Source organism: Labeo rohita, chromosome 1 (assembly GCF_022985175.1).
Source record: "Labeo rohita strain BAU-BD-2019 chromosome 1, IGBB_LRoh.1.0, whole genome shotgun sequence".
Taxonomy (NCBI): domain Eukaryota; kingdom Metazoa; phylum Chordata; class Actinopteri; order Cypriniformes; family Cyprinidae; genus Labeo; species Labeo rohita.
Window position 1 is genome coordinate 42,395,798 of NC_066869.1, and position 271,444 is coordinate 42,667,241.

General features: G+C 34.7%; 4 protein-coding genes, 2 long non-coding RNA genes and 1 pseudogene across 35 annotated transcripts; 6 read left to right on the forward strand and 1 right to left on the reverse strand.

Moving 5' to 3' along the window:
• Positions 1 to 11,659: 11,659 nt before the first annotated feature.
• Positions 11,660 to 116,080, reverse strand: elfn1b (extracellular leucine-rich repeat and fibronectin type III domain containing 1b). 4 transcript variants are annotated; one of them, XM_051113572.1, is made up of 3 exons: positions 115,776 to 116,080; positions 43,651 to 43,718; positions 11,660 to 16,515 (listed from the first exon to the last, which is right to left on the reverse strand). In XM_051113572.1, the coding sequence occupies exon 3, from the start codon at positions 16,183 to 16,185 to the stop codon at positions 13,750 to 13,752; it is 2,436 nt and encodes an 811-aa protein (XP_050969529.1). In that variant the 5' UTR covers positions 16,186 to 16,515; positions 43,651 to 43,718; positions 115,776 to 116,080; the 3' UTR covers positions 11,660 to 13,749. The 4 variants fall into 4 exon arrangements, with proteins under 4 accessions (XP_050969529.1, XP_050969522.1, XP_050969531.1 ...); XM_051113565.1 differs by having other exon boundaries at positions 43,647 to 43,718; XM_051113574.1 differs by lacking the exon at positions 115,776 to 116,080 and adding an exon at positions 61,124 to 61,186 and having other exon boundaries at positions 43,647 to 43,718.
• On the forward strand, positions 51,848 to 69,943 carry LOC127167530 (UDP-glucuronosyltransferase 2C1). Of its 27 annotated transcripts, none has more exons than XM_051113712.1 (5): positions 51,848 to 52,063; positions 59,726 to 59,756; positions 63,059 to 63,089; positions 64,448 to 64,615; positions 67,620 to 69,943. In XM_051113712.1, the coding sequence occupies exons 4-5, from the start codon at positions 64,456 to 64,458 to the stop codon at positions 69,056 to 69,058; spliced, it is 1,599 nt and encodes a 532-aa protein (XP_050969669.1). In that variant the 5' UTR covers positions 51,848 to 52,063; positions 59,726 to 59,756; positions 63,059 to 63,089; positions 64,448 to 64,455; the 3' UTR covers positions 69,059 to 69,943. The 27 variants fall into 27 exon arrangements, 26 of the variants coding, with proteins under 26 accessions (XP_050969669.1, XP_050969695.1, XP_050969703.1 ...); XM_051113666.1 differs by lacking the exons at positions 51,848 to 52,063; positions 67,620 to 69,943 and adding exons at positions 56,205 to 56,323; positions 57,811 to 57,863 and having other exon boundaries at positions 64,448 to 66,575; XR_007828000.1 differs by lacking the exons at positions 64,448 to 64,615; positions 67,620 to 69,943 and adding an exon at positions 56,125 to 57,863.
• On the forward strand, positions 71,296 to 71,982 carry LOC127166597 (UDP-glucuronosyltransferase 1A5-like; annotated as a pseudogene).
• LOC127167706 (uncharacterized) lies at positions 75,668 to 96,437 on the forward strand. The gene is made up of 3 exons (XR_007828019.1): positions 75,668 to 75,743; positions 76,714 to 76,821; positions 96,334 to 96,437. It is a non-coding gene; the product is annotated as an uncharacterized LOC127167706 (long non-coding RNA).
• On the forward strand, positions 105,572 to 109,657 carry LOC127167702 (uncharacterized). Its single transcript, XR_007828017.1, has 3 exons — positions 105,572 to 105,769; positions 106,236 to 106,318; positions 108,649 to 109,657. It is a non-coding gene; the product is annotated as an uncharacterized LOC127167702 (long non-coding RNA).
• Positions 116,081 to 134,331: 18,251 nt separating the features above from the next.
• Positions 134,332 to 151,028, forward strand: gaa2 (alpha glucosidase 2). The gene is given in 21 exon segments (XM_051113542.1): positions 134,332 to 134,477; positions 136,468 to 137,010; positions 137,012 to 137,095; positions 138,404 to 138,549; positions 138,713 to 138,878; positions 139,755 to 139,851; positions 140,578 to 140,697; positions 140,785 to 140,903; positions 141,515 to 141,646; positions 142,189 to 142,299; positions 142,672 to 142,785; positions 142,883 to 142,967; positions 143,049 to 143,166; positions 143,822 to 143,955; positions 144,034 to 144,185; positions 144,438 to 144,586; positions 145,204 to 145,345; positions 145,444 to 145,542; positions 147,286 to 147,450; positions 147,752 to 147,898; positions 149,993 to 151,028. Coding segments are annotated over 20 exon segments (2,880 nt in total). The 5' UTR covers positions 134,332 to 134,477; positions 136,468 to 136,473; the 3' UTR covers positions 150,056 to 151,028.
• Positions 151,029 to 158,794: 7,766 nt separating this feature from the next.
• Positions 158,795 to 178,307, forward strand: micall2b (mical-like 2b). Its single transcript, XM_051113554.1, has 17 exons — positions 158,795 to 159,113; positions 159,885 to 159,933; positions 161,585 to 161,726; positions 162,043 to 162,191; positions 162,443 to 162,570; positions 165,020 to 165,577; positions 166,936 to 167,283; positions 167,514 to 167,680; positions 169,183 to 169,231; positions 169,724 to 169,890; positions 172,366 to 172,433; positions 172,765 to 172,882; positions 173,558 to 173,660; positions 173,754 to 173,827; positions 174,048 to 174,162; positions 176,085 to 176,131; positions 177,246 to 178,307. Exons 1-17 carry the CDS (start codon positions 158,971 to 158,973, stop codon positions 177,329 to 177,331), a joined length of 2,511 nt encoding a protein of 836 aa, XP_050969511.1. The 5' UTR covers positions 158,795 to 158,970; the 3' UTR covers positions 177,332 to 178,307.
• Positions 178,308 to 271,444: the final 93,137 nt, after the last annotated feature.

Sequence of the window (271,444 nt, forward strand, 5' to 3'; positions counted from 1 at the left end):
TACGGCTGTCGCAATTAAAAGTAAATGTAAGAGTGATTCAAAAGTGACTTGGCTAACGTCAAGGAGCGGCATGTTTGTCTGTGAAGCCAGAATGTGACGTGCCCAAAATGAAACAAAATGTTTTATATTGTTTTGTATGTCGATATCAATAATAATTATTACAATATAAAAGGGCAATAATCTACAATATTTTTTTTTTTTGTCATAATATTGCAGCCCTATGAGCTCCTATTTTTTTTTTACATGTGTAAGTTAGATACAGTCTATTGTTATTGACATCAGTAAATATTTTTGGGGTAGTTTTAGGTGTTGGACATATAGTTTTTATAATATTAAGGTGAAATTACCTCACAAATTTAAAACATAAATAAATAAATGCTCCTGGAAATTAATTCCAGGGGGCAAATATTGCCCCTTAAAGGAAAAGTTAATTTCTTTTTTAATTTCCAATACAGTTATCTAAACATACACAAATCAGGGTATGTTTACTTGATAAAAATGTAAAATTGAACAAGATGAGGTGAGTTTATGCTTATTCTGATGATTCATTCTGATTATCTATATCATAAACACTCAGGTTGTGCACTTTCCCAAAAATAAAAATAAATAAATAAAAACGTATCATTTTGCTTTTAATGTAAATGCATATTCATTTAAGAATCTTTAGACATTTGCACTTGAAAACCAAACCAAAAAAAGGTTTAGAAAGTATCAAAAGGTACAGTAAAAGTATATGTATACATATATATTTAATTATTATTTAAAGGTATATAAAGCCTTAAGCATTTTTTTTTTACTTGTAAAATTAAATTCAAAATGAATAGAGATCAATTTGACGTATTTTCAAACTTTGAAATGTTGCTAAACAACTCACTGTCTGTTCCCTAGAGATTTATGTTAAGAGAACATATTGATTCCCTTCAGCTTATTTCTTACATTTTTTACTTGTCTTAAAAATGTCTTTAAAAGACCTTCATAAAACCTGCAGAAACCCTGCAACACTTGCTTTTATATAACGGTTAAATACGTAATAAACTTTTTATACAATAAATTCTCAAAACTACACCAGGTTTGTGCTCATTTTACAGCTTTACTTTGAGCTGCAGTGCATCAATATGCAGGGGCTAAGCTTAAAAAATTTTGTATGCACCTATTATTGGTCTCCTCAGAATCTGCTTACGTCCAGTCATTGTGCTTTTCACAACATTTCAGAACATGAAGTTCTGTTGAGTTGCCATCTTCAGCGCTCTGTCTCAGCTATAAATGAACTCACTCCTGACAGTGTCAGTCTCATACTGCGCGTTGGCTCTTAATAAGTTCGTCAGATTGATTGGCCAAGAAGTGAGCTCAGATGGTGTTGAAGGGTCTGTATTAAGACCTGATATAAACAGTGTAAATGGATGATGCTTCAGCCGCAGACACCGATAGTCAAGACTAGTCTTTTTCTGTTACAGTACAATGAATAATATATCCGGTGATCAGCATTTCTGCATTTGCATAAATTCCAAATCAGTGACGTTCGGTAATAATGCTTTTAGCCAGTAGTCAAGCACACTAGGCATGCGCAGCACTCTTATAATAAAATATGCATCCTAATACTTCTGTAATATGTACAGTACACCTCAAAATACAATAAAAATGTCTTGTTTTAGCAGCTCCAAACTAATAGAGTGGACACAAAAAGCAATTTGCAAAGAAAGAAAAAACTAATGATTTTGCAATATCACACAGAGAACACTAAACACATGGCAGCGTTTCAAAAAAATGTATATTTTATTAGAGTGCTACTCCATTTTAAGTTTGCATGTACTGTAGGTTGCTGGCTGATATTTCTCTATTTGTAGGGAATTGTGATACTGGAAGTGTTTTTAGGGACATCAGTGTTGTTTTGTATAAGGGTAGTGTTTGTGTGTGCAAAAGAGGGCGTTAAGAATGATTGGTGACTGTCCTTTAGCACGTAGCACTGTACTGTATGTCCTCTTTTGGGGACGGATCAGGGCTGCTGTTGCCATAGTGATTGTGGGTCACTTACCGATTTCGAAATGCGTTGAGAGACCAGCAGCCACTTTGATGTATCACAATTTTCAAAATGTCTTGTAATAATTGACATTGGGGGTTTTAAAATAAAAGTTTTATGAATATTCCATTTTTGGATAATTATGTAAAGAAATTAGCATATAAGCTACCATGGCAACAGCTGGGACACTTTCAGACATGCTTATATTTGTGTATGTGCTAGAGTAGCTCTGTATTATAGAACGAATCAGCTGTAGTGAATTATTAAAGGCTTGTCTTGCTCAAAGCAGAAATTTTTTATATGAAATGTAGCCTGTATTCATTATACAGCTGAAATACTTGATTCTGGTCAGTCTCTGCGATATATCTGGTATCGCTATATAACAAATAAGACACCGCAGATTCACTCTCATTATATTCACCTTATTTTTTAACATAACAGCATTTAAAGGGTTCACCCAAAAATGAAAATTCTGTCATTAATTACTCACCTTTGTGTCGGTCCAAACCTGTAAGGCTTTCATTCATTTTCAGAATACAAATTAAGATATTTTTGATGAAATCAAAAAGAGAGCTTTTTGACCCTGCATAGACAGCAACACAACCACCACATTCAAGGCCCAGAAAGGTAGTAAGGACATTAAGATAGTTCATGTGACATCAGCAGTTCAACTTCAGTTTTATGAAGCTACAAGAATGCTTTTTGCGTGCAAAGAAAACAAAAATAACAGCTTTATTCAACAATTTCTTCTCTTCAACACACGTTCATGAGAGTACTTGTAATTGATGTAATTGAAATTACAGTAATTACAACGTGGCATGAATGCCACTCCTGTTTTCTGTTACAGAATTTAAAAAAAAAAAAAAAAAAGGAATTATGTTTCACAATTCTATTTTTTACATCACCGCAGAAAAAAACATTAATTAATTAATTAATTGCATTTTTTCCCTCAGAATTGTAAGTTTACAATTCTCAGTTCTCATTTTTTGTATTTTATTTGCTTATGTTATTTATTTATTTATTTATTTGGTGCCACGGACTGAAAAAAAGGTAATTGTGACTTTTTTTTTTTTTTTTTTTTTATTTGGGACTTCTCTTACAATTTTGAAATTATATCTCACAATTCTTTTAAATTTACCTTCATTTTTTTATCCTGTGGCAGAAACAGTTTTCCAAATTTGGTGGCTATTTAAAGGGAAATCTTGCATATTCAACAAAAATAAGCTAATTCCATATTTTTTTTGTTGCTTGGCCTAGTTCTTTGCACATTAGTATCGATTACTTCTTTCTTAGCTTAATCTTTAAGACAATATATATAGGCCAAATTATACAATAATTCAACTCAACTCAGTAAGCTATTTCATTTCAAGAAAATTGACCCTTATGACTGGTTTTGTGGTCCAGGGTCACATATATACATATATTATCTATGTATTATCTTTGTATAATTTGTACATATGATTGAAAATTGCCGTCAAGATTACAAAAAAAACAAAACAAAACATTTTTTTCTGAAATTCATTGCGATTAATCACAATTAATCCCAACTAACATTAAAGTTTTTAAATGTACTTTTATATTTCAATAATTTCACATTTAGTCTTCAAATTAATGTAGAAACAACATAAAGACAGTATATTTTTAATGTGTTATTTTTTTTTTATGACTGAGGCTATCACTGATACCAGTATTACTGTACTTTTTCCCTAATATTTAACCATTGACTATAGCTATTCAACATTACAGTATAATTGAGAGCTATCAATTTTAACATTTATTAGTCCTTAAACAATCACTACTTTTTTTTTAAAGTAAATTTAATACAATCTTCGCATAAACCCATTACTTACCTGTGCCCTTCAGCAAGTAGGAAATATACAGGAATTGAAAAGTTATCGAACACTAAATACTAAGATAAATCTTTTAGTAACTTAAATAACTTTAATAACTTAAAGTTATTGATTTCCTCTTTTTTTCTTTTGTTCTTTGATTAATAGACATCACAGCAGCTGGGTTGTTAGATTATTTGGCTGCTATCACTTTAAGAGCTGCCGCTGCCGAGTGTGATGCAAATCTGACATGCATGCTTATAGTTTCATTCACGCTTTGATATGAAAAGATACAGGCTAAAGTGCGTGCCGCCGTGTTTGTACGTGCAGTTGAAGCACATGTTACAAGCACAGTATAACGGCTGACAGGACAGGTATATATTCGATTTGGCTGACATACAGTACGGCCTGACAACATCTCATCTGACCACAGTTCACTGTTGTTCTACTGAAGCTCCTTGTCATCTGTACCTTTCCCACGCTCGTTTGACTAGTGCCTGCCGCTGAAGTGAAGTTGGAGTGCACGTCTGAAAAGTCTCCAGTTTGCTGTGGTCATAAAGATGTTCTGCGACTAAATAAATGCACTTCTTGTCAAGAAAAAAGAGACAGAAGCACCAGTTGTGAGTAGGTTGGCCAAGTCTCGTTCCACCTTGTGTTAATGGCGTTAAATATTTTTAACAATCTTAAACTGGAAAAATGAACCCTTAACTTTAAGTTTCCAAATCAAGTAGCATTTGTTCTAGTGTGGCGCTAACGTAGGAGTTGAACCAGTAGCTGCAGCATCTCTTTGAGTTGCAAGCAAATGCACCACGGCTCTAGTAAGAACTGGGTTGTCACTAAGGTGCTGTTTACAAGCCATTGTGAGATATTAGGCATGAAGTGTTTACTTAAACCTTCCACCATTCACTTTATGTAAATATCCATGATCCTCATATGATCCTATTGCTGAGAATTGCATTGTTGAGTAATGCGCCCGTTTGAGGTTTCTGACTGAATAGTAATCGCTACAGTGGATTATTTCCCCTCTGTGTGCCTTCTGATGTGGCCTGCAATATTTCATCCGCGTTATACTGACCTTGAGGAGAATTAGAGCCATGACCGTCCCTACATTCCTGCCTAGCTCACCAAAGAGGGATAATAATGAGGTAATCAGACCATCTATTTATGTACAGAATCGGTCACACATCAATTATATGGGGTGCATGGCCCATTTACTGTGATGTCACACTTTCTTTAAGTTGGCAAGTATTTACCAGCCTTAGTATGCGCTGTAGCAGTATGTTCGGTTGCCTTTTCTGTATTACTATACTTTTTTTTTCTTTCTTGCCTATAGTGCCATTTAGAGTTAAAAACGTGAAGAAGCAGTATGATAACACAGCTTTCTCAGTAGAAATGCTTCCTTCCTGTTTCTCAGACAGTAAAACATGCTGCTGGCAACATCGAGGTCATGGGTTTGATTTCTAGGGAGTGCAAGAACTGAAGAACCTTGAATGCAGTGTGAAGGTCTAAATAAATATACATCTTACAATGATGTTTGTTTCCACCATGGAATTAAAAAAAAAAAAAGGGAATTGCAACTTTTTAATCTCACAATTCAGAGCTGTGAGGGGGGGAAAAAAATGACCTTTTTTTTAAAAAAAAAAAAAAAACAAATTAAACCTTGTGGTGGAAACATGCTTTCATAGAAATGGCATCAATTTTGATTTTATGTTGACTTTGAGGTCATCAAGTTTGGAACAGGGTATTCGGTTTGTGCTGGTTTAAGGCAGTCTACCAGTTCTAGGATGCTCTACACCTGATCGACTTCACAAGCTGTTTGTCCGTAACTAGCCAGTTTGAATAAGCTCTCAAAGTCTCATTCCTCCCCTTACCCTTAAAATGCATTATTGTTTCTTTCTTCCTTCACTTGCATTTTACTTGCACACATGCATTCTACAGTTTGGCATGGGATCATGACACTGATCAACCTTTAGCAAAATAAAACCCAGCTAATTAGCCTGACTGTCACTCTAGCTGCCAAATGTTTTTATGTAAGTGCGTGTGCATCTGAGAGAGAAAGACTGACCGTATTTACATCAGTGTAATTCAGTTATTATAATTCAGGAAGACACGTTGCCCCTCCTGCCTCACTGACATGAGTCCTTCTGCTAGACTTCATCATCAGATCTCCTCTCAGATCTTACCCTTTAGATAAACTCTCATTAGCTCAGTGATGCTTACAGCTGTGGTAATGAAGTTTCCAAATGAATGAAATGGTGTAGAATCAGCCAATATATTATTAAATGCAATTCTGCATTAAGGAATACATCCTGTAATTGGCCCAGTGGGTCACCCCACCTTACTCATTCCTACAAATACAAAAAATTATGAAGATTCCTTTTTTTTTTTTTGTTTGTTTTTTGGACAGGTTTTCTCATCAAATGTAAACATTTGGCAGAAGCAACTTCATTCAAGGTATACATTTTATTAGTTAATGCATTCCCTACAATACAGTTTACTCACCCTCAGGGCATTCAAGATGTAGAGTTTGTTAACAGATTTAGAGAAATTCAGCATTACATCACTCGCTTACTAACGGATCCTCTGCAGTGAATGGGTGCCGTCAGAATGAGAGTCCAAACAGCTGATAAAAACATCACAATAATCTAGAAATCATCCACATGACTGCAGTCCATCAGTGAATGTCTTATAAAGTAAAAAGCTGCGTGTTTGTAATGAAAGAACTTAAAGATAAGCACATTTTCAGCATATTTTTAGTTTTTGAGTTAGCTATTCCTTAAAAGATAATGTATTGACTCTTGAGGAAAGCACTGTCTCAACTTTGTCTCTATCTCAGTGTTTTGTATGTTATATATTGCATCTATATAATACTGTAAACTGATAGTACGGAGTGTGAGGTTAGGTTTCCCACACAGATTAACCAAACAAAATCTTTCCTCAGGGCTCTCGTGGTTTTAGTGAAAGTACAGGCTAATGGTGAGCACAGACATTCAAAGACTGTAATTAGGTGGTGATTACCGGATTGAATCTCACTGAACCCCATGATGTGAACTCCTACTGAAGCCAGTAACGAGTGGCAAAAGGTCACTGTCTCTCACAGCATATTGTTAAAAAGACATCTTTATCAGTACTGACTGGAGGTTTTGTGAATATATAGGGACATAGGGTTGCTCTTTCAGACCTCAACAGCCTGATTTGATTTTACAGATACCGTGTGTAATTATGAGATAATAGAGGATCAAATTTACACCGAGCAGTTTTACAAAAAAAGTGAATATTACTTTCACCAGATATGATGATTAAAATACACTCTCACGTGATGAACTCAGCTGTAGGATAAAGAAGAGCAAAGCAAAAAAATCTTTTATGCTGATATGCGACAGTACAAATGATAGCGAGTGCAAGACCGCTGTTCTGTATCCTTTGTTTCGGAAGGTGAATAAGAACCAGTGAAAATAAATGGATATGTTCCGATCATCTGAACTTAAGTGAACTTCATAGGGTATTTGGTGTAATAACATTCCAAGGTAATATACTATATTTAGGAATATAGTAATATACTACATTAGACAAATACATTAATATATCACTTAATGAATAGTGGACCAGAAAAATTACACTTTTTTTCTATTTTTTTCCAAAATTACGAGGTCAGTAAGATATTAGACGCACACAATTCATCAAATGTGACATTTAAAATGTTCAAAAATACTGCCATTTTAAACGTTCTGTTAATCAAAGAATCTTGAAAACAGTTGTCACAGTTTCCAGAAAAATGTTTTTAGCATTGATAATAATAAGAAATGTTTCTGGAGCACCAAATATACATAGAATCATCAATCAGTTTCAGTAATGCTGAAAATTCTGCTTTATAAATGGCATTTTACATTTACTAATAATAAAAACATTTTATTTTGTAATAACATTTCACAATATTACTGTTTTACTGCCTTTTTTTTATCAAATAAATGCATCGGTGAGCATAAGAGATTTTCTAAAATGTTTAAAATCTTACCAACAACCAAAATTTTTAACGGCAGCATTCATTTATATCTATTACAGTATATTAATTTATACAAGTACACTGCCCTCCAAAAGTTTGGAAACACCCCTGGCAAAGTGTGGTTTTGGACGATATCAGCCTAAATCCTTATTATTTTTGGTGCAAATATATTAAAGTAACTTGACATTACCATTAAAGACCAGCAATAATAATTTTCATTTTGATTACATAATAATGGCAATACATACATGTCAAAGTCAGACATACCCTTTTGCCAGCTGTGATGCCTGGTTACTGGTTTAAACTTGGCCCAGGTTTTTAAAAGATTTTTGGGTCAGCACACCTTAATCACTTTAACAATTGATTGCCAATTAAGTTTAGAATACAATGAATTTAGGCCCAGATTATGCAGAGCTGTAATAGCTGCTAATGGTGGGTTTTTTGATGAATCGAAATGTATAAACTGTTTATGTAATAAAATACGTTTTCGTAGTTTGTGTTATACCTTATCAGTGCAAAATGATCACAAATTAAAAAGGATTCATGCCAATATTGTCCAAAACCCCACTTTTCTAGGGCATTTCCAAACTTTTGTAGGGCAGTGTATATAGTACATTAAAGGGAACCCCGGCTGACATAATATAACAGAAATTATGTCTCTTACTGAAATACATAGTAGAAAACCACTGAAAGATTTGTTATTTAAAAAATCCACATCACTTTATACATATTTTTGACTATGGGGGGGGCGCTATTATTTCAAAGGATGTGAAATGGTTGCACTCGGTAAGCTACTGGTGTTACCTGTTGCTGTTCTTACCACAACGCAACTCAGAAAATAAAATACTGATACGATGACCACAGCTACTGAAAAAGCTTACAGGTGGTGATGGATAAAAGCATAGGCTTAAGCCAAATACCGTACCATTGATTTCCCTTGCAAGGGGTCTAAACGTCCCCGGATATTTGATATTTGAGGGAAATCCACGCTGAGAAACTATTTCATGTCTGCAGCGTCAGGATGGCATCTAGCGTTTCTTGTCTCTGCCATTTGTAAGCTCATTCAATAGCGGTGTCTACTGAAAGCCTCAAAGGCATCAGGGCTAAAGTGGAGAGAACAAAGACACGTGTCTTTAGGAAGTTTTATTCATCCATACTCTTCTTATCGCTAGGAAAGCAGTGAAGACTTACATCACTTGTTTTATGTTTTATGGGTTTTCTACTGCATGTTTCAGTAAGAGACATCATTTACGTTATATTAAGCTATACAAGTCTTAATACCTAGGGTTCCCTTCAAAGCCTCTGTGTTTGATAACATTGCAGGGAATTGGATAAATTGAATGTATATCCATGGACATCACCAAATGACAATGCAGGAATCACTGAACACTGCATCGGGACCCTGTTAATCAGAATTCAGCTTAGTAAAAATGATTTACGTGGTTATAATAGCACATCATAATTTGTATAGTGGACTTTGTTGCTATCTTTTTTTTTAAGTCCAATTTTCTGTTGGGTTAAAAAGCAGCAACATAAATTAATGGGGTGTGTCTCCATCTGCTCCCTAGTTCAGTAGTCGCTGCCCAGGGAGTCAGACACTTCTACAGGCTGTCTCATTATCAAAATCAGCATCCCAATGTTTGGTGAATTAAAACCATTGCTAGTCTCTGCATTGGTGTTCACAATATATTGATTCACAACATAGGAAATGGAATATGACAGCACAAGCTGTTTCTAAAATAATCTGTGCTTTAAAGTAAATGAATAGATCCTCATGGGTTTTAAATGGAATACAGTAGCGGCTTTCAGGTGCGCTAGCAGAGCCGCTATGCTTTTCACACATGACAGTGTCATAGGTGTGTTGAAAATGCTCCATCACTCCATCAAAGGTGCCTGCAAACATACTGTGATGGAGGAGGCCGGTGCAGGGTTGACACGACCTTTTCTGAGTGACAGGTGCAGTCGGTCAGCCAGTAGAGTGCTTGATAGAGTAGTGATGCCGCATGTCATCCCGTCATCTCCATCAGGAGCTGCTAACAATTTTACGTTGAACGCATACAGGTGCCTCATTTAGATAATTCATGCTTTTTGGAGAGATGTGTTTTACATCCTTTTAACATGTTACTTTGAGACACTTTTTGCATTTATGTCTTTCAAAGCATAATTATGGAAAAAGGTTTTAACAACCATATAAAAAGTCATGCTTTTTGAGATTTAATCTTGCCATGTAATTCCGTATTCAGAATCTCACTAGACTGTGAAATATTACAGTCTAACAAATGTAATCACCCAAATGGCATTAATGACATTAATCCCTTTAAGTTAGGAAATTCTTGCATGATTTTCTAAATGATCATGCATGATTTTTCATGATGTTCTCTGAATGTTCAAAATTCCATTTTATCATTTTGACAGAAGTAGTGACATTTTAAAAATGGTAGACTAACATCCAACTAAAATGTTTCAGAAAATGTGTTCTATGAATAAATGTTTTTCACATTTTATGACCTTTTTGAAGACAAATTAACTTTAAACAATCAATATATCAGCATTTTCAACATTTCTTCATAACTTTGAGAGAACATTGTCAGCCAAACATCTGAGAACTTTCTCTGCTAGCTGGGTTTGCACATTTTCCTGACAGTGTTGAGAGTTTTGGTCAGCAAAAACAGAATGAGACTTTCTTATCATAGCAACCTTTTAGATTGGTAATTAGCGCAAGTTTATATGTGAACCTGGACCACAAAACCAGTTTTAAGTAGCACTGGTATATTTGCAGCAATAGTCAAAAATACATTGTATGGGTCAAAATGATAGATTTTTCTTTTATGCCAAAAATCATTAGGATATTAATTAAAGATCATGTTCCATGAAGTTATTTTGTAAATTTCCTACCGTAAATATATCAAAACTTAATTTTTGATTAGTAATATGCATTGCTAAGAACTTCATTTGGACAACTTTAAAGGTGATTTTCTTACTATTTAAATTTTTTTGCACCCTCAGATTCCAGATTTTCAAATAGTTGTATCTCGGCCAAATATCCTATCAAACCATACATCAATGGAAAGCTTATTTTTTCAGCTTTCAGATGATGTATAAATCTCAGTTTTAAAAAACTGACGCATATGACTGGTTTTGTGGTCCCGGGTCACATATAAGGTTCAGGTTTTAGCTTTAGTCAGAATCAAGAGTAGCTTTGCTTCTGCCGTTTTGTTTGTAGACAATGCATCTTCACATCAAAACAATACAGTGAGGCCCAAAAGTCTGAGAACAAATGCTTGTATTTGTATCTTTTTCATTATGAATGATATTATCACCACAGCAATTTAAGGGAAAAGCTGAATTGAAAAATGCAAAAGATTAAAACCCGAACTTATTCTTCAGAATGACTTGAGAAGGTTCATCTCTGCACCAAGGAATCACATTGTCAGTCACCAAATTTCTTACTGATACTTTGTAGAATCTTAAATATTTGTTATTAATTTTGTCTTAATGTATGGTTTTTGATTTCCAGTTTTAAATTTGATTTTGAATTCCAGATTTTCAGTACAGACCCCATTGTTTATATTATATGTTATATACCCTATTGATATTAGCTCATGTCTTCTGCTATGCTGTAAGTCTCTGAGACCCGGTAGGATTCTTACAGGGCATCCAATTACATTGCAGCCCACCTCAACGTGTTTGTGCTGTTTTCACAAAAACACAACAGGAGACTTACCTTAAGCTCCACGGCTGAACACTGCTTGAGGCACAATATGTCTTTGAGAAAAAAGTATTTATTCTTTAAGAAATAAAACCATTTTTATTGTGCTCTTTGACATTTCCACCAGACATGAAAGCCCTTAGATTCATTCTTTCCCTCTTACAAGCAGCCCATACATGTGGCTTTTTCCAGGCTGCTCTACATTCACCAAATCATTTTCTTTCAACTTACTTTCAGTGTCCATGGAAAATCTGGAGTGCTACAGTTTGCAGTATAAGAGATGACAATCAACTCAACAGACCCGTTAATGAGATACAGTGCATGTAAGTTGAAACTTTAAAAGTGTGGCTTGCACTAGGGACTTGTTTTTCAAAGAGTATAATAATCAAATATTTAAGATTTATTTACGCACAAATTAAGGAAAAGATGCAAGAAATCTTCTGGTGGTTTAAAGAAGACCTCGCTTTCATTAATTATACAGACATTTGGATTAAATAATTATTTTGTCCCCATTATCATGCATTAGTCCCTTCTGGTAGGCGTTCACTTAGCTCAAAAATGACCTGGAATTGCCTTAACGTTTTCAACTTAAAACGGAAACTATCTTCATGTTAAGTACAAGATGACTGTGCACGTTCAGGGCTAGGCTGCCACAGAGAAACAATCTCCAATTTCAATACAATAAGCAATAAAATCAGTTTAACAATCAGTTAGACAATGGCATTTTCATTCATAAAATCAGTTGGCGAAATAAAATTGCTTAACATATTTCCTCCGTAAATCGCACACAACCTGACCAAAAATTACAAACAATCTACCCGTGTTTTGAGATAGTGGATATGATGGTTTTAAAACAACACTATGTGCACTCTAGGGCTTAATATTTGGTTGACAACATTTCTGTCAAACGTTTGACATGCACTTTGATTCAGATATAATTTAAATGTCATGTTATTTCACTCCATGAAGCAGGGTATTGTAATGTAGTTTCACAGTACAGGTCTTAAAATTTGTCTCCTCAAAATTTAGAGGCCAATCCCATTGTTCTAATCAGTGGAATCTAAATTGTCTATCAGCATTAATGGCGGTGAGAAAAAAGATTATGCTATTAGGACTGCCTAGATCAGCACTTTAGACCTGGCTTAAAAGCCATAGACAACATAGCTCTGTTGAATCTCTGTAAAAAACAAACCCCAGGACTGATTTAGGAAGGTCTCGGGGTTCACAGTGGTTTAAAGTAGGCATGTAGTAGCAATATCTTTGACTGAGACGGAAATATTTCTGAAGGTCTTGCAAAGAAGAATCGAACTGGATTTAAGCTAAGCCCCAAATGCTGTAAAACTGATGTTGGAGAAAAATAGTGTTAACACGCAGTACATTCATTCTTCAGTATGCAGGACTTGTGTTGAGTTTGTGAGTTTGTCAGTTTTCTCAGTAGCACTGCTTGAAGATCTGTTAATGAAATACAATAGAAAGCCAAAAACAGTTCTACCTGCACGTTGCAGGTGTAAGTCTTAAGGACTTGAAACATTCATTGTATGTTTGAAAATGTAAACTTTACACAAAAAAAGAATGGAGAACGCATTAAGAGAAGCTTTTTTTCTGAAAAGTTGTTTTAAAATCCAGTAGAGGTGTGCTTCTGTAGCAAATTCAGCAGTTGTCCGTTGAACAGTCGCTAAAGAAGAAAAAGAGTGTTTTTCTCAAAGATGCACAGTCTGTATAAAAATCTAAGGTTTGGGAGAACAGTGTTCGGCAGACGTTTTGAGTTGTATGTTTTTCCAAGTACACAACAGTCAATACTGTCACAGGACACGGCCATGCGATAACCAAAGATTAATTGTAAGAAGAAGAAGAATCAATCTTAACAGTAATACTACTAATCAATGATGGTCATGATGATGAGGATGATAATATAATAGTAGTTTATTGTTATTTCCAATATATAAAAATCAAATGTTGAGTTGAGGTTAATACTGTTAAAAGTTTTCTATTCTTACCACTTGGCACGTACACTCACTGCAAGATCTACAGTATCTCGTATTTTGTTTTCATTCTCAAACGGAATGGCTGAAAAGACCTAGCAATACTTCTAAGCTGTTTCTCTAAAAGTGAGTGCTGACTTGTCACTTAATCATTGATACTGGCTGGTTTGGTCCAGAGAATTCAATTGAATGAACTATAAAAACGGCAATCATGATTTCTGCTGAGCAGAGACTCCTTTCCAGTAGTCCAGAATGTCATGTAGGTCCTCATCTTTGGCAAACTGTACTTTCCTCCTTAACGCATGACCTGCCGCAATGTACTCTTCCTCATCCCTGTGACGTTTGCGGTGGAGTTTAAAACGTTCCCACAGGCTAAGAGAAGGCCTACAGCTGTACTCGGGACTGGAGTAGCCGCTCAGATTGTGGTACTGCGGTGAGAGCTGTGAATAGGACAGCTCCCGTGGTCTGGAACGCGTCAGCGGCTCCAGAATAGATGACTTCCGGCTTCCCGATACCTCTATGGACTCGTCCATATGGTGGGGACCAGGATAGGAGTGCCTGTGTTCGCTGTACTGTCGAATCCGCTCTGCCTCCGCCCTCAGGATTGCAGCGGCCGGAGTGACCGTTATGATTCCTGACTCATCAAGCGGAGATGCCTTCTCGATATATTTGGACTCTGATCTGTAACCTCCTTCCGAACGGAAGGAACGTGGACTGCGCAACGAACCGCTTGAGGATGTGCTCGCACGCTTTTGTGGGGCATCCATACTGTGGTGCCTCTGTAGAGGGTGATGGTACCCCCCTTTGTAGACTGGAGACAGAAACCCAGACTTGCCCGGTGGATGCTCTGATATGAGGACCAACTGCGGTTCTGCTGTGGACACAGCTCCGGATTTGGCAGCCTGGAATGAAGTTGAATCGGATTTGAGTGCGTCGATGCAGTTGTTGATGATCTGGTTTACCTTGTCCACTTCTTTTGCGATGGTGGATATCTCTGCAACAGATCCCTGGCTGGCTTCCGATGGAGGAACGCTGCATTCCCTAATGCTGCGCTCTGGTTGCTCTGATCTCACTTCCATGTAATTCCCTTTTGCAGTCTTTGGTGTTCCAGAGATCTCTTGCATCTTGTACTGATCTGAGTCACTGGCAGTTGGCAAGTACGGCATCCTTTGTACTGTTTCACCAGCGGACAGCATTTGTTTCTGTGACAGCTGTGATATAGTCCCTTGTTCCAGTTCAGTTCCATATTTCATCTCGATCAAATTCCTTTTCATCTTTTCCAGCTTCTTGCTCTTTGGCTCATCTTGCTGCTTGCGCTTTCTCAAGCAATGGAACACTACACCCAGTACGATCAGCATCCCGAAGAGACAACCGAGAATGGTCATAATGTAATGAGTGGCGGTTGAATCATTCACCACGTGTTCTTGCAACGTCCTTGGTCCTGTGGAGATGGTCAGGCAGGTGTGATTGAATCTCAGTGAATTGCGAATGGATGCCACACAGTATGTATAGTTAGTGTGAGATTTAAGGTTCTGTAACTCAATTTCTTCTCTCTGGCTTTTTAGGTTTTGGATATCAGTGAAGAAGCTGTTATTGTACAGGACAAGGATGTACATTTTACGAAATGGATTTGGAATCTGAATCATGATTATTGCACTTGTGTGGGTGACTTCTTTTAGTTTCATTATCGGACGTGCATCTGGATATAAAAAGGTGGGGCTGATGCTTATTGTCTCCTCTGGAAATGTTCCTGAGGAACAGTCATCCAGTCCGCAAGGGCTCAACACTGTGGGAGTGCACTCGTCTGAAGATCCTTGAAGATTCGGTGTCACGTTGTCATCGGTACAAACCGAGGAGAGTGCATGGAAAGCATTCCGAAATCTTGGCATCCTTGGGTTCAGACTCAAGAGACTGTACCCTGAAAACCCAGGGGGTGTGTCACACACCATCCGCTCGCTTGTCCGGTTTGGGAATGCGACAAGCCAGCGCAGGAACCCCAACAGCTCGCATGAGCAACTGAACGGGTTTGCATAGAGCTCACACGTTGTGAGCTTCGACAGACCACGAAATGTAGCACCATCCAACAGCTGAATCCTGTTCATGGAGAGGTCGATGTTTTCTATCGCAGGACACTCCCAGAAGGCATTGGCTGAGACGGTTTCGATCAGGTTAGCTTGAAGATAGAGGTACTGTAAGCGTCCCAGTCCTCTCAGCATTCCCTCAGTCAAGTTCCTCAGCTTGTTAAAGCCAATCTGCAACACTTGAAGATTAAATTGGGCTGAGAAAGCCCCATCTTCTATATACGAGATGTCATTCTTAGTCAGATTCAGGTATGTGAGATTGCCGAAGCGACTTAAGGAAGAAAAGTGGATGCTTCGAATCTTGTTCTCGTTGAGTCGCAGGTCAACTATTGTGCTGTTAATATGCAATGGGATATTTTCATACGGTGGCTGGTTTTGGCTGCAGATTGCCAGCCATACAAATCCCTTCTCCCCTTCGATCAGCCAGCAGTCACCTTGAACAACAGGCACCCTTGTCAATGAGAGGAACACAAGAGCCATAGCCCAGCAAAGTAAGGCACTGGTCACCATACCTCCTCCATGTCCACCGGACCCAGACGAAATGGACATCTGTGCTTCAGCCATAGCTCCAGCAGGTTTTGTTGTTGTTGTTTACACAGGTTATGATCTTCAGCAGTATTCGACTGGATATTCAACAAAGCTTTGATTGTAATTGTTCTGTTAGGAACATCAGCTTGAGAAGAACGATTCTTGTTTTTCTCTGTTCAGTGTACGCTCGGTGCCTTGTCACACTGGAAAAGAAGCTTCATTTACGACCAGAGTCTTGTTTTTGTGCAATAGCTTTTCAGATACCGAATCTGAGCATTCCCACGCATAGCCTCCCACAGGGCACGAAGTGCTCGTGTTTTCCGAGGACCTCATTTCTCATCAGATACCAGATTTTCATATTGTGTCCTGCAGAAATAAGAAAAAAGAACATTATTATTGATATTTGAAAAAACTAGGTCAAGTCGTAACAATGCTCCCTCAGTGAGTATAACGAGAGTCAAAATTATATAAATGTGAATATCTTGCATGGCGCATTATGGAATAACCCACTTACCCAAAGTCCAAATGAGCACCCACTACTTCCACTGTACCTTAATTTCCAACGATTAAGTGCAGAATACTGTCTAGTGGCATTTTTGAGCTATTTTTAAAAGGTCCATTTTTGTTTAGCTGACGCCATGTTTTTCATGTGTATATAATCATTATGGTTGCTCACCTACTGAGAGCTAAACTTAGCACAGATCAATCACGCAGACACACTCGCACACTCTCCAAGGCCAATTAAGTCTAACAGCTTAGCTCATCCTGATAATGCAAACACACACTCTATACCAAAGAGTTTATTTTTACATCTATTCACCTTATTAGCTTATGAGACCCTCTCCACTTGGCTAATGAAGGGGAACCCTTAAAATAGACTGCTTTTTTAATTACAGCCTGACCTAAATCAAACAGTTGCTAAAGAAAGAACAACATAAGTAACTGAATGGTTGTTTTAGATATGGAGAATATATTGCATGTGCCTCTCTTTAAGAGAGGCCTCTCTTTGCTGTCCCATATGAGATATGGGTAACACTTTACAATAAGGTGCATTAGTTAACATTTGGTACATATATTAGTTAAAATTAACTGGGAATGAAAATACTTCTACAGTGTTTATTAAGCATAGTTAGTGCTAATTTCATTATTTACTAGGGCACTGTGAAAATCACAAGTTGTGTTTGTTAACATTAATGAACTAACATGAACAAACAATGAACAACGATATTTTTATTAGCTAACATTAACAAAAATAAATTAATAGTTTAATAAATGTACTGTTCATTTGTTAATACATTAACAAATGACACCTTTTTTTAAAGTGTCACCGAGATATGAAACCCTCAGAATGTATTGGAAAATTTCCAGAGAGAGTCCAAGCACAGTGTTTGAATTTGTGTGCACAGGACTAAAAATAATATGCTGGCCCAACATAACCCACAGCGTAATTAAAGTACAGTGAAAAACCAATATATCATCATCAATTAGATAATACTGCTGCTGTTATCTTGTTCACAATGATAAATTGGATTTTCACTGTACTTTGATTCATCTTAGCTGTTTTAAACTGAAAAGGCTGAACAACTAAATTATATAATATGAAACAATACATAAACAATAACTATTTAAAAAGCACTTAAATAAAGATAGTAACAGTGCATTTGACTGAATTTGAGAAGACAAAGTCTCCAAAGTAAATAAATATTACTTAATATCACAAAAACAATTTAAACAATATATTTTATTTTATATGTTCAATACTGCAATATGTTAATTAAAAGGGCTGGCCTTAAGGTAGTCAATGATATGCTGTCTTGAGCCACATGACATTTGAATGTTCCTCCAAGCACTTTTTTTGCACTGTCACCCCAACATGGAGGACACCTGTTGAAGTGTTTCAGAAATTGCTCTGTAAAGCTAATTTCTGAATGTCTCTTCTAAAGGGAGATTTTTTTGCATCATCTTTGGTTAGTAAATTACATATTTTTATTCAGAAATCAATATTATCTAACAGTTTTTCTGAACCAAATTTTGCCATTTGGTTTAGTATTTGAATGAAATGCAGTGACATTCATACATTTGTAAGTGCACTGTGGTGTCCAAATATTTTTGGGTCACTGCAGCTGTGTGTCTAAGACAATGCACACACAATTCAATTGAGATTTTTTTGCATCATCTTTGGTTAGTAAATTGCATATTTTTATTCAGAAATCAATATTATCTAACAGTTTTTCTGTAAAATGAGAAAATATCAATGTTGCCATATGGCATATCGCGATGGAGGCATTGCGCCTCTTGCACAACTTTCCCCATTCATTCTCATTTATCACCCCCCCACCCACCTCTCACCAAACTCACTGCACTTTAGGGGATCTGTTAAAACTCAGTGTGCTCAGGGGAGGCGAGAGAGACATGGACTCCCTCTGTAACTTTAACAGCTGGTGTCACTGTTGGACCATGATTCTTTATAAAAAGTAGTGATATATACACTTTTTAAAAGGGTTATTGGATGCTCATCTTACTTAAGTTTATATGATTCTTTAGGGTCTTAATTAAAAGTCTATAACATGCTTTGGTTAAAATTAGTGGTGTAAAAAACACCCTTTTACCTTCTCCAAATCAGCCTGTTTTGTTGCATGTTTCTTTAAATGCTAATGAGCTCTGCTCACCCCGCCCCTCTCTTCTATGTAATGTTTACTTTAGCCGCTTTTGGCCATTAAACTTGCTAACTAGCACATTATTAGGAAAGGCGATTTGCAAAGATTCATAAAAACCCTTAAACTCACTTCTACCATAGGTGAAGCTGCATCACAAATGATTTGCGCAAACTTAGACGCATTTAGGCAGATCAGGGATCACCACATTCCCTTAAAAAAATCGAAGTACCGTTAAATCTCTGCGTCTTCAGCGGCTCAGATGTCGGGAGTAAATGACGACTACTATGTTCATTACTACATCCAGTAACACAACACCTCAATCGCTTAGGAGCCATTCTTGTCTACTCCCGCTCCGGCATCGAAACAATGATGGTCGGACTTTTCACAGCTCACTCAGGGCGGGTTTAAGGTAAGACGGCCGTATCAGTCAACTATCATAGGAGTGACGTTACACAGCCAAGATGTTGAGAATGGCTTAATTAAAAAAAAAAAAAGGGGGGTATTATTTAAAAGGGCTAAAAAAAATTACTGAGTGGATTTTTATCATTATTGGGTGGTTGTGTTCACACACTGCCAACACACATTTATGTTCAAACAACATGTAAAAGCAAATTTTGCGTCCGATGACCCCTCTAATTTTAGATTTTGTAATACTGGTGTTGTTTTATTTTTCTCATCCAAAATTTTGAGGAGACACCTCCCTTGCCTCCTTGGAGGAAATACCCCTGATATATATATATATATATATATATGCTGTATATATTTTTTAAACCTGCATAGGCCTATAGAGTAGCTGTAGAGAGAGCTACTAGAAAAAAGTTACTGGTAGAACACTATTCATTTTCAAGAAAGGGGTGAATGGAACAATCCTGTAAAACAGCTGTGATTATGTGATAGATAAGCTGTGCTTTGGCTAGTGCTGCTGTACAGATTGTACATTATACTGCCGGTGCACTCCATGCTGCTTAAATGGGCCAGTCTGACGATGGCGAACATTTTTCTTCCTTGAAATCCTACTATAATTATTACATTGTATATGTATCTGTCTGGACTTCAAATTGACTAGCTTCAAAGTCCTAGTGCTCTACAAGGCCAGTATGCGTGTGTACTTGTGTGTGTTTGTGTGTGTGTGTGTTTGCAAGCCCATTTCATGTGGATGGGAAATGAGTAATGCTGTCTGGTTGACTTCTGACGGTTTACAAAGCGATTGTTTCACAAGAGCATTGTAGACAGCAGTAGAGGCAGGCAGGAGTAGAGACAGGGTGAAAAGAGAGTTCTGTAGTGTAAATCTTTCATAGCTTTCAAACTGTAGAATGCGCCTTTACTTCACAGTGTGTTAGGAGTTACACACCATAGTACACAGAGCGCCTCAACTGCAAACAAATCGCTGTTCCCTTAAGTACCCTTCCTATCACTAACAGCATTTTAAATATTCATGTATTTGTTTATTTATTGTTTATATGCTGTCATCTGTGAATAGTGCAGTTCTCACATGCCGTGTTTTATGTTGCTAAGTATATTAATAATACATGTGTGACGCACATATAGTCTAACTCAAAGCTGAATGTTACATCTTTTCCCAGAATTACCACTAAATACATATGTACATATTTATTCATTCATGTCTTTCTTTAAAACAAATGCCATTTGGTTTAGTATTTGAATGAAATGCAGTGACATTCATACATTTGTAAGTGCACTGTGGTGTACAAATATTTTTGGGTCACTGCAGCTGTGTGTCTAAGACAACGCACACACAATTCAATTCACAGAGAGACATTTGTACTACAAATGTATCTGTACTTGATCAACTCGACATTCAGCAAATGTATAATGGAGTTCAGAATGAATAGAAATAAGAAATCAAGGGGACTCTTACACTCTGTCGTTTTATTATGCATACTGAAGATGTCTTCTGTATGAAATATTTTTGTGGCATGTTTCAGACGGATTTATAACTGACAAACCATGTTAGTATCACAATAGACCGTTTTAACAGTGCAGTCGTCATGAGAACAAGCCTTTGGCTCAGTCGTTCGCCCCAAAACACTTAACCTGCATGTCAAACCATTCATAAACTTCAAAGAAAATGGCTTATTGTGTTCGCTTCCGTGAACCGACTTCGATACACTACTGCACAGCAAGAGACATTCAAGCAGGCAGACTAACATTCGGTGCTACGTGTCTGTGTTCAAGCCTTGGAGAGGATGGGATTGATTGGGTGTGTGGACTTGAATGTAGTTGCTTGTGGCTTAAAATAACACACTTCCTTTTTATGATCAATAAACAACTGTGTGACTCTGTGACATTAGATTAAGCCACTCGCTCTAGGCAAACATAAGAGAAGCTGTTATCCTCATATACTTTCTTTCTCTCTCCCTAGCTTCTCGTTTTCTAAGTGGAAATCCCAGAATCGCAGGTTCCTGGGTGCAATTTGTGATATTGGAGACATTTGTCTTCTGAAAGTAAACACTGTAAACATGTCAAAATGATTTAAAGTGACATGAACCGATTAATGTAATATGACACTCATTTACACGCTAATAAATTGCAGCATCAGATATTGAATAGATGATAAGCATATATACAGCATAAGTATATATAAGTTAATTTACATATCAGATATATGCACTGCTTATTCTTTGAAAAGTTTGGGATCAGTAAGATTTTTAATGTTTTATGCTCATTAAGGCTGCATTTGTTTGATCAAAAATACAGAAAAAAAAATAATATTGTGAAATACCGTTACAATGTAAATTATGTCTTGTTTATTTCTGTGATCAAAGCTGAATTTTCAGCATCATTGTTCCAGTCTTCAGTGTCACATAATCATTCAGAAATTATTCTAATATGCTGATTTATTATTAGTGCTGGATACAGTTGTGCTGCTTGATATTTTTTTGGAAGCTGTGATACTTTTTCCTCAGGACTCTTTGATGAGTAAAACGTTTAAAAGAACAGCATTTATTTAAAATAGAAATCTTAATTGTAACAATATACAGTACCGTTCAAAATCTTGGGGTCAGTTAATTTTTTTTTTTTTCTGAAAGAAATTAATACTTTTATTTGGCAAGAATGTGTTAAATAGATAAAAAGTGATAGCAAAAACATATAGATTTATATTTTGAATAAATGTGTTCTTTTGGACTTTTTATTCATCAAAAAATCCTCAAGAAAGTATTACAGGTTCCAAAAAATATCAAGCAGCTAACTGTTGCCAGCATAGATAATTCTAATAATAAATCTGCATATTAGAAATTTTTTTTGAAGGATCTTGTGACATAAATATCACTATTATTGCTGCTCAAACGTAAAAGAGTTTGAACAATTGCTTAATGTATTAATCTTTCATTTGTTTAATACGCTGTATATAAATCATATAAGTCATGCAAGTTGTTGAGGAGAAGTGTTTTTATTTAGACTTATGATTGCACATTTGTTGAATATACAATTTTTTTTATTTATGAATGCCACTTTAAAAAAAATAAAATCAATTGAGTGTATGAATTAAAAAATAAAAATGTACATTAAAAAGTTGCTTTTAAATTGCCAATGTAATTATATATATGGAGAGTTCAGATGCAAAACCAGCTAAAAGCCATCTCGGTCAAAAATGAGATAATGATACTGAGTGAATGCTCTCAACACATATTATACGTCCATCAAAAACTACTTCTTCAAACTCGCTAAAATACCAGCCTCAGCCCAATCAGAAATACCAGTACTTACATAGAAACCTATACATCTGAGCCTGATAAAAATGCATTTTTTAAAGAAAGACGTCAGATGGATTTAGCTGGTTTTGCATCTTAGCTCTTCATATTTAAAATTCATGTTAAACCAGCTTAATACATTAAATCAGTTCATAAAAAAAACTTCTTCCAATTACATATTTTCAAAGCATTCACAAATATTCAATTTGTTAATATAACTGCTTTTTCAAGTCCAAAGTTCATTGGTCGATCCCATGTGCAAACTGTCCCATGGCTTTTTTGAAGAAGAAGAAGAATTTTAAGCATTACTATTATGAACACAAAATGTTTCAAATATGTCTGTTTAATTTGATCATTTTAAATTGTATTTTTTAATTATTGAATTAGTAATTTCCAGAGGAACCCAAGCCATATTTAGGAAACATCATATGCCTTGTTCAGACTCTCAGTCCAAATCAATTTTTGTGCATATCCGATTGGCATCCAGTCATATTTAGCAAGTCTGAAGGCCAAAAAATCATGTGAAATCTGATTTTTGCAATTCTGTTTCAAGACACATTCATATGTGGTCTGAAATCCAATTCAAATCTCATTTACGGAAATCCATTTTTCACGTTTTCGTGCTATGTAAAGTAAAACCTACACACCTCAGATGTTTGTAGAAAACATGATTGTCTTTGCAGAAACAAGGTTGTGTTGTTGCGAGGTGCAAGTTAAGCAGACAATTGCAATATACTGCTGGTATGCAAACCTCTTGCCTCAAGTTTTGAGACTGGCGGAGACGGCTCTTAACGAAATGCAATCGCAAATCTACTGAGGGGGACCGCAACCTGAACCCAACCCCCAGAATGCGATCACAAACGGCCCGGTTTTAGCTTGGGATGGCCCTGGCGATGCCAACATGTTGTCATGTTGTAAGCAAACATCTATATTGCAAACTGTTTTGCTGTTATAGAGGGTTTGCACTTACATAACGATTTGGTCAGTTACCCGTATTCGCGGTCATATTGGAGATACTCAGATGTAAACAGCAGCATGGATTGCACGGATAATGTATGACTGAATATGTTGTTCTGCTACTTTTTGCTGTCTAAACCTCGGAAAAAACGTGTGGAAGCTGCTAAATCGAATAAAGTAAGACGTAGTAACCAGGAAAGGGCGCAATATTTTAACAAACTGAAGATAATAGGTGGTAGAGATACGTACGAGCAGTATTAATTAAGATGTTAGCCTAATATTTCACCTACCTGAATGGAAATGATAAGAGCAAACACAAATGTTGTCAAGATTCTTCCCCTGGAAATTCTGGTTCAGTTTGGCCAACCACAAACGCCTTTTATTCCTCAGACAGTTTTTTGCACTCTTCTTTTTGATTTGCTGTAACTTTTGGCAGTCTATAGTACTCTAAATGTTGACAAATAACATGACAAAACATGACAATAATTGACCATTTTCAGCAGCAATAATTAGCAAAATCTGTGAGTTTCATCATCGTTTACCTTCAGTGCTGCCAATATGGCCGATTGATGATGCGCCATAGAAACCAAAGCAGATATTCAGTAAAACCAGATACATATATAACTGAATTAAACAGCTGCAATACACAGTGTAGACAGTAAAACAATTTGTTCATATCTGATTGGAATCCGATTAAAATATTTGACTGTAAATTTCACGTTTTTGCCATTCAGTCTTGCTAAATATGATCGGATTCCAGTCAGATTTGGGCCGACAGTCTGAACAAGGCATTTTGTAGCTTCATGGCAGAAGCAGACACGACATTTTATTATAACTCAAGATTTTCATGTCCCAATTGATCTGATTACGAACATAACATCTAGTTATGTTTCATTAGGCAAGATTTTACTGTGGCGTGCAAGGCAGCAAAACACAAATCTCTAGAGTAAAGACAAAGGACATTAACAAATAGTGATTATACATAAGCACTCAGGAAATGTCTTAAAACAACTTCCTCTGTGGGCCTCCAAGCATTCAGATAAACACTACAGAGTGCGGCATAAATGGGCAGTTGCTAATTTGTTTGTGTGTAGATGTGCATTGGAGTGTGTTTGTAAAGCTGAAATAATTGTGTAATGGCCATTGTTTAGCGAGTGGGTGTTCAGTGACACATAATTGGACAGGGTTCAGGTAGCACAGCAAACACGCGTATAGTTCACATCTGCTGAGTTCTTGAAACGCCCAGAGGGAAGCCGTTTTGTGTGACAATCCATCTCTGTCTTCATCTGATTAAGAAAACAAGAGAAATCCAAATGTTTCAGTGACTCAGGAAATGCTTTTGAAAACAAGACATGGTATAGGGGCCTACTTGTCCGCGGGGACTGTCTCCATGGTTACCCTGCTTCTGGTGACAGGCGCTGCTGCCCATAGGGCTATCTGATTTACACAGTTATGATTAGACTGAAGCTACAGATGGCGCGGAACTTCCTACCTAGTCAACGCTGCGGTCTGCACCGCAGACAGGAGACAAACGTGAAGCAGTGGTGCATGTAGACATGATGGGGTGTCTTATATGTAGCGTGTACACTGTCAGAAAAAAGGTAGACCTTTGTAATTTTATGTACCCCTAAAGGGTGCACTTTGGTGAAGAAGCATTTTAGTACCTTTGGTGTCTGAACTGTGGGAAGGAAGAGCAGGTTTATGCACTGATGTGGCAGTCTTTAGGTGTGTTCACACCTCACAGTACAAGCGATCTCTTTGACCTCTACACGAAAAGCGTTATGGAAGGCTGATTTTACAAGGTTGCTTGCTAGTGAGAAGGTGGGAATTATACACAGTAGTAAAAAGCACATGAGAAAGGTAAGACATTTGAGCTTAGAACAGAAAAAGTCATTTTGGAATCAGTGGAATCAATAATTACTTTTCTGTTAATTGAATTTATTTCCTGACACATTCGGAACACACCTGTTCAAAGGATTGGGGTGGGTATTTTATTTTTTTTAAATAAATTAATGTTTTTATGTAGCAAGGATTGATTAAATTAATCAAAACTGGCAGTTAAAGCAGAAGTTCACTTCTAGAACTAAAATTTACAGATAATTTACTCACCCCTTTGTCATCCAAGATGTTCATTTCTTTCTTTCTTCAGTCGTAGTTGTGTTTCTTGAGGAAAGCATTTCAGGAATTATCTCCATATAGTGAACTTCAGTGGTGCCCATGAGTTTGAACTTCCAAAATGCAGTTTAAATGCAGCTTCAAAGGGCTCTAAATGATCCCAGCCGAGGAAGAAGGGTCTTATCTAGAGAAACAAATTGACAATTTATATACTTTTTAACCAAAAATGCTTGTTTGTCTCGTCTCTGCAATCTGGGTAAATACAGTTAGGGTATGTCGAAAAATCACCATCTTGTTTTTTTCTTCAACTTCAAAATCGACCTACATCGCTGTTTTATTTTTTATTTTTTTTGTAAAGGCTGTTTGATCTACTTTGCCTGTTCACTTTGTAAACACCGGGTCTGTACTTCTGCAGCGATGTAGGATGATTTGAAGTTGGAGGAGAAAATGAGATGGGAGTTTTGGGACATACCCTAACTGTCTTGAACCGGAAAAAAAGTTCACGCAGAGCTAGACAAGATGAGCATTTGAGGTTAAAAAGTATATAAATTGTCAATTTGTTTAGAACATGACAGATCATTTCGCTAGATAGGACCCTTCTTCCTTGGCTGGGATTGTTTAGAGCCATTTAAAGCTGCATTTAAACTACATTTTGGAAGTTCAAACTTGGGGGCACCACTGAAGTCCACTACATGGAGATCATTTCTGTGGTGAGTAAATTATCTCTAAATTTTGTGAAAAAGTGAACTTCTCCTTTAAGATGTTTATAATGTTACAAAACAAAGACAAATGCTGTCTTTTAAATTTTCTCTTCAGTTTCTACAAAAATATTAAGCAGCACAACTGTTTTCAACATTAATAATAATTAAAAATGTTTCTTGAGCAGCAAATCAGCATATTAGAATTATTTCTGAAGGATCGTGTGACACTGAAGACTGGAGTAATGATGCTTGAAAATTCAGCTTTTGTATCACAAATAAATCACATTTTTAAATATATTAAAATATTTTAAATCGCAATAACATATCATTTTTATATTTTGATCAAATAAAAGCAAAAACACTAAAAACAAATCCCAAAGTTTTGGACATTACATTTCTGCATGCTTTTCTTGTCAAACCCATGTTAAGCGGTCAGTACATCGTAGAAATATAGAAATAAAGAAGACTGAAAAACTCCTCCTTGCCCATAATGAAAGAAATTGGGTATATTTACAGTACAGTACATAAGCATTGTAACTGTTAACTAATTTCTTGACACATTTTGTTTTCTGTTGGTTATTTATGAAACTAAAACACCTAATTTTTCTACAGCAAAATATAGCATTTTAAATCTTCAAAAGTACCTTAATACATTTCATAAAAAATAAATGTTCTGCTTCTTCTTAGAGTTGCCTTTTCGTGCAGGCTTCATTTATTTTCATCTCATTGCGTCCAAGAAATTAAATTTTTATAAAGATGATTCAAAAAGATGGACTTCAGTTGCTATTCCACTGGTACAGCTTCATGTATCTACCAAAGCACAAGATCAGTCTCTCTTACATCTTTTGATTTTTTTTTTTTTTGCAGTATCTCCCATGTAATGATACACCATGTCTGATATGCATTTGCTTTCTAAGGTCAGCAGCAAGCAGGGTCAAAGTTCAGTATGAACTACACTGGGGGGAAGCTTGACGCTTTGTTCCATAGAGTTTAATGCACTGCAAAATGCAACATGCTGAATATGAAATTCATTTTATGCTGCAGATGATGAATGTAATTACTTGAGAGAAATTCCGTCATTATTTGGATTTGAAGGTGTTTTTTCGTGTTTTCTTCTGTACGGCATGTGTGGTGTTGTGTGGTTATGCGTTCATACTAGAAGATTAGACTGCACATTGGCTCAGAGTGAAAGTGTCAGGTCTTTTCACTGCCAACTTTGAGAAAGCTGCATAAATTTGCACGTCTTTCCACAGCGTGGAGCTATTTTTGAACTTGGCAGCCATTGATATAGAGTTTATCCTGGAACAAGAGGAAAAAAAAAACAGAAGCCGTGACATACAAAGTGCAGATTGTGCAAGACCAAAGATCTTCCCTGATGAGACCACCATGGATTCCCTCTGCACAGAGAGCCTAAGCCTAGTCATATAATATTAAAGCAAGTTCACTCGAAACTGAAGCTTCTGTCGTCGGCAACTCACTAAGCTGTTTTTTTTTTTTTTTTTTGGTGATAAATGCGTGCTGTCTTTCGTTGTTCTCCTGTTTTCAGTTCACGCAATGTGCAATATGTCATTTATTTACAAATGTGCATTAATTAGCACAGATGATTTACTATGTGGGCCAGATTTATTCACTTCATGTGAAGTCAAATATTGTGTAAATGCTTGTCTGATTCATTAATATGTAGCATGTAGTGCCCTGCAGATTAGTGATGTGAAGCGCGCTGGATTAAAGCGTCGCTTCATTGTAAATGTGTTTGTGTATCTGTGTGAGAGCAAGGGTGCTTAAGCATATGAAATTGGCCCTAGGAAATTTTGATGCCTAATGACGTTCCTTCACACTCCAGAAATCTGTTCCATTGCTTTGCAGAGCACAGATCATGAACACAGGCAAGAACTAATACGCATTATTACATTTCAAAAACACCACGCTACAAACCCAAAACTAAGGTTGCAAGGCAGGGGAATCTGATTCATATTTGGGGAAGTGTGAAACAGAGTTACCATTTTTTTTTCAAATGTTATTTAGGTAACACCTTATTATAATAAAGTTTACATGAGTTAACTACATTAGTTAACATGAACTAAGAAAGAACAATACTTCTACAGCATTTACTAATCTTAATGTTAATTTCAGCATTTACTAATGCATTATTAAAATCATAAGTTGTTTGTTAACATTAGTTAATGCACAGTTAACTAACATGAACTAACAATGAACAACTGTATTTTTATATACTGTAATATATGTATTGTTCATTGTTCATTCATGTTAGTAAATACATTAACTAATGTTAACAAATGACACTGTAAAATGTTACTCAGTTATTGTTTTATTGCTATGGATTTAGCAGTGTTTGTATTATTTATATACAATATCATATGTATTAATATTTTAAAGTAGCTTTTATTTTCATATTTTCATTTTGTTATGTGATGCTTTTGTCATTTTTAGTACTTTTTGAAGTTGTATTATTTCAATATGGCTTTAATTTATTTTAATTTTAATTTTAGTACTTCAGATTAAACATATTTATTTCAGTAAGGTGACAAAGCAACATTTTCATTAAAGTTTTCATGTAATATTTATATTTATATTTATATTTATTTAATTTCACCTTTATTTCAATTACCAAAAACAGCATTTAATAGTTTTAGTTTATTTTAGTGCTGTCAAATCGATTAATCACAATTAATCACATCCAAAATAAAAGTTTGTGTTTACATAATATATGTGTGTGTACTGTGTATATTTATAAGTATATATATTAGGGCTGGACGAAAATGAAAATCTCAGTTACTTGAACATTTTACCTCGATTAAGATTAATAAACTTTATTTATTTATTTATTTATTTTGCCCTCATTTTTGCATCTGAACTCTTCATATTTATATATTATATACACATATACATATAAATATGCATAGTAGACACACATATATTAATTATATTAAGCACAAACTTTTATTTTGGATCCGATTAATCACAATTAATCAATTTGACAGCACTAGTTTATGTATTCAGGGTGGGTCTTTAGTAGTTGCTTACTGGCGAGTCAAAAAGTCTCTAGTTTCTATGATGTTTTCTAGATATGGCTTTATTTCTATATGTTTATAGCCACATTATTTTGAGTGATCATCGATGAGTTCCCCGGAATCACTTATTTTAGTCTATCAGCAGTATTTTGAAGGTTCTGTTTCTCTCAACACATTCAGTCAGAGTTGATAGCCGGAACAATGCGTTTTATAATGTTGAGTGGAGTGTGTTTAGGATGCTGCGTAATACCTGAAGTAAAGTTTTCTTGGTACGTGTTGTTATCGCATGCTGATGCTGTTTAGATTCCCCACTGACTCTTTCTCAGCTGGACCTCACAGTGATGGCAGCTCTCTAATTAAAGCAGAATACATTACCTATAATGAGTAAGAAAGTGTGTGTGTGTGTGTTTGTTTTTGTTCTGTCATGGAGGCTTTACACCGCATACATAAGTGTACATTAAAAGTTTGCATTTGACTGTTTAAGGATGTGTATAACGATGCAGGCCCAGAATACAATCATCGTAATATATTAGTGTTTGAAGAAGATAATCAGGAAACGCAGCAGAGGTAGAGAGCTAAAATGAGTAGCGTGGCTTACCGCTCGGTGTTTTGGCAGCGTGAATATATTTACTGACGGATATGAATGCTTGCTGTAATTTGGCTTTTGTGTAATTCTCAACTGTTGTTACAAGCTGACTGCGTTTGCTGTCTGTTAATACTGTCTGTATTCATGCTGCCTGCATTGTCGGATCCAGACGGATTTTCTTCATATTTACTCTGCTGTTTTGGGGAGAAAATCTGTGTAATTCTGCAGAATGCTTTTTTTAAACACAAAACATAATGTCGAACAGTTGACGAGTCTTACTGGTAGCTGAAAACATCAAATTACCTAAAGTATTTATAAACAAACACACACAAGGAGTGTACAGTACTGTAGATACACATTGAATGCTCATTGTCCCTAAAATCTTTTTTCTCTCACTGCAAAAATGGGATGTGAATTGCAAAGACGACGTGTTGATAAATGTGTCAAAAGCACTCACAAACATTCTTTCTGTCTTATTTACATTTGTTTACACCTCTCCACTAGCTTAGACAGATGTGTCTTCTCTAATATGATATTCTGGGCGGTTGTTGCATCCTGTGGTGACTTTTGCATAAGCAGAAACCTCAAATTTTAAGTTTAACGTTGTTGTGAGTGTGATTTGCTACCCAATAAATACATTTCTCCCTGTGTTCAGATATGCATGGAGAATGATAATTGCTAAAACTATATTAAAAATACAACAGCTAGCACTGTAATAAAAATTACATTTAAAAAAATATGTATATACATGTACTGTAGACATGTATACATACAATATATGTACAGGGGTTGGACAATGAAACTGAAACACTGGCCAATATAGTGTTGGAGGTTTCATGGCTATATTTATGCAGCCTGGTGGCCAGTCTTTACTGATCGCACATTCCACCAATAAGAGCAGAGTGTGAAGGTTAACTTTGTGCACCCAATAGCTCAAACATTGTACCCTGAAGGTGGTGCCGTGTATTAGGATGATAATGCACCAATACACACAGCAAGACTGGTGACAAGAGTGATTTGATGAACATGAAAGTAAAGTTAAACATCTCCCATGGCCTGCACAGTTACCAGATCTGAATATTATTGAGCCACTTTGGGGTGTTTTGGAGGAGCGAGTCAGGAAATGTTTTCATACACCAACATCACATAGTGACCTGGCCACTGTTCTGCGAAAGGAATGGCTCAAAATCCTTCTGGCTACTGTGCAGGACTTGTATTTGTCATTCCCAAGATGAAATAATGCTGTATTGGCTGCAAAAGGAGGCCAAACGGCATACTAATTGTGGTCTAAACCCAGGTGTTTCAGTTTCACTGTCCAACCCCTGTATGTATTATGTATATTATATATGTATAATATATTAAATATCAATAAAATATGTATACATACAATATATTTGTGACCCTGGACCACAAAACCAGTCATAAGGGTCAATTTGTTGAAATTAAGATTTGAAAAAGCTAAATAAATGAGCTTTCTATTGAGGTATTGGTTAGAATAGGACAATATTTGGCTGAGAAAATCTGGAATCTGAGGGTGCAAAGAAATCAAAATGTTGAGAAAATCGGCTTTGGAGTTGTCCAAATGAAGTTCTTAGCCATGCATATTACTAATTAAAAATTAAGTTTTTATATATTTATGGTAGGAAATTTAATGGAACATGATCTTAATATGATTTTTGGCATAAAAAAGAAAAATCGATAAATTTGACCCATGCAATGTATTTTTGGCTATTGCTGAAAATATACCCGTGCTACTTGGTTTTGTGGTCCAGGGTCACATTTAATGTTTTTAAAAGAAGCCTCTTCTGCTCACCAAGGCTGCATTTATGATTAAATATACAGTGAAAGCATTACAACTGTGAAATATTATTACAATTTAAAATAACCGTTTTCTATTTAAATATATTTTCAAACGTAGTTTATTTCTGTGGTGCAAAGCTGAATTTTCAGCATCATTACTCCAGTCTTCAGTGTCACATAATCTTTCAGGAATCATTGTAATATATATATGCACACACTAAAAAATCCAGCCACACCAAAAATATATCGAGAAAGTGAAATATATATGAAAAAGTGAGCACTCAAGAAAGCATGGACTAAAACATCTGCTCTTTGGTCTGTTTTTAAGTCATTTTACACTTTTGTCACTTTTTCACATATGAAAAATAAAAAATATGTTTTTGATAGACCTTTTTTGGTCTGATTGGATTACAACTTCCTCCTTTTTGTTCCCAGCACCCATGAATTCATTGTTTTTTCTGTTTGCACACACTCAGTTCCTGTTTTATAAAACAGAAATCTTGTGCAATTTTTTAATCATTACAGTTGCCTTTTGATTAATGCATCATTGTTGAATAAGAGTACTAATTTCTTTTTATTAAATCTTACTGCCCCTTTTAAAAGATAATGTATAAGACTTAATAAAATATAAATATGAAACATGAATGAATTATAAGCACAAAAATATGAACAAAAACTATCATTTTAAATTATAACTTAATGTAATGTATTAGACAAAATTACTATTTTAACTGGTAATTTCCTAATTCAAACAGACCAAAACAGTTCAGTCTACATATTCTAAAACCTGACTTGAATTAAGTCTAATTTAATTTCCAACAGCCATGAAGCCACCCATATCAACCTAATCGCATGCTAATAATCACTTGGCTTGGCAGCAAGTTTTGCACGAGCAAGAACCACTCGCATTTTATGCAGACAGTCCATTTAAGCCCAGCACGAAATCTTCACAGCATTCACACGTTTTAGTAAGACGAAGGAACATGTATGTTATTTAAGAGCGCTAATAAGAAAAAGAGTGGTTCTTTATCCTCAGCTGCCTAAGGAATCCATTATGTGTCGTATGACAACTGAGAAATACTGCTATTAGGAGCAAGAAACGAACATGGTCTGAAAGGAAAGGTACAAGACTTAAAGGTTTGAGAAGAATCCTTTCAAATATTCACTTCCTCTTTCCTGTTTTTACTCAAAGACACATCTGAAGAATAAGAGCTGACGGTATCTTTCTTTATACACATGAACAAAACCCGCAAACTAAAGGATTTCTCACATCAGCGTACATAGGAGGAATAAAACAAGCAGCTCAAGACACAGATGGCAGTCACCCCCCCCTCCCCTCTTTCTCTGGGGTCTGCAGTGCTCTTGACACCTGGACATCATGACATTCTCCATTTAGCTGTTCAGCATCACCAGCCAGATGAGAATGTGTATAAAAGATGAGAGGCTAACTGACAAGATGAAAGGATGCGCAGAGAAAAGACGAGGGTGTTGTAAAATCACATGCCCAAACACATGTCTCTTTAATGCCCTTCATTTCAGTTCTCTGCTGTGTTAGACTTTTTTAAGCTTAGAAGTTTTATGAGGATGTGTTTTAATAAAGAAAATGCAGAGACAGCTGATGGTGACATTTAAAAGAATAGTTCATCCACAAATGAAAATTCTGTCATTATTTACTCCCCCATATGTCCTTCAAATCCCTTTTATTTATTTTTTTTTTTTCAGTGGTATTTTTAAAAGAATATTCACATACATCTTTTCCATACAGCAGCTCATATAGTGACCAAGGGCTGTCAAGCTCAAAAAGAAAGAAATAAACTATAAAAGTGGTCCATGCTCTATATTGCAAGTCTTCTAAAGTCATATGTAGGGATGCGGAAAACACGGACGGAATCATGGAATCCAGTCAAAAAAATGGAATTTACTGTCTAACGCGGAATGTCATGGAATTTGCCAAAATTTAATAAATAAATCAAAAGTAGTTCTGCACACTTAAATAAAAATACGATGTGGACTAGTGTGTGTGAAAATAAGCTGCAAAAATACTATTTAAATATGAATCCTGCATGTTCTGCGTGTCTCTATGTGAATGAATAGTGGAGACGCACGGTTTCGTTTACTACACACACTGAAGCACACATGAAGCTCGCAGCGTTTCAGCCTCAGTATATGAGTACATGAATGTAATTTCTATTTCTGTAAGTCATTTTACAGTTTTATTTGAGAAAACCTATCATCATATCATAAACAGAAACTTAAAGGTCTTCACAGCAACCCACCAAAATAAAAGTTCAGTTTAACTTGAAGGAACTGTGACTGAAATATATGACTTAATGTAGGCCTAATAATAGTTATTAAATTATTATTAATTATTATTAAAACATTATTTTTAAAGAGTATTTGCCAGAATTTAGTAACCAGAAAAATGTAAATACCCAGCACAGTTTTTCTGAAAAAAATGAATGAATAAATAAATACGTTTTTTTTTTGTATATATAAAATCATTTAAATAGAGAAAATTAAATGAAACCATTCAAATGGAATCCAGAAGCAGGTTAAAAGAAAACTGAATTTGAGGAAAAAAATAAAACATATTTCATAGGGCATTAAAATACAATTTTTGTTCAACTTTTAAGAAATTGCTGTTTTATTGTGTTTACACAATTATAAAATTATATGTTTTAATTAATTAGACATGCTTTTTGATATTTTTAAATTGAACCGTTAAAACTAGACAAATTAAAAAGGAAAGAACCAGAATTTGGAAAAAAAAAAAAAAAAAAAAAAACGGAATTTGGAAAAAAATAAAGCAGATTTCATAGGGCCCTATATATATGATAGTGATCACAGTGAAATGTAAGATTTGTAATAAAAAAAAAAATCTTATGTGAGTGTGTGTGTCACAGAAAAAAAATAATTCTGTATATTATATAAGCATACAAGAATTGATAAATATATATATATATATATATATATATACTTTTTTTTTTTTTTACTTGATCAACAATGACAGTACAGAGTTTTAATATTGTTGCAAAAAATCCTAAAAAAACCTAAAAATCTAATATCCAATTTTTTTGAGCAAATCCTTACAACAACAAAAAACAACAACAACAAAACAATACATGGTTTCCACAAAATAACTGTACCATCTGTAATAAGCACCAAATCAGCATATTAGAATGATTTCTGAATGATCATATGACACTGAAGACTGAAGTGGCCCTCTAACTTTAAATTATTCAACACTTATTTTAAACTGTAATAATATTTCACAATATGACTGTTTTTACCCCTTTTTTTCAAATACTGTAAGTGCAACCTTTGTGGTGACCTTTGTAACTTCAAACTTTTGGTAGTGTACTCAAAATATCATGTACATTAATAGTAACACTTTAGAATAGGGAACATTTATTCACTATTAACTACGACTTTTCCCTCAATAAATTCCTAATTTGCTGCTTATTAATAGTTATTAAAGTAGTTGTTAAGTTTAGGTATTGGGTAGGATTAGGGTTGTAGAATAAGGTCATGTAGAATAAGGCACTGATATGTGCTTAATAAGTACTAATAAATGGCTAATATTCTAGTAATATGCATGTTAATAAGCAACTAGTTAAGAAACCATAAAAAAAAGTATTACCATATTAATAATAGCATGAATAATCTCAGCTGAACATTACATGTTTTTCTTTAAAGTAGTTAAATTTAATTAAAGGTTGTACTGTTTCAGTAGTATTACATTGAATGGTCTAGCTGTGTGAATGTGGAGGAGTGTAAATGATCTCCTTTTTTTTTTTTTTTTTTTTTTCCTGTTAAGTTTCGTTTCCCCCCCTCCCTGCGGTAAAGTCTATAATATAATTTCATCTTTTTTGTGTTCTTTTATTTATGTTGTTTTCATGAGTGTGATTTGAGTCCTCTGTGGCTGTCGTGGTGTTGTGGTTTTGAGTTTAGTTGTTATTGGTTTTCTTTATCTTGTCTTATTATTATGGCCCTGCTTGAGAAACTACAATCCAGTCTATAACAACGCTATTATTTCTTTTTACACTTTTATTGTTATAGTGCTCTGGGCAACAGACCTCATGGGTTAACCTTCGTGTTCATCTCAATGTGATATTGCCCATCCTCGTGCTGCTATCCAAACTATACCCACAACCTCAGTGCAGACAGCGTGAGGACATAATTACAGCAAATTCAACAGTAAAAACATGAGCTGAATAGATCAGGAGCGATGCAGTCCGCTGTGCAGTGCTCAAGGCTTTTATTCAGCACAGCGTGATCTGAGGACACCGTCCGCCACCTGTTAGGAACGCAGGGAATAAGCTTGGTTTAATATTTGTTTCTCCTCCTACACAGAGGGTCTCCTTTTTGACCCTGCTTCCAGGTCTCACACCTCAGATTCGTCTCTTGCAGCCCAGCTCCAAAGCAAGCCAGGAATGTCTTTGGTGCTGCAGTTCGCTCAAAGAAAGCGCATACACTGTGTGGGTAAAAGTCAAGTGCTAAGGTTAAACCTGAAAGGTGGAGAAGAATGCTGGAATGAAAATGCAAGAAAATAAAAATAGAAATGCCTATTACATTTAAATGAGCCCAGTCTGGACTCTTAGCAATTGTATTTCATTCATTTGGATACACTATTGCTCAAATGGTTGGGGTCAGTAAGTGTTTTTATTTTTATTTTTTTTACAGAAATTAGTCTTTTATTCAGAAAGGAGCCGTTCAATTCATGAAAAGTGACAGTAAGGATTTTTATAAGGTTAGAAAAAAAATTCTATTTCAAATAAACGTGGCTCTTTTGAACTTTTTGTTCTTCAAAGTATCCTTAAAAATTGATGTTTCAACCAAAATATTAAGCAGAACAACTATTTTCAACATCGATAATGATCTCATCATTATCAATGTTAAAAATAATGATAAAATAATATCAATATTTTTCTCAAGCAGCAAATCAGCATATTAAAATGATTTTTGAAGGAGTATGTGACACTGAAGACTGGAATGACCCTGTTATTAAAATAAAATAAAATAAAATCCTGACCCCAAACTTTGATACATTCTCATATATTATTGTTATTATTATTACATTTTTACATATCTGAATTATGATGTAAATCAAATATGTAAATATATATATATATATATATATTACATGCATAATCTTGCACCAATATTTTCTTAATATATTGTCAATGTGTTGATGATTTTGCATGGTTTTGCTCTCTACTGCTAGTTTTATTTATGTATTTATTTTTGCCTGTGCCTAATTAAATGGCCCAATATAATAAATTATAGGAAAGAAATTAATACTTTTATTTAGCAAGGGCACTTTAAATTGATCAAAAGTGATAATAAAGACATTTTTTTATGTTACAAAAGATTTATATTTCAGATGAATGCTGTTCTTCTGGACTTTCTATTCATCAAAGAAAACCTGTTTTCAACATAATAACAACAATAATAGTAATAAATGTTTTCGAGCAGCAAATCAGAATATTAGAATGATTTCTGAAGGATCATGTGACTAGAGTAATAATGCTATCAGCTTTGAAATCACAGGAATAAATTACATTTTAAATATATATTAAAATAGAAAACAGTTATTTTAAGCAGTAAAAATATTTCAAAATTTTACAGTTTGTGCTGTACTTTGGATCAAATAAATGCAGGCTTTTAAAAGAGACTTCTTTAAAAAACAAGCAAACAAACAAAAAAAGCATTAAAAATCTTACTGTTTTGACTGGTAGTGTATATATTGCACTTAACTCACTTTGATGCCCTCAGTGTAAATGTAAACAAAAATTATTTTTATGCTTGCTTATTCATGAAAACACTAGAAAATAGTAGCATATAGTAGCATAAAGTTAATGTCTTTCAAATGTAATTGAAATGGGGTGAAAATGATTCAAAAACATGCAAAAACCCAGAGGTTCCGGATCTGGTTCTTACACAAATTAAGCCCTTTGCTTAAGTAAATTCATTAGATGTATTGGGTGTATTTTCCCCCCTTGGATCTGCATAGATTTAAGTTGGGATAGAGCCAAAGCAAACCTTAAGCCTTAAGCTTAAACATCTATCAGCAGCTGATCCCCCTCATTATGGAGCTTGCAGCTATCATTCCCTTGAAAAGCATACATCCATTGTAACCGACATATTGTGTCCCATGGTGATCAGCAGGACTCTCTAAAAGATTGTGTTTACTTTTGAATGAAAAAAAATTGACAGACAAACTGTACACCTCTCGACGGAGGTGAGTAAATGCTTGCTAGGTTTCTATTAGCTGTGCTAAGGAGGGATTATGTTGTCTTGAGGGAGTCAAAGCTTTGTAAGCGAATGAATCCCAAACCTCCAAATCCTATTAGCTGCATACGGAGGTGAGGGAACACAGAGCCATGGCTTAACCTTAAGACTGACAGACGCACAATTGTGTTTTATTGCATCTGTTTGTCCTCTCTCTTTCAGCACGACACAAACACGCGCCAGCATAATAGAAATGGTGAGGGTTTCTAAAAACTTGATTCATATCTGTTTTGTTGCTTTAAACGATCCTTTCACTTTGGTTTCTCCTTCTCTATCTAATCTGAAACATGCTGATGGTGAGAAGGTGGTGGTGAGAAGGCATCGAGACCTGTCTGAAATCAGTGTTTGCATAACATCCTGTCTAGATGCCTTCATCAATTTGCTTTTTGAAAGCAGAATAGATATTTCTTTCGCTGTTGTTTTTTTCCAATTTATGACTCATAAAAAAAGAATCAGCATTGTAGTTGCTATATCTTTGCTTGGTTATTTCTCAAGTTCACTTGAATTTGTTCTAGACTATCAGACGTGGCATCTATGGCCTTGGAAGTCCGTCTGAAATCAGTCTAAAAGTTAGGATTATTTAAATGTTTTTGAAAGAGGTTTCTTACCAAGGCCACATTTTTTTTCAAGTAAAAAGTAAAAACAGTAGGCCTATTGTGAAATATTATTCTACTAACTACTAACTTTTCTATTAATATATTTTAATTTATTTGTGTGATACCAAAGCTAAATTTGATTATCAGTGTTAAAAAATAGTTGTTCTGCTTAATATTTTTGTGGAAACGTGATCATGATATTTGAAATACAGATTGTTTGTAACATTATAAATGCTTTTACTGTCACTTGTGATAAAAAAAACCCCTCAAATATATAATAATTAATACAAAATGTTGTCGTAATCTAACAAATGTGCTCAGTTTTTATTTATGAGACTGATTTCTTAAAAAGGTTTTATTCTATTTTTTTCCTCACACAAAAAGTGCTATGGTACAGTGAAGGTCAAAACTTTACACCCCCCTTTCAGAATCTGCAAAATGTTAATTATTTTAGCACAATAAGAGGGATGCATGTTATTGTTTATTTAGTACTGACCTGAATAAGATGTTACACATAAAAGACATTTACATATAGTCCACAAGAGAAAATAATAGCTGAATTTATACAAATGACCCTGTTCAAAAGTTTACATACACTTGATTCTTAGCACTGTGTTGTTACCTGAATGATCCACAGCTGTGTTTTTTTGTTTAGTGATAGTTGTTCACAAGTCCCTTGTTGGTCCTGAACAGTTAAACTACCCGCTGTTTTTCAGAAAAATCTTTCAGGTCCCGCAAATTCTTTGGTTTTTCAGCATTTTTGTGCATTTGAACCCTTTCCAACAATGACTGTATGATTTTGAGATCCATTTTTTCACACTGAGGACAACTCATATGCAACTATTACGCTCACTGAAAAAAACATGCATTAAGAGCTGGGGGGTGAAAACTATTTGAATTTAAAGATTAGGGTAAATTTAACTTATGTTGATTTACTTCTGTAGCTTCTGAAGGGCAGTACTACATTAAAAAAATATGATATTTAGGCAAAATAAGAAAAATGTATGCATCTCCATTCTGTTCAAAAGTTTTCATCCCCTAGCTCTTAATACATGTTTTTTCTTCTGGAATATCAGTGAGTGTTTGAACCTTTTGTAATAGTTGCATATGAGTCCCTCAGTTGTCCTCAGTGTGAAAAGATGGATCTCGAAATCATACAGTCATTGTTGGAAAGGGTTCAAATACACAAAACTACTTGAAAAACCAAAGAATTGTGGGACCTGAAGGATTTTTCTGAAGAACAGCAGGCAGTTTAACTGTTCAGAACAAACAAGGGATTAATGAACAACTATTACTAAACAAAAAAACAGCTGTGGATCATTCTGGTAACAGGTTATTTTTATAAATTCAGCTATTATGTTCTCTTGTGGACTATATGTAAACATCTTTTATGTGAAATATCTTATTCAGGCTAGTACTAAATAAGCAATAACATGCATCTTGTATGATCCCTCTTATTTTGGTAATATTTTGTAATGCCTTTACTGTCACTTTTGATCAGTTTAACTTTTTGAACATAAGAAAAACTCAAAAAATTAAAAACCTTTAAACAAAAAATGCTATGGTATTCTCTGAACTATGATGGAGCAAAGTAAAAAACAAGGTTTATGTATATTGTAATTATACAGAACCATGACATTACGATCTAATAAATAAAGAAGTTTACAAATATTTTTTTCTTAACGGTAAATATGTAGTAATATTCACTGAACTTTATGTGTGATATACACTTGCATATTACACCTCTGTTGTCTCAAATATTAGGCTGATTTCTTTGCTTAATTTAATATTTCCCCTATTATTATGCAAGATAATGACATAAGCATCTAGGTTATAGCTGATTTTTTATTAACCTCTATACCCTATGATTATACTTTCTAGTAGACACCAAAACAATCTGAAACCACAAATCTGTTACATTTTGCATTGAATTAAAACCACGCAAAAGACAAGCTTCTGCACTATATGTCTCAAACCTTTGGATCCACTGCATGTTATTTGCGTAAGCATGTATCTCTGTTCTCTGTGTGCGTGTTTATACACAAGGGGAAAAGAACAATGAAAAGAAATCAGCTTTCTTGCTCTGTTTCTTTCTCTGTCCATTTTTCTTTCCCAACTTCTTTCCTTTTTTGTTCTGTTACAAAAAAGGAAAATAAAATAAAGTTTTATTGGTGAAGGAGAAACAGGCTGGTCGGAGGGGAGGAGGAAAGAGGAATGGATGAAGATATGCATTAGTCAGAGGACGGGAGTGCAGGAGAAAGCCCATGAATCTCAATCTAACTTTATTCAGCTGGGACCAGGAAAGAGCAAGCCAGCAAGGTCATCTGAGACAGAGTGACGCAACAATTACAAAAGCCTGCCAGGTCCATTGTGATTGGTCATCTGACTCTTTGATCAATGTCAAGGAAGTGTTTTTTTTTTTTTGAAAATGTCATGATTTCTGCTCACCCTCAACTCAGTAGTGTAGCATGAGAGAAGTATAGCTTTTCTGATATATTTTGATAAAATAGCTATTCTGATTTATGGTGTACGTGTCAACATTCATTATATATGAGGGATTTTCATTAGAGAGAGATTATGATGATTAAATGATGTGGAAATTGACTGGATATTGTCCTGCTGTTAGAATGTGGTATTATATTTTGCAGAATATATAAATATACATTTTGCAGGAACTGTACCATTCATAATGTTACAAAAGATTTCAGTTTCAAATAAATATCTCAAATAATCCTAAAATAAAAATTTCTCATGGTTTCCACAAAAATAATAAGGGGCACAACTGTTTTTAGCATTGATAATAATAAGAAATGTTTCTTTAGAAGCAAATCAGCATATTAGAATGATTTCTGTAGCATCATGTGACACTGAAGACTGGAGTAATGATGCTGAAAATTCAGCTTTGCATTACTGAAATAAATTATATTTTAAAACATATTAAAATAAATAACAGTTATTTTAGATTGTAAAAAATATTTCATATTATTACTGTTTACTGTATTTTTATTAGCGCATAATGTCGTCCATCAAATTAACTGACAACGACCTTTATACAGTTTTGTGCAAAAGATTGGGAACCCCTTGCAGGATATGTGAAAATGTAAATTAACAAAATAAGAGAGATCATACAAAATGCATGTTATTTTTTATTTAGCACTGTCCTGAGTAAGATATTTTACATAAAAGATGTTTACATATAGTCCACAAGACAAAAAAATAGCTGAAATTATTAAAATAACCCCCTGCAAAAGTTTGTGAACCCTTGGTTCCTAATACTGTGTGTGGTTACCTGGATGATCTATGACTTGTTTTGTTTTGTTTTGTGATGGTTGTTCATGAGTCCCTTGTTTGTTCTGAACAGTTAAACTGAGCACTGCTCTTCAGAAAAATCCTCCAGGTCCTGCAGATTCTTGCGTTTTCCAGCATCTTTTGCATATTTGAATCCTTTCCAGCAGTGACTGTATAATTTTGAGATCCATCTTTTCACACTGAGGACAATTGAGGGACTCAAACACAACTATTAAAAAAGGTTCAAACTTTCACTGATGCTCCAGAAGGAAACACAATGCATTAAGAGGGGTGAAAACTTTTGGAATTTGAAGATAAAGGTAAACTGTACTTAATTTGTCTTCCAGGAAACATGCAAGCATCTTCTGTTTATTCCGAAGGCCAGTACTAAATGGAAAAAAGAAGATATTTTAATAAAATAAGAAAATTTTTTACATCTTCATCCTGTTCAAAAGTTTTCACCCCCTAGCTCTTAATGCATCGTGTTTCCTTTGGCATGTTTGAATCACTCACTTGTCCTCAGTGTGAAAAGATGGATGTCAAAATCATACAGTCACTGCTGGAAAGGGTTCAAATATCCAAAAGATGCTGGAAACCTAAATAATCTGCAGGACCTGGAGGATTTTTCTGAAGAGCAGTGCTCAGTTTAACTGTTCAGAACAAACAAGGGGCTGATGAACAACCACCACAAAACAAAACAAAAAAAAAAAAAAAAAAACAGTCAACCAAATTTTTTAAAAAAAAAAAAGTTATTTTAATAATTTCAGCTATTTTTTGTCTTGTGGACTATATGTAAACATCTTTTATGTTAAATATCATACTAAGGAGAGTACTAAATAAATAAATAACATGTATTTTGTATGATCTCTCTTATTTTGTCTGACTGCATCTAAACCTTCACAGCTCATCTTAGGTTATAGAATGTGGTTGCGACTCCTGTAACCAAAATGTGTCTGAACACAATCGTATGAATGACTCAAATACAGGACCGACAACTATATTCTGCTGCTGTGTGAATGTGGCCTATAAATTCTACAGTTCTACAGTATCCTAAAAGTTTTTCTACAGTTCTTTGTAGTGCTTGTTTCCTAAAGCAGAATACGCATATCCCTTGACAGCTTTTCACATAGCATCTACAGTATAACAATCACCAGGGGTGTATAATTGATCTGTGAAGGACAGTCCAGTGCTGTGGAGTGTGTGAACATCAAGTGCCTGACTGTATGATATAGTAAATGCTTTCAGTGCCAGAACATTCTGTTCTGAAATCAAAGCTTCAAGTTAAGACCACATTACCCAGAGGTACATTACGGAAAGACACAATCGGATTAAAGCTACAGACATTTAGACCTGACCTCGATGTCAGTTCTATCATCACAGCAAAACTAAGAGAAATTACTGTACGTCTGACCCTTTTGCCTTGGCCCTCAGTTGCTCAACACTGTGTGTGTTTGCATTCGGTTGCATTTCTTTTTAGTTTACAAAAGCGTATTCAGCATAATCCAGTGTTTTATGTATATTTGTTAGCAAAAAAACAAGAACAGCCCATAAAATATGAAAATATATGTCATTTTGCTCCAGTAGCATTCCTCATTTGCAGCATCTACAGCAAATGAGATGGAAACAGAATAATAAGTATCTCCTCTGCACCCTATTTATTGTACTTTTCCTTTGGTTATCATTTATCAAACACACTTGCTATCATTAGGCCATAACTAGAGGTCTAAATCGTGTGTGTTTGTGTAGATGTAAATGTCCTACCCACACAGCTGCAGAGATCTGATTGGTGCTCCCAGTTGCTCAAGTATCCAGTCAGATGTCCTTTGAGAAGATCTGCAAACACATAAGACTTGAGTCATAAATTGAGACATTAAAATGATTCAGTGTAGTCTCATTCACCAAAAAATGGTATTATAATGTTGTTAGGCATGCATCACTATTTTTATAGTTCAGAACTTTATGAATGAATGAACATGAAAGATAGCCTTGATCTTTTAAACACAAATCAAGCAGAATAAAATACCATAAACTTATATTGAAGGAGGGACCTGAGTCATATCTATAGACCAGAATATCACTGAAACTTGACTTTTTCCACTGTATTTAAGATTTATGTTTTTGAATTGCATATAACATTTCTATACATGTGGAGTACATCAATTTGGTGAACCAACTATTTACACAATTGCTAGTAAATTTTACAAATAATTACAAAGAAACAAGTAACACATTGAAATAAACTTCCCATTTTGGTCACACTTTATTTTAAGGTCCAATTCTCGCTATTAACAAATCATTAGCTATGACTTTTGCTTTAACAAACTCCTAATTTGCTGCATGTTAATAGTTACTAAGGTAGTTGTTAAGTTTAGCTATAGTATAGGATTAGGGATGCAGAATATAGTCAGGCAAAATATGTGTTTTATAAGTACTAATAAACAGCCAAATGCTAGTAATGTGCATGCTAATAAGCAACTAGTTATCAGTGAGAATTGGTCCCTACTAAAGTGTTACCAAAATTTTAAGTAGAAAGAATGAAATAGTATTTTCAGTAACACAACAATAAGGTTCCATTATTGTTAATGTATTAACGAACATGAACAAACAATGAACAATACATTTATTACAGTCTTTATTAATCTTTGATAATGTTAGTTAATGAAAATACAGTTGTTCATTGTTACTTCATGTTAAATCACAGTGCATTAACTAACATTAACAAACACAACTTAGTGATTTTTAATAAAGCATCATTCTTAGTTCATGTTCACTAAAGTAGTTAACTAATGTTAACTATCGAACATTATTGTAAAGTGTTACCATATTTTGTAAAACATACTTCAATAACCTTTAAATTACAACTTTGAAAAATCTTTTTTACAGTGCTGTTTTAGCATAAAAAATAATAAAGGTAATGTTATGCATAGTCAGATCTAAAATAGAAAGAAAACCGTAAGTTTTCTGCACTCAATGTGAAAAACAATTACATTAAAAAAAGTATAAAGATGGTTAAAAATATAGCTAGCTGGAACAAGCAATATTCAATTAGTTAAAATGTCTGAGAATGAAACACATTGCATGTAAACGTGATAATTATTTTGTATTTAAAACGCATTAACTTTATTAGTACTATTACAGAAATCTCAACTTTTTCTTCAATGTTTCTTTTTGATCTGACTAAATTATGTATTATTTTCTTCCGAAATCCTAAAATGCAATCTGACATTGATACACAGGTTCAAAAGAGCGTATCTAAACGCTTGCCCTTCTAATTTTCTAGACAAGCAAGGAAATCATTGGTTTATCATAATAGAAGCAATTTGACATGAATAGAATTGGGTATTGAATGAAGTCTGGCGAGTAAAAATGCGTTGAATACCATCAAAATGCCTGCATTTTATTTATTTATCCCAATTTCTCCTACATACGGATTCATTTGAAGCAGAGGCCAGAGATCCTACAGTACACCCACAATGTCTATTACCAACTATTCACCATCACTGTGGATCTATAATGAAATGAGCAGCCATATAACACAAATCATTTCCTCCGCACGCCTGTATAAAAGAAAATCTATCGCAAGCCGTGGTACAGACACTGTGCGTTCATTATGTTCGCATTTCATGAGATGATGAGATTTAACAAATTCAAGAGGGGTTACATGCATCAGAATGCTTTCCGTGGCCTCTGGATTTAAATATTACACTGCCTTCACAATGAGTTCAAAAAGACGACGTGCCAAAAAACTTTTCACCTCATTCATCAAAGTTCTGGCAGCATTCCATCCTGAGGAATCTTTTCTAATTTAGATCTTGTACGACAGCAATGATACAATTGAAGACTCCTGTTCTTCTAATCGCTGTTAAATTCTGAATAATTGGGTGACAACTGACAGTAGCTGTAACCTACTGTAGCATCTCCTAAGAAAGATGTAGTTGACATTAATTTATGTATTTATTCGCTTTTTGACAAGGAAAACCTCCTGCTCTGATCCACCCATCTATGTGGCCTACATACAAAACCTACTGTTCCTGAAATCTGCTCTATTAAGTCACACTGACCCAGGATTGTGAGGCCTCTAAGGAATATGCCCTGTGGCAATCTCTCTCTCTGTCTCCACAACCTGACACCTTTACAGTCATGCACACACAAAATAGGCATCACTATGAGAGATCACACAGATCTGTGATGGCAACCATTAGACAGGTTTCAATAGCCCTATCAACATCTCTGACAGAATCACAGCAGATATGTTCATGGAAATCTAGACCATTTGTCTTTATTTCTTTCATTCTTTCTTTCTGGATGTAGTAGCTAGGGGCTTTTAAGTGTTTGTAAGTATATGCATTTGCAAAAATGTTCTGTGATTGATTGTTTTTTTTTTACTACCCAAGTTTCTAGAATCTTGCAACCTGATCAAAGTTAGTTTAACTGTCAGCATGTACGTATATTGCTGGTAAAACATCTGGTTTAATGGCATAGACACTTAATGGAAACCCTATTATCTCCAGTACTGTAGTCATTAAAATACATCCTTGCAATGATTTGTCCAAGCATTCACATCTGCATTTGTATACTTGTATCAAATATGTGAAAACATATGTGAATGTGAATGAAATGACACAAATTAATCAAAAAGTGTCTTATTTACCTTCTCAGGAAAATGTAACTTGTTTAAGGATGTTCAGATGATTTACCTTTACCCATGTAAGACAAACCCAGCTAACAGCTAAACAAATGTTCTTCCAGTAATGTTAATAGAATGTTATATGGTCTTTAAAAACAATCTCAAAATGTTTTTGAAAAGTTCTTTGAACATTCTAAACAAATGTTTTTTTTCAGTAATGCCAACATAATGTTTGTTTAAACTTGTCTGGTCTTAGATATCATTCTCTGAATGTTCTGGAAAAGTTCTTTCAACATTCTAAACAAACGTTCTTCCAGTAATGTTAATAGAATGTTTGTTTAAACTTATATGGTCTTTAATACCATTCTTAGAACGTTCTGGAAAGGTTCTTGCAACATTCTAAACAAACATTCTTCCAGTTTTGTAAATAGAATGTTTGTTTAAAGTTATCTGGTCTTTAATAACATTCTCAGAACATTCTGGAAAAGTTCTTTTAACATTCTAAACAAACATTCTTCCAGTTTTGTAAATAGAATGTTTGTTTAAAGTTATCTCGTCTTTAATAACATTCTTTGAATGGTCTGGAAAAGTGTTTTCAACATTCGAAACAAACGTTCTTCCAGTAATGTCAATAGAATGTTTGTTTAAAGTTGTCTGGTCTTTAATAACATTCTCAGAATGTTTGGAAAAGGTCTTTCAACATTCTAAACAAAACATCCTTCCAGTAATCTGAATTAAAAAAAAAAAAGGTTTCAGTGTACTGGAATGGTTTTGACAATGAGGCAGCCATAGAAACTCCAGTGCCCTGACTACACAACTGATTACAGAGTAGATTGATACTGATTAGGAATTTGATATTTTGCAGTCTTTCATTCCAACCATCTATTCATCCAAATGAAATGAGAGATTATTGGGTGTCAGATTCAGATCAGTCAAAGATGTAGTATCATATTATTGTGAGTCGTCTCACTTTCTCACTACTCCCTCTCACTCTGTGTGTGTGTTTCCCCATTCACTGCCTGTTCTTTTGTCCTTTTAACTGGTGTTAATTAAATGAACAGGGTGCTTATGGAGCGGTGTCTTTCAGTACAATTAACTTGACATACTGTGGTACATTACTGCCATCTTTGCTGTGACCTTAAATAATGTAGATAAACTTTCTTCAAATTAATTGCCAGGTTAATGAGTTCGCAGCGGGTTGTGCATTTCGGCAAATGGTTTCTAGAGTGCCAGCAGGAGGGGAGTGTATGTGTCTGTTTGCTCGAAATAAAAAGTTTTACCTTCACGTTCACATTTTTCATTCTTAATAACTTTTACATTATTGCGCTTGGTCATTTGCATTTGTGTGTATGTGTGGTGGTGGTGGTGGTGGTGGTTTATTGCTTCAGAAATTGTGGAATACAGTGAACAAGCCTTAAGGACTACTTTTATGATGTTTTAATTGCGTTTTTCCTTCTTTTGCTTTTGCTTGACAGTCTGTGGTCAGTGTGTAGAAGTTTCTCAAAAAGCAATACTATCTTATAACCTCAAAACTCTGCCAACACACTTCTTCTGCCAAAGTAAACTTGTTCGGCAGCACACCTGGTACAGCACTGCACTTGCAATGCACAGCGCTCATGAAATATAGGTAACTACAAGAGCTTAAAGACTTGTAGAAGCAAGTTAAAATGTCACGTTTGCTTCAGCAAATGCAATATTATTTGACATTTGACACTATCAGTAAGGTTAAGTGCAGGTAGTACATTATTTTCAGATTCGCAATAGAGCAATAACCTTTTAGCACCACTCACTAGTCATTTAATTTTTTGAACTGCCGTGATACATACAACAACCAATGTAATAAAACATGGCCAGATTCACTTTCATCTGTTTTGGATACAACTGAATGCGCTTTTAGTGCCACTCACTGGACATTTCACTTTGGAAGTGTAACAAAATGTACAAGCAACATGGTACCATTTTGCTGACGCAATCCAATAAGCCTGGGCTATAACAGTCTTTTTGTGTTGGAAGTCTATTGTGTATGTGAACAAAGTCACAGGGGTTTGGAATGAGCTTGAGTAAATAAATACAGACTATCCTTTTAATGCACTTTGTTATTTGTGGATATAGCAAGAGGAAAGAATAGGGAATGGCAGGAAATATGAGGATACAAGATACTGGCAAGGACAGGACTGGATGCATTCACATTTCTAAGCAGAGCAGTATGTCTGAATCCAAAAAAAAAAAAAAAAAAAAAAAGTGCACGCCTGCTTTTCCACGTTTGTGGGTCATGTGTTAGAGGTATACAGTCAGTGTAAGCTCCTTACTGTATTTTTGCTTTTTTATTCTCTCACACACAAACTCACAAGCATTCATCTCTTGGCTATTACATTACAGTGACCCAGAAAAGCATAAAATTGCATCAGTAAGCCCGAAATTACCAAATCCGGTTTTAGTAACCTAGCAGAACACAGGGAAAGCAATCGTTTGGTAGAACAGGTGCTATAATTGTGCTGACATTGTGTGTATGCTTTGTTTTCAGGAGTATGTGTTTGTTTTCTGTGAGCGGTACTTCATGGAGTGTTCTGCAGTTTCTTTCAAGGACCTCCTGGTTGCATCACCTGTTTCAGAAATCAATGGGTGAATAACCAAACACTTATATATATTCATTTGTATTCCAGGCACAGTAGGATGAAGCAGGCATTCGGTAGAGTGAGCACTACCTTCTGGGCTAGCAGGGGAGGAAATACTGCAAGAAAATACTGGGAAAGGGCCAAGTTGTCACTACGTTTCAAATGATATAAATATATACAGTTTATTAATTGCAATATCTGCTGGCTACATAGATTGATGATTTCGTTTCTTATAAATATTTATGTATTTATTTTCCGTTTTCTAACTACAATTTTTTCAGATTTTTAGATGTTGTACAGTATGTGCATTTTGATTAGCTTCATATTTGCAAAAATATGAAAATGCATTTACATTAACACTGAAATCAGCCCACTCATTTTGACTGCATGGCACAAAAAAGATGACACAGTGTTCTGGTAAACAGCACATGGAGAAGCATCAGATCTGTTGAATACTCAAATGAGGCATCAACCACCCGCCCCCAACCAATTTTACGCCACTTGGAACCTTCCACACACCAGCAGAATCTTAATCAACAGAGGTTACTGCAGATCGTGCCGTTTTAATTGATAGCTAGGGATGCCAGCTGAATTTCAAGCTTAGTAGGTGATAGTATCACATCCCCGGAAATGAGTGATACCTCATTATGTCAAGACATCGGGAGGAGAAAGTAGAAGTACAGAAAAGAGATTAACATGAAATGCAAAATTAATGACGGCATGCAGAGGGTGCTCCCAAAGAGAATTACATAAATAATATACTTGCTGCAAAAATCAAGATTCTTAATCAGTATTTTTGGCTTGTTTTCCCATTAAGATATCCTTAAAACAAGATTTATGTAAATGAGAAACAAAACTGCATAAGATATTAAGGGTTGCTTTAATATATATATATATATATATCTCGAATTAAGTTTATTTATCCTACCCCGCTCTCAAATTGCTTTTTAAAGCATAAATTTCAATAAACTTGGTCAGATTTATGCTTGAAGCAAGAAAAGCAATTGCCAAGAAGGTAATTTGCCTAAATTCAAGATATATTGCATGAAAAGAAGCCTTAATATCTTACACAGTTTCTCTTTTCAAGTAAATGTATCTTTTCTCAGTTTAGATGTTTTACTCAAATACAAGATATAAATACTGATTAAGGAATGTATGTATGTATATATTGTTATTATTATTATTCATTAATATATTATTACAGTGTTACAGAGTTAAATCATAACTTCATAATTTATGCTGCAAATAACTAATTTTGTGGCATAAGGTGTTTCAGTAAGTCTAATAATCACTTGGAGTCAATTAGTAATGAGAATTAATAATATATTGGAAATTTCGCACACGCTCACAGCTTCCACAAGTCAGAGACTTCCATTATTGAATTAAATGAACTGATTTAAATTTTGGCTTATAATAGTTCCATTACGTAGTATGAAGCTGGGACTGAAAATAAAGGGGAGTTTAACAAAAGTGTGTTTAAAAAGTCCATTGTGACCGATTTTTGTAATTACAAATAATGCAGACTGAATTTGTATGTGAGTAAAGAAAAAATGACATTTTATGACTGACCTGGCCATGAGGGATCGGATTCAATCTAAATGATAATTTTCTTATGCCAAAAATAATTTTAGTATATTAAGTAGCTCATGATGTATTAAGATATTTTGTAAATTTCCTACCATAAATATATCAAAACTTAATTTTTGATTGGTAATATGCATTGCTAAGAACTTCATCTAGACAACTTTAAAGGCGATTTTCTAAATATATAGATTATTTTGCACCCTCAGGTTTCAGATTTCAAATAGTTGTATCTCAGCCAGATATTGTCCTATCCTAACAAACCGTACATCATTTGAAAGCTTATTTATCCAACTTTCAATTTCTAAAATTGACCCTTATGACTGGTTTTGTGGTCCAGGGTCACATATGACAAAAGAATTTACATTTAAATAACTAAATAAAGAATGATGTGCCAAAAGTCTGAAACTTAGGACGTTGTGAGTTTTCAAAGCAACATGCAGCAACTAACAAATTGAATGAGCTCCAAATAGGCAGAATAGTCAGTGTCAAAAATTTCCACAGCATCTGTCAACAAAACCACAACATAATTTCATCCGTCAAGGGGCAAAAAATAATGACAGCATATGGCAAAAAATAAATAAACTGCTTTAGTGGAAAAAGGTATGGTGGTTATGTCAAAGCTCATACTTGGTGAAAGGTTTCAAAGGATTGCTAAACGATGTTAAAGTACAGGCTCAAACATTACAACATAAGTTTGTGAAAAACCAATGAGACTTTATGGAGATGCAGGGTGCAAACTGGAGTTTTAATTTCTAAATATATTTTCTTTGTGCCCTGACAATCCAGTGGATTACATGATTCGAATTTACAAAGAATCTCTGTGTTTGTATGATTAAATAGATTGGTCAGATTTTCCCTTGAAGTAATCTCATTCACTTTATGAACCTGCATGAACCAACACTGAGGTGAATAATGGACCTGTTCAAACTTGCTATGTTTGTTCGTCAGATAAGAGTTAAGTTATTCATGTAAAGTTTTTATTCAGAACACATATGCATGTAAATGCATGTGAGACTAAACGATCTACAAAAAAATCAATGCACTAGTCTTTTTTTTATCAGGCCCTCCCATAACCTTTTATGTAACCAGAACTATATCCTGTAAAGCTGTCACATCATTCAAACCCAGCGGGGGGGAGGCGCCCCAGGCACTTGAGTAAGCCGTGTAAACATTAGTTTACTGGCTGAAGAACAAAAAACATAACGCGACTGTACTTTGTATCATAGGAAAACGTTTTAAATAGCGTACCTGAACTGTTTTACTTAATATAATGTTTAAATAAGAAGCTGGCAGGACGTAGTTGTTTGGACGCTGGGGAAGTTTTCTTGAGGAAGCCTAACATTCGCGCCTCGGTGAGTTCCTCATGTTTATTTCGAATGTATAAACAAGTGTTCGAAATAAGAATAAGAAAGTATTTTACCTAGAAGTTTTTACATATCGACTAACTGTGGTATAATGCAACTGTCTGTGCTTGTGGTCAGTGTTTTGGAACAACTGGAAGTTTTTGCATTGCTTGGGGTCTTGCAAGGTGTAAAGTTAATTTAACCTGCGCCGCTTTCGTGTTTAGCTCGCGAACGCATTGATGGTTTGAACGAATCTTTGAATTAAACTACTTGCTCTCGTGTCATTTTACGCACTAACTCGTAGTCTCTTTCATTCCACCGCCTTAATGCTTTCCTGTCTTGTTCCGGAAGAATGAACTATGTCATGATGCATTCAGTCTCAATTCGCATACTACTAATCTTGATTAGCCAACTATTCAGGGAGGATAGTATGCAAACTGGATCGCAGAGCATGTTAAAGTTTGATCTACTGAACTATCACGCCCGCTTCTCTGATCGAGTCTTCAACGAGTCTGTTTTGAACAAAACTCATAGCGGTGTTGAACGTCACGTGTAAGACTCGTTCACATCAGCGAAGAAGAGGGAGCAATGTGTACAAGTAACTGATCACCACATAAAGTTAAATTCTCAGTTGTAATTTGTTGGGGGAAACACTATGATGCTTAAACACACTTGGTGGCTTATGGTAAAAATCTATTTTTCTTACCTTTAACTTTTCTTACATTTTACGCTTAATGTGGATTATGGATTAAACCAAAACATGAATGCAACGCGCAAACGTTAAGCGTTTACCTCCCACTGTAAAAAGTGGCAATGTACAAAGTGTTATGTTAAAGAGCCATTTCTACCTGTTCTTACTCTTAAATTTAGTTTTGCCTCCATGTTCATTGGCTATATTTATTGTTGCAATATTTATTGCTGCAATAAAAAGCGATATCAAAACCACTATGCAGATTATATTTTTATATAATTATTCAATAATAAAGGGTTTGCATTTACGTCACAGTTTGGTCAGTTATCTGGATGCACGGCCATATTGGAGATACTCAGATAAACAACAACATTGATTGCATGGATAATGCACTACTGAATATGTTAAGCTAAACCACAGAAAAATGTGTATAAGCTGCTAAATCAGATAGGGAAGGACATAGTAAGCAGGAAAGGGTGCAATAATATGGCAAACTAAAGTCAATCGGTTGTAAAGATACGTGATTAATCAAGATATTAGCCTAATATTTAATCTACCTGACCGGAAATTATAAGAACAAACACGAATGTTTTCAAGGTTTTGCCTTGGAAATCTTCAGGGTTCAGTTTGGTCAACCACAAACACCTTTTGTTCCTCAGACAGTTTTTTGAACTCTTTGATTTGTTATAACTTTTGGCAGTCTATAGTACTCCAAATGTTTTTCACGGTCCGATGGATTAGTACAGGCCAAACAATAATTGACCAATTTCAGTAGCAATAATCAGCTAAATTTGATAGTTCCGTTCTGTTCGGTAGCATTGTTTACATTAAAGACTATAGAATACCCAAGACTTGTCACTCGTATAGTTTTGAATGGGGAAAGATGCAACGCTCAATATGGCCGTGAAGCCCTGCCTTCTTAATGAAAGAGCCAATCGTTGACTAGTAAAGTCAACGCATCACTGCAGCTGTAGTTAGAAATCCCGGTTGCTATAGAAACAGTCAGCGTTCTGAGACGTGGGCTTGGTACTGCGCATGCGCACTTGCTGATCTCGCCTGAAAACTAAGCTTTTTTTAACGGTAATGGAGCACAAGGAACGATAATGATGAGGCACGATAATTGGTGATTTCAAATATGAAATTTAATCATAAGCTTGCTGAACAGTTTTGGAGAATTTGATGTTTCCCTATTCAAATAGATAGGAACTCCACTTGTCTTCCCAAGAGGCATTTCAAAGATGGCGCCCGAGTGAAATGACTTGCCTTAAAGGGACTTTGGTTTACATGCAGTTTCACCAATATGGCCGATTGATGACACGTCATGAAAACACTCTATAACATCAAATGCATCAGTGCAATGATGATTCACCATTCATTACTGTTAAATACATTATGTAAACTGGGGTGATGTTCAAAGAACACCAAGACCATTTATCAATTATTGTTAACTAAAATAAAGAAACACAACATCCAAAATTAAGGTCCGGATCATAAAATAAATAAATGCATTTACTATATTTTTTAGAAACAAATTTTCAGTTGATTATCGTCATTGAAATATCTAAGCTGTTATGGCTTTCTAATCAAACAGAAATATGATCAGAATAGTGCTTTTGTACAGTTCTGATAAAAACCTAGTTGTGGAAATGTTTGGTTGCAGTGGTATCTGGAACTTTAAAAACTGAGAAGCACAAATGTCTGGCAAACTTTGTACTTGGATATAATTTATTTATAATTATTTTGGTGCCTGTAAATCTCCCCCAAAGCAGCTGCCCACCTATCAAGTTTAAAACTAATAAAAGTGAACTTGACAATACTATATATTTTCACATTTCTACAGCAAAAGACAAAACTATGAATTTAAACCTTACTTTAGAAACTAAACCTAATGCTTTACTCCCTTGCTTCTTGGCTGTGCATTTTCCCCCCGCTGAGCATGAGTAAAGCTGAAATATAACTCCATCTCTGTAGGTAAATACCCTTTGCTCCTTTGAGAACATGAACTTTCACTCACACATATAGTATACACATGCAATAGTACTATTATGGGAGTGAGCAGCAAGGCCAAAGAAGAGTAAACTGTGACTTGTGTTACAACTTCACCATGATTTAGCATGTCATGTTTTCAAGGTAGAAAGTATTACAGAGCTTATGTAAAGAAGCTGGGCTAGCTTCCAGAAATAAAAAAAAAAGTTGATTGAATTTTTTTATATATTTTCCCATGCAAAAGCACTCATGATAATCTCATTGACTCTCAGTGAATCAATGCTGTAACTGAAATCCATGCTGTTCTACTGCTTATTACGGTATGTTTTTATGTAAGATATTCCATGCCAAAATGGCATCTGCTGCAATGTACATTCATCATCAAAAATTAACAAATTGAAAAATTTATTGCATTTTATCATAGTTAATTTAATGAACTCATAAGAAATATCATAGTGTAAAAGTATTATAATTATATATTGTGCTTTATTACTCATTTATTTTTATTTGTTGTTTAGATCTGTTTAGTATGCAGTACAGTAGAGCATGGCGCTAGCAGCCTTAAGGCCATTGGTTCAATTCCCAGTAAATGCAGGGACTGATAAAATTATGCCTTGAAAGTAATGTAAGTCACTTTCGACAAAAGCACCTGCCAAATGCATAAATGTAAATATTAGGTAAAAATAATTTGATAGAACTGTGACAGAGATGAAGCTGAAAGAGTTTGGATGCTGTACCTCAGTTTAAACGCTACATAGTAGTTCATTAACTACACCTCCACTTGTAAATGCTCTTTTCCCTATGAAAGACTAGACGACCCTTCACTCACATACTATAGTATTTAAGTTTCTTGCCATGCACATTGAGTCTGAAGGAGAGTAAGCTGTGCTTGTACATCCTTGACTTATCTTACACTGAACCAAGGCTCACCTGGTAATGATTTTGCAGTCTACATTTTCATGGGTAAGAACACATTTCTTGGTTTAAGTAACATATAGAGCAATATATAGGAGCAATAGCCCTTAATGTTGACCAGGCATATTTGACTGTCAAATATAAAACGTCACACACCAAAGTGTGTGGTATTAGTTAATTTTGTGCAAATATTTTCCTGTTGAATCAACATAGTCTTTAGTTAATTGATTTTTGGATGGCATGAACACTCATGCATCGCATGCAGCTCAAAGTTAGCATTTTATTTTCAGACCACCTTGTCTATAAAGTATAAAGTTGAAAATTACTTTGACAGTTGTCACATTCAACGCCCTGACAAAACAATAGTAGAGGGTAAAAATATATGTAGGAAATCTTGATTAATATGTGGATGATTTGCATGATCAGCTGGTTTTGAGGTCTTTCACTGGATCACCCTTGTTCCCTTGCTTTACCACAGGTGCCATGAACGGACAGTTTTTTCAGTCATGTGGCCAAATCCTGATAGCCCTTCTGCTGACATCTCTCCCAGCTGTACAAAGCGGGAAGGTTCTTGTCTTTCCTGTGGATGGCAGTCACTGGGTCAACATGAACATCTTGGTGGAGGCACTTCATGCCCAAGGCCACAATATTACAGTCATCCGGATGGCAGACAGCTGGTACATAAAAGAATTCTCACCTCACTACACGTCAGTCACTGTAAATGCTCCTGGAGGATTCGATGAAGAATTCTTTGAGACGTTTGCATTCAGGCTTATGCAAATTATAAGGGGTGGTTCCACCTGGGCTCGTCTGAAGCTAGAGATAGAGATGTGGCAAGGGACTTTTGAGATGACCAAAATAGAAAGTGAGATGATAAAGAGTATGATGGAAGACCAGCAGTTAATGCAGTCTTTTAGGGACGCCAAGTATGATTTACTTCTTACAGATCCACTCTTGTTTGGAGGTGTTCTTTTGGGGCACTATCTCAAACTGCCCATCGTCTACAATATACGTTGGACGATGTATAGTGAAGCGCATTTTGCGATAGCCCCTTCTCCACTTTCTTATGTTCCTTTTCCGATGGTGGAGTTATCAGACCGCATGAGCTTTTTTCAAAGAGTGAAAAATATAGTGATGTACTCTGTAGCTGAAGCTATGGGCGCTTTTCTGTTTGCTCCAAATTATGATGCACTTTGTGAACAGTTCATTGGCCCAGGAGTGTCCTTCCTTACCTTACTTCAAAGTGCTGATCTGTGGCTCCATAGGGTTGATTTTGTTTTTGAATTCCCACGTCCCACTATGCCAAACATCGTCTACATGGGTGGTTTTCAATGCAAGCCATCAAAGCCTCTTCCCCAAGACCTGGAGGACTTTGTGCAGAGCTCTGGTGATCATGGTGTCATCATCATGTCTCTGGGCACTCTTGTTGGTCAGCTTCCTGATGATGTCGCTGAGGCGATTGCTGAAGCTTTTGCAGAACTTCCACAGAAGATCATCTGGAGGTACAAAGGAAAGAGGCCATCTGCACTGGGAAACAACACCTTAATATTGGACTGGATGCCTCAGAATGATCTTCTGGGTCATCCTAAGACCAGAGCCTTTGTGGCACATGGAGGAACCAATGGGATTCAAGAAGCCATTTACCACGGGGTACCAATCATTGGATTTGGGCTGATTTTTGACCAGCCCGATAATCTTAATAAGATGAAAGTAAGGGGTGTAGCCAATAATGTAGACTTTGCCACAGTGGATAAGGACTCCTTTCTCAAAACTGTCAAAGGGGTCCTTTATGATCCCTCTTATCGGGAGAACATGCAGAGGCTCTCAAGGCTTCACAAGGACGTTCCAGTGAAACCTCTGGACAACGCCATCTTCTGGATTGAGTTTGTTATGAGGCACAAAGGTGCTGCTCACTTGCGTACAGAGTCGTACAAAATGCCCTGGTACTCCTATCACTCTGTTGATGTCATACTGTTCCTGCTTTCTGCTGTGTTGCTCGTAACCCTAAGCATATATGCAATAATCAGATATTTCTGCTGTAGAATATGTTTAAGAAAAACAAAAAACAAACTTGAATGACTTAGAAGCTATTCTGTATTTCAAAAATGAATTATGTCAGGTCTGTCATGGTTTCAAATTAACTTGTGATTTTGTTCTCATTTAGGTTTTCCTTTTCATTTTATGCTGATATTTCACCATTCCATGCATGACATAAAGGTGTGTTGTACCAATCTGAATTAAAATTTTGAATTGAAACAAAAATATTGTAACTAATAATAACTGCTGATGTTTTAATGCCTTGGCCTTTGTGTATCAGGTGAGCAAAGTTCATTAAAAATGGAAAAAAAAAAATAATACAACAAATGCACTGACTTGTAGGGCCAACAATATACATTAAATTGAAATGATGTGTACAGGCAAGCACCACACACACGTTTTCCAGAAAATGTGAAAATATATATTTTCTTCTACGTTTTCTAAGAATTATACCACATTGCTTCTAAATTTTTAAACAAAACACTTGTTATTTGTCAGAGCAATGCTAATATCACTACAGCAGCATCAATACTGCAAATACAACTAGCAAAACAAAACATACAGCATTTGTACAATGTAGTCATTTTCTAAACTAATCTATGAGCTAGTTCTTTCAGTGATTCAAATACTGAATTCAGAACTGCATACTAACAATACTCCTACTATTTTTACTATAAACTAACATGTCAGAAATAGTAAGTGTAGTATGCTAGTATGTGGTTCCAAATTCAGCAAAATGCATATAATGCAACAAGCAAACCTCAAACAAATGATTTCTTGGTGTTGGTTCTTTTTAGTGACTTACGCACATACAGCTTGCAACTTACTGTGTTATGTTGTATTGAGAACTCATTAAGCTTTAATAGATTAATATTTATTGTTTGTATGACAGTATTAACTTAAAAATACACATGAATTTTGTCAACAGTAGCTATTTTGTAAGAATATATAAACTAATTAAATATTTCATCGTATTTTTTTAGATTATTTTGATATACATTTTTATTTCAAATGTTTTTATGTAACACTATATGTTAATCAATTAAATTTAGAGAATCAGTTTGATTTGATGGTGACCTATGGTGCCATTTCACATGATTTCTTACATACTGAAACTAAAAATAAATATTATATTAAAGTAAGCAACCTTGACTGTGTCTGTGTCAAAGTCATTCTGTTCTTTCAGTCTATAATCCTAATATGTAACCCTGGACCACAAAACCAGTCTTAAGTAGCACGGGTATATTTTTAGCAATAGCCAAAAATTCATTGTATACGAAATTATCGATTTTTCTTTTATGCCAAAAATCATTAGGAGTTAAAGTGTTCTATGAAGATATTTGGTAAATGTCCTACCATAAATACATTAAAAAAAAAAAAAAAGATTAGTAACATGCATTGCTAAGAATGCCATTTGGACAAATTTACATGTGATTTTCTCAATATTTTGATTTTTTTGCACCCTCAGATTCCTGATGATCAAATAGTTGTATCTCAACTAAATATTGTCCTATCCTAACAAACCATACATCAGTGGAAAGCTTATTTATTCAGCTTTCAAATGATGTTTGAATCTCATTTTCAAAAAATTGACCCCTGGTTTTGTGGTCCAGAGTCACATATAATATATGAAGTATTGGCCATTTAAGTATCTTCAGCGCACTTATCTAGTCTACACCCAGGTAAATTACATGACAAAATTCTATATGGTAGCTCATTAACTAGGGCTTTACAGGTAAATGCCCTTTATCCCATTAAAGATGGTTAAATAAGCCTATCAGCATGCACAACGAGACCAAAGAAGAGTAAATGCTTGTAGTTTTGTGACTTACGCTACACTCAGGGCTGACCTGGTAATGATTGTGCATGCTGCGTGTTTATGGGTAAGAATATATTTTATAATATGAACAGCACAGAGATGACAAGAAACAGTTTCTTAATATTACTATTAGATGTGTTTTTCTGTTTTCTTTACCAGTTTTTTAAAAAAGATTTTTAACATTTGCCTTGACTTCATATAGGTGTTTTTTCTTTTTTTGCAGATTTGAATGTCATCTAATTAATACAAACCAGGTGAGTATATGCTCTTGGTCACTAGAATTAATTGTGTCTGATCAAAAAAAATAAATAAATAAAAATCAGCATTGCTTTGTTCACTGATTGTTTAAGACAGTCACCGACTGAAATACAGTTAGATCATCTACACTAGTCATTCACTTGCAAACTTTTTAAGTGGGTACAAAAAAAACAGGCAACATGCTGTACACTAAATGGCCACGAATCACACGCTACTATACCTTCAAATCTTTGATCACAACAAACCCATACAGAAGCATGTGGCTCATTGCTAGGACACTGCATGACAAATTAAAATGGCGTGTACTAAAATTGGTTCATAATATCAAACGCGTTTATCCTACTGAATGGAATCACAGTCTCAAACTAAAAAAGTGTGCATCATTTTCGGTAAAATGCATCCAGACTGCAAGTCTGGGAAAAAGACGTGTAGTGTTGCTTCTTTGCGTTGGCTTGCTAGCATTTAACTTTACAGTTTGTTCAAAAACATCACAGATGCAATGTTGAAATGAATGAACAATTTAAACTCCAATAATATTACAACTTGACATACTTAACTGGTTCTATCAGTAGGTTACAGTAATCTTACTCTGTTGGTTTACAGCAGGTGTCATGAACAGACAAATTTTTCAGTCATGTGGCCAAATCACATTAACCCTTCTGCTGCTGATGACTGTCCCAGATGTACAAAGCGGGAAGGTGCTTGTCTTTCCTGTGGATGGCAGTCACTGGCTCAACATGAACATCTTGGTTGAGGCACTTCATGCCAAAGGTCACAATATCACAGTCCTTCGGATGCCAGACAGCTGGTACATCAAAGAATTCTCACCTCACTACACGTCAATCACTCTGAATTCTCCTGGAGGATTTGAAGAAGAATTCTTTGAGTCATTTGCATTCAAACTTATGAAAATTCTGAGGGATGGTTCCACCTGGGCTCATCTGAAGCTGGAGATAGAGATGTGGGAAAATGTTTTAAAGATGTTTAAAGTAAAAAGTGAGATGATAGTCAACATGTTTGAAGACCAAGAGCTAATGCAGTCCTTGAAAGATGCCAACTATGATTTGGTTCTTACAGATCCAGTCGAATTTGGAGGCATCCTATTGAGTCACCATCTCAAACTGCCCATTGTCTACAATGTTCGCTGGACAGTGTACAGTGAGGCTCATTTTGCAATAGCCCCTTCTCCACTTTCTTATGTTCCTTTTCCAATGAAGGAGTTATCAGACCGCATGAGTTTCTTGGAAAGAGTGAAGAATGTTGTGATGTACATCATAACTCAAACACAAGTCGTTTTTATGGTCGCTCCGATGTATAATGCACTTTGTGAACGGTTTGTGGGTCCCGGAGTATCTTTTGTTACCTTAGTTCAGAGTGCTGATCTGTGGCTCCATAGAGTTGACTTTATTTTTGAATTCCCACGTCCCACTATGCCGAACATCGTCTACATGGGAGGTTTTCAATGCAAGCCATCAAAGCCTCTTCCGCAAGACCTGGAGGACTTTGTGCAGAGCTCTGGTGATCATGGTGTCATCATCATGTCTCTGGGCACTCTCATTGGTCAGCTTCCTGATGATGTGGCTGAGGCGATTGCTGAAGCTTTTGCAGAACTTCCACAGAAGATCATCTGGAGGTACAAAGGAAAGAGACCATCTGCGCTAGGAAGCAACACCTTAATATTGGACTGGATGCCTCAGAATGATCTTCTGGGTCATCCTAAGACCAGAGCCTTTGTGGCACATGGAGGAACCAATGGGATTCAAGAAGCCATTTACCACGGGGTACCAATCATTGGACTTGGGCTGATTTTTGACCAGCCTGATAATCTTTTTAAAATGAGAGTAAAGGGTGTAGCCAAGACTTTAGACTTTGCCACAGTGGATAAGGACTCCTTCCTCAAAACAGTCAAAGAGGTCCTTTACGATCCCTCTTATCGGGAGAACATGCAGAGACTCTCAAGGCTTCACAAGGACGTTCCAGTGAAACCTCTGGACAACGCCATCTTCTGGATTGAGTTTGTTATGAGGCACAAAGGTGCCGCTCACTTGCGTACAGAGTCATACAAAATGCCCTGGTACTCGTATCACTCTGTTGATGTCATACTGTTCCTGCTTTCTGCTGTGTCACTCATAACCCTGAGCATATATGCAATAATCAGATATTTCTGCTGTAGAATATGTTTAAGAAAAACAAAAAACAAACTTAAATGACTTAGAACCTATTCTGTATTTCAAAAATGAATTAAATCAGGTCTGTCATGGTTTAATTTATATTAACTGATTTGTGATTTTGTTCACATTTAGGTTTTTCTTTTCCTTTTATGCTAATATTTCACCATTCCATGCATGAAATAAAGATGTGTTGTGCCAATCTGAATTAAACCTTTGAATTGAAACAGAAATAATGTAACTAATAATAACTAATGATGTTTTAATGCCTTGGCCTTTTGTTTATCATGCACGGAAAATGCGGGCAAATTTTTAGCAATAGCCAAAAATACACTGTAAAGGCCAAAATTATTGAGTTTTCTTTTATGCCAAAAATCATTAAGATATTAAGTAAAGATCATGTTCCCTGCAGATATTTAGTAAATTTACTACTGTAAATATATCAAAATTTCAATTTTGATTAGTAACATGTATTGCTAAGAACTTCATTTGGACAAATGTAGATGCGATTTTCTCAATATTTTGACTTTTTTGCACCCTCAGATTCCAGATTTTCAAATAGTTGTATCTCAACCAAATATTGTCCTATCCTAACAAACCATATAAATGGAAAGCTTATTTATTCAGCTTACAAATTATATATAAATCTCAATTTTAAAAAATTGACCCTTATGAATGGTTTTGGTCACATATATTATAGTGCTGATATGAAGTATTGGCCATTTAAGTATCTTCAGCGCACTTATCTAGTCTACACCCAGGTAAATTACATGACAAAATTCTCTATGGTAGCTCATTAACTAGGGCTTTGCACGTAAATGCCCTTTACCCTGTTAAAGATGGTTAAATGAGCCTATCAGCATGCACAACGAGACCAAGGAAGAGTAATTCTTTGTAGTTTTGTGACTTATGCTTCACTCAAGCCTGACCTGGTAATGGTTTTGCATGCTGCATATTTATGGGTAAGAATATATTTTATAATATGAACAGCACAGAGATCTAAGAAACAGTATCACTTAATATTACAGCTAGACATGTTTGCCACTTCCTTACTAGTTAGAAAAACTAAGATTTTTATTTGACATTTGCCTTGCCTTCATATAGGTGTTTTTTTTTTTCTTTTTTTGCAGATTTGAACTTCAGCTAGTAAACACAAACCAGGTGAGTATAGTCTCTTGGTCACTAGAATTAAATATTGTCTGATCAAAAAAAAAAAAAAATTAATCAACATTGCTTTTTTCACTGATTTTATAAGACAGTCACCTTAAGGCTGAAATGCAAGTCTCTTGCAACTCTTGCTAACTTTTTAAATGGTTACAAAAAACAGGCTATATAATATACACTTATTGATCGAGAATCACACATTGCCATACCTTCAAATCATTTGATCACAACAAACCCATGCAGAAACATGTGGCTCACTGCTAGGACACTGCATGACAAATTAAAACGACATGTACTAAAATTGGCTCAGAATATCTTATTCGTTTGATATCCTGCTGAATGAAATCAAAGTCTGATTATAAAAAATCAGAGTCAGTACCCATCAAACAGTACGGTATCAAAATATCAAAATCTCAACACAGACTGCCCAATATCTGCAGACTGGCTCTGACTTAAAGCAACTAGCATTAATGCAACCAGACTGCAAATCTGGGCAAAAGAAGTGTAGTATTGCTTCTTTGCTTTGGCTCCTTTTAATGCAGTCGTCCTTCTGCAATGCTTCCTAGCATTGCACTTTACAATCTGTTCAAAAATGTCACAGACAGATGCAATGCTGAAATGAGTGAACAATTTATACTTAAAGGCACAATATGTAAGATTTTTTGATTAAAATATCCAAAAAACACTAGAACAGTGTTATATATTTTGCTGACCTGTGTGCTTACATCATCCCAAATGTTTCAAAGAATGTTTAAATAAGCAGTTTTAACTAGTGTAAAGAACCGTGTCATTGCATCACCTGCCGATGACTTAATACACCCTCAATTGTCTGGTTTTATTTTGTAGAAAACATGGAATCCCCAAAGACACTTTAATATGTTTTGCATTTTATTAGACAGGTGACGAACGCACAGAGTAGCATTATAACAGAACTTTCAACACACTCAAGTGTATCTAGTATATGATAAAACAACCGGTCAGCTGTGGCATAACAAAAGCTCCGCTGCTCTTGAGCCGTGTATTGCACTCGTCCTTCATTAGCAATCACTCCAGCGTCCTCGTTTCGCTTCCGCGATTTTCAGCCCCACCCTGCTTCATACTACAGTGACCTTAATAAGTCTTTAATACATAAGCTTATCCATAAACATGATCCGACTCCTGATGGATCGCATCGGCTGTGCGAAGACTACAACTCCCATGATTCCACACTCAATCTACGCCTTTGGTTCTTTGTTTGTTTTTAATATGTGCCCTCTAGCGGCGAAAACTTACATATTGTGCCTTTAAATAATGTTACAACTTGACAAACTCAAGTGGTTTTATCAGTAGGTTATTCTTACTCTGTTGGTTTACAGCAGGTGCCATGAACAGACAGATTTTTCAGTCATGTGGCCAAATCACATTAATCCTTCTGCTGCTGATGACTGTCCCAGCTGCACAATGCGGGAAGGTGCTTGTCTTTCCTGTGGATGGCAGTCACTGGGTCAACATGAACATCTTGGTTGAGGCACTTCATGCCAAAGGTCACAATATTACAGTCCTTCGGATGCCCGACAGCTGGTACGTCAAAGAATTCTCACCTCACTACACATCAATCACTCTGAATTCTCCTGGAGGATTCGAAGAAGAATTCTTTCAGTCGTTTGCATTCAGACTTATGCAAATTCTGAGGGACGGTTCCATCTGGGCTCGTCTGAAGCTGGAGATAGAGATGTGGGAAAATATCTTAAAGATGTTTAAAACAAAAACGGAGATGGTAGTCAACATGTTTGAAGATGAACAGCTAATGCAGTCCTTGAAAGACGCCAAATATGATATGGTTCTTACAGATCCAGTCGATTTTGGAGGCATCCTATTGAGTCAGCATCTCAAACTGCCCATTGTCTACAATGTCCGTTGGACAGTGTACAATGAGGCTCATTTTGCAATAGCTCCTTCTCCACTTTCTTACGTTCCTTTGCCAATGCTGCAGTTATCAGACCGCATGAGTTTCTTGGAAAGAGTGAAAAATGTTGTGATGTACATCATAACCGAAACACAAGTTGCTTTTTTGATTGCTCCGACGTATAATGCACTTTGTGAACGCTTCGTTGGTCCCGGAGTATCTTTTGTTACATTAGTTCAGAGTGCTGATCTGTGGCTCCACAGAGTTGACTTTATTTTTGAATTCCCACGTCCCACTATGCCAAACATCATCTACATGGGAGGTTTTCAGTGCAAGCCATCAAAGCCTCTTCCACAAGACCTGGAGGACTTTGTGCAGAGCTCTGGTGATCATGGTGTCATCCTCATGTCTCTGGGCACTCTCATTGGTCAGCTTCCTGATGATGTCGCTGAGGCGATTGCTGAAGCTTTTGCAGAACTTCCACAGAAGATCATCTGGAGGTACAAAGGAAAGAGACCATCTGCGCTAGGAAACAACACCTTAATAATGGACTGGATGCCTCAGAATGATCTTCTAGGTCATCCTAAGACCAAAGCCTTTGTGGCACATGGAGGAACCAATGGGATTCAAGAAGCCATTTACCACGGGGTACCAATCATTGGATTTGGGCTGATTTTTGACCAGCCTGATAATCTTTTTAAAATGAGAGTAAAGGGTGTAGCCAAGACTTTAGACTTTGCCACAGTGGATAAGGACTCCTTCCTCAAAACAGTCAAAGAGGTCCTTTACGATCCCTCTTATCGGGAGAACATGCAGAGGCTCTCAAGGCTTCACAAGGATGTTCCAGTGAAACCTCTGGACAACGCCATCTTCTGGATTGAGTTTGTTATGAGGCACAAAGGTGCCGCTCACTTGCGCACAGAGTCGTATAAAATGCCCTGGTACTCTTATCACTCTGTTGATGTCATACTGTTCCTGCTTTCTGCTGTGTCACTCATAACCCTGAGCATATATGCAATAATCAGATATTTCTGCTGCAGAATATGCAAGAGAAAAGCAAAAAACAAAAGTGAATGAGTTTAACCGTTTTTTTGTTTGTTTTTTTTACTGTAAAGTAGAGTCTCTACAGCTCTATTATTTGTGTTCAATATTTAGACGTGGTTTCAGTCAGTAAACAGAAATTTCTTATGGTGAATGTTGATGAATTTGGTTATTATGGTAAATGTTGATTAATTCAAATCATATTACATTCTAATATTTACTCTATATATGAACAAATATTGAAAAAACATGTAATTTATTGTGTCATTGTCATATATACATATTCGCATACATGTACTGTATATCTAATGTCTTTTTATGTTGAATTTTCTTTCTAGCCCCTGATCATCCTGCTATCTTTTTTTTGCAATGCAAATCAGCTGAATGTAGACTAATCCTTATATAGCTGTAAAACACCATTCAAAATTTGGGGTTTCAGCAGTCTTTAGTCTAACATGATCCTTCAGAAATAATTCTAATATGTTGGGTTGCTGCACAGGAAACATTTCTTATTATTTTCAATGTTGAAAACATTTTGTGGAAGCAATGACATTTTTTTCAGGATTCTTTGATGAATATAAAGAACAGAATTTGCATGAAATTTTCTGTACCATAAATTTCTTTACTATCACTTTTGATCAACTTAAATCATTCTTGCTGAATAAAAATATTAATTTCTTTGAAAAAAAAAAAAAATACTACTACTGACCACAAATGCTTAAATGTTAATGTACAGATTCCTATTATAGTGTAGTGGATTAATTAATGGTATATTGTTCATCAAATTGGGTGACCAGAAGAGCACAGCGCCTGTTGTCCCTTTCACGTTTGTGAGAGCAGAATAAAAGAAAAGGCCATGTACCCATAATCCAGAACTAAAAGAGCTCTTGTCATAAGAGTTCTTATTATATCAGTGTCACATTAAAAATACCAAGCGTTACTGTACTTCACTAACGGAGAATACAAAAGAGAGCATGATAGGAAATTTACGATCCAGTCCGTCAAAGTGACGGAAAGTATTATGTGTAGTGCAACCTTTGGTCGGGTCCAATCTATGGTGGGTTTAGCAGTCTTAAAAGCAGACATGATTGCAGCAAAAATGTCTCTGTAATTGATGTACTGTGTGATTTTTATTATTTTGACCTACTTGAACTGTGCTAAATGATGTTGAAATTCTACTAAATCTAAACGGGTTGGGTTTTTATGGCATTTACATTTTGTTGCAATTTGACAAATTCATTTTTTAATAGTTCAACTGACTGATTTGACTTTTTCTACTGTTGTTCTCACTGTATTATAATAAATTTCCTGAATGCAACATACACTTCCTTATTTAATTACTGAGTTCAGTCAGTAACCTGCTTATAGGTGTGGTGCTGTAAAATGATTTACATATGCAACTAATTTTAAAATGTGCTTGTTCTCTTGCTTTACAACAGGAACTATGAACGGACAGGTTTTTCAGGTGCTTGGGCCAATCGTGCTAACCATTCTGCTGACGAATGTCCCAGCTGTTCAGAGCGGGAATGTTCTTGTATTTCCTGTGGATGGCAGTCACTGGGTCAACATGAACATCTTGGTGGAAGCGCTTCATGCCAAAGGTCACAATATTACAGTCATCCGGGCAGCAGACAGCTGGTACATCAAAGAATTCTCACCCCACTACACGTCAATCACTCTCAAGTCTGAAGGAGGATTTGGTGAAGAATTCCTTGACATGTTTGTATCAAGACTTTTAGGAATTCTGAGGGACGGTTCCTCGTGGGCTCGTCTGATGCTGGAGATAGAGATGTGGCAAAGTTCTGTGGAGATGGTTAAAATCGAAAGTGAAGCAATAGTCAGAATGCTTGAAGACCAGCAACTAATGCAGTCCTTAAAAGACGCCAAGTATGATTTGATGCTTACAGATCCGGCCATGTTCGGAGGGATTATACTGGGTCACTATCTCAAACTGCCCATTGTCCACAATGTCCGATGGACAGTGTACAATGAGGTTCATTTTTTATTAGCTCCTTCGCCACTTTCATATGTACCGTTTCCAATGCTTAAGTTATCAGACCGCATGAGTTTCTTGGAAAGAGTGAAGAATGTAGTGATGTTCACTGTAACTGAAATACTGGTTGCTCTCTTGATGACTCCAATTAATGATCCAATTTGCGAAAGGTTCATTGGTCCAGGAGCGTCCTACTTTTCTTTAACTCAGAGTGCTGATCTGTGGCTCCATAGAGTTGACTTTATTTTTGAATTCCCACGTCCCACTATGCCAAACATCATCTACATGGGAGGTTTTCAGTGCAAGCCATCAAAGCCTCTTCCGCAAGACCTGGAGGACTTTGTGCAGAGCTCTGGTGATCATGGTGTCATCATCATGTCTCTGGGCACTCTCATTGGTCAGCTTCCTGATGATGTGGCTGAGGCGATTGCTGAAGCTTTTGCAGAACTTCCACAGAAGATCATCTGGAGGTACAAAGGAAGGAGGCCATCTGCACTAGGAAACAACACCTTAATTTTGGACTGGATGCCTCAGAATGATCTTCTGGGTCATCCTAAGACAAGAGCCTTTGTGGCACATGGAGGAACCAATGGGATTCAAGAAGCCATTTACCACGGGGTACCAATCATTGGACTTGGGCTGATTTTTGACCAGCCTGATAATCTTCATAAGATGAAAGTACGGGGTGTAGCCAAGATTGTAGACTTTGCCACAGTGGATAAGGACTCCTTCCTCAAAACTGTCAAAGAGGTCCTTTATGATCCCTCTTATCGGGAGAACATGCAGAGGCTCTCAAAGCTTCACAAGGATGTTCCAGTGAAACCTCTGGACAATGCCATCTTCTGGATTGAGTTTGTTATGAGGCACAAAGGTGCCGCTCACTTGAACACAGAGTCTTACAAGATGCCCTGGTACTCGTATCACTCTGTTGATGTCATACTATTCCTGATTTCTGCTGTGTCACTCATATTCCTGAGCATATATGCAGTAATCAGATATTTCTGCTGCAGAATATGCATGAGAAAAACAAAAAACAAACTTGAATGACTTGTTTTTTTTTAGTGTTATTATTTAATTTTTGCAAATTAAATTAATTTAATTTAATTTAACTATATATGATTTCAATTTGGTGCATTACACACTACAAATCCTGTAACAAGTCTGTACTTTATGTATCTTTTCAGCTGAGGTGCATTGGTACAGTTTGGATGTTTACATCTCTCTTAGAAGGAAAACCTGATCAATATACATATCATTTCTGTACATACAGAGTGCAATAAACAAGAAAAACATCTGTAGTTTTGGTTGTCCTGTCAAGTCGTATGCATTATCTCAATCCAAAAATAACGACCACATACTGTATATACAGTGTGCCTTAAATGATAATTCAGCACTTTAAAAAATACTAATAAACAGTAATGTAAATGTATATAATGTTGTGGTACTGTATAGTAGTACACACTATTCATGGTAGCAATATTTAAAGTTAAACTAACTTGAATTCATTATACTTCATAATTTTAGACTTGGATTAATCCAAGAGTATTGAATAAAAAGTAAGTTATTGATGTTGTTGTTAAAGGTTAATAAGGCATACGCAAGGTGTAATCCAACCAAAACCTCATGTGATGCCAACACCCAAACAGTAATGAATAGTAGCTCATTAACTAGATCTTTGAATGTAAAAGACCCTTTATAGATTATGGAATGAACCTTCACTCACTTATAAATATATGTTGCCATGCAAATCAAGGACAAAGGAGAGTATGCTGTGCTTAGTCTGCTTACATGCACTTCATTCACAAAAGATGGTAAAGTTTCTACTATACTCATGGGTGACAGGGGGTGGGCTGTTTTGTCTCTCTTAACTTTATTATTGGACTATGTATTGTGATGCATGTTTATTTTTATAACTGTGCAAAATTGGCAAAACAAAAAAAAAATCCTTCATATTTCTGATGTTTAGTTCAGCAGTGACAGATTAAGTTTTCAGTTAAATTGTTTTTAAAAGAAAATTTTACCTTCATACTGGTAATTTTTCTAACCTGTCAAATGTAGACATCATCTTTTATGTCAAATATATAACCGTCCATCTTGTGGTTTTGTTTTACAGTATTTACTTATTTTCACTTAAGCTTTATTTAAAAATCTCACTGACATTAAGGATCTCTTGTACAACAGTGTTCTGGCCAAGATAGGGTGCAACGCAATGGGCTTCTACTCTACTACTAGTCCTGCCTCTCTAACCCATGGGATTGGCTTTGCAGTTTCTTGCTAACATGTGGGAGGCTGTAGTTCAGTGTTGCCAAGTCTGTGGTTTTCCCACAAAATTGGGCTACTTTAACACTGTTCCTGCGGGTTGTTTTTCATGTCTGTGGGTTGAAGCTACCCCAATAATGTGATATTTAGCCCCTGGAATCCGAATTTTATCAGGGGAACTTCACCAAAAAACATGTATTTTACCCCCTGAAATGCAATTTTACTGGGGGCACCCCCAAAATGCATTTGGGCTAGTTTTGAATAGGGTGGAATTGTGTGGGATTTGTTGTGAAAACCTGGCAACCCTGCTGTAGTTACATCTGGTTGAACGGAGCACCAGAGCTCCTGCTCCTTTAATGCACATCATGTAGGCTGGCCTTAAGTAAGGAAGATACCATCAACCTTTATACAAACAGTTCTGTGCACAAAAAAATAGGGGACAAATTGCGTGTCATTTTGATTCAGAGACAGCGCCTTTTTACAGTACGTGACATAAGGGGTGAGTTGCAAAACATAAAATATTAAATTATTTAAAAAATAAAATTATACTTTAAATATGAAACTAAATCTGCCAGTAGATGGTGATAAGTGTCTATGTTAATGAGTGATTGAATCATTTATTTAAGCAATTTATTCAAAACGGCTGAATCAATCACATTGAAGCAAGCCACTGTTTTTATGAATGAGTTATTGAATCATGCAAACAATTCATTTCATTGTCACTGTGTAATACTTGCAGATTTCCCTTAGTATGTAAATATAGTTTTTGTATATATTAAGGCTATCTGTAATGCGTTTGATGTAGTTAGTGAGGTTTGTCTCCATATATTTGCTTAGTGCATTTAGTGCTAAATACATAGGCTAACTGTTTTTCTTTGAGAAAGCAAGAAAGATCTGCTAACAAACTTATGCTATATATTTAATATTTAACAAAAAAACAAAAACAAAAACAAAAAAACAATTACTAACATCGTATATACTGTATATATTTAACCACAATTATTCCCATATTACGTACTGTAAACAGACAGGTTTTCCAGGTGCTTGGGCCAGTCTTTCTAACTCTTCTGCTAATGACTGTCCCAGTTGTTCAAAGCAGAAATGTTCTTGTCTTCTTGTGGATTGCAGTCACTGGGTCAACATGAACATTTTGGTGCAGCCACTTTATGCCAGAGGACAGAGTGTTACAGTTATTCGAGTGGCAGACAGCTGGTACATCAAAGAATTCTCACCTCACTACACATCAATTACTCTCAAACCTGAAGGAGGATTTAGTGAAGAATTCTTTCAGGTGTTTGCATCCAAACTACTGGGAATTCTGAGGGAAGGTTCCATCTGGGCACCTCTGAAGGTGGAGACAGGGATGTGCAATGTTTTTAGGGATGCTTGAAGTAGAACACAAAATGATAATCAGCATGTTTTAAGACCAGCAGCTAATGCAGTCCTTAAAAGAGGCCAAATATGATTCTAAAAGATCCGTCAATGGTCGCAGGTGTTTTACTGAGTCACTATCTCAAATTGCCCATTGTCTACAGTGTGCGTTGGACAGTGTACAGTGGGGCTCATTTTGTAATAGCTCCTTCCTTCCTTTGCTAGAGTTAACAGACTTCATGAGTTTCTTGGAAAGAGTGAAGAATATTGTGATGTACACCATACCACAAACACAGGTTGCTTTCATGACTGCTCCAAGTCCTACTCTTCTTAAAAGCTAAAAGTGCTAATCAGTGTCTCCACAGAGCTGATTTTATTTTTGAATTCTTACATCTTACTATGCCAAACATCATCTAAATTGGCAGATTTCATTGCAGTGCTGTACAAGGTGTAGCCAAGACTGTAGGCTTTGCCACAGTGGATAAGGACTCCTTCCTAAAAACTGTCAAAGAGGTCCTTTATCACCCCTTTTATTTGGAGAACATGCAGAGGCTCTCAAGGCTTCACAAGGACGTTCCAGAGAAACCTCTGGACAATGCCATCTTCTGGATCAAGTTTGTTATGAGGCACAAAGGTCATATAAAATGTTGTATAAAATGCCCTGGTACTCTTATCACTCTGTTGATGTCATACTGTTTTCTGCTGTGTCACTCATAACCCTGATCATCTATGCAATAATCAGATATTTTTGCTGCAGGATATGCAGGAGAAAACAAAAACTAAACTAAAAGAATGAGGAGTAATATCTACTTCTGTATTTGCATTTCTTGCATTACTTTCCTACTTTGTATGAACATTAGTATTCGTATGAAATTACTTTAAATCTTTACTTTTATCTATATGTACCTAAAAGCAAGAATACTTGAGAAAATATACTGGTGAAATAATATACTTTTACTACCTGCCCGGTTAACAATTCAGTATGCTTTTTTTTTTTTTTTTTACAGTGTGTCATTCCTTTTCTTTCCCAAAGGCATTTTCCATCAATGGAAAACAATGAACACATTTCATTACTTGACATTCAGCAGACATGTTTTATTCTGAATGACACAACCAAAAGTGACAGTTCTACTGGGGCAGCCTGTTTATTGTGATTATGTATTGCTCAAGAGCACAGTGGTAGTAGATGTCTCCAGTTTATGATTCACATCTTTGATTTTCATGTTAGCAGCCCACATCAGGACATAATCTTAGATCCCCCAAAGCAGTGGTTCTTAATTCCAGTCCTGGGGATCCATAGCACTGTACATGTTATATGTCTGCCTTATCTGATAGACCAAGTTAAGTTCATGCAGCTCTCTGCAGGATGATTTAAATCAGGTATATAAGTAAGGGCATATTAAGGATATAGCTAAAATATGTTGAAAACCACTGCCTGAAGGATAATGCTATAGATTTGTCTTTGTGATATAATTTGTTATAGCCTATCCATCTTACTTTTTAACGTGAAAGGAAGTGTATGGGTGAGCCTTACGGTTCATTAGCTGCTGAATAGAAATAACGAGAAGAATAACAACGTGAAGTAAACTGTACAACTGTTTGCACTACAAACCAGTGTGCTCATAATTAAGATAATACGTTAAAATAATATGGTAAGACATATATTTGCAATATCAAGCAGCAAAATGAGCAGTTTTGTACAGCTAAATATAGCTGGACGTGGATGAGATCGGAAGCCACACCCATAAAATTTACAAATGGCCACGCACGCTCTTACAGGAAGAAAAAGGTGGATAGCATCTTATTCAGGAATAGTCAGAATAAGGCAGATGCCAGAATGGGGTTTTGTGACTTGCCCTCATCCTTGAAAACCAGGAACAAAACATTGACAAGTAAAAGATAATATAACCTAAACTAGATAAAAAAGTTTGTCAAGACAAACTTTGAAGTTGGCTTGAGAAAGCTAAGCAGGAAGTTTAAAAGGTTTTAAAAGCTAGAAGTTAAAAGGTTTTCAGTTTGAAGTAGTTTTAAAGAATAGATAGGTAGATAGATAATGTTGTTAGCATGATTAGCAAGTTACTAACATGTTTCTAGCATGATTAGCATGTTACTAGCCTGTTGTTAGCATGATTTTAGCATGATTAGCAAGTTACTAGCATGTTGTTAGCATAATTAGCAAGTTACTAGCAAGTTACTAGCATGTTTTTAACATGATTAGCATATTACTAGCATGTTGTTAGCATGATTAGTAAATTACTAGCATGTTACTAGCATGTTTTTAACATGATTAGCATATTACTAGCATGTTGTTAGCATGATTAGCAAATTACTAGCATGTTACTAGCATGTTTTTAACATGATTAGCATATTACTAGCCTGTTGTTAGCATGATTCTAGCATGATTAGCAAGTTAATAGCATGTTACTAGCATGTTTGTAACAAGATTAATATATTACTAGCATGTTGTTAGCATGATTAGCAAGTTACTAGCATGTTGTTAACATAATTACAAAGTTACTAGCATGTTGTTAGCATGATTCTAGCATGATTAGCAAGTTACTAGCATGTTTGGAATGATTAGCATGTTACTAGCATGTTGTTAACATGATTAGCAAGTTACTAGCATGATTCTAGCATGATTAGCAAGTTACTAGCATGTTACTAGCATGTTTGTAACAAGATTAACATATTACTAGCATGTTGTTAGCATGATTAGCAAGTTACTAGCATGTTTGTAACAAGATTAACATATTACTAGCATGTTGTTAGCATGATTAGCAAGTTACTAGCATGTTGTTAGCATGATTCTAGCATGATTAACAAGTTACTAGCATGTTTGGAATGATTAGCATGTTACTAGCATGTTGTTAACATGAATAGAAAGTTACTAGCATGTTGTTAGCATGATTCTAGCTTGATTAGCAAGTTACTAGCATGTTTGGAATGATTAGCATGTTACTAGCATGTTGTTAACATGATTAGAAAGTTACTAGCATGTTGTTAGCATGATTCTAGCATGATTAGCAAGTTACTAACATGTTACTAGCATGTTTGTAACAAGATTAACATATTACTAGCATGTTGTTAGCATGACTAACAAGTTACTAGCAAGTTTGGAATGATTAGCATGTTACTAGCATGTTGTTAACATAATTAGAAAGTTATTAGCATGTTGTTAGCATGATTCTAGCATGATTAGCATGTTATTAGCATTTTGGTAGCATGATTAGCAAGTTACTAACATGTTTTTAGAATGATTAGCATGTTTCTAGCATGATTAGCAAGTTGCTAGTATGTTTCTAACATGATTAGCATGTTGTTAGCATGTTGGTAGCTTGTTTCCGGCATGATTAGCAAGTTGCTAGCATGTTTTCAGCATGATTAACAAGTTGCTAGCATGATTCTGGTTGCTAGCCATATATAGATAGATAGATAGATAGATAGATAGATAGATGAGTTTGAATGAGTTTAAATGGATTAGAAATACAGTACATAGAAGGGAAGCTTGATTGAGTCTCAACGGATTCTGGGAGTTTTGACAGTTGGAGTTTGAAAAGTGTTGGCTCATTTGCACATTCTGTCAATGTAAGTCTATGGGATTTTTCCCAAATTTAATTGTCATTTTTAGAAAGATATAGCAACTAACTTCAGATAATTTTGAAGGCTGAGTTTGGAGTTTGTAGAATTAAAGCTCTAGGAGGAGTTAGAGTTGATAATTTTAGTCTCAGAAGAATAATAACTCTAAGTTTAAATAGCATTTCAGTAAGTTGGCTTTCTCAAGCCAACTTCATAAGATGAAAATGAGCCTCTCAAGCATTTAGGAAGAACTGTAACCCTTTCTGCAGGATATTGATGTGCCAGTAGGTGGCAACAGTGACTGCCTTTATGAGTGAACTATTGAATCATTATTCAAGTGATTCGTTCAAAACGCCGAATGTTTCAAGAATGAATCAAAGGAATTTAAAAGAGTGATTCAATTGTTCATTCAACTGATTCGTTTAAAACGCTGATTCATTCAGAATAAAACGTCACTCCCGCGTGTTGCTCGAAGAGTCTTAACTGCTTTGCTAAGCAAAAAGACTAGCAACATCGTGTCTAAAATGTAAGTTACTCAGTTTTTACTTATCATTTTTTAACTGTTAGCCTATATAAAAGCAGCATCACATTAGAAATCATGCTGTTTTGGTCCGGAACAGACAAGAGGTTGTGTGATATTCTTTCATGTACTACTGGACATTTTCTACTTCTCACTTCTGAAGTAGTAATTACAAGTTTGTCGCATTCAATTGTTTTGTCGGTTGTCAAGCGTCGTCATAAAGAATAATGTAGCCTATATAAGATATGTATTCAATATGAAACACTTTCATTTCTTAGCAACCATATAAACAATCACTGTGCTGCCTGATAGTCAGGTTGTTGACGATTCCAGAATGTCGGTCAAATAAATGCTACTTTCAGAGTGTAAAACACATCAAATATGACCCACAACAACTGTTTATTTATATACACGTAAATATGCATGACGGCAAAATAAAGCGAAATAGATGTTGTGGGGAAAATGAATAAAGCAATCACAAGCAATGGTTCTCTCCTCCAAGTAATGGAACACCAAAGTGTACAGTGTTCATGCAGTGAGCCAGATACTTTTTGCCTTGTCTTTTATAGGCAGGGTTATTGGTAGTTTTACAGACTGCCTTACTCATCACATTAACCACTGGGCTGCAACTACATGCATTTCTGCTGCGAGATATCTGTACACTACACACTCACACATATACGTAGAAAATCTGGAACACACATAATCTGTATGCGTGTTTGAAATTTTCCTGACTTCACGCTTTACAAAACAAACAGCAGAACTTTCTGCTGCTTTAGTACTTTTAATATGCTGCCAAGCTGCTAAAAATACAAGCGTAATTGAAAGCTTTTATCCGAGCAGATATAAAAAGCATTTCTTCTTTTTTGACATCATTATAGTTTAACTGACGTTTTAAAGAAAATCCGTCTAATGCAGTAGGTGTATGTGCAAGCATTTTTTTAAATCACTGTCGTTGTTTTCTATTTATTTTAAGGATTGTTTGGCATCATCCCCATTATCTTTCACCTAGACAACATGCAGGCTATTTCTGGCAAACATCAGAGAGGAAACGACAATGTCTGAACATCAGCAGTCTCAGCAGGTGCAGCATATATGTTTAGACATCATGATGGTAATGTTCACACATTTTTATTATGCTCCCTGTTACATAGCCTACATACAAGAATCCCATGACAAACCTTACAGCTGTTTTTACCTATTTCAGTATTGCTTACTTTTTTATCTTAATCTCAAATCTCTTTAAAAAAAGTGCAAAACTATTATAGTTGCAGTGGCTAAAAAACACTTCCAAAAAGGACAAAAAAAGACCATTTACTGTATCATGATATTCATCGTAGCATGTATATTTTAGTGTAACACTATGTCAGAAAAGCTGAATTAGTGATGTCCTTTTTTTTTTTTTTTTTTTTTTTTTTACCATAAATGCACTGTAATTTTAAAGCACATCTTATTATATGTAGTATTTAGCATTCTAATTTGATGATAATATGACCAAAATGCTAAAGCACTCTAGAGCACAATAAAGCAAGATAACAGAAACCTTTTCATCATTTATCCAGGTTACCATGACAGCCTGAGGGTAGCAGCTCCTTCTGTGTGTTCGTATGTGTGTGTGTGTTGTGCGGGCATCTCAATGTCCTTCAAAGGGTGCTCTGTCCACTTAAATAGGACAAACTTCCTTTTCTCTCTCACTCCCTCTCTTTTTCCTTGAGGGGCAGCACTTTCACCCCATTAGTCATTCTAAAAAATGAGGATGTGAGACGTGTGAAAACTAGGCTAAAAAATTCGGACACATTAAAGTTTCTCCATTGCTCATATGTGCATCTATTTTCAGAAATAAAACTGCTGCACGGTGTGAAATGCTGCCCCCCAAAGGATGGCGTGCATTTGTTTATGTTCAGTGCCAGAGCTGTTTTTGCATTTGCGTGTATGTTACAGTAGAGTATTTCTTTTGATAGTGTCTATCAGAATATGGATACACAGTGTAATATAGCAGGAATTCTGATAAATGTTTAAGTACACTGAAGCAAGTAATTACAGCTGTTCCCCATCCCCCTCAGATTTAAACCATGACACACACGCGTGCAGCATGCTGGAAATGTCCTTCAGTCGTTCGTCATGCTTTTCAGACAAACTGATACCCATTCAGTGAAGGACCATCGACCACGGTAAACATATAAAATGGGATGTAATATCAAGTTTGAAATAGACAAAAAATGGTGTGTTTCTTGAGACAAACAGTTCACAAAAATATGGCTTTATTGTGGTTAAAAATGTACATTTGGTTTCATCAAATGAATTATATGATATCTAGCTTAATTCAGTGAATTAATTACATTTAAAAACACATTTATCAATTTTTGCAATAAGATCATTCAAAGATAGCACATTACTGTGGCAAACAAAGCATAAACAGACATTACAAAAAGACATTTTAGAGACAGCATTTACAAAGGTTTGATTTTTAATTGTGTTCCTATATAAAAAAAAAAAAAAACTTGTTTTCCTGAGAAAATTCTGTTCCAAATTATGTATATATGTGGCAAAAACCAGGGCCGTGTGGTACTTCATTTGCTGTCTTAATTGACATCTGGAGTTGAAAAGCATGAATTAATTGTTTATATTTAACAAAAAATAGCTTTATGTTTATATTTAACAAAAATAGCCAAAAACATCAAAAAAGGGTTATTAACTAAAATTAAAACCATAAAAAAACGTTAACTGAAATAAAATACAGCCTATAAAATATAAACGTATTTTAACTAGTTCCCAAGAAAACAGTTCTCATTTTTATTTACTTTAGCTTGATGTACTAAAATAACTCAAACTGAAATAAAAATGAGTAAAAACTATAGACATATTAAACAAAAACTAATACAAAATAACAAAAACACACAACTCTTAAAAACAATTCTTAAAACTGACTAAAATTAAAATGGAAAATACAAAAATAAAATATTAAAGCACTTATGAAAAAACACATTATTTAGCATCCTAAATCAATGAAAAGCTTATTTTGGCTAATCCATGTAATTGACCATATATTATGTTTTTTAACATTTATGACTGTTATAGCACCAGCTATGGTCAGATCTCCTTAAAACTTTGCATGCTTCTTGAGATTCACCTGTCGCATGTGCTTACCAGGTTTTGTTACCACATTTAATTTTTCCTTTAGGCTTTATAGGATTTTGGCTAAATTTGGACATGCCCTTTTCTACGCAACCCCTTTTATAACTTTCCAAAGGGTAAATTTAATTTTTTTTTTTGATAATTATTGACCTAGAGAGTCCAAAGAATTGTACTGCAGTGTTTTTGTTTTTTTCAGACACCTAGGACTAGTTCCCCAAAGTAGGTTTTTTTACATCTTCTTAATCATTTAACAAACTATTTGACTGACAGCAGTGGTTCTAGAGACGAAGTTGTCCGGAATGAGGAGCTCTATAATATGATGCAAATCTCGCATGTATGTGTGAAAAACCATGCAGTGTACAATCGTTTACGCCTTGAAAAATGTGATATCGCCCCCAGTGGCCAATTTTATTTTATTTTATTTTTTATTTTTTGAGATACGCAGATGTCCTTATAGACACTTGTTACACTTTAGACCAAGACTGTGCACAGTGATTTTCATATTGCTAGGATAAGCATAGCTATTTTTATATTTAAAGCACCACCAAGTGGCCACGCTCTGCGACTTTGGTCCTGTGTCCTCAGATTGAGCTCTTACATAAGTGTTTTAAGTTTGGCCAAGATATCTCATTCCGTTTTAGTAGTTAAAGGATTTTTACTAAAAGTGGCCCTGCCCCTTTCAAACGTTTTGGCATCCCTTTACGACGGGGAGTCAAAAGTTCAACTTTTTTTTTAGAATTTTATAATTATTAATATTAATACAATAATATTAATATTGACTTTCTTGTGAATCTTTCTGCACTGGTTCCGTTCCAGTCGGGTGAAAAACCTAGGACTAGTTCGCAAAAGTAGGTTTTTAAGCGAAGGATACCAGCGACATAAGACACTTGAGCCTGTGACGGTTTAGGAGTTATGAGCGATGTTGTACTTTTGATCGCTGTTGCGTCCCGTCAGGCTGATTGTGGCGAGCCTTGGTGACATTGTAGGCTGTGTGAGTACTACCATCCCTCCAAGTTTCAAGTCTCTGTGACTTACGGTTTGGTCTGGATGATCAGTTTTACATGGAGATCGCTGATCCTTGACCATTCTAACAATTACAATAGGGTTTCAGCGCTACGTGCTTGAAGGCCTAAAACTCAAACTAATCATAAACACATCTCAGTGATACTAAAATAACGCTGGTAAAATCACAGACATCCAGTGTAAATATTTGCAACTCAAATGTCATTTAGAAATTGAATCCCATCTGAATCATGCTCATGGTGTGTCCTCATTTAGACGTTTATTAGCTAAATAAATGTGCGTATCGCAGGAGAGCAAGAGAGCGTGAAAGCGCGTGTATGTGGAGATGAGATCAGACATCAGCTGTCTCTTGATCCTTTTGTTTGTTCATGAACTCAAGGGTGTTGAAGAACGTTGATGGCTTTCTGCATGTAACAAACACACGTGTGCATTACACATCTCACTGCCCTCACCATCAACTTCGATTCCATTTGCATCTCATTAATTATTCAGGAAAGCTTCATAAATATGCAAACTCAATTCTTACTCTAACTCATTTGCTTTATGCCATCTGGCCATTAAGCAACTTCTAAACAGTTCATTTAGGGAGCCATCCACGCACACACAGGCAGACAGGTATCTTCCTGCATCCAATTTACATACACAAACCACACAGACTTGCTGATCCAGCTGAAGAGAAGACCACCAAGGTCAAGGTGTCTCTTCCATTATTCCCATCAGCTCTCATTCTCTCTGCTTCTGTCTTATCTTGCCTCCCCATTCCACATATTTAAGGAGTGTTTCTCACTCTAACGCTCGTTTTAACACTACTATCACGTCTCTTTTTCTCAGGATAAGTTTGTAATGGTAGGAGAAGTGTGGTCGTATGCTATTTCCTCAGTGTGCGGTATGTGTGCTGTGCATACTATTATTAAAGACCAACTGCATATGCCAAAATATGCAGCATGCATGCAAAGAGTACTGAATCCCACAATGTAGTGCGCTTGGCTACTCCTCCCATTTCCAAATGAAATGAAAGTTGAGCGAATGAAACGGAAATGATATTAGCTGCTATTTTTAACATTTTTATCCTGAGTCATTACACAAAATTGGATTAAAAATGCATTTGATAACTGGATCGCACTCAGTGAATTGAAGGAATAGATCACCCAAAAATTAAAATTTGCGCTAAATTTCCTTACCCTCAGGCCATCCAAGATGTAAAGTTTCTTCATCAGAACAGATTTGGAGAAATTTTCCATGACAACACTTGCTGGATCCTCTGCAGTGAATGGGTGCCGTCAGAATGAAAGTCCCAACAGCTGATAAAAACATCACAACAATTCACAAGTAATCCACACGATTCCAGTCAATCAATTAATGCCTTGTGAAGCAAAAAGATGTGTGTTTGTAGGAAACAAGTCCACCATTAAACATTTTTAATTTCAAACCATTGCTTCCTGCTCAAATAAAAACAAAAATAAAAAGTCATCTATCCATAATATTGCTTTCTTTAGTGAAAAGAAATATGGAGCTGCGTGGATTATTGTGATGTTTTTAATCATGTGTTTGGACTCTCGTTCTGACAGCACCCATTCACTGCAGAGAATCCATTGGTGAGCAAGTGATATTTCTTCAAATCTGTTCTCACTGAAAAGACAAACTCATCTACATCTTGAGTGAGAATGAATTGTCCACAAATCTTCATGCAATGTAATGTAATGTGGCTGCGTGGCAATGTTGCATACTGCTGTTTGAAACATTTTTCTGTTTTAAACATTTATGATATTGTATTTCTCACTGCAAATCATAATTTTGAAAAATGTAGGCTGCATACAGTGTGTATATGTAGCAGAACTGTTCTATCTCTCCACACACACTCAAACTGTCTCATTACTATCCTAGCAATCATAATCTCTGATTGCATGTGTGTGTGTGATTATATAAACTTTCAAATATGTAAAATATATATTCTGAGACAAGGACAATTGAAAGCAGATTGTACTGCTAATTATGGATTTGAATAGTGCATAGAAACATTGCACAATCATGCATATTTGAAAGCATTTGGACAATTGCAATCTATAGGTCACATGTATTTGTGTGAATACATACATGATTGTGAGTAATAGAGGAAGATCGTGAGTGTGTTTCTATGCATAATCTTACTCTAAGTACACTTAATGACCTCACATTGTGTCTTCCATCTTGTAAACACTTTAAGATGTGTTTATTTATCAGATGAAGGTCATAAACAGGTTAAGCGCAGTACTGTAGATTACAGAAGATTTTTCCATTTTGCTATGAAAAATTTGACTGCATTCTGGCTACCGTCTAATTTAATGTACATGTGCATTGCCAAATAATCTGTTTCAATAATAAATAAAGACTTTTTAATGACTTCACACGTCTTTTTAGAGAGCATAATTGCAATCCAAAACTGGTCTTTACTATATATTAATCAACAAATAAGCAAACAATTTAGTTTGCATTCTTTTTCAAACATTTTGCATCTTTAATGAGCGATCAGTCAATAACTGACTTATTTTAGTCAAATAAGCCTTCAATACAACATAAAACATTAAAGGGGTGCTATTATGCTTTTTCACTTTTTGAACTTCAGTCAGTGTGCGGAGTGTATCTTTGGGGATAAAAAAAGATCTGTGTATCTTTGGGCATAAAAAAGATCTGTGTATCTTTGGGCATAAAAAATCTCAAATTCCACTCTAAAAGTGGACATTTTTTTTTTTTTTTTAAATCCCTTTTCAAGAACTACAATGGATGACTCCTTTGGACTACAATGTTTGTTTTCCGCATGCAATATGGTCACAACACAGTCCATTAGAATATCATTAAATTAAATTCTGCCTACAAATTGTTCGAAATTCGAACGAAATTAGCCTAACTTTAGCGATGCAGCGCGGAGAAACAATTCAACGAGCCGCAGCGCGGCGGGTATAAACACAATCATTGACTAGAGTGGCCACTTCAGAGCTGTAACGCACCGCAGACGTGTGCAGTACAGGGGGTCGAAACACATGCTGAAGCTGCGATCTACTCTGGTTGCTGCTTTGGAACCGTAAAGCGCCGCAGACGGTGTGCAGTGTGTGGTAAGAGATTTATTCATCATACAGTGTATATAGCTTCACTTATAACACAAGTGTTTTTTTTTTTATTTAATGCATAAACTTGCACTAGAATAGGCTAGGCTAATCAGTGATGATGATTTTTGATAATGTTAGGCTGCATTTAGCCTTATGCTAGATCTGGTTTCGGGCAATGAAACTAAGTATGTAAATAATTAAATACATTACCATGATAATATCATGTATTGGCGATCTCGCAGGCTGACAATAGGACCCAACAATACTGTAGCGTATTATTTACACACCCTCCATGCATCCTTGGTGTATATGACTTTCAGACAAATGCAATCTGAGTTATTTTAAAAATTTATCTTGGCACTCCCAAGCTTTAGAATGGCATAGATGGGTGTTTCTCCTCATCAGTCCAAAACAAGTCTAATATTATGCATCCATCTATAATAAAAAAAGTGCCTCGAACAGCTCCAGGGGGTTAATAAAGGCCCCCTGTAGTGAATTGTTGCGTTTTTGTAAGAAAAATATCCACATTTAAAACGTAAGAATCACTTTAATCTAGCTTGCGCTAACAGTTGTACACGGAACTTGCTTCTTTGACAAGGGGCGTGGCAGTACTGAAACACTGTCTAAGCTGTTCGCCAATCACAACGCAGTGGGACAGCTAACCAATCACGACATATTTCGTTTTTTGGAAGGCGGGCCTTCATTAAACCCGGAACTAATCGAGCCTTATGTGCCAGGCTTGGAGAAATGTATTGTAATAATGTAAATTATGTTAAAAATAATGCGTTTTTCAAGCCACCAAGCATGAAAGCATGTTCTAGTACACCCCCAAAACAAAATCAAGACTTTGTAAAAGAGCATAATAGGACCCCTTTAAATTCTAGCTGTACGTGTTTGATCCACTAAAAAAACTGAATCATAGGGATTATTAATTCTGAATTTGCACTACCCTGGTAGCATTGTACCGTACTTTTTTGATTCACTAAAAATAACTTGTTCAGGAGGTATTTGTTCAGGATTCTGATTGACAACATCTAGTCATGATAAACTATGTGTTTTGTCTGTATTATTACAGCATAAGTAAATGAATGGATGCTTTGTTAGCACACTTTTTTGTTTAGTTTTGTTAATATGCCATCAAGGCCAATTTCTGCATTGCATTGCATTAATGTTGCCTCTGAAGTAATTGAAAAGTCTGTGGGGGAAAAAAAACCCAACAACTTTTGCAAAAATGTTTTTATTTTATTATTTGGCATATTTTATATTCACAAAAAGAAATGGCTCACAAGAGTCATTTGTTCATGATGAATCGCTATAAAGTATGAGCAATGGTGATACTGATGCTTACCTCAGCAAATTACACTTCACTTCAAACATTTTCCATAATAGCAATCAGTTTTACGGTTTGGCTTGTGGAAAAGATGCCTCTCATAAAATTACCATTTTTGACTAAAAAGGAAGGGAATATCACACATATCCTCTATAAATCCTGGTGTTTGGGCACAGCATCTGACATGCCCTCTGTCTGTCTGAACACCTGTCCATTTACCACTTGCCCACCTTTCTCACTCTCTCACGCATAAATACACATTTTTTCTTGGCTCCACAGATGAACCACACACACACCTGGTCTCCATCTGTTGTCTCTGCGCTTAAGGCATTGCTCTTATTGGCAGGTACAGAACCGACTAAAGGTCACAGGATGGTGCTCCTTAATTACATATCTCATTCCATTATGACCTAATAAAAGCAGAAATCAGAAGTGTGTGTGTGTGTGAGGTGAAGAATCTGTCAGTGTGTATAACACATTCTGAATGTGACATTCCCAAAATCATCAGGGTGCATTGCAATATCAGTTTTAAGTCAACTCTGTATGTCAGTCTGTTCATGAACAGAATTCATCATATGCTTTTTTTTAAAGGGATGCTTCATCCAAAGTCCAATGTTGTTTGCACTCTGATTGTGTAACTCTTTACAACAAGGGTCTATTTGTTAACAATAGTCAGCTTAATAGTTAACATAAACTACTGAAAATTGAAAAAGTAATTCATATTAGTCTTGTAATGTAAAAGTACACTACCATTCAAAAGCTTTTGATCAGTAAGATTTTTACTGTTTTTAATGAAAGTAAAATTTAGAATTTTTTAAAATGTAAAATAAACGGTTTTCTATTTGAATATATTTTAAAATGTAATTTTTTCATGTGATTTCAAAGCTGAATTTTTAGCATCATTACTCCAGTCACATGATCCTTCAGAAATCATTCTAATGTTCTGATTTGCTGCTTAAAAAACATTTTGTTGAAAACAGCCGAGTATAATTTTTTTTTAGGTTTCTTTGATAAATAGAAAGTTCAGAAGAACAGCATTAATATGAAATAGAAATCTTGTGTAACGTTATAAATGTCTTTATCATCACGTTTGATCAATTTAAAGCATCCTTGCTACATTATAAGTATTCATTTATATCATGTTTATATTTTAGATAAATGCTGATCTTTGGATCTTTCTATTTATCAAAGAATCCTGAAAAAAATGTGCTCAACTGTGTTAAATATTATTATTATTATTATTATTAACGTTCTTTGAATAGCAAATCAGCATATTAGAATGATTTCTGAAGGATCACGTGACACTGAAGACTGGAGTAATGATGTTGAAAATTTAGCTTTGATCACGGGAAAAAATTACATTTTAAAATATATTCAAATAGAAAACAGCTATTTTACATAGTACAAATATTTCAAAATTGTAGTGTTTTTGCTGCATTTTGGATCAAATAAATGCAGGCTTGGTGAGCAGAATCCAATCTTTTGACTGGTGTGTGTTATAAATAAGCTAAACTTTTAAAGGTGACTTTTTAAAAGGTACCATGCATAGAAAATGAACCGATATCTTTACCGTCCATTAATGTTTTTTTTTTTTTGTACCCTTACTCGTATTCATTCCAGCTGTTTCACTTTTCCTATTTTTACAATATATCCTATTAGCCTACTGTTATTCTCTCTCACCATCTGTTATAGATCAAACCATTAGTTGGTTTATACTATTTTGTTTTGTTGCATTTACACGTTTTATGTCGAAATGTGTGTCCTAATAGAAACCGATTTAAAAGGAGTGTAATATCAGCAGTCCCTGATAGCACGCTGGTTCAATAAAACGCCAAAAATGGTAAATAAAAGACGAAAAACATGATGTTCAAAGTAAGCTGTGTCACACTGGGGAAACTGTTCGATCTGTGCTCAAACTGAGATGAGAAATTCTTGAATATTTTGCCAGTTGTAACAGCTCACTCCCACAGTTTCATCAAAGCAGTGCTTACCACGCTTTGTCACCACGGGTACCTCAGATAAGCGTGATTGTCTAGCACTACTGACTGTTAAAGGGTCTTATGGCTGGTGATGACTGCCAAGAGGTCAATCAACTTGATGTCAATGCCGTGTATGACTCCAAAATGGGGTTTATATATGGAAAGAGTGTTTTAAACACTAGACTGAGTCTTAAATTGTTTGAAGTAACCATGCAAATTGCTGCTTTATGAATAAAATAGTAGGTTCCTCCACATGCCTTCACTAAATTCTGTTCACAATCATTTTTTTGCACTAGCAGTTAAGCTTTTGAACAGTTTTTTAAGTAAGTCTCTTCTGATCCAAAGTACAGCAAAGACAGTAAATATTTTACAAAATATAGTTTGAAATATTTTACTATTTAAAATAACTGTTTTTTATTTGAATACATTTTTAAATGTAATTTATTCCTGTGATTTTAAAGCTGCATTTTAAGCATCATTACGCCAGTCCTTCAGAAATCATTCTAATATTCTGATTTGCTGCTTTAAAAAGATTTATTAATCTTATGTTAAACAGCGGAGAGGAATTTTTCAGGTTTCTCTGATGAACAGAAAGTTCAGAAGAACTAGAAAATAGAAATCTTTTGTAACATTATGTCTTTACCATCACCTTTGATCAGTTTAAAGTGTCCTTGCTAAATAAAAGTATTAATTTATATAAATTCTTTCCAAAAAAGAAAAAAAAATTATAATGACTTTTGAATGGTAATAATGAATGGTTGAATGGTTTTGAATGGTTTAATGTTACAAAAGCTGCTTATTTCAGATAAATTCTGATCTTTGGATCTTTCTATTCATCAAAGAATGAAAAAAAAAACACTCAAATGTTTTAAATATCGATAATAATAATAAAAAACATTTTGACTGGTAGTGTAATTTGGTGCTTTAAAATATGTAAAAAATTAAAAAAATCAAACCTTTTCTCTTGTTAATTAATGACTTATTCCCTGGATTTATTTATTATTATTATTATTACTTTTTACTTTATTTCCTTGGTTTACACAGTACACTATGTAAATGCTCTGTATGAATATTTCTGTATAAGTGTTTTTCTTCTGCAATAAATAGTGCTATGTGAACGCAGCCTCAGGTGTTAAAAGTACCATGAGAGGGTATAATTATATATATAACCAGAGTTGACAATGACAGTAACTATTTTTTCAGTAATGAGAAAGTAACTCAGCTTTTCAGTATGTCATGTGTGACAAAATGCTAGCGTATAGCTAGGTTCTGTCTGGTGATGCTCGCAGCAAAGAAATGAATTTTTCTTATTTCGAATGCCTGAACAACAAAACAATTATATGTATTTTTACTGACTCACAGTTTCACTGAACCTTTGAATATATTGCAGTCTGTACACATACTGCTCACAGACTGCCTGTGATGTTGTAAAAAATGCATGTGTTGCCTGCAATGAATTTAAATCACAAAAACACGTTTTATTTAGAAATATTACTCAGAGCCAGATTCTTTTCAAGTCACACACATACACACACACGCAGGTACGTGTCACAAGAAATAGGGTCTGAAGTGCAGGTCTGACACCTTTCAATACGCCTGAAGCTACACCATCATTATATGAAAAATTTTTCAATTCTTTTCTCTTTCTCCGTGTGTCTCTCTCTTTCCTTTTAGCCCTGCTCTTTTTGAAATATTGCCCATCCCGGGAAAAAGAAGATTCGCACCCCAAACCTGTAATGTGAGAGAAATTACTGCCTTTTTCAGGCGTTTTTTTTTCTTTCCCCTATATCTCTTCCATTCTCCTGGCTCTATCCTCCCTCTTCTCTGCCTTTTTGAAAGAGGACACCTTGCAGGAATGAGGTTCATCATGAAGAGTTTTCTGTCTCTAGAGGATTCCCGCCCAGGGCGGGTGGGAAAAAAACGAGTGTGCTTACACAGATAAAATTCATATGCTTCGTATGATATGAAATATGCATCTCACATGACCATAATGCTTTGATTCGAGATAAAATTCCATAAGAATATGCAAATATAGCACTAATGAGGCCTCAAGCATGAATTATCACACTCACAGGAATTTCACGAGCACATATACAAGCTGCGTAGGGTGCGAATCTGAGTGCTTTAGTAAGCTGATATATATTCTCTTCTAAATTCAAATGTAAGGATGTGTATTAATGTGAATGAGAGACAGCACAGACAAATGTTACACTGCAGATAGGAATCTCACGGGCATGTTTTAATACAAAAATCAAGAAAATAAAATATATTTTGCATGAAACTATATGTCTTATAAAATATCTATTATTTTAAAATTATTATTTTATAAGTATAATCTCAGGAAATGTCCAGGGTGTATTTCAACACAAAATAGAAAGAAGAAAATATTATATTATTTATAAAAATATGCACCTTGCAATATATATATATATATATGGTGCACCAGGCCCTCTGTTACTGTATCACTCTCTCAAGATGAAACAAAGGATTTTGAGCATGTCAGTGAGAACCATACAAGAGAAGCGGATGAGAGAAAAGAGGATTAGAGAAAGAGAGAAACAGCAAGAGGAGTGCGAGATCTCCCATTAAATAAAGGCTTTTGCGCTCTGGTTATCTCCAATGCTTTGATTGTTCTGGTTTAATGGCCAAAGACCACAGGATCAACACTTCATTTCAAACAGAATGAAATGTGCCTTGACATTATCCTAAAAACAACTATTCGAATGGTTCACATTCATCAAATTTAAGACTTTTTTATAGCTGTTCATGCACACGTCCTTAAGCTTCCAGTTGGGCTTGCATTTCAAATGCAAGTGCTGTTAGAGCTCCTATGAGCTTTCACTAGCCATATGAGAAAAAGAAGAGTAGAAACAGAATAAGTAAGTGAGTTTGTAAGACAGATAGACAAAGACATTTTGCTTTGATCTGTCACATCTTAACTATATATAATGGCTTCTTAAGACTTTCTCTGCAGACAAATGAAAAAAAAAACACATGAAATCACATCAAAACTAAAGATGTTTGCTGTAGTAGTGTATGCATTTTCAATCAATATCGGTATGTTCAAAAAAAGTGTCTGAAAGGTGTAATTCTAAGTATCATATATCATATAAGCATCATGTTTAAAATTAAGGATTGAAACTGTATGCAAGTACAGAGACACAAATGTTTGATTAATGCATTGATTTTTTTATTCGATCTCTAACTCCTTCCTTGCTTTTTCATCTTGTTTTTAGTTTTGAATGCATTTTTTATTTGAGAAGGACCCTCTCCACATGAAATGAGATCAAAGCGTTTAAGACGCAATTATCTTCCTTAAGAATCAGATTAAGACAGTGAGGGAAAAAAGTCATGGCCTCAAAGAAAAATCTCCCTTCGTGATCACAAACTTCACTACTTCAAAGAGCTGCGGAGCGAGTGCCACTTACAGAGACTGTGGCCTATGCATATGTGTGTTAGATTTATCTTATATTATGCATGGCAGAAAACATTTTCATCTGTTTGCATAAAATGCGAGAAATTGAGAGTGGCTGAGAATTTTTTGTAGAATTATTTTAAGGCTTTTAGAGGGGAAAGTACTTTAACAAACAATTTGAACAGAAATTCTGATTCGAATTCAGTCTGTGTGTTAGAGAGATTTTTCAACGACTCCGTCTGCTGGATATAACCATAGATTGTGTAAAATATGGATGTAGTGTCCGTGACGTCACCCGTAGGTTTCTGAAGAGCATTTTTTTGAAGCTCTTAGTGGGTTGGAGTCGGCGGTCGCCATCTTGGAATCGCGTCACTGCACGTCACTCCGGGATAATCGAAAATGGCCAAAGAGGCGGGACGTGGGTGGAGCTGGTTGCTGAAACCACGCCCACCTAGCGCAATGGTGGTGACTGCAGCGGCAATCCACCTGTCACTCAAGTGGCCACACCCTAAATTATGCAGAACGTTAAGGCTTAATATAATTTAAACGGATGAGTTATAAAAAAAAATCACCCCCCTTACATTTGACATGAAGGGCATTAGCTATTTAGACAAAAAACACTTTTTCTACCAGGTTGTAAATATATTTTTTTCTGCTGTAAATTTGAGCATTTTAACACGAGGAGTCTATGGGATTGACTCCCTTTTGAAGCCAGTCTCTAGCGGCCAGTCGATGAATTGCAGTTTAAGTAACTTCCATGTTGGTTTCAATAGAGAGAACGGGAGGTTACACCAGTAGGTGGCACCAAGTGACTGTGTTTATGAATGAGTGAATCGTAACGATTCATAGCCGGTTTGTTCGAAAACGCTGATTCGTTCTGCGGAGAAACAAGTGAGTATTCAACTGTTTCGTCAAAAACTGTAATTGGGAACCTAACTGACTAAATTAATGAGTCATTGAATCATTCACTCAAAATCATTTGTTCAAAATACTGAATCATTAAGAAATGTAACAGCTGTTTGTTGACGGTTTTGCTGTGGCACTGTTTTCGTCAGAGGAGCACATGTACAGTGTCTAAAATGTAAGTCATTCAACATTAATTTAACATTAACTTGTTTATTAAACTGGTTTATAAAAGTAACTACTCCTAGGCACTCCAAGCCATAGTTGCAGTTTTTAATGGAGTAATGGAGGCTTGGACGCGTTTTTAACCAGTTGAATATCCTTATCCTTATTCTTATTCTTATTTTTAGTCCACATACTCGTCCATACTGGCATGTATTATTGACATTGCTGTTTTGAAAGTACCACAAAAACGTTTACGCTAAGAATGACTTGCTTATACAGTAGTTGTCTCTGCGTATTTACCGCATAAATCTTGCAATACTGCATCGTATTTGAAACATAAACTTCTAAAGCCTCTAATTTATCAACTTGATCAAAACTTTCCTGTAATGTTGAATGTTGAATGTAACGTTCCTTTAAATATACTTCTATAAATGCAAACCTTCAGCTTATAGTATCACTTGTCTTTTTAGTGACTTTTATAAAGTAAACGTAAGAATAACTGATATTGTTTATTAAATATATGATATTTAGGCAAAATAAGAAAAATGTACACATTCAAGTAATAGTGTTAAGAATAAAGGGGGTGTAAACTTTTGAACCGGGTCATTTTTATAAATTCAACTATTATTTTCTCTTCTGGACTCTATGTAAATATCTTTTATGTGAAATAGCTTATTCAGGTCAGTACTAAATAAACAATAACATGCATTTTGTATGATCCCTCTTATTTGAGTAAAATAATTAAAATTTTTAATGATTCTGAAAGAGGGATGCAAACTTTTGACCTCAACTGTATCAGTATGATACAAAATATAATGCACATATGCAAACTTAAAAAGGTTCAACAAACTGTTCTTTCTTTAAAATATATATATATATATATATTATGTTATATGTCAGGCTGTACAGGAATAAATTGGGATATAAGCTATTTTAACATCTAAAAAATTACACATGTCACCCTTAAGAACGACAGTGTTCCTGTCTTGCACGGTGAGCTGAGTGTCTGATGTTTTTGCTTCTGTATCTGTTTTTTTTTTTTTTTTGTGGAAAGCTTTAGTAGTTTATTTGTTGAGGAGAGGAATATTCTGCACAGAAACAGTCAGATGCTTTACCTTGGAACGAAGACAAAAAATAGAAAGCAATAAAATGAAATGTCAGAGACACTCGCCAGTTTTTCAGATAGTGTGGGTAAAGGAGATTCACCCTGACCAAGAGTTCCATTTACAATAGTATCCACAAGCAACTTTTACTCTTTCATTAAAAAATGATCATTTTTATTACAATATTGATGACCTCATAAAAAAAGAAACTGAAATGATGCACTCCAAATTAAATCTGTCATACTAAAGACGTGCATGTGTACGTGTCATGCACTAGAAAGACTAAAACTATGTTTGGACACACATCCATCCAGTGTGGGAAATAAATGCGAACGCTGACAAAACGTTTTGACAGCCTGCGCCCTCATTAACATTCTCTCCAGTGGAAATATGTAAATCACATTTCATAAGGGGGAGGTATTCATAAAAACGCCCTGCAAGCAAAATATTGATGCACAACAGGATGCACACACACAAACAAACACACACACATCTTTCACTCTTCTTTCTGTGCTTCACACTTGTGCTCACAGGTATATGAGATCATCAAACATTTTTTGTAATTCGGACAAATTTTTCAGTGCAAAAAACACATGATGGTTCTAAGTGTTTTAAAGGAATAATTTAGCTGATTTTTTTTTTCTGAACATTTACTCACTCCTAGGCCATCCAAGACCCATCCAAGAGACCATCTTCATTGAAACAGTTTTGCAGAATTTTTGCATCTCTTGCTCACCATTGAATCCTTTGCAGTGAATGGGTGCCATCAGAATGAGAGTCCAAACAGCTGATAAAACACAATAATCCACAATGTAAGTAATCCACAAGCTGCATGTTTGTAATAAAAAAAAAAAAATCATCATTAAGATGTTTTTAACTTCGAACCATTGCTCCTGGCTAAAATATGAGTCTTCTATCCATAATACTGTTTTCTTATTGAAAAATGCATCTTGTCTGAATCAGGAGAGAAATATGCATATGCACACACAGCTTTTTGCGTTCTACAAGATGTTAATTGATAGACTGGAGTCGTGTGGATTACTTGTGGATTACTGTTGTGTTTTTATTAACTGTTTGGACATATTCTGACGGCACCCATTCACTGCAGAGGATCCATTGGTGAGCAAGTGATGAAATGCTACATTTCTCCACACCTGTTCCCATGAAGAAACAAGCTCATCTACATCTTGGATGGCCTGAGGGTGAGTACATTTTCAGCAACTGTTCATTTTCTTGTGTGTGAACTATTCCTTTAATGCATTACTATGCTGTTGCTGTGCATGGTTGTTGCCAGGTATTTGCTAAGGTGTCCTGATTGGTTGCTTACTGGTCCGAGCCCAAGTCTCTATGACTCCTGGCTTGAGCACTTTCTTCAGTCTAAATTTATGGGATTTTTTGCTTCTTGTATCATCCACAAAATGAAAATCATAATTCTGATTGCTAAGCATAGTATAAGAGCACACCGCTCTTCAACATGCAGTACAAAAGGTTAGAGGTTTGTTCAAATTGCTAATAGTAGTACGAGCAATAGCAGTGTTCCAAGCACCCCATAATGTCTGTTCATTGCACGCCTGCACTGCAGCACTCCTTCCCATTCTGAGCACATTAGGGCTACTGAACGCCACTATTCAGTACCTATAGACAACACTAGATGACAGAGTACAAATATAACCATGCCATTAAAAATTAAAAAAGTTTGGGCTTGCACTGAGATTGCACTGTCTCTGTGTGAAGCAATGACTTTGAGGTTGTACAGTAAGACATCATTAGTATTGCTCACACTCGTGCACTTCTGTAATGGCCTGATGCTGCTGACACTATCTTCTTCGAACACACAATCTGATTGGAGAATACCACCCACAATCTATACGGCACTCCACACCTATTGGCTGGTGTGGAATGTCAATTAAATCTAGCGGATGGCTGTGCAATAAAAGTGTCTGAGTGAGTCATGCAATGTCAGATGATGGACTTTCGTCATTTGCAACATTTTCTTAGTCTATAAATGGAATTAAGTCTTAAAGCAAGAGAGCTGAGCAACAGCTTGGAAACTGATGCAGCTACTCTGTTCCAGACAGTAAAGTTGCAGAAATTTAGTCGTAACTTTTCTCTGTGACAGTGCACTTTAAAGTGTTCTCTTTCAGTCATCACAGTTTTACATCTCATTTGGAGATAAATGCTTTGGTCGTAGTAGTGAATGGTTGGACTAGTGGTATTATTGTTTAATGGAATTTGCAATTGCCTTTTCTTCCGTATTGTGATGTACATCCGAGTGAAACGGCTTCCTGAATGAGAAAATGTGTGGTACTTCATTTTGTCCATCAGGAATTGAGTGAATCGTTTGATTGTTGGTTGCTGTTTCTGCAGTCTCATATTAGAGACAGGTTGTCCCACCCTCACACCAAGACATATGTCATCAGAAAAGAGAAGAGATGTCATTGCAAGGGAAAGGGGAAATTATTTAGATTAAATATTACTAGGGCACATGAATAAAAAAAGTGTGTGTGGTGTGTGTGTGTGTGTGTGTGTATATATATATATATATATATATATATACATATATATGTCTGTGTGTGTGTGTGTGTAATCAGGTGCATGGATAAATCACTTAAATAAATCACAAAAAATACAATATTTCATGAAAAAGATGTATTCAATTTTCATGGTAATTTTAAATAAAACTTCAAAAAATAATTTTAGTTAACTGAAGTAAATCTGAAATAAAAAAAAAACAAATATTGGATGAAAAACTTACATGTAAAAAAGTTGTCTTAGTAATTAAATGAAAGTTTAAAGTACTAAAATTACTAACGTAAAGCTAAATGGAAATATAAAAAATGTAAACTAATAAAAATGGCAAAAAAACAAACTGAAATTAAAATGAAAACTGAAAATATAAAAATAAAGGTTAATTAAATAATATAATATAATATAATACATAAATAACACTTAACACTGGTTTAGACAACTGATGCATTTGATTAATTCTCCACTCAATATGTTCACCAACACTGATTCTTCTAAAATTTCTTAGGTGAAGAAAAAATATATATAAAAATGGGACAATTGTTGACATGCAGTAAGAGCTACAGTATAAAATGAACATATAGAATAGCTTAGATAATTTGGTTTTGGGAGAATTTAAAGGAGAAGTTCACTTCTAGACAATTTCCTGGTAAATTAGTTACCCTCATGTCATCCAAGATGTTAACATCTTTCTTTCCTCAGTCGAAAAGAAATTAAGGTCTAAGAAATCAAGCTAGTGCAAGACGAGCATTTGTGATTAAAAAGTATATGTATTTTTATTGTTTTAAGAAAATGACAGGTCGTTTTGCTAAATAAGACCCTTATTCCTTGGCTGGGATCGTGTAGAGTTCTTTGAAGCTGCATTGAAACTGTAATTTGGACCTTCAAACCATTGGCCAACATAGAAGTCCACTATATGGAGAAAAATCCTGAAAATGTTTTCTTGGTCATTGGATGCCCATTTTCCACAAGTTGATATGATTCTTTAGGGTCTTAATGGAAAGTCTATAACATACTTTGGTTAAAAATTCTCAATGGTTGTGTAAAACAACACCATTTTTACCTTGTCAAAATGAGCTCTGCAAAAATCATCTCATTCTAAGGGGTTGCTCCTTTAAATGCAAATGAGCTCTGCCTGCCCCGCGCCCCTCTCTTCTCTCTGTGGAGTGACGAGCCTGTTTACTTTAGCCGCATTTAGTGCATTTAGCTGCGAAACTTGCTAACTAGCACGTTATTACGAAAGGTAATTGCAGAGATTCATAAAAAAAACCTTATACTCACTTCTGCTGTAGGTGAAGCTGGATCACGAATGATTTGCACGAACAAAGACGCATTTATGTAGATCGGGAAGTGCATTCCCTTCACAAACAAATGTAATCCACTGCATCTTCAGCGGCTCAGATGTCAGGGGTAAATGACGACCACTATGCTCATTATTACATCCAGCAACACAACACCTCAATCGCTCAATCGGGGATATTCTTGTCTAACTTACATCCCTGCTCCGGCATCGAAACAATGGAGGTTGGACTGTTACAGCTGATTTAAGGCAGGTCTGAGGTAAGACGCTCATGTCAATCAACTATCGTGGGAGCAGCCTCTGTCGGTGTGAAGCCACAACGACAGGCATCTGAGAATGGCTCGATTTGAAAAAGGGGATATTATTTTTACAGATTAATTAAAAACCATTGTATGGATTTTTTTATTATAGGGTAGATGTGTACATACACTGCCAACACACATTAATGTTCAAACAACATGTAAAAGTGAACTTTGCATCCGATGACCCCTTTAAAAGAAAGAAAGACATGAACATCTTGGATGACATGGGGGTGTGAGTAAATTCTCACAATATTTTTTATTCTGTAAGTGAACTTCTCGTTTAATGAGAAATGTTTGGGTTCATATTGAGATCTCTTTCTTTTTGATTGCAGACTTGGGAAACCTGAGCTGAGCTGAGATCTCCTCTGAAGCTCTGGAGACTACTGTGGGATTTCTCAGAAGAAAGGTGGAAGATTTAACCAAAAAGCTCTCTATTTAACCATGTCGCTCTGTAGAATAAACAATTGAGACGCTGAAAATATATATAATAGTTAATGCAAAAAATAAAAAGAAACAGCAAGACATGTTAGTGTTCATCTAACCACAATCACCAGTGTGTCCAGTGATTGTAATGCAATTTTGTTTGAACATTTTAGAACCTGGCATAAAAATAAAGGTGCTTCACGATGCAATAGAAGAATCTTTTTTGTCTAAATGGTTCCATAAAGAACCTTTAACATCTGAAGAACCTTTCTGTTTCACAAAAGGTTCTTTGTGGCAAAAAAAAGGTTTTTCAGATCATAAAAAGGTAAGAAAGAGATGGTTCTTTAAAGAACCTTTGACTGAATGGTTCTTTGTGGAACCAAAAACGGTTCTTCTATAGCATCGCTGTAAAGAACCTTTTAAAGCACCTATATTTTTAAGAGTGTATCAGCATTCTAAAAATGTTTCTCCATTCCGCTGCCTGCATCTCATGTTTTTTTAAAAGCAAAAACACGTTCTGTGTGAATGACCCTTCATGAGGAGTGAGTAAAGGATCTTTATGTATAGTCCTTAGTCTGTTAAACTTACAAAAGCAGAATTTTAGCAACAGGACCAAAAAAGTGTTCCTAAAGGCAAGACCTTCAACCACATTTCACAAAACTTAAAAAACGGTGTAGCTTCCACTCACACATGCACATGCGCACGCATACTAGAGGGGAAAACTTAATCAGCACTCTCTCCCAGGGGTTTATCTCTCTCTCCCTTTCTTGCCCTATCTTTTTCTTTCTCACCATCACAGACTCGCACACTCGCCCGAACGCTCACACGCCCTCTGAAGTTTTCCGATGCAGTTTGTTTCTATGGCAACAAGGAGGCCTTGTTTCCCTGCGGTTGACTACTTGAAGTTTTTTTATGCCTTTAATTATGAATGGAGGGGTTTGATAATCAGAGACAGATACAGACAGATGCAGAATGAATGATTTAAATCTTGTATTCTCAGCTCCCATTTAGGAAACAACAGGAAGGGACAGTAACAGAGGCCTGACAAAACCAAAATGATGTTTTTGTGTAAATTATGTTCATTAAAAACATTATGTAACTTGCTAACAAAAAAAGCTACATTTTCTGCACCCGCTTACCCAAGCTGTTGAACAAAAAGAGCCTATTTGGATTATGTACTGTACCAAGGGAGGCTTTTCATATGCACCTAAATATATATACGCTGAACTTTAATTGTAATCGTGTTTTAAAGTATAGATTTGTGCTAAGCGGACTTTGCAGTTTCTTCGTCCTACTTCCTGCTTCAGTTCTATAGAACTTACAGTATACACTGTACAATGACAAAATGTGCTATTGTCTTTAAGGAGCTATTTCTGCCTGACCTGATCCTTAAAAATGGCTTTTTTGTGTGTGTATATTTGTGTAAGGTTTGGCTGGTTAGCATGGCCTGGTTAGCCTCTGCTAGATACCATAACTACTCCATCTGTCCCAAAAAGCCATATTAATCACATGACATGACATGTCAAATGATTGGCTTATACGGATAGCTCTGAAGCTGATTCAAGCATACCAAACAGTATTTTGGGAACATCCATTTGGATGTTACCATACTTTTAGGTTAATTTCTAAAATCTCTTTATAAAAAATTAAGTGTTCTACACTTCATTTGCTTGAAAGTAACACTTCTTGGCTTATTTTGTTATTCTTTTTTGTACTTTGAACATTGCATGTTTTATTTAATTCCACTGAGTGTTTATAAATTTACGTACACTTTGTAGCTTATGCGCAGAATCTCTTTTGTGGCAACAAAATTAGCTCTTTAATTAAGCTCTAAATTGGATATTTTCTATTTGAACATACAAGCATTTGCACAATAATTTGACCAATATATATTACTGTTTAAAAGCTTGGGGTTAGTAAGATTTCTTTTTTATTTTTTAAGAGAAAAGTCAAAAGTTTTAGAAAATCAAGATTATTAATGTTTTTAAAGAAGTCTCTTCATCAAGCCTGCATTTGATCCAGCAAATGCAGCAAAAGCAGTAATATTGTGAAATATTTTTACAATTTAAAATAACTGCTTTCTATTTGTATATATTTTAAAATGTAATTTATTTCTGTGATCAAAGCTACATTTTCAGCATCATTACTCCAGTCTTCAGTGTCACATGATCCTTCAGAAATCATTCTAATATGCTGATTTGCTGTTTAAGAAACATTTATTATTATTATTATTATTATTATTATTATTATTTTTTTATATTATATTATAATTATTTAATAAGTATTTTTTTCTTCAGGATTTTTTGATGAATAGAAAGATCAAGAGATCAGCATTTATCTGAAATAAAAAAGCTTTTGTAACATTATATCGTTCAAAAGCTTGGATTCAGCATTTTTTATTGTTATTATTATTATTATTGTTGTTATAGAAATGAATACATTTATTTAGCAAGGAATTCTAGGAATGCTTTAAATTGAATAAAAGTGATGATAAAGACATTAATAATGTTATAAAAGATTTCTATTTTAGATAAATGTTCTAGATAAAATGTTCTTCTGAACTTTCTATTCATCAAAGAAACCTGACAAAATTCTACTCAGCTGTTTTCAACAATAATAATAAATGTTTTTTGAGTAACTGAAGTAACTGAAAATTCAGCTTTGAATAAATTAGGAATAAATTGCATTTTGAATTACATAAATTAAACATTAAATTACATTTTTAAATATTTGACAGGAATAAATTTAAATAGAAAACAGTTATTTTAAATAGTAAAAATATTTCAAAATTGTACTGCTTTTGCTGTATATTTATTCCAGAGCAGGAAAAAATTGATGAAGAAATGTTATGAAATTTTTAAATATTTTTGCTATTTAAAATAACAGTTTTCTATTTGAATATATTTTGAAATGTAATTTATTCCTGTGATTTCAAAGCTTATTTTTTAGCATTATTACTCCAGTCACAATATTAGATTGATTTCTGAAGGATCAGATGACAATACTAATACAGCATTGCCAACTGCCAACTGCCAGTTCTAAATTGTAATAATATTTAACAGTATTACTGTTTTTACTTCATTTTTGGTCAAATAAATTCTGGCTTTTTAAAGACTAAAGATCATAGAGAGCCCAAGCCTTTAATCGTTAAGTGTACATATTTCATATGTCTGTTGTACTTAGAGTGACAGTTCAAGAACAAGAGCTGTGGAGCATGAGAGAAATATTATATTGACAGTAATTATGTTTGTTGAAACGCAGACAGGCGCACACAGATTCACACACACTCAAACACCTACCTAATACAGTCTGAAACAGCAATCTGTGGCTATGGAAAGCAAATACTGTCAGTTACAGTAATGACCAGTTATACGGCTGTCAGAAAACATTAAAGCAAAGTCGATACAAAGCGCTAATGGTGTCTCCATTGTTATATGTAACTGAACACTTCAGTAATGGTTTCATTATTGGTTTATGAGTTTTACTGCGCAAACGCACGTACACAGTAATGCATCAAAACTTTGCGTCCTTGCCAATCCTTTTCTAAATTTTCCCAGTTGCGTCTTTGAAAAGCAAACTCTTTCTCAGTCACGAACTCACTCCCTTTCTCCGTGGCCACAGGGGAAATATCTGCCGCTACACAAAGCCTGCATTTATCTTAATTACATTTACCTGCTCTAACAGTCTTAAGAGATGCTCGTGTTCACCCCGTCTGATGTTCTATATTTATCCTTGATCTGACTAACTTGCTATGAATGGTTTTTAAAACTAATTGATTTTTTTTCTATGCTCAGATGTGGACTAGTGACGGCTCCTCATCCTCTAGACAGTGAGTGTTCATGAAGAAGCACTTACTGTAGGTTTTTAATCGAATGTCTTATGTAAGAGAATAATGCATTAAATGTCATGTTTATTTACAGAACATGCAATCATAACACTGCATATGGGGAAATGAAATTTTTGTCATTGAAATGTTAGAGATGTTGTAAAGTTGTAAAAAGTTTTACACTTTTAGCAGTATGGAAGCTTATTTCCGCAAAAAAAAAAATAATAATAATAATAATAATTTTAAAAAGGCAATTGTGACTCTTTATCTCAGAATTGTGAGATACACACTTCTGAAAAGAAAAGTCTAAATTGTAAGATATAAACTTGGAAATTGTAGCTACAGTTTTAGTTTTTATAAAATCGCAACAAGGAAACAAGGAGTTTATTTCTCTGAAATAGAAATCTTTTGTAACATTATAAATGTCTTTATTTAAAGCATCCTTGCTAAATAAAAGTATTCATTTCTATTTCAAAAAAAAAATGTTCTTTTGATTTTTCTGTTCATCAAAGAATACTGAAAAAATGTACTCAGCTGTTTTAAATATTAATAATAATAATAAGACAAATAAGAGAGAAAATCAGCATATTAGAATGATTTCTAAAGGACAATGTGACACTAAAGACTGGAGTAGAGTTGCTGAAAATGTAGCTTTAATCACAGGAATAAATTACATTTTACAATATATTCAAAAAGAAAGCAGTTATTTTAAATAGTAAAAATATTCCACAATATTAATGCTCTTGCTGTATTTTGGATCAAATAAATGCAGGCTTGGTGAGCTGGGTTCTGTAATCTTGTCAGCAAAAGCCATTTTGAAAGTTACATTTAACCAAAAGTCAGTTCAGAATGCCTACTTGCAGTTGCATGCCTACTTTGCTTGAAAAGTATGCTTATGCTATTTTTATGCCATATTTATATTTTGTGGTCTTCTGGGGCAGGTACCAGCTTCACATGCTTGCGCAGTACTGTTTTCAAATAGTGCCACAGTTTGTCAGCTGGACTGAGATCACAGCTTTGAATGAACCATTGTAACGCATTCATTCATTCAAACGTTTTGTTCTCAAGCCACTCTGATGTTAATGGCCTTGTGTTTGTAATGATTATCATGATAGAAGAACTTTCACATGAACCTTCTGTTTACAGCAGACTGAAACCGGTCCTTTGCAGTAGTTATTTATGTTTTGCACCATCCATTCATCTTTCTGTTTTAACAGGATGTCCAGATGAAAAGCATGATGCAACCAAAGCCAAACAAAGGCTTTGTATGCTAGCTCCTATGTACTTGAAATCTTCAAAACGTTTTGTTTCAATAGCATACAACAAAATTGGTAACATGTTGCAACTTTAGATCAAATTATGCTAAAACAAAACTATATTATTTGCTTTTTTTGTATGAAGCAATACCATTCTTAAGTTGACTGGTTCTCACCCATAGCCTTCTTGTTGCAATTTCTCCCTTGCATAATTCTTGCATAAAGCTCTAGATAATGGTTAGCATTTTGATCTGCATTTGTTGTGAAGTTACCGAACTTTGTAGCTCTTTCAAAGTGAACGTAGTTGAAACATTAAGCACTTTACTTGCATTTAATATGCTTTCTATGTAACACCTTTGTAAATTTAATTTGATGTGGACACCAAAGTGGGACGTCTCGTCTTTGACCCTATTGCTTCTTTAAAAAGTAGACTTCTTTTGCACAGCTGTTCTTTCGATCCAAACATAAAAAATACATCGACATTTTGCTTTTATCTTCTAGGTCAGTGGAGAACTGACAGGAGGATGGAGGAAGGGAGAAAGAGAGAATGGGATCAGGACATGATGACCCAGGTCAGATTCAAACCTGGATCTCATTGAGCTGTGCTTTATATTGTATGAATGTCAAGAGCAATCCATCCTGTGCCACAGCTCCAACCAGATGCAATTTAAATGTTTATGTAACCAAGATGAAAGCAAGATTTCAATTAATGACTTAATCTGTTGATCTCTTAAAGGAGAAGTCCACTTTCAAAACAAACATTCACATATAATGTACTCACCCCCTTGTCATCCAAGATGTTCATGTCTTTCTTTCTTCAGTCGTAAAGTAATTATGTTTTTTGAGGAAAACATTTCAGCATTTTTCTTCATATAATGGACTGCTATGGTGCCCCGAGTTTGAACTTCCAAAATACAGTTTAAATGCGGTTGTAAACGATCCCAGCCAAGGAAGACGGGTCTTATTTAGTGAAACGATCAGTTATTTTCATAAAAATAATACAATTTATATACTTTTTAATGTTAAACGCTCATCTTGTCTTACTCTAGTTTTTGTTCTGGTTCATGACAGTTAGGGTATGTCGAAAAACTCCCATCTCATGTTGTCCCTCAACTTCAAAATCATCCTATATCGCTCTTTTACCTTTTTGTTAAGGGTGTTTGAGCTTTGCATGTTCACTTTGCAGAGACTGGGTCGATACTTCTGCAGTGATGTAGGATGATTTTGAAATGATTTTTGAAGTTGAGGGAGAAAATACGATTGGAGATTTTCAACATACCCTAACTGTCCCTGAACTCTGTGAATACGCAGAGTACAGGGAGAGCAAGGCAAGACGAGCGTTTGAGAATAAAAGTATTTAAATTGTATTTTTTAAATGAAAATAACTGATTTTTTGCTAGATAAGACCCTTCTTTCTCGGCTGGGATCGTTTACAACCGCATTTGGGATCCATTTGAAGCCGCGTTTAAACTGCATTTTGGAAGTTCAAATTCGGGGCACCATATCAGTCCATTATATAGAGAAAAATCCTTAAATGTTTTCCTCAAAAAACATAATTTCTTTGCGACTTAAAGAAAGACATAAACATCTTGGATGACAAGGGGGTCAGTAAAGATTCACATTATATGTGAATCTTTGTTTTGGAAGTGGACTTCCAAGTGGCAAACATGTTCCATATAAAGCATTGCATCACTTATTTTCCTATTGGTTATTAATATTCAGAATGAGTTCTGCTGTCATTGCCCTGAATAAGACATCGGAGAAAAATGAGACTCAAGAGACTACGCTCTCTGAGCATGATGAGTCATTACCACACGTATTTTTTTAATTAGCCGGCGCCGGAGGCTAAGGCACACCTCTTCGACCTCATGCTGTGAAACATACAAAAAAAGGAAAGAAAAAAGTAAATGAACGAGGTCACTGAAGGTTCATTTCCATGAGGTAAATTAAATCATAAAAGTTATTCAGATTTTCATTAAGTCTTCTGCTACAAATGACTGGAAGGGTTGCTTATGGTATAAAGCTTTTTACAAGGTCATCAAAGACTAAGAAGGATCAGACAATATGGCTGTACTATATTTATTATTCTATGATGAATATGTTTCCAATTTCTTAATTAGAACAGATTTGGATCATTTCTGTGAGGCGTAAACTGTCTGTAAATTGTAAAAATGTACTAAAATATTTTAAAAGGCTTAGAATCTGAGGCAGTATAAGTTTCATAATATTTATAATTATTTCTTTTTTAATGTTTAGTCAGTTAGTATGGGTTTAGGATAGATCTGGTACACTCACATGTATGGAAAATATTTTATTACCTTTTTCTACTTGATTGTCACACAATTTTCGTTGTTGTTGTTGTCGTTAGTTTATATGTATATACACTACCAGTCAAAAGTTTTCAAACAGTAAGATTTGTAAAGTCTCTTCTGCTCACCAAACCTGCATTTATTTGATTTAAAGTACAGCAAAAACAGTAAAATTTTGAAATATTTGTATTATTTAAAATAACTGCTTTCAATTTGAGTATATTTTAAAATGTAATTTATTCCTGTGATTTTAAAGCTGAATTTTTAGCATAATTACTCCAGTCACATGATTCTTCAGGAATTATTCTAATATTTTGATTTGCAGCTCAAAAACATTTATTATTATTATTATTATGTTGAAAACTATATAAAAATACATTTTTCAGGTTTCTTTGATTAATAAAAAGTTCAAAAATCCTAAAAAAATTAGTTTTGTACTCAAATGTTTTAAATATTGATAACAATAATATATATTTTTTTTCTTAAACAGCAAATCAGCATATTAGAATGATTTCTGAAGGATCATGTGACACTGAAGCCTGGTGTAATGATGCTGAAAATTCAGCTTTGATCACAGACAGAAATAATATTTTAAAATATATTCAAATAGAGAGCAGTTATTTTAAATAGTAAAAATATTTTAAAATTTTCCCCATACTTTGGGTCAAATACATGCAGGCTTGGTGAGGAGAAGAGGCTTCTTTAAAAAGATTCTAGAGAAAAACTTACTGTTCAAAATATTTTGACTGGTAGTGTATTTTAGATTCAGATTATTTTATTAATATAATTTCAGAATGTAACAAAAATGAATACAAAACATGTTTTAAAGCACTTTTCATGATTTCTCCTTTTCAACATTCCAGACATCACAAACAGCACCCGCGAAAACAGCCTTGAAAAAGAGCCTCCAGGCTCCCAGATCTCTGCCATGAGAATGAGAAAATGCTTCCCGAAAAGGTTGGGAGGCAGTAAACTTTCATCCAATTAGAGTACAGCATTGATGCTGGTCTCCCGTACATGCCAATGTGAAAATTGCTATTAGTCACAGTCCTAGTTTGTGTGCTTTCCGTGTGATATAATCTCGGCACTCGCAGCCCCATCTTTACTCTATTAAATTGAAGTGTTCAAGGGAAACAAAACACTGATGGCGGAGCGCTACTGGAGGAAGTTTGCTGAGTGCTTCTGTCTTATCTGTGCTTAACAGGCCATGGTGTTAATGTGCGGGTTGTGACAGATATTGCAACTTCCTGCAGATCTGTCTCCAGGTTTCATAATTTTCTTTTATAATGACTACAGCTAGATTGGTGGCAGGGACAGCTGGTCTGAGAACATCCCAGCTTGTGCCAAGAGCAACGCTGCAGCCTTTCTTGCAAAATTTCCTGTTTACCTCAGCAAACTTTCAATATCCAACCTGCTAATCTGTGGCCATAACCTAAACCCCTCATAAAACAACTTTATTGAAGCTCCCGTGATTAATACTTTGTTAAACCTGCAATACAACACAAGCTAATGGGCTATTTTAAGTTAGAAAGCTGCTGCTTTTCTTTCCTGAGTTATAGGAGCTGTACAAAGTCAGAGAAGTCAAGGAAGATGGGCAGACTTGACTTCTCTTGAGACGTAAAGCATTCAGGTGTATCCAATTTTCCAAGCTGGTCCACACAACTGAGTTGAAGGAAAGTTTTTTTCCCCCTCTTTTAATCTCTTTAAAGTTGCGGTAAGCTGTTGTGTAATGATTGACATGCTGTACAACTTTTTATTTATTTTTTATTCTATCCATTTTCTTTTCTATTTATTATTCAGATGCTGTTATCCAGTTTGCTCCAATTAGGGTCTTTGATTTTTTGGTCTTTGCCAGGGTGTTCTGAATGGTTGCTAGGTGATTTCAAATTTGCCCAAGCTGAGCCCATCTTGAGAGTCCATCCCAAGTCTATAATATCTACGATATTCTGGTTATGTAAGTATTTTCCAACATTTAACACATTTTTTTACCATGCACATTTCTACTACCACACAATTTGGGATACCATTAATGTCTGTAGCATAATTGACCCTTCGCAAAAAGCCCGTCCGACAAAAAAAAACAATGCCGCTCTTGCAGTGAAAAAAACATTGTGGAACAAAGAGGAAACTGACAACACACCGACACACAAGACAGAGCAGGTTACTTCTTGTATGAAACAAGGTCTCAGCTTTAAAAAGTTGTAATTTTTTAAAGAAATTCAAACAATAAATACTGTTTTGTGGCTCTTTAATGTGTTCAGATCACCGTATTCAGATCAATCAACACGTCAACCAATCATCTTTTCTTATTAACTTAAAGCATGAAAAAAACATGAATGAACATCAGAACGTATTTTGTTTTATAAGACGTCAATACACACAATGTTTCTAATCTTATCTCCTATCTGATTTGTTTGTAGGACAGAATGGCGGATTCAGCGTTATCAAGCTCTGTGCGAAGGGTCAATTGGTGGATGAATTATGATCTGAAATCCAAGCAATGGTATGTGCAATAATAATAGCAAGCACAACTAACTATATTTAGCACTTTGCCAAGGGACTTACTATAAAGGGATAATTCATCAAAAAAATTAAAATGTCATCATTTTAGGGCTGTTAACACCCAGGACTGATAACTGTAACTATAAAATAATTTAATAATCATTCTAATTCTTAAAAAAAAAAAGTCTCAAGCTATAATAATAATGAACACAATAATGAACAGTATCAGCGGAATCTCTTTTAGAACATTTTTTTTCCAGCTGATGAATGATAAAAACACTGACCACCAATCAGAATTCATCTGACTTTAAAGAACTTGTGCATAAAACACAAGTTAGGTTTTAGTTACACAAAGCATTTGAGTGGATTTATAGTTTAATTTAATATTCTGAAATAATCTCTCTTTTGTTTTTTCTCCCTCTTTTTTTTCTGTGGACCATTTAAAGGTAAAAACCAATATATGAATACTTTAAATGTATTCCACTTAGTGAGGTTAGATGCCATATTAAAATTTACACAGATGGAACGCTCTGTATAAAGGTCCTAGATTATGGAATTTTCACAACTTTTTTTATGGAGTTTGTTTGTTTTGTCTACTGATTTTTTTATTTTCCGAAAGATGTTTTGTCAGTGAACAATCAGTTGTTAAAATGGACCCTGTGTGTTAAGAGTTGCATGACTTAATAAATGATGTCTCTTACTGAAATATGTAGTAGAAAACCCATGAAAGATTTACGTCATTTAAAAAAACATCATTTTATACATATTTTGGACTGGGGGGGGTGCAATTATTTTAGGTGTGCAGCACATTCTTCATCAGTGACGTGAAATGGTTGCACTCAGTGAGCTATTGGCACAACCTTTTGCTATATTTACCACAACATAACTTGAAATACACAACTCAGAAAAAATATACTGATATGTGACCCCTGGACCACAAAACCAGTCTTAAGTAGCATGGGTATATTTGTAGCAATAGCCAACAATACATTGTATGGGTCAAAATTATGCAAAAAATATTATTTTATGCAAAAAATCATGAGGATATTAAGTAAAGATCATGTTCCATGAAGATATATATATCAAAACTTAATTTTTGATTAGTGATTTTTTTTTCTCACTATTTTGATCTTTTTGATTCCAGATTTTTTCCTCGGCCAAATATTGTCCAATCCCAACAAATCGTACATCAACTTTTTTTATACATAGATGATGTATAAATCTCAAACCCTCATGACTGGCTTTTGTGGTCCAGGGTCACATATAATGCCACATTGTGCAGCTTTTGGTTGTAATTTTCAGTCCAACAAGAGAAGAATGTAAGTTTTCACTTCTTTCCTAGCAATAAGAAGAGGAGAAAAGAATTTGAAAGATGCCTGTGGATGAATAAAACTTCCAAAAGTCCTGTATCTTTGTTCTTTCCACTTTAGCTCTGATGCCTTTGAGGCTTTTAGTAGACTGCAGCTACTGAAAGAGCTTACAGGTGGCGATGGATATAAGCGCAGGCATTCTTATCACTAGAAAAGCAGTGAAGACTTACATCATTTCTCTTGTTGCCTTTCGACTGAAAATTACAACCCAGGCCACACAATGTGGCATCGTATCAGTATTTTATTTTTCCCGAGTGCTGCGGTAAAAATAGCAACAGGTAGCGCCAGTAGCTCACAGAGTGCAACCATTTCACATCATCAAAATAATGGCTCCCCCCAATAGTCCAAAATATGTATAAAACATTGTGAATTTTTTAAATAACATGAATCTTTCATGGGTTTTCTACTACATATTTCAGTATGAGACATAATTTATGTTATATTAATCCAGTCTTAAAGTCTTAATACCTAGGGTTCTTTTTAAACAATAGTACAGTCCATTGACAGAACTATACTTCTATCCCTTATAGCCTCATTTTCAGTCCTGTCAAAAATTAAGGTCTATACTTATCGTTTTTGGTGTGAAAGAGCCTTTACTCACCCTCATGTCATTCCAAACCTGTGACTTTCTTCTGTGGAACACAAAAGAAGATCTTTTAAAGAATGTTAGCTTCCAAACAACACTGGACTCCACTGACTATATAAAAATATCATGTTCAAGACAGCATGAGGGTGAGAACATGCTGTCAGAAATGTTATTTTTGGGTAAACTGTCCCTTTAATGATAATTGCCAGAACAAGTAGCTAAAATAAACAAGCCATTCTTTCTATTCTAGGCCTCAAACCCTGAGAAACACAGCAATTGCAAAGTTCTAATCATGCAAGACTGAGAGGCTAAAGTGGGCAGGCCATTGGCAACACTTTAAGTCTATAACAGTTTCTTTAATTAAATTCATGACAGAATTTCCGGAGGTTAAAAACAAGTGGAGCGGCAGCATTGTGGATGCACTGGAGGGGATATGTGGTAGATGCTGGTAGGCCGGGCGAAGAGGTACTATGCCCTAGGTTATTAAAAACCCAAAGGCGAAGAATAGATCTCCGCTAATGACAGGATTAAGAAGAAGAGCCATTCATCTTACGCAGATTTGCCCCGCTGCATTTCTGCACTCTGCGCTAACTGCACTAGCTTTAATTGGCCAAGACTGGAGCCGAAAGATCCTCAATTAGACACTCGGTGGCGGATCTCCTGGGTTAAAGAACTGGTGCGGAACAAAAAACAGGCTTAAGACGAGCGGAAGTAAGAACAAAGGGAGGAAACGGGCAAAGGAACCTGAAAGCCCCGGCCTTGACACGTACACACGCTTTCATCATTAAAGAAGAACTCAGAAAAAAGGGTCTTCTTAACGTCGGAGCCGAGCGCATGTGGATTCCCACCAGCTTCTGCAAAACCTTGGGGGTCCGACTGACAGGCTTGTCTGATTAATGGATGACTTTCTGACTCTCCATCTTCTCTGTATGTTATCCGTTATGACTTTGAAAAAGACCCTCACGGAGAGCGGCAGAGACACATCATTGTTAGCGTGTGGATTAGGACCTCAAGGTGAAGGAAGAGAATGGACTGCGTCCAATACCGTGACAACCTTAATGAGATCATACTTCATCATTGACTTCACAGCTGACATGAACCACATGGTCCTGGTAGCGCACATCAATGGTGCATATAGTCCTGCAGAGTGCTCTTTATCCAACATTACAAGCAGTCAGAAGACCATAGAGAGAACGGAGTGGTATACGATGACTCAGAATGTGTGCTGTGACATTTCAAAACTACATCGTTTGACCCAGGAGATCAAGGTTTGTCTGATGAGCTTAGGCAGGTAGCCCCTGCTGGCAGATGCTGCTACTACATCATGCTGGCAAAAAGCATGCTTGTATTCAACAGTATCCTCACCCAGCTGAATATAGTTTTTTCAAAGCACACACAATATTTATTTAAAATGTGTTTTCTATGTCTGTCTTGAGATTTAATAGAAATTTTAACTGTTTTCTGTGCTACTGGGTGATATTCATAAATTATTGGCTAAATATATGCAATTATTTTTCTGCAGAAATACAAAATTGATAAGCACTGATCCTAAACATTTAGATTTTCTAAAAAAAGTAAATTACTGTCATCATTTACTCACCCTAATGTTGTTTCGAACCTGGAAAAAATTCCCTAAAAAAGTTTGTTTGTTTGTTTATTTATTTATTTATTGTCCATACAGCAGACGTCAAAAGTAACCAAAACTGGTTAGATATACACTTCCAGCCAAAAGTTTTTGGACCATAACATGTTTTTTTTAAAGAATTCTTTTCTGCTCATGATCTTCTGATCATTTATTTGATCCAAAATACAGCAAAAGCAGTAATCTTATGAAATATTTTTACTGTTTAAAATAACTGCTTTCTATTTGAATATATTTAGAAATGTAATTTTTTGTTAAATATTACCGTTTATTCATATACATTAGTGGTGCTGTTCATTTATATATATATATATATACTGTACATACATACATACATTAATAATAATATACATTCAGGGTTTCTACACATTTTCCATTTCAAAATTCCATACTTTTCCAGAGGGTGCAAATTTCCAAACCTCTCAGTAGATATTCAGACCATATTTAACATAAATAGTTCATAGAGCATTATTTTCAGCTTTTTATTTAGTATATAGTAGAGTCATCTGTAAATATTTTTATTTTCTCATGTTGTTTATGGATTTTCTTGAAGTGACAACACACGAAGCCCCTTAAAATAACAAATGATTAAAAACTAAATAAATAAAAAATACTTATACATGCACACAAGAAACTTTTTTGTGCCCTTGAGAAACTATTTACATGTGCATGGGAATTTTTTTTGCATGTTTACACATTACAATTTCTAGTTTTATATAACCTTTTCCAGTTTATTTAACCTTTTCTTGTTTTATGTATTTCTTTTGTGCACTGCGAAATGGGCTGATGGCACAGTAGGTGGCTTAGTGTGCATCGTTCTAAATGCTAAGTTTAATGGTTTCTTTTGCGCACATAAAAGCCTGCATATTTTTTATTTCTGCAAAGGTACTGCATGCAGCTATGTAATACAGTGCTAAGAATACAGTGAGAAGAAACACAAAATGCTTATAACCTGCATTTTGCATCATGAAAACGTACACCGTCAATTAATTCAGTCGTATTTGACAAGATCACTAAATAGCTGCCATGAAACCTCACTTCTTGTACAATAATTTCGTCTGGAAACACAAATATTTTTCCATGCTTAGCTTTCTTTTATCCATACTTTTCCAGACCTGGGAAATAGCAAATTCCATACTTTTCCAAACCCCGTAGGAACCTTGTACATATATAGATACATTTTTCAACCTAGGCTTATTTGCATAAAACAAAACGTACCAGTTCACTCTTCACAGTTCACTGTGGTTTTCATTAAAATGAAGACTACAGGCAGGAAAACTTTTATTCCTGTTCAAACTCATTTCCACATAGAAACTGTTGCGAAATGTGCAAGAAGCAATGTAATATCATTTTGCAGTAAAGACTTTAGAGGCATGTTTTCCAATCTGCCTAGATTGATTTGTGTGTGTGTGTGTGTGTGTGTGTGTGTTTCAGTTTTTTACATGAAACATTTTGAACCTACTATGCAACAGTGGCTGTTTGGCTAAAATTATTCCTCAAATCCTAAAATTTTATTTTATTTATTAACAAAGCCGTTATATATTAAAAAAATCCGTTTTTTTTTTTAAACCCACATAATTTGTCTTTGACAAGCTAAGTGTGCTTCACCAGTCATGTCTCTGTTAAATTATAACACAGATTCTTTTTCACTTACTGCCAATTTGCATGCATAAAAATGTCTAAAATATTCATAACATTGTAAGTAGGTCAAAAGGTGGACACAGTATTAATCGCCTTGCCCAAGCCTGCGTCCCCGGCCTGTGCATGTGTGGCATGAGTGCGGTAGACCTCTGTTCTGTGTTGATTTGTTGCGCATTAATCCAAGGAAATGTCAGCAGATATTGACCCAATACGTAGTGAGACATAAGAGGTCATAATGTCACGGCTGAACAATGAATACACCACAGCTGTTGGTATCCTTGCAGCGTAATAGGCGAGGTCAATGCCCAGTTGCAAGGAGATTGACGAAAGAGGTTTGATTTCTGTTATCAGTATGTATGATAAGTGAGGGCCACGCTGACGCTGAGCAATAACTCCTTGATTACATAGCGCGTCTGTCATCACAATCTGAAAGTGACTCTAACAAGCTCAGCAGCGAGCTGGGGAATACACTCTTTTATGAGCTCGGAGCCTAGTGAGACGCAAGGTGCCGTTTGATGCGCGGAGCCGGTAATGAGCGCGCGTCCAGTGTCACACACCACGGCGTCGATCAAAGTCAAGGCAACCATGGCAACCCTACATCTCCGATAGCACACCGCCTTGCCTTTTTTAAGGCTCTAATCACACTTAGAGAGGATGGGAGTTTAATCGTGCTGCAGGTGGCACTGTTGAGACTGAATATTGCTAATGGCAGATGATGTGATACATGGCATCCCACCTGACACGTGTCTTAACTAGGCATGATGCGACAAGTTTCTTTGACAGGCAATTTTTCTGTCTGCGCTGAATGCAAAAATGCTGCGTGATGTGAGACAGTCACTGATAATCAGAATATATTTAATGTCTAATCTACAGTTTCACTCTTAAATGAGTTCCATTGAACAAAAGGTTCTTTAAAAGTGTTCTTAAGATTTAGTAAAAGGTTCTTTGGGGAAGCCAAAATGGTTCTTCTATGGCATCACCTCATTTTTTGACAAGATGGATTTTGGATGAGATTTCACTACCCAGTTTGAGGCATGGAAATTTGATGTTCATTTCCGTCCACTCTTGCAATTCTAAACTACCAAAGATTCATCTCCAAATTTGTTTTTAAAGAGACAGTTCACCTGAAAAATGAAAATTCCACCATCATTAACTCATCCTCTGAGAAGGTTATTTAAAATTTTTCCTCATACAACAAAAAATAATGAAATGGGCTGAAATCCAGCTGCCCTTTGTGTTCCAGAAGACAGAAATGCATATTATTTGGTTTGATTTGAGGGTGAGTAAATGGTTTTCATTTTGGGATGAAATATACCTTTAAAAGATAAAAAAAAGGGTTTTGGTTCCCATTGACTTCTACTGTGCGAACGAAAACTACAAGAGACGTCAATGGAAAGCAAAACTGTTTACCCTAGTGAAAAATAAATATACTAAAATGTATTTAAACTACATTTATTTCATGCTAATTATACATTTACATCTTATGTACTTAATAAAAATACCCTGCAATTGTACTTTTAGTATACTAAACTGGTATATTTAAAGTCTAATAAATTGGAACAACTAATTTTGTACCTAATGCAGTTTAAATGAGCAGAAGCAGTGCTGAAGTCCAACTAAAGACATACTTAAGTATATCTGATTGTGCTAATATGGAACTATTGCAAGTATACTTTAGGTGCACTTTTAATATTTTGAACTTAAAGACCGATATTATTTAAAGATCATACAGTAGTGACATTAAAACATATTTTAGGCTTACTATTAAGAAATGTGCACTGCACACAAGTAGTATTTCAAATAAAGTTATAGATTACAACTTTATTATAATTTTATTTATAAGTCTCAAGCAATGTCAGTAAATACGTTAATAGATTTAAACTAAGTATAAAATAAATGCATTTTAAATGGATTACTTTTTTACTAGGGTAGTTATCATCATTCATCAAAATACCTTAGAAAAAAGAATAAAATGCTTACGAGTTTGGCATGACATAAAGGTGAGTAAATGATGCAGAATTTTCATTTTGAGTGAACTGTTGCTTTAAGACAAATTGTGTTATTTTCACCCAGCCAAAATAGATTTCTGCTTTGGACTACTCAAGTGATTGCATACAAACACACCTAGTCATCATTATGCTGCAAGTTGCAACTGTCTGGGAGCTAAACTGACTAAGCCTTCCATTTTGCTGTTCGTCTGACCATCAAAGAGAATTTGTATTGTCAGACACTCAGGCTACTAGTTTAAGCTCTTCTCCCAAAAAATCATCTCTCATGAATGCAAGTAGGGCAGCCTTCTGAATCTGATGAGAACGGGCAAGAAAAGTGGTATAAAGTGCATGAGGGAGAGAGAGTCTTCGCTTCGAGACAGAAACTTTGATCTCTCTGAGGTTCCCACATTTATGCATTACGTCTGTGCATTGCATTACATTCCATCTATTATATTGATTTATTAAAAATTCATTGGATTGAAGAAATATTTGGAACATGCTGCTGGATACTAAATAAAGCAGTCCGCTTCTGGACAAATCATAAACGAATTACCAAAATGAGTAAAGGTGCTGTCCTTGCAACCATGATATATGTTCATATATCTGTCACAAAATGCTTCTCTGCATAGACAACAAAATCGTTATGTTTTATAATTGGCCAGCATGACTTCATGAAATGGCAAGCAGACATATGAAGAAGCTGTGATCTGGATGTAAGTAAAATACATTCAGTTTGTTAAATCATCTACGGCTAACGAACCCAATCTATATCTCATTAAAACTAATAGCTCAGAATTAGACTGAATAGGATTCAGTTGTTCAGCCGCCAATGACTCCACTGGCAAATAAATCACTAAATGCATACCCAAATGAGTTTAGTTCCATGGTTTTCAGATTGTAAGATCACTTACCTTTCAGAAACACTCCAGCTATACATTTTTTTGTCACGCAATGTTTTACATACCATTACAAGTTTGAGCCAGTCACATTCAGTGAATCATGGAGCAGACCTGATACACCAAGCAATACTGAGCTCTGTCCAGCGTTCTGAAAAGCTTTGCTGTATATTGATTTCAATGCTTGGAATGGCTTGTGCCATTGCCGTTCTAAAGGAACGTTCACATACGATGCAGTTTGCTCATTATACAGTGTGCGAATTGATGGAGTATTATGGACTAAAAGTGCATAATTTTAATGGAATTAATGTAAGTTAAGTGTTCAGACTGACGTGGGCTCCAATTTTTTTATATATATAGGCTACTATACGTGTGATATGTTAATCTTGAGGTGAACTGATAAATATTTTGGCATAGTTCATAGTTATATTTCCGTCACACAGGGTAACGATTCTAATGGAAAGTTCTCTCGCAACGTTCTGTTGCCATAGTTACTGCCTCAGGCGAACGCAATTTTTGTTCGCGGAATTTGAAACAAATTTTAAATCCAAAAAAACTTTGAGAATGTTAATAAAATGTTCCTTGGCTAATAAATACAATTAAACCTGCTGAATGTACTCTGTAATAAAGCCCATCAACTATTTGTTTTGATTGACAGCCATGAGAAGGAGGGTTAAACCCTAGATTAGAACCCCCAACCCATAATTCGCAAGCTGGTATGCGTCAGACGAACATCTTTTGCCGTTACGTCGCGTCTAATTTCCTTGCGCCATAAGCGTTGCGTCCTACGACGTTGTTGTCAAGTTAAAAAACAGTTGAACTTCAAAACACCTGCGATCCGTTCCATTGCGTTGCACTCCGTCTTGGCGTTTTTGAACGCGTAAGAACGCGTTCAGTCTTAACGGCCCCTTTTACTGAACAACTGCGTTTACTTTTTGCATTCCACTCGTTTCCTTCTGTGTCCTACATTTGTCGCTTGCTTAAAATCTCATTCGTATCGCATGAGACAGCGTTGTACCGATAGGCTCGGTGGTCTCACTTGGATCGGAAGCAGTCGCAAAGGAGTAGCCCAACTCTGAATACTAATTTTCTCATGCCCTTCGGTATAAGACGGCCTTGGTACAGGTAGAGAGCCGAAATGTTTCCCACAGAACAGGGAAACACAGACCCTGACGAGCTACCTATGACCGGTGCGCGGAATCCAATGAAGCAGATGTGTAATCGATGAGTGGATATCAATACAAAAGACCATTGCGCTATTGACACATAGAGTTGACTACAGACTAGAGAAAATGTTCGTCGCCTCTTGTTTGATGCCACTTGAAGCCTTACCTTTTCGATGACAAGCCTCCTGTCAAGGTGTTATGATGAGAGAGTGTTGGTCTGTAGATCTCATTTACTTCAGAACTGCAAAATCCAGCACTGCGGACGCGTCCGGGCATCAAGCAGCAAATGCCCGCTGCTGGAACAAGCCACTGCGGCAGCTACAAATCTCCTGGTCCGGAGGAGCACGCGGTGATTAATTCGAGTCTAAAGCGTGATGGAGACTTCGTATTTTTTCCACCTTCGTCCCGTGTTTATCCCGCTCTGAGCCAGAGTGCCTATACTTCTCACCACCAAGCGGTGGACTGAGCAGCAACCAGTCAGATGCTGTCAGACACACACACACACACACACACACATGCATACAAGCAGTGTGAGTGTGTGTGGGGAGGTGGGGGTGATTGGCAGGTTGTTATTATTTCCCACTGTGGGTGAATTAGATTATTGTGGCACTATTTGGGGGTTTTCAGATTAGGAATCGTTAGCCCAAATCATTTTTCATCCTGTTCCATGATTACAGCGTTCATACTTTATTCAGGGTGCAAAATAAATGGGGTTTCTGGAAGATCGAGACTCTACTCGAGAAATTTTTGGGGCGTCTTACAACGTAGGCTACATTAGATAAATTCTACATATTATATATTATTATAATATATACGTTTCAAATGAACTTTTAAACAGGTTTTCTACAAATAAATAAATAAATCGCAGAAACGTTCGTGTTTTCACGACGCGTCATCAATCGACCATATTGGCTGCATTGAATGTAATTAATACGAAACTCGCATATTTTGCTGATTATTGCTGCTGAAAATGATAAATTATTGTCATAATTTGGGCTATAGTAATCGGTCCGGCCGGGAAAAACATCTGGAGTACTATAGACTGCCAAAAGTTATAATAAATCAATGAGAAGAGTGCAAAAAAACCTGAGGAACAAAGGGTGTTTGTGGTTGGCCAAACTGAACCAGGATTTCCAGGGCAAGAATCTTGACAACATTCATGTTTGTTTTTATCATTTCCAGTCAGGTAGGTCAAATATTAGGCTAGTATCTTAATTATTACTGCTCATATGTATCTTTACCGCCTATTAACTTTAGTTTGTCAAAATATTGCGCCCTTTCCTCCTTACCAAGTCCTTCTCATTTTTTTTTCCATGGTTTTGACAGCAGAAATTAGCAGGACAACGTATTCAGTAGGACATTATGCAATCCATGCTATTGTTTACATCCGAGTGTCTCCAATATGGCTGCGCATCTGGTGACGTCTATCTATTAGAGATTAAGAGATTAAGATATGAAAAAAAACGTAAAAAATAAATGTAAAAAAAATATTAGGATAAAGGCATTGGTTTGCACAAGATGACATCATTGTATAACTTGCAAACTGTTATCTAGCAGTTATAGTTCTCAATATATATATCCACCTTTTTCTTTCTATAAGAGCGGACACAGCCATTTGTAAATTTTATGGGTCTGGCTTCCGCTCTCCTTCCTCCAGCTATTTTTAGCTGTACAGCTGGTTTTGCTGCTTCATATTGCAAATTGGTGAGTCTTACCATATTATTTTAATATATTATGTTAATTATGAACCCAGTGGTTTGCATCGCAAACAGTTTTACCATTTACTGCACGTTGTTATTCTTCTCATTATTTCCAGCAGCTAATGAACTGGAAGTCTAACCCACAGGCTTACTTCCGCATTAAAGAATAAGGTGGATGGTCTTCACCACTTATCTCCTTCCAACTCATATGTTGTCACTGTTTGACATATTTTAAGTCAACCACAAATCAAATGTTATTTTGAATGATCTTGTTGTGAATGACATGTATAGTCTTCTTAAAAAAAAAAAAATTGTTTGTAGTCTTCCTACTTTTCAAATCTTTCCCTGTAATCATCAACCATTAAAATTTTTGGTTCAATTTCAGGTTGCGACATCAGGTGACCAAAGTTCAATGTTAGTTAAATGTCTATTGTTAATTTAATGTCCAATACCAATGTCAACTGATGTTGATATTTTGTTTTTAGGTTGTGTAACCAAAATCCAACTTGAAGTCAATGTCAAACTGACGTCAAATACTGATGTCAAACCGATTTTCATTCTCAACCAAAATGCAACGTCTGTCCGACAGTGGGTTCCAACGTCAACCTGACAATACAGTGATGCCCATTGCCTGCTGGAGCTCCGTTAGATGCTCAAACAGTTTCTGTGACAGTACAAAGTGCATGAATATTTTACAGAGTATTGTTTTGTTTATGATTTGCTGTCTGTTGCAAAACAACTCACAAGAACATTCCAGAGTCACACTGTTTCTCACTGTACTGACAGCAATTCGGGGTCAGCCTCACAACAGCTCACCCCCTTTGAAAATTACACAGGAAATGCTTCTTGACCCAAGTTGCTCTTACTCAGGGTTACAAAACGAGCTAAACCCAGAATTATGCACAGTGTGAAATGCCCCTTGCAGTTTCAGAAAAAAAGGTACGAAAGTTGTCATTGAAGCAGTACATTTTCAAAACCTTACCATGTAGGCACTAATATGTAATTTTAAGATACTAAAATGTACTCTTTACGGGTAAATAACAGCTTTTCTGGGAGTGTGGAGTCTTTTATAGTGACATTGTACATCTCTGAACTGTAAATGATGAGTTGTGCCCTCTGTAACACCCTCTTTGTGCTGACCGACACTCTCTTCAACACCTCAAAAGAAACAGAAGCGATGTTAGTGCATCTGGTGCTAAGTGTTGCAGTTCATGGAGGTTTAGAGCATCAGACTGTGAAACAGAGAACTTCATTTTAAGAACTGTGATTTTTTTTTTACTGCATTACTATCGACAGGACGGCTCTTCACCTCAAGCCAAGGCTCATAAATTTTTTAACAAACCAATAAAATTTGGAGTTTTACAGAGCCTTCTCGTTGTAATCTAGAAAATGTTTTAAACTGTATTTTTATATAGCTTATGTCCTCAAGGGCATTCGTTTTTCACGTTTATTTACGATTGTAGATCAGACAGCGAGCAGACCCTCACTATCAAATAATTACTTTGAAAGGTCATGAAAGGTGAAGGGAGTTTCAGATGCATGTGGCTGTTTGCTGTAAGAGAATTTCCCGGAATGTGTGCGTTTGGCTCATGTTCAAACATCTTCTGAATTATAGACTTAAACTCACAATTGCTTACCTATTTTTAAACTAACACATTCATACATCAAAATGAGTGATGACTCGCACTTGGATCTCGTTCAGTCAGGAACACAAAGTCCTTAAAGTGTGTTCAGTTCAAAACGGCGAAGCTGATAGTTTATCAATTCAAGTCATAAATGTCTGCTTCTGAAGAACAACTGGAGAAATTTATAACCCTAGAGCAGTCGTGTGCATGTTTCTCAATTCCCTCACCCAAACACGCAGTCCAATCACAGGAGGTGATGTTTGCAGTGCTCCAAAAATATCAGTGCATTTCCCAGTACAACCTCCTCGACAGGAAAACAATAGGCATGTTCAAGATCCCTGGGACTTTTAGAACTTGCTTCTCTGTGCCGACTAGCTCCAGAAGAGACGTACTGTCATCAGGGTAACACACAGACATTTTGGGCTCGACTATTTCTTTAAAGATACCGAACCAAAGCTCATTAGATGATGAAAATAATAGTCAGAAACTGAATGTATTTATACTAGATTAATATAAACTTGTCATTGCAAAAGGGTGTTTTTTAATAATGTGAAGAACATTAACATTTTATGACTTAGAAATAAAACTTAAATTAAAAAATGTTAATTAAAAATGTTTTTTTTAAATGTTATAAATATTTAAAAATAAATTTAAAAATAAAAATATATATTAAAGAATTAAATAATATATAAATATATATATAAAATATTATACATTTCCTGTTTTTATGTGGTTTAATTTGATGTACAGTTAAAAAATAACTAAAACTACAGCAGGGCTATTATGTTATGTTAAAATTAACATTTTAAAAACAAAAAATGTTAACTGAAATTTAAATATTTATTATTTTTATTATTATTTAAATGTTAAAAAATATATATATATGAAAATAAATTAAAATATATTTAAAAAAATTAAATAATATATAAAAATATATATATAATATTAAACATTTCTCATTTTTATGTTGTTTAATTTGATGTGCCATATAAAAAAATATTAAAACAGCAGGGCTATTACATTTAGCTAAAATTAAAACTTTTAAAAACCAAATAAATGTTAACTGAAATATGAATATTTCAAATAATAATAATTTAAAATAAAACATTTATTAAAAATATATTAAACATTGTTCATTTGTATGTAGTTTGATTTGATGTACAGTACAAAAATAGCTAAAACTACAGCAGGACTATTATGTTTAGTTAAAATTAAAGCTTTTAAAAACAAAAAGTGTTAACTGAAATATAAATAAAAAAGTTCAATAATTTAAAATAAAAAATACAGTACAAAAATAACTACAACTACAGCAGGTCTATTATATTTAGCTACAATTAAAATTTTTAAAAACAAAAAAAAGTTAACTGAAATATAAATATTTAAAAAAATTAAAATATCTAAAAATATATTAAATATTTTTCATTTTTATGTAGTTTGATTTGATGTACAGTACAAAAATGACTAAAACTACAGCAGAACTATTATATTTAACTAAAATTAAAGCTTTTAAAAACACAGTTAACTGAAATATAAATAAAAAAGTTAAATAATTTAAATTAAAAAAATTCAGTACAAAAATAACTACAACTACAGTAGGGCTATTATATTTAGCTACAATTAAAAATATATTAAACATTTCTCATTTTTATGTTGTTTAATTTTATATACAGTACAAAAATAAAAAATACAGCAGGGCTATTATATTTAGCTAAAATTAAAACTTTTAAAAACAAAAAAAATGTTAGTTGAAATATAAATATTTAATTATATATATTTTTTAATTTATATAAGTTATGTTTAATTTGATGTACAGTACAAAAATAACTAAAACTGAAATTATATATATACACACACACACACACGCACTAAATTTTTGACTAAAATAAATGAAAATGGAAAATATAAAAATAAAGACTCTTTTTATATATTAATATTTGTTTTAATTATATTTATAATATTATTCATCATAAATGTAAAATACGAATTAAGAAAAGACTGTAATAGTATCTCATCCACTAAAATAACACTGGGACACAGATTCGGAATGACTAAACGATGGCAAAAAATTGAGGTGAACTATTCATATAAAGGTTTGTTAAAATCCCCAGGCATAAATACTGTATGAGTCATAATGATCTAACTTTATAAAGCTCCTCTGATTAAGCAATCCATCACCTTCAAACGCACGTTTTAAATCGCTGTCACGGTTATAATAAGCAGCTCGTCTTCGGGCCGGTCACCTGCACCACCGCCTGTCATCTAATGCAGCCAAGCGTAAAACCTTCTCCCGAGGACGACTGCTGAAAATGCTAAACAGCATCACTCAGTGGGCAGAGGCCCAGTAAGGCGCCAGCTTCGGTCTCAGAGGCTGATGTGATTATTATATACGGTTACACCGACAGATATTGGGACTATAAAGTGGTTCATAAAAACATGGTTCGCAGGACAAGCAGATGGACAAGCAGGAAGTGAGAGGTGAAAGAAGAGGAACTAAAGAGACATGCACCCTATGTCCTCTTTGAGCACCGCTCGTTGGTCTTTTTCGAGTTTGGCGTTTAGCCCAGGCACACTGAGACACGCTCACGTCGTACCTGAAGACTCGTTTAAATGATCTGCTTACTCGTTCACACACTTGGCACCGTTCTGAGGGAGCAAGAACAGAAAGAAAGAGAAATAGAGAGAGAGAGAGGAAAGAGAGTTTGATGTACTTGCTCAGTAGGCTTCCTTGATCAGCAGAAGAACTTCTTGGCCATGACAGGTTTTAGGTGTGTATACAGCTAGATTTGAGGGGGAAAAAACAGGACAGTTTACAAAGACATCAGGACTTCTGAGGGTTGGATATGAAAGGCTTGATGCCATGAGAATCTTCAAAGTGCCTTTCCCAGGAGAATGCGTGACTGTAGATTAAGGGTTAAACCAACCAACTCACATCAAGAAAGTGCTGTGAGGGTGGGAGGAAGTAGAAAGCGAAGGAGTGAAGGAATAAAGGGTGGGAAGCAATAGATTGACAGACTGGTGGGAAACAGATGTACAGATAGACAAAAAGTGAGGAACCATGTCAGAGAGACATGAAAGTTTGGGGTCAGTAAGATTTTTCTCTGAATTACTTTTAATGCATTAAATAGATGTAAAAGTGACTGTAAAGATTTCAAATTAGTGCTTGGGTAACAGTAAGGTCCCATTCAACGTTATCTCACAACCAATCTGTATGTATTTTACAAGGTGGCTAATTCGTACAAATTCATATGACCTCATTTGTACGATTTTGTATGTTTGCTGCGAGTCGTAGGTTTAGGGTTTAGGAAATTCCTCCAAATTTGCCACCTCGTAAAATATGTACGAATTGCTGTAACATCCTAATCTAATCATGACAAACTATACATCGTTGGAAAGGTCCAAGACTCTTAAATAGATATTTTACCATATTTTGGTGTTACAAATTATGTAGGAAAAGTAATAACATGAGTTCTGACCTTTTTCCCTATCACGTTTTAGAAATCATAAGAAATCATATATCAGTTCAAAACTTAAAATCTCAAAATTCATCTTTAGAAAGGCATTTTAAAATCAGACATTGCATTACCACCGAAAATGTACAATAAAATCATATTACAAAATGTTTTAATTCACGAATTATAAAAATTTAAGTCTGGATAGTGCATTTTTATGTCTCTGTTCAAAAATGGGAGTGACAGTTAAAGGATTAACTAACAACAAGAAAGACATTTGTTAATATATTTATTAGGGCTGTCAGTCGATTAAAATCTTTAATTGAATTAATTACATGATGTGTTGATTAATTATTTAATCGCATATTAATCGAAAAATAAATTTGAGTGTGGAAATACCCACAAAAGATTATTTAAAGCTATTTCTGTGTTAAATGAGAAAGTAGCAAGTCGACATTACAAAATTGTAGCTTTAGATAGAAATATTTTATTTGATTCAGCATAAAGTTTATTACACAAACATTTAGGCTGCAACGGCCTAACGTAAACTATGGAACATAAAAGGATAATTTGAGAAACATCTCAGTATTTTTTGTTCGTATGAAAGTCATTGGCAACCAAAACAGCTTTGTTGTCAACAGTCTTTAAAATACTTTTTAAAAAATCTTTAAAAAAAAGTCTAGATCATGCAATGTGAGGTGGCTAATTAATACAAATTCGTACAAATATACTTGTACGATTTTGTATGATTTCTGCGAGTGGTAGGTTTAAGAACTTATCTATAACTATCTCATACAATACGTACAATTTTTCACAAACTGTACAAATTCGTATGAGTGAGGTCGTATGAATTTATATGAATTAACCACCTCGTAAAATATGTACGAATTACTGTGAGATCAGGTTGGATTGTGAGATGAAAACTTGGAATTGAGAGGTACAATCTCAGAATTCTACCTTTTATCTCAAAATTCCAAGTTTACATCTTACAAGTTTTAGTTGTATTTCTCACTATTTATAAATTATTCCTCTTGATTGTAATTCTGGACTTTTTTCCGTCACAATAATTGTCACTTTTTATGTGAACTCTGGGCCCGTATTCACAAAACATCTTAGCTCATAACTTGCGATTTAGGAGAAAATCTTAAAAAATAATGGGAGTGCCAATCCTAAATTTAGGACTCCTAAGAGTATTTCACAAAGGGTTTTAGTGCTAAAACTAGCTCCTAAATCTATGAAATGTTAGGAGTAGTGAAGAGGACCAAATCTCAAAAGGTGTCAGAACACGCTGCATTTATTTGCACACGTTTTCCCATCCATCTTTTTTGGTTTTGGAGGTTATCCCAACTCCAACTTTGATTATATCCTTGTTTGCATTAACAAGTTTGGCAAGAAGTAACAGCTGTTTTTGCATCCAGTTTGGTTTTCTTTTATGTATTGCTATCAGTCATGATTATTCAGGTCTAATTAAAGGGCTGTTTGTATTCATATCTGCTAATTGTTTACAAGAAGCACACGTGTAAGAGGCTGACAATTAGCTGAACATATACTTGTTTAATTAGTGACACATAGCCTGCATTTTAAAATCTTTATTTGAATGTGGCAACATTTTTATTCTTAAACCTTTATTTGAATACGGTGACATATCACGCTGTACAATATTTCTATGAATAAATCTCTGACAGAGACCCCTCCCCTATCAGCCAATTACTGTGTGCATAGTTAGTAAGCATGCTGACATCATCCATAGCAATGAGGTCAACCCCGCTCTTATACTCTTAGCTTAAGACTTATCTCTGTTCCTTTGTAAAAGTTTGTCTCAGCAGCTTTGTGAATAGGCTTTAAGAGAAAACTCTTAGCTAAAAACTTTTACTGCTATTTAGGAGAACTCTTAGTGGTCAGATGTTTTGTGAATATGGGCCTAACAAAGTCCAGATTGTGAGAGAAAAATTCAGAATTGTGAGATTTAAAGTCAAGGATATTTTTTGATTTTCATACAACAAACACACTGATACAGTGATATGATATTGTGATATTTAATAAAAGAATAGACAAAAAGTTCATCTGTATTTTTCCTACCATTTTGAATATACTTTCTTCAGTTTGATGCAGATGTCGAGGTTTGACGTCAGTGATGAGATCGAGAGCTGAGGAGGCTATTTTCAGCAAATAAGAGCTGAAATTTCAGTCTGTTTATCACACAGCGCTGTTATAGCTTTAGAGTACTTGAAATATGGTGCATGAGTCATATGGGTTTCTTTTATGATACCTTATGGTGCCTTTTTAATTATTAATTTATTTATTTTCTTTTGGAGCTTGACAGCCCCAGCTCTCATTTCATTTCCCTTGATGGATATAAAATGTTTCTGGCCTTAAAAGTTATGAAACTTTACTATGATTTACAAAGAACTGAACAGACATGGAAGATTGCATTATCTATCATTTTGCCATTTGTCTTTTTATTTATATAGCACCATATAATTACAATGTACATTGTCCAAGATGCCTTACAGTCATAGCGTAAAACAAAGTAACAACACAAGTAGCTAAACAAAAGAGAGAGAAATAGTTATGAGATGGTTGTTAGACATTGTGTTTTCATCATCTGTCTCTAACATAGATTCTTCCATGTAATGTTAAAATGCAACATTTATTATGTATTGATTTACTATAAGCTCTCTTTGGCTCTAGGCTACAACAATGTGGCATTTTAGCAACTGCTCTCATTCGCTTTCTCCATCTTTCTGATATCGCACACACACAAAATTATGCACTGAAATGCTGATAAACACAGTTGTATTGTAGATTGCAAATACTCAGTATTAAATGTAGTGTCATATTAAATATATGATATTTTATATGTTAGTATTATAACAGATAATGTAAATGTTTGCAAATGTTTGATTATATAGAGTGCAAATGGAAATTTTTCTTAAGTGTTTAAGTGTTTGGCAGTTTTTTCTTCTGAGAAAAAATCTTACAATCACAACAGTATTCCAAACATTGTTCCAAACAGTGCTTTTCCAAGATAACAAAGTCTGAGATCTCAATATGAACTCAAACATTTCTCTTCAAATTCTCCTAAAACTAAATTATCTATGGAAGATAATTTACAGAATAATAAAATATAAGAGGATTTGGACTTTTTCTTACAATAAATGAATAAATAAATAAATATAAATATGAATAGTGTGATATAAATTTAGAATTCTGAGAAAAAAGTCAGAATATCAAGATATAAATTCATAAATTCAGAATTCTTAAAAAAAAAGTCAAAATAATGAGATATAAATTCAGAATTCTTAAAAAAAAAGTCAAAATAATGATATATAAATTCAGAATTCTTAGAAAAAAGTTAGAATAATGAGGTATAAATTCAGAATTCTGAGGAAAAAGTCAGAATATTGAGATTTAAATTCAGAATTCTTAGAATAAAAGTCAAAATAATGAGATATAGATTCAGAATTCTTAGAAAAATGTCAGAATATTGAGATATAAATTCAGAATTCTTAGAAAAAGTTAGAATAATGAAATATGAATTCAGAATTCTGAGAAAAAAGTAAGAAAAAATAAAAATATAAATTCAGAATTCTGAGAGAAAAGTCAGAATATTGAGATATAAATTCAGAATTTTTAGAAAAAATATCTGAAAAGCAAGATTGAAATTCAGAATTCTGAGAAAAAGTCAGAATATCGAGATATAAATTAAGAATTCTTAGAAAAAGTCAAAATAATGAGATATAAATTCTGAATTCTGAGAAAAATGTCAGAATAATGAGATAAAAATTCAGAATTCTTAGAAAAAAGTCAAAATAATGAGATATAAATGTAGAATTCTTAGAAAAAGTTAGAATAATGAAATATAAATTCAGAATTCTGAGAAAAAAGTTAGAATATCAAGATATAAATTCAGAATTCTGAGAGTCAGAATATTGAGATATAAATTCTGAATTTTTAGAAAAAAATATCTGAAAAGCGAGATTGAAATTCAGAATTCTGAGAAAAAGTCAGAATATCGAGATATAAATTCAGAATTCTTAGAAAAAGTCAAAATAATGAGATATAAATTCTGAATTCTGAGAAAAATGTCAGAATAATGAGATAAAAAATCTGAATTCTTAGAAAAAAGTCAAAATAATGAGATATAAATGTAGAATTCTTAGAAAAATGTCAGAATAATGAGAAATAAATTCTGAATTCTGAGGAAAAAAAACAGAATATTGAGATATAAATTGCAAGATAAAAAAACCCCTGAGAACTGTGGTATATAACATTATAAAAAAGTCAGAATTTCTCTCATAATTCTGACTTTATATCTTGCTATTTTCGCAGTTAATATCTCTTTATATAGTACTTCTTGAATAGGACTGAATATGTAGTCATCTATTCATATCCACACATGCACACAGACTCAGCTAAATATGAATGAACAAAGATGTTTGTGTGTGTGCATGTGTGTGCTGCTGCTGGTTATCTGCTGGTTGTCTGGTCTCTTCTCTGATCTTGGGCCATATGGCTATGGTACAAAGCTTTCACTGCATTTCAAAGGACATTTATGCAGGACACCGGCTGGCCAGTCCATAAACCATACGCACTCATGCATATTCACATTTTTATTTTTAATTCTTTCATACACTTTCTTTTTCCATGGTCACTGGTTGCAATCTTCATATTCCAACAGTGACTTCACAAATACTGTATATAGATGAGTTCTCACAACATGTGCTTATATTATACTGTATGTGAATCTGCAAAGTGAGCTAGCATATTAAAATATAAAGGAAAATATTTACTATAAGATGCTGTGATATGTCACCATTCCCACCAGTTTTAAAAAACATTTTTAATCACTTTTTGTAGTTCACATAAAAAGTCTAATGTTTCTCCCAATTATTATAAAATCATAAAAACTGCTTGAATTGCAATTACATAGAAATAAACAATACATTATCATTTAAAAGTCTGTAAAAAGTATGACAGTTTCCACAAAAATATTAAGCAACACAACTGTTTTCAGCACGGATAATAATAAGAAATATTTCTTGAGTGGCAAATCAGCATATTAAAATGATTTCTGAAGGATCATGTGACACTGAAGACTGGAGTAATGAGGCTGAAAATTCAGCTTGGCATCACAGAAATAAATACATTTTGAAATATATTCAAATAGAAGTGGGTTCTTTTAAATTGTAATAATATTTCACAAATGACTATTTTTACTGTGTTTTGATCAAATTAATTCGGCCTTGGTGAGCATAAAAGACTTCTTTCGAAATGGTATAGTGTATGGTAGTGTATATAAATGATTAACAGTTAAATATTAAAATGGTTAAATTATTAAAGATCACATGTTTGAATAATTAATACATATATAACATTACATAATTTAACTCTGGATGTCAGGGTCTCCATCTGAGAGTGGAGGCCTGATAGACTAAAACAAGCTAGTGCAGATTTAAATATGATATAGACAAATAGAGCTGGAATGTGTCTTGACAATTGGCACAATGGGAAATGAACTAAGAAATGAGAAACGTTATCTGTTTCTGGCCCTTCCTCTCAACACTTTATTGCAGCTTGTATACTTGTTTGCATGCATGGGGTGTTCATTCATGTAATTGCATTTTTTGTGATTTTATTTCTAATTTTTGCAATGTAATATCCTATCATTTTGACAAGAGCCAAAGAATCTGGTACTCAGTGTCTTGCAGAAACATAATCCGTCCTTGATGTCACCCTGACGTGTGAACTTTATTATGTGTAATGGTGTTATAATCAGAAAGGTTTACTACATTAATGTCTGTTAAGCCGGCCATCCATGGTTGTCAAAGACAGAGGCTTTAGGGTCATTTGTGACTGAAATAAATTAAAGTTGCACAAATGTATCTCAAACTGTTATTAGAAAGAGAGAGAAAGACATTTGAAATGATACGAGCCAATGAAAGGAACCATGGATGAAATGTTCCCCAACTGCAGTTAATTAATTTCCTTCACTCTCCGAGTTTTCATTCAATGCCACGCAGTGCGTGTTTAGTGCTCCAGAAAGTTATTTTTCAGGCAGACTGACAGTGACTTTAATGAATAAATGTTTAATTTCATTCCTGGGTAGAGAATGAATAAATGTGACTTGAGGTTACTTCGCGAGAACACACGCATGCTCTTTCATATCTGACCTGCGTCAGAGTGTATCGACGTGTTGGACTGTCAGTGACACCTAGCTAATTTAAAAAAAGAAAACTTAATACTAAACCCCAAACTTTAAACCTCATTACACATTTCAATGAATTACGGCCTGCTTCGCCTTTTGGCATTAACAGAGGCAACTTTCTCTGCACACACACACACACGGACAGATATGGTTTTTCTATCTCTTACAGAGTGAATCTTGCTGTATGAGCATATTTTTGTCTTGGGCTGGATAGCATTTTTCCAGCTCAGTGCCCAGTGCTGTGAATACCCGTGTCTCAGCATTGTAGCACGATTGCCGCCACTATCGGCCAAGGTCAAAGTGATTATTCCCACTGGGAAGCATCTGTCCCATTGGAGACCAACCGTGTGCGTATGTGTACAACATTAAGAGCAGAGAGAATAATGAGAGAATATGAAGGAGGCTCGGATGCTGGTGGCTCTTAAATCATGTCTTTATTAGAGCTGTTTGCTTATTCTGTACTTAGGGTTAGAGATTTGAACACTCCTAGCCCTAAGACTGTGCTAAGGACATGAATTAAAGGGTTAGTTCACCCAAAAATGAAAATTCTGTTATTAATCAACAATTTGTTTTAAACATGTAAAGCTTTCGTTTGTCTTGGAAACACAAATTAAGATATTTTTGATGAAATCCGAGAGCTTTCTGACCCTGCATACACTCTTAAAAATAAAAGTGCTTTAAAAGGTTCTTCACAGCGATGGAACCACAGAATAACCATGTTTGGTTCCACAAAGAACCATTTAGTCCAAGATTCATTATAGAACTATCTCTTTCTTACTTTTTTATAATTTGAAGAACCTACTTTTGCCACAAAGAACCTTTTGTGAAACAGAAAGGTTCTTAAGATGTTAAACGTTCTTTATTTAGCCATTTAGACAAAAAAAGTTCTTCTTTGGCATCGTGAAGCACCTTTATTTTTAAGAGTGTAGACAGCAATGGCAACTATCATGGTCAAGGCCCAGAAAAGTAGTAAGGACATCAATAAAATAGCTAACCCTTTAATGGTGCATTCAAGTCCTCTTGGGAAGTTCGTATTGGGAAGTCATAATTATGACGTTAGAGGCCTTTAAATCACTTAGAGCAAGACGCCGATGTGCCTTTTCTGTGTAAAATTCAACAAGGTTTTTAACTTTATACAAAATGATGAATACAGAATGGGCATCAGGTGTGTTTTTAAGCTGTTTTATTTCATTTATGGAGGTGCTGTAAATTGAAATGCTAAATATTCTGTTGTAATTGTACAATGCTATGGTATTTTGTACATACAACTTAAAAAATCATTAATTTGAACTAATTTACCATTAATACAGATGCTGTATCCATTGGGTCTGACATGTTTTCTCACTAACATGCTCCAAACTCAGAAACTCTGAGCTCAAAGAAAATTCAGAGGTTCCCACGACTTTATGGTGACATTTGTGTGCATTCAACTCTTAAATACATTTTTTTCCCACATGACTTGAATGCATCATTAAGCTCAAGCGCAGCTTGTTTGCTTTTGATCTTGCATATGTGATGATAAAACATTTACAGCTGACATTGAATGAGGGATTAAGACCAGAAAAGATAAGGATATTAGTCAGCAGCTATCCAGAATCCAAGCTTACAGACAATGTAGACAACTTTAGCTAATATTCTGGCAAGGCTAGAGAATACTTATGAGAATACTAGAGAATAGTTATGAACAAAGGTTCTTCCAGTAACATTGATAGAATGTTAATCCAAAGTTATCTGGTCTTTAATTAAGTTCTCAAAACGTTTGCACAAAAACATTATTTATACATTGTTCATGAAAGGTATTCTCCTGAAATGTTTAGCTTTTTTTTTTTAAATGTTACTAATTGTTTGTTTTTTTTGGAATGTTCAAAGAACAGTCAAAAGTAACATTCCCATGATAATTGCAAAATGATAGAATGGAATGTTCCATTAACATTTGAAAAAACATCATTTCTAAAACATTTTAAAAACTGGACGTTTTGAACATTCAGAGAATATTTAACAAACTTTTTTATAAAAAGAGATCCCTGAATATTAAGACTTGTTATGCTTAATATAATGCTGAAATTCTGAAATATGTAGCAGAAAACCCATGATTTACATTATTTAAAAAATCCACATCCGGTTTTATACATATTTTGGACTATAGGGGGCGCCATTATTTTAATGATGTTAAATGGTTGCACTCAATGAGCTGCTGGCACTACCTGTTGTTATTTTTACCACAACACAACTCAGAATACACTACTCGGAAAATAAAAAACTGATACAATGCCACATTGGCATTCACTGCTGATACAATGCCACATTGGCATTCCACAAGTCTTCACTGCTTTCCTAGAGATAAAAAGAGGAGAAAAGAATGGGAAGATGCCTTTGGATGAATAAAATTTACTAAAGTCCCACGTCTTAGTTCTCTCCACTTTAGCCCTGATGTCTTTGAGGCTTTTAGTAGAGCACAGCTACTGAAAGAGTTTACAAACAACAGAGACAAGAAACGCTAGATGCCATCCTGGCAGGATGTAAACATGCCAACGCTTGTCATGACGCTGCAGCCACAGAAGGAGTTTCTCAGCGTGGATTTCACTCAAGATTCTGGTTGAAGCCATACGCTTTTATCCATCGCCACCTGTAAGCTCTTTCAGTAGTGGTCATCGTATCAGCTGAGTATTCTGAGTTACGGTGAAAATAGCAACAGGTAATGCCAGAGTGCAACCATTTCATGTCAACCAAATAATGGCACCCCCAATAGTCCAAAATATGTTTAAAACTATGTGGATTTTTAAAATAACGTAAATCTTTCATGGGTTTTCTACTACATATTTCAGTAAGAGACATAATTTATGTTATATTAAGCCGTACAAGTCTTAATACCAGGGCTTCCCTTTAAAAGGAACGTTAGAAAATTCTTAGAACATACTTTTGTTAGCTGGGATGCCATAGCAATGGCATAACAATTTTCTAAAGGCGCAGCCATGTTAGTGAATATTCAGCTAAATTTTGCATAGTTGATTGTCAATAGAGCAGTGCTATAAAACACTACGCACCCAGAAGGATCTTTCAAACCACACAGCTTATCTTGTTCGGCACAACTAATTTACACAACCAACTTGAATATGAGCAACATCTGTATTGGGAAATTTTTCACCCACATGCAAACTCTTGTTTGCACACTATTGAAATGACTGGATTTTATCAAGCAACGGGTAGGTGATTAATCCAAGCAGGTTTATATTGTTAAATCCAGCTAATTAAAATGTTGACAGTTCAACAAAAATAAATGCTCAAGAGGATTTATTCATAATCGCCCACCAATTTTTGCCATACAAAGGCAGGCCTTAAATGTGACCAAACCTTAAAGAAACGGCATAGAAACACCACCCACAACAACAAGCATTGTTGCCTTAGAATTTAGATGAGGATCAAAATAATGTGTCGTAAGAGGCCTACCATTCAGAACAGCCTTTGGAAAATGCCCATGATGACTGCTTAAATGCTGCCACACTATGAGTTTTGGACCACAGCGTATATATAATGAGGCCCAGGTGTATGTCACATCATACTAGGCCCTTGAGATCACCTTGTGCATGCCTGGGGGAAACTGTTCCAGCTAAAGATGAACATGCTGGATTTACGATAGGAACACGTTTCTATAAGGACTATAGGTGTATCTCATCGCACAGTGTCAGTGGTACTCTGTTGTGGCACTTGTCATCTTAACCCCAAGCTATTGTATAAGCATATAATGACTGTGGTGGTCAGAGGCCTGCTTTGGGATTTATGCAGCAAGAATTATTCAAGGGAGAGAAAATGGTGAAAAACGCTGCTATTTAACTCGCCTCAAGCATATTATTTCTGTAAAGTATCACAGCTTATGACAGCTCAAGCTCTTTTTTAATAAAAATAATTAATTTATTACCCAATTTCTAGTGAGGAATAGATCAATCTACCTTGTATCCTCCAAAGCTTTGTAAAAAATTATATATATAGCTATAGCCTACATTTTATCCTGAGATCAATTTAATTTTGACTGGAGGGGGTTGTGTTTTGAGAACGATTCATGTAAATTAGGGTTGAGAACTGTGAATAATTTGTTTCACCTTTATTATACCAGCAATAATAGGGCCTCATAACATAGAGATTATCATGTAGCATTAGAGGTAATGCGTGGGCAAACAAGACGATATTCCGACAATTAGGAGGCTTGGGGTGCAAATCCGACTTTGATTTTTTCATTTCTCTTGCGGAATCATTTGTAGCGTGGGAGAACTTCAGAGAGGAAGATTATTGTGTCAAATTGCCTAATAACAACATGCGGTTTAGGGCGAATATCTTAACATCAATAATTAAAACAACAAAAGCGATCTATCTTTATTAAATGTGTGATGTGTGAATTTAGTTGAGTATCATGTTGCCATTTAACAACCAATTCTATCCCTGGTGAAAAAAACAGCATATGCTGGTAGGTATGTTTTGATGCTGGTTTATGCTGGTCCTTGACCAGCAACATGACCAGCAAAGGACCAGCTTAAACCAGCATTAAAACCTACCTAACCAGCATCCCAGCATCAAAACATACCTACCAGCATATGCTGGTTTTTTCACAAGGGATGTACCGTCAGTATCTAAATAATTCTGAAAAATCCACAAGATTTAAGAGTACAATGCTATACTTTTAGTTTTTCAAGGATTTCATAATAGTATAGCTCAGAACAAAGACCGACCTGCCTTCCCTGGTGAAAAAAACAGCATATGCTGGTAGGTATGTTTTGATGCTGGAATGCTGGTTAGGTAGGTTTTGATGCTGGTTTAAGCTGGTCCTTTGCTGGTTTTTGCTGGTCATGTTGCTGGTCAAGGACCAGCATGAACCAGCAAAGGACCAGCTTAAACCAGCATCAAAACCTACCTAACCAGCATTCCAGCATCAAAACATACCTACCAGCATATGCTGTTTTTTTCACCAGGGTTTCCTTTGTTAAATCAAACTGAATTCAATCATCATAGATCAAAGACACTGCAATTCAACTGAATCAAAAGAAGGCGTCACTTTTCTTACACTTGTCATTTTCAAGGCCCCAATAATGTCTATAATCTATTGGTAGATGTTTGAATTATTGATTAGTAGCTTAGACTGATACTTAAGTGTTGGGCTGTATATTACATAAATATCTTATTAGTTACATTTAATGTAGAAACACTGAACTTCTCATATTAGACCGAGCTGCCATCTGCTGGACTGATGTTATGTACGCATGAGGAAAAAGCGTAGGTTTTCATCTTTAAAGACGCTAATAATTTGCTTGATTATATTAATTATAATTTCTAAAATGTAACACTCTCTCTCAGATTTTGTTCAGGTTTTAATTGACGCTTAGAAGAATGTTTTATCTAATAAGTCCACTTTCCTCCAGGCCAGTTGATGGCAGTAATGTTGTCACATGGGTGCGAGTGTAACATTCTTGAATAATATGAAGAAATAGTTTTTTGAACCGGTTCTTTTCGATGTTTCGTTTGAACCGATTCGCAAAGTGGTTCGGTGGTTGAGAGTAAAACTGAGAAGGAGGTGAATAATTTTGAAAATGGAAGATACAGCACTTGACAAGAAAATGATTTAGAACACACAGAAAACGCGGGAGACATAGGGAGTTTTTAAGCGGTGACTTTTGAGTGAATCGTTTTTGAGTTCGTTCACGGTAAAGATTCGTTTAAAGGAGCCGAATTGCAAAACGAATCGGATTCCAATTTCAACTGTAGGACACACAACAACACCAACTTCATAACACATGAAACAGCCGTGATATTTACCAGAGCACACACTAGAGGATATTCACTAATGTAATGTAGTGTGTAGACACTGAAGCTACTGAAAAAATATCAACCGTATAGAAAGTAAGTGAATTTAAATGTGCAAATTTTCTCTTGTATGTGCTGTTTGACGTTTCAGGTGAGCTCCGTCTTGTTTGTATAATGTGTGACAATGTCAAATACGATGTTGTTCTGTGTCATTGTACCGATGTTGCTACAAAATATAAACATCATAAATATCATTCATTTAAAATATCTTAACATGTCGATACACGTTAGTTTTATGTTTGTAAAGGAAAAACAAGATAGGGACATATTGTACATTTTGAAAATATATTAATATAACATGCTATTTTCATGTCACATTATCAAAAAACAGTATTGTACAAACTGTATTTTAATGTATTGTACATTTTATTAATGTTTTTTGCATCTCTTAATTAAGGTCACACATTTACCCATGATCAGTCTAAGATACTGTATGAAGCTTTGTGTCTTTTTAGGTGTTTTAAAGCGAAGTGGTTGAAGTGTTTTGTTGGACTCTGACCTCTACATCTATCTTGTAAGAGAAGAGATAGCCTTTCAGTCTAATGCTGAGCTGCTCCATGCAGTGACAGAACATTTAGGCTTTTTCGTCCAAATTTCTGAGCTCTCAACGGAGAGCAATTCTAGACAGATGTGCATTTGCAAATATTAGGAGAACTGAATAACTGAGCAATTTTCCCTCTAGATTAAAACACGTTCATGAATTTAAAAACATAACTTTGTTTTTGCATGCTTGCTTTTTCGTTTTGGAAAAAGAGCAAAATTCATGAGTCTGTCAGCAGAAGAGGTACAGTATGAAAACTGGTTTAATTTCTTCACCAGTAGGATACTGTCACCAGTAGCCACTTCCCTTTCTAGTTTTTCCCCATATCTGTGATTTTATGTAGCCTATTTTAGAAAGTGTTCTCCTTTGTGTGACATTTGTCACGTCATGTAGTAATAGGCAAATATATAGTGTCCGTATCTGTATTTTACAGAGGCTGAAACTGCTGAAAAACTTGCTGAAGCTTATGTAAATGTTTTTTTTTTATCATTAAATTAAAGAAGTTTTATAACTGATTTTTATTCTAGTTTAATTAAGAAGATTTGAAGATACTTAAGAAACTAAAGTTTAAAGCAAAACATGTGGCTTCATATATAATATATAAACTACCATTTAAAAGTTTGGAGTCTGTAAGAATGTTTTTTTAAAGAATCTTTTAGGCTCACGAAGTGAAAGCTGCATGTTTTTTGTTTTTGTTTTTTTTGTTTTTTTGATCAAAAATACAGTACAAACAGTAATATTTTGAAATATATATAAAAAAGTTTTCTGTTTGAATATTTTTTAAAATATAATTTATTCCTGTGATTTATAATTTATTCCTAAGAACAGCATTTCTTTGAAATAGACATCTTTTGAAATATTGTGTCTTTACTGCCACTTTTAATCCATTTAATGCATCCTTGCAACTTAAAATTATTAATTTATTTAAAAAAAGAAAAACTTACTGACCTTAAATTCATATATAATCAGTTGTTATTAGATGTACAATAACTAAAAATTCGATTACACTATTAAATGTCCATTTTTTTTAAATATAAATTGTTCATATTGCACAATATGACTGTGGATTATAATTATAATGCCCCGTTTCACTTGTATCATTTAGAATAGTTGATTTAAATTTTTAGTGTTTTATTTTAAATTACTTTAGACATTTTTTTTTAAGTTAATGTGACAAGAAATATTAGCTTATTGATATTGGCTGGAATATTAATGTCGATACATCCCTCATAGAAAAGCTTTATAATTTTTTTAATAGCTCCACAGAAGAATGTTTTTGATTTATTTTTGCAGGAAAGTCTTGTACAATACAATAAGCTAAAACAAAATGAATTGCCAGGATAATTCAAGTGATATAGTGCTTCGTTGAGAGGTATAAATTAGTCTGATTGCACAAGCTGTGTGGGCTGAATTATGCAACAAATGTAATTCTTACACTTAGAAGATTTTGTCTTAATTATCTTCTCTTTTCTTTATACTCTGAAGTTCGAAATGGTGTCATACAAGAGACTCACCCCTGAGGAGGTTCATTTCTCAGGAGCTGCGTTATTGGATCCGGATGAGTCGACAGACACGGATCCAAAGGAAGTAAACCCAGAACTTCCCCTGCTGCCCCAGACCCGTCGCTGCTCCGTCACCGGTGCCCTGCTGACCCTTGGGGGACTTATTGTGGTTCTCTCTGGCATCTGGCTGCTCGGAACTATATTTTGGTTGCAGAAGCCACCCTCAACAGAACCCCATAGACCCCCTCTACCTGCTGTGGCTAGAAGCCCAAACGGGACATGGCTGCAGCCGGAGTCCTGCTCACAGATTCCAGAAGCTTGGAGGTTTGACTGTTACCCAGAGAGAGGTGTGGTGGTCACGGAGGAGATGTGCCATGCGAGAAACTGCTGCTTCATACAGCACTCGCAGTCTAAGTCACCGGGACGGAATGGAGTGCCGTGGTGTTTTTACACACCTGACTATCCATCCTACGAGTTGGTGTCTATTAGTGACACAGAGATGGGGAAGGTGGGAAAGCTGCTTCGGGAATAAAAAGACATATTATCCTAAAGACATAGATGCACTGCAGCTGGAGGTGCTGTATGAGGAAGACAACAGACTGCGTGTTCGGGTGAGAGCACTACTGATCCTTATGTTACTGGCTGGTTATGTTTGTGATCTCTCTTAATTGGGCAAAATGTTCTCAATGTCCAAAATACTTTTTGCTTTTAAATAATGAGGTAAATATCAGTGGTAAAATTATTAATTGGTATCCCCTCATAGACCACTAAAATGTAATTAAAACTTTACAAAAAAATATACAGATGCGCAGTATATTGGTACCGGATTGGTTATTAGCTAATATTAGATTTTTTTTTTTTTTTTTTTTTAATATCCACCTTCCGGTTCATAAGCTGCTATAGAGAAATAATGAGAAGAATAACAATGTACAGTAAACAGTAAACCACACTGTAAACCAGTGTGTTTATAATTAAGGTAATACATTAAAATAATATGGTAAGACACACCAATTTGCTATATCAAGCAGCAAAACAAGCTGTTTTGTACAGCTAAAAATAGCTGGACACGGATGAGACCGGAAGCCTGACCCATAAAATTTACAAATGGCCCAGCTTTACGGTAAAAATAAGGTAGATAATATTTTTTTTAAATATCAGTATTTGTTGATATTAAATATATACAGTTAGGCCTACATAATAAATCATGCCATAATTTTAATTATTAATTTAAATCTGTTTTTAAATTAAATCTTTTAATTATTTCTAATGTAACATTTAATAGTTTACACCCATTCAAAAGTTTGGGGTCGGTATAATTTTTAAAATGTTTTTGACATGCGTTTCTTAAGCTCACCAAGGCTACATTTATAAAATAATATTTTGAAATATGATTACAATTTAAAATAACTGATTTCTATTTTAATATATTTTAAAATGTAGTTTATTTATTTGGTGGCAAAGCTGAATTTTCATCAGTCATTACTCCAGTCTTCAGTGCCAAATAATAGCATGCATCCTAAATGCAAAATAAAAGTGTTAATTTACTTACAATAAAAAACTTACTGACCCCAAACTTTTGAACGGTGGTGTATGTATACATAATCAGCTGTTGTTGTATATTTAACTCTCAATTAAAATTAATTTTAACAAGCACTAATAATTCAGTTAAACTGTTAAATGTGGCATCTCCAAAGGAATATCCATTTTTATATTATAACTATCATTATTATAACTATCATTATTATAACGCCCAATTTCACTTGTAGGATTTACAATAATTTATTTTATTTTTTTGTGTTTCTTATCAATTATTGATTCAGCTTATCAATTATATCAATATTGGGACATCCTGAAGAGAAAATAGAGTGTCCTAACCTTGCATATTTTTTTGTTTCATAATATTCCTGTGTCAAATACAGATAACAGACCCGGCTGAAAAGAGGTATGAGGTGCCTATAGATGTTCCCGTGGTTCAGAAAAAAGCATCAAATCCCTCTTACACCGTAGACTTCATCAAAGATCCTTTTGGGCTGATTGTCAAGAGAGCACAGACAGGAACTGTACTGTAAGTATTATTTACTGTCAACTAACATGAAAACAATTGAATGATTTAGTTTCTTTTACCATTAGAAGTGATCCAGGAAGAACTCTCCAGGAAGGAGATGTGTAATATTTGACATGTTTCAGTATCAGTGTTGAGTTATTAACATCCGTATACATGTCGTCAGGTTGAATACATCCATAGCTCCTCTCTTCTACGCGGATCAGTTCCTGCAGATGTCTACATCATTACCATCACGTTTCATATATGGACTGGGTGAACATCGCTCTAACTTTCTGCATGACATCCAGTGGAACACACTCACCATGTGGGCTCGAGATGTCCCACCCATGGTAACTTAACATTCATCTTTTGATGTAACAATCTGTCCGTTCTGTTTTAAATCTCGTAACAGTGCTTAAATAGTTCAGCCAAAAGTTTTTATAAGTAATTTTTGTAGAAGTGTTTGTTTTTTCATCAGAACAGATTTGAGGAAAGCATTACATCACGTGGTCATCATAGGATCCTCTGCAGTGAATGGGTGCCGTCAGAATGAGAGTCCAAACAGCTGATAAAATCACAATAATTTACAAGTAATCCACACAACTCCAGTCCATCAATTAACGTGCTGAGAAGTGAAAAGCTGCCTGTTTGTAAGAAACAAAAAAACAAGGCAATTTTTATTTCAAACCAAACCACTTTAGGCCAAAATACGAGTCCTTAATACATAATAGCTCTTTCTCCAGGGAAATAGTCCATCTCCTCTCACATCAAAATCCAGCAGCATATTTGTTTAGAACCATTTTTATTTGTAAACTATGTTTGATCTGTGCATATTTCTCTCCTGATGCAGACAATTCAACTTTTTCACTGGAGAAAGCAATATTACGGATAGAGAGCTCATATGTTAGCCAGAAGCAATGGTTTAAAGTTTGAAAGCCTTAATGATGGATTTGTTTCTTACAAACACACAGCTTTTCACTTCAAAAGACATTAAATGATGGACTGGAGTCATTTGGATTACTTATAAATTTTTGTGATGTGTTTATCAGATGTTTGGAGTCTAATTCTGACGGCACCCATTCACTGCAGAGAATCTATTGATGAGCATGTTACATTTTACATTATAACATGACCCCTTTGAAAGCACTATAAACATCACTCCAGATTAATAAATGTTCCAGATTGCACTAACTATTCTCCTTTTCTTGTTTGTTGTTTTTTTTCAGGAGCTGACCAACCTTTATGGCGTCCATCCTTTTTATCTTTCGGTGGAATCTGATGGAATGGCACATGGGTTTTTCATGCTAAACAGCAATGCAATGGGTGGGTTCATCACCCACATGCACACTTGATTTTAAACTGACAGTGAGGTCAATGTTGAAGCAGTAATCAGCGTCTACATTTTATAATTCTTATGCAAACCACATACCACTTGACAAGCCATTAATAGCAGCTTAAATAGTATAGACCTGAGCTAGAATACTCCGCTTCAGAGTGCATAACGCCATTTTATTTTTGCACTGACCCATGTTTGATTGTCATGTTTACAATAAGTCTTGTTTTTCATCATGATAATAAACTATTATAAGATTAATAGTCAGGGACAATTATGTCTATTTGATAAGTTCATGCATGAGAAAAAAGGGAAAAAAGATAATCATATCAGCTTCTTACACGATACTTTGAACTATCATTCGTGTTAATTTGTAAACTTTTATGACACACTGTTTATCTGAATAACAAGATCTTTTTATCCTAATATGTTTTCATTCGCTTTTGAAATGTTCTCAGTTTTTTCCTGTGAATCTTTGTTGTCACGGATAATTTCAAGATGAAGTTTGTGTTTGAAATCAGCCATTTTCATTATACGGCCATTGGTTCTGCTGATTAAAGTCAGCATGAAATGCAAATTACCAAAATCATTACAATGATGCATGTCCAAAAATATGGCATTAAAATGCTAAGTATGGTGTTAAACAATAGTGACACTTTTATAAGTATATGCTGTCTGAACTTTGTTATAATGTGTGTATATAATCTCTGATGTAGATGTGGCTCTGCAGCCTGCTCCTGCTATCACATGGCGGATGATTGGAGGGATCTTCGACTTTTACGTTTTCCTAGGCCCGGATCCCAGCTCTGTGATTGCACAGTACTTGGATGTTGTAGGTCAGCAAGCATTATAAGCAGTATTTGATAAGCATTTTGATCAGAAGCTCTATGGCTAATCATTCTATCTTGTCTGATTTACATTAGGGAAGCCTGCAATGCCCATCTACTGGGCTCTGGGCTATCATCTCTGCCGTTGGGGCTACAAGTCAAGCGAAAAAACCTGGGATGTTGTAAAAGAAATGCGGAATTATGGGATACCTCAGGTACTGTAACTGTCAGATCATGTTCATTTATTATTTGGTTCGGTGTAAGTAATTATGGCTTTCATAGGCAAATGTTTTCTGATAAGTAGGAATTTTAATTCTGCAGTAGCCCACTGGAAAAAAATGGTTTCTATCAGTGGTGCTAGTTTATTAATAATGTGAGAAATTATGTTTGCAGAAATTGTAAATTGTACAAGGTCCATTTTTTTTTTAAATCGACATTTATACATCGTCTAAAAGTTGGATAAATAAGCTTTCCATTGATGTGTGGTTTGTTAGGATAGGACAATATTTGGCCAAGATTAAACTATTTGAAAATCTGGAATAATGGAAATGAAAAAAAAAAAAAAAAAAAACAGAATAGTAAGAAAATCGAATGAAATTCTTAGCAATACATATTACTAATTAAATTAAGTTTTGATACGTTTATGGTAAGAAATTTACAAAATATCTTCATGGAGCATGATCTTTACCTAATATCCTAATGCATTTTGGCAAAAGAAAAATCGATAATTTTGACCCATACAATTTATTGTTAGCTTTTGCTACAAATATACCTGTGCTACTCCAGGGTCACAAATAGCAAATAGATTTTTTTTTGTGTCTTTCAGGATGTTCAGTGGAATGACATTGACTACATGGATCATGCTTTAGACTTCACTTATGACACTATGAACTTTTCCACCCTGCCTGATCTCGTGAAAGATCTTCATAGACACTATCAACACTACGTCATGATCCTGGTACACACACACTTTGATTCACACAATAACATTGCCATTTGCAAATTAAATGAACTACTCCTGGTAGAACACCTAAATGTTCTTGAAGGTGAACCGACTTCATACATCTACTAAAAATCACCTTCACACCAGTTGGTTGAACGTCATTGCACCAGTGTTTCATTTGTTTCAAGATTTCACTTGATTTGATATGCAGTGACATGCATTCATGTTCAGTGTGGCTTAAATCATTTTTGGAGACTGTCAATAGATTTATTTGAAGAAAGCAGATAGCAGAGAACTTCTGTGTTCTGTGAGCTTATTAAAAATGCTTCTCCTGCGAAACATCTATACGACACACTTCCTCATTTGGCTCTCGTCTCTTTTGTCAAGCAGTAGAATTGCACTGACAGTCATGAGACTGATTTGGCAACTGAATGTTTCACATGACTGCTGTTGAAACCTTCACTAAAGCGTTTGGATGTGTCACTGTGGATTTAGCTGAAATATGCTTGATGTAAACGGCTGCTTGTGTGTTTGTCTCTTTTGCACTTCCTCATCAGGATCCCGGTATCAGTAACTCTCAGCCGTCTGGCTCCTACTGGCCGTTTGATGAGGGGAAGAAGAGGGGCATCTTCATCAATGATTCAAATGGAGAAATCCTTACCGGGAAGGTAAACTAAAGACACATATACAGTCAGTGTTGGAAAGGGATATTATATTGTAATTATATTGTGGGATATTATAAGGGTATTATAAGGGTTATTCTATTGTGTGACCTGAAGGATTTTTCTGAAGAACAGTGGGCAGTTTAACTGTCCAGGACAAACAAGGGACTCATTAACAATTATTACTAACCAAAAAAACAGAACTGTGGATCATTCAGGTACCAACATATATGTGTATGTAAATGTATAATTAACATTTTGCAGATTCTGCAAGGTGTATGTAAACTTTTGACCTCAACTATAAATGTTGTTAATATTAATATTACAATATATTTGTTTAATGTGACTGCAGGCGTTTTGTTTGGTTTTGTTTCTTAGGTCTGGCCAGGACTCACAGCTTTTCCAGATTTCTCCAATCCAGACACGCATGAATGGTGGTACCAGAATCTGAAGAGTTTCCATGAAAAAGTGCCTTTTGATGGCGTGTGGATTGTATGTTGTGCATCTGTATTATTGTCTATTTGATGGTTGATTATTTGCATTTACCCAATCACTGATCATGTTCTGTTCTTTATATCTCTTCCTCAAGGACATGAATGAGCCGTCTAATTTCTTTGATGGATCAATCAATGGTTGCCCAGACAATGAACTGGAAAATCCTCCTTACACACCGGGTATCAGTGTATTATGTGGATATCTATATTATATGTACTGCCATTTTTTCCAGCAATAAGGCATGGTATTGTTTGCTGTAGGTATTTTGGGTGGTACATTAAAGGCCAAGACTGTGTGTGCATCTGCACGTCAGAAAATCTCCACTCACTACAACATACACAGTCTGTATGGACTCATGGAAGCTAAGGCCACTGAAAGGTATGTGAAATCATACAAAAAATACCTACTGAAATTTTGGGGTCAGTAATTTTTTTCAAATACTTTCATTCAGCGAGGATGCATTAAATTGATTAAAGTGACAGTAAAGACATTTATAATGTTAAAAAAGATTTCTCTTTCAAATAAATGCTTCTTCTGAACTTTCTATTCATCAAAGAATCATCAAAAATGTATCAGATTCTGCAAAAATAATAAGCAGCACAACTGTTTTCAACATTAAGTATAAGAAGTGTTCTGAGCATCAAATCAGCATATTATAATGATTTCTGAAGGATCATGTGACACTGAAGACTGAAGTAATGATGCTGAAAATTCAGCTTTTCCGTCAAAGGAATAAATTACATTTTAAAATACATTCAAATAGAAAACAGCTATTTTAAATTGTAATAATATCTCACAATATTACTGAGCATACAAGACTTCTTTCAAAACATTAAACAGTTTACTGATTTGAAAATTTTAAACAGAAATGTACATAAGCATCTCTATGTCAAGTGTCAGTTATGTAAGACAACGCAAGCACATTTTTCAAGCATAACATTTCACCAAAAAGGCATATTAGGTTTTAAACAATACACAGTGCAGATATTTTTGGACACTTTCTGGTTGAATCATGTCTGTCTGTTTCTCTCAGTGCTTTAAGGAAGATCACAGATAAGCGGCCGTTCGTCATTTCCCGCTCTACGTTTCCCAGTCAGGGCAGGTATTCAGGCCACTGGCTCGGAGACAACAGAAGCCAATGGAAAGATCTGGCCACATCCATACCAGGTATAAACCTTTGCCGAGGTCAGAATTAGTCCCATAGAGTTTTGTACCTACACTAATCATGTTCTTCCTTTTTCCCAGGTATGCTGACATTTAACATCCTAGGCATTCCCCTTATTGGGGCAGACATCTGTGGCTTTGGGGGCAGCACTACAGAAGAACTGTGTGTTCGATGGACCCAGCTTGGAGCTTTCTACCCCTTTTCAAGAAATCACAACTCTATAGATGAACAGGTGAACATTCTTTCATCTGTCCAAACACTTATGACTGTGCACTTTAGATTTAGACTACAGCAAAATCTGCAACTGCAGCTGGTCAGTAACATTTCATAATGCTAAAATATCAACAGCCTCTGCTGTGTTTTTAAAAACTTTTTTTCTTATTGTTTTTCTGCAATGTCTCATCTGTCATGTTGTTTTTATAATTTTGTTTTGGCATTCCAAAGACACACTTCGAGGATTAATAGTTTTGTCATTTCACAACAGGATCAGGAACCAACTGCATTCAGCCCCGCAGCTCGTACAGCAATGAAAGAAGCCATTCTCCTGCGTTATTCCCTGTTCCCATATCTCTACACACTCTTCCATCACGCACACATCAGTGGGCACACAGTCGCCACACCACTGCTCTTTCAGTAAGAAAAACGCTAAACCTGTTTGTATGAGAATTCAATCTTAAAGGAATCATTTACTCCCAACCTAGAATTAATTATATTAGCATCTGATGAAAGAATTATACTTTTTTGTAAATTATCCTATATATACTCTACCAGTCGAAAGTTTTTAATGTTGTATTTTTTTTTTTTTTAAGTACAGCAAAAACTGTAAAATTTAGAAATATTTATACTATTAAAAAGAACTGCTTTCTATTTTAATATATTTTAAAATGTAATTTATTCCTGTGATTTCAAAGCTGATTTTTTTAGCATCATTAGCAGTCATGTGATCCTTCATAAATCACTCTAATATTCTGATTTAGCTTTGATCACAAGAATAAATTACATTTTAAAATATGCTCGAATAGAAAGCAGTTATTTTAAATCGTAAAAATATTTCACAATATTACTGCTTTTTTACTGTATATTGGATCAAATAAATGCAGGCTTGGTGAGCAGAAGAGAATTCTTTAAAAAAAACAATATTACTGTTCAGAAACTTTTGACTGGTAGTATATATGTATCTGGGCACATACTATCCATAATTTAAAGAAGACATACACTTTTACTTAATTACTGTTTGTGTTGCATTGTAGGTTCCCGAATGATGAGAAGACATACGGGATAGATAAACAATTCCTATTGGGAAAGAGTTTGCTGGTCACGCCGGTTTTAGAGGCAGGGCGAGATTATGTTGTGGGATATTTCCCTAAAGGTCTCTGGTATGATTTCCAGACCGTAAGTCACACCTCTCTAGAAACCCTCTTAGAAATTCATAATTCTCTTACTTTGGAGTCTCATACAATATTCATCCTGTATGTTTCTGTCACACACAGGGAGACTCATTGATAAGCAGTGGAGAAGAGATCAATCTTCAGGCTCCAACAGACAAAATCAACCTGCATCTCAGAGAGGGTTCCGTCATACCTACACAGGTGACAGAAAAGCCCATTATATACATACTCATACATTATGCAACATGCAATTTATTTATCATAATTTTTGCTTAAATTACATGAATGCATAAATTCTTTCTATATAATCGTATGTTCATCACTTAAAATAAAAAAAAACTGTAGGTATACCACTCTTCTAATAACGCGTTTGACAAAATAACCAAGGCATTTCAACAAAAACCTTTAGTTTGTGGAAATCACAGTGATCAAAATTAGTGAACAGTAACCACTATAGCATGAAAGAAGATTGCAACAAAAATGTTGGAAGGTTACAGCTGTCAAAAATAAGTAGGAGGTGTAGATTCTCTTGCTTTAAATGAATTCAGCACATCTGCCGCTGCAGGACATCACTAGTTTCTCAAACTGCGGTGGTGTGGTCTTGATCCACTCTTCTTCAGTAATTGTATTGGGTTTCTTAGCCATAACTTTGTCACCAAGGATTTTCCAGAGATTTTCTAGTGAGTTTAGATCAGGACTCTGGGACTTCTCTTAAACATGCCAGGACAGATCCATGTTACCCTGTTCAGCACTGAACTGCGAGCAATTCCAGCTGCAGTGCTGAACCGATTCCTCACTGAGAGTCTCTTCATTATCCTGTCTTCTTGTGCATTTGACTTTCTTGGACAACAAGCCTTTTTGGGGGACTTGAATGAATTAGTGTCATTCTTAACCTGCAATATTTGAGAAATCACAGATTTAGAAAACCAACTTCTTATGCAGTGGCTGAAAGGGTCATCCCTTTGTCTTTATATTGCCACTATATTGCCAAAAGTATTAGGACACCTCCTTCTAGTAAACAGGTTTGACTCCTTTAGTCATTTCTATGAGTACAAATCTTAATATTATAGCACATAATGGTATTCTAGAGAATTGTGTGCTTCCAAATTTTATGGAAAGAGTTTGGACAGGACCTTTTTCTATTCTAACATAATGCCTCTTTGAATGAGGCAAGGTTCAAAAAGAAATGATTGATTCAGTCAGTGTGGAAGAACTTGACTGATCTGCAGAAAGCCAAGTCCTAATCCCAGCTGGACACCTCTGGTCTGACTTTAAATGTAGACCTTGAGCCAAAAACTCATCACCAAACACAGATGACTTGTATATGCGCTACATGGACAAAAGTATTGGGACACCGCAGCCTTTAGAACAGAAAAAGGCACTTCTAAAACTCTGGCAACAAAAATTGAATCATAATTTATGTATTTAAAAATTGTATTTCCATCTCTGTAGCAACAGTTTTGGAAGTGTCTAAAATGACTGTACCCATATGTACAAGTTATTGGTGTTTGCTGATAAGTTTTTGGCTCAAGGTCTGCATTTAAAGTTGCACCAGAGACTTTCTGCACACCAGTCAAGTTCTTCCACACTGACTGAATGAGTAATTTCTTTGCCTTATACACAGAGGTACTGTCATGTTAGAATAAAAAGGTTCCTGTCCAAAACGTTGCTATAATAATAGAATACCATTGTATGCTTAAACATTAAGATTTGTACTCAAGGAAATTACTAAAGTAGTCAAACCTGTTCATCAGAAGGGGTGTCCCAATACTTTTGGCAATATAGTGTATATTATAAGGCAAATTTTACATGTCTAATAACTAGATGATTAGATTTTATTTAGATGACGTTAATGTTTTAGTAACATCAGCATAGATGCCATGTGTAGGCTGTCTGATCATTTCTGTTTTTGTATATGTTTATTTGATTATGTTTGTGTTTCAGAGACCTAACACCACCCTGTGGGTGAGCAGCGGTCAGCCCCTTCATCTGATTGTGAGTCTTAGTGAGGACGGTGTGGCCAAGGGTGATTTGTACTGGGATGATGGAGAGATCCTTGACACCTATGAGAAAAATCAGTACGCTTACATCTATTTCACAGTAGAACAGGTACAGAAAAAGGCACTATTTGCTTTTACTGCAATAAACTGGCATGCTTTAGTTTTTAGTAAGCATTAATTCAATCCCTATAGTATAAGCATATTATAAAAGGTTATTTATATACCAGTTTTAAATGTTTTTAATTCATTATTCAGATTATACCCATTTTTATCTAGGGTTATTTTATAAAACGCATTACTTGCGTGTTTCTGTACACGATGATGCTGTGAACTACTTTGCATAATTTCCATTATCCTGCCTAATATCAAGGATGATAAATATGATCATTTTCTTTTTTAATGATCTCCAGAACACAATGACATCAGAGGTGCTGCATAATCATGAAGAGGCAACTTACATCACAGTGGAAACTGTTTCCTTTTATGGAGTGAAGAATGGGCCAGAAAATGTAACAGTGAATTCACAAGAGGCAACGTTCACTTACCGTAACAATCAGGTAATTTAATTTAATGCTGTTTTACGAAGTTACTCATTATAAAACTGTAATGATTTGTATATTTTGTTATTTGTTGTTAAATGTTCCCAGCAGGGTCAGAAACTAACTTTTCCATTAAAGGAGAAGTCCACTTCCAGAACAAAAATTGACAGATAATTTACTCACCCCCTTGTCATCCAGGATGTTATGTCTTTCTTTCTTCAGTCAATGAGAAATTATGTTTCTTGAGGAAAACATTTTGGGAATTGTCTCCATGTAGTGGACTTCAATGGTGACCCCAAGTTTAAACTTCCAAAATGTAGTTTAAATGCAGCTTCAAAGGGCTGTAAATGATCCCAGCTGAGGAAGAAGGGTTTTATCTAGCAGAACGATTGCTCATTTTCGAAACCAGTTGACAATTTATATACTTTTTAACCTCAAATGCTCATCTTGTCTCGTCTCTGTGAAGCGTAGTATGTCTAATCTGGGTCAATACAGTTAGTGTATGTCTTAAAACTCCTTTCTCGTTTTCTTCTTCAACATCAAATTCGGCCTAAATCGCTGTTTTACCTTTTTTTGTAAAGGGCATTTGATCTTCTTTGCATGTTCACTTTGTAAACACTGGGTCAGTACTTCTGATTTTGAAGTTGGGGAAGAAAATGAGATGGGAGTTTTTTTTTTTTTAACATAACTGTCTTGACCTTATTGAACCGGAAAAAAACAGAGTTCACACAGACTTAGACAAGACGAGCGTTTGAGGTTAAAAAGTATATAAAATGTCAATTTGTTTTAAAAAAAATGACAGATCGTTTTGCTAGATAAGACCGTTCTTATTTGGCTGGGATCATTTAGAGCCATTTGAAGCTGCATTTAAACTGCATTTTGGAAGTTCAATGTTGGGGGCACCATTGAAGTCCATTATATGAAGATAATTCCTTTAATTTTTTTTCTCAAGGAACATAATTTCTTATCAACTGAAGAAAGAAAGACACAAACATCTTGTGTGACAAGGGGGTGAGTAAATTATCTGTACATTTTTGTTCTGTAAGTGAACTTCTCCTTTAAGGGTCAGTATTTGCCCCCTGGAATTGATTTCCAGGGGCATTTTTTACATTTGTGAGGGCAATTTTTATAATTTTCTTTTACATTTGTGAGGGCAAATTTTATAATCACCTTATTATAAAAAACATACAATGTTGTCTTTGATGTCAAATACTTGAATTTGTCAATAACAGTAGACTATTTAAATTTGAATCTAAATTATGCATGTAAAAAACAGGAGCTCATAGGTCTGCAATATTATGACAAAAAATATTATTGTAGACTATTGCTCTTTATGTTGATTATTGAATGATTATTAATATCGATATTAAAAAAAAGTTTTGTTTTGGGCATGTCACATTCTGGCTTACCCTAGCACAAGTTATGCAAAAACTCCTGTTATAATCACTGAAACTATGAAATTAATCTTTTATTTACATTATATCTGCACTGTGTTGTTTATGGTGAGGGAATTCTCAAGCATGCACACTCATCAACAGCTCTGGCATTTTCAGAACTGACTGATTGGCCAGTGTATTCCTAAATTCAACAGAAATGCGTTTGATTGGTTAAAAGGCTCAATGCTGCACAAAACAATGCATAAAAGCAATCTGATGCAATGTGTGTGAATCTAAATGTAATTTCGCAAATTGATATTTTTCATTCATTTTCACATTTCATTTTAATCGTGATAGCTGTAATGCGTTGTTTAATAGGGGCGTTTTTTGCCCCTTTGTATTACATTAATGGGGCATTTTTGTTCATTTTGGTGTCATTTCTGCCACAAACCCTCGTTAATTTCCGACCCTGGTTCCCAATAAAACGCTGTATTGGAAAAATTTGAATTTTTTTGCATTTTTGCATTTTTGTAATGCATTTAAAATATTTAAATACATGTAATATCTAGGTCGAAATATCTAGGTTAGGAAAAAAAAAAAGATCCAAAACAGTTAGCACATCATATCATATTTTTTAAATTTATTTATAAAATAGATAAAAAGAGTAATGCACGTGGAAAAAATGTATATATGCAAAATGAGCCTTAAAGAAATGTATTGTCTTCTATCTGTCTAGGTGCTGACAGTAACAGACTTGGGTCTGAACCTCAGTCACAACTTCACAATCAGTTGGATGTAAATGTGAAAAGCCATCAGCGATATTTCAGAATTGCTGCAGAAACCTTGATCTCAACTGATTTTATCTCAGTGTTTGGACAGTGATGATTCTGGTTCCAACCTGAAATCAAATATAAACCAGAAAGGATATGACAGATTATTGATTGTATGTTGAATGTCTGTATTGATGACCCAGCAGCGGTCAGTTGCACTCAGAGGGAGCAAACCCGAAGGGAAGAATTGTTTATTTGAATTAAATGTATTTGTTTGATGTGTTAAATAGATATTTTTACCTCTGCTGTTATATTACTGCCTGTCATTGCTGATATTGTTTGTAGAGCAGAAAGATTCTTCTTATGTCGTTTTTAAGCATTTTAGTGGTGAATAAAGCTTTTTATCTTAAAGTAGGTTTACACCTTGCCATACCATCAAAAGCAAAGCAAGTTAAAGGTGATTTTAAGTTAAAGCAAAATTTTGTAGCGATAAAACAGGAAAAAGTCATCCTGCTGAACACACAAGTTTTTACATTCTTCTAAATTAACTTTTTGATTTGCAGATGTGTATATATTGTTTACAAGCGTGTTTGCACAGGACATTCTGATGCTGCAGAAAAGCATGTTTGAGCTTTAGTTGGCAGTCATTATTTCCATGCACGGACAGACACGCCATTAAAATGATCCAGTATGTTCAGCCAATCCAAATGCGATAGAAAGTGTTTTTTTTTTTATGATTCATTTGTTTTAATGCCCAAAGCAAGTCATTCTAAAATGTACAACCATGAAAATATTACTGAATTAAATCGCTGTACAGTATTCATCAAGGCTTACAGAGACATAATTGTGCAGTATTTTGTAAATTGCTACCACATGCTGTCGATATTACCATTTTAACATAACATTGTGCCTTATAATTCATCAAAGCTGTGATTCAACATTCAGTGGCTTTACTGTGAATGTATAAATCCCTCTGTTCAAGAACACTGGGCTGCTTTACAACTTTTATCAAATGTAACTAAAAAAAATCCAATGTATAGATCTGCGCTCATAAAACTGAAGCTAAAATATTATATGAGAGTACAAGCCTGTTTAGGGCTTCTTTCCTATAAATGACCCTGAACAAACTGCTGTACGGCGTTTCACAAGGGTAGCGTGCAATAAAAATTCAAAGCATTTATCTTTTTTGTTGTGTTTTCTTGACTTAAGCTAGTGATGTGCAAAATAGCAATCACCATAGAAACCAGAATACCCTGGCAACTGCATAACTAGATGAATGAAGTTTAAGAACAAACTTTGAGTTTGCTTGAGAAAGCCTAGCCTGAAAGTTTGAAGCAGTTCTAAAAGTATAAATGTTGATGTTGCTAGCATGATTTAACATGTTGTTAGCATGATTTAGCATAATTGGCTTGTTGCTTGCATTTTATAGGCTGTTTACAATGTTGTTACCTGATGACTAGCATGTTTATAACCTGATTAGCATGTTGCTAGCATGTTTCTAACATGATAAACATGTTGCTAGCATGTTTCTAACATAATTAGCATGTTACTAGCTTGTTGCTAGCATGTTTATAACATTATTAACATGTTACTAGCATGTTGCTAGCATGTTTCTTACATGAGTAGCATGTTACTAGCATGTTGCTAGTATGTTTTTAACATTGCTAACATGTTACTATCATGTTTCCAGCATGATTATCATGTTGCTAGCATGTTTCTAACATGATTAACATGTTACTAGCATGTTTCTAGTATGTTTCCAACATGATTAACATGTTACTAGTGTGTTGCCAACATGATTAGCATGTTGCTAACATGTTTCTGACATGATTACATTGTTGCTAGCATGTTACTAGCATGTTGCTAGTATGTTTCTAACATTACTAACATGTTACTATCATGTTTCCAGCATGATTATCAATGTGCTAACATGTTTCTTGCATGATTAACATGTTATTAGCATGTTGCTAGCATGTTTCTAACATGATTAGCATGTTACTAGCATGTTGTTAGCATGATTAACATGTTGATAACGTTTCAAGCATGATTAACATGTTACTAGCATGTTGCTAGCATGATTACCATGTTACTAGCTTGTTGTTAGTATGTTTCTAGCATTATTAACATATTACTAGCATGTTGTTAGCATGATTAGCATGTTGCTATCATTTTTTTAACAGAATTAACATATTACTAGCATTTTGCTAGCATGATTAGCAAAATACTGGCATGTTGTTAACATGATTGACATGTTATTAGCATGTTGCTAGCATGTTTCTAACATGATTAGCATGTTACTTGCTTGTTGTTAGCATGTTACCATGATTGGCATGTTGCTAACATGTTCCTAGCATGATTAACAAGTTACTAGCTTGTTGCTAGCATGTTTCTAGCATGATTAGCATATCACTAGCATTTTGCTAGCATGACTAACATGTTACTAACATGTTGTTAGCATGATTAGCATGTGTAAACCATCTTAAACAGATGATTAATTAAACACCAGCTAAAACCAGCCTAGTCTAGTTGTCAAGTCTTAGCTGGTTTAAGCTGAAAATAGCTGGTTTAACCTTGGCTGGTCTTTTAGCAAGTCTCCCAGCTTGGCCAGCTAAGACCAGGCCAAAACCACTTTAAACCACTTTAAAACCAGCCTAGGAGACCAGCCAAAGCAGCCATTTAGCTTAGGCTGGTTTTAGCTGTTCATTAAGTAGGAAGTTGTTAAGCTTTGCTATAGCAATAAATAGCTTAGACGTACTATATAAAAGTTTTCACCCCCTTAATGACAATCTATGGGATTTTAGGTTGTTTTAGTCTGGTTTTTGAAAACTGTAAGCCGGATCAGTTAGAAAGGTTACAGCAACTAACTTCGGACCAGTCTGAAGGTCTGACCTGAGTTTGGTGGTTGTAGCTTTAAAGCTCTAGGAGGAGATTCTGACTAAGTTTTGGCTCAGAAGAACAAGCAGCTTATATAGATTAGTAAATTGGCTTTCTCAAGACAACTTAACAACATGTTAAAAACAACTCTGAACACCTGCGTTTGAGTAAAATGTTGTTTGTGTTTCTTTGTATTATTTAAATCCATTTGTTCTCTTACTGTCCAGTAAAATATAAACTTTTCAAAATATTTTTGTACCTCTAACCTAAAAAATAATCTGATTATTTTATGTCTATAACTAGAACTATTGTTCTGATGTGGCCAGGTTTTTGCTACATGAAACTGGATTTAGAGACACTTCCTTCATTTTCTTAAAGGAAATGTTTTTTGTTTTTTTTTCCTCAGCACAGTGCATTGACCTGAGGCAAAGTTGGGTATCTTTTTAAATCAACACATTTTTCTACTATTATAAAGTTACATGCTGTTATAAAATACATGAATAAGACCAGACTTAAAAAGGTTAAGTATAGACAGATTTCCATTTTTAACATTTTTTAAAAAAAAGCAATTAGCTACAAGATGTGTTTTGACCTTGAGCATGCTCGAAAATGTGTTATGTTTAATGAACATTTAATAAACCTTTTCTTGACGTTTTAAGAAGCATTGTTGCAAACCCAGTGCTATTAGTCACGCGGCTTCCTCTGGGAGTGTATCTGCACGTCTGAACCTTCAGCTTTCATCTCACGCTGACACAAGACCTGTTTGAAGATCAAAGCCAGACTTGTGCTTCCACATCCAGTATGATATGACAGCGAGTTTAAAGCCATGCTTCTGTACGGGCCGATGCAGGCAGAAAGAAATGAAGAACAAAAAGAAAAAGTGAGGGACAAAGATGGAATTAAGTATGTGGGCAGGACTTTGATTTCTTAATTGGTTATTAACGAAGCAATTAAAAATGATTCATCTTTAAGAACATCCTGCATGTAGAAAAGTGCTTTTCAAAACATTTATGAATACATGGGCTGGCTCTGCCAAGAGATTTTTGTTTATTAACACAACAGCCTTCATAATTAACATGGAAAAATAAAGCAAACCTAGACATGTCATAATTACTACTGTGAAAAAATGTGTTTTTGACAAGTTAATGAATATGAAACATGTCAAAGCCAGCTTCTGTCATTATCCACTCATCTGAATCATTAGAGCACTAAAAGCCAAATAAAGACCCTTCAGATGGAGGCTTTATGTCACACAATATTAAATGGCATTCAGATAAAAAAATATGACAAACCCATGGGAATATTTAGGCTATTTACAATTTTATTAGTGTACAGTGGGAAAATATACTACTGTTCAGAGTCAGTAAATGTAAGTCTCTTATGATCAAGGCTTAATTTATTTGATCAAAAATACAGTAAAAACAGTAATATTGTGAAATACTATAACAATGTAAACGGTTTACTAATATATTTTCAAATGTAGCTTATTCCTGTGATGGCAATAAGTGTCACATGATCATCTGATATGCTGATTTGTTTGTCTGATTTTTGTGGAAACAGTTGTTTTCAGGATTCTTCATGAATTGAAAGCTCAAAAAACATTTACTGTCACATTAATTTAATGCATCCTTGCTGAATAAAAGTATTCATTTCCTTATGGAAAAAAAAGAAGTCAATCGTATGATAATTGCAGCCAAATCGTCAAATTTTAGCTTAAATGGACAAAATATTTTTTAAGTTGCCTTTTAAGGTTATTCTTGTTTTTGAAGTCTGTTTTATGAGTCCAAAAACCTCATTTCAACAAAATCAGCTCTGACTGCATTAAGTATTCATAAAGTAAGCTTGCTCTTGAAAGGAACCAAACTTACCAAATAACCAAACTTAATGAAAAACAAACACTGTGTACAGTGTGGAACAGACAAAATTGTCCTCAAAATACTGAAATGTTGCATAATTTACTTCATAGCAGATGCATTTTAGATACAGTGTAGCTTCAGCTTAATGGTAATTAGAAAATATTCTCATTATTTTTTTTATCTCACAATGAAATAATGTTTATTTTGGCTGTAAAAATTTTGGCCTAGAAGAAAACAATAACACAATATCACACACTCCCCCTCATTCTCTCGGCATACTGAGGGCTTTAGAGATAACAGCTTCCAGATGTTCCACATTCTCACTCCGACATTGCCTTGCTTTACTTCTAGCTGCCAAAGATGTGACATTTTACCATGAATTGTTGTCTTTAAGTCAGTTCCTGTCTGTCAGCATGTTTAGGTAACTCGCAAGGTTTGGGGAAGCATTTTCACACACAAATTCAGAGCCAGAGTTTGTGGGAAATGGTCGAGTCACACCACATGCTCTTTTAATGAGTTTTAAACATCTCTTGGCAGGCAATCTCAGCATTTCCGAACTAAATTAATTTTTTGTTTACTCTTCAAGCCCCAGTTAAGATGAAAGTATGCATGGGCTGCTACAAGCAATTAATCAGGACTGTTAATACACCAGACCACATTTTCATAAATTCTAAAACAAAATGTGAATACTATACAATGGTATTACAATGATTTTGGTGTTCTGTGGTAGGCTGTTCACCAAGTAGCTTTAAAAAACTTGCCACATGAATATGGTAACATTCCAATAGCAATAGGGCTTTTCACACTTTCATCAGTTAACCCTGGTTCATTCTAAACCTCAAGTAATCCGAACCCTGGGTTATCCTGCTTCACGTTTCACACCGCTTGCTCATATCCGGTGTTAACATTCCTAAACTCCAGTTCTTTTTTTTGCATATTTGCGGTCACTATTTGGACAAACGCACTTTCTCGGTTTATATATTGCTGAGTGACTTTATTATCAAGCTTTTCCTTAATGGACTGTTCGGTGGAATAGGTAAGAATAAACGCCTCTTTTTGACTCTGGTTCAAGTATTTTACATAACCATTTGACATTTTAACCCCTCAAACGCGCGGTGTTTCTGTCGACAGCACGTAAATAGGCCTGTGAGGCACATGGCACAATGTGAGCAAAAACACAGTGTGGTATTACATTTAACTGTCCATGTTAGTTATCACATAACTAACGTTTGATCTATTACTGACATCTATTGGTCATATAAAGAATGACAACTAGTTCTTTATATGACCGAGTCCACTCCAAATGTTTGACACATTCTATGAATACACATATATTCTGTATTCTGTATGTTTATTTCAAAAATTAGTAAATTTATTCACCAAGACCAGATACTACTAAACACAGGCATGTGTTAATAATTAAATGTTAAAAGAATAGTAAGCCAGTGAAATATTAAGGTTGGTTTATACATAAACATGTATATGTTTATATGTTAAAATAGTCAAAGGTCAATCATGTCTAAAGCACATGCCTCGATTTGTTGTTTCATTCAGCGTGACTCAGCGAGATTAGGCAAGTCCAACTACACCTGAAGCACAGCCAGCACAGACACACCCATAAGAACACATAACGAACACCACCTGCATGAACACCTGCCACAATGCAAAATGCAAATGCTACCGCTGGCTGCAAAACAGGACTGTATGAAAATACAAGTACTGTATTAAGTAGGCACACTACCATTTCAATTTTAGTCTTACATTGTGCATTGTTTCAAATGCAACACAAACTATTTGGACTCTTAATCTGCCAAAAAAAAAAAAAAACTTTGATATTTTAATGAACGATCTTGAGGCACGGTAGGAGATTTGGTTCAAAAACATTTTTTTTTATGCTAGTTGAAAATCTCTTCACATCCCAATAGCAATCATTAAGTGGTCTAACAGTATTTATATGTATTTCTGTCAGGACCACTATCATCATAGATGACTGACAGTTTGCATACAGTTTGGATTGGCCGTATGGTTCTGTTCTGTGCAAAAACTCCCTGTGCATCCATGCAGCCTAGCATGAATTAGAGCAGGTAGACCAGTGATAACCCCCCTAGGGTAACAGAACAGAACCACTATAGAAGTACTGTAAAGATCATTAATATTGAATAATATAATGCACATGTTAGAAATTGGCCTGATTCAAAAGAGAATCAGAAGGCAGAATCCTGGCTGGACGAGAGGAGGAGCTGGGGATGGAGGAGGGTAATTAACTATTGAGCGATGTGAAAGCTGCTGATAATACTGACCTTACATATGAATGCTCGGATAGGCTTTGTAAACTTGTAGGTAGACGTGGATGAGATGAGAGTCAGCTGATGCGAGCTTGTCTACGTCACTTGCCAGAACTAGCGCTTGATTTATATCTGTGGAAGGTGTTGGTAACATAAAATGTTTGTCCAATCATAGCCCTCGGACTAAGGGATAGGCTGCCCTACCTGTCAGTCAATGTAAGTATTTGCATACCTCCGTGCACCCTGTATGCGCAAATATAACACGTCATAAGCACGTTCCATCACGCTATGGCAGACTGAGGGATAATGGAAGCCAATATTATTGTAATACTATGCGCTTTGTACTGTGTCTTTGTATGTTTTCTCAGCGGTGAATAAGACGTGAGGTAATCTGACAGCATTGTATTCAACCCTCCACCAACGCCATCTCTTATTGTGTCACAGGTTAGCTTTTGGTCTGCCTGTGCGTGTTCAAGTGTTGTGGAGGAAGCCTGGCTTTGGAGAGTGATTTACAGGGAGGGTGGGATCTTATGCTTTCAAGCTAATTTGCTACTACTAGCCTTTCCAAAATTGCCTGTCCTACCTTTATGAGATAGTTCATCCAAAAATTGAAATTGAGTTGTGCCAAATCTGATTTCCCATTCCCACTGATTCTCTCTCTCTCTCCTATGGGCCTATGTGAAATTTGTAACTACATTTAAGTAAAAAATTAAAATTGCTGTTCAAAGTGTTTTTTTTTTATGTTCAAAGACCTGCTTCTTGTGTCTGAACAACTACAGACAAATCTGAAAAAATAAAATAAAATAAAAAAATAACACGTTTGTGATTTTATAATATCAGGCTGTACTGTTAGCATGATGTTAGCTCTAAATAGTTTTGAACTTGATTTTGTTTTGAAACGTTTATTGAAGTTTTTATTAATTGTATTTTCCTCCAACATTTGTAAGTGGGATGTCAACTAGTGTTGTCTAGTACTACTAGCCCAGTTCTGTAAGGTCTATTAATTAATTCATTTATTTATTCATTCAGTTTTAACTTTGTTTTGTTCTGAGGTGTTTTAATAATTTGAAAAATGTCTTCAAAGTTGTTACTTGTATCTTTAAATAATCCATCCATCCAATGCATTATCCAAACCGATTTATCCTTATTAGGGTTGCAGGGAGCTGGATCCTGACCTAGTGTCTTGAGCCACAGGTGGGAAAGTCCCTGCAGGGATAGTCAGTCCATCACAAGATTCACACATTGTTTTTAAGTCATTTTTATCGAAATTCTCTTTCACTGATATAGCATGAGATTAAAATGTTAAGTTTAACTTCAGCATAATCAGTGGCACAGTTTAACTCCATGTGGCTCAACTTACCCTCACTCTAGGCTCAATTTACTCCTAAATGGGGGCAAGTTGAGTGAAAAGACCACATTTTTCTGCAAAGCCATATTTTGAAACCAGTTTATTTTAGATCCAGAGTGAAAACTGGCTCATCTTGAGGGTAAATGACTTAATACATCCATTTAAAAACATACTTAAAACAATTTGTTTGCTCTTGGTTTGATATTTTGTAACTAAAATGACATTCATCGATTTTCCAAGATTACCATCGTATTGTCAGGAAAAATGTTTTGGATTGTTTTTTGTAAGTGCTACATGAATCATCAGTACCATGGTATATATCCAGCTACCTTGAAATTACCGTCCTTTAAAACACACTTATCTAAAACTCCACCCATGAAAACGTCATAACACTTCTCAGGAGTTTCAGGGGTTTCTCCATAGGGACAGCTGACTCTGAGATCATTGGTGTGCGTGAGTGAAAACCTAAAGCGTTTCACAATTCAGCGTTTCGTTTGCTTGTACACCACATCGGAAGAAGGCAATTTCGGATTCCGTGTTCGGTTTAAAGTACTAGTCCCGGGTTCAATCGCATTAGCACCATGGCTGCTGTGAAGGCGCTTCAACAGTGGTGCAAAATCCAGTGTGAAGGATACCGGGACGTGTCGATCACCAACATGACCACATCTTTCCGGGACGGTCTGGCTTTCTGCGCTCTAATTCACAAACACAGACCGGGCTTGATGTAAGTAACAACCCCCATACAACGAACGAGAGCGCGGTTCGGCGTTGCATTGTGCTCAGAAAAGCACAGCTTCTAAACTTTAGACAAACATTTAAATGCTCAACATTCGAACGTAAAATTTGTTTACGGTTTATAGCTCGTTTCAGACTTTAGAACATTTAGAACTCTAGTCCTAAACAAGACGTTTTTGAACTTAGGACGAGGACATTCAATAAGTGCTTCAGAACTTGCATAACACAGGATTGTATCAGTAAAAGTTGAAATACTTAAGAAACATGAGAACATTAGAACTTTTTATACTTTAGAGTCAATGGCACTTTTAGACATTAAGTTAAAAAAATAAAACGTAGGAAGAAAACATTGGTAATTTCAGTAACTAAAACTTAAGATGAGATGTTTAGTAGCCTACCTAATGACTTATAGAAACATCACAACTTTTAGAATTTAGGACCCAAACTCATGTTACATTAAAACTTAATATATGAACATATGAATAAGAATATATTAACTTTTAGAATTTCAAATTAGAAGTTACAATGAGGATGCTGGAACTTTTAGAACTTTGGATGACGAAACTAGCGGATTTTGTGCTTGAAATACTTTAGATAACTCCAATAACACCATTGCTCTAATATAGTTGTTTCAAGTGAAAGTCTGGAACTTGAATGTTTACATGACAGACTACATGCTTGTGGTTGTGTTTGCATTACTGTCAGTTTTATATTGTTAAATCCCATGCAAGCTTGTCTCAAATTGTTTGCTCTCTTGCAGAGACTTTGATTCTCTGAGCAAGGAAAATATCTACGAAAACAATAAACTGGTAAGATTGCTCACTTTATAAAATAATCTCTTGTCTAACTTTCATCGCGTCTTTATATATTTGGCATTACTGTAACATTTAACTTTTTTATCCATTTTCATTTAATTTTTGATTAACAGTATCTTCTGGTAACTGTCCCAACAATATGTTAATATTAAAGCAACATACTTGTTTTCTAAAGACATAGATGAAAAGTTTTTTTGTGTAATGTAAAAATGCTGTCCTTGGCCATTTTAGGAAACTAGAGCAAAACAAGAAAATCTGCTTTAAGTTTTCTGGGAAATGCCTTCATTCCATAAAGATCACAACCCCATCATGTTAACAGTTAGCAAGTTTCCTAGACCTCTCCTAAAGCTGTTTGACCCTCTGAGTGGTTGACCAGGGTTAAGATGTGACACAGCCACATACTCGAGGCCTATTTTTGTGGTTTCTTGTGTTTTTGCAACAGCTGAATCACATGTTGTGCCGCTCTAGACCATTATAAATCATCATCTGCACACTCTTACGTTTTGGTTTCCACGGAAAATGAATGCTGTCCAAAATGGGTGTTGTTGTGAAAGAGGGAATACAAAAGCATATAATGAAAAGTGCTGCAAAAGAAATGCTAATGACGAGCTTTGTGAGCATGTAGGGATGGCACTTTCTCTCCAAACAGTGCTAGTGTGACAAAGGCAGTGAAAATGAAAGTGTTAAGATAAGGTACTGCATGGATTACAGGGTGGAGATTCAGTATCAGGTAAACATTAAACTGCCACAGACTTGAGAGTTCAACATTTCATTTTTTTTTTTAAGTGCAAAGGCATTGAAATGTTTTGTCCCTCTCATTGCAATGCACTTTAACATGTGAGGAAAATATGTCAGGCACGCCGTGTACAAACAAAAAATAAGTCTTAAAACTTATGATTTGTAGTTATTCCCAGTTTTTACATTTCGATTGTTGGCCTTTGAATCACATTACCTGTTTTGTGAGTTTTAATGAATCTTTACAGAGTTATACCTCCCCTTTTATTCCTTATGATTTTTATCAAGATTGTTTTCTCTTTCTCTCTCCTTGTTCATGTCTGCGCTTGTTTATTTTTGATGGAAGTTTTCTCTCCCAAAGAAATCCAGGCCAAGTTCACATTTTTGTGTGTGTATAATGGCATGGAAGAATTATAGTCTTACCACTCAATGCCTCTGGAAGGAAAATCACCACAAATGACAAACTCTTGCCCAACTGTTCATCATTGCAACATTTGTGAGCTATACATGAGCTAAAAGTTTTAGTGACCCATTGCTGACTAGGTATTCTTCAAACAACATAAAACTTCAAAACTTCCTCAGTTTTAATATATAATGTCAATCAGTATTTTCTGTGTAAGAGCTAAAGTTATAGAGGCAAAAATGTAGTTGTTTAATATTTAAAAAGTGCTTAAGTATTATTAAGTATTACTTGTTCCTTGTCTATTCCAGGTTAATATTTATCAACAGCTTGTGTTACTCAGGTTCTTCCTGTAGATATCAAATATGCAGAATCTGAAGTGCAGGTCTTGCACTTGATAATGGGTGTATATAAATTTAAAAACTTGCAATAGGAAATCCTCTAATTGTTCTGCCACACAGATGTTTCCCTCTTGTCTAATTCATGTCCCTCATATAAATTTTTTACTAGGCTTTCGAGGTGGCTGAGAAGGAGTTGGGTATACCTGCCTTGCTGGATGCTGAAGACATGGTGGCTCTAAGAGTGCCTGATCGCCTCAGCATCCTGACCTATGTGTCCCAGTACTACAATTATTTCCATGGACGCTCTCCTAGTAAGACAAATATCAGTAGTACTGTCACTGCATAGCAGTTATCCACCCAGTTTACAAAAGTTATGATTGTTTTCAGACAAAAACATAATCTTGAGATAAAAGCTATGTTTAAAAAAAGTAAAGTATGAGTAAGGGATAATATAAATAGTGTATGTGAAACCGTAGGAGATTAACAACTCTACAAACAGTAGTAAACTACATTTTTGCAGTTCTATTTAGTGCCACTAGTGGTGCAGAAATTACACCCTTCACTTTTAAACTTAATTAGGACTCTTGTTTAGCATTGCTAAAAATGTTTCACTGTGTGGATGTGCAGTTGGAGGTATGGGAGGGATTAAAAGGCCAGCTGAAGAGCCTAATGAAGCGCCTTCTGAGAAGAAGAACCCACCTGTCACGGCTAAAGTTTTTGCCTCACCTAAACCAGCCACAGAGAACCAGATGCCTAAACCGGCAAATGAAAACAAGGTACACTACATGACTCATCTGACACCTGACAGCTCACATAGGAACTTTGGTAGTTCTGTATTTCTGTTGGAGAGTGTGTAATGCAAACTTATGAGTACTTAACAAACCTTGTCTTCGGTTACATAATTCTGATACGATAACATCTGTTAAATATTGTTTTAAACGAATCCTGTACTTGGGTATTGCTTGGGTATTGTGTTTCATGACTAATTGATCTTGATTTTTTTTATTTATTTTTTTTTCATTTCCAGAGAGAAGTTTTGGCTGAACGTGCCAATAAATCATCTCTGAGCAGCAGTTGTAGCGTGTGCAACCAACATGTTCACCTTGTGCAGCGGCATCTAGTAGATGGGAAACTGTACCACAGGAACTGCTTTAAGTAAATCAATTCTGTGTTTTTTTTAATCTGCTGTCCGTTTTATTCATTCATTTATAGCTAAAAATAAAGTAATAAATATTAATATATGAAGAAAGTAAATATAGCACTACTACAAATGTTTAAAATAATTGAGTTTTTTTTTTTTTAATGATTTAGATTTTTTTTAAATCAAAATTCAGTATTTTTGTTTTAGCTATTGCCCTTTTATGCATTAATTTTTAGCTGGAAATAAGGGGAAAAAATATTGTAATAAATATTAATATATGAATAAAGTAAAACTAGCATTACTGCTCAAAAGTTTGAAATAATTTAGATTTTTAATCAAAATTCAATTCAATTTTTTTTTTATCTATTGCCCTTTTATTCAGTCATTTTTAGCTAAAATAAGGGGGGGGTTGTAATAAATATTAATATATAAATAGAGTAAAAATAGCACTATTGGTCAATTTCAAATGATTGAGATTTTTTGGTAAATCAAAATTCTACTCTATTTTTCTTTTTTTTTAGCTATTGCCATTTTATTAATTAATTTTTAGCTATAAATAAGGGGAAAATATTAATATAAGTAAACGGCACTACTGGTCAAAAGTTTGAAATAATTTAGATTTTTTTTATTTTTTTAATGATTTCGATTTTTTAAAAATCAAAATTTTATTCTATTGCCCTTTTATTCATTAATTTTTAGCTAAAATAAGGGTGGAAATATTGTAATAAATATTAATATATAAATAAGTAAAAATAGCAATACTGATCAAAAGTTTGAAATAATTTAGTTTTTTAAATAGTTTTTGAAAGAAGTGTCTTATGCTCATCAAGGCTCTTTTTTGAGGCTTATATAGTAAAAACAGTTTGATCGTTAAAATTATTACATTATATTATCAAAAGTGACTATATATATATTTAAATGTTACAATTTCTATTTTAAATAAATGATTTTTTAAAATTTTCTGTTAATCAAAGAATCCTGAAAAAATGTACCACAGTTTCTGTAATGGAGTAATGATGCTGAAAATTCAGCTTTGCCATCACAGGAATAAATTACATTTTCAAATTACAATATATTAAAGTAGAAATCATTTGTTTAAAATTGTAGTAATGCTTCCCAATTGTACAGTTTTTACTATATTAATCAAATAAATGCAGCCTTTGTGAGCATAAGATAAAATATAGTATTATAATATTTATTTAATATAATTAATAAATAAATAAATAAATAATATTTAATAAATAAGTCAATTCTGTTTATTTATTTTTTTTATTTATTGGGCCTTTTATTTATTAATTGTAGCTAAATAAAGTAATAAATATTAATATATAAATAAAGTAAATATAGCACTGCTGGTCTTTACTACTTTAGATTTTTATTTTTATAAAAATTCAATTTTTTTAGCTATTGCCCTTTTATTCATTAGCTAAAAATAAGGGGGAAAAATATAGTAATAAATATAAATATATAAATAAAGTCAAAATAGCACTACTGGTCAAAAGTTTGAAATTATTTAGATTTTTTTTTAAATGTTTTTGAAAGAAGTGTCTTATGCTCACCAAGGCTTATACAGTACAAACGGTTCTATTGTGAAATTATTACATTATATTATCAAAAGTGACCATAAATGATTTTAAATGTTATAAAATATTCTTATTTCAAATATATGATGTTTGAATTTCTTATTTATCAAAGAATTCTTTAAAAATGTATCATGGTTTCCACAAAAATATTAAGCAGCAAAAAATGGTTTCCAACATTGATGCTTAGAACCATTGTTAATCACTGAGCACCAGTAATAATTGATAAGCAAATCAGCATATTAGAATGATTTCTGAAAGATTGGGTGATGCTGAAGACTGGAGTAATGATGCTGAAAATTCAGCTTTGCATCACAGGAATAAATTGCATTTTAAAATGTATTCAAATAGAAAACATTTGTTTACAATTGTAGTAATACTTGTAGTAATACATTTTTACTATGTTTTTAATGCAGCCTTGGTGGGCATAACAGAGAGAAAAAAAAACTAAATTATTCCCAACCTTTGACAGGTCTCACATGACTAGTGAACCATGCATATAATGCTTGTATTGTCATCATAATGATTTAATTTGAGCAGTGTAACGTGGGAAACATTTTTGTAATAACTGTCTATGTGAAAATTGTTTTATAAATTCCTTTAATTGTTTGCTGTACGGCAGCTATGATAGACTTCATTGTCTTTTTTTTGTTTGTTTGTTTTTGTCGGCTGATCATTTAGCATAATACCAGTGAATAATACCATTGAAATGTTTTATGCCATGTCAGAAAGGGAGTGAAGATCATTCAACTCCTGATGTTTTTAGAAAGGCATTTACACTGTCATTTCACAATCAGAAATCTATTCAATCTTAAACCCTAATGTCTAAGTATACCATATTTTTTCTGGCCGTTTTGTTGATTATAATCTCTCTATTCAACAGATGCAAAGAGTGTTCCACTATTCTTCTCTCTGGCACCTACAAGCCCGGAAAAGCAGCGGGCACTTTCATCTGCAAGACACACACAAACACAGAGAAACCTCTGACCGCCCCGACTACACAAATCACAGCGACTCCACCGAAGACACCATCCACTTTTATAAGCAAGACTGACCAGAATGCATCAGGTGGAGATACTGGAAAAGCTAGTTTATCACCCAACACATCTAAACCGGGTTGGCTGTCCAATAAAAATGACCGTACACCGACTCGTGAGGTAACAACCACACCTACTCCAGTGGTTCAGCTCACACCAGCACCAAAAACCACTCTGACACCAGCATCAAAAACAACTCCGACCCCAGCAACAAGAACTACTTTGACACCAGCACCAAAAACTACTTCGACACCAGCAACAAGAACAACTCTGACACCAGCACCAAAAACAACTCCAACACCAGAGACTACAACTGTGAAAACCACCTTTAGCCCCCGAACGCCCACAGAGCCTCTTAAACCTGTAAGCAACAGTGCACAGAAGAACCAAGAAGCCAGAAAGAGGTGAATATCTTTCAGTTCATTATTCTGATATTCTGTTGGACCAGTGTTGTTGTTGTTAAAGGTCCACTGAAGTGCTGAAGTGTTGACATAACTTCAGCTGAAACAGGAAGAGAGGGCAGGGCATATCAAGCAGCTCCGCCCCCTTTTTTAAATAGCCAGTAGCGTTTTGTTTATATCACAGCTTTGGCCAGAGCCATTGAGCTCGGTAAAGCCATATTTGACAGCATATGAAAGCCCCTAATAGATTACCCCTTTAGATTCAATATGAATCTGTTACTATAAATGTTAGTACTAGGGGTGTAACGGTACACAGATTCACGGTTCAGTATGAACAGAAAAAAAAAACAAATCTGCTACGCTAGGTTTCTTTACATTTATTTTAAACAGACAGTAGAAAGTACAATTTTTTTTTCCACCTACATGTGAAAATACTAAATATTATATCAAATTAAGGTCATATATAGGCTGATGAAAATTCAGCTTTGCATCACAGGAATAAATTATTTTTTAAAGTATATTAAAAATAGAAGATGTTATTTTAAATTGCAATAATATTTCACAATATTACTGTTTTTTTTTTTGTTTTTTTTTGTTTTGTTTTGTTTTTGTATTTTCGATCAAATAAAATGAACCCTAAATGAGCATAACAAATGTATTTAAAAAATTAATAAATAAAATAAAAATCTTCCTGATCCCAAACTTTTAGAAAAGTAATAAACAACATGGCAAATATTACAAAATACACAAATCAAAATTACTAAAACTTCAACTAAACTAAAAGCTAATTCAAAATATATAATGGTACATAAATAATTCTAAAATAAGACTGCTTTGGATCAGGAAATATGTGTCCAAGCTGGCTGAATTACATAAAATATAGTTTCTAAGAATTATTATCTCAGATTGTTGAAGTGTATTTCAACGATTGTTTTTATGCATGTTGCAGGATATATCAGTTCTATGTCAGTGGATATTACATCTTTTGTTTTATTGGTATCAGTCAAAACTGGACATATCCAGGGTTGAATAATTATTTATTTGCTGAATATTTAATTCCCTTTACCATCATCTAACGCTCACTTCAATAATTTAATAACACTGGAAATCTCAAAATGAATATCCATTTTTCATACTGTACATTATAATGTACATAATTGCAATGTCAAAAATCATTTATAATATTTATACAGATTGATTTTAGTTTTTCGTGTTTTTTTTTTTTGATTATTATTATTAAAATGTATTATATAATAATAATAATTATTATTATTATTATTATTATTATTATTATTATTATTAATAATAATAATAAAACTCTTCAATTCATGAATTCAAAATTAATTTTTTTTCTTGGATAGATTCTTTGAGTCCAGCAGTAACACCAGCAGTAACACCAGCAGCAGTACCAGCAGTATTGCACCTGCCAGTAAAAGCACCTCATCATACACCTCAACTATATCTGTGAGTACAGTGAGTGTTAAAACTCCTACACCAGAAAGCACAACACCTAAAGTCACTGCTGGAGCCGCAGCTGGTAAAGGTCGAGTCCTGCTGCGGGTGGGAGACTTGGCGAAATCACAGGACACAGAAAAAGAGAAGGAGAATGAAAAGGAGAAAGCCAAAGCTGTGATAGGGAAGATGCTGACGGTGGAAAAAAATAACAACAGCTTGTCTCCAAGTTCAGCTGGGCTGAAAGCAAACAGCAGGTGAGCTACATTTACCTACTTAGAACTCACCACATAGTTAGCATATATTTTATGACTGGTTTTCACAGGGTGGAGTTGTACAAGGGTCATAAATAAAACACAGTTATAGCCTTTATGTAATCAAGCCTGTCGATTATGGTTTAAATTCACGGTTGGGCGTTTTTTGACATGTCTGTGTACAAAGGCACATCCATCGTTAACACAATCTTCTCTCACATTGGTTTCTATAGTAATGTTTCCCCTGTGGAATCGGGTGCTAAAGGCCCCTCAGGCAGGGTGCGTCTCAAAGCACTGGATATCAGTGTGGAACCTACTGCGCCGGCTGCTGCAACGCCATCCTGGATCAAAGATAAATCCTTATCCAGGCCTGTGAGCACGCTGTCGTCCAACAGCAAGGGTGAGAAAGACAAACTCACCTGATGCATTGATAACTTACAGAGCTTGGTCTTATTGTTTGTTTTGCTTGATGGATTTTTCACAAGTTTTAATGTAGATGTGTTTAATATCAGGATAAACAGCTTTTGCTGGTCCTTGAACAATGTTCTTAACAATTATCAATTTATTATTATTTATTATTACTAATATTTAACACAGTTAATGCAGGAGCGGGGCTTGGGTTGGCCACCCCAATCACAACTGCTGCTTCTGTCTCTTTTTTTCTTGACAAAAAGTGTTTTAGTCGCAGAACATCTTTACGTCCTCATAGAACGGTAGACTTTTCAAACGCGTGCTCCAACTTCGCTTTAGCGCCAGGCGCTAGTCAAACGAGTGTGGGAAAGGTACAAATGACGAGTGAGCTTTAGTAGAACAACAGTGAACTGTTGTCAGGCCAAATGAATTTACCTGTCCTGTCAGCCATTCTACTGTGCACACGCGCTTCAGTTGCACACATAAATGTGGCGGCGCGCTGTAGCCTGTATCATTTCATATTAAAGCGCAAATAAAAATGCAAGAACGCGTGTCAGATCTGCGTCACATTCAGCAGCGGCAGCTCTTAAAGTAATAGCAGCCAAATAAGCTAATAACCCAGCTGATGTCTATTAATCAAAGAACAAAAGAAAAAAGAGGAAATCAATAACTTTTGTAGCTCTAAGGATTCATCTATATTTAATTTATTATTTAGTCAGGGCACAGGCAAATAATGGGTTTATGTGAAGATTGTTTATGTAGTTGACTTAAATTAAAAGTTATTTTTTTAAAGTCTAGTAAATGTTAATATTGATAGCTCTCATTTATACTGTAATGTTGAATGCCTGTAGTCAATGGTTAAATATTAGGGAAAAGAAATAACAATTTCATAAAGACATCAGTAATATTTGTATCCGTGATACTCGCCATAAAAATATTTAACAAATATTAAAAATGTACTGTCTTTATGTTGTTTCTTTATTAATTTGAAGATTAAATGTGAAATTATTGTAATATAAAAGTATATTTAAACTTCGTTATGTGGGATTAATCACAATTATATTTACACTTTTTTTGCATCAAAATACTGTCATGGTTGTACAGTTTTAAAGAGATAGTTCACCCAGAAATGAAAATTCTGTCATTAATTGTTCACCCTCATGTCGTTCCAAACCCGTAAGACTTTCGTTCATTTTCCGTTAAGTTATTTTTCATGAAATCTGAGAGCTTTCTGACCCTGCATAGACAGCAATGCAATTGACATGTTCAAGGCCTGGAAATGTAGTAAGGACATTGTTAAAATAGTCCTGATTAGATTTATTTATTGATAAAAATGTTTTTCCAAGACCAACAAGGAAGTTGATATAGGAACATTTCTTTCCTTGGTAAATCACATTAAGCCAAGTATAATAACTATAACAAAAATAACTCTCATTTTTAAAATGTTTACTATGTCCATTTCTGAATGGAAGTCTTATGATGTAATTTCAGAAAACGACACAGCTCCGTCTGACTGGAGGTCCATGCTCAAGCCTGTAAAGTAAGTTATGCTCATTGTCTCTCCAAATGAAAACTGCTTTTGATCTTTACACATACTGTCTTGTTCTTTAATATGTTTAATCAGACAGCTGAATCATTTCGTGTCATGTTCTTTCTCAGAATCATTCAATAACTTCTTTATATGATTTCACTAACCAAATAATCCTGCTCTTCATTGATTAACTGGTTCGTTCTCCAGACAATCTGTCCCGCCTATTTCTTCACACTCTATTGCGATTGGTTCTCTTGATGGGCGTGTAAACCTGCTGCGTCCAATAAGACCAGCAGTGGGTCGTATCTGAACGTTCCCAGGGCGTTAGAGCTTAATGCACAAGCACTTCCCACATGAAGATCTTTCACCTATCTCTTTAACATGCCTCTCCTTCCCAAACTTTCACCTGTCAGAGGTGAGAGAAGCAATGCTAAATATTCAGTTGCTCAGAAACGAAACAGAAAAGTTAAATATCTTTTTATCTCTTTTCCTTTTTATTAGAACTGTCGGTTCCACAGAAAGCACTGGCTCACCTTCCAAGAGGCCAGAAGCAGCTTCCTCTCCACAGACAACTGCTCCTGAATCAACTACTACAAACATCTCCATTAGCATCAACTCGCCCAAAGGTCCCTCACCTAGCCCGATTAAAAACGGCCCTAAACCTAGTGGTAAGATCTTAGAAAAATGTGTAGAAATGGACTTGTTGTTAAATATTCTTTTATTCAACAGTGGAGGTCACATAAGTTTGGACACCAAAATAAACACACAAACACCCAAAAATGTGCGGGATGTGCCTAAAACAGTCTGTAAAATAAGAAACAGTATAATGCATTTATTTATTTACTTATTTATTTAGCTAAAATACATACCACCAGTCCAAATTAAATACACTAAAGATCATTTCTCTGAAAACCTATTCTTTTTCTATTATTTATACACTATAGTATTTAATATTTTTAATTAACTGAAGAATATAAGCTTTCATTTTAATTTGAGTAATTCTATGTTATTTTGTCATTAGTACTAGTTTTTTCTTTAATATTTCAGTTTTTGATTTAGTAATTTTAGTACTTCAACTTATTTTTAACTTATTTCAGTGAAGGCAATAATTCTGATTTTTAATTTTCAGCTGTAAGTTTTTGTTTTTTTGTTCCATTTCATATTTTATTTTTATTTCATTTCATGAAAACAATTCAAAAGTTTGGGATTAGTATGATTTTTTTTTTTTTTTTTTTATATATAAATAAGTTTCTTATGCTCATTAAGGCTGTATCTGTTTGATCATTTTGTGAAATATTATTGCAATTTAAAATAACAGTTTTCTGTTTTAATTTTATTTAAAATATAATTTATTCCTGTGAAGCAAAGCTGAATTTTCAGCATTATTATTGCAGTCTTCACTGTCACATGATCCTTCAGAAATCGTTTAATATGCTGATTTATTAATGTTGGAAACAGTTGTGCTGCTTAATATTTTTTGGGACCTGTGATACTTTTTTTCAGGATTCTTTGATAAATAAAAACGTAAAAAAAAACCAATGTTTATTCAAAATAAAAAAAATTTGTTTTACAATGTACACTACTACTCAAAAGTCTAGGGTCAGTAAATTGTTTTTTTCTTTTCTTTTTTTTTCTTTTTTTTTTTTTTTAAGAAATTATTAGAATTTTTTTTTTTTTGAGTAAATACTGTTCTTTTTAACTTTTTATTCATCAAAGAATCAAAGAAAAAAGTATCATGGGTTCCAAAAAATAACAGTTTTAACACTGATAATATATCAGCATATTATAATAATTTCTGAAGGATCATGTGACACTGAAGACTGGAGTAATGATGCTGAAAATTCATCTTTGATCACAAGAATAAATTATGTTTTAATATGTATTTACATAGGAAACCAATATTAGAAACTGAAATAATATTTCACAATATTACTTTTTTTTTCTGTATTATTGATCAAATAAATACAGCCTTGATGAGCATAAGCATCTCCATTAAAAACATGAAAAATCTTACTGATCCCAAACTTTTAAACCAAGTGTAACTTGTTTTAATGATGTTAAAATAATACTACTGTGACACAAGTTTAAGATACTGAATTGATTTATGCAGTGTATGATTACCATTTTTACACATCAGGTAATGAGAACGGTCTTTCAGTGTCACAAACACATACTTTTTCGTTTCCAAAAATGTTCATCATATGTTAAAGGAGTCATCGGATGCCAATTTTCAACAAGCTGATATGATTCTTTAGGGTCTTAATAAAAAGTTCTATAATATACTTTGATTAAAAATTCTCAGTGGTAATGTAAAACAACACCCTTTTTACCTTGCTAAAATCAGCTCTGCAAAAATCATCCCATTTTGGTCAAGGCTGCTTTAAATGCAAATGAGCTGTGCTCACCCCGCCCCTCTCTTCTCTCTGTGGAGTGACAAGCCTGTTTACTTTAGCCGCATTTAGCTGTGAAACTTGCTAACTAGCACATTATTAGGAAAGGTGATTGCAAAGATTCATAAAAAACCCTTATACTCACTTCTGCTGTAAGTGAAGCTGGATCACGAATGATTTGCGCGAACACAGACGGATAAATGTAGATCGGGAGGCGCATTCCCTTCACAAACAAACGTAATCCACTGCATCTTCAGCGGCTCAGATGTCGGGAGTAAATAACGACCACTATGTTCATTATTACATCCAGCAACACAACACCTCAACCGCTCAGTCGGAGATATTCTTGTCTAACTTACATTCCTGCTCCGGCATCGAAACAATGGAGGTCAGACTGTTACAGATGATTTAAGGCGGGTCTGAGGTAAAACGCTCATATTAATCAACTATCGTGGGAGCATGTGATGCCACACCGACAGGCATCTGAGAACGGCTCGATTTGAAAAAGGGGATATTATTTTTACAGATTAATTGAAAACCACTGCATGGATTTTTATCATTATAGGGTAGATTTGTACATACACTGCCAACACACATTAATGTTCAAACAACATGTAAACGTGAACTTTGCATCCGATGACCCCTTTAACATGAACAAAAATGTGGTAACAGTACTAAAGGTGCACTGCATGCAGTGCATTTCTACATTAGTTTCTCTGTTCACCTGTATGTTTTCATCTGTCTTTCTTCCAGACTCCAGCAGTGGCAGCAGTGCATCTCCTGTTAGTCCCTCAGAGACTGAAACACACAAATTGCAAAAGGTGTGTGTCAAAACAATAATTACATGTGTTATCTGGTCTTGTGCATTTCTGTCTGCACTGATGTGTGTGAGTGTTCAGGGATTACTTTGTCAAGGGGCCTATTTAGACTGTTTTGGAGAGTCAAAAGGACCTTTGGGGCACGGTTATCTTTGAATAAACTTGGAATCAAAATAGAGTGACTTCATAGTAAGCCCACACTTTTGATTCATCTTTTCACTCCTCCGATAGACTAGAGAGGCATTGTAAGAAGTCAATAAACCATAGAGGATCTGTACAAAGTCATTTGTGCAGAAAGTTCACGTTTGACGTATTGTGTGTCTGTTTGCTTTAGCCGGGTTACATTCCCAAGGAAGAGATTCAAAAAGAACTGAAGGAAATCGAGATGAATATGAACGAGTTGGAGAAAAGAGGAGTAGAGCTGGAAAAACAACTCCGAGAATGTGATGAGGGTCTGTACACACACTTAAACACACACACTTAAAAAATGTCTCTTTTACAAATAAAAAATGAATGAATGAATAGCCTTTTGTCAGATCCACTTCTCAGACACTGTTATGACAAAAAAAGAATTAATTTACTGTGTCCATTTATCTTGCAATCTTACAAAACAAATGGATGCATATTATGAATTATAAAATGTATTTAAAAATATTTTTTTGTACTTAAATATATAATTAAATATTTTATATTTAATTCAACATTTTTTAACTATTTAATTAAATATAATAATTTTAAGTATTTAAAAATATATTTGTTTAAATAAATTTATAATAGAATTTATAATAGACATGCATTTGTTTTGCTATTTATATATATAGTTGAAGTATTTAAAGAATCTATTGTTTGCATATTATGAATAATAACATTTATTTAAAAAATAGTTTTAAATTATTATAACATAACATTTATGTATAAAATGCTTAATTGTTTAAAAAAAATTAAGTATTTTAATATTTTAACATGCTTATTTAAATATAAGCATTCAAAGACTAGATGTTGTCTTCTGGTGCTCCAGCAGGTGGAGACAAATATTACAAATGTAGATTTTCAACTCTTTTACCCTAAATGTAAATGTAATGCAATTATGTTTAAAGGAATCTTCCATTTCTTCTTTATTTCTTCAGAAGGAGAAGAGGACACATTAATGAACGACTTAATGGTGGACTGGTTTACCCTCATCCGAAACAAACAGGTCTACATGAGACGCGAATCCGAGCTTGTGTACATGTATGTGTAAACTAATGGAAAGCTCATAGTAAATATCTTCGATTTCTAAATGTGCATTAAACAGTTTTATTATCTGTGATTTTGTTATGCTAGTGCCAAGACACAGGATCTAGAGGAAGAGCAGCCCAGTGTTGAGGCCGAACTCAGGAAACTGATGGAGAAACCAGGTTGGTATGACACTTAAAAAAAAAAAAAGTCACCTGGTTTAATGTTTTGTTTGTGTAGTGCGATGACATTCATACTTTTTTGGGTGACCGTATCACTGGGTTATAATGAAGCTTTGTGTAGACGGTTGTAAACACAACTGATTTGGTTAAATTAAAGAGATCTACTTTTGTTTTGTGTAATGATCTAATTTGGCTATTAAATGATGTTTCTGTCTTGTAGATCATCTGAAGACCTCTTGGGATCGAAAGCGAGAGGAAGAGCTGATGAACAAACTTGTGGGGATTGTGAACGACAGGAATGCCATAGTGGAGGGGCTGGATGAAGACAGACTGAGGTGTGCAGCACATATTATATCCTGTCATCCTTGCCCAAATATCCATCAGCAGAAGAGTTGAAAATGACTACATTTTGAATAAAAAAATAATAGCAAATTTAAGCTTTAGAACAATATGCACAATATGACCAGGTACATTCAGCTAACCCCTTAACTGTCACTGTCCTTCTAGCAGGACGCTTTCATTATATTACAATTAAATCTAATGACAAACTATATATCGTTGTAAAGGTCTGAGACTTCTAAATAGATATTTTACTGTTTTTATTACAAATTATGCAAGAACAGTAATACATTAATTTACAACAAAAGTGCACCTCAAAAAATCTACATCATAACAGGAGACTTTCCAATTTTAATTCCAATTCTGGATTAAAAACTATTTTGTAAAATATTTATTTTATATAAAAATAAAAAAAATAGTGCAGTACTTTTTTTTTTTTTTTTTTTTTTTTTTTTTTTTTTAATAGTTTATTTTTTTTTAAATGATTTCATTTAATAATGTGCTTTAAAAAGAGACCAACTTTAAGCCTGTATTCAAAAACGTTCATCAAATTATAAAAACTTACATTTGGCTAGTGCACTTTTGGTGATGAGGGTTAAAGTATTATTTATTTATTTATTTTATTTTGCACAATATGACTGGATACATTCATTAAAGTGATTGGGGTACTTGTTTATTTTATTTTATTTATTTTTATGTATTTAGAGTAATGTGCATTATATACAGTGCCCTCCACTAATATTGGCACCGTTGGTAAATATAAACAAAGGTGGCTGTGAAAATAAATCTGCATTGTTTGTCCTTATGATCTTTCATTCAAAAAATTCACAAAATTCCAACCTATCATTGAAGTAAAACAACGGAAAGTGGGGGAAATCTCATAATAAAGTAATTGTTTTTCTTTAGTTCCAGCTGACCATAATTATTGGCAGCCAATTATTGTATTGTCCTTTTCCCAAGTTTACAGCTCTAAGTTTTCTCCTATAATGCCTGATGAGTTTGGAGAACACTTGACAAGGAATCAGAATCCATTCATACAGAATCTGTCCAGATCATTTAGATTTATAGCTCCATGTTGGTGCTGCTTTTCTTTTGTTCACCCCACCCATAGGGATCGGTTATGGCAGAAGCTTCATTTTGTGCTTAAACCCATATGGTGGGTTTGCTGTCAAAAAAAAAAAAAAAAAAAAAAAAAAAAAAAAAAAAAAGTCATTTGAAGTTCCAGTTGTGTCTGACAACTGAATATGCTATGCAACATTTTTAGTTGATTGGCACTTCTTAATTATTGCCCTGGTGGTGGAAATGGGGATTTTCAATGCTTTAGCTCTTTTCTTACAGCCACTTTCTAATTTGTGAAGCTCAGCAATCTTGTTCTGCACAACAAACCTATATTCTTTGTTTTTTTTTTCCTTGTAATGGATGATTAAGGGAATCTGGCTTTTGTGTTCCTCATATTTATAATCCTGTGGAACAGAAAGTTATGGCTGGACAAGTGCATGCTCCTAGTCACCCTGGTGTGCTAAAACAATGTAAATAGGAACTCATAAGAGAAATTCATAAGAATTTCTAGGAGTGCCACAGTAATTGTGGCTAACATGTATTGGAGAAAAACATTTATTTCATAATGAGATTTTCCCCCCACTTTCAATTATTCATGCCTCAATGAAAGTTTAGAATTTTGTGTATTTTTTGAATGAAATATCAATAAGATAAACAATGCAGATTTATTTTATTTTTCCATTGATTGAAAGGAAGATTTTTTTTTTTTTTTTCTCTATTTTGTATTTTATTTTTATATTTGTATTTATTTTGCTTAATTCATTTCTCTCATTCATTTTTCTCTGAGAGTGCTATTGAATACTTAAAACCATATTACTGAGTGTGACATTTGCTGATCTTTTTACACTTCTGTCTACAGGGAGGAAGAGGAGGATGAGCAGCTGAATAAGATGATGCAGAATCTTGGTAAGTATGATTATGTAACATTAAAACCTGAGATTAAAAATGTTTTTCATAATTTTTTTTACTATAAACTTTTGAAAAAGACAGAAAATTATGCAAAAGAAATATTTAACCTTTCACAATAATTTATATTTTAATGATTTATTTTTAAATAAATCGCCACAAACTTCCACCACATTTCTTGTAAAAGAAAATTTCTTATTTCCAACAAATTACATTTTCCTAGCTAGAAACTGATTACTGTGTACCAGCTGGCTCTGATTTTAAAGAGGCAGAAATTTGCAGAAATTTGCAGCCAACTCTATTTATTATGGTCCATTGGATGTCTGTTGAATGATTCAAAATGAACATCCCTTCCTGTTTGCAAATAATAAGAGGCTGGCGACGGAGACACAATTGTTTATTGTCACCATTTGTTCGCTGATGGCAGGGAGAATTATTATTGCTAAGGTTTAGTGTCTGTTTCTAGTCAACGTAATATAAACTGATATATTTAGTTTCTAATTGTAAAGCTGATTTCACATGAGATTTCTACACTATTGCAATTAAGACATTGGTATCTAATGAGCTAAATATAGATAACTGAAAGTTTTCTAATAAAACCATGCATTAATTGCACAATACTATATGCACTTTCAACCAAGCAGTTCAGAGGTTGGGCAGTTCAGGTTTTACATTTCCATCTCTGATGCTAAAACTAAAGTTTTCTTTTTGTAATAACTGACACCTGTGCACTCTCAAAGTGCTGTGAATCTTGGGGGTAATTGCTCCATGCATGTTTATATATATTCCACAATTTGAAAGTCCAAACAGGAAAAGTAATGCAACCCATTTTGATTTAATGATCACTAATGGAAACCATAGGTATCTAGCCTTGGCTAATGATCTGTCTGCATTTTCAAAGCTAAAATGACTGACAATAAAATGTATAATTTACTAACCCAATTAAACCAATGCATAAATGTGGGCAAAAGTCATAACCATTTGCAATTCATGACATAAAAACTGCGGTTACTGATGTTCTGTGGTCACCATTAGTAAATGACCTCTTGGTTTCTCTTGAAATGAACTTTATGTACCTTGCAGTTAAGTATGGGTTATGCTCTACCATTTGCAGATATGAAGAAAGAAAAAGGCAAGAAAAAACCCATATCCCGGTGGTTTAGTCTGAGAAGTAAAAGTAAAGCGTCCACAGAGGACTGATTCTCATGGAGGGCGTGTGTGTGTGTGTGGTTTGTCCCAGACCGAATATTTCCCTTGCAGTTTGAGGTCAGATCACTAAATCTAAACTGCAGTTTCACATCCTTCAACAAATGCTATTTTTTGTGAAATCACATCATTATGTATTTTCACACTTTTTTTTTCTCCCACATACTTTTGCACATTTTATCTGTCTTCTCATCTCCTGTCATTGTGGGTGTGATTTGTGCATTTGTTAGCAAACGTTTTGCACTTGAATCCTTTGTATAATGTTGTTTGTATCTCTCAGTCAGTGTTTCATTAGGGAATTGGACAGTGTTGAGAGAAAGGAAGTCTTTGTCGTATCGATTCATATTGGATCAAAGTTAAAAATGTACGGGTTAAGGTCCGACCTAAACTGTATTCGCTTTCTGACACTTGACTTGTATGTATTTTTAATTGACAATATCACTAATTCTTGCTGGCAACTCCTGTTTTTATCATTTTAATGGTGTACTATCCTGGCACAATTCTACTATCTCAACAGCAGGGGGCAGACAGTGACTGATTTCAGCCATAGGACACTGTATGCCATCTAATTTCTCAACAACCTGTGAGAGAACTGATTTTTAATAGGGTCTTTTTAAGAAATTATATAGGATTCTTCATTTAGGAGCCTGTGTTGTTTCATTGATCAATAGGATTATACTTTTAACCACTGTCCAGGTACTTTTTATTGGTTTGATTTTATTTTTCTGGTTTTTCCATAAATATGAATTGTCTTCATATGATCTGCACTTTTTGTTTCAAACGTTCTTGTTCTCTTTTCACTGTATTTGATCAAAGGTACGATCTTAAACACATGTAACAAACAGTTTAACTATTTGTACCAAAGCGGTTGCCTGTTTTTAATTTAAAACGTCTCTATTTTTTTAACCCATTGCCCAACATTTAATTTCAACATTTTATACTGTGTACAATAAATTTTAAGTAACATGAATGCCTTTCTTTTCTTTTTAGTCCATCTCCAGGTATTAAATATGATTAAACCTTTTCTCTGATGTAGGCTTTTTCTTCTTCTTTTTTTCATTTTAGTTAGAGTAGAATTGCTGCATAACTTGGAAATTTAGGTGAGCCTTCTGTTATTTTTTAGCAGAAAACAGCAAATCTGAGCCTCTGTTATTCTTATCTTGTATTTCTAAATAAGTGAAAAGCCACCTTTTATCTTTTATATAATTTTAAAATGCATTTTAATAGTAATTTTTTGTATATATTTTCTATGCATTGTATGCATTATGCATGCACTTTTTTACTTTTTATACGTTAAGATTTTTAAAAATGTTTTTGAAAGAAGTCTAAGTTTATATATATATATATATATATATATATATATATATATATATATATATATATATACACACACAGAGCTAGTTATATATATCTATACATAGCTAGTTATATATATATATATATATATATATATACACACACACACACACACACACACACAGAGGTAGTTATATATTTTATATTTTATTTATATATATATATATATATATATATATATAATTTTTTTTCAAAAACATTTTAAAAAAATCTTATCTTAAATGTATAAAAAGTGCATTCATTTTATGCATTATGCATGCACTTTTTTTTACATTAAGATTTTTAAAAAATGTTTTTGAAGGAAGATAAATATATATGTATGTGTATATATATATATATATATATATATATATATACATACAGGGTGGGTCGTTTATATGGATACATCACACATCAAACTTATTGGGAATTTCACAAGAAAAACAATGGTGTGCTTGGTTTTAATGTAACTTTATTCTTTCATGAGTTATTTATAGGTTTCTGACCACTTATAATGTGCCACAAACAGGACGTTAATATCACCAACCATTTCCATTTTATTAAGGTGTATCCATATAAATGGCCCACCCTGTATATATATATATATATAGTATTACAATTTAAAGTAACTGCATCTTAAAATGTAACTTTCTGTGATTTGTAAAGCGGAAATTTCAGCACCCATTACTCCAGTCTTCAGCGTCACATGATCTTTCTGATATGATTTAAAGTCTTCATTTTTTCTGTCAATGTAATGCAACAATTCTGCAAACTTTTGTAAATAAGAACTGTATGGAACTATGGTAAGACTTCTTTAGGTGAATAATAATGAATGAATGACCCAACTATATGGACACTTAGATGCTTTAAAATGCCTGAACAACTGAAAGTAAACACTCTTGGAAAACACCTAGCAGTGCAGTATCTTATAATAAATGAATGCTTGGACTTTTGTGGATTCCTTATGTTAACTTGCACATTGTGACTATGTACACACTTACATGATCAAGATTCATCTTAATGTATGTTAGCATTTGTGCGTCTTGCAGCATGTGTTTGCGGGTTTCTAATGCACACAAATTTATTCCGGTTCTGTCTGTGTTTGGCTTTGTCGTTCCATGAAAAAATCTGCTGCGACACAGATTATAGAGCATGTGAGACCACAAGAATAGGAATGCTAACATATGCTAATGTATGTGTTGACTCTGTCAGCGCTGATATGGCGAGTGGATTACCTGTGTTTCCTTCCATCTGATCCACTGAAAGTGTCTACAGCCGAGGACACCCCATTGAGCTTTACATGAGCCGCTGCTTTTGATATGCATTTATGCTAAGAGTGTTTGTTCGATCGCTGCTTTTTGAATCGAGTGATGAAGATAGGCTTGCTGAAGTGATCGTGTATAGTTTCACTGCTCAGGCCAGTTTACATCAATGATTATATATATATGTAATCATGATATGTAATTATATATATATGTAAACATGATATGTAATTATAAATCATGTAATATAATAATTCTTTTTTTTTATGTTTTTTTATTATGCAAGAGTAGGGATCTTCAAAAAAAGAACGATACAGAAGAAAAATTATGTTGAATTCGGAACTTTTTTTTTTTTTTTTCCAGCTGATGAATACAAACATTGACAGCCAATCAGCATCCATCTCCCTAGCGCATTTCAGGCGGCAAAGGACAAAACTAATCCTATGCCACGACCAACAGGGTGTGTTAACGACGCGTCATCAATCGGCCATATTGGCGGCACTGAGCGTAAACAATGCTGCTGCACCGAAGGAAACTCGCATATTTTGCTGATTATTGCTGCTGAAAATGGTCAGTTAATGTGTTTTGGGCTGTACTAATTGGTCGGACTGGGAAAAAACATCTGGAGTACTACAGGCTGCGAAAAGTTAAAAATCAAGGATAAGAGTGCAAAAACTGTCTGAGGAACAAAAGTCGTTTGGTGTTGACTAAACTGAACCAGGATTTCCAAGATAAGAGTCTTGACAACATTTGTGTTTGTTCTTATCATATCTGGTCAGGTAGGTGAAATATTTTAATATCTTAATAATACTGCTAAATTCATATTTTTCCTAGCTGTTAACGTTAGTTGGTCAAAATATTGCGCCCTTTCCTGCTTACTATGTCCTTCTCTATATGATTTACCAGCTTCCAAACATTTTTTCTGTGGTTTAGACAGCATAAATTAGCAAAATAACATATTCAGTAATACATTAACCGCGCAATACATGCTGTTTTTTTACATCTGAGTATTACCAATATGGCAGCACATCCGAGTAATAACTGACCAAATTGTGGCGGAAGTGCAAACCCTTTATTCATACGTATTTTACGAGGTGGTTTCTGTGAAGGATAGGTTTACCTGGTGGACATGAATTGGTATGAATTGTCATTAATTTGCCACCTAGTAATACAAGTACGAGTGAGGTCGTACAAATTAGAACCCTAATATATTATGTAGAAACAATGCTATTGATGTGGATGCTAATATTGAGATTTTATATTATGGATTTAAAAAGGAGAATTGTGCTAAAAATTAAGATTCTGTAATCATTTACTCACTCTTGTGTTGTTTTAAACCTGTATGGGTATTGCTCTTCTGTGGAACACAAAAAAGATGTTTAGGAGAATGTCCATGCGGCTCTTTTCCATATAGTGAAAGTAAATGATGAACAGGGGTTCTCAAGGACCAAATAGATTCAATGAGCATGACGTTTTTGAAAGCTTGGAGCTTTTAGAGCTAACTAGGCCTAATATTTTATAATAAACATTTATGTCATTTTTATGACCCTGATAGCACACGTACATCTCGGAGACGTCTATTTGATGTCTGCATTTACATCTGCAAGATGTAGTTTGCTCATCTGCAATATTATTTGACGTTTCCTATCAGATGTCAAGTAGACGTCTATTAGATGTCTTTAAGATGTTTATGATTTAGAATGTATGTAAAACTGACATCTTACAGATGTCTGCCAGACATTTGTACACAGCAGATGCTTTCCAGATCAAGAGATCTTTAACAGACATCTTGCAGACGTACATGTGCTATCTGGGGAGGGCCTGAAAGTCCTTGGTCACCATTGTAAGGTAATTATCATATTCCAGGAAAGAAAGAAAATTGTGTGATTTGTGAGAGAAATGAATGTACGATAATAACATTTATTGAAGATTACAAGGTTTTACAGTCTTATTGTGGCTTGTAATTTTATAAACACTTTTATATTGGAGGTTATGTTTGTGAAAGACATAATAGAGAATTTCACTGCAGGTGCTTAATTTCAAACCGCCAGATGAATATGTGTAATTGTTTTCTTTCAGTAGGTTCGCTGTGCTGCGTCGTGTAATTTATCGTCATAAATGCCCTAGGTTAAATGAATTTAAGCATACGCGCGTACGCATGTAAGGCAGAATATAAGCCCCTCATTGTGTGTGGGGAGATTTCTGGGAAAGACATTAGAGATGGAAAAGCTATCTACACTGACCTGGAGAGATAGCCCGTGTAAGACTCAGCCACCATGTGCAGAGCTCTGCACAAATACACACACACGTACGTGCGCACAGAGCTTCATGAGTGCACACATATGTATTTGAGCCAGGTTTGAGCTCAAAACTATCAATTACACAAATATACATCTTGTATTTGATGGTTCAATAAAACAGTAAATGCCCATGAAGGGTCGTGAGCAAGCTTTAAAGATAGTTCCCTATTTTATGTGAATGCTATATTTTTCAATTTGCGGAAAAATGAAGTTTTTAAAACTACAGAGACAGAAATAAAAGAAAATGACCAGTTCAGTAGGGTTCGCTGATGTTTTCCGTAGTTTAAATTTAGCATCACTTGCTCACCAATGGATCCTTTGCAGTATAAATCTAAAATAAAATGTAATAAATATATAAATACATTTATATAAAATATAATTTTTTTTTATTTATTTGATTTGTTCCATAAAAATCTGTGGTAAAATTAATTGTGGTAAAATTATTTAATGCATGGCCTTAATTGCTTAATTATGCCATATTGATCAAAAATTGTGTTTAGTATCCATTGACAAAGTTGTGTGCAGATTGGAGCACTAAAATAAGGTACAAGTATGTAAAAGTAGCTCTCTAAAGACTGTCTGAAAGCACAAAGTGAAGAATCATTACAAGAATCAATCAAATCTTCATTGTTTTGCATATTTTATCAGAGTATGCCTCTTCTTTCTTTGCAATTATTGAATGCTTATCGTGATAGAATTGCTTTTGTTCTCCGTGATGTTTGCGTGCACACTCTATATTTGAATTCATTCTCTGGTTTGATTTAGCTCACAAGGACCAGTGTAATGGCTTCTGGCTTGGTAATTGAAGCTAGTTAGAGTTTGGCAAAAATGTACTTCGCATTAAGTGATATCGTAATAACATAATTAGAAAATTTGTTCTTTATTTACAACCTAGATGTAAGGACTAAATGCAGAATAAATGTTGGTAACCAAGCAGACCATCATAGTATAATGTTCTGCAGAGAATACATTGTAGTAGCATCAGCCAGTGTGTCTTGAACAAATCATAAAAGCAAACAGTTTTAAAGGGGGAAAAGAACTGTCTTCTTGTCAGAGATGAGGTCCAGCGGTCAGTACGCAATGCTTTGACTTGTTGAACCATTTTCATTTCCAGTTTTCCTTCTTATCTTTCCTGTCATTCTCGCAACTCTTAAGTGGTGAAAAGGTCAAAAAAATATTAATAAAAACTATTTTCTTTCTGAGGAAGATGAAAGTTGTGGTTGCAAATATTTCAAGCATGATACTAGGGGTGTTGTGGATGGTTTCTTGGGTGTTGCTAGGTCACTGGAGAATCTTGAGTCGTTGCTAGGGTGTAAGCAGGCCCAAATTAAAAGAGTCCACCCTTTTTTTGCCCATTTTAGCAACTAAAAATCAGAAGTCTCATTGCCTAGATAAGTGATAGCACAAGGTTTGAGGTATGGCTGCATTATCAGTCAAAGTAAAAAATAAAATCGTAATATGGCTTAGTGTGATTTTATAACTTAGAATAACATATTAGTGTTATATTTTAGATTTCTATTTTTTTTTTTTTTTTTTTTTTTTTTTTTTAGTTTTTACAGAGATATTTTACAACAGTATATATATTTTTTAAGTTAATTTTATATTTTTATTAGTAATTATTATTATTATTATTATTATTATTATTTTTTATAGCCATATTGATATATTGTCAAAAAATTTTGGCCAAGTTGTGCAGATTTTTCTAAATTACATTTTCAATCAAAATAGCATTTTTTTTTTTATCAAGACACAAATTAAGATATTCTTAATGAAATCTAAGAGCTTTCTGACCCTGCATGACAGCAAAGCAACTGACACGTTCAAGGCCCAGAAAGGTAGTAAGAATATCGTTCAAGTAGCCCATATGACATCAGTGGTTTAACCTTAATTTTATGATGCTAAGAAAATACTTTTGTGTTTAAAGAAAACCAAAATAATGATTTTATTCAACAATTTCTTCTCTTCACGATGCAATATTCTCGTAGCTTCATAGCATTACCGTTGAACCACTGATGTCGCATGGTCTTTTTAAACAATGTCCTTACTACCTTTCTGGGCCTTGAATGTGTCTGTTGCGTTGCTGTCTATGCAGGGTCAGAAAGCTCTTGGATTTCAAAAATCTTAATTTGTGTTCCGAAGATGAACAAAGGTCTTTCATTTTTGGGTGAACTATCCCTTTAAGATTTCATTCATGTCAGTAGAAAACACCAATGTTAAAGTAAAAACTCTTGTTACAATCAATGAATTTGTCTACACTTAAGTACTAAAAGCATACAGTATACTATCACTCACGCTTAGTGTTGACTGGGTGTATGATTGTCTTGATTAAAGCCACTTTCTTGAGGGATGAAGATTTGTGAGTGTGTGTGTGGGCAAAAGCACAGCATATCGCTTAGCTCCGCTTGATCTCTCTGAGGCAGCTGACATCATTGTAGGATATAAGAGAGAGTGAGACAAGTTAAATTATCTCACCTTTTCTCTTCCTTTCAGGTTTCTTGCCCTGTGATACTCACTTTCCACTCTTATTAGACGTGTGTGTGTTGTGTAATTCAAAGCGGCTCTGCTTTTTCGCTCTAAAAGGTTGTGAATCACCCCCATTGACGCGACTGTCAGAGTGCATGAACAATTTGTCATTTGTCTCTCTGTGTCGCTCACACGTATATAGACTCTCAAAAGCGATAACTCAAAATCATTGTGAAGAAGGACCGGTTGCCAAGCCTAACACGGCGCTGGCATAATTATCGCTTAAAAGACGTGTGTGTTTGTGCGCAAACTGACGTCAGTAGCAAGTGAACTTTCTCTCTTGGTATTTTTGTTTTGTGTGTGATTGAATGTTGTGGCTCATGTGCGGTTTCGTCCAGCACTTTGCAGTCTGTTTGTCTGAACGCAGGCGACTGTGACCCAAACGTTGCTGACATGTGAAGCCAGGTCTGATTTTGTCCCTGTCCATCATCGTGACTATCATTCTCTACTGACGTTTATTACTTTATGACTAAACATCTCCCAAAAACACACACTGGCGTCACCACACCAACAAGGCCAGGCCCAAAATGTGACAACGTATTCAAGAGTTATTCCATCCTGTATTTTTCCAGTTTATGATGTATTGTCCCATAAGTCTGCTAAATATTGAAAAGAAATGAAAATACGTCAGTGTTTTTCCAGTAGGCATATTAATTTAGCAAAATGAAGGCGATTGTCTTGTTGGATGATTTAACATTCACAGACGTGTATAGTCAATGAATGAAGAAAGGTCGTGTTTTTACTCTACAATAAAAGCTAAGAAAAAGTAGCAACACTGAAGTGATCATTCAACCGAAAATGAAAACTAACCGTCTTGTTCCAATCCTGCACTACTTTTTTTCTGCGAACCAAAAAATAAGAAATTTTGAAGAATTTTGGTAACCAAACAGACCGTTGACTTTCATAGTATAATGGCCTTTTAATAACTAAATAAAATTATTTTTCATGTCCACAGAAGAATGTTTGGAAGAAAGGTTTGGAATGACATTAGGGTGAGTAAACGACAATAAAACATTCTTTGGTGAACTATCCCCTTAAGGGTGATATTTATAGGCTAATTTTATCAGAGTTATAGTTTTCTGACAGAAAATCAAGTGTTTTTATGTACTTACTGAATTCATCCTAATTTATCAAAATGAGTCAAAAGCATATATTAGCTATTAAGAAGACATTAAACACTATGTAGGGAATTGAGTCTGTAAATATTTTTGCATCCTCTAAAGTTACAACAAACATCCAAACAAACCGATTTACTACATGAGCGCCATTTAGGGCGAACCTGTTAAGCGCTGCATAGGGCAGTTTAGGACTTTCTACATATGTGACCCTGGACCATAAAACCAGTCTTAAGTCACTGGGGTATATTTGTAGCAATAGCCAAAAATACATTGTATGGGTCAAAATTATTGATTTTTCTTTTATGCCAAAAATCGTTAGGAAATTAAGTAAAGGTCATGTTCCATGAAGATATTTTGTAAAATTCCTTTTACAAAAAGAACTTTATTTGGACAACTTTTAAGGCGATTTTCTCAATATTTGAATTTTTTTGGACCCTCAGATTCCATATATTCAAATAGTTGTATCTCGGCCAAATATTGTCCTATCCAAACAAACCATGCTTATGTATACAGCTTTTAAATTATGTATAAATCTCAATTTTGTAAAATTGACCCTTATGACTGGTTTCATGGTCCGGAGTCACATATGAGAGTTTAAGGTCAAACGGATTTGATTGTTCTCACTGTTTTCAGTTGATGAATAAACAGTACATAGTGCGTCTTTCTTCCAAAAAATAGCAATAGGCTAAGCTTTGTGTTACTTTTGATATAAAACAAAGTCTCAGATTTCAAATTCTGTCCATTTCATTAGGAAATTCAAGCAATAAATACCATTTTGGCGCTCTTTAATGTGGCGTGAAAGATTGTTGTAGCTTTTGTGTACTACTCGTCTGTGAGTAATCAAACGCATAGGAAAACATTCGTGACAGTTCCGTTTTTGTCACACTGGACAGGGGTGGGAATTACAGCTACAGTTTTACAACAGATCACCCTCAGTGTAATCCGTCAAAATGATGGATGGGATTTTTCCATCACTGATAAAAAAATTCCATTAATGACAGACAATTTTTGGTTAACGCAACCTCTGATATAAACATATATATAAACAATATAAACAATAACAACTGAATAAACAATTGAAATGCAGCGCAGTGTACCACAAAAATGCGTTGTGAACCTGCCTGTATGGTAGATTATGAATTGAAGGAGTGATTGATTCTAATTGAACTATCTTTGATATTGTTATCAATAAAAGTAGTAGTAGGCCAAAAAAAAGGTTTACAAGCATACACATACCGATATCTGCCGATTCATTTCTCGTATGTCCCATCAATCCTCTTCATTACACTACTTCCCCCATTACCTCCTCTCTCATTTCTTCCCCTTTATTTTCCTCCTCTCATTACACATTCTCTCCTCTTTCTCCTCTTGCGTTCCGTCGTCTTGTTTCTAAGCTAACCTGATTTCAGGCCATGTAGTCTGCACAGATAAAGACAGATCCTACTCCGTTTAGTGGATTAGATAGTTAATCACAGTATATTACAACCTCTCTGTTGGCTTGCCATTGAAGAAGAGACACCTCTCTCAGCCAAAGCACATTAGACGGCCTAATCAGATCTCCCCTCCCTCTATTACAAATTGAATGATATAATATTCCTCAGTTTTCAATATTAAAAAAGCCCCCGACCTTTTAGTTTTGCCTTTCCAACGGGCGTGTAGAACTTCATCATGCCCCTATGATAGAATTAGCTGATATCTGAGCTTCCCATTCCAGCATGTCTTCATGGCATGTAAGCTTCCTCTAAGGCTGGCTGATTGAATTTGAGGGAGGCTACACCAACCACTTAAGGATTTCTGCACGCTCCTGATTGATTATGCCCTTATCGTATCATCTTGCCTGGAGTCGTTTGATAGGCCTGCTCTCCATACGTCTCGCACTCTCTCCCTCTCTTCACAAGTAATTTCGCATCTTTTTTATGCCTTCCAGTCGTGTTTCGGACCTATTTCTCATGGTCTGCGAGAGAGACTCAGATAGCAATGGATAGCTTGTTTCCTCTTGTATAGAGGAGTTACCTTGTAAACCGAGAGTTATGAATTGGCTATAGTTATGAAAGGATGATTAGAGATTGAATCGTAAGATACAGCATATCTTTGGGACGTACTAGTTTAGATCCAAACATAAAATGGCCCAGTTTTTGACAACACCCAGATAGTCATGTTGATTATTAGATAATGAGAAAGACTTCAGAGTTTTATACATTGGTAAAGCTCACTTAGAATTATTAAACATCAGTGCATAACTTGTACTGCATGCTTTGTGCTACATTTCAGGACCTGATATAAGTGGTGCACCAAAATTAATTAATTGCTGAAACTGAAAATTTGGGTTAATTGGGTATTAGAACTGTTCATACTGTAGTATAGTAAAGTTCTTCAGCAACAAGCCCTGCAATTAAAAAACAAAACCATATCTGTACCGATTAGTCGGATTCACATGGAATGGTCACTTAATGTGTTTTTAGCGATCGGATATCTATCTGATTTGTTAAAACTTGTTCCATTTACATTTGGCCACGTAAATGTGTCATAAATCTGCAATTTCCGCGCTATATGCAAAATTAACAGAGTTCACGTTAACGAAAGCAACAGATATGCACTGCATTTTGTTCATCTTCACCCAGTTTTAAAATCAAAGACTGTAGTAGGAGAGAGTGTGGCATCAACACTGGAAAGATAAGTTAGTCTTACTATTTTTAATGAAGGTGATTATGTGTTGAGCATCTGTGACTCACTTTCAGTTTTATTTGCACGTCAGCTTGCTGAAGAGATATGTGTGTTGCATTAGCACTGTCATATATATCATTTTGGAGAAGTAAAATTTTTGCATATGTTTCAACAACCAAATGCATTTACACTTGTCTAGTTTTGCCTGGAATGCATCCCAGACCGCCTCCTGGAGTTGTGAAATTCATTTTTGTTTACTAAAAAATAGACAAATATTTTTGGTTGCTGAAATTGTGGTGCAAAGGTATTGAGAAAAGGTATTTTGTTATCTTTCTAAACAATCAGATTTAGAATTTTTTTAATGGAAGCCTGTTTCCACCAACCGCAAGTTTATATCTCGCAATTCTGAGCAGAATTTTTCTCAGAATTGTGAGATATAAAATCACAATTGTGAGTTATAGTCAGAATTCTGAGAAACTCACAATTCTGAGAAATGAAGTCAGAATTGCATGGTATAGACTAGCAGTTGTAAGTTATAAAGTCAGAACTGCATGATATAAACTCACAATTGCGAGTTATAAAGTCAAAATTGCATGATAATAAATAATCTTACAATTCTCAGAATTGCGTAATATAAACTTGCAATTGTGAGAAATAAAGTAATTCTGACTTTTTTTCTCAGAATTGCGTGATATAAACTCACAGTTGCGAGAAATAGTCAAATTGTGACAAAAAACTCAAATGTATCTCTTTTTTTTGCAGTTCTTTTTTCTCACAATTGCAAGTTTATATCCTACAATTCTGACTTTTTTCTTGCACTTTTGACTTTGTTTCTCAGAACTGCAACTTTATTTCTCAGAACTGCAAGTTTGTCTCACAATTCTGAGAAATATAGTTGCAATTCTGAGAACAAATCCTGCAATTCTGACTTCTTTCTCACAATTGCGAGTTTACTTCTCAGATTAGCAGTTTTATTTCTCAGAATTGTGAGTTTGTCTTGCAATTCTGAGAAATAAACTTGCAACTGTGTGAAAAAGTCAGAATTGTGAGACTTTCAACTGCAAGAAAAAAGTTACAATTGCGAAGTTTTGTCGAAATTTCTCACAACTGTAAATTTATATCTCACATTTTTGAGAAAAAAGTCAGAATTGTGAGATAAAAATAAAAATGAGATAAATCATAATAACCTTTTGTTTTTTATTCAGTGGCAGAAAAAAAAAAAATCAAAGACTTACCCTGAAGGACAAATCTTTGGAAGCTTTTTGACTTAGGTTAGTACGTAACCCCCTACACTGTAAAAAAAAAAAAATCTGTAAAATTTACATGGTTGCCGGAATTATAAATATAAATAATGAAAAATAAAATTTCATTAACTGATGTAATGTTAACCAACATATTGAAGTACTAAAATCTGTTTTGTACCTGTGTAATACACTGATAATCACCAAAACCAGGTGGTGATGAGAAAGTCACATGATGAACCAAAGCCCGTCACATGGTGCAGCTTTTAAATACAAACATATATAAAGAAGGTGCACAGTGTCATTCACGCAAACACCATCATGGTAACACACATGAAACTGAAATAATGCAATAAACATTAATTTACTGGTAAATTAATACTGGTAATACTGGTAACCATTTAACAGGATTATACTTTAGCATTTTCGCTGTCTTTTACTGTTAAATTCACGGTCATTTTTTACAGTGTAGAAACCACCTAGAACATTCTAGCAACTGCCTAGCAACATTTAGCACTGTTTTGCATCGGTAAAAACATTCACTTTTTCTTCAGAAAATGTAAAAATCTAGTTCATCGCATTCAGAAGGTGTATGTTTGGTCATGAACTCATCAGTGACCGGGGTGTGTAATGTGGTGTGAATTTTGCATGTACCTGCATGTGCATGCATGTGTGCATTTCATGGGGTTGAGACAGACCCTCTCTCCTCGCCTCGGCCCGGGCGTTAATTAGTACACAGATAATCCAAAACCCACTCAGCATGTGAACAGACCGATTTGGAGCCTGCCACTACAAGCACACTAATACACACAGGTACACACCTTAAACACACATATACACACATGCAAACTTAATAAACAGTTCTAGTCTGACTATTTTTTTCTATTATGTGGTCTAATTGATTGAATGATACTTTTTGTTGTAAGTTTTTTTTGTAGGAACACTGTTCCTGGGTTGACTTATCGTGAAAAGGTCAGTACCTTTCAGTCTGGTCAGGTACTAGTTTAAAGTCAGCATGGAAATGGCATTTATATTCCATCTTACTTTTGTGATGATTTGTATTTGAGAGTGAAACAAGACCAGTGTCCACTTCTAAGGAGGCTTTTTGACCAGGTTGTGGAGGATGAAGGTCAGTATCTTCTCGTTGAAGATACGGTTTCATTCAGAAATAAATTTGATTAAACAGACTACCATTCATAATTTTGTAGTTTGTAAGATTTCCTAATGTTTTTGAAAGAAGTCTCTCATGTTCACCAAGGCTTGCATTTATTTGACCAAAATACAATAAAATTATTAACACAACATTTTAAAATGAAATATATTCCTGTGGTAAGAAAGCTGAATTTTTAGCAGCCATTACTCTAGTTTTAATGTCACATGGTCCAAATGCCGTGATTTGCTGATTTGCTACTCAAGAAACATTTCTGATTAATATCAATGTTGAAAACAGTTGTGCTGCGTAATATTTTCTCTTTGTGTACTGTGAAAAAAAAAAAAAAAAGATAAACTGAATCAAATTTGATTAATTTAATACATCCTTGCTGAAAAAAGTATTCATTTCTTTCAAAAAAGAAAAAAAATCGGATCGTAAATTTTAATGAGTTAATGAGTTTCAAATGTCTGTTCACATTGACTTGATTTAGAAAGCCTGCATTGCCTACATCTGTAGCCTAAAAATAAGTCTGAATAGCTATTTGGCTGTATATTTGGTTTTTAGAAGCAGGGTATAAGTCATTAAATTTAGCTTACAAGACAACCAGGGTTTTTTTTTTTTTTTTGTACATGGATGAATCATGCACAGTAAGACCAGGACCATGTATTGAGAAAGTACATTGGGTCAATTTTGTCTTCATGATGACTTTAATAAGACGTGGCAGGATGGTAGAGAGTGAGCGGAGAGAGGTCAGAGCAGAATAAGAAAACAGTAGTGAATTATAGGACCTTTCAAACTCACCGGCCAAGTTACACACAGTGATTCGCATACATAATGAATGAACGAGGCATAATTCATTCCACCGCTTGGACAGTGATTATTATAGCAGATAGACTTAACTGCTTTAGCTAAAACAGGATCCTCTTCTAAATAGATCTTTTAGTCCTGTTTTTCATTAAACAGACTAAAGCTCTGTTAGTGAGCTGCTTACCTAGGCAGTATTTTTAGACATGTTACTGTAAGCAAAAATATGCTGACATATACACTTGTTAAGATTTTGTAATGTTTTGTAATGCTCACCAAGGCTGCATTTATTTGATAAAAAAAACATAGCAATTTTTTTGTTTTGTTTTCTTTGCGCACAAATAGTATTCTCATATCTTCATAAAATTATGGTTGAACTACTGATGTCACATGGACGATTTTAACAATGTCTTTACTACCTTTCTGGGTCTTGATCGTGGTAGTTGTGTTGCTGTCTAGGGTCAGAAGCTCTTGGATTTCATTAAAAATATCTTAGTTTGTGTTCTGAAGATGAACAAAGATCTTACAGGTTTGGAACAACATGACGGTGATTAATTAATGACAAAATTTTCATTTTTGGGTGAGCTATCCTTTTAAAAATGTGATTTTAGCTAAATCTCACTTTATACTTTTATATAGTCACACCATAGGGTCAAAGGTTATGTATTTTTGCCCTTTGAAAGAACACGTTCTCTGGCACAAAAACATAACAATATTAATGCATGCATAGTAAGGCCCTTATCTTTGCCCATCTTTATCGCCGCCACAGATCTAATGACAAAAACAATTACCTACCAAGTCGCTATTCACAAGCAAATTATGTCACACACACACAGACACACACCCAGTCTCTGACACACATTTGCTGACACTGATGATGTATACACACACATACACACACAAGTCACGGTGCCATCCCGGCCTTAATGAAGTCCTCTGAGTTTAATTAAGTAGCTAAATTATCAGCAGTAATGTTAGCATTAATTATGCCAAATTACAGCACCGGAGAGGCGGAGGGTGAGAGAAAACGAGGGAGGAAAATGTCAATTCAGCTCAGCTCACCTGCAGGGTGAACGCGAGATGGATGGGAGGAGAGGGGAGGCTAGTGTGAGGAAAGGAAATGTTGGCGTAGTAACGTCATTTTAAGTACAGGAACAGATAATGAAAAAATGTCAAAGCCGCATTGTGTTTTCTCAAATATGTCACGGTTGTGCATTTATCTCTCGTTACGCACTTGGGTTCAGCATAGCATATTTTATTTTAAATTAATTTTCAGATATATTTTTAAATTTATTAGGCAGTAGTGCTTTATCCAAGATGGTGGATGGAGCTGATTTCAAAATATTTCATTTAATACTGATATTAATTTTATTAAAAAAAAAAAAAAAAAAAAGTAAAATCAAGAAACAGTAAAAACAGTTCTATGGTATTTATTTATTTAGGTATTTATTTATATATAGCACTTGGTGCTATAGATATACTTTAAAAACGCAACCTTTAAGGTTTTTTTTTTACATTTACATATGCCATGGTACTACTTGTATTTTTGACATTTTACGTGTAAAGGTACACAACTAGTCAAAAGTTTTTTGTTTTTTTAAAGAAGTCTCTTCTGCTCACCAAGCCTGCATTTATTTGATCCACAACACAGCAAAAGCAGTAATATTGTGAAATATTTTTACTATTTAAAATAACTGCTTTCTATTTTAATATATATTTATAATGTAATTTATTCCTGTGATCAAGTCTAAATTTGCAGCATCATTCCTCTCCAGTCTTCAGTGTCACATGATACTTCAGAAATCATTCTAATATGCTGATCTGATGTTCAAGTAACATTTATTAATATTATTATTATTCAATCAATATTTAATGCAGAGTATATTTTAGAAGCTTTTGTAACATTATAAACTATACCATTCAAAAGCTTGAATTCAGTATATATATATACACACACACACACACACACACACACACACACACACACACACGCATTATTATTACTATTATTATTTTATTTCTATTTTTTTACAAAAGATTTCTATTTCCAAAAATGCTATTCTTCTGAACTTTCTATTCATCAAAGAAACTTCAAAAAAATAATAAAAAAAATTTACAGTTTTTGTTAGGAAATAATTGCAGGGCTGGTGAGCAGAAGAGACTTCTTTAAAAAAAAAAATTAAAAATCTTACTGTTCAAACACTTTTGACTGGTAGTGTACTATACAAAAATATTAATTTATATTATATATAATTTTAGTGCCGTACTTTACAAAAAAAACATGGGACATTGATGGTACTTTATAATAACTGGTTTTCAGGAACACCATGGTACTTTCATATGGAAATAATTACCATATATACCATGTTTTTCCAGCTGTACTGTGGTACTTCCACACATGTAAATAAAAATATGGTATGGTACACTTACAAAATTGTATATACTGTGGCAGTACCATGGTATAGTGATGTTATAACATTGTAATATTATGGTACTTTAAAAATATTCCATGGTATTAAAATAATATCTATACCATGGCATATAAATATATGATACATTTTAAGTACAAAAGGATATTACCAGTTGATACCTTTATTGCACCTTTAAATGATCTTGCTGCAGTAAATCATAATTTTATGCATGTTTCATAAGGGTATGCATACTTATGAATATACTTTGCCACTTAAAATGTAAACAACAGTTTTATGTAAATATAATGCATGATTCTTGAAATAAATTATCAACACAGGCCTTGTGTGAACAGGCCGTGTGTGTGTGTGTGTGTTTCTGCCCGCCCTGTCTGTGAATGTCACAGTTCTTTATCTCATAAATGCTCCCTCTGTGGACAGCCTCAAATGCTGCGTTATTAAATTATGAATATTAATAAAAATCAGACATGAAAAAGGTAATAATTCTGCTGGCGCACAGAAATAATGAACCTAATTTTGATAAATGGGGTGATAGCACAGCAGCAGAATATGGAGGCGAATTTATCTTAATTAATATCGCAGACCTGAACACTGTACTAGGTAAATGGGACCGCTGGGGCTGGGAGCAGTCGATGGAGCACACACACGCTCGTCTGTCAACATACATTTTTCATTCTTTCCCCGCACAGTACATAGAAACGATAAAGGTGCTAAACTTAAAAGACCTTGTTGGTGCCGTGCGTGTCTGACATTATGAATGCAATGCTTGTGTTTTAAAGGGACAGTTCACCCAAAAATGAAAAGTCTGTCACTCTTATGTTGTTTAAACATGTATGGCTTTCATTGTTCTGTGGAACACAAAAGGAGATATTTTGAAGAATGCACTGGTTGCTTTCTAACATGCAATTAGACTGGTGATTAAAGCATTCAAGCTTCAGAAAGGAGAGAAAAGCATCATAAAAGTAGTCCATATAAATATATTTCAACAAATTGACATTTAAAGGGGTCATCGGATGCAAAGTTCACTTTTACATGTTGTTTGAACATTAATGTGTGTTGGCAGTGTATATACAAATCTACCCTATAATGATAAAAATCCATGCAGTGGTTTTTAATTAATCTGTAAAAATAATATCCCCTTTTTCAAATCGAGCCGTTCTCAGATGCCTGTCGGTGTGCCGTCACACCGACAGAGGCCGCTCCCATGGTAGTTGATTGACATCTTCTTACCTCAGACCCAACCAGTCAGCTGTAACAGTCCAACCTCTATTGTTTTGATGCTGGAGCAGGGATGTAAGTTAGACAAGAATATCTCCGATTGAGCGATTGAGGTGTTGTGTTGCTGGATGTAATAATGAACATTGTCATTTACTCCTGACATCTGAGCCGCTGAAGATGCAGTGGATTACTTTTGTTGTGAAGGGAATGCGGCTCCCAATCTACGTAAATGTGTCTATGTTCGCGCAACATTTTGCTCATTTTGACAAGGTAAAAAGGGTGTTGTTTTACACTATCATTGAGAATTTTTAACCAAAGCATATTATAGACTTTTCATTAAGACCCTAAATAATCATATCAACTTGTGGAAAATGGGCTTCCGATTACCCCTTTAAATTGATGCATTCATGAGAGTTCATTAAGTAGAATACTTGATTCATGAATCTTTGTGGTTGTTCATGTCAGATCTTTGGTGGTTGTTTATAAAACCAATTAACAGCCCGCTGATGAAAAGCTTCATGAAAGCTTCAGTTCCAAATAACTGTAGTTAAAAATTTCTCATTTGTGACCCTGGACCACAAAACTAGTCTTAAGGTATATTTGTAGCAATAGCCAAAAATACATTGTATGAGTCAAAATTATTGATTTTTCTTTTATGGCAAAAATCAGTAGGAAATTAAGTAAAGATCATGTTCCATGAAGATATTTTGTAAATTTCCTACTGTAAATATATGAAAACTTAATTTTTGATTAGTATTATACATTGTTAAGAACTTTATTCGGACAACTTTAGTGGCAATTTTCTCAATATTTTGATTTTTTTTGCACCCTTAGATTCCAGATTTTCAAATAGTTGTATCTCGACCAAATATTGTCATATCCTAACAAACCATACATCAATGGAAAGCTTATTTATTCAGCTTTTTTATTCCCTTATGAGGTTTTGTAATCCAGGTTCACAAAAGGAGGAAAAGTATGCAAAGTTTGAAACAGTAAGTGAATAATGACAGATTTTATTTATTTACTTATTTATTTTTGTTTGTTTTGGGTAACCTGTCCCTTTAATAAAAATTGTTTGTGTGTATGTTAACCACGTTAAATGGTACCAAAGCACTGGTGTGTACGTATTTGCACTCTCTCTCTTTCTCTTTAAAGCACTTGCCTCAAGCAGGCTCAATTTAACGCAACTTAAAAGAGAAAATAGTGCAACAGCAAAAAATGGAAATGACATGGATTTGCCCTGTGGTCAACTTTATGAAGAACAACAAAGAGGTTAGGAAAAAAAGATAAATGAGGCTAAAGTGAAATGACTACAAAGTATCCATTTATTAGAAAGTGGGACAAATGTAGTCAGAATAAATTAATTAATCAGACGCTTTTAATTGATTCGTTTGGAGTCCTGGCGCGTTGTGTGATTATGCTCAAGTGTTTAATTACGAATATAGATGAGATGATGCTGTTTAATTAGTCTGGCCGGCGAATGAGCTTTCACACTCTCCGCCGTAATTAGCATTTTGAGTATGCATGTGCACATGCGTGTACGCGTTTGCACTGCTGCACGCAAGGCTGTGGTTTGCATGCTTATCAGTCAGTTTACTTCAGTGTGTTGTTTTTGTGTTCATAGCCTGATAAAAGAAGTGTTTTTTTTTTTTTTTTTTTTTTTATAAATAAACATGGGAATGGTCACCTCATGGGGCAGACATGTTAAGATCACATGACCAGCTGAAACGTAGAGCTGGGAGGTCTTACTTTAACATTTCACTTCAGGCAGTAAATGTGTTAATAATAAATAACTTTGTTTTCAAGAAAAACTTTGGTACCATAACACCAATGGTTGTTTTGTAGAATAGTACCCATTCATTTGAGAGTACCATGGTACAGTCCTGGCATCCAATGGTTACACTGAATTCTACATGGTACTGAAATTCATGTACCTTGGTACTGTAATTTTAGTAAATGGAATATCATGTAAATACATTCTAAAAAATGCTGGGTTAAAAAACAGCGACTGGGTTGTTTTGACCCAGTGGTTGTGTTAAATGTTGAACCCAACTTCTGGGTAGTTTTATTTAACTCAACTATTGTTTAAAAATTACTATATAGCTGGCTTAAAATGAACCCAAAATAGGTTGCAAATTAAAAATAAGATACATAATTACCAGAGGCATCAGCAATAATCAAAAGGTGAACATTTATTAATAAACATTTAAAAAAAATGTTTATTATTTAATTATTATTTATTCAACTTGTTAATAACTGTTTATTTATTGAACATATTAATACATATTAATTTCCAATATTTTGGGTTCATTTTATGCATGAATTATAGTCATTTTTAAGCAATAGTAGAGTTAAATAAAACTACTCAGAAGGCTGAACAACCCAAAAACAACCCGGTCGTTGGGTTTATCAATATACACACTCATTTTTTAAAGTGTACCCTGGTATATGAATTTTAGTACCATATTATACTGCATATAGAAACAAGGTTTAACAATATTGCTACTTTTTGTATAGGTAAAATATAACATGGTGCTACCATGTTTTTTAAAAACAGGTAGTACCATGGTATTCTTGAAAAAAAACAACAACTGAATTTCAGTACTATGGTATTATAATGACCACACCATGGTACTTCTAAAATACTTTTTAATAATAGCAATTACATATACAGTGGTATTTACACTACAGTGCATTAAATGGACTTAAGTGACTTAAAAAAAATAAGTAAATTAAATTAAATTTGAATCATATTAAAGTTATTTAAATTTAAATAAAGTTATTTAAAACATAATAGTTGTATTAGTTGCTTTAAATTGTAATAATATTTCATAATGCTATGATTTTTATTGTATTTTTTATCAAATAAATTCAGACTTTGTGAGCATAAGAGACTTCTTTTAAAAACATTAACAAATCTTAACTTTTAAAGTCTTGAAAGTTAAATCTTAACTTTTGAACGTTAGTGTGTATGACAATCCAAGGTACTTCAAAGAATATCATGGTATTTTAATTATAGTATTGTCCAACAATCATGGTGTTACTATAGTATTAGTAGTAACGTGGTACTTTTTAGTTAGTGGTTAGTGCTATTTAATTTCCTAATTAATTTGGTTTCTTAAAACACCATTGCGAACCATTTCTATCAGTCAGTCCTCCTGTATAGTCCTTCAGGACCTAATCAGAAGCTGCACCGTGTCTATCTAAAAGAGTTTCACCCTCGACTTTTCTGTCTGTCACAGCCTGCAGTGGAATCGGGCCCCGTGGTGAGGGGCCTGTAAGCCAATCATCCCAAGTGCTTTCTATTCCATGCCTTTCAATGCAGCGGAAATGTGTGAAACACACCATTCAAACATCCTTTATGAGTGAGGCCTGCTTGAAAAATCCTGAACGTATGTTCTGAGAGAATCAATTGTGTGTGTGTTTGTCACGTGTGCAAAATAATCTTGCGTGTCTGGTTTTCTTGTGATCCTTAAATGCAGCTGTGTCTATTTTATTTACAATTATGTTATGTGTGTGTGTTTGTGTATTTATACACACGCTGGATCTCAAAGCGATGGAAAAATGACTTTTTACCCATTCTATGTTTGGCACACACAAAGCATTTCATGCTTTCCGTGAAACACATTTTCTGTCTGTTTACAAGCGGATCAGACTCGGACATCCTCGATTTGATAAGGTTGCTACACCAGAGCGGCGGAAATGTGCAGGTACTTTTTTCTTTCCAAATGTTGTACACCAAAATTCAATGGAGCAAATTATATCCATAAAAGAGATTTTCAGCCTCTGGAAGGCATTTAATGTATCTGAAAGTTTTCCAGAGTTTTCGGTACACTGTGTTTGTGTTTTTCTGAAACGGATTAGAGTTGGGCCGGAGGGATTACAGGACGACAAAAGAGCGCTTGAAGATGAGAAGAATGAAAAGAAAAGCCGTCATCAGGCTGATTTAATTTAAGTCCCCTTTTAAAGAGATTCAGAAACAATGCTCCCAGTATAGCAATTGTATGCTAATGATGAGCTTCCTGGCTGTTGCACTCATGGGTAAGTGTGTGTGTGTGTGTGTTTTGCACAAGACACTCTTGTCGAACATGAAACATCTTGTTGAATAACCTTAGTGTTGTGATAACCTCATTATATCCGTTTAATACATCCTCTGAAAGCATTCTGGTTTCAAAAGCGTCAGAATTAGGGTGACTAATATCACTCTTGTTGCACAGAAACAAAGCGTAATTGTTTGGAAATCCTCGCTTCGGCTCGGAGATGGAGGGCCGCGTCACTCGCAGCTCTTTCTTTTGCACCTTGAAAGGTTCCTTTATAGGTTCCACAAGGGAGTGTTTTTTCAGAAGATTATCATGATTTATTTCTTTCCTGGCCAAAAAACAGGATGAAGTAATTAACAAGCAATAAGAGACAAACTCCTGGCCAGGGAAAAGCGTAAGCCTGCTATTGTACATAGGGTGTTTACGTGGATTTTCGGTATGAATATTGCAAGATGAGCGTGTGTTAAATTTATCCGTTTTCTTCGCATTGTTCTTCTAAACGTTCCAATTTTATAGGAGCCATTCAAAAAGCTTTTTGTGCTTTTTGAAACTAATTTTCATGCAGTCTAGTTTAACTACAAGCTTTCACGGCATTAAAGTGCTTGTGTTGAATAAACACTGTTGAATGATGCTAGTAAGGATGAAGAGCCACAGAACAACTATTAAACACACTAGACAACTTACAAGACAGTTTGTAGTTGATAACTTAAATGGCAGCAGATTATTTTCTGTTTGTACTTAAATTCGCCAAGTGTTTATATAGAGTTTTATACTGCCCTGTTTAGTGAATAAGTTCATGTGTGTGTTAATGAAAAGTACTGTAAAAAAGTGAAATAGTATTACTGTTTAAAATAACTGTTTACTATTTAATTATATTTTAAAATGTAATTTATTCCTGGGATGATAACACTCAATTTTCAGCATCATTACTCCAGTCTCAATGTCACATAATACTTCAGAAATCTTTCTAATAAGCTGATTTGCTGCTCAAGAAAACATTTCTTATTATCAGTGTTGAAAACAGTTGTGCTGATTAATATTTTTTTATTCTTTGATGAATATAACGTTTAAAAGAACAGCATTTATTTGAAAAATAGTTTTTGTAACATCTTATATGGCTTTTCTACCACTATTGAAGAATGTAATGCAAACAAGTTAATTTCTTAAATAAAGAAAAAACCTACGGACCACAAACTTTAAAAATAGTAAGCAATCAAAGTTTAATGACATTTCTAATTAAGCATGTAATGAAATATTACTTGTTAACATTATTAGTGGAAGTTATAATGTAGTGTTTGCATATCTTCACTTAAACTCTGACACACTTTGTTCTTACAGTAATGACTTTGGTCCTCAATGACAGGCAGGTACCGATTTGTGTGTGTGTTTGTTGGTTAAATGTTTGCTAGCAGGTGATCCTGTAGTAAGCAGATGGTGTTTGCAACTAATGCTAGCTCCCAACAGAGTGAGACACCAGGAACACACACACACGCACATACACACACAATTAGTCTGTGACTTTGTCCCTCTGTGAATTGAGAAGGTAAAAGAGATGTGCAACAGAAGTGGCTGACAGATTTTATGATTAAAATGGAAAAACAATGAAGTCAATTCAGCTGGAAAGAACACTTCGGAATGACGGAAAACATAAAAAAAGAGTGTTTCTTCAGTTTGTGGTATCTGGCTGTATACCAAAGCAATCTCGGGCGAAGAGATTCTTTTTCTTACCTCCTTTTCTGCATGTCTGTCCATTTCATTTTTGTAATATTTTCAAAATCATTGGCTGCATCCCAGTTTGCATTTTATTTTTCTTAAATGTTATGCAGGGTTAGAATAAGGTCCAGCAGGAATGAGTGCTAAATACTGGAAAAGAGTAAGCATTTTTTAACCTCTGGTTCCATCGTCCCAAAAATCAATGGGTTTTTGGTTGAATGCCTGAAACACAGTCTGTGGTTAACACAAGTTCAATATATTTACATATATTATTCTATAACATGAAATAATTAGTAATTTTTTTTTCCACACAATTCAATGTATCAGAATTGCGAAGAAAAAATCAAAATTGCAATATATAAATTCAGAATTTTGACTTTTTTTCCTGCAATTGCGAGTTTCCATCTCAGAAATTGTTTACAATTCTCACAAAATAAGAGATAAAAAGTTGCAATTTTCTTTTTTAAATTCTTTTTTTATTCCATGGCACAAACAGGCTTCCATAGATGCCAGAGGTTGTCAAGGGTTTAAATCTCATCACGCCGAACAGGTAAACTCCTTGTAGCCAAACCTTGACCCGTTGTAATGTCCCAAAATTATTATTATTAAGCAGAATGTGAACCGATCATCTCGTCCTCTTTACTAGTTATTATAGCACAAAGTAAACATGAATGAACATAAAAAGGTATCTTGCTTCAACCACGGAAACATGTCAATACACACCATTTTTCAAGTTCAGTACTTAATCTACTCTTGTCTGGTTTGTTTGTTGAACAAAATTGTCACATTCTGCGTTACAATTGGTCAGGTTGCCTATCAGTCAAACTCCCTGCAATGGGGTAATTAACCCTTAACAAAGATCCGCCCCTCTTCCTTACTGTTTCTTAGTCTGACAAGCCATGGTGCTTTCATGCCACACGTCGTGTTCTCACTCAGTGAAAAATACACTGCGTAGCAAAGAGGAAACTAACAGCACGCCAACAGACAAGACAGAGCATGTACTTTTGAACGAAACAAAAAAACGTTAACATTTTGTCATTTTTGTAAGAAATTCGAACAATAAATACCTTTTATGTCTCGTGACATATCGCTGTAGCACCTCAGTTCAAGCGGTATGTGAACCGATCATGTCTTCTTCATTACTAGTTATAGCACAAAATAAACATGAATGAACATAAGAAGGTGTCTTGCTTCATCCGCGGAAAATATGTCAATACACACTATATTTCAAGTTCATGTACTTAATCTACTCCTGTCAGGTTTTTTTTGCAAGACAAAAATGTCAGTTATGACGTTATGATTGGTCAGATTGCCTGCAAAGGAGTAACTGACCCTTAACAAAGACCCGCCCCTCTTTCATTACGGTTTCTATGTCCAGCAAGCCATGGAACTCTCAGGCCATTGTAGAGCAAAGAGGACACTGACAACGTGTCAACAGACGAGACAGGTTAATTTAGGTTTGAAAGAAAGTCTCAGCTTTCAAATTTGGTCATTTTAGTAGGACATTTTCGGCTGGTATAGTAGGAAAATATGCAGTAGGGATGTGTCAGAATCCGAATACTGTGTGCAGAAAGGAAAAGACGTACTACGGAACCCCTAAAGGGAATAAATACGAGATAGGAGGAATATATATATATTTCAGTGCTTTCTCTCACAATGATGTCGTTGGGTAATTGTACTGTATAGAAATTGCAGGCATCAGGGAGCCGCTATTGATATGTGGAGCATTGAAATCACTTTTAAATGCACGTTCGCTTTTTACTTTCACTTTCAAGATTTGCAATAACACATACTCTGTGTATACTACAGAGCGGCAGTACTTACCACACATTGAACAAGATTACATGTTTGTCAGTGGTGCCATCTCTCATCTCTCCTTACTCTGTTTATGTGGTAAGTGAAATTTTATGGACTGTAATGTAGCTGGCTACCGCTAGCAAGCAGCTAACCATGTCCCTTAAGTGGCTCTGTTGAATGCGTTATTTGTTTTCCGTGACTTTCTAAATACTGATTCACTGTTCGGGCACATCCCTAATATGTAGTTTGGAATGCAGCCATTGTCTTCTTCATGTCCAAAAGTATGTATTTGTCCCATCACTATCAAAGTATATACTTTGAATAGTAGCAGTATGTATAATGGGATGCAGTGATAGAGATTTCTTAAATTCATTGGAACTATCTATGTTCTCTCTCTCTCTTTCTCTCTCTCTCTCTCTCTCTCTTTCTCTCTCTCTCTCTCTCTCTCTCTCTCTCTCTCTCAGTAATTAAGCTTTTAATTGCAAAGTGTCTCTTGATTAGCTTTGGGGGATGGAGACAGCCTGGGCTTTGTGTACATTTTAGATCCATTTACAGCAGATGACACACACACACACACACACTCAAGAATCATTTTGAGAAGTTGAAGCTAATTCTCTCTGTCTGAACCCATTACAGCATTAATTTAATTTAGAGTGAGCTGCCATTAGCTCATTAACACGTCTAATTAATTCATTGACAGCACTATTAAGATGTCTCTTTTGAAATTGGCATCTGGTGTGTGCGTCTGTGTACTGAGTGTGTGTGCATGTGTGTGTCTGACGCTTGGCAGAAGAGGTTAAGATGACAGATCAGGTGACAAAATATGGAGAGCGAGAAGGAGGAAATGAAAAATGTCATTGATGAATCTAATTTTCCATCATTAATATGAAGTAGAAACACTTACTAATAATAACAGTATTTCATGTCTATTTGTTTAGTAGGTAATTAGATCTCTTTTTTTAACTGTATACATGTCACTTTGTTATTGGTGGACATTTGCTCTGCTACGCACACCAAGAGCCGTGTTAACTGGATTAACTTCCTGTGCTGGCAGGAAGCTCATACACTCAGGGAACAGGTGTCACTCACAGAGAAGCATCTGTAGGAAGCGAGTGTATGTGTGTGTGCGTGTATATCTGCCGCTCTCCGGCTGTGTGTTGTGCTCTGTCGCTGTGGGTATCTGCCATAGTGATAGCAGGAGCAATGTCACCATGGCGATATCAGTGCACATCACTATAGCTACTCGTGTCTCTGTTCAGTGTGACTGTGATACCGTTCTGCCCCGTGTGTGCGGGTGCCAAAATCTTACTGGGTGCAGCAGTGTTTTCAGGTTTTGAAGGAAAAAATTGTATTGGTCCAAGTCAGAGGTGGGTCTTTCATAACTCAGGAGACTCAGTGTTATGAGATATGCTTCATTTGAGTATCAACTCTCTGTTTCTGCTAATGAAAAAGTGATTTATCAAAGAATCCTGGAAAAAAAAACTATCACTGTTTTCACCAAAATCTTAAGCAGCAAAGTGTTTTCTTCATCGATAAGCAGTAAATCAGCATATTAGAATGATTTCTGAAGGATTATGTGACTTTTCCATTCCATGAATAAATTAAATTGTAAAAATATGTTAAAATATATTAAAAGTTATAAATTGTAATAATATTTTTCCACAATATTACCACTGTTACTATATATTTATCAAATAAATGCAAATTAGAATAAGAGATTTTTATGAAACAAAAACATGTAAAACATGTAACTGACCCAAAACTCTAGTAAATATAAATAAACTTAGGTGACTCAATGTTATGAGATATGTTTCACTTGAGAATAAACTCTGTTTCTGCTAATGTTTCTTAAGAGAAAAAGTGATTTATTTAAGAATCCTGAAAAATCTTCTTCACTGATAATAAGAAATCTTTCTTAAACAGCAAATCAGCATATTAGAATGATTTCTGAAGGATCATGTGACCTTGCCATCCCATTAATAAATTACATTTCTAAATATAATATGTAATACATTTTTTTTTACAAGATTACTGTTATATGAATATATGTATATATTATATATGTATGATTTACTGTATATATGTGTCAAATAATTGCAAATTTGTTTAGAATAAGGAATAAGAGAATTTTTAAAAAAACAATAAAAACACAAAACATGTAAATGACCCAAACTCTGGTAAATATAAATATATCTGTTGTGTGTGTGTGTAGGTGTGTTTGTTGGTATATGTTTGTATATATGTGTCAGTTTTATTTTAACATCACTGAGATACTATTTTATTTTTTTTAATAATAATATTATTAGTTTTTATATTGTTATATTTTTATATTTTTATTTTAATTTTAGTTAATATTTCAGTGGTACTGTCCATTTTTTTCTTTTTCTTTTTTTGTAATATATTTTGTAATATATTTTTGTAATATTTTGTATAATACTGTCCTTTTTTGGTAAATTTGGGTATCTTCATCCTGTTCAAAAATTTTCACCCCTAGCTCTTAATGCACCATGGTTCCTCTGGGAACTTCAGTGAATGTTTGAACCTTTTTTAATAGTTGTGTTTGAGTCCCTCAATTGTCTTTATTGTAAAAAGATGGATCTTAAAATCATACATATATATATATATATATATGTATGTATATATATATATATATATATATATATATATTTTTTTTTTTTTTTTTTTTTTATTTCAGTTAATATTTCTTTTATTTTAGTACCAAAAAAGGTTTACTCAAGTACACACTCAAGTTTCAGTTAATTTTTATTTTATTTTAGTAACAAAATTGTTTTTTTTAATAGTTTAAACTTTAGTTTCATTTCAGTTAACTGTGATAACTCATGTGTGAAATGTGTGTTTAGTATTTGAGGAACAAAAGAAGTACTAGCACCAAAAAAGGTTTTACTCAAGTACACAAACACAGATGAAAATGCAGAATCAATCTTGACTAGCTCGAAACATTCGCGTTATGTGCTTGTTGTAGAGTGTTTTAGCCATAAATAAAAATCTCAGTTTGCCTTTTAATTTCATTGCTGTCTAGGAAAACATCGAAGATCTACTTTTTTTCTTTCCTGTTACTATACTTCATAGATATTTTGTAATTATCTGATTTATTTATGCATATTTTGTACATTTGTTAATTGCTTTATGTGATAACAGCATAATTTGGCTCGGTGTCATCTATCATATAATTCGATATTAGCACAATAATGACATCATCCTGATAAAAGATTTGATTAATGTCTTGTGCAATTCGTGGATGTGTTCTCACATTCACCTCATCTCATTCTCAGCTCTCGCTCTTACCAGCTTTAGCTGTTTGCTTTTTTTCCGCAAGATGGGATTTTCAACACCGTGCATTTCTCAAACATCTGTCTGAATCGGGAAAAACAAAGCTTTGACTAATAGGTGCCAAATTGTTTTTAAACATGCAATAAAAAACTGCTAATCAACTTTCCAAATGTTTTATCAAACATATTTGGGCCGAGATGTGTAAATTATGTAAATTGGTTGTCTTGAACACAGGGTAAAATGTGAAAATTGACAAAATACCACCCAAGCTTATTGTGCCAGTGTATGTTTAGATGCCACACATTAAGTTTTCATCTTTTTGTTCAATGTTTGACTTTTCTCCATATTGCATGTGAACACAACACGGCCACTTGTATTTGCAATGTTTACTTATACTTTTTTAGGTACTTTTTTTCTTAGTTTTGCATAGCCAGACTTTTGGACTTTTGACTTTCAGAATAAAGTCTTGACTGACTTATTTTTTGGCCAAGAACCATCCACTTTCACACAGTAAAAAAAGATTTTTTCAGAGTTATAAATAAAATTGGAGTATGTTTTGCAAAAATACTGTTTCATTCTTTCCACTTCAAAATTCAGTGTTTAGTTATTGTCATTGTTCACTTTAACAATAAAGCCCATCTGCTGTATTAGTATAAATACAAACTTACAGTAAGGCATCAGTTAGTGTAAACACACAGCGAACAAACAAACCCTTGATCTGTGATTTCGATGGTGCCATGACCAAAGAAGTACAAATAATGAACAAAGAAGGTGCGAACGTTGGTGTGTGTGTATAGGCCTATATGTGTATGTTCGGACTGTTCTGCCTGTTTAGCACTTCATTAAACATCTCCTTCAGAGAGACATGAAGACTCTGGGGAACATCTCTCTCTCTTTTTCACTCACTCTCGCTCTCTCGTTCTCTCTCACACACTGCAGCTGTAGTAATTAACCCCTCTCCCTCTTGGGTCTCATTAGTGGAAAGAAGCTCCTGTTAAAGCTGCATATGGCAGCAATTAAATCAGACATACACTGAATCAACATCTCTGTCTGTCTCTCTGCCTTATCCCAGCAAATGTCATGACGGGTTTGGAAATTCCCACTTTGATGGCCATTGATCTGATTTGTGTTCCATATTTTTTTTTCCTTGTGTTTCATTAGAGGCCCGTCGTGATTATGTCCCTTTAAGCATCAATAATGAGGAGATGAATATTTAGCCCCACATGTCAAAAGCCAAGCCATGCAATAAGAATGTTTCACGTTTAACTCCAATTATCTAATTCCACATTTCTGTACTTTGTGGGCATTATTAATGTCAGGATCTCAGTTGTTATTAGATCAAATGTAATCCGGCTACCTCACAAGAGGGTCAAAATTATTCCAAACGCTTAGATTTCAGTTCTTAGTAATGAAACGGGAACACAATTTTCTAAGATTGAAGTATTTAGACATCACTTCACACTGTAAAAAATAAATAGTTGAGAAAAAGTAAGGCAACTTGATGCAGTTAGACTTTTGAGTTCTCTCAACAATAGTTTTTTAGTTGGTCTCAGTAAAGACACTTTGTTTATCCAACATAAATTTGTTTGTTCTTGCAATGCTGATTGCCTTATTTCGCTAATAGAAAAATTCTTGTCACAGCAACTGAAACAACAATTTCTGTCATTGAGGTAATTTATTTTTTATGTATCCATTTTGTTTATTTACAAATGACAAATAGTGAATTTTTATAGAAACTTTGGATATCTGGATAAATTAGTCTAAAATGTAGACACAAACATCTTACAAGACTAAGATAACAGATGTAACAACAAACAGAAGTGAGTGGTTAAACATATATTAGGCCTCAAAGACACAAACCTCAAGAATGGTGGCAATCAACAAATGTTAAAGTCACTTCCAGAACAAAAATTGACAGATAATGTACTCACCCCCTTGTCATCCAAGTTGTTCATGTCTTTCTTTTTTTCAGTCATAAAGAAATTATGTTTTTTGAGGAAAACATTCAGGATTTTTTTCCATATAGTGGACTGATATGGTGCCCCGAGTTTGAACTTCCAAAATGCGGTTTAAATGCAGCTACAAACGATCCCAAATGTGGTTGTAAACGATCCCAGCCAAGGAAGAAGGGTCTTATCCAGTGAAACGATCTGTCATTTTCATAAAAATAATACAATTTATATACTTTTTAATGTCAAATGCTCGTCTTGTCTTTCTCTGCCTGAACTGTTTTTTCCAGTTTATGACAGTTAGGGTATGTCGAAAATCTCATGTTCTTCCTTAACTTCAAAATCGTCCTATCGTCCTAAGGTATGTTTTACCTTTTTTGTTAAGGGTGTTTGATCTTCTTAGCATGTTCACTTTGCGAAGATTGGGTCGGTACTTCTGCAGTAATGCAGGATGATCTTGAAATGATTTTTAAAGTTGAGGAACTACAGTTGGAGTTTTTCGACATACCCTAACTGTCTTGACCCAGAATACACAGACTTCAGGGAGAGCAAGACAAGACGAGTGTTTGAGATTAAGAAATATTTGAATTGTATCTTTTAAATGAAAATAACTGATCGTTTCACTAGATAAGACCCTTCTTCCTTGATTGAGATTGTTTACAACCGCATTTGGGATCGTTTGAAGCCGCATTTAAACTGCATTTTGGAAATTCAAAGTCTGGGCACCATATCAGTCCATTATATGGAGAAAAATCCTGAAATGTTTCCCTCAAAAAACATAATTTCTTTACGGCTGAAGAAAAAAAGACAAGGGGGTGAGTACATTATCTGTAAATTGTTGTTCTGGAAGTGGACTTCTCCTTTAAAAAGATGAGCTCTTTACATCACAGTACGACAAATAACTAACAATAATGACAAAACAACAACAAAAAGTTTAAATTAAGTCAGCAAACAGCAAAACAATACTCCTATGACAGTAACTGCATAATTTATTAATGCTGCAATGCATGCTGGGAACTCACAAAGCCTTAACATTTCAACAGTATCAAATTCTTTGTTCAGACAACTGTGTTTGACTAGTTGGGACAATAATTGTGGGAATTTTGTTGGCCTGACAAAGGTTTTTGTGTTTTTTCTAAAAAAAAAAAAACTTTTTAGAAACAACATAAAAACTCTTGTTTAAAAAAAATTAATAATTAATAGCATTAATTTTGCATAGCATTTTTTAGTATTTGAGGCAGTTGTATTTTTTACAGTGCATAATAATTTCAAACCAAGTAGCATCTGCAATCAAATACAACTACTTTTTTACTTTTCTTTACTTTTTCTTTTAAGCTAATTGTGTAACAGTTTTTTATAGTGGATAGTTGAAGTCTGTTTTTCTCAAAATTGGCAACCCTTTGTTTGTGCATGAAGGCAAAAGATTTCCAAGATTTAAAAAGGTTGGTGAAAGTTGGTCTTGCAAATTTGCTACACTATTGATGATAGGACTTGTGAAATTTCATCACAGTTTTGCTAAAATGACTGCAGCTTTACACTAGTAAGTCAATGCACAGATATGATTTTATTCACACACTATAAACAGCAGTAACTGCAACCAAATCCCATAAAAGCAATAATATGACAGTGTCTATCAAAAGAAGTAAACTTGGAGTGGTGACAAATACTCAGAGGGGCGCAAATGATGTGCGAAGAAAACATTGGCAATTTGAATAATTTCCTTTCCCAGGTATTAAGCAATTAAATGCGGTTTAAAATACAGCTCTGATCCACAGAGAGGATTTTAAGTCCAAAACGGCGCTCTGAGACTCCGAAAACCCTTTAGACTAATGAGCTTGTTTTCACGTGTGTATTTGGGTGCCTGGATACAAACAGCAACAAATCTAGCAAACTCTGCATCTGGAGGTACCTGTAAATGTTTTTATGATTAGAATTTCTCCAAGGAAATAGTCTTGATCTGCCTCTGCGCTCTTTTATGGCTCTTCTTGATTCTTTTTTGGAAATAATTGAACTAAATAACATATGTGCGCAGCCATTAAAAGCAACAGCAAGGAAAATTTCTGACATATAAACAAAATCATAGATGATTGTTTTATAATTAATGTATGTGATCAAATTTGAAGGCTGTTTTTAAGCTATTTATAAACTTTATTTTGGTGTTTAAGTTGTAAAGTCATTGGTTTGAAATTAATGCAATGACATAAATACATATGCTTCATTTAGTTTATTACATTACTAGTTTAATCCTCTCTGTTTACTTCTCAGCTGTCTGTTATGAGATGTAATAGGCGTACATAATTTATTCTTCAGGCATACGTAATTCTTAAAATAATTCTTGTATAAGTCAGTTTAATTTTTTTTATCATGGATGCTTTAAATTGATCAAAAGTGATTATAAAGACATTTATAATGTTACAAAAGATTTATATTTCAGATAAATGCTGTTCTTCTGAACGTTCTAATCATCAAAGAAAGCTGAAAAAACTATGCTGTTTTCAACAACAACAATAAATGTTTTTTGAGCAGAAAATCAGAATATTAGAATTCTGAAGGATCATGTGACTAGAGTAAAGATGCTAAATATTCAGCTTTGAAATCACAAAAATATATTACATTTTAAAATATATTTGAATACAAAACAGTTCTTTTAAATAGTAAAAATATTTGACAGTTTTACTGTTTTTGCTGTACTTTGTATCAAATAAATGCAGGCTTGGTGACCAGAAGAGACGTCTTCAAAAGACATTACAAATCTTGCTGTTCAAAAACTTTTGATTGGTGTATGCACACCAAGGCTGCATTTATTTGATGAAAAATACAGTAAAAATATTGAAATATTGTGAAATGTTATTACATTTTAGAACAACTGTTTTCTATTTTAATGCATTTTAAAATATAATTTCTTCCTATGATGCAAAGCTGAATATTCAGCATCCTTACTCATGTCTTCAGTGTCACATGATCCTTCAGAAATCATTCTAATATGCTGATTTGCTGCTTAAGAAACATTTTTAAATACGTTTTCATTTTCATTTTTGCATGGTAGTGTAAATGACAATTAATTTAATGTCCAATCAGCATCTATGGATCTTAATGAATTAAAAATATATAAAACTATTTTAATTATTTGACTGAAAAGTGGCCGTGAATTATTCAGTGAAGCCATACTGAAAAATATATTGCAAAATTGTTTGTCTTCTTAATATTAAACCTTTTTCTTATCTGGTTTGAATAATGTATGTGAATAATGTGCAGCAAAATAAGACTTGAATGGGATTAATATATGTACATTTTCCATTTATGTTCATATTTTTTATTTGCTTGTGTGTATGTGACAAGCAAAGCACTGCCGTTTTTGTTTTGCATTTGTATTTGTGTGTGAGCCGTTTCGTGAGATTGTTCTAAATCCCACCGGCAAACCTCTGACTCAAAGGCCCATGGGTAATAATGTTACCACACACGGCTTCCATGGTAGCGGCACAGGGGTCACAGCAGAGTGTGATGTCTAGAGGTGTGCTTATGGGGAGCATGATCATTAGGAAAGATCAGTGTTTTGTCTAAAACACTCTTTGTAGACTCATCCTTACATCCATTTTACTGCTGAGTAGACACTCCATAATTGAAACACTGAGTGCAAACCCCTTAAAACCATAAGCAATTTTTGAAATACTCCTTAAGTGACCATAAAACCATATCATCAGTCATATTAGAGATTCAGAGCTCCTTCTGTTCGGATGCATGCGACATTGGCTTTGCGATGTATATTAGCATATGTAATGATCTTTCACTGTTTTCAAGTGTATTATCTGAAATATAGACAACTTTTTGTTTAATTAAAAGAAGTCTGATCACTCATGCTTCGCTAAAAACGCATGCATCACAAGTTGTGGGTTCCCAGTGTTTCTAATTTTGTCTGATTTCCATATTGCATAGTGGAAAGCCAAATGAAAATAAACACTGGCCAGAAAGAGAGAGAGCGAGAAATAGAGATGGATGTGTGGGGAAACCTCAGACTGAAATATCCCTGTTAGATTCATGCCAACCCAAATGAACCACTGACGGCTAATGCCAAAATGCTGACCGGGATCCTCTAGCATGTCTGTTCTATTACTCTACGTGCTTTTACCCACAATTTGAAATCAGCAGATCGTCCATTCTCACAGATGAGTGTACCATGTCACGCTGAGCTATTCTGGCAGTGTGGATATCTTCTGTAAATTTGCTCAAAGATGAGTTTATTCACAGTCACACTAATGGGACTCTGTGGTATGGACTTGAACACTGCAGAGTGAATTTTTAGGGTTCATTCACATTCATTAATTAGGATAATTGATACCCCAAGATAGGGGCGTTATGCACCTATTTTTAACAGGGCACCAGTGTCTTTAAGATCTACAAGTGATCAGACACATATAATATAATATAATATAATATAATGTAATAGGACTATATATGGGGTCTGTATTTCATTGTAAAAATGCTGAATTTTCTGCTGGTTACATAGTTTCGTTCATTCAAGGATTCGTTCAAAACGGGAGTAATTAAATTATTAATTCAGTCTATTGTAAAGCATGCTAGTCTAGTAGCAGGTGGGTTCAAATCCCGATTTTTGTGTATTGAATTTGACAGTAAGTGGCCAGCATGCAGCATGAACACAGCGTTTTAGACAAACATATTTAGGCTACTTACACATTTTATTTATTACCAAAAATATTAGTGTAAGAATCAGTACCAGTGTTTCTTTTTCCTTACAGTTACCGTTTAAATCGATATTAAAAAGTCATATTAAAGATTCGTGAATGAATTTGACAATGGCCAGCATGCAACATGAACACAGCGTTTTAGAGCAGCATATTTTGATTAAACATTTTATTTATTAACAAAAATAACAGTGTAAGAATCAGCCCAGTGTATATTTTTCCTTACAGATTAGCGACCGTTTGAATCGGTTGGCGATTCAGTCTGAATCATTCGCGCAGTGAGTCTTCCTGAGTAATGTTAAAGATTCGTGAATGAATCACTAGTTTGGTACATGACCAGCATAAGTGTTTTAGACAAACATATTTTACTACACCAAAATTATTAGTGTAAGTAATAGTGTAAGTAGTGTAATCTGACAGTAAGAATTTGACAGATTTTACTTAAACATTGTATTTATTATTATTTGTATTTATTATTGATTCTTTAGTCTGAATCATTTCCGCAGTGAATCCCACGTCATATTAAAGAATCGTGAATTAATCACTAGTTTGGAATGGTTTCTCACTCAGTAAACAATAGTAACTCGACATTGTAGTGCACAGGAAATCGTAAGAGCGCTGAATGAAGTGCATATATACATACAGTTCACGGAAACAAATCTGCAGACGCATCCTACTTTCTGTTGTTAGCGGTGAAGAAATTCTTGTGCAGCTTCTGAAAGACTCACTACTAAACGTAAAGACATTTTTGACTAGAAGTAACGTTACAAGTATCAGTTTTTTCTTGGTATTGGCATCTGATACCATACTGAGGTAGGCCTACTGTAGTATTACCTCAGTACACTATAAAAAATAAAAAACGCAATTTGTTGAGTCAGTTTAAAATAATTTGTTACCCTGCTGCCATAAAATTTAAATTTAAAGTTCAGTCAACTAAAATAAGTTTAGTCAACTTGAAATGTTAAGTTGTACTAAGTAACAACTTAGATATTTGTGTTAGCTAAACTTAACAGATGGTAAGTAACCCAGCTGCCTTAACATTTTAAGTTGATTCAACTGAAATATCTAAATTGTCACTTAGTATAATTTAACATTTCAAGCTGAATAAACCTGTTTTGAGTTGACTGAGCTTAAAATTTTAAGGCAGCCAGGTTGCAAATTATTTTAAGTTTACACAACAAGTAGTTTTTTACAGTGTACTTTGTTAGAAAAACAGAAGTGAACTGGAAAATGTAGCTGCAGACTATGAGGTTTTTAAACTACATAAAACATAAACGAAATGATAATACTAGTTAGTATAGGTGATATATGGTTAATACATGTTTTAGGTGTTGTTATCATTTGACATAGGTATATTGAGATATTGGATGTTGAGGTGGAACATGTGAAGGCCTTTTTTGTCATGATTTACAGTTTTCCTGTTTTAACTGGCATGTGGTATTTTTAATTTAGTGGAATTTTCATTCTAGTGTTTTTATTAGACAGAAAATTTATTTTGAGCAACTACAAGATCATTACAAGTTTTCCACCATTGTCCCAGCAGAGAGGGACTGTACATTTGTAATGTCAAGTTTATTTTGTCAACTTTTAGCAGTACGCTGTTGCAAATATATGGCCTAAAAACCACAAAGCTCAATTTCATTGAGTCTTCCAAGCATCTTTATAGATCATAAAGTATAACTTGGAGTCATGCATTGTACTTTAGATAAATCACCAAACTGCTGTTATTGGAATCACAGTCGTAACTAAACTTGTAGATATCCTAAAATAGATGTAGAGCATCTAAAATACAAGGTTGTGATGTTTCATTCTCTTTTTGTCTCTCTCTCGGTCTCTCGCTCTCGCTCTGCTCATCTGTCAGTACCATTTCCTGCTGAGTTATTGGCTCAGCACCGCTCTGTGTGGCATATGTGCTTCAGTGCAGTCCACACACCTCCAATTAGCCTTGCATCCATAGACAAACACATTGATTTTACAATATTCTCCTTCACACACACACACACATACGCACGGCTAAACAAACAGAGGGTCTTTCACTTCCTCCTCTATAGGATAGTCAAATCCTGTGTATCTTTTCCCCATGCATAACATGTCATGTTTTTTCTCATTATGCCCTTTGGCATGCTGCAAACATACTGTAGCTAATTAAAAGAATTACACGGCAAAACAATTATCCGGTCGCTCTTAAAGCGATCGCTGCATTTGTGCATAATGCTTTTCATGGCGTAAAATGTGAGTATTGAGCAGATTAAAACTACACACAAGCGTAAAAAAATGGTATTAAATTACAACTATATAAAGCTTTTTAATTTAAATATTTGTTTTGTTTTATTTTTAAATCGGATAAACTATGATGTACACAAATCGTTTTTTAAACTATGAAAGTACTTCAAATTAGTTTTTAAAAACTAATAAAACTACTTAACTGAAACTTTATTTGTAACTAAAATATAAAAAATCTGTATAGTAGTTAAATAATTTGAAAAACATTTTAAATTTAAAAAAAAAAGTATGATTTTGCAGACTAATATTTTGTGTTTGTGCAGATGACTTCACAAATTTGGGCCCCTTCAGGATTGGTTCCTGCGCGGCTCTCCTTCATTTCTCTTCATGACATCATATGGCCTGGAGCTTGAGGCTAGGTTAAGCCAGGCAATTACCTAGCGTTTGATTTTAAAGGCTCAGTCTCTCATTTCTCACACGCACGCTTGTCTCATTGACTTTAATGACCCCGGGGCTTTGCTAGTTCTCGTTTCAAATCAGTTCTCCCTTTCTTACTCTCACTTTCTCCCTCCCCCCCATCTCTCCTCTACTCTTTAACCCCTCTCCCCCTTCTTTTGTGTGTTTCTCTCCCTTTCCCCTTCTCATTTTTATCATTAATTATTAGTCACTCTCTTTTCTCTGTGGTGCTGAGCTGATGACAGCTAATTAAGTGTTGGCTGGTGCCTCCCTCCCTCTCTCTCTATCTCTCTCTCATTTCTCTTTTCTCTTATTTGTTTCTTTCGCTTTCCTCCATCTTTTTTTTCTCGCATCTCATTGTCTTTAGGTCTGCTCGCCGTCTTTATTTATTCCAAATGAAATCTCTGTCCATCTGTCTTGTGCTTCTAGAGATCACCAGTTGTGCACCGCACCGTCTCATGGTTAATTACATCTCCTAATATGCTCATTCACTGCTGCAGGCGTTGTCAGACAATCTCATATTAACTCTCAATGACAGTAGTGTGTGTTATACTATCACACTCATTTGTCATGCTAACATTACAATGCCATTTGTCGACATATTACTGATGATGGTGTTGATGCTGTCATAGTTCTTCAAAGAGGTTGAAGAGCCTTCGTTTTAGGGTGGCTGTGTTACACAAATGTCATTGCAATGCTTTCATTATGGTTTCATTTTTAAATTGGGTGCAATACACTGAACTCTATCTGTAATCATTTTGAATATAATTATTTTTAAAATAAATTTATTTAAATATAAAAGTATATATTTATTGATGTATTTATTATATATATAACACACACATATGAATATATTAAATATAAATTTAAATAATATTTATATAATAATATTTATATGTGTATATGTTAAAAAATAAAAATATAAATGTTTAAATATTCTAAAAATGGTGGAAGTCCTAAAATTATTTTTATTGCTCATAAATTTAAGACCGGGACTGTTTTGTCGAGATAAATTGGAAATGAGACTGGAAAACAGCTTAAATAAATTAAAATAACAGTGTGTCACATTAAGAGCCAACCAAGCATATATACGCCAAAGCCAGCTGGACAAACATAGCTGGAGCACAAAACTGGTTTTGGTTAGTTTGGTTTCTGATGGGAGGTAAAAATTCCAAAGGTAGAAAAAAAAAATAAAGTAAACTCTGGACCGTTGGTGGGGAAAAAGAACAGCATGTAATATCTGAAAAAGATTCCAAAAGTTAACCGTGGAGACACGTATCAAAACCTGATTAAATTAAGGACTGAATAAATGCAGTGCGACCTAAAGTTTGGATTTCTCTGACCATTTGTCTTTAATTCATATACAAAGAAGATCTAGTAATAGGAGAGTGCATTAGGTTCTACTAAGAGTAACATGAATGATCAACACTAGTAAACGCAGCTTCATATGCTGGAGTGCATTAGCTCTGTGTATTACGAAGTAAAAGAAGTTTCTCTCATGATGAGGTTCACACTGTATGCAATGTTTTGGATTGTACTAATTGCACTTTCCAGCAATTTGTACTCTCATACTTGTATGTGTGTTTGCAAGTTGAGTTTTTTTTTTCTACCGGATCACTTTGTCGGAGCCTACATTGCAAACTAACACAATCCGCAGTAATATTTACACCTTTGGATGTTCATTAAATGTGAGACAAAACGAAAAAAGCAGGAGCGGAAGTCTAGTTGATAATCTCTTAGTTTGTCGGATTGTTCTGTGTTGCTTTATACATATTTTTTTCTGTTTTACAGTTCCGGCCTGTTCTGTTTTTTCTGGAATTTACTGGAATCTCTAATCCCGCAGTGTTGGCCCTGAAACAATTATGGAAATTTGCATTATTTATGGATTAAACTCGAAGCCAAATGAAGCATATTGACATTATGTCTCCAAAATAGCATGTTCCACTATAATTAAGCCCTAATTCTGTCATTTTTCTGCGGTAGAACTTAAAACATGGAAAACTGCATGAATTTCTTGATGTAAATGGCTAAAAGTGAATTGCATTTGGACGACTGTTTATACAATTCACCCTCCCAGCTTTTTAGTGACTTGTACTATGTTTTTTAGCTCTGTAACTTTTAAAAAGTAAAAATATACTTGTGTTGTAATTTAATTAAGTGTTTCAAAAAATGCATAAATATAACCTCATTAAATCTATAAGCTAAAGTTATTATTTCAAATTCACTACTTGACTTGGTATAGTAGAAAACTAACATGATTTACATTTTATAAAATGCACCTTATATATTTTATCCAGTATATTAAGGCGTAGGAAATGTAAAATTTAAAAATAAATAATGTAGAATGTGATGTAGACATTTGTGAATTTTATTAAATTATTAACAAATATTTTATACAATTATTTAAAAAGTATCATTAATATTTTATACAGTATATAAAGACATACAACATGTGACATTTAATATTTTATACAGTATATTAAGACATGTGATATAGAAATGTGTATATTTAAAACACAAAAAATAAAATATTAATAAATATTATGCATTATATAAAGACAGTATGTGATGTGGAAAAACATACATTTTTGTAAAAGTATTTAAAAAGGATCTGTATTATTTTATCCAGTATATTAAGACGGCTGTGATGTAGAAATGTAGAAATTTTATAAAATTGTTTAAAAAATGTATTCCGTACATATAGACATATAGTATGTGATGTGGAAATATGTGAATTTTATAAAAAATATTTTAAAAATATTTTATCCTGTATATATAGACAAATAGTATGTGATGTGGAAATATATTAATTTTATAAAAATATTTTAAATGGGTCTTTAATATTTTATTCAGTATATTAAGACATGATGTAGAAATCTATACATTTTATAAAATTATTTTTAAAAAATATTTTATACAGTATATAAAGACACATAGTATGCAATGAAGAAATGCATGCATTTTACATAAATATTTAAAAAGTATCTTTAATTTTTTATACAGTATATTAATAGTGGATAAAATTATTTTTAAATATATATTATATGTTACATAAAGATATACATTGTGATGTAGAAATATATGAATTTTATAAAATTAATTAAAAAGGGATCTTTAATATTTATCCAATATATTAAGATGTGATGTAGAAATCTTTACATTTTTATAAAATCGTTTAAAATATATTTTATACAGTATACAAAGACATCTAGAATGTGATGTAGAAATGCATTAAGTTTATACAATTATTAAAAACGTATCTTTAATATTTTATACAGCATATAAAGACATACAGCATGTAATGTGGAAATGTATGAATTTTATACAATTATTTAATAAGGGATCTTCAATATTTTGTCCAGTCTATTAAAATGTGATTTAGAAATCTATATTTTATTGAATTGTTAAAAGATATTTTATACAGTATATATAGACATTTATATTTTTTATATAATTCATACATAAAAAAATATGGTATGTAAAGTGTAGAAATGTGTGAATTGTACACACTTGTTTAAAAAGTATCTTTCATTATTGTATACAGTATATAAAATACATGTGGTATGTGTTAGGGTCTGCATAAGAGGAATGACCGGATTGCGTTGTGTTTGCTGACCACAAGATGGCATGAACCTCTCTGCTCTGCGGGCCCGTGCGATAGTGTGTCTCCGCGCGCGCGTGCGAGAGCTTTTTCAACACCCACTGGTGTCCAGATGCTGCTGTCAGCACGCCCTTACAGCATGTTACCCACCACACACTTTCTCTCAATGTACTCCACACACACACGCACGCACTTGGAGACAATGGGAGGGGTGTGGACCGCGTGAACCGTGACTCCCCCATAATTACTATCCGCCCAGTCTCAAGCTGCTCCCACTCTGAGAGAGAGAGAGAGGGAGAGGGAGAGGGAGAGGGAGGGAGGGGTGAGGGGCAGAGGACGAGAGTCCGACCATTGGCCTGCTTCACCCTTTGTGTGTGAGTTTATGTGTTCATCTGACTCGCGTCTCGCCGTATCTCTGGTCTCTGTTAGAGCATGTTAAACATGCCCGGAGGCAATCAATTCCCCTTTAGCCCTCACACACACACACACACACACACATATGGAACGATACACAGCCCCTAAGCTGCCTTTAATAACCTGAGGCGCTGAATCACTGATCAGGAATTGCAGACAACGAACTATACCTTTATAACTCCTATCCGCTGAACAGCAGTGATTGTGTTTGCTGTTTTAAGATTCACACTGAATATGTTTAATTTTATTAGTGGTGCTTTCTACAGGGTTAATACTGATAGTGATTTGCAAGTGATCTTGAGTCAAACTAAGTGTATGCAAATGAGCTATTATTATTAGCGTTAGGCCTACTATAGGTTGAATGTTTTATTTAGGTTTAATTTAGAATTTAATTTATATATATATATATATATATATATATATATTTTGATATTTTTATTTTTTGAAGGTAAATTTCACAGTAAATTTCACAAATAATTACAAAGAAACTGCTAAATGTGAAATTTTGAAGTAGACATATTGAAGTCTTTTCTTTTACATATTCCACTTGCTTTATTTCCAACTTTGATGATTTTAATGTAATTTCAGTAACACTTTACAGTAAAGTTCATTAGTTAACATTAGTTAACTACTTTAGTTAGCATGAATTAAAGATGAACAATACTTCTGCAGCATTTATTAATCCTAGTTAATGTTAATTTCAACGTTTACTAATGCATTATTAAAATCACAAGTTATGTTTTTTAACATTAGTTAATGCACTGTAAACTAACATGAACAATGAACATCTGTATTTTTATTAAATAACATTAACAAAGAAAAATAAATAGTGCAATAAATGTATTCATTGTTTGTTCATGTTAGTTAATACATTAATGTTAACAAATGACACCTTATTGTAAATTATTACGATTTTTTTTTTTAGTTTTGTAGGTATATTATTATGTGCTAGTAAATATCAAATAATTACAAAGAAACTGTAAGTAACACAATTAAACATTAAATTTTAAGTAGAAAGGCTGAAATATATATATTTTTTAATTTATTTTTTTTTTATGTTATTTCTATTTAGTAAAATTTTTATGTTTATGACAGTTTGCATATATCCTTTACTAATAAATCTGTGGTATTTTTATTTTAGCTTAGTTTAGGAATTGTAAAAATGCATTTTGGTTTGTTTCAGTTTTTCTTTTATAATGCGATTTAACAGAGTTAATTTAGGTTACGCTTTCTTTTAGTGTCCTTGTTACAGTGTAATTATAACCTTAAGTGCTGAGTAATATTAATTAACTATATGTACTTACTTTATGTTTAGGATGAGGGTTAGTTGCATACGATTATGCATAATTTATTGTTACTATAGAAAGTACATGTAACATCTGTAACATGGACACTGTAAAATACAGTGTTACCCTTTTTTTTTTTTTTGAAATTTGAATTTTTGATAGCACTTTATTGTACAGTCCTGTACAGTACATACTATGTACTTTTTATAGTAATTACAATATCTAACTAGGTACTAACCCTGAACCTACCCCTAAACCTAACCCTACCCCATGTAGTTACCTTATATTACCAGAACTTTCTACACTGTACACTCTTAAAAATAAAGGATCTTAATTGGCATCAATGGTTCTATGAAGAACCTTGAACATCCATGGAACCTTTCAAATGCAGAAAAGGTTCTTTAGATTTTTAAAATATTTTTCGAAATAGGAACTGTTTACAGAAAGGTTCTTTGGGGAACCAAAACTGGTTCTTCTACAGCATTACTGCAAAAACACTCTTTTGGAACCTTTATTTTTAGTGTAAGTACACTGTAAGTACATGTGCTGTAAAATAAAGTGCAACCAAATTTTTATTAATAAAAAAAACCCCAACCTCACAGCTGTAAACTAACACCTTAGGAGTTACACCCGAACACTGCAGCATCGCTCACGTTTCCTTTATAAAATCTAAAAATCTTTTTATTTTTAAGACTTTAAATTGTGTAACCCATGCAGCATTTCATATTAGTGCATGTGAAAGATTATCATTCCTTGCCCAGGGAAGGAAACCCAGCAGAGACGCCGAAATCTGATTTAGACGTGATTTGCGGTAAATCTACAGTAAAGTACCGTAAACTTCATTTAAACACGAGCGAGTGTAATGCGTTCATGTTCAATTACAGTATTTGTTGGCTCATTGATTGCTTAAGCGTAAGTCGTCTGGTTTTATGATGAGAGGCCTTCATCTGGGCCGATTATTGTAAGAGTAGGAGTTAAGTGTGTCAATTTGCCCAAGAAAAACTCGGCACCCAAATGGGGTCAAGCCCTGAGATGTGAGACGTTTCCCTCCACTCTACGCATAATTGAAAAATCTATTTTACTGAAATGAAGGGGAAGTGGTGGAGGCGAGGGGGAGAAAAAGAAAGAAAGGACGAGACTTCTAGCGGAGCTTTCTCAAGGGGGATGGGCTGAAGGACGGCAAGAAACAGATGAGGGTGGGGTTACGTTATCATAATAACTATATATTTAGTGTTTGTTTGGGGGGAAAAAACGTCGTAAGTCATCATATCTCTGAGTAACTGCTTTTAGGGGATTTCCTAAGAAACTGACATTTCTAATGAGAGCACGTAAGGAAAAGAGAGCGAGCAAAAAAGGGAGGCACAGGGGGTTAAATACACCTGATCTCCAGCGGTCCCCTGGAAGCCAACCTCATTTGTGTCTTGAGTTATAGAAGCACAACCAATCCATTTATTAGAGCGATAAAAATTCTTTAAATAAACCTTCTTTTCCGCTCTCTTTTCTCATCCTCTATTTCTCACCTTTATCTTCAGGATGTATGATGTGCTTTACATTAAAATAATGAGAGCCTGAATAATTTTACAATTGGCACATTTAGGTTGCATCAACCTAATGTACAGAAGTAATTCAGTTAAGCATTAATGATGATTTAATGAAAGAAGAAACGCCTAAAAAACACTGAATTGCATCACAAATATTCTTTTTTTGTACTGTTTCTTTTTTTGTGAGGAAAAGAGGGGGAGGAGCTGTTCGCACCCTGGGCAGCGGAGATTAGTTAACACCTAATCACTGCTTTAACATGGTTGGAGAGAGTGGAATAAGAAGGGAGGCTGGAGGAAATTATAGTGTCATTGTCTACTGATTCCTAACAGATTTTAATATGCATTTAAATCATTTACTTATTTACATTTGATTAATCCTTGTTTTGTGTTTTCAGTCTTATTTACCGTGCCTTCAATTAAATGATTCTTACATCTTACAAATTACATTATTTATAGATCATACTGTTTTAATGTGGTGCATTTTAATAAATGCATTTATTTTGTCAATAAATAAATCTTTTATAAACACGGCTAACATTTAAATGATATATTATTTATATTTACAAGCCAAGTTATAATGTAACAACATGTACCGCAGCTGTTAGAAACGCACCACTTATCTCTATGTAAATATGACCACGCTTTCATAAATAATAACTAGTTAGGGAGCTACAATGAAGTGGGCGGAAATATTTAAACTTTTGCGTAACCTCCGTATTTAACTAAATGTAATTCAGATTCTTTTTCCTTGAATAAAATATGTTAATTTATATTTTACTGCATGAAGCACATTTTAGGTGACCTGACAAAACATTTTCCTCTTATTTTCATTTCATCAGAATGACCTACCAAGCAGTTCAACTATCAAATTTACTTTCTTTGCATGAGACTTTGCAAATTAACTAATTCATGTTAATTGAATACAAGCAATATAGATTTGCTTAATTAAATTCTTCCAGCATGGTTTCTTAAATTTAAAGCTAAAGCAAAGTGTGAATTGTGGCCTGTGCTTTAGTCTTGGAGAAATTTAAACAGACAAAATAAGTACAGTTCACTGGAGTTAATGAACAAAAAGCATAAGCAAAGGTAAATGAAGAATTGTTTTTCCATTTGCCAAAGGCTATTTGATCAGAGAGGGACACAGATTTAGAAAACCAGGGAAATCAAATGATAAAAACTAATATTGGCTCCTCTCATATAAGAGGTGTTAAAACTTTAATGGAGATGGGTCTCTGTGCCGGTTTAGGAATGGATGATATTAAATTACACCTTGAATGTAAGTAATAACTCAGTGTGAGGTAAAGGGCAACATTTTATTTAAAGGGCATCTAACATGAACTCAATAATGGATTCATAGGACGGTTAGTCATATGATACATTCATTTGCAATGTACAAACACTTCATTGTAAATGCAAGTTTGTCAGGTCACAATACATTGCCCAAATGTGAATCTAATATGAGCATCAGTATGAATTAAAACAACTTTAAATCTAGTTTTGTACTGCTGTCATGGGAAATTTATTTTGTTATTTTTTGACATGTAACACCCCCCAAAAAGGTTTGGCTTATAGCCTAAAATGTGCGTTATATGGTAACATTTAACCGGTGTGTCCAGAATTTTATTGAATATAATTAATTAAACTGACCGACATATAATGCTAGTCAAAAGGTTTTAATGCTTTTTAAAGAATTCTCTTCTGCTCACCAAGTCTGCATTTATTCGATCCAAAATACAGCAAAAGTAGTAATATTGTGAAATATTTTCGATTAAAATATATTTGAAAATGTAATTTATTCCTGTGATCTAAGCTACATTTTCAGCATCATTACTCCAGTCTTCAGTGTCACATGATCTTTCAGAAATCATTCTAATATGCTGATTTGCTGTTCAAAAAACATTTTTATTATTATAAATATTTAAAACAGTTAAGTACATTTTTTCAGGATTCTCTGATGAATTGAAAGATCCAAAGATCTGCATTTATCTGAAATAAAAAGCTGCTTAGCAAAGATGCTTTAAATTGATCAAAAGTAATAATAAAAAAATGTATATTGTTACAAAAGATTTCTTTAAATGCTGTTCTTCTGAACTTTCTATTCATCAAAGAAACTTGAAAAAAAATCTACTCAGCTGTTTTCAACATAATAACAATAAATGTTTTTTGAGGGACAAATCAAAATATTAGAATGATTTCTGAAGGATCATGTGACTGGAGTAAAAATTCAGCTTTGAAATCACAGGAATAAAATCCATTTTAAAATATATTCAAATAGAAAATATATTAAATAGTAATTTTTTTTTTTTTTTTTTTGCTGTACTCTGGATCATATAAATGCAGGCTTAGAGAGCAGAAGTTCTTGGAGAGCAGACTTCTTTAAACAAAAAAAAAAAAAAAACATTAAATCTAAAAAACTTTTGACTGGTAGTGTATACAGTAGTCAACATTTGAAGTGGATCAAAAAAAGTTCATCAAAGTTGTCCTAAGACAAGAACAGGTATAGTTTTGGTTTTAGGATAACTTAGATGAAATGTTTTGATCCACTTCAAATGTTGACTACTGTACACCAAAATAGTCATTTTAGAGGTACTGCTGTGTATAAATAGCTTCTTGAGGTATGAGCTGCACATTTTCACTTTTTATCATGAGGCTATTATTAGTATTAAAGCTGTCAGGCATTTAGAGTTACAAATTACATGTCCACTAACAAGCTAGCAGCCACTTGTGGGCAAACGCAGTGGTGTCTGCTGACAGTATTGTGTCTTAAGTAAACAACAGTTGTGTGTGAACCAGATTTGACCTCATTTGCCAAATCAATGGTTTTACCAGACACTTGTAGTCCATGATAAAAATGACTCAGGTCAATTACCACAGGTTTCAAGAGAACAAGCGAGAGTGTGTGTGTGTGTGTGTGTGTGTGTTTTGAGTGGCGCAGGGAGGTGTTGTTAGACTCCTGTGGAGAGAGTTTACAGCCCACAATGAGAAAAACACACTGAATGCTTTAGTGAGAAACACGCACACACACTCTTTCATTCCATTACACTAATACGTCTGATTATGTTGGATGTCAAAATCAAATTTTACCATATGAAATGATGTGTGCATGTTTGTATTTAGTGTGAGGTTGAAATGATTGCAGATTGACTATCTATATAGGAAACTTGTTTCTGCCACAGGGGGAAAAAACGACTTTTTGTTTCAGAATCAGACTTTTTCTTGCAATTCTGAGTTTTGTTGTTTTGCAAAGTTACAATTATAAGAAATTAACTCAAAAACAGCCAAAACTGCAAGATGTGAACTCAGAATTCTGAGAATAAAAACTTAAAACTGTGAGCAATTATGTAAATAAGTAAACTTGCAATTATAAGTTTATAACTTGCAGTTGAGAAAAAAGTTATGAGATAAAACCCAAATGTACCCTGGAAGTAGTGTGATATTTTTTTGAGTACTACTGTGTAGTGTTATGTTGTGTATTTTATATGATATATTTGCTATGATCTTAGAAGCATCGACCATGTACTTTTGTAAGTGACTTGCTTAATTAGTGAAACATTTAGCGGAACTTAACTTTAGATATGAGTAAAATGTTAGACTTAATAATATAATTAAAAAAATATAAGCTTGTTTAATTATTCATTCATTTTAACCCCAAAAAACTGAGAGCAAACACAATGAATCTAATTCAGTATTGAAACTAGTTAAACATCACCAATTAGAGGAATTTAGACACAGCTGATAATAACAGCGAGCTCATATCTGTTGAGTTGTAATATTAAACACCTTGTAATAATTTTACATGATCAAGTTTATTCATGTCTCTGCATTTGCAGATAAAAAGGGCTGTGGTTAATATGTGAAAATGTACTCACTGGAAATGAGGGAGAGCTCCACTCATGTTTTTCCCTTTCGTTTATTCAGGGAATGGAGGAAAAGAGAGAGTGATTGATTAGTCAGAGCTGTCAGACTATCAGTCGAGTGGAACTCGCAAATCTCCGGTCGCTCTGTGTGTGCGAGAGAGTGAGTACATTTTTTTCTTGTTTGTCTGTGTGCATTTCACTGCGTTTGATCGTGTAATCCATGAAGAATCATCCCTTCCTCTTCCTCTAATGATCAAAGCACAAGCTGTCACCCTTCAAACACCTTCTGACCCCCTAAACACCCTGAAAACACACACACACCCCTGCGAAGAAACTGTTTTCTTCATTTCTCCCACACATTTACATAGCAGATCATTAAGAAAACTTTTTGTAAACCTATATGCAAAAGATATATTGAACTATACTGTCAGTTTGAGTACTTTTAAATAGGCTACTATTGATTTATTGATTTATTCAAGCTATATAAAAGGCTATTGCATTTAATTATTGCTATAAATATTGCACAAACCAAAGCTTAAATTTGCAGTTCTGAATGATGTTCTTATCACTTTCCACAAAAATATTAAAGAAGAAGTCCATTTCCAGAACAAAAATTTACAGATAGTGTACTCACCCCTTGTCATCCAAGATGTTCATGTCTTTTTTTTCTTCAGCCATAAAGAAATTATGTTTTTTGAGTTAAACAATTCAGGATTTTTCTCCATATAATGGACTGATATGATGCCCCGATTTTGAACTTCCAAACTGCAGTTTAAATGCGGCTTCAAACGATCCCAAATGTGGTTGTAAACGATCCCAGCCAAGCAAGAAGGGTTATTTTCATCAAAAAGATACAATTTAAATACTTTTTAATCTTAAATGCTCATCTTATCTTGCTCTCCCTGAACTCTGTGTATTCTGGCAGAAGATAGTTAGGGTATGTTGAAAAAATTGTGTCCAATTGTGTTTTCTCCCTCAACTTCAAAAATCATTTCAAAATCATCCTACATCGCTGCAGAAGTACTGACCCAGTCTTTGCACAGTAAAAATGCAAATAAGATCAACCACCCTTAACAAAAAAGGTAAAACAGCGATATAGGACAATTTTAAATTTGAGGGAGAACATGAGATGGGAGTTTTTCGACATACCCTAACATGAACCGGAAAAAAACTGTTCAGGCAGAGTAAGACAAGACGAGCATTTGGCATTAAAAAGTATATAAATTGTATTATTTTTATGAAAATAACTGATCGTTTCGCTAGATAAGACCCTTCTTTCTCGGCTGGGATCGTTTACTACCGTGTTTGGGATCGTTTGGGAGCCACATTTAAACTGCGTTTTGGAAGTTCAAAATCGGGGCACCATAGCAGTCCATTATATGGGGAAAAATCCTGATGTTTTTTTCTCAAAAAAACATAATTTCTTTATGGCTGAAGAAAGAAAGACATGAACATCTTGGATGACAAGGGGTGAGTACATTATCTGTCAATTTTTGTTGGTGGACTTTAAGCAGCACAACTGCTTTCAACATTGACAATGATAAGAAATGTATCTTGAGCAGCAAATCAGCATATTAGAATGATTTCTGAAGGATCATGTGACACTGAATAACGCTTAATATTTAAAAATTAAACTTTTCAGTTTATTATGTTTGTCTCATGTAGTTTCACCAAATAATTAAAGTGTAAAAAGTAAACTTTCATATTTCTGTAAACATAGTTAGGTTCTGCCTGGTCTAACCTAATGTACTCTTGTTGATACAGTAAAATTAAATAATATTTTTGTCTCGAACAAAACTAGTTAATTTAGATTTTACCACATGAAGTGCGTTTTATAGACTACGTGACAAAACCATACAAAAAATGTTCTGAAAGGTTTGCTTGCACTAATGCACACCTTTTCAATTGAATTAAACATAAGGGGCTGTCAAATCGGAATATGTTGACACTTTTCCAGGGGTTTTATGATAATATAACATGCTCTTTCCAATCAGCACACGCTGACCTTCAAATCTAATTAAACCAGAGCGTTATTTAGTGGCAGAGGTTGAGTTTTTATGCATATAAATGATTCTTTAACCTGTGCGTACATCCAAAGAAATCCACTCTCTGCATCATAACAGGGTTGACCATGCAGCTAAAGTGGTCTAATATGTTACTTATTGGAGTCCCTCTCGTTTTGTGGCTGTGAAATGAAATGTCTTAATGGATGTTTTGCGGGGAGGGGGAGCTTTTAAAAGAGGGTCGTTTGCATTCATATACACACTGAAAAGCCATTACAGTGGGAACACACTCACACAGGTTGGCGTCCTCTTTGCTGGGGCAGTTTTAATGGTGTAAAGCATTTTTTACCTTGTCCAAAGAGTGTTCAACTAGAACCCTAGTTAAAAGGATAGTTCACCCAAAAATTAAAATTCTCTCTTCACTCAATCACCCTCATGTCATTTCAAACCCATCTGACTTTTATTCTTTAGTGGAACACAAAATGAGATATTTTGAAGAATGTTCATGCTGTTCTAACTGCTTTTGTGTGGAACACAAATGAAATAAAATCTATCTATCTATCTAAACATGAATGAATATGTTTTAGTTATTTTATGTACCTTTGTCATGTTTTTACCTATTTTTATTTATTTTTGTGCTTTAGCTTAAACTAAACTCATACTGACTGGAAAAGGTTTTCATCCAGAATTTTTTTGTTTGTTTGTTTTATTTCAGCTTTATTAACAATTAGCAAAAATGTTTTAATAGTTTTACTTTTTAGTTGCAGTTTTAGTTTAGATTTACTTTTTATCCCTGCTTTAATGTACCTTGGAGTTCCATAAAAAACTGTAACATTATAATTTGTTTTATTTTTCTAATAATTAAAAAAAAATCAATTAATGTAAATTTTGCAAATGTATAATTTTATACATTTTTCAGTAACACAATAAGTTTCCAACCATTAGTTATAATGAACTAAAATTTATATATTCCAAAGTTAATTTCAACATTAGTAAAATTATTTTCTAGTATAAATAAATAAATAAATAAATAATCAAAAGTTGCATCTGTTAATATTTTTAATGAACCTGAGCTAACATATATGAACAATGAAAAGTTGTATTTTTAGATTAGATTATTTTATTTAACTAAGGTTAATCAAGATTGATTGCTCGTTTTCCATTAATATATTAACTAATGTTAACTAATGGGACCTTATTGTAAAGTCTTACCTTTTTTTTAGGTTGATTATTGTTTGTTTATGCTAGTTCACAGTACATAAACTAATGTGTATTAAAATCAATTTTAAAAATGTATGAGTAAAATGTTAATGTTAAGTAACATTAATAAATGTTGTAGAAATATTGTTCATTGTTAGTTCATATTAACCAATTTTAACAAATTAAACGGTAACACTTTACAATAAGGTGTCATTTGCTAACATTAATGTATTAACTAACATGAACAAACAATCAACAATACATTTATTGCACTATTAATCTTTGTTAATATTAGTTAATAAAAATTGTTTATTGTTAGCAAACACAACTTGTGATTTTTATAATGCATTAGTAAATGTTGAAATTAACATTAGCTAAGATTAATAAATGCTGTAGAAGTATTTTTCATTCTTAGTTCTTGTTAACTAATGTAGTTAACTAATCTTAACTAATTAAGCTTGTTGTAGAGTGTTAACAATTAAACTTTCCGTACTTTGTTGTTTGATGATGAAGATGACATGGTCAAAGCTGCTTTGGGTTGAAGGAAACTTCTTGTGCATGTGTTTATTTGATTTTTTTTTCTTTAGTTTCATGCATGACAAAAGAGGCTTTGAGTTTTCAGAGGACCACCTGAAGTGTCTTTCTGCTTTTTCTCTCACTCTTCCGCATAGGTGAAAATGTATTATCCAGTGGAGGTATAATTTATTAGACATCTCTGGCCCCGGCGGTCCCGTCCTCCTCTTTTCCTCTTCCGACTGATCCCTCTCTCAGGTTCATCCCTCGCTCATGTTACCCTGTCCAAAAACAATTAGTGTTTCAAGCAGAGGGGGTTACAGCTTCAGGTCTTTGCGGTTGTGTGAGTTTGTGTGCATGCGTGCACGGTTGACGGGATGAGAGACGCTACAGTCTTCATTCCCACCCGGGTCGCTTCCGTCCAGAGATCTGACCCTTTGACCTTTCAATGGCATCACAGGGTGAGGAGTCAAAAAGTCATGAAAAATATCCGGCCGCCAAGACATTTGTCTGTATTGGTGTACTTGAAGATCTAACATCTGGATTTGTCCTTTGTCCTTCGTTTTTTGTCCTGGATTGGTACAATCACAAAGAACACTTACTACAGTCAAAATAAAAATGTATTCAGACAACTTTTCTGACATTATCACAGGTTATTCGCTCGTTTAGAAAAAGGTAATAAAATATGGCAAGAACTCAAAGAGTTAAAGAAGAAATTCATTTTGATAATATCAGATAACCTTGTTAGGAAAGTATGTAACAAATATCCTCACTTACGTAAATAAAGTATAGTGTCCTGCACCCTCTAGTAATAAAAATATCAAAACTTACATCTAGTATCTGAATAATTTTTGGTTTGACTGTATATGGCATACCATGGCATAATAATATAAATACTGTAATGTACACCAAAGTACCATGGTTTTATCACCCTTACATATACCGATGATAACATGGTACAGTGATGGTATCAGGTGGCATAGTATTTGCATGGTATTTCCAAAAATACTACCATGGTACGGTCTCAAAATACTACGATAGTACCATGGTACCACAACCAGAAAATCATAGTTTTGGTACTTCTTGTTAAATGTGCGCTAAAAACATGTTATGGAAAAGGTACCAAAAAATTATAATGGCCAAAGCACATTATATTTTCATGGTACTTTTTCCAAAATACCATGGTATTACCTTGATATTCTTTGGAGTAACATTTAAATGCTATGGTACTGTGTGTGTGTGAATATGGTATTATATTTAACATAAAATTTGCACTTGCTCAATGGTAATACTGTTTTTTAATATATATTGGTGTTTAAGTTACATTTATTTTAATTCTATTTAAGAGTTTATTTATTTTATTTCTAGTTAGCAATTTTAGGTCTTCAACTTAAATGTTGCCTTGCCAATAGACTGAAATATATTTATTATTTTATTTATTTATTTATTTATTTGTTTGTTTGTTTGTTTATTTATTTATTTATTTATTTATTTATTTATTTATTTTATTTTATTTTATTTTATTTTATTTTATTTTAAAAGAAATATTTAATGGTTTTAGTTAATGATAATAACTTATGTAAATACCATAATAATACATGTTAATCAAAAAAGTACTATAGTATGTATCAAAGTACCACAGTATTACCATCTGATACCAGTGCTGTACTGTTTTTTAGCCAAAGGTCAGATCAAGTACAGGATATCAGGACTTTATTTTATTTTAAATAATAAAAATATTTAGTGGTTGTACGCTAATAATAACTCATGTAAATACCAAGTAGTATAGTATATATCAAAGTACCACAGTATTACCATCTGATACCAGTGCTGTACTGTTTTGTAGCTAAGTATAGGATATTTTGGATTTTTGATCATAAAATCACAATCTTGTAGTTCTGACAGCCCACACACATTATCATCATCATGGCGTTTTATTGTGTTTACTTCTTTTTTCTTACAGCTTTTACTTTTTTACATTAAGACGCAGGTGTTGCATTTTTACTTAAGAGCAGCAGCCTTTGTGTGTAGGCCTAAAAATATATGTATGCATGCACCGCATATAGTTATGAGTTATAATTCCTTGTATGTAGATTAATGTAAACATTTAATCAGATCCCTACTATACCACAAATCTGAAGCTTTTGAGTGGATGTTTCACCTAATGTCACTTTGACATCGACTTGATTGTAATGTATATTAAGAAGTCATCACATTAAGTACACACATCAGCTGTCCAAATGAATGCCTCACCTAAAGACACACAATCACGCATGCTGTGAGCGCAGTTCTCCACCTCGCTGAGATAATGCCATCTCGGAACGTGAGACAAGTGTACGAAATTTCAATTAGAAAAATGCAATTAAAATGACGGAATTAAACCCTGCTAATTACTCCTCCCCCCTTTAACGAAGAGCTCTGATTAATTATGCTCTTTTAATTTGCATTCCATGTGGAACTAATTGACATGAATTGGTTTTAATTATTTGAGAGGGTGTTTTTTCAACGGCACCAGTTTGGAAATTTATCTGACACGCTCACTGTGGGAGTTAACTTGTCTTCTCGATGCGACGTATAGGGCGAGGAAAGCCATATTTTCTGCACGCGCATCTGCGTGATTGAGTTTACATGTGTGTGGGTTCCAGACAACAACTTTATCACCTATTTTTCTTTACAAACTTAATTAACAGAAGATTTTGATTATGCTTGATGGGTTACAATGTGCAGATGTTAAAAGTGTGTGTGAGTGTGTGATTTAATTTTCACCTTTTTATATGCACCTACTCATATTTGCCCAGATTTCTTGAACAAGGTAATCAGTTGCAGTTATCTCTGAAAAGATGGTCGTCTTCTCCTCAGAAGCTTATTTGTCATTCATTAAACATTTATAGAGACTAAGAGAGAGCGATACATTCAGAAAAGATAAGCGTGAGTCTTTATTTTCTGCTGAAAGGTTGATTATCTTTTGTTCCATCCAGCACAAAGTCACAACCGCACGCCTCTGATATTCTTGTTAAGAGTCCAGGGTCCAGCCCTCTGTCAGAGTTCATAGGTCATATAAATAGTTGCTCTTTCTTGATTGAAAAGAAAAGGTTCCCATGAGCCTTATCAAGTGCGAGAAGAAGAGAGTGTGCGAAAGACGGTGCGAGAATGCATGAGGGAGATGGAAGCTAAACACATTCACAGAGGTTCATTAGTACTTTAGGTGAAAACCGGAAGAGACAGAGACAGGGCATAAAGCAAGTGAGAAAGTGACATTTTCAGCTGAACTTCTTAAAACCAGCTCAAGTTCAGAAAGGAAACCTCTTCATTGGGCTTTTGAGATCATGGCTTTATGGTTCTTTGGAGATTAATTAAGTTATTGATATTACATTAAAGGTGTGTAATATCAGTGCAGGGCTCCAGACTGCCACTAAAGTGGTCACAAAAATGTGACCATAATGTAAATGACTCCTTTGTTTTATTGAATCTTTCTTTCTTCAGTCACAAAGAAATTAAGGTTTTTGAGGAAAACATTCCAGGATTTTTCTTCATTTAGTGGATTTCAGTGGTGGCCAACGGGTTGGACGTCCAAATTGCAGTTTTAATGCAGCTTCAAAGTGCTCTACATGATCCCAGCCAAGGAATAAGGGTCGTTAAAGGAACACTCCACTTTTTTTGAAAATAGGCTAATTTTCCTACTCCCCTAGAGTTAAACAGTTGAGTTTTACCGTTTTCGAATCCATTCAGATAATCTCCAGGTCTGGCAGTAGCACTTTTAGCATAGATTAGCATAGATCATTAAATCCGATTAGACCGTTAGCATCTCGCTCAAAAATGACCAAAGAGTTTCGATATTTTTCCTATTTAAAACTAGACTCTTCTGTAGTTACATCGTGTACAGAGACGGACGAAAAATGAAAGGTTGCAATTTTCTAGGCTGATTTGGCTAGGAACTATACTCTCATTTCGACGTGATAATCAAGGAACTTTGCTGCCGTACCATGGGTGCAGCAGACGCAATGATATTACGCAGCGTCAACTCTGCTGGCTGCAACTCTGCATCTACACAAACTTAATTTTCAGGTGCTGCGTAATATCATTGCGCCTGCTGCACCCATGGTACCTAGCCATATCAGCCTAGAAAATCACAACTTTTCATTTTCCGTCAGTCTTAGTACACGATGTAACTACAGAAGAGTTTTAAATAGGAAAAATATTGTCATTACATATGGTCATTTTTGAGCGAGATGCTATCGGTCTAATCAGATTCAATGATCTATGCTAAGCTATGCTAAAAATGTTACCGCCAGACCCGGAGATCGGCTGAATGGATTAGAAAAAGGTCAAACTCAACTGTTTAACTCTAGGGGGAGTTGGACAATGAGCCTATTTTCAAAAAAAGTGGAGTGTTCCTTTAAAGAGTAAAAAAAAAAGTATATAAACTATTTTTTTTTTTTTTTTTTAAAGGTCTATTGGTTTACAAGATAAGACCCTTATTCCTTGGGTGGGATTGTGTAGTGCCCTTTGAAGCTGCATTGAAACTGAAATTTGGACCATCAACCCATTGGCCACCATTGAAATCCACTGTATGGAGAAAAAATCTTGGAATGTTTTCCTCAAAACCTTAATTTCTTTTTTCGACTGAAGAAAGAAAGACATGAACGTCTTGGATGGTGAGTAAATTATCTGTACATTTTTATTCTGGAAGTAAACTAATCGTTTAAAGGAAGAGTTTACCCAAAAAATTAAAATTTGCTTAAAAATGTGCTCACCCTCAGGCCATCCAAGATGTAGATGAGTTTATTTGTTCATCAAATTTTTTATATATATACATATATATTTTTTTATATATATATTGTTATATATTGTCAACGATAATAGTATTTTGCAAAACCAAAGAAAGCACACCTAGAGAATGCATGTATACACTAAATGATAGGTTAGACTAGACTAGGTTGTCTTCATAGTTCATGTTTCACTGCGATAAGTCTATTAAAATACATTAATTTCCCCAAAATTGCCCCATATGACTTTATAAGTCTTTTATATTTATATCATCTGATATATAATGCATTCATGTCCTGTGTAAATGCATCTAAATGCTACTTCAGGTGCAGATTCTGTGCCACCTCTGCTTTGCAAACACAAATTTAGATGATACTGATTTCATTTGATTTGTAACAGCCCTATAGTGTCATACTAATTGATTTTTTTATTAAATTCAAGAATTTGACACAAAAGATGATGCATTTGTTTTTGATGCATTTTGATGATGCATTTTGATGCATTAGATGTACATCTTTGATGTATTAGATGTACATCTTGGTTGGCCTGAGGGTGAGTAAGCAAATGTTCATATTTGAGTGAAGTGATACTGGGGTATAGTTCACCCCAAAAAGATTCTGTCATCATTTACGTATTGCTTTTATTTCCGTGGAACACAAAATAAGATATTTTGAAGAATGTTGATAACTAAACAGTTTTGGTTACCATATGTGGACAAAAACACAACATGAAGGCAATAATTTTCATTTTTGAGTAAACTGTGCCTTTAAAATTGTCTGTTTGCTAACTGATTGTAAATACAGAAAATGCTCTCATGGGTTTAAAATAAAATCATTTATGGTTTTCTAGAACTAAGGTGCTCAAAGATTAGGCTCTAAAATTTATCAGGCTGTATAATGGTGTTTAAAGAGCATCTGTGCTGAATTATTTCATATTTTACTTGCATTGACTGTGAAGTAAAGCTGTTTGTTTGGTGCTAAAACAATCTAGTCTTCTGACTATGACCAGTAGTTGACATGGTTGGCTAATGCTTATGATTTAAGAGCATGCATTAAATGCTAATTCATTTTTCACAACATCTTATGCAGACTTCAGCAAATGATCCAGTAGTTGTTGCTCACTCACACACAGATGGCAGGTTGTAAAAAACAATTCCCCTTTGTACTGCCGTCATAATAGATCCTGTTAAATAGATAATTATAATACCATATGAGAAAACTCTCCAACACCCAGCTCATGATATACAGTAAGTGTGAGCAGATGACTCCATGAAGACATGAAGAAGTGAAGCTATAAATCCAATCGGATGGTTGGGGAGAGGGGAAACTTATCATTATGCCATAATTCCTAGTCCACCGGGAATGACGCTTCCGATGTTTGAACCTCCAACAGCCCTCTCCTTTTCCTCTGCCTTAGTTACTCATTCACTTGTTTTAATTGCCTGCATCAGACCCTCATTGACATGTAAGACCTTCACAGGTTATAAAACAAGATGTGTTCACTTTGACTAGGATGAAATCATCTCAAATGTATTTGATCAGAAACACAGTAAAAACAGTAATATTGTGAAATGGTATTACAGTTTAAATAATAAATACTAACACATATATATGAAGAGTTCAGATGCAAAACCAGCTAAAAGCCACCTCGTTCAAAAATGAGATAATGATACTGAGTGAGTGCTTTTGAGTTTTGACACATAGCATACGTCCATCAAATACTTTTACTTCAAACTCATTAAATCCCAGCCTCAGTTCAATTAGAAGTGCCGGTGTCATGTGCCTGGTCTTTGTCTTCTGTATTCGTGTTTAAGGACTTTTATTTTGTAGTTTTTGTGTCTTATTGTTCCCTGCTTCCCTGTACCTCTGTTCCCTTGTTTGTTGCCATGGATCTTCATTGAACCACACCCACTCCCTCATCAGTTACCCCGGTTACCAATTAGATCATTACCTCACCCTGTGTATAAATAGTCCTTGTCTTTCCCCTGTATTTGGTCAGTTGTTTAATGTCTGTGATGGTTGCTCCCTGTTCTTGCCTGGATTCTAAGGGTTCCCCGTTCTGGATAATTTGTTGTTTTCTTTGGATGTACAATAAACTCTTGCACATAGATCCTCGTCTCATCTCCGCTTCGTTACAGAACAACTGACCAACTATGGATCTAGCAGGAGTTTATCGCGACCCTCTGAGCACTCTTTGCTCAATTTTTCAAAACGGCCGACCGATCGAATATTATGTGGAGGAGTTCCTTTATTACAGCCAGCTAGTGCCTGGAGATGACACCAAAATAAAGGACTGTTTCTGGAGTGGACTCGATCCAGAGGTTAGTTTAAACTTACCGGATGAGGACCCCAGCTGGACCCTGTCACAGTATATAGACTTTGTTTTGCTGTTCTGTGAATCCCCTTTTTCTGTTAAGGAAGTAGAAAGGGTAATTCACAGCATGGTCGCCACTCCTGAGTCTCCTTGCAAGATGGCCGCCAGCCCAGACCCACTGCACAAGATGGCCGCCACGCCAGAGCCAGTCGCAAAGATGGCCGCCACGCCAGAGCCTGTCGCAAAGATGGCCGCCACGCCAGAGCCTGTCGCAAAGATGGCCGCCACGCCAGAGCCTGTCGCAAAGATGGCCGCCACGCCAGAGCCTGTCGCAAAGATGGCCGCCACGCCAGAGCCTGTCGCAAAGATGGCCGCCACGCCAGAGCCTGTCGCAAAGATGGCCGCCACGCCAGAGCCTGTCGCAAAGATGGCCGCCACGCCAGAGCCTGTCGCAAAGATGGCCGATGGCACGCCAGAGCCTGTCGCAAAGATGGCCGCCACGCCAAAGCCAGTCCACAAGATGGTCGCTGTCTCCAAGTCACGCCACATGATGACCCACGTGTTGGACTCACCCCTAATGGCTGTACGGACAGCTAAGATGGCGCTCCCTCTTGTTGCGGCAGCTACCCCTGATTCAAGTCAAGCTACAGGGCCGAGTCAAGCTACAGCAGCTGTTCCCCACGAGTCAAGCCAAGTCAATGTTGTTCCCGAGTCAAGCCATGTTGTTCCCGAGTCAAGCCATGTTGTTCCCGAGTCAAGCCATGTTGTTCCCGAGTCAAGCCATGTTGTTCCCGAGTCAAGCCATGTTGTTCCCGAGTCAAGCCATGTTGTTCCCGAGTCAAGCCATGTTGTTCCCGAGTCAAGCCACGTTACAGCAGATCTTCACAAGCCAAGTGACGTTATCGCTGCTGCTCTTCCCTTAATGGCAGTGGCCATGTGGTGTGTGTGGGCTACACACTGTGCTCCTGAGGTCACGCCTGTTCACAGGTCAGCCTCTGAGCTCTCGTCTGATCACAAGCCTGCACCAGAGCTCTCGTCTGGTCTCAAGTCTGCCCCAGAGGCCCCGTCTGGTCTCAAGTCTGCTCCAGAGGCCTTCCCCGTCGGAGAAGCTGCGCCAATGCCTCCAGAGGTGTCGGCGCCAGCCGTAGAACCTCTTACGGAGGGGGCGTTAACCACCAAACTCTCTGCTTCTCCCTTTTCCCTGTCTACATCCTCTGTCACTGTTCTCCCCAGGTCCCAGTCGATGACGCAGCCTCCTGTTCCGCCCCGGAGGGCTGCTCCGCCTCCTGTTCCGCCCGGAGGGCTGCTCCGCCTCCTGTTCCGCCCCGGTTCCGCCCGGAGGGCTGCTCCGCCTCCTGTTCCGCCCGGAGGGCTGCTCCGCCTCCTGTTCCGCCCGGAGGGTTGCTCCGCCTCCTGTTCCGCCCTGGAGGGCTGCTGCGCCTTCTCCCTCTATTCTGTCTGCCTCCTCTGTCCCTGCTCTCCCCAGGTCCCAGAGCGTGATGCAGATTCCTGTTCCGCCCCGCAGGGCTGCTGCGCCTCCTGCTCCGCCTCCTGCTCCGCCTCCTGTTCCGCCTCCTGTTCCGCCTGGGAGGGCTGTTGTGCCTCCGGCTCTGCCCTTGGGGGCTCTAGTGTCGCTGGCTCTGCCTCCGGCTCCGACCTGGAGGGCTGTAGCGCCGTCTGTTCTGCCTCCGGCTCCGCCCTGGAGGGCTCTAGTGCCACCTGTTCTGCCTCCGGCTCCGCCCTGGAGGGCTCTAGCGCCGCCTGCTCTGCCTCCGGCTCCACCCTGGAGGGCTCTAGTGCCACCTGCTCTGCCTCCGGCTCCGCCCTGGAGGGCTCCTGAGCCTCCTGCTCCGCCCTGCTGGGTACCGCCTGCTCCGCCGTGGAGGTCTTCTCTCATGATCTGGTGGTCCTCAGCTCCTCCCATCTGGCCGACTCCACCCTGGCCTCTTGCTCTGCTTCAGTCCCTTGTTTATCTCCCCTTACATGGACCTGGCCCTCCATCCCTTCCCCAGTTCTGCCTGAGCTCCTCCCCCTTCCTGGACTGGTATTTCTGTTTGGAGCGTCTGGAAGCCACTCTTTTGAGGGGGGGTTATGTCATGTGCCTGGTCTTTGTCTTCTGTATTCGTGTTTAAGGACTTTTATTTTGTAGTTTTTGTGTCTTATTGTTCCCTGCTTCCCTGTACCTCTGTTCCCTTGTTTGTTGCCATGGATCTTCATTGAACCACACCCACTCCCTCATCAGTTACCCCGGTTACCAATTAGATCATTACCTCACCCTGTGTATAAATAGTCCTTGTCTTTCCCCTGTATTTGGTCAGTTGTTTAATGTCTGTGATGGTTGCTCCCTGTTCTTGCCTGGATTCTAAGGGTTCCCCGTTCTGGATAATTTGTTGTTTTCTTTGGATGTACAATAAACTCTTGCACATAGATCCTCGTCTCATCTCCGCTTCGTTACAGCCGGTACTTACATAGAAACCATGCTGATTTTAAAGAAAAATGACAGATGGATTTAGAGGCATCTGAACTCTTCATATACAGTTTCATATATATATATATATATATATATATATGTGTGTGTGTGTGTGTGTCTGTATGTATATATAACTTACATTTAAGCATGTTAATTAACTTAGTTTACTCTTGTCAGAATTATTTACACTGACTGTACTGGTTGTCTTTGTTAGGGCGATTGTTTTGAACATGCTTTAGCATGATCTCATGAGTATTTGCGTGTGTCTATATGAGAGATTATCGGTGTATGTGTTCATGAACATGCCAGTGCATTTTAAAGCCGAGCCAAGTTCCACCATATGAGCAGAAAAATTAATTAGACAGCTTAAACACTTCTGATAATGCAGATATGCGCCTGTGTGTGTGTTCACGTCTGAGCGTGTGTGCATCCAAGCGGCTGTTTGTTAGTTTTCTCTGACCTCCACTTCAGGATTAATATTTAATTAGTTTGCTCAGGCTAGGGAGAGGCACTTATTAACCCAATATGTCAATCTGACAGAGGCAGTGAGGGAGCCTGAGAGAGAGGAGAATGAGATGACGACTGGGCTGCTGGAATATCACAAGGTGTAGTTGTTTACATGATCCACATAAACACCTTGCAAATATCATTTAATCTTTCCACAAAGTGGAAGTATGTTTTCAAACCAGTTCCACGTGAAGTCGGCACTGTTTTGGCAGGTAGATTCTGGTGGAGTCTGAGAAGAAGTCTAAATAGCATTGTGTTTAGTGACATTCATTTTAATAGCTCTGAAAGAATCTTGTTTTGCCACTTTTTTTTGGATCTTCGTATCTTCCCTGATGAAAATATTATTACTTAGAAGCAGAGGTTGCGTTTTACGTTGTCCATCATTTTGAAGGACAGGGTTGTAAAAATGTTGGCATAATCTATTATTATTAGCTGAAATAATAATAGATTATGCCTCATATTAATTTTCGTATTTTAAATATAATAAATTTAATTGCTTTCATTTTTGTTTACATTTTTATTTTTAATTATGAACCTACAGGACGATATAGGCTTGTGTATTTATTTTGAAGAGAACAGATGAACAGATGAGACTTCATAACTTTTCATGTTAAACACCACACCCTGCAGTGACAGCGATTTTAATATATTCTTATTTTTATGAACCAGTCTCGATTTGTAAATCCCAGTCTTTTGGTCTATGCTGTTTTCAGCTAATAAACAGTGCGCCTCCCATCCAATAAATCCCAATAGGCTGAGCTTTGTGTTACTTCTGATATGAAACAAAGTCTCCGATTTCAAATTCTGTCCATTTCATTAGGAAATTTAAGCAATAAATACCATTTTGGCGCTCTTTACTCTGACGTGATAGATCATTGTAGCTTCTGGGTACTGGCCTGTGCATAAACAAATGCATTGCAAATCATTTGTGACAGTTTCATTTTTGTTCTGAATCCTGTGCTCTGCTGCAGGGTTGCCAGGTTTTCACAACAAAACCTGCCCAAAACTAGCCCAATCGCATTTCACGGGGATCCCCCATTAAAAATTGCATTCCGGGGGGATTAAATACACATTTTTTTTGTAGGGGTTCCCCTGGTAAATGCGTATTTCAGGGGCTGAATATGACGTTATTGGAGTCGCTTCAACCCGCGGACATCAAAAACAACCAGCGGCAACACTACAAAGTAGCCCAATTCCGACTTGGCAACACTGCTCTGCTGCTACACTGGAGTGCACTCGCCACTCGCTAAATGACAACAATTCATATCCACCTTATTTACCCTGTATGAGTGGGCGCTGCCATTTGTACATTTTATGGGCGTGGCTTTCAGTCTTATCAGTGTCCAGCTATTTTTAGCTGTACAAAACATCACCTTTTGCTGCTTAATATTGCAAATTGGTGTCTTAACAGATTGTTTTAATGTATTATCTTAATTATGAACACACTGGTTTGTAGTGCAAACAATTACTGGGATAAAAGTTTATAGTTCTGATATAAACACTGATGTTGATGGTAGCGATCCAAAATGGAGCAAATCCTCTTCTGAAAGAATTTTCGCTTCAGTTTACTAACGTTTGCTGATTATAATGTTGATAACATTATTTCGCATATGACTTAAATTTATATGTTATTGAATAATTTATTCCAGAGATTCATTCAAAAATGCTGATTCATTCAGTAATGGAACACGTGAATTATTTATGAGCGATCATTGAATCGTTCATTCAAACATTTTTTTAAAATGATTCATTCAAATGAATAAAACATTTTTGCAGCTAATAATATTTTGTCACAACCTCTAGTAAATTACATGTTATTTTGCTTTGCTTAGTTCAAAATCATAGGAGAATCGTGATCTCTATTTAAAACAAACAAAATTGTGATTCTCAGTTTATCCAGAATCGTGCAGCACTACTGAGGAACGAGATCTAAGTCAAATTTGGTCTCTATTTAATCACATTTCTTTCTAAGAGAAACAACTAAGATATTTTTTGAGAAATATTCAAAAATTATGCCATTAATGCCTGAAAAGATTTTACCATTTTATTTGAAGTGGTTACATATATTTCTCTGTGCTTTAAAATAAATCATACATTATAAATGAAAAAATTAAAAAATTAAAAAATGTCAACAACCTTGTGATAGGTCATATTTTAAGATGTTCTTGGACAGAAATATTACAAGGTTCAATGTCAGAGATAAAATTGCTTATTATAAGTTTAATTAGCAAAAATCATTGCCCCCACACACATTTAGATAGTGTCAAGAACAACATTTTCTGTCAAGAATGTTTTCCCCATACCAGAGTTAAACAACTGTTCTTGACAAGGCCAATGTAAGCATGAACATAAATGCTATGGAATTAAATTAAATATTGCCTACTGATAAAGACAAATAAAGAAATATATATATCAGTTTTTTGACGCAAGGAAAATGCAACATGGTTTAACAGAAAGTCAGAAAGTCTGCACATTCTGCATTTTTCTTCACAGACACAATTTCTTTGTGTATAATTTTGTACGCCACAATATTTCTTGGAATATATTTGCTTTGTTGACAAGTAGTAGTCATTTCTACAAATATGTAAACACAACATGACCCACAGCAGCCACATATCACTCACAGATACACAGATAAAGGTGTTTTATAGATCCCCGAGGGGAAATTCAGAAGGATTCTATCTGACATTCAGGAGTATCTGGTATCATAGTAAAACCACGAATGTCTTTGTCCATGTGTGTGCATGTTTGTGTGTGTAGAGACTTGATGATGGTCTAAACAGATATGGCTGTATTAAAGCAATTCAATCCAGACCTGTGTTCTGACATTGACATAATCGGACTTCTCATAATCTGCAACCGCCATCACACCGTTAGCAGATTTTTTTTTCACCATCTGCAGACATGTGTGCTTGCGTGCCACAACCTTTTCTAGGGTATAATTTAAAGATGTCACTCTCCTGTCATATTTGACAGTATAAGATGTGTAAATTTTTGACATCTGTAGTGAGATTTACATGCAAAATTCAGTCTGTGTGTGATCCTCACTTTGCAAAAAAATAGCACATTATGAAAACATCTCGAATGCTTACACTCTTTACCACCTTATGTGACAAAGCTATTAAAAAGTTTATTTAAACCATCTATCTTAAAAGCAATTATGCTAAAAAAAATGCTTTCTATTTTTTTCTAACATCACAGTATATGGTGATAAGTCCTGATGCTAATCTTGCATTACAAATACATCTCATTTTATGTTTTCTCTAGTTGAGAAAAGCTTGACCTTATGGGAAATGCAGTAAACATTCAGATTTACTCAGAGGGCAAGATACAGTTATATAATTATAAGTCATTAGTGCTGTTTGCTGAAGCTTTTCTAAGTGATCAGACTTTTTTATTGCTTTATGGACAATGAAATAGTCTCTAGCAACCACCACCAACACCCTAGCATAGTGGAAACAAGATTTGCATGGCAACTACCACTCATATTTTCTTCAAAAATATAAATATATAATTCATGCTTGTTTTATTCCTTATAAAGTTAAATAATAGAGTGTTAATGGATATTTAAATAACATTAAATATGCATGGCATATTTTGGTGTGAGTTCATGTGCGGGGTGCTTGAGTGTGTGTGTGTGAGTACACATCAGATAGCATTAGCTGATGATTACTCTCCGATGTTATGAGATTGATGACTGTTAATTATACACACAATTAGTCTCCTAATTAAACATTTATCACACAGTTCAGAGCGAGAGGCGGAGAGAGAGCTTGAGTTTGTGATGGCTTTCATGCGACATCAAGTATGTGTGTGTGTGTGTGTGTGTACATCTGTTTTTGCGTGCGTGTGTGTGTGTGCGTGAGGTTAAATTGCTGCTCTGTCCCCCCTGGTTGGATTTCTTTTTTCCTTCCTGCAGGTTTCCAGTTTTGCTTTTCTTCTGTGGTGTTTTTGTTTTTCAGGGATGAAACGACCCATCGGATGAATGCATGTCAGAGAAGTGTGACCCTCTCTCTTTCTTTCTCGTCTTTCCCTTTTTCTCACTCTCACACGGTATCCGGAGTTTGCAGGCCTTTCTTTGTGATCCGTGGTGGATAATGGTCATTCCTGCTGCTCTAGCAAACAGTGGATCAGGAGAGCATTTCCAGGTGACCAGAAAGAGACCACGGGCGAGAGCGAGGGAAGGAAGGAGGTCGCTGTGGTGAAATTATGGAAATACATGATAAACGTTTACTTTATTCAGTGCTCTCAGGACAATACTGTCCCAAACACAAGAAATTCAGTATTTGTTGTGCTGATGAACAACTAATTGTTATTTAAAGACTTTCATTCATCTTTAGAACACAAATTAAGATATTTTTGATCAAATCCGAGAGCTTTCTAATCCTGCATAGACAGCAACGCAACTGACACGTTCAAGTCCCTAAAAGGTCGTAAGGACATCATTAAAATAGTCCATGTGACATCAGTGGTTCAAACGTAATGTTATGAAGCTACGAGAATACTTTTTTTGCAGAAAGAAAACAAAAATAACTCTCTTCTGTACTGCCTTTCTGGATGTCAGTTTCACTGCTGTCTATAAAGGGTCAGAAAGCTCTCAGAATTTATCAACAATATCTTAATTTGTGTTCCGAAGTTGAACAAAGGTCTTACAGTTTTAGAATGACATGAGGGTGAGTAATTAATGACAGAATTTTAATTTTTGGGTGAATTATCCCTTTAATACAGAAGTGGTCTTGGACTTCATACTGACACCCAGGGCCATAGCTGGGGTTTGTGGAGCCCCAATGCAGGCTGTACCCATGTGCCCTGTTTGAAATTGTTTATTTTGTATGTTTGTTCTATTTGTTTATTTGTGCTATTTACGCAATCTTTACGTTTTTTCAAGTTTGTAGGTATCCAGGTACAGAAACCGAGTAATCAGATGTAAAATAGGACTGCGTTCACTGTATGAATTAAATATAGATTAATGCTTGAAAAAACGACAAAGTAATTCAGTCAAGAGCAGTGATTTTCTTTCTTTCATCTTCTTAGATTAACATAAGGACACCGTCAGCAGCTAGTAAATTAGGCACAGACACTTTAAGAGACAATTTATCCAATATAATGATACACATCTGATATCTTTCTCAACTGTTTAATTTCACTATAGACATAACAAACAGTTTTTTGAGGATACTCTCCAAGTCGGGTAGATAATTTTGTATGTATTTGTTGGTACAAATGCGAGAAGAGGCAAATTCGGCATTCGAGCACTTTGAGACGCTTCCATCTGCGTGCACCCTGTATGCACAGAACACAGCATACGCGGCTGCTGAATTGGGCTGTTTCACATCTTTTTCTGTTTTCATGTTTAAACTGGCGATTGTATTTGTTCGTTCAGGCACAGGAGGACGCGTAGAAGAGCTTGGTTCAGTGTTTGCATGTCGTCTGTGAGACGCGGCTTCCTGTGTGCGCGAGTACTCGGTTGAGTTTTTCTGCGTCTTGTGTTCGAATGCTTTAAACTCTTTTGAATGTTTAAACTGACAAGACTTAAAAACACATGCAAATGATAAGCTTTCATGACGACGCAGCAGTGGCCCATTAATTGTTCTGACTGAGCGTCTTTTTAGGCTGGCCTCAGCCAGTCGTTTGAGATCACCGTGGGCCCCTGTAATCATCACCACCTTTCACCCCACTAGCGACAGCCCTGCTGACACCTACTAATATGGAAACCTGTTTCTGCCACAGAATAAAAAAATCAAAAAAAAATTTTATCTCACAGTTTGGACTTTGATTTTTGCAATTCTGAGAAAAAAAAGAATTGCAAGATATAAACACAGACTTTTTTCTCACAATTCCAAGTTTACATCTCAGAATTCTGTTTATATCTGAGTTGTGTTTTTTTTTCCACCACGGAATAAAAAGTCACATTCAGGGGCCAGTTGAAAAAGAAAATGAGATGCATTGCATTTACACAGATAACTACTTCTAACTGGTCCATCTCTGATGCTTGTGCCAATGTAGTATACAATCAGCGATTAAAAAAAACGAACAAAAAACGTTTTAATTATTAAATATATTTATGTTTGATATTGACAGCTGTTTGGGGATTTGGGGATATGTTACATGTTAAAATGTTGTATTTTGAAGTTTGATTACATTTTTGTTCCTGAAATCAACCCTTCTGCTGGGATCAGAAAAATCCTTTTTTTTTTTTTGGATTAAAAGTATCCCAATCTTACTGCAACGTTTTGAACAACACAAACTGAGGATTTAATCCAGATCTAAACCAAGATTGGATTTTGTGATCTAATCCGAATTCAGAATCCTTTCATTCTCTTGTGAACAACCTATTTTCAAGATTTTATCCAATCCGATTGTCAATACTTTTGAACAACTGACCCCTGATCTGCCTCCATTCTGGTATGCAGCAGCTCTTCACAATCCAATCAACAACCGATGAATAAAATCAAGTCCCGTCCTATGCTTTTTTTTTGTTCAATACCCATTTCATAACCTCAGTCACAGCTTCTGTTTCATGACGACTGAGTTAGTCTGATTAATTCTGGTGAATCATTTTCAGCCACCAGCTGTTTGAAGAGAAATCAGAGAATTGAAGGGTCTCTAAGAAATGTCGGTACCATCGGTTTTAACATCCTGTAAACTCCAAATTCTGAACATTTAAAGTTGTATCTATTTACTCAGTAAACAAATTGCCAAAACGTACGTGTAATCTTTTAAAAAATCAAGGCATTGCCTTTTAAGTACCGACATGGACAAAGTTGAGGAACTGTTTTAACGGTGATAAATTTAAATCTTTTGAATTGAACTATATTTTCTTGTTCCCACAAAAGAGAGTGGTATCATGTACCCTTGGGTGGTATACAAAATATAGCTTCAGTTTCTCCAGCAGACCACCTTCTGCACCACCTGACAGATTTAAAGTGTGAGAACAGAGAGATGGCCTTACAAAAAGTACTTTAGGATTACCATGGTATCAGTGATGGTATTAATACCGCTGCACTTTGATATTTGTACTACGTTGCTCATGATTACCTTATTCATATGCTGATACATAAGGCTCTTAAAAAAATACTGTTGTATTGCCATGCTAAATATCCAAAAACAATCATATTATATGGTGCCACATCAAAAAATTATATTAATCACAGAAAAAATGTATGACATCTGGCGTAAAAAAGAAATATACACAAAATTTTAAACTGTGCCACAGCTTTACTTTGAAGCTTTATATACTTTTCTACTTGTCGTCAGCTGTTTTTATGAAAGCCTTGAAAGGAAAAGTGTGTTTACACCAGGAAAAGACAGGGAGAATGTATATGTGGTGTGTGTGTTCGTATCACTGACAGCCGAGCGAGGTTATGAAAACAGTCATTCTTCCCGTCATCGCTCCATAGCCGGTGATTTAGCGGTGAGCCGCCCCGGTGCAGCTGTAAAACGGCAGGCAGAGATTTACAGTGCACTCTGGGATATCACTCAGTCCAGGGGCCACCTTGCCACATCGTCCCAGCTCACCTGCTACTGTGTTTTAGCAGCCAAGCCTGAACACCCCTTAAACCCCCCAGACCTCACACACCCCAAATCCACTGGACCACATTCAGAGGGGTTAAGCTTCTGATTCATCAACAGAATCAATCCAATCAGGCCTGATTAATAATTACTTATATATGTATTACTTTGTATGTGTGAACAAAAACTACACTGAAAAGAGTTACATTTCTTTTCATTTAATTCATTTCAGCACTTATGAACATATGATACCTTGTAAAAGTATTGTATTGTTATTTTCCAACACATTTGGACATTTGCTTTGAGGTCAGCTGTTTTCTCATTGCATGCTGCCATTATTTTTAGTGTTTTAATACTTAACGTTTTAAACTTGCTTGTCCTGATATATTTGCAGTTTTCAATAGTTACAGCTCCTCTAATGTTTTGAATCCATTTTCCATATCCAAAGGTTAATTGTAGTTCCCTAAATATACATTATATTTACCTGCATGAAGACACGAGTGGGAGTGAGCCAAGTTATGAGATGGAAAAACAATTTAAGTATATTTTTATACACTTTCGTTTTTATACATATAGAAATTCAAAAAAACTAGCCAAAGAGCTGTCACATCGGGGCATCTGTAATTTGGTTTATACTTAAGAGGATTGCTGTTTTTATACAAAATTCAAGTTCAAGTTCAATATTTTAATGTGATTTTGTAATGAGGTTATTGCAATCTATATGAATGTTATGCTTTTTATTTCAACAATGGATAATCAACATGATTTATCTCTTGAAAACGACTGCTTTTATTTTAGTTTGTTTTATCTGTCAGATTCTGGAGTCTATATAATATGTACATTCCCGTTTGCTGCTTTCATGAACTGCTTATGTAAGTTGCATAGCGTGACTAAAGAATCACGGCACATGTGTCATGCATGACAAATATCTTTCGTGATCTTTTTTATATCTGCTATTTCTATGCTAACAATAATTGATTATGTCATGCCTCAATGCATTGTCTGTCACATTTTCTTCAGGGGCAGCGTAATTGGTTTGGCATGCTCTCTCTCCTCATGGTCTGAATGCTTACTAGATGACATTACTGGTGTTACTTTATCCGCTACTATCTCTAAATGTATTCTTTTGAGACAGCAGCTGCTTTTCATGTGTGCTTTCAAAGGGTCCCATAAAGATAACAGCACACATATGAATGCACAGAGCAAAATTGATCTGTATGTTTGTAGATCCGCAGTCCAACTTGCAGCCAATATGAGATCAGAAATTCTGCTGTAGATTAAAAATGCATTTTTATTGACTTCTTATTGATATTCAAGCATTATGCTTTATGATTCTTGATTCTGTGTGCGTTCTTACTGTGACGTTTTGGCATTTAGCGGACACTTTTATTCAAAGTGTGAGATTTAAGATTTAAGTTCACCCAAAAATGAAAATTGGCTTAAAATGTAGTCACCCTCAGGCCAAGATGTGTTTGTTTCTTTTTCAGAACACATTTAGAGAAATTTAGCATTACATCACTTGCTCACCAGTGGATCCTCTGCAGTAAATGGGTGCTGTCAGAATGAGAATCCAAACAGCTGATAAAAACATCACAATAATCCACAAGCAATCCACCAGTCCATCAGTTATTATCTTGTGAAGAAACAAACTGATCTACATCTTGCATGTCCTGAAGGTGAGTGCATTTTCAGCATGTTCCATATTCCTTTAACATTCTGTTTAATACATACTGCAAGGTTTTAAATATACATTTCAAGTTCTGTAAAAACAAACAGAACAGATGCAGAGTGTTTGAAGTATTAAAAAATACTGCATTTATAAAATTTGTTTTGCTGGAGTTTCAAAATTTATCGTCAAGATTTACCTGTAAATGGGTCAACATAAAACATTCAAAAAGTAATACATGCATTTAGTGTTGAAATCATATTGATCTTGAGTATGTGATAGCACTCTGTATCATTTATTTGTGTTTCCAAAGGCAGTAGCAATGGTGGTTTGCTGTGCTGTCCTGCTCTGACTGGTTGCAGTTGTTTTTTATTGTTGTTGTTGGAGAGCGCATGTGTTTACTTTCGTCACCATGTGTTTACCTCGAACTACATGCCCTCTCGTAAATCTCAACGTGAGGCATGGGAGAGTGTGTGTGTGTGTGTGTGTGTGTAAAAGTGATCCTCACCAGGAGGGTGTGAACAGGAGTGGAGACATAACCCTTGATACCACCTGTTTCCTGTTTTCAGGTGATCAGTGCTAGATTTGTTGGACAGGGCCGAAGATCAATTGGTCACAGATACCCCCTATCTTCCCTCAGTGTAGAGCGTGGGAAAGTCTGACTAGGTGAGTGTGCTTGTGCTACAACGCTGCTTCTTCAGTTTGAAAAATGCATGCAGATGAACAGATGAAATGCATACACACTTATCAGCCATTCTGTCAATCGAATTATTACCAGAGTGAACATTTATATTGTTTGTGATTAGCACTGGCCAAAACTGTCTGTTTTTGCCCCAGTAGTCTATACAAAAACTATGAAGAACACCAATTTTCCCCATCTTTTTTTTACTTATTTAGTAATTAAAGAACAGAGAGCGTGAATATATATTTATTGAATCTATTATGTTTATGTAATATTATTATGGTATATATAGTTGTGTATATGTAATATAATATAATAAATTGTCATAATATATAATATAAAGGTCCATTAAATATATATCATATTAAAATGTGTATATGTATTACCATTGGGATTGGTTAATTTTTTTTATAATGTTTTGAAAGAAATGTCTAATGCACAAAAATACAGTAAAACAGTAAAAACATTAGTATTGTAAAATATGTGACCCTGGACCGCAAAACCAGTCATAAGTTGCATGGGTTTATTTGTAGCAATAACACAAAATACATTGTATGGGTCAAAATTATCTATTTTTCTTTTATGCCAAAAATCATTAGGCTATTAAGTAAAGATCATATTCCATGAAGATATTTTGTAAATTTCCTTCTGTTAATATATTAAAATTCAATTTTTGATTAGTAATATGCATTGCTAAGAACTTCATTTGGACAACTTTATATGCAATTTTCTCAATATATTGATTTTTTTTTCCACCCTTGGATTCCAGATTTTCAAATAGTTGTATCTTGGCCAAATATTGTCCTATCCCAACAAATTGACTGGTTTTGTGGTCAAGGGTGTCAAGTTTGCACCTTTACCTTTAAATGGCTGGTTGGCATTCACTCGAGCCTTTCCTCTGGAACCCTTCACCTTCCCCAGCTCCACCTGTATAGATCTGCTACGGGTTATTTTATATGCTATTTGTGTAGCAGCAGTATGTCTTAAATACTCATCGCACCATATCGCCATATGCTTCGGCAGTAGCAAGTTCCTGTACTTGCTTGCAGCAGCAGCAATAATCTACAACTACAGCAATAACCTACAGCAACAGCAGCATAGCAGATCTGTTCCACCAAGACCAAATACATTAACATTAACATTACCATTTACATTACCATGCTAAAATCTTCCGAGAGTTGTCATGGAAGAAATATGATGACAATTAAAAAAAAAAAAACTTTCAATGTTAAAATATAATTTGATGTTAAAGCTGATTTTTTTAATGCCACATAATTCTTCAGAAATCATTGTAATATGCTAATTTGGTGCTTAAGAAACATTACTTATTATCAGTGTGGAAAACAGTTGCTCTGTTTAATATTAATGCGTAAACTGCAATGTATATTTTTTTCAGAATTCTTAGATTAATAGAAAGTTTTTAAATTTAAAATAGATTTTTGTAACAATGTTAATGTACTGTATCTGTGCTGAATAAAAGAACTGTTCTTTGTACAGAAAAAAAAATCCAGCTCACCCCAAACCTTCCACTGGTATTGTGTGTATACAACATGTATATGCAAATTTTGAATGTGAATATATATGCATGTTGAATACATATACATGTGCCACTGTTTTACATATTCTGCATTGTACTGCCCTGCAACCATTTGTTATGGTTTTATTGTAAAGCTACTTTTTTATCACCATTGATCTGTGTTTGTGTACATATAGGTCTATAGTTGTCCAAACCTATAAAGAAGCTGATGTGATGTATTTTCTTTACAGTCTTCAAAGGTCAAGAACTCCTTGTCTTGTCCTTGTCCTACTTTTTTTTCATCTCTATTCCTAATATCTCTATTAATGTGACCCATTGCTACAAACCACATTTTCTGATAAAATAACTAATTTATTCTCTTTTTAGCTTTATAAAGAGACAATTATGTGGGATGTGTGCTCCTCATTCAAAGATGTTGTACCAATACGGAGACGTTAATGGAAGTTATGATGTCATGCATTTTAACCTGTGGAACATGCCCAGACTTGTTCATTTTGTCTTTTCTTCTCCCATAATTACCTTTGGTTCAACTCAATTTCAAGCTGAACACTCAATTTACTGAAGCCAAGTTCATTAATTTTGAAGAATGCATGCAGCACTTCAAGAATGAAGTGCATTTCTAATAATGTCTATATCTTAGTATTGATTATATTGAAGATATTCAAAGGCTCATAAATTGGACAAAATGATGGATGGATCAGTGGACAGATGGATGGACCCTCTGGTCATACTATGGTACATGGTATGCTAATACCATGGTGCTTTGGTTTATACCATCGGTGGCTACCATGGTCTTTTAAAGTACGTCATAGAATGCCATGCTATTACCACACTGTGATCAGTGGCACATGTCCAACAAAAAAAACATGGTATTACCATGGTAATCATGGTATAATGTAATACCATGACTTTAGAGAGATATTATATCTGAGTACTACACTCACGCATGTTGAGAGCAGAAAGAAATACTGAGAATGGGATCTTTAATAAATTACGTTACTGAAAACACTATGTGTCAGTTTGGCAGCTGAGATTTAGTTTAAGTCGAGCGAATTGTCAGTATTTTGAGATGAATTTCTCATATTCCACACCAAACACACTCACACCCAGCAGGGTGACCATTTCTCCCGGGTCAAGGAGGTACATGGGAATTATCACTTTTGGAGACTCTCACCTGTTTTCTTTGTGACCATACAAATCTCTGTGTCCCACATCCAGCATGTGAAACTGCTATGTATGTGTGGACTCAGACATATGTCTTTCAGATGGTGTCTGTCACAGTGATTTAATGTTCAGGAGTGTGTGAATGCACTGAACGAATATATCAGGATTTAAGATATAAGACTGCAACTGATATTGGAAATTTATTTGTTGGATAGCTCAGGTTATAAAGATAATTATCAGTACATTGCTTCTAATGTCTGAATATTCAGAAACCAGACGTTATTCAAGAACTTTTACAATTTTGTTTACTCACCCCTTCATTATCCAAAATGTTCATGTCTTTCTTCAGTCGAAAAGAAAATAAGGTTTTTGAGGAAAACATTCTAGGATTTTTCTCCATATAGTGGTATTCAATGGTGGCCAACGCGGTTGTAGGTGCAAACTGCTGTTTCATTGCAGCTTCAAAGGGCTCTACACGACCCTAGCCGAGGAACAAAACAATCTGTCATTTAAAAAAAAAAATAAAATAAAATGTACATACTTTTAACCACAAATGCTCATTTTGCAGAAGCTCAAATGCATTACGTAGTCATGTTGAAAAGGTCGCGAGTGACGAAGACGGAAGTACCGACCCAGTGTTTACAAAGAGAATGTGCAAAGAAAGTCAAACTACAAAACAAGATAAAACAACCATGTCGGACGATTTTGAAGTTGGAGGAGAAAATGAGAAGGAGTTTTTCACCCTTATCTACCTTTTTGAACTGGAGTACACAGACGAAAAACAAACACGTGTGACCTTTTCAATGTGATTACGTAACACGTGAAGTTGCGGATGCGAAGCTAGTGCTAGACAAGAATTTGTGTTTTAAAAGCATGTACATTTTTATTTTTTTTAGGAAACAACCAATTGTTTAGCTAGATAAGATTATTTCTCAGCTAGGATCATGTAGAGCCCTTTGAAACTGCAATTTGGACCTTCAACGCGCTGATCTCCACTGAAGTTCACTATATGGAGAAAAATCCTGAAATGTTTTCCTCAAAAACCTTAATTTCTTTTCAACTGAAGAAAGAAAGACATGAACATCTTGGATGACATGCGGGTGAGTAAATTATCAGGAATTTTTTGTTCTGGAGATGATGTTATCCTTAAAGAAATGTTATATTGTCTTTGGTAGTTGTTTAATTATTGAGGAACTTTGGCAACATTGACAGTTATTGAGTAGAATTGAATTCTTTAGATTCTTTTAGATCTTTCTTTAAATCTTTAGAGCTGCTTTATAGCTGAATAGATTTTGTTATTGATGGCACTGCCATTCAACTGAATTGAAATGATTTTTTTAGCTGAAATTGAAGTTATTTTATAATTGAAATTGTACAACTACTACTGCTATTTTTCTGTTTATTTATCAGCTTTGAAACAATTTGTACTGTATAAAGCATTATATAAATAAAGGTGACTTGACATAAAGTAAACACATGATTAGGTTCACAGCATGCTCTCACCTCACACCTATTTCCAACATACTGTGATGCAACAGATGGGAAGTTATCATTAGAGAGCATTAATTTCTTTTGTATTATCCTCTATAATTATACGTGACAAAGAAAACAGCACAAAGTCATTCAGCAGCTAAGTACAGCACGCGATTACTGCATGTCTGAAGGGGTTTCTCTTATCCTCATCTGTCCAACGAATTTTTGTTTGAGGTCTTCTCCTTGTCAAATCTCTTTTAGGTTGTTAAATTAGGCCTTATGTACCATCCTGCCTTATCCATTGTGATGTGCTGAAAATCCTTTATCTAACTGGATGTTCCTGGTCAAAAATGAAATCAACTTGTTTTCTTTTAATTCACACCGGTTTTGTATTTCTTTTTGGAACTGAGCTTATGTATCTCCGTTTTTGAGTGAACATTTCCAAAATTATCCACAATCTTTTTTCATTCAAAAACTGAATCCAGTTTTTGGTAATAATATAGCATATTGGGAAAAGCATAATATAAAAATTATCAAATGTTTTCAGGAAAGTTGTTCTACTCTGTGTAAGCAAAGTCAGTAAGTTTTAGTCCAATGCAATAACATTAACTAGCATTGTTGGGAAAAAGAAAATCCTCTCCAGGTCAAAATGACTGGAACACAAGATTTAAGTATTGTATGTATGTATGTATGTATGTATGTATGCATTTAGTCATTCATTCGTTCATTCATTCATTCCCAAATCGAGGGTTTCCCAAATCTTTTGAAACAGGAATTTATTGTCCAAGTGTTCATTTTATTCAAATATATACACTACCATTCAAAAGTTTGGGGTCAGTAAGACTTGTAATAGTCTTTAAAGAAGTCTCTTATGCTCATCAAGGCTGCATTTATTTGATTAAAAATATAGAAAAAAACAGTAATATTGCAAAATGTTTTTACAATATAAAATAATGTTTTTTATTTTAACATACTTTAAAATAGAATTTATTCCTGTGATGAAAAGCTGAATTTTTATCAGCTGTTACTCCAGTCTTAAGTGTCACATGATCCTTCAGAAATCATTCTAATATGCGGATTTATTATTAGAATGATCAATGTTGGATAATATCAACAGTTGTGCTGCCAAATATTTTTTGGAACCTGTGTTTTTTTTTTTGGATTCTTTCATGAATAACAAGTTTAAAAAGTACAGTGTTTATTCAAAATATAAATATTTTATAACAATGTAAATTATTTATTATTAACTTTTAATAAACTTTTAATTATTAACTTAATATATCTTTGGTGAATAAAAGTATTAATTTCTTAAAAAAAAAAAAAAAAAAAAAAGAAACAATAAAAATGTACTGACCCCAAACTTTTGAACGGTAGTGTATATTCTGCACATATGGCAATGAGTGGGTACGCTCAGAAAAGTTTAAAAAATTTACTCAATTTAATTAATAGTAAAATTCCATCAAATTGAATTGAATAATCTTTACGTATTTTAATTGAATAACTGAACGATCCTTAATTATTCAATTAAAGTCTGTAATGATTCAAAATTTAATTTAATGGAATTTTACTTTTACTGTAATTAAATTACGTAAATCTTAAAAAAAAAAAAAAAAAAAAAAAGTGCATTTTCACTGATTGTATAATGTTTTAGCTTCAGAATGAATAACCAGAGAAGTTGTTCATAGTTAAGAGGACCATGCAGAATTATTTCAAAGAAGTGGGGTAAATTAATAGCATCATTGATTAATTTGCTTTATTTATTTGCACGCACTGTCTGCGCTATTTTATAATCAGAATTATACAAATCAGGGAATTGTGCAATTGTGGCCTCAAATTGCAATTTGCACAGCACAATTCCTGATGTTGCATATCAGTTCTGAGCACTTCCATTCTGAGGAAAGCAGGCGGTTAAACCATAACGTTAATTGCAATCTATAATGAGCCCAATTTGCATAAAAAGGAGGGTGTGTTTGCACATTTAGCGCCTGGTTAAACTGGATTGCGGGTTTTGGCGCTGAAATAAAGCATGCAACTGTTTACTGAATTTTTCACTTTACGTCTTACCATTCCTTTTTTATCTCTTTATTTACTCACCCTCTCTTTTTTATATAAATGTCAGTTGTACATTGTGCGAGTGATGATCTAAAAGCTTATAGAGAGAGAAAGGTCAGTCGTGATGGTTAATTGATTTTATAGCAACATTGGAGGAGAGTGGAAGGAAATTGCTGTCTCTTATGAGTCCCATTTTACCCAGGGCTAACATGACACTGTGACAGTATTATTTGGCTCAGCAGTCAGGGAAAGGCGGCTATCATATTGCTATTATATCGCCCATCCACAATCATTTAGATTACACACGCAATTCTCTCACATCAATTACGTTATTATACCCAAAGACATTCACAGACAAACTGAGAATTGTAATGCAAAGCCTATAGCAGGAGCGACACACACGCTCGCGCTAACATATCCACTGTTTAGGGGGAGATTGGGGTTTTATTGGCCAAGCCGGTGGAGCGGGACTGCAGGATAATGGGTAGTTATCCAGGCCGCCGTTTCGGCTTGCCAGAGACGCCGAGTCTTTGCGAATAAAACGCAAGAATCGCTGTAATCTGAAGCTAAACAGGAATTTTTCCGAGGGCGCAGGGGTGTTTAGCCCCCTGCTGATTGACCTGGATACCAGGGGCCCCGGCAATCTCTTTCCACTTTGCGGAGAGAGAGCACTGTCAAGGTCAGCTGAATGTAAAGTCAGATGGAAAGGGAGATTGGAGGGAGATGCTGTTAGATTCACTATATCTTTCTGTTCTCTTTCCATTACAGTGACTCATATTCAGTCTGACACTAGACTTTAAACCCGGGGACGGCGGATAACGCGGGAACAGGGAAAGCTCACAGCTGTCACTCATCATGATTGATTGGCAGGGGCAAGTATGATGGATCACTACAGCTCATTTGATCTGAGCGTCCCAGTTGTATGTTTATGAGTGTGTGTTTGTGCATAAATCAGTACAAAGGAAATTGCTTTGGACATGCACCAAAAAAAAAAAAAAAAAAAAAGATTTAAAAAATGTACGTTTCGCAGTAATTTTTGCTAGCAATTTCTGAGTGTAAATTCTTACATTGTATCAGACTTTAGACAAGATACCCAAAAATGTTCAAATAGCAATAGTAAGATCATGCTAATAGAATATAAAGTCAAATAAAAGTAGATACCTTTATGTTTATACGTTAGTAAATATGATAATCCAATAGTGTATCTTTACATAAAGATAAGGAAGCCTCTTAACCAGGTAGCAATATCTGCAGCATTGTTATATCTGATCTTAAATGTGTTTTATGATTGAGATCACAATGAGTTCACCTTCTGTGCTCTGAAATCAATAGCTGCCACTGTCTATCAGTACAAGATATATGAGCTACTCAAAGCCACACACACAACCACATTTAATCACATGCACTGCCACTGCAGATTTGACAAAGCAAAATGATATTATTTGTTAAATTCAAGGATGATTAGTTTATGTATGCACACATTAATGCATACTGTTAAGTTTTAAAAAAATGTATCAAATTTTCATAAAATCCACAGACTAATATGTGACCCTGGAACACAAAACCAGTCTTAAGTAGCATGGGTATATTTGTAGCATTAGGCAAAAATGATCTGTATAGATCAAAATTAGCGATTTTTCTTTTATGCCAAAAATCATTAGGATATTAAGTAAAGATCATGTTCCATGAAGATATTTTGTAAATTTCGTACCGTAAGTATATCAAAACTTAATTTTTGATTGGTAATTTGCATTGCTAAGAACATTTGGACAAATTTAAAGGCGATTTTCTTTTTTTTTTTTTGCACCCTCAGATTCCAGATTTTCAAATAGTTGTATGTATCTCAGCCAGATATTGTCCTATCCTAACAAACCGTAGATTAATGGAAATATTACTGTTTTTACTTTATTTTTAATGTACTAAATGCACCCTTGGTAAACATAAGAGACTTCGTTAAAAATATTAAATGTATTCTGATGATTCCATGATTAGGTCATGCATGCATTAAATTACGTTAATGAAGTGTCTAAAATGCCTTGGTTGTCATTACTTTCTACATTTCCAGTCTTCAGTGTCGCATGTTCCCTCAAAAATCATTGTAATATGCTGCTTTGGTGCTTGGTTATTATTAGTGCTCAGTTATTAATAAAGGTTTTTATTATTATCAGTGTTGAAAGTGTTGAAAACAGTTTTTCCTTTTTTGGTATTATTTGATGAATAGAAAGTTCATTAAAAACATTTATTTGAAATATATTTTGTATGTAAAATTATAAATGTATTTACTGTCAGTTTTGATCCAATTAATGCATTTTATTTATTTATACATATATTTTTTTATTGTACTTAACCCTAACTTTTGGTTGGTTGTCTTCAACAGCTTCAAATCAGCGTATCTGTTTTCAAAATTGCTAAAAATAACTGTTTCTTGCACACCAAATCAGCATATCAGAATGAATTTTGATATTCTAATTAAGTTTAATTCTATTTCATAATATTATTGTTTTTACTGTATTTTTGATCAAATAAATGCAGCTTTGGAGAGCATATATTTCTTTCAAAAACATTTTAAAAACTTCATTCCAAACCTTTGGTTGCCAATGAACTTCATCTTGTTTTAACTGAACATACTAAAGCCTTTTAGCATTAGAGTCTTATTTCGGAGTCTTGCCGACCCCAAACTTTTAAACAGTAATGTATAAACGTATATATGTGGAAGATTATTAAAAATGATACTGCACTCAGATAATGCATGCATTACATTACATTAGTGATGTTTTTAAAATGTCTTAGTTGTCATTACTTTATACATTTCCACTGCAGAGATGAGATTTATCAGCAGAGATTTTCATTGTTAAAAGCAATGATTAACAAAAATGTGTATTTTAATGGCATTAGTTCATCACGACAACTCTAATATACGTTATGCATCAAGATGCCAAATGATAATTGCGATACCTCAAATGGGAGTAAATTTGAGGCATTTGCATTTTAAACACCATTAATGTAGTCAATTTGTTCTTGAAAGAGATAGGAGGTAAATTATGTTAATGGATATAACATTTAGTATTATTGCAACTGTATGTAATTGACCTAATATGTGTTTCAGGGCTGTGTTTAATTTATCATGAGGATTTTGAATCAAATCAATGCAGCATCCAGTCAATGGTGAGTATGCCAAAATAATAATAACTGTTTTGAATGCACTTTTAAATCATTGCTATGGCAACATAATTTATCTCACACTATAGAGGAAACTGGTGACTGAAACAATCCAGCTTGAATTTCAGTAAATGAAAGCTGCAGTGCTTATCTCCACCTTTGTTCTTCATTTCTGACCAATGCCAATTTAGCCGGAGTTTGCATTTGGATTTCAGATACACTGCTGTCAAATTAAAGCTTGTTGTAAAGCCAAGTACCTACTTTGATTCTGAAGGAATTAACATTACCAAATGTGTTTCATAAATTAAACGGCGGATTAATTGATTCATTGATAAATGTAATGACGTTCTTTTCACCAGCGACATCTCTGTGGCGGAGTCTGCGTAGTCTATTCATCTACAGGGATGCGAGAACTGACAGTAATTACTGCAGATGAGGCGACTGACAAGCTTATCAAACGGGATTCAAAAACCAGCAGCTACATCAAAGAGGTGCAATTTATACACATCAAAAAACAGCTTTAGCCCGCAGTGCTTCACTTACACACTTACAGCGCATCAAACAACTTAAGTGCCTGTGCTTCACTCCAACAATGCAGTCTCTCTCTCTCTCATGGCTATCACTCGAAGTAACAAAAATACCTTGTGGAGCATATATCAAATAGTTGTTTTTAGGAAAAAGTGTCTTGCATTGTTAATACTATAGTGGTATGTGATTTTGGCAACATATTTAGATTTTTACTAACAAATCAATGATCAAGTGTGGCAGATTTTAGTTACTGCAATCAGAATATAAATCAGTAAAACCACTGTTTTGATTTGCTCAGTGGTTTAGAGGTGGGCAGATTGGAAAATGATAGAATCTTTTACCTAATTAACATTTTGAATTGAGGCGAATATAGCTTTGAATTAACTTTAGTTTAAGGGACCCCGGTGAAGGACTTTGTTGTAATTCCTAAAATCTACAATGTATCGCTGACCATATATAGATGACATTTTTGAAGTTTATTTTAAAGGAGAACTCCACTTCAGGATTTTTCTTCATATAATGGACTGATATGGTGCCCCGATTTCGAACTTCCAAAATGCAGTTTAAATGCGGCTTCAGATGACCCAAATGCAGTTGTAAACAATTCCAGCTGAGAAAGAAGGGTCTTATCTAGCATAACGATCGGTTATTTTAATAAAAAGAATACAATTTATATACTTTTAAATGCCAAACACTCATCTTGTCTTACTCTGCCTGAACTCTCATCTCATGTTCTCCCTCAACTTCGAAATCGTCCTATATCGCTGTTTTACCTTTTTTGTTAAGGGTGTTTGATCTTCTTTGCACGTTCACTTTGCAAAGACTGGGTCGGTACTTCTGCAGTGATGTAGGATGATGTTGAAATGATTTTTGAAGTTGAGGGAGAAAATACGGTCTGAGTTTTTCGACATACCCTAACTTAAGTCAGAATACACGTAAGAAAGACATAAACACAAAAGAAAGACATAAACATCTTGGATGACAAGGGGGTGAGTACATTATATGTGAATCTTTGTTTTGGAAGTGGACTTCTCTTTTAACATTGCTACCACCCAAAAACCACTCTGGCATATATACACTGCAGGCCAAAAGTTTGTAATAGTTAAAACATTTTTAATGTTTTAAAAAGAAGTGTCTCATGCTCACCAAGGCTGCGTTTAATTAAATTAACAATATAGTAAAATGATAATATTGTGAAATATTATTACAATTTTAAATAACTGTTTTCTATTTTAATACAGGATTTTTAAAGGATTTTAAATGATTTTTAATGTTTTTTTTTTTAAGAAGTCTGTTCTTCTCACCAAGCCTGCATTTATTTGATCTAATGAACAGCAAAAGCAGTAAAATTTTAAAATAATTTTACTATTTAAAATAACTGTTTTCTATTTGAATATCTTTTCAAATGTAATTCATTTCTGTGAATTCAAAGCTGAATTTGTAGCATTATTACTCCAGTCACATCCTTCAGAATTTATTCTAATATTCTGATTTGCTGCTTAAAAAACCTTTATTATTATTATTATTATGTTGAAAACAGCTGAGTAGAATTTTTTTTTAGGTTTCTTTGATGAATAGAAAGTTCAAAAGAACAGCATTTATCTGGAATATAAATCTTTTGTAACATTATAAATGTCTTTATCATCACTTTTCGGCAATGTAAAGCATCCTTGCTAAATAAAAGTTCATTTCTATAATTTCTGTATGTATAAAAAATGTATAAAAAAACATTAAAACATCTTACTGTTCAAAAACTTTTGACTGGTAGTGTATATTTTAAAATGCAATTTATTCCTATTATGGCAAAGCTGAATTTTCAGCATCATTGCTCCAGTCTGCAGTGCCACACGATCCCTCAGAAATCATTCTAATATGCTAAATTACTATTTGTATTTAATTATTAATAATGGTTCTTAATATTATCAGTGTTGAAAACAGTTTTTGCTTATTTTGTGATTTTTTTTTCTGTATTATTTGATGAATAGAAAGTTCATTGAACACCATTTATTTGAAATAGAATATTTTTGAAAAATTATAAATGTCTTTACTGTCACTTTTGATTCAGTTAATGCATTTGATTTATTTATTTATTTATTTTTTATTTTATTTTATTTTTTTACTGTAATACACCCAAACTTGGGTTCATGGTTGTACCTGGTTTCCCTAAAAATCAGCAAATCTGTTTTCAAAATTGATAAAAAATAAGAACTGTTTCTTGTGCACCAAATCAGCATATTAGAATGATTTCTGAAAATAAAAAATAAGGTAAAAGTATAATAATATTTCACAATATTATTGTTTTTAGTGTATTGTTTGATGAATAGTTGCAGCCTTGGTGAGCATAAGAGACTTCTTAAAAAAAAAAACTTTGGTTGCCAATGAACTTTTAAGTTCATCTTGTTTTAATTTTTAAACATACTGATGCCCTTTAGCAATTAGTCTTTGATAAATGAACATGAAACATGCTAACAAGCAGTTACTTATAGCTCTTTTCTCTTTCATCTCCGGCTTTGATTCTTCCACTGCTTCAGTCTTTCTTTTCTCCTCTCACACTCATGTGGAGTTAAGAGCAGATTTAGAGTAATCTAATCTGGCAGTCTGTTTCAATGGACACTAACAAGTGAGAGTGAAAGAAAGGCAGCTCTAATGTCTCAATCATTTACTGCTCATTGGATTCTACCTGATCTACTCATGGGGCCACCGCTTAACGGAGGAAATGCATGAGTTTAACCATCCGGATCGACTCATTCATGCATTTGAGCAAACACACGTGCATGTACATGATTGACATTGTAAGTCTTCTTTTAATTTTACGCCAAGCCGATTTCCTTTGCGCTACCCAGAAACCATATCTACGTGACGGCTGTCTTTAGAGAGACTAGTTGCGTTCCAATTTGCATACTATCCAGCTATGTGCAAGATGAGAATTAGTGCATCCCAAATCATATGAAAATCAAATGCGTGTTTAAAAAGCATGCCTATAAAAATACAAAGACTGCATGACCTACAATTTCTGATGGATTTTCAAAGTGTGTATCGAAGCATGCTCTTGGGCTACTTTTTCTTACAACACCTTGCACAAAAGAAGGATTTATGAAGGTTCTTTTGCATGTTTTTGAGTAGGAAATAGCAAGGAATGTGACCTCAGTCTATCACAGTGTATTTTTAATTGCATAAACTTTTAAGGTTAAAGAATTAGTTCATCCAAAAATGAAAATTCTGTCATTAATTACCCACCCTCATGTCGTTTCAAACCCGTAAGATCTTCATTCATCTTCAGAAGACAAATTAATTATTTTTATGAAATCCAAGAGCTTTCTTGCCCTGCATAGACAGTAAGGCAACTGACACATTCAAGGCCTAGAAAGCTAGGAAGGACATTGTTAAAATAGTGTTATGAAATGTTATGTAATGTTATGAAGCTACGAGAATACTTTTTCCATGCAAGAAAAACTAAATTTACTTTATTCAACAAATCCTTCTCTTCTGTGCCAATCTTTACTGTTTGTTTAAGACCAAATCTGATTCATTTGATAGGGAGAATAGCATGCAAACAAAACTTTTGTCTATCCTGGTTATTCAAAGGTGACTCATCACCTCACATTCAAGTATAGTTTCAATGTAATTCAGTTTCTGAAAGTGACCAACTACAAGGAAACACAAAGAGCACTTCCTTTCAGCCCCCCTCTGTCTGTTTTGTGTCTATCTCACCCTCTTTTCTTTTTTCACTCTCTGATAGCTGTTAGGTGGTAGATAAAGAGATTGGAGTGTTTTATTGATCTGAGCGTCCAGACTACAGCAAGACCAATGACCTCCAATCAACACCTGCCAAGACAGTTTAGAGCTCATGTTCTGAGAACGCTCACGAGGGCACACACCTATACGTAAACGCCCCCATCAGTTGCTTTCCGCATCGATAAGCGCTCAATGAGCTAATCAGGGTTAACGAGGAAGTATGTACATTCTGAAATGAAGCTGAAGCGCCAATTGAAATTGAATACAGCATTACCACTGGTTGCACTACTGAAACATGCTGTCCTACATTATGCTGAACTCGGTTTCATCCCCTCCTCCCTCTTTACACATTAGTTAGCCAATTACTGAGTGAGACTGGGGAAGAGGTCATATTCTCCAGAGGAGAGGGAAGTGTCAGACACTGCTAGACTTATATGCACACACACATACACACACTAGAAAGACAACCAATAGATCATATGTGCCAATACATATATTAAGTGCATATTTGTTTTTGTAGCGTATTGGTTCAATTTTTAGACTTTCTTACCTAAAGAACTTACAATAAAGGACGTAAATAATGTTAATTGCAGATTCCAGAGTTGCTAGTGTAAAATAATATAATATAATATAATGGTAATTACCACGGTATATTATATTATATTATATTATATTATATTATATTATATTATATTGTAATGATGCATGCTAAAATAGGCTCTAAACACCAAATCAAAAAACGTATAATAGAATAGAATAGAATAGAATAGAATTGTAATTATCACGGTATATTATAGTATATTATATTATATTATATTATATTATATTATATTATATTATATTACCATAAAACCGAAAATATATTTATTTCATGAAAGTTATCAACTGACTGTACATTATCAACTGTACACTATCATAAGCGTTATCTTATATACATGCTGTAAATATCAATATGAAATATGGATTTGAGCTTATTTGATGTGAGAGGAGCTGTGACTGAAGAATAGAAAGATATAATGTAATATAATATAACATAATATAATAATAAACTACCCTGCTAATTGGCATATATTATATTTTTATTTTTAATTTTATTATTCTTCTCTGTTGAGGTTCATTTTATGATAATGATCAACTGACTGGACATTATCTACTTGCATATTAGTCTACTTGCATTAAATACATCGTATAAATATGAACATGATGTATGGATTTGAGGTAAAATTATTTTGATTATGTGATTATGAAGAGAAAGACTGTAGAGTGAAACTAGCACAAATATATAGAAAACTCTATAATGCACTGTTGTCCTAGGAGAACAATCTTGTGTTATAGAAAACATATGTGACTATAAATATTTTCTCCGATTGACCAATGAAAAATAAGCATTCCAGAATAAATATACCTAAATATAACCAGTGTATAGTTAGCTTAGTCATGTAGGTTTATAATATTTTCTTTACTGTTTGTCACTTTTGGGGTTTTTTTTTTTTTTTTTTTTTTTTTTGTTTTGTTTGTTTTTTACTGTTTTTTTTTTTTAAATGAAACTTCGTTTTCCTTCCATTTTACAATGCTTATTTTGCTTGGATCCAAAATGCTAATTGTTCCATCAAGCCAGAGTTGGTCTTTTCTTGTATGTTGTAGTATTTTGTGTGTGTGTGTGTGTGTGTGTGTGTGTGTCTTATTAGACAATCAGTTTCTCTGCCTTGCCAGTCCACTACCCACAATTCCAGTGCTGCACTGGGACTTTCCTGATGAAAGAATGTGAGTATGTGGTTGTCTATTAAGATATGTAAATTTCTAATCTCTCAAAGCCCGCTTTCACACCATCCTCTCCCTCTTTCTCTCTCCCACACTCTTCCCTCGCTTCTTTTTCTCTGCCTCTCATGTCAACAGCAGTATTATAGTGATTTGTGTAGTGTATTTCAGAACTGTCTTTTGAGAGCACAGCTCATTGCTAATTAGAATCATAGAGGATGAACAAAGCTGGATGTCAGGCTTTAATTAGTACACGCACAAACGTATATTTCAGCGCACATGCTCTCTAGGCAGGTATTCGCAAACACTTTATGCACATCAACACTTAAAATGCAATTATACTTCTGCCAATCACACCTCACTGTCGTCACCGTCTGCAACAGCTGCACCGGTGACACTGTAATAGCTGTTCATGCCCCTTCCTTCTGCTGAATGTTCCTGGTGTCCGACTGGACATCACAAGATCTGTGAGCCCGGAATGTTTTCTAAGGCACATCCTCTCACAGTTAGTTCTGGGAAAAAATAAATAAGATCCAAAGAGAGACAATAATGATTAAAAGAATAGGTGTGGACAATGTAGGACATGCATCATCAAGAATAAATGACGAATATAGACCAAATATAGGGTTTACGTTATGTTACAAAACGTGACCCTGGACCACAAAAGCAGTCATAAAGGTCAATTTTTCAAAATTGAGATTTATACATAATCTGAAATCTGAATAATCTGGACATCTGGAATCTGAGGGTGAAAAGAAATTAAACTACTGAGAAAATTGCCTTTAATATTGTCCAAATTAAGTTCTGAGCAATGCATATTACTATTCAAAATATGTTAATTAATAAGTTTTGATGTTATGGTAGGAAATTTGCAAAATCTCTTCATGGAACATGGTCTTTACTTATCCTAATGATTTGTGGCATGAAAGAAAAATCTATAATTTTGACCCATACAATGTATTTTGTATGTATATACACATGCTATTTAAGGTTTTGTGGTCCAGTGTCACAAATTACATAAATTCATTGATTTTAATACAGATGGTGCTTTGTAAGGGTGTAGATGGAATACACCATTCAGTAGTTCATAAATGTTTCTGAAAGTCTTTTTTATTCACCAAGGCTGCATTTTAATTTGATTAAAAATACAGTAAAAACAGTAATATTGTGAAATATTATTATGATTTAAAATAACCATTTTCTTTTTAAATCTATTTTAAAATATAATTTATTCCTGTGATGCAAAGCTGAATTTTCAGCATCATTACTCTAGTCGTCAGTGTCACATGATCCTTTAGAAATCATTCTAATATGCTGATTTGCTACTTAAGAAACATTTTACAGTATATTATTATTTGTTATTATCACAGCTGAAAACGGTGTCCTGCCTAATATTTTTCATGGAAACCATGATGCATTTTTAGAATTCTTTGATTAATAGAAAGTTCAAAAGAGCAGCATTTATTTGAAATAGAAATCTTTTGTAACGTTATAAATGTCATTACTCTCATTTTTGATCAGTTTAATGCTTTCGTGCTGGTATGTAAGTTTGTTAATAGAATATCTGCCAATTAAAAACCTTTGACAGATATATTGGTCTATTAGGGAATGACAAAGTTCTACTATTATAATGCAACACTCAGACAATAAAAGATAATGTAGCTATAATAAAACTGGGGAGAGGAAAATGTAACTCAGTGTGTGGAGCATTTTAACCAGATAAAGAGTTTGATCCAATATGCGGATAATGTACAAGCTGCTCAGGGAGACATAATGCAAAATTCGATGATGTAACATGCTCAATAAAACGACACTGTAATCCGAGGGTGCGAAAACAGAATGGTAGAGGAGACCGGGGCTAGTTGTCACACTGAGGATTTCAGACGTATATTTCAGTAACTCGTAAGGATTTGGAAGCCATTTACTCAAAATATGTGACCCTGGACTACAAAGCCAGTCTTAAGTAGCACGGGTATAAATGGTAGCAATAGCCAAAAATACATTGTATGGGTCAAAATTATCGATTTTTCTTTTATGCCAAAAATCAAGTAAATGTTCCATGAAGATATTTTGTAAATTTCCCACCGTAAATATATCAAACCTTAATTTTTGATTAGTAATATGCATTGCTAAGAACTTAATTGGGACAACTTTAAAGGCGATTTTCTCAGTATTTTTATCCTAACAAACCATACGTCAGTGGAAAGCTTATTTATTTTGCTTTTAAGTGATAAATCTCAATTTCAAAAAATTGACCCTTATGACGGGTTTTGTGGTCCAGGGTCACATCCGTGTTTTCTGCATTGGTTTTCTCTTGGTTTCTAAACTTTTTTGAATTAGGGTCTAGGGCCTAGGACATGGGTATTTTTCATAAATGTCAAGTTGGTGTAAATTGTTGTTTTTATTGACATTTTAAGTTGTTTTGTATGTTTAGAATCTATATGTAAACATTTAAATTAATATTCATTTATGTAAAAAATGACTTTCAAAAATAAACATATACACTAGAGTCAAAAGCATAACAACTAGCCCAGGTCTACCCTATATGTAAAAGTATTATTACTAAATGAATGTATGTGACTGCATTACTAACACACTTTTATATATATTTTCATAAATATATTTGATACATTTTTTCTCATTAACCATTAACATTTTATTGCAATATTGAAGCTATATCAAATCTCCATTTCTTTTCCATTTTTTCGCTCTCTCACGCTCTGCCTCAGGTCTTATAGGTGCTAGACGGGGAGACATTTAATCGGCCGAATCGAGCTTTCATATCTATTACAAAAATCAAATAATGCACCATGATTTACTCCCCCTAGCAACCAAGGCGCAGAGCCATAGCAACTGGCATAGCCCGGGGTGCTAGGTTTAATCAGGTTGAAAATATTTCAATTATTGTGTTGGTTTTGAGTGTGTGCGTGCTTGTGTGCGTGTGTGTGTGTGTGACCTAACTCGGGATCATTTTGATTTTAACAGGTAGGAGAAATAGTGCGGTAAGAGGAAATGGAATCACAGGCGTTTTACCTTCAATATCTGTTTGTGTTGGAGTGTGTATGTGTGTGTGTGTGTTGGATCGGTGACATTTGATTCTTAACTTTCCTGACAGAATCTGTGGACGAAACTGATTTTAAATGAGGCTCCTCACTCTCTTTGTCTCTGCTTTTTCTCTCACTCTCTCTGTTGTTTAGTGTTAAATATTCACGCAGCTCGTTCACAGTCCCTGGAAGATGCATCAGCTCCCATTTAGCACTCGGGTGTTTAGGGAAATACCATCCGAAACCTGGAAACCTTTAGGGACTAAACACAACTGGCAAAGATAACGCATATATAAAATGTGTGAGTGCACGTGTCTGTGTATGTGAAGAAGTGTAACTGTGTGCGCTAGCTCGATGTCCTTGGTAGGTTGCACACTAAATGAGCTATGGCTGTTATTACTGTGTCTGCTCACCCTAGCGGCCTGAGCAGAGTTCAACCTGACATTAGTCACGCCTAATACCGCGAACCGCTGGAGTGCTTTGCCTAGGAGTCCAAAAGTACTGCTGCTGTTATATAGCTATTAGCATACAGGATTGGTGATAATTAAAGGTAAAAAATGAAACGTTCCAAGACAATAACCATGTAAACATTGTTTAGTTAGCTGTTAAAATGACAAGGAGGCGTCATTAGGTGCCTAGTTTGCCGAGCTGCTCAAATTAAGGCGCACAATCCTATTGGCTGATCGATGTGTCCGTCACAGCAGATGACCAATAATTGTGTCAGTAAACACTATTATTTTCACAAATGCTGTATTGTGTTTTAAACGTATATAAAGTATATAGGATTTAAGAATCTTTAGTATTTAGGCTTAAAACTGCAGATTTTGACCTTTGCTCCTTTTTTATGCATGATCAAAACTGCATTAATGATAATAAATGTCACCCTGGACCACAAAACCAGTCGTAAGTAACACAGGTATGTTTGTAGCAATAGCCAACAATACATTGTACTTTTATGCCAAAAGTAAAGATATTTTGTAAGTTTTCTACCGTAAATATATCAAAATGTAATTTTTGATAAGTAATAAACATTGCTAAGAACTTCATTTGGACAACTTTAGAGGCGATTTTCTCAATATTTAGATTTTTTTGCACCATCAGATTTCAGATTTTTAGTTGTATCCTAACAATATAACCATATATCAATGGAAAGCTTATTTATTCAGCTTTCAGTTGATGTATAAATCTCAATTTCAAAAAATTGACCCTTATGACTTGTTTTGTGGTCCAGGGTCACAAATCAGTAAAAACGTGCAAAATAATTTTGTCTTTAATATTTTAAATATGTGATCCTGGACCACAAAACCAGTTATAAGTCACATGGGTATATTTGTGGCAATAGCCAAAAATAGATTGTATGGGTCAAAATGATCAATTTTTATTTTATGCCAAAAATCATTAGGATATTAAGTAAAGATTTTGTAAATTTCCTTCTGTAAATATATCACAACTTAAATATATCACAAATTTTTGATTAGTAATATGCATTGCCAAGAACTGCATTTGGACAACTTTAAAGGTGATTTTCTCAATATTTTGATTTCTTTGCACCCTCAGATTCCAGATTTTCAAATAGTTGTATCTTGGCTAAATATTTTATTATCCTAACAAACCATACATCAACTGAAAGCTTATTTATTCAGCTTACAGCTTGACTGGTTTTGTGGTCCAGTGTCACATATGTATGCACTTGTGAGTGTGTGTGTGTGTGTGTGTATGTGTGTGTGTAATGAATCATTTACATATTCTATATTAAACATGTAGATTGATTGTAGGTTAATTTTTTTGCTTAGATGATTAATAACATTGACATTAGTTTGTATTTTATACAGTAGATCATTATTTTAATGTAGTTAGTAATTTAAACAGAAGTGCGTGTCAGTGAACTCAACTTGTCTTTCTTGAACCATTTGTGTACTTGTAATTTTATTTTTCTGAGAATATAGAGAAAAGAGATCCCCCCCCCTGCATCTGGGAGGTAATTGTCATTTACTCAAAGACTTGCTATTTTTAGCAGATGCAACAATTGAATCTGTGTATCTCAGTTCATCATAACTCCAAACAATCACTGCTTGTAAACAGTATTTGGCTCTTATAAGTTTAGAAAGAGGGAATAAGGGGTAGAAGGGAATGAGAAGGAGAGAGAGAGAGCTCACATCAAACCCTTTTTAATTGCAGGAAGACTATGCCCACTGGCCCGCACCAAAGCAAATGGAAACTGAAATAAGATTTGTCAAATGAAACATTGGAAACAATGGACACTATTTAATTTAGCATATGAGTTATGCCAGCTTAAAACCCATTATATCTCATGGACTTGAGCCAATGTGTATGTGTGTGCGTGTGTGCATGTGTATCCGTTCTTTTCATATTTTTTGCTTAAATGGATTACGAGAAATATAATTGTTTACAAATGCAATACCAGTGAATGTTTGCTTCATTTTCCTCTTCAAAAGAATTTTATATTAATGGGATCTCAGTCATTACTTGGTGAACGTTTCTACATTTCTCTCAACATAAAACATTTTCATATAGCAAGTAGAAATCTAAATGTTCGACCAATAAACTAATCCTTCAGATGCTGTCAGAATAAATTCACTGTTGCATTTAAACCCAAAGTTCTAATAATGAATTACATCCATTTAAAAAACGCATTGGCATTGATGGTTCCATTAAGAACCTTCAACATCATTTGAAATGTCTGTTGCAAAAATGATTTTTTTATAGTGTTCTTCTTAAAGTGTCCTTCACATTAACAAAAAAAACAGTTCACTAAGAGGTTCTTTGGAGAACATTGGCATTGTGACATTGCATCTGTATCACTCCCTTTATTTCTTTTCTGAAGAAAGACTATTTGTAGGATGTGAAATTGTTGGTTTTCCACTTTCTGCAACTTCTTTAGCATTCAGGATTGGTGACGAAGGTTTCAGCTCATGCAATTTTCTGTGATCATCACCCAAACACTTCAGACCAGCTATTGACACTTTATCACAAAAGAGCCCAGCTTGAATATGATCATGTTACCATAGACTTGTTTGTGATGGAGCAAAAAATAAACACCATGCCATGTTGAACTGTATCAGCAGACTTAAAAACGTTAAAAGTCTAA

What these genes read in the sequence shown, in the direction of transcription:
- elfn1b (XM_051113572.1), bottom strand. Translation starts at nt 16,185, where the DNA reads ATGGCTGAAGCACAGATGTCCATTTCGTCTGGGTCCGGTGGACATGGA.
- LOC127167530 (XM_051113616.1), top strand. Translation starts at nt 64,607, where the DNA reads ATGCCAAAGGTCACAATATTACAGTCCTTCGGATGCCCGACAGCTG. An exon ending in CTTCGGATGCCCGACAGCTG is followed by an intron (nt 64,653 to 67,457) that starts GTACGTCAAAGA and finishes GCTTTACAACAG; the next exon opens with GAACTATGAACGGACAGGTT.
- micall2b (XM_051113554.1), top strand. Translation starts at nt 158,971, where the DNA reads ATGGCTGCTGTGAAGGCGCTTCAACAGTGGTGCAAAATCCAGTGTGAA. An exon ending in TCTACGAAAACAATAAACTG is followed by an intron (nt 159,934 to 161,584) that starts GTAAGATTGCTC and finishes ATTTTTTACTAG; the next exon opens with GCTTTCGAGGTGGCTGAGAA. An exon ending in TCCATGCTCAAGCCTGTAAA is followed by an intron (nt 169,232 to 169,723) that starts GTAAGTTATGCT and finishes CCTTTTTATTAG; the next exon opens with AACTGTCGGTTCCACAGAAA.